This window comes from Symphodus melops (genome assembly GCF_947650265.1).
Source record: "Symphodus melops genome assembly, chromosome: 21".
NCBI classification, from domain to species: domain Eukaryota; kingdom Metazoa; phylum Chordata; class Actinopteri; order Labriformes; family Labridae; genus Symphodus; species Symphodus melops.
The window spans coordinates 9,544,250-9,832,607 of NC_136711.1; the positions used below are offsets into that span (position 1 = coordinate 9,544,250).

At 41.1% G+C, this 288,358-nt stretch overlaps 16 protein-coding genes and 1 long non-coding RNA gene across 32 annotated transcripts in view; 8 read left to right on the forward strand and 9 right to left on the reverse strand.

Annotated features, from left to right (window-relative positions):
• The first annotated feature begins 16,741 nt into the window (after positions 1–16,741).
• Positions 16,742–22,564, forward strand: stub1 (STIP1 homology and U-Box containing protein 1). Its single transcript, XM_079372707.1, has 8 exons — positions 16,742–16,891; positions 17,577–17,792; positions 17,905–18,103; positions 18,501–18,666; positions 18,800–18,875; positions 18,995–19,051; positions 19,803–19,919; positions 20,780–22,564. Exons 2-8 carry the CDS (start codon positions 17,679–17,681, stop codon positions 20,903–20,905), a joined length of 855 nt encoding a protein of 284 aa, XP_079228833.1. The 5' UTR covers positions 16,742–16,891; positions 17,577–17,678; the 3' UTR covers positions 20,906–22,564.
• Positions 22,565–23,772: 1,208 nt separating this feature from the next.
• LOC306842482 (C-reactive protein-like) lies at positions 23,773–25,025 on the forward strand. Its single transcript, XM_079372774.1, has 3 exons — positions 23,773–23,903; positions 24,039–24,117; positions 24,221–25,025. Exons 1-3 carry the CDS (start codon positions 23,901–23,903, stop codon positions 24,829–24,831), a joined length of 693 nt encoding a protein of 230 aa, XP_079228900.1. The 5' UTR covers positions 23,773–23,900; the 3' UTR covers positions 24,832–25,025.
• A 19,994-nt stretch (positions 25,026–45,019) lies between these two features.
• Positions 45,020–50,839, forward strand: prr35 (proline rich 35). Its single transcript, XM_079372252.1, has 4 exons — positions 45,020–45,071; positions 45,699–45,730; positions 47,667–49,224; positions 49,641–50,839. The coding sequence occupies exons 3-4, from the start codon at positions 47,822–47,824 to the stop codon at positions 50,458–50,460; spliced, it is 2,223 nt and encodes a 740-aa protein (XP_079228378.1). The 5' UTR covers positions 45,020–45,071; positions 45,699–45,730; positions 47,667–47,821; the 3' UTR covers positions 50,461–50,839.
• Positions 50,840–53,064: 2,225 nt separating this feature from the next.
• On the forward strand, positions 53,065–57,425 carry LOC306842234 (uncharacterized protein; the record flags this gene model as incomplete). The annotated part of the gene is made up of 6 exons (XM_079372360.1): positions 53,065–53,883; positions 53,962–54,524; positions 54,604–54,751; positions 54,844–55,214; positions 56,505–56,598; positions 56,679–57,425. The coding sequence occupies 6 exons, from the start codon at positions 53,065–53,067 to the stop codon at positions 57,417–57,419; spliced, it is 2,736 nt and encodes a 911-aa protein (XP_079228486.1). The 3' UTR covers positions 57,420–57,425.
• Positions 57,426–58,060: 635 nt separating this feature from the next.
• On the reverse strand, positions 58,061–105,721 carry LOC306817040 (myosin phosphatase Rho interacting protein). 8 transcript variants are annotated; one of them, XR_013777970.1, is made up of 26 exons: positions 104,814–105,721; positions 102,283–102,360; positions 100,013–100,078; positions 82,803–82,954; positions 81,729–81,813; positions 76,842–77,073; positions 76,141–76,693; positions 74,773–74,914; positions 74,559–74,675; positions 72,891–72,947; positions 72,698–72,766; positions 72,508–72,597; positions 70,552–70,661; positions 70,356–70,394; positions 68,637–69,405; positions 68,423–68,539; positions 63,771–67,505; positions 62,498–62,645; positions 62,308–62,413; positions 61,911–62,070; positions 61,719–61,823; positions 61,545–61,631; positions 61,263–61,425; positions 60,700–60,785; positions 60,443–60,527; positions 58,061–59,471 (listed from the first exon to the last, which is right to left on the reverse strand). XR_013777970.1 is itself a non-coding variant. In XM_079333593.1 (26 exons), the coding sequence occupies exons 2-26, from the start codon at positions 104,931–104,933 to the stop codon at positions 59,400–59,402; spliced, it is 7,458 nt and encodes a 2,485-aa protein (XP_079189719.1). In that variant the 5' UTR covers positions 104,934–105,032; positions 105,140–105,721; the 3' UTR covers positions 58,061–59,399. The 8 variants fall into 8 exon arrangements, 7 of the variants coding, with proteins under 7 accessions (XP_079189719.1, XP_079189718.1, XP_079189717.1 ...); XM_079333593.1 differs by lacking the exon at positions 60,443–60,527 and having other exon boundaries at positions 104,814–105,032; positions 105,140–105,721; XM_079333592.1 differs by lacking the exon at positions 60,443–60,527 and having other exon boundaries at positions 104,814–105,035; positions 105,140–105,721.
• A 3,184-nt stretch (positions 105,722–108,905) lies between these two features.
• LOC306842283 (actin-binding LIM protein 1-like) lies at positions 108,906–125,839 on the reverse strand. Of its 2 annotated transcripts, none has more exons than XM_079372442.1 (18): positions 125,490–125,839; positions 120,978–121,118; positions 119,016–119,199; positions 118,803–118,912; positions 117,943–118,069; positions 117,749–117,842; positions 117,205–117,292; positions 117,015–117,076; positions 116,831–116,887; positions 115,158–115,232; positions 114,194–114,364; positions 113,017–113,046; positions 112,744–112,870; positions 112,512–112,601; positions 111,207–111,254; positions 110,206–110,270; positions 109,915–109,960; positions 108,906–109,801 (listed from the first exon to the last, which is right to left on the reverse strand). In XM_079372442.1, exons 1-18 carry the CDS (start codon positions 125,800–125,802, stop codon positions 109,785–109,787), a joined length of 1,845 nt encoding a protein of 614 aa, XP_079228568.1. In that variant the 5' UTR covers positions 125,803–125,839; the 3' UTR covers positions 108,906–109,784. The 2 variants fall into 2 exon arrangements, with proteins under 2 accessions (XP_079228568.1, XP_079228569.1); XM_079372443.1 differs by lacking the exon at positions 125,490–125,839 and adding an exon at positions 124,376–124,476.
• A 1,453-nt stretch (positions 125,840–127,292) lies between these two features.
• On the reverse strand, positions 127,293–133,461 carry mfsd1l (major facilitator superfamily domain containing 1-like). Of its 2 annotated transcripts, none has more exons than XM_079372449.1 (14): positions 133,370–133,461; positions 132,375–132,417; positions 131,356–131,456; positions 131,117–131,226; positions 130,973–131,028; positions 130,723–130,866; positions 130,428–130,586; positions 129,837–129,952; positions 129,633–129,733; positions 128,973–129,084; positions 128,608–128,745; positions 128,378–128,517; positions 128,153–128,264; positions 127,293–127,829 (listed from the first exon to the last, which is right to left on the reverse strand). In XM_079372449.1, the coding sequence occupies exons 2-14, from the start codon at positions 132,394–132,396 to the stop codon at positions 127,686–127,688; spliced, it is 1,455 nt and encodes a 484-aa protein (XP_079228575.1). In that variant the 5' UTR covers positions 132,397–132,417; positions 133,370–133,461; the 3' UTR covers positions 127,293–127,685. The 2 variants fall into 2 exon arrangements, with proteins under 2 accessions (XP_079228575.1, XP_079228574.1); XM_079372448.1 differs by lacking the exon at positions 133,370–133,461 and adding an exon at positions 132,561–132,602.
• Positions 133,094–137,625, forward strand: eme2 (essential meiotic structure-specific endonuclease subunit 2). The gene is made up of 8 exons (XM_079372450.1): positions 133,094–133,663; positions 134,070–134,191; positions 134,762–134,857; positions 134,954–135,066; positions 135,167–135,245; positions 136,161–136,276; positions 136,419–136,608; positions 136,883–137,625. The coding sequence occupies exons 1-8, from the start codon at positions 133,198–133,200 to the stop codon at positions 137,036–137,038; spliced, it is 1,338 nt and encodes a 445-aa protein (XP_079228576.1). The 5' UTR covers positions 133,094–133,197; the 3' UTR covers positions 137,039–137,625.
• On the reverse strand, positions 137,312–143,431 carry spsb3b (splA/ryanodine receptor domain and SOCS box containing 3b; the record flags this gene model as incomplete). Of its 2 annotated transcripts, none has more annotated exons than XM_079372446.1 (8): positions 137,312–138,403; positions 138,498–138,623; positions 139,090–139,192; positions 139,326–139,513; positions 139,688–139,871; positions 140,888–141,023; positions 142,779–142,956; positions 143,323–143,431. In XM_079372446.1, 8 exons carry the CDS (start codon positions 143,429–143,431, stop codon positions 137,874–137,876), a joined length of 1,554 nt encoding a protein of 517 aa, XP_079228572.1. In that variant the 3' UTR covers positions 137,312–137,873. The 2 variants fall into 2 exon arrangements, with proteins under 2 accessions (XP_079228572.1, XP_079228573.1); XM_079372447.1 differs by having other exon boundaries at positions 142,779–143,051; positions 143,323–143,410.
• Positions 143,432–143,493: 62 nt separating this feature from the next.
• Positions 143,494–147,176, forward strand: nubp2 (nucleotide binding protein 2 (MinD homolog, E. coli)). Its single transcript, XM_079372453.1, has 7 exons — positions 143,494–143,594; positions 144,069–144,184; positions 144,336–144,534; positions 144,699–144,853; positions 145,945–146,055; positions 146,170–146,239; positions 146,725–147,176. The coding sequence occupies exons 1-7, from the start codon at positions 143,579–143,581 to the stop codon at positions 146,862–146,864; spliced, it is 807 nt and encodes a 268-aa protein (XP_079228579.1). The 5' UTR covers positions 143,494–143,578; the 3' UTR covers positions 146,865–147,176.
• A 469-nt stretch (positions 147,177–147,645) lies between these two features.
• Positions 147,646–154,988, reverse strand: atp6v0cb (ATPase H+ transporting V0 subunit cb). Its single transcript, XM_079372457.1, has 3 exons — positions 154,773–154,988; positions 149,569–149,752; positions 147,646–148,714 (listed from the first exon to the last, which is right to left on the reverse strand). The coding sequence occupies exons 1-3, from the start codon at positions 154,843–154,845 to the stop codon at positions 148,510–148,512; spliced, it is 462 nt and encodes a 153-aa protein (XP_079228583.1). The 5' UTR covers positions 154,846–154,988; the 3' UTR covers positions 147,646–148,509.
• Positions 154,989–157,803: 2,815 nt separating this feature from the next.
• On the reverse strand, positions 157,804–168,137 carry tbc1d24 (TBC1 domain family, member 24). 2 transcript variants are annotated; one of them, XM_079372444.1, is made up of 7 exons: positions 168,035–168,137; positions 164,445–165,548; positions 163,084–163,242; positions 162,429–162,492; positions 161,549–161,644; positions 159,184–159,430; positions 157,804–159,043 (listed from the first exon to the last, which is right to left on the reverse strand). In XM_079372444.1, exons 2-7 carry the CDS (start codon positions 165,428–165,430, stop codon positions 158,889–158,891), a joined length of 1,707 nt encoding a protein of 568 aa, XP_079228570.1. In that variant the 5' UTR covers positions 165,431–165,548; positions 168,035–168,137; the 3' UTR covers positions 157,804–158,888. The 2 variants fall into 2 exon arrangements, with proteins under 2 accessions (XP_079228570.1, XP_079228571.1); XM_079372445.1 differs by having other exon boundaries at positions 168,005–168,037.
• LOC306842281 (alpha-1,6-mannosylglycoprotein 6-beta-N-acetylglucosaminyltransferase B-like) lies at positions 168,112–185,555 on the forward strand. Of its 2 annotated transcripts, XM_079372437.1 has the most exons (21): positions 168,112–168,165; positions 168,889–169,003; positions 169,989–170,061; positions 171,420–171,480; positions 171,939–171,994; positions 173,924–174,039; positions 176,880–177,009; positions 177,107–177,258; positions 179,392–179,456; positions 179,944–180,117; positions 180,237–180,404; positions 180,805–180,974; positions 181,098–181,229; positions 181,650–181,783; positions 183,372–183,514; positions 183,670–183,825; positions 183,936–184,082; positions 184,179–184,295; positions 184,383–184,457; positions 184,713–184,873; positions 185,009–185,555. In XM_079372437.1, exons 5-21 carry the CDS (start codon positions 171,969–171,971, stop codon positions 185,205–185,207), a joined length of 2,265 nt encoding a protein of 754 aa, XP_079228563.1. In that variant the 5' UTR covers positions 168,112–168,165; positions 168,889–169,003; positions 169,989–170,061; positions 171,420–171,480; positions 171,939–171,968; the 3' UTR covers positions 185,208–185,555. The 2 variants fall into 2 exon arrangements, with proteins under 2 accessions (XP_079228563.1, XP_079228564.1); XM_079372438.1 differs by lacking the exon at positions 169,989–170,061.
• Positions 185,556–189,632: 4,077 nt separating this feature from the next.
• The window catches only part of LOC306842296, a 103,267-nt gene continuing 4,541 nt past the window's right edge, over positions 189,633–288,358 (forward strand). The window contains exons 1-3 of one of the 2 annotated variants that reach the window (XR_013781685.1): positions 189,633–190,079; positions 256,821–256,992; positions 262,305–262,906. This is a non-coding gene — a long non-coding RNA (uncharacterized lncRNA). Of the gene's footprint in view, positions 190,080–256,820; positions 256,993–262,304; positions 262,907–288,358 lie in introns of those variants that run through there. The other variant, XR_013781684.1, reaches the window with a different exon arrangement.
• Positions 222,119–264,553, reverse strand: ntn2 (netrin 2). Of its 3 annotated transcripts, none has more exons than XM_079372440.1 (7): positions 264,364–264,553; positions 250,667–251,934; positions 238,537–238,725; positions 232,517–232,666; positions 230,024–230,077; positions 226,188–226,262; positions 222,119–226,094 (listed from the first exon to the last, which is right to left on the reverse strand). In XM_079372440.1, the coding sequence occupies exons 2-7, from the start codon at positions 251,715–251,717 to the stop codon at positions 225,709–225,711; spliced, it is 1,905 nt and encodes a 634-aa protein (XP_079228566.1). In that variant the 5' UTR covers positions 251,718–251,934; positions 264,364–264,553; the 3' UTR covers positions 222,119–225,708. The 3 variants fall into 3 exon arrangements, with proteins under 3 accessions (XP_079228566.1, XP_079228567.1, XP_079228565.1); XM_079372441.1 differs by lacking the exon at positions 264,364–264,553 and adding an exon at positions 262,913–263,379; XM_079372439.1 differs by lacking the exon at positions 264,364–264,553 and adding an exon at positions 261,658–262,008.
• On the reverse strand, positions 278,163–280,660 carry nog2 (noggin 2). Its single transcript, XM_079333714.1, has one exon. It carries the CDS (start codon positions 279,451–279,453, stop codon positions 278,818–278,820), a length of 636 nt encoding a protein of 211 aa, XP_079189840.1. The 5' UTR covers positions 279,454–280,660; the 3' UTR covers positions 278,163–278,817.
• Positions 281,373–288,358, reverse strand: part of LOC306842289 (heparan sulfate glucosamine 3-O-sulfotransferase 2-like) — a 264,943-nt gene continuing 257,957 nt past the window's right edge. The window contains exon 3 of the mRNA XM_079372452.1: positions 281,373–281,383. The gene's annotated coding sequence lies outside the window, so the exon portion shown is untranslated. The remainder of the gene's footprint in view (positions 281,384–288,358) is intronic.

A 288,358-nucleotide genomic window follows, 5' to 3' on the forward strand; every position in this document is an offset into this window, starting at 1 on the left:
ACTAATAGTTTATGCATGACTGGTGCTGCAAACAAAAAGGTATATAGCTGTTTTTTTTAAAAAAGGCTTAAAAAAGAAGCTCTCAAATAAAAAAATACCCCAAAAATCGTCCTTTTTTTCATCGGAGTGCATGCTCCAAGATCTTTAACCCTCCTCACTTAATTGATATAAATTGCATCCTGCGTCAGGATTGGCTTGTTATGATGTCACAAAGTCAGATACTCATGCAAACACATATATGCTTACTTACATATTATCTAAAAGGATACAGCAAATGGAAACTTTCTCTCATCTGCAGTGAAATAAAACATCATTTATGTGAAGGTGAAACATCCAAGTGACACAATGAGCAGAAGTGTCTTTCAGTTTGCTTATAAATGCTTAGTGATGTTGGGTTTAACGTATAGAACATCTTTTTTTTTTAACTTTCCTTTTCTGTTAAGTCACTGTTGATAGGTTACACAGAGACATTTTTTGAAATGCTCTTATTTTCTAAATAGATTGTATCAGTGGCCTCTTTCACATGCTCTATTATGCGATCATTATAACAATAGCTGCTTTTTCATAGGCTTAAAAGGTGGAATATATTCATAGACCATCGTTACAGACTAAATCAATTAAACCGTCAGAAGAACGTACACACAGCCCTGGTCATAGCTGAATAATGATAACCTGATTCTCCGAAAAACATCATATACGATGATGATGACGGAGAGGATGATGAAGATTTGCCTCCTCGTGCCCTTTGAACTTTACCACCCTGGGTTTCTCTTTCATGTTGTGGTATTTATAACCAAATCAAATATTCTTTTGTGCGCACACTGCCATCCATCCCCCCGAGCCACTGACTTTCTGTGTACGTGTGTGTGTGTTGAAAGTCTAGGCCTCTCTCATGGAGTTATGACAAGACCTCGGACCAACACAAAGGCACATGTGCAGAAATCCAGCTGCTTTATTGTCTGCAGCGGGAGGGAGCTTTGTTTTCTGCAGTGCGCTTCAAAGCAGCAGAGTTTAAAGAGACGAGTGACAAGGGGAGACCTCGTCAAGAAAAATGAATATATTAATGCCTGAAGTTAGTTATGGACTTCACTAAAATGTCACAGCAGCCATGTGTGCAAAGTGATTTTAGACAGGGACTCTCAGATTTACTACTGAGTGCATGTATTCATACACGTGTCCATGAAAACGCTTTATGACCCTATAGTGACCTGAACTGTAGTCTTACCCTGCCTGTATTATATTCATGCTTTCATGTGGCTGTACAATGCACTGCTCAACACAACAGGATCTTGAAGTTCAAACATCCAAGATGAAACTTATTCCATGTGGTGATCAACACACTACAACATAAAAAAATATGGGGAATGGGATGGATAAACAAACTAATAGTATGTGGAAAAAACACTGAATTTAAACACGTAAAAAAGAAGCCCATATCCTTTCTTGTGGGGAGTTAGATGAGAAGATTGATACCTCTTTAATGTTGTTAAGCTCTTGTGAGGAACATCAAGTCTGTGTCGATTCCTGAGGCCCCATGTGGACAAAGATGTTCCTTTTATATCATTGCTGATTTTGTCCTGAACATATGTAAGTAGTGTTTTTATGTGAGCAACACTTCTCGTCCTGCCTTCTTTTAGGCTGATTCTGCAGAGTTCTGTTAACCACTTGGTATGACGCTTCCCTGCAGCAACAGTTTACGCCTTAAACTTTAAGGCATTAAAGTAACTTCATAGAAGCACTGAAATGTGTTGCAAATGGTCACGTTTGCTTTTGTTTTCTCATATAGTGTAGTGTGCTCATGTATTTGAAACTGTGTTTCATTTACAGCTAAGAAAACATCTCAACAGCTTCAGGGAACAAGAAGCCACAGTCAGTTAGCTTAGCACAAAGGCTGGAATCAGAGAGAGTCTGGTTAGTTTGGTCGTCTTCGAAAGTCAAAAACACAGCTTACTAATAAACAGAAGTTAAAGTACAAGGTGTTTTTGATTTAGGGGTGCTACGGAAAATACTATTTTTTTGATCTGGCCTCGTTGCAAGACATGGCAGTGGACTCAAAGGCAGTGGAAGGAACAAAGTTTCACAGCATGCTTGATAGCTTAGCGGTTATGTCGTGCAGCCCATTTACAGAGGTTATCAGTCCTGATCAGCAGCTGTGGGCTGGACTCCCACCTTGGCCTTTTACTGCATGTTAACCCGCACTATCATCACAAAATGTCCTGTCTCTCTTCAGCTCTCCTTTCAAACAAAGGCAACAAGGCCCAAAAAACAACTTCAGTTATGTAGTCTCATCTCTATCAAATCTTTCCTTTAAACCAAAGCTATTTAATGTAATGTATCTAATAAGACATACTGAACCACATGTAGAGAGGCATAGGACATACAACCACAATCTCAACATGAACTCTAAAAAGAAAGCAAGTTATTCATTTTCGATATGTATATGTATGTATATCAATTCCACTGAAAACTCACATTTATCAAACATACAATGAATAATTTTGTGGCATTATGAGAATTCCACTTGTAGCAGCATGTTGCTGTCATGCAGGAGGAGAAGCTGCATCAAACTGGATCTCCGTTAAAGGTCCCTGTGAGTGTGTGAACCATGAGACCTGCTTGTTTCCGCTCTGCATCAAGAACAATACCATCTTTGACTGCAATGAAACTCAGTCTGCTTGTCCTCAAACTTAAACCACTGAAGCAGATTCCCGTAGAGTTCTACATCTTGATTTTCTTCCCAATGTCCCGCCAATGAGAACGTCTTCAAACAGAGCTGCTGTACGCATACGAGACTTTGCACTCATGTGTTAGTGCTGAGTGTATTGACTTGGTATACTGTAGTCTTTTTTCTGTGCGTGTCTGCAAACATGGGGAGGATGTAACGGCAGTGTGGTGTTACTGGTATTTATGGGACCTTGACATTATTTGTTGACTTACTCTTACTTTTTGTTCCCGCGAATCAGACATGACGAGAGTGACACACACTGTTCCTACTATACTTCAATGTTCTGTAATGCCTATTTATTTGCATCATAGTAATTTCAGAAATTCCATATGCAATTTTTCCTGCCTATTCAGGGCTTAAACCACAAATGAGCATTTGTTTTGTGTTATAAAACCTGCTTTAGATGCTTAACCAGTAAAAGCTTTACTTATATCAGTTATGAGAAGTTATTTAGAATTTCCAGTTTAGAAAAATCAGCTTGGAAAGGCCTCTCTGAAGGTTACAAGAAGAGTCAAAGATAACCAACATCTACAGAATGAATCCCCCAGCCAGACCCTCTCAAAGAAAAGTGCTCTTTCTTATTAGAAATGATCATGTCAGCAGTATGTTATCTATAATGTCATCACTAAAACAACCTGATCTGTGATGAGAGGTCAAGACGTCCCTGTTCCCAGACTTCTCAGCAGCTTCCCATGGCACCTCAGTGTTAATCCATTTGATCTGATATCGCTGCTGTTTGTTTTCCTGCACAGAGTCGTCTATCTGCTGGTAATGAGATCTAAGACCTTGCAAGGATGCTCTGACAGTCGGCCTGCTTCAGGGTGGCACCATACAGCCTTTGCTCTGCAGGAATGTGCTGTGTCATATGTTCGTTTGTTAGTTGGAGGTTAGTCATGGTAACTGCTTTCAATCAATCAATTGCCTTATTCAAATGTGCTCAAACAGAGAAGTATAAGTATAAGTCCATACTCCCTGGTTCCATGGTCAGCAGGGTATCTGAATCAAACGCATACTCCATTGTAGTTCCGTGTTGTGCTGATTCAGTGAGAGCAGTGAAGCTGGCATTTTCCCACCTCTCCATGCAGGTGATGAGCCTACTGCATGGAGACGTCGGAGTCGAATGGCGGCCAGAGGCTGTGTGAGAAGAACCAATGCTAAGAGGCCGCTTAGAAAAAATTTGGCTGCTGATATCTACCCTCGGAGCCCCCATGAGAGCCGCATGTGAAAACTGACACCTGCTCTCTTATTGCGCTTTCTCAGGATCCTGATTGTGTATGTGTTTGTTTGTATGACAGTAAATTTCTCTTTGGGTGTGTGTGTGTGTGTGCCCAGAGGAAAGTGAATACAAAAGCAGATAAACAGAGTCAGGGAGGGTTGATAGCAAACGCAGCTGGAATCGTGCAGAGACACCCTGAGAATGTTCTCTAATGCTTTTCTAATAATGTAATAGATCACTTATAGCTTCACTGTCACAAGAGCCCCAGTGTGCTTTAAAGAAATCCACGAGGATCTCATCAAATGTTTGCATTGAGATATGTTATCTCTTATGATAAAGCCACAAATCACAAGAGATTTTTTGGCAGCTGGATAAAGTCTTAGTTTACACATTTTCTCTCTCCCCTCTCTCTTGACACTCACTATTTTTATGACTCATTCTTTGGTTTTAGATTCAATTGAGCTTTTTAAAATTTCATTGATCAGCATCATGTGTGTCTTTGCAACAAATCCTTGTTTAAAAGATGTGTCTTTGAATCTTCTGGCTTGCTCTACATATTCAGCAGGCCACTCTATTCCATTCAGCACTTCTAAATATAACCTAATTATAAGGCCTGGGGTCAGAGGTCACAGCTGGGTGCCCTGGGGACTTCTCATTTGCAAAATGGAGGGAAGAAGGTGCAGGTGTCTTCAATGAACTTCTCTATCTTTTGTGACCAAATTCAGGAAGTTCTCCATCACTGTTTAATTTTCTGTTTTACTCTTGCACTTCTATTTTTTTTTTAAAACTTGAATCTTTGTCCTTTCTCCATTTCGCATTAACTTAAATCAGTAAAGTAAAGAAAAGAAATTCAGCAATTACCTGTAGCAATTTCATTTCGGGATGTCTGTTTAAGCATGACTTAAAGGTAGTCACAGCTGTGCTAATATTTAATACAACAGAACAACGTGAATGTTTGATAGTACCTTTATACAGTTACAACAAGCACCCTAAATAAGTCGAATAAGTTGAAACTAACTCTTACATAGTTAAGGTTATTATAATCATAATCATCACCTAAAACAGCTGGATTAAAAAATATAGATACATAGTGATGCATGAGGACTAATAGGATTTATTAATCATACATTCCTGCATAAAGAAATACTAAACATTATTTAGGGAAATATTGCTTTTTAATGCTGCTGCACTTTCAGTCAAGTAAGATTTTCTATGCAGGACTTTTACTTGTATAATACCTCTAAGTTTTTTATAATACCTGCTCTGATTCATCTCTGAGGTTGTTAAGCAGTTCAGCTCAAAGTGATGATTTAAGACAGCATGACCTCGGCCAGCTCACTACACATTCATTTGCTGAAAATCAATTTGCTCTGAGGCTCTTATTTATTGATTTATTTATGTCAACCTTCCTGCATATCAGTTTTTTTCCAACAAGATTAAAAGTTTAAAAAAATGAATCATTAGCTTCAATGAATTAATAATAAATGAATTTCCACTTATTAACCTCCTAGTTCTTCTTAATGGTTTCTGTTGTTGTAAATAAAAGACTTATGATCTTTAAAGCCTGATAATGGTTGTATACTTATCTTGATGAAGAGTTTAGATGCAGTCTCTTATCTCAGTGTAAGCAGATAATCAAAGTGTCATTGAACTGAGGCTGACTTTAAACAGGGACAGTGTCAATACTGCAGCCAGCCTTCATGTCCTCTGCGTTGATTCTCACATTCCTGTCTGTTCAAAAGCACACAAGGGAATAGTTTGGCTGCAGGGTAAACAGGCCAGACTCTTTCTTTAGTGGTTCTTCACACAATGTTTCAAATGCAAAACCCCAAAAGGTCTTTGCTGACAGACATTTTGGTCTCTGCAGAATGCACAGGAAGTCTCCTGCGGTACGTGAGGTTTCAGGATAAATTTAGACAACAAAGCGTCCACGCTCAGCATTGCAGTCTTTGATTGCAGCCACATTGGGGCAAACATGTGTCATGCATTCCCTCATTAGGGTTTGGGTGCATGTGGGTGATCTTGTCATGATTGCCTGACGTTTATTTGCAAAATCATGTCTTTGAATGGTTTGTTTTGTCTTGTTTTTTGGAGGGAAACTCCACTTCAGTCGTTGTCTTTTTGAAGACTCCATCCCCAGCCCCTTTTACTTCACATTTATGACTCTCATTAGCTGAAAGTAACCGATCCCACTATTAGAAATCCAGATGAGGGCATTGTTATCAGCAGCCTGGTGGGGTTGATAGGCTGTGTTGTTGCAGCCCAGTTGGGGGTCAGACAGAAGTTACCCCCTATCTGTCTTATTTGCGGTGTCCCCTCCCCCCCCCCACTACTTCTAATTGGCCGGATCAATTTGGAGGGAAACTTAACAAGAAGCAGGATCCCTCCAAAACTTGACAATAGGTATAGTGTTTTACATATGTCCACAGGAAAGACAGATGTTGTGGCTCTTGACCACTCCACATTTGAATACCCTTATCTGGATACAATGGGGGAGTAGACAAAGGGCCGATGTTTTGGCGGTCAAGTAGATGTATAATTTTGGCGGCCAAGACGTTGGTGAACCTTTAAAACTTTTTCTGCTGTGGAGGGAATGATTAGCTATTATTCGTATAGCTGTTCAACTTGAAAACAATTTAAGCCATTGATTCCTGAAACATCCACATCTGTGCCAGCTGTCAACATCAGGTACACATGAAACAGAACAGTTTCATGTCAAAAATGGTTGCCAAAAATCATTCTGATCCTAAAAAAAGGTCAAATGTCAACATCAGCATGTAACTTAGGAGTAAAACATGTAAATTCAACCTCCTCTTTGGTCTGACTGAACTTAGTTGTGTTTGAATATTTCAAGGATTAGTTTAACAGCGTCTTTTAAGCTATCACTGCGTCAGTGTCTGACAGGGGCAATATACAACATGCTGCCAACAACTGTCTTTTTATGGCATTTCCAGGGCAACAGAGAGAGCTGTTTGAAAATGAAAAGAAAACTGGACTTTTATTTTGTTGCAGAATACAACATGTACAGCATCTCATCAGCAACGATGTAAAACACACCACTTTGTAAACGGAGGATGGGAAAATCCACACAGAATGAAAGTTCCTCTCAGTCAATCTATATTTAAGATGACAACCATACAAGGTGGTCTTTCATTTTCTTTAGCTACTGAATAGACAAGTTACTGACTGGGACTATAAAGCTTCCTTCCTTCTACAAGATACACTCTCAAATTAGACCTGACCGTCTCAGTACTGGCAACAAATGAAACCTTGTTTATAGACCGTTAGATAGATGTCACTCCTGGATCAAAATCAGAAGAATATCTCTGCTAAATCGGCACTTAATGACTAAAACCATAACATGAAATATAAAAATACACATTTGCACTCACATAGCATTTTAGAAGACTGCAAAAATCTCAAAAAGCATAAAGCATCTCATACCAGCTTTATAAAAGATGTGATTTCAAACGAATCCCTGATCAACTTTTTTATAGCTTGAGGAACCATTTTAGCTTTTTTTTATTCTCCCATTTAGAAAATATATCACAACACTGACATCGCAACATTTGAAAGAACACGTGAATTCGACACTCAGTAGAGAAAAAAAAAAAGCTACAAACTATAACGGATGTTTGGTTATCAGGTTGTTTTTTTTCTTCTTTTTTTTCATTTTGCTGCCTGACTGATTCAATCTCCTCCTCCTCTTCCTCCTTGGTCGCTCTTGCTCTGTCAATTGAGTTTGGCTGGGTTAGGTCATTCTTGGCCGTGCAGAATATAATTAGCCTGCCTACACACACACACACATACACACAGACTTTAAACTTTAAACCCCCTCTTATACAATAGCCGGCTCAGACAATAGACACATGCCATTACTTTGACCCCCTCGGCTATCTCCTCATGCACAGAAAAACTCCCTGTTCATCCTCAGACCCTCCATCCTCCTGCACACTGAGCACAATAATGACACTGACACAATTTCATCTTTACTTCTCACATTTCACGTCGTATCAGTGAAGTAATTATGAGCTTAACAGGTGTTGAATCTCAGCTTTGCCTGTGGAGATTTGAAATGAGGCGGGTCATCAGAAGTAAGCTCAACGTCGCCTCTGAGTATAACATTTCCTGTGATCAAGTTGATGAGGTTGTAAAGTTTCTAAGATAGTTAAGATTGTAAACAAAGATGAGCTTCACAACTTCACAAAATAGGGGAAAATGATCTGAGAACAATGTTTTTAGACTGGACAAGATACAAAATGCTAGCATGATTATAAACTTTGTCTTTACGTTTCAAGTTCTGCTGGTGATGGGATTTTTTTTTTGAATATTTTTACCTATTTGTTTCATTTAATCCTTTCTCAGTTCCTCATGTACATGTTTGACCAGAAACTTATTAGAACAAAATGTAAATCTGGGAGCATACATCACAATAATTCTCAAAATAACAATTCTTATCAAATAAAAAGTTAAAGTGAGATATTCTCTGGGTAGAAATAACATGATTAAATGATTGTAAATGTACATTAATAATACTCTTCTCTCCTCAGTAGTATCACAAGGACCCTCACATTTTCAACATCAGGATGACACTTCAAATCTCTGAATAGGGCCCATGATTGCCCTCTTAATCTCCCTGCAGAGCTCCTTTTATTTCCTACCATTTTTTACCAACCTTCATTGACACTCCATGACTGACCTGCGGTTCATCCCCTTACCTTTTTTCTTTTTAATTTCTAAAAAATGCTATCGCCCGCAAATTTCCCTCCTCCTTTTTTGCAAAGGAGCAGGAGCACCTGCACTCCAGTGTCCTCCAGCTCATCCATGGAACCTGCACTTTAAAAACGTATGCATCTGTTTCAAATGAGGTGCCCATTGTTTGGGAAACCCTTGAGGGGACCGCCAAAATTGGATGTCTCCCCGGCTCCATCACTGTGAGGAGACCCCAACCCCCCAACTTCCCGTACACATACACACCTCTTACTTCAGGGGTATCATATCACCTGTCCCTCGGGGTTAGCAAGGCTCATGGTAACAGGTGGATTTGAATGTATACAACAGGTGGGGGAGTTTTTTTGTGGTTTTCTTGACTTTACCAGTAAATTAAGAGCCCTGTTTAAATGTATTTTATCTCTCTTGGACATGATTAAAAAACAGAGCCACGTTCCTATTTTAATCATTGAAGTTTCAAACAAGACTTTGAGTGGGGTTGAAATGGACCTTATTTCCTGTTTTTGCTTTTTTGAGGATATTAATACTTGTGCACAGCATACTGAAGGCAATAAATATTTATCCTGCTGCATCATGTTGTTATTTGGCTTCATTCTCGCTATATCTGACCCGCGGCTGATGCACAGAGGACGCTGATAATGGAGGGAAACAAGGACGAGAGACAAAACAGAGTCTGTGCTTTGACTGAGTGACTCTACAATAGATGTGGTTTCTTTCTGCGGTGAACTGTGTCGTACTGCAGAGCGGGGAGAAGGAGCCAAAAAGGACCTTCTGAATAACTAGAGCATGGAGAATAGTCCTGACACATTCATGCATGCATACAAATGCATCCACTCGTTTTTACTCTCTATTCTTGTACGTATAGGCAATATAAAAACAGACTTCATACATACGTGGTCCTATCTGCACATGTATGCAGGCTAATCAGGGCCTCTCCACAGACAGAAAGCACAGGGTCACTCAGGGTGAGATGTTTGTGATGGAAATTTGGACGGCAGGCGTAGGAAAACAAAGCCGGAGACAGGACGCCCCAGAGTCGACATACTTTACACATGAGATAACACATACTGAAGAGTTACAAAAAAATCCTCAAAATAGGATCTCAAAGCGTTCTTATTTCTATCACTGATAAAGCGCTTCATGCAGGAACTTTCATGAAGTAATCAGAGAAACGATCATCTCCTTAAAGATATTGTTTATAGATTTCATTCAGAGAGGTCGTACCAAAGGAAATGTGTCAAATTGTACAAGTCTGATAGCTTGGGAAGGCTGTAGAGATTATTACATTTCAGTACTAAACTCATTTTCAATAAAGCCGTGTTTCTTCTCCCTCCATGTCGCCTCAAACAACCAATGTTCATTTATTAGGAGCTATTTTCTGCACTCCATCAACAAAAAACAAGCTAACTGTTTCACTGTTGCTCATGATTGTTCCTGGCTCCACTATTGAAAGTGACGTCATCCCAGTCATTCCTCCACCAAGACCTCTATCTTTACTAGTATACAGAGCATAGATCGAGGGTATCCAATGGAACCTCCGCGCCTCACTGAGATATCACACAAAGATGGGATTTAATGGTCCTTCGATTGAGCGCTTCTGAAAAGCCGACCTCTGCCCCCCAGCCTTCACCTCTGCTAACCCCTCCCATCCTCCAGGGTCCAGTGCCAGTCATTCGCCATTAGTCAAACCCCTCGCACTGATCTGATTACTGACCAATTTAGGTTCTGCCGACTACACACTTCTCGGATCAAGACAAGCTTCTTTCAGCAACTTTACATGACAACAAATAGTCTGATTGTTGTGGGAAGAGTAAAAGGGATGAGGATTTGATCTTTTCAGCCGAGAGAGACAGACAAAATTTAAAATAGAAGCCAACCCGACAGCCTTTCAATGGCTAAATAGTCTGAATTTAATGAGGAAGAGATAAAATTCTATTCTGAATCATAGTTCAATGCAACAAAGGAGTAAATGTTACATTTTTAAGAAGAGCAGAATACCCAGATGAGTCATCCACTTTAAAAACGTTTCTCAGATGTGATCCAAACTTTATCAGTAACAGCAAATATGCCAGTGTTCATGAAACCAGCACAGTTGCTATTTTTTAAAACACAGCCACAATGGAATAGTGAATATTCTCAAAGTACGATCTTCACAACAAGTTTTTCTTTTGAAACCCTGACTTTCCATAGCTAAATAAGGTGGACTGTGCAATTTTGATCCAATACCCTTTTCATTGCGTCTTCAATAAGACACTGTTGCATCACTGTTACGCCTTGCCTTAAATGTCCCAGAGGTACAATGGTTAGGCGAAGTCTTTCTGCTGCTGAGATTGCGTTGAAGGTAAAATGAAGAATTAATCAGAATTAAGGTGTAAACTAAAGCTAACAAGAATATTTGTGTGGACAGATGATGAGGTGGAGTTGTTACTTCAAGTGACCCTAAACTACAAAGAGAGTCAATTTAAAAAAAATACTGTATTTCAACTGGGAGCGAGCAGCACAAACAGAACTTTGCAGTCAGCCATTGTTGTAGTTGTCTATAGCTATTGACAGGAAGCATATGTGCGATAAGATAGAATCAAGTGGGCAACTTCCAGTGTTGAAAAATGAAGTAGATGCAAAAAAAATCTGCTAACTGCAGAAATGATCATGTTTACAGCCTGGTGCAAAAAAGAAATTGATTAGTTTATGACTCAGCTGGTACACATTGTTAGGGAGATGCACGTTTTTATAACTCATTTTTATGAAGGATAAATCACAAAAAGCGGCAGGCTGACTTGATTGACAAGTGCGGTTGTAATGGTTTTTCAAGAGTCTTAAAACTGCCCTCAGCTCCAGCTCTAAGCCTGTAATTAGTTTGACTGAAAGTTAGGTTGAGACAACATTTCCAGCATGGCGACTGCCTTTGATGGGACTCTAAAACTTCCTGCAGTAACAGATGGGAGACGTCACTTCGGCTTTGTCCATTAATATCTGAAGTCCATGACCAGCACATGGCTCATGTGTGGAACGGTTATGCACATGGGTGTAAGGCTGCTGTTTCAAGAAAGGGTGTAAAAGGAAATAACATATACAGTGCTTTAACAGTCTTAGCACTTAGATGTGTAAGCCACACAACATGATTTTAGCCAGTCAGGTAGTATTGGTCCACATTTGTCTCTGCCTGTCTCCTTTTTTTTGCATCCTACTCTTTTACATTTAAAGTGTCCATGAGTTCCTTACTATTATGGCTGTGTTTCTTTTTTTCCATGGTGGCGTACAAACATATGTATCATGATTTCAATAACATCTTGAGTACTTATTGTACTGGTATGTTTCACTGCGTTTTGTGTCTACTCTAAAAGATCCTAAAAACCCAAAGCTATAACACACATCTTCTCCTGGTCCGCCCTGAGGGACTGCTGTGCACGATTACACACACACACACACACACACACACACACACACACACACACACACACACACACACACAGCCTAAACAAACTGCTGTCTGGCTAACGTTCACACACACAATTAGCCCTCTTCTCATTATGTCTGCTTTAGCTCTATAAGACTGCATTGGATTTTGGGTGTGGGGGCTGGGGATGGGTGGGGCTGCTGACCCTGTAGAGGATGACCTTAGGGGACACAATAATGCAAGGAGTAAGCAGGGGGATCAGGGGGAAGGGGGCATGGACATTCAGGAAAGAAAAGTAACTTCTTAGTGTCCCTGCTGGTTGTGTCCTGTGAAGACCCTTATTGATTTTCTATGTGAAAAACACACTGATTAGTCATCTCCAGTTAATTTCATGAGCTCCATCAGAACTCATGCTTTTGACTTGATAATGTGATGAGATTCGACTAAAACAACGCTCATTATAATATGAAAAAATCTCCCTCTTCTCTTTTGCAGCCTGCAATTAATTACAATCACAAAACATATTGTTTCCATCAGAGTGTAGTTTTTTGCAAATGAATGCTTAACTCTATTTTTTTTATTTAAATGCATCGGCGATTGATTCGTGGATGGATTTCCCTCCGCATCCCTAAATTACTCTGACACAAGAGTTTTGATTTCCCTCCAAAAACTCTTTTGTAAAACATCTCCCCCACCACTCACACACAGCAGCCTCCTCTACCCCCAGCCATCACACATCAATCCTCAGTGGGTGTGCGTGGGTGTGTGGGTTTAGGGAAGTGGGGGTGTCTCAAGCGTGATGTTAACCCCCCAGGATGTAAAGGATTTTTGGACTAACACTGCAAGTTTTAAAAAAAAAAAACTTTTGGATCACAGTACTTTAGCTTTCTAAATAACAATCAGTTAGACGTAATCAATCTGTCTTTAACTGTAACAGAAACAGAAAAAAACTCTTCTTCCCCTCCTGTGTGTAAAATCTGTGTGCAGTGACCAAATAAATAGGATGGAGCTATGCTTCAGGATCATTAACCCCCCCCCCCACCTTCCTGTTGTCAGGAAGCTTAATCAGGGCTGCAGAGGTGTGTGGATGATCTATGACCTGAGGGTGTCTCTGGCTTTTCTTTTCCTTGCCTTTATTTTAGCATCAGCACATCCCCCATTAAACTCTTAACCTAGAGAGTCGACTTTTGCAACCAGGCACATTAACACAATTGGTTGTTCACAATAAATGATTACCAAACACTTCTAACCAACAGACTGGAGGGAAATATAGGCAGAAAAATCTGGTGTAAAATGAGCCTGCATCACTTACACTATTATAATAAGATAACCTAATGATTTCTTTATGTTTAGTAATACCGACAACCAGAGTACTTCACTTAAACTAAAATAAGTTCAAGTGTGGCGTTGAAATCATGCTTTTGTCAATGACAATTGATAAATGTTTCCGCATCTTAATGTCAAACAGATAAGAGAAATAGAAAGAAACCCTTCAAACATCCATTTCATACGACAAGTTGGAGAGCAATGTGTCCATTAAAAACTGAAGGAAAGCGTTTGCCTGATAAAGGTATCGTACCAAAACATTGCCAATAAAGGTTGATTTGTTAGTCAGATAGGAGTATCAGAGCATTCATTTGAGATTGATTTCACTTAGACAGCACACGTTATTCTTATTCTGAAGAAAAGGATCACATTTTAAGTTTAATTTGTAACTGCTGTGTTAACTGAAGTAATAATAATAAAATACTGATAAAACAAGTGTAACTTACTTTACTGTGAATTGGATGTTACTAGACCTTGCCCCCACTTTTTCAGAATAGAGTTGAATGTCTTTTGTACAGAAAGCCTAAGACATCCAGGACTCGGAGAGGAGAGTGCTGCTGTTCCTATTTGTCAAAATGTGGCCAACATGCAAGAAAAAAATGTTTATATTACCGACTTTAACATTTTGTGCAACTATTTTAGCTAATTGGAGTGAAGATCATGGTGGATATCTGCATGTTGCATCTTTGGGTCCAATCATTCAAACATGTTAAAAGTGCTTTTATTCTCCAGAAAGCAGTGAAAGTAGAGACAGCACATTAACTGTGTACGGTTAATGTGTGATGATGCATCAGGGTCTATCTTTTGTGAGAGCAGCTTTCATTAATTATTGGACACAACTGCAGTCAGTGCTTGTTTAATGGTTCAACAAGTACACGGAAAGCAAGAAAATGACGCTTGTTGGCTAACATTGTGTGCACGTGTGTCTGAAGAAGTGGTTTTCTTTGTTCTAGCAGTGTAATAGTCGACAGCAGTGTTTGCAGAGCCAAGAAAGAGCTGGTTAAAGCAACTAAATATACAAACATTTTCCAAGACCCTGTTACATGAGGGACCTTCACTGACATTGAGACAATATAGTCAAACGTCTGACATTAAAAGATGTTTAATGGTTTATAACTGAAATTCAAATAATAATTTCCAACATTTACATCTTCTTTCAGTTAACACAGAGGAACTATTCTTTCACTTGTTTTGTCCTGTTGCATTCAGATCCACTTGAACAAACTGCAATAAGTCTATGAGCCTGTCCCCTTCTCAAAATGAGCAAACCCCCCTAAACAAAGAAGCACCATTGTAGATAAATACGGCTTTTGTTTTACCCATTTGAACCTGAGGTTTCCCTTAACGCTGAGGAGAGTGTGTTCACTCTTTTTCTCTTTTCAGTCGCTTTGGCGCTGAATTGTGGACAACACTGCCAAATTGGAAAACGACGACACAGGCAAAGAGAAAGAGCACAATCAATCAGGAAGTGGCAGCTTTTTCAGATGTGCCAAAGGAGCAGGGCAACTTCCTGGTGTGGTTGCCAAGGTGACAAGAAGCTCGGCCAACCGGTGCAGTAGGCAGCAGTTGGGGTTTAAAGGGGGGTAGAGGAGGATGACAGTTGGGATATTGGACAAGAGGAGCGAGCATGGGGCAGTTTAAATGTAAGCACTGAATGCTTCAAACAGCATTCTTGTTGACACTCACTATGCAGGCTTTCTATTCTGTTAACAATCCTACGCAAACAGTCACTAATCCCTCCAATTAATCCCAATTATGCCTATGTGACGCTGGATTGTTCTCACAAAAAACCTTGCTGTACAACTTTGAATGAAAATGACCTTTTATTTGTAACACTGCCATTACTGTACATATGGACCACACTTTTATGTCTTTTGGGAAAAAAAGAGTAAAAAAAGAGATTTTTATAGTATAAAGAAGATTCTGGCAAGTGAATTGGGCTCCAAAAAACGGTAAAAATATAATGAGAAAAAAAGCATTAATTAATGGGATGAAATCGTCAATTTTGGATTTGTATCATTCCATCAATAAACTGTCTCCCTGCATGCATATCTTTTTATCTTCTACAAAGTACTATGAAATTATTATTAATTCCCAAATTAGATGCCTTTTGGGGAATTTTAAACACTAACCATACTTTTTGTTCGTGATGCCTGTAAATACAGGCCTGTGAAATTGTTATACACAGGGGACTTTTTCAGTCTGTGCTGGTTGGAAACTTCAGTTTCATATCTGTAAATTTGAACTTGCAGCATGAGTGCGTTTAGCTTCATTAGTCTGTGTGTGTGGTACTGAACCCCTAAGAGTTGTGACTGGGGTTCTTAAATTGGGTAGGTGGGTGTTCTGGGGGGATCAGAGCACCAGAGTGGCTGAGATGGGTAAACACAGCTGGGGACACACATCGTTGGTGGGTCTGCGGCTCAACGGCCCCCTTCACACATTTATCAGTGTGTTTGCTCAGGGGATGTGTCCTAATCTTTACACACTGATCTCTGTGCGAAGTCTCCATAGAGGCCCGACAGGCTGGGATGAAAGTGACCCTGGCCACAGTCACAGGCGCGTTAAGTCCTGGATGGCTAAACTTGCATGTTCTTCTCTTTATCAAGGCTAATAAAGGTTATCTGCGGATCTCTCTGTGTGTGGCTGAAGCTCTCTGTGTGTGGGATGTCCCTGATCATATAAACTATAATCTCACCTCTCTCTTTGAATATGCCTCCTGCATAATAAACAGATCATTGTGAAGAAGTGTAAAGAGCTTAATGGTCCCTGAAACAAATGTGCTAAAGTGTTGAACCTACACTTCTTTCATTTAACTTATTTATGAGGAGCCACAATTGTATTAAATCACTTGTAACTTCATAACATTTAAGCTGGCCTAAGGCTTTGTTAATCGAATATGAAACCCTTTTCTAAAAATATGCAAAAAAAAGTGCTCTGAGTTTTGGAAAAGTGTGAAGACTTATTTTTGCCTCTCTTTTCCCTAAAGGTTTACTTCAATTCTATGATTATAGAGCGCCATCTGCTGGTCATCATGCTGTATTGTAGTGCTCACTCCTATTAAATACGCGTTGGAATCAAAGGTTGGATGGAGTTAATAAATGCAGTAGGCCAACACGGACTGTAATGTAATCTATTGAAATACTTGAAATACAATACACTTCACTACCGAATTGTAGTGAAGTGTTCATTGTGCTCAAATGGGGGATAATTAAAAACGCAGTTTTTATTCTCTCTAAATATGTATTTCTTATGAGTTAATTATTATTCTAGCTTAAACGTATTTGTTTCCTTAATTGTGACTGATTTTTTTATTTTATGTTTTTTCAGACGAGCAATAAAAACAATTCCCTCTCGGCTTCCGTCGCCGCCGCGTAAGCGTATGACGTCAGCATAACAACAACCTGTCATGACAGCTAGGGAAAAAAATATCGACTAAAATTTGATATATAAATCATACAAAACTGTAAAAACCTGGATGCAAGCTTCCTTTTATACGGTAAGGTTTAGATATTACACATCCCAGAATCAATCTTAACTTTCGAGGAATTTGACAAAAAATAAAAATGGAACAAGCTGTGTAGCAAACATGCTAACCTAGCGTTAGCTCATTTTCTGTTTTACCCGGAGTTGAAGTAAGGCTGAAGGAGGCTGAGGAGACATTTCCAATCAATCGAAGCAACCATGAAGCAACCTAAAATTGTCCAATTCTAGTGCTGATAAAGTGGCATGTTTTGTGTTAGTGGTTAAAAAACTGAGCTTTCCCAGCTAGCTTAGCTCGCTAACAGGCTAACATTTCAGCACCGATCTCTTGTTTCTCTCTCAAAAAAAATTAAAGACAGTTTCCACTTCAGCTGCTGCAACAGATGTGTATTAAATGTTACCAAGACGTCTCTCGGTAGCTGTTTGTTTACGTCGATAAACATCTGTCGTACTGAAGGGATGAAACGTTTCAGTTTTTACGACAGTGTTAAATGTTTTCTGACTGCTGAGCAGCTCATCTGGGTACCACTGATGTCCGTCACATGAATAGTTAATTCTCTGGCAGACCCCGCTGTGTTTGTGCACACTCAGCACATTAAACCGAGGCTTTTTGGGGTGTATGCAGTCAGCTCGAGCTGTCAATGGTGACCTGACTTTACACACACACCGTCTCTCTGGTCTCTCTTGTTCGTGAGATCCAGGAGGGACAGGGCATTCTTGAACCTGTCAGTTAGCCAGCCGAAGAGACGGGGAACAGGATAGGGAAGCAGGGCGAGGCGGGCCCCGCGGAGCCGGCGGAGAAGATGGCCGGCAGCCCGGAGAAGAGTTCAACCGCGCAGGAGCTGAAGGAGCAGGGGAACCGACTTTTCCTGTGCCGCAAGTACCAAGAGGCTGCTACCTGCTATAGCAAAGCTATTGTGAGTAACTGTCGCTGTGAAAGAGAGAAATACCTGTCGTGGAATTACTACTGAAGGTAGAGTTTTCATTGCAGAGATCATTGCACATTGTCTGGTATTTTCTGTCTTTCAGAACCGTAACCCGTCTGTGGCAGTGTACTACACAAACAGGGCTCTCTGCCATGTGAAGCTGCAGCAGCATGACAAGGCTCTGGCAGATTGTAAGCATGCACTGGAGCTGGACAGCCAGTCAGTAAAGGCCCACTTCTTCTTGGGCCAGTGTCACTTGGAGCTGGAGAACTACGATGAGGCCATTGGCAACCTGCAGAAAGGTCAGAAGAAACTAATGACAGATGGTGAATCTTATGCAACGCTGTGTGGTAGTGTAAGCATCTTGCATTATGTTGCACAGTGTTACTCGTCTATTTCCTCATTTCTGTTTATTTCTCAACTCTGTCATTCTCTCTGCTGTCTGTGATGAAATGCTGCGCCCAGAATCCTTGATTCAAAATCTTTATTTTGTCGTCCTTATGTTATTTCTTGGGCACTGTGGGAGTACTGCATATATATGCTGAGATGGGAATTTAAGCACTAGACTGGATGATTGTGGAAAGTTGTACATGTCAAAATTGTTGCGTTTCTCTTAAAAGAGTTACCATAAGCAAATCAAACCCTGGAAGACAGCTGAATGTGAACAGGTGTTGCTGTTGTGATGCTTTTCTTCTGCAGCTTATAATCTGGCAAAGGAACAGAGGCTGAACTTCGGAGACGACATCCCCAGCGCCCTGCGCATTGCTAAGAAAAAACGTTGGAATAGTATCGAGGAGAAGCGCATCAACCAGGAGAACGAGCTGCACGCCTATCTAACCAAACTGATCCTGGCTGAGAAGGAACGGTGAGGCTGCTCATTTTGTGTAGTAATGTCCTGATGAAGGTTATGGGTCACTGTAATGAGTCGTGTCATGTGGGCGTCATTATTATTTTGTCAGAGAGAAGTCATAATTTATCTCAACTTTGTATTGATGCAGAGAACAAGAGGAATACAAAGAGAAACAGGACGACAATCAGAATGGAGGAGATGTGGCTAAAATAGCTTCTAAACATGTACGTTACATTACATTAACTGGTTTGCACTTACTGCTTTTAATAAACACATTTATTGACTATATACCCAAAATGAATATTGATGAACACATGCTGACGTGCTAATGTTTCCCTCCCAGGACAAGTATCTAGTGGACATGGACGAGCTCTTCTCTCAAGTGGATGAGAAAAGAAAAGTGAGTATAAACAATGTGCTTATTACTGATCTTTGAGCATGTTCTGGTGTGAAATGTGTTTTCATCCATGCAGTCGTATCCTATCCCAACCAGGAGTTTATCCCAGCATGCAAAGGGCAAAATGTAGAGACGCATCCTGCGTAGGTTCTCGCTATCATCCATCACAGAGCTAACAAGGAGACACTGATCACATTCACCCACACAAGCCCATCTTCTCTAACAGTGCGCACACCTACTTCACACCATCTTCTTTGATCGTTGACATGGCAACAAGGAAAAAGACAGAAGTGCATATTCTGATTAGTGTGCAGTTCTGATTACTTATTTATTTCTCATGATTTGAGGCTGATGATTTTTTTTTTAATGCACTTCATCCCTGCGGTGTCTTTATCTGCTTTCTTCGATAGTTTTTTTTTTTATCTGTGAGAAGGCACTTTTACCAAAAGCTAGACAGACCGTTGTGTGCTATTACCAGCCCAAGCTGTTTCTATGGTAACCGCCGGTATGGGTTTGCATGGGGGTGTAGAGATTCATTGTCCGTCTGTCCTTAGTTGTTGTCTGAGCTGACACCTCACAGACCGTATTCTGAACCTGACAGAATTCAATCCTCACATGTAAACAATGATTCGGTTTTTGTGTTTGATTGCCAAGAAAATGTGTCATTAAACTTTGAGGAAGCCTGTAAGATAGACGTGTATTTCCTAGCTTTTTAATAATTGGACTCTTTTTGAATCAACATTGATCCTTTCAGAAGCGAGAGATCCCAGACTACCTGTGTGGGAAGATCAGTTTTGAGCTGATGAGGGAGCCCTGCATCACACCGAGTGGAATCACTTACGATCGCAAGGACATTGAAGAGCACCTACAGGTAGAAGCAGCAGCTGCTCTATGTGTCTGTTCAGAGGTTAGATGTTGAGCTCGTGACCTCCGGGATGATAATTTAAAGTTCTCACTCTCAGAAAAGTATGACCTCAAAACAAGCAAAGGATGAGGAAACGGAGACGTGTGAAAGTCTGTGCAGAAACTCAGTCAAAGCCACAGTGTGAACAGGAAATACAGTTTTTTCCATCCGTCACTTTGCTGCGCTTAATCTTCTTTTCATTCCTCTTGATTATCTTGCACAAGATACAAACAATAATGTGCCACGAACCTGTTCTGCCATTTTCACAAAATACTTTGTTTGTAAAGCATTAAAGCTGAAGATTACATTCATCCATTGGACCAACTCTGAGCACAGAAACAAATAACGACCACAAAGATTTGAGTCTTACAAACAGATGAATAGCAATTTAAAAAACAAGATTAGATAAATACTTCACCAATGAGAGTGCTTTTTATTCCTCTTTATGAAATCTTTCAACTGACACACAGTATTATGAGAGTATTATGCTGTGTATCTTTATCGGTCTCACTATACCATCCCTTTACAATGATGCTGTCCTCGATTCAATGTCACGATGTGTCTTGATTAGTTTCATCCTCAACCAGTTCTTCATCAATGAAGACGAGCAGTCTGATGAATAGAAACTGCCTTTGTCATTATAGAGAAAATGTTTTCGAAATCAACGTCAGCATAAATGTCTTTAAACGTTTCACCAGAATAAAAAAAGGGACGGGGAAATGTAGAAGCTACGTCAGTATGCATTGATGTCTAAAGGTTCAGGATGCACAGGATGTAGATGACTTTCAACACATTCTAACAGTAGCTTGTCACCGGCTTCTCTACAGCGAGTGGGTCACTTTGACCCGGTCACCAGGAGTCCTCTGACCCAGGACCAGCTGATCCCAAACCTGGCCATGAAGGAAGTAATCGATGCCTTTATCCAAGAGAACGGCTGGGTGGAGGACTACTAAAGGGACCCCCCCCCCTCCTCCCACCACCCTCCAGATATCAGATCATCCTCTTGCCTGGATACGAACTTTACACAGCAGTCAAAGCCACATTAAAGACTACCAGAGGAGAGCCATGTTTCTCAGTCCGCCTCCTTCTCCCCACAGTTTATCTTTGCTGTAAAACGCCCTGCTCCAATCTTCTGAGGCTCGATGTTTCAGGCTTGCTTTTCCCTTTAAAGCCCTCCTTTCATTCTGCTCCTTCTCTCTGCGATCACTTCCTGTCATCACATTTCTAGTCTTCTAAGCTTGACTCCTTTCTTTAGTCACAATAAGGGGCCATGCTCTCAGGTCTCACTCCCTCCCTCCTCTGTCCCTCTCTCTCTCTCTCTTTCTCTGAGTGCCACAGTCCTTTTACAGCATCAGCATTGCACTCCAGTCTTTCACAGCAACCGCCGATATTTAAAAAATGACACGTGGTGGTTTGACTTATTAAGATATTGGCCTTTTATTTGGCATTTATAACAGTGTTTATTGGTCTTTGTTTTCATTCATCCTCCACTTCTTGGTGTATATTTGCTGAAGTGGAATCTGAAATGCCAAAAACCTGTTTTCTCATGAGGTTGACCAGTTTGTATGCAAGTTTTACTTCACGATACATGAGGAATAGTTCTAGAGAATTAGGTCCCGTCTCCCCACCTGACACCATGCTGTAAGATTTTTAGTACATCTTTAGGGTTTTCTTCTTCTTTGCATATCAATCCCAACCCATTACAGACAATTGAAATGAGTTGAATGTATGAATATTGTACTCTTTAGGTTTGACTTGCAGTAATTCAATATGTTTTATATTATCAGGACAATGAACAAAGGTTTTCATGAAAAGCGGCCTTGAACTCTTTACAACAACAAAAAAAAAGAATGGAAACAGCTGCATACAAATATAACATAAATATAAACAGAAGTAGGACTGCTCACTAACAGTTTTCACATTGCTGGATATTAATGGATAGTGTTGAAATGTTTGACTTTTGGTGGATGACATCAATCACTCTGGTTGATGTGTAAATGGTCTGTGCTGTCTGTGTCGGTCATAAAAAAGTGTTTTTGGGCGTCGTGTTTGGCTCGTGCTGTTTGCCTGGAATGACATCAGATCATCAAGCATGAAGTACAGTGTATTTTCCTTTTTAGAGGCAAGAACATGTCTTTTTCTTCTTGATGCCTTTTTTGCTGTTTCTCTGACACACTTTCTCCCCCACGTGGAACAGAATACGGCTCGAGCGGCGTACAAAAATCAATCCTCCTGTTTCAAATGCTGGAAGAGTTACGACCATCGGATCTCATTCATACCTCAATCCAAGCTCCTTTTCAGTTCAGCACTATCAGTTTACCTGTTTTCTAGCTGAATGTGTGTCTGTGGTCATTGAGGCCTGTGAGTGTCGCGTGCAGGCTGTGTAAATACGTTGCTTGTGTATCTCAGATTTTATTTCTTGACAACATAGGTTTCTTGTTTTCTGGAGAAATCCTAGAGCTTGACAAACTGTATTAAATGTAGATATGTTGATAACATGAATGCCTGGTTCTGTTTTCAGTTGTCCCATTAAACCATGACCTTTGATTTTTGTTTGTTGTTGTGTTTTTGACACAAGAGGTTATCATTAAAGAGATACCAAGTATGATGAACTCTGAACTCCTGCTCATTTTTTACAGCTTCTCAGCATTAGTGTTATAGGTCAACGTTTACTCTTCTCTTTGAATCTGAAAATATTGAAGAATTTTTATGGCTTTCAATTCAGAGATTAAGTCACTTTTCTTATGAGACTGCTTTTTTGGAGTGCATGAAGTTTTACCCCTCGCAGGTTTTCATACATCAGTGCATTCTACTTCTGCTTTTCTGTTGAATTTAAATCCAAAAAGTTTTTACATTCATTGCCCTACAATGGTGAAAACAAACACATTCAAACAAAAATCAAATATGGCAGGAGCAGAGTCCAGCAAAAAAACGTCTCCAAAACAAAGTTGAAGAAGGAAGGTGTTTTGAAGTCAGATGAATGACGCTGTACCCTGTCTGTTCGCTAACTGGAGTGGATCTAACTCATATTTTTCAAAGCATATCATGGCCACAGGTCTGTAGTCGTTATATTCAGTCGGACAAGACTTTTTTGGAATAGGAAAGATGGTGTTTTTTTTCCAGGGGGCAGGGACTTTCTTCTGATAAGTAACACAACACAGTGGTCTGACCACTACATTGACATATTTAAGTTTTTACTGTCCTACTCTGTTGTAATTATCCAAAAGTCATTTTGAATTAAAAATGAAAGACTCTTAAAGAAAACGATTCAGTGCAGTGTGCCCAGTCAGTCAATTATAAGGGTCACAAAAAGAGTCAATAAGAAGAGATATTACTTTATTGTTCCCCAAGGGGAAAATCAGGCATTGCAGCAGCAGCAGCAATACAGAAATCAAAAATGAGAAAAGAATACAATAGCTCCATAAAAACAAATCAGAAAAATAATAGTAGATATATACAGAAGAATATAGATTAACAGAAACTGTTTGAGATCAGACATGATGCAATTGAGTTTTTTGAAGGGTCATTTATCAAAGATGTCTCACATGAAAACTACATTGTGTTTGGGACGAATGTCAAACTCTCACACATGCTGTCTGCTATGATTTAGGTGAACTGATCCTTTAGGATGAGGTTACAAACACCCACAATCTGTCGTAAAGAGATTTGTCACTGCAAAAAAACCCCTGCAGAGATGTATGACATCTGCTGACGAAAGACTATTCAAACTCTCTGGGTTTATCATGTGATTGAGACACATACGTTTTTGCATCAGTCACACAATAAAGGCAGCGTCACTCAGACCCTCGCACACCAGGCCTTTTGTCAGAGCGTCCTCCTGAGAAGAGCTGACATCACGGCCTGTGCTAGGAGGGAAGAGGACCGAGGCACGGGGTGTAAGCACGCGAGACCGAGTTAGCAACACAGAGGAAGACTGACAACATCAAAATGGTAAGGACTCCCAATGTTGTTGTTTTTTTTTTTTTACATAATTTGTTCTCTTATGTGACTATTGTGTTCAGAGATCTTAATATCTGCTGTAACATTGTCTTCAGTTGATAACGGATGTTTTGTGTGTATTTGTAGAGAGTCAACACTGTGAAGCTCGCTGTGGTTGTGCTTGGTGTTTTTGGATGGTCAATGACACTTTCTTCTGCCACCCAAGGTATTATTACAAAAGTAAATTTCAAAAGGTTTTACTTATGCTCATATTTCTCCTTGATTTTTGAATTCTCATTAACTGTACAATCCCTGGTGCGTTCCTCTAGTGGGTCTGGGTGACAAAGTCCTGGTCTTCCCTTATGAGACTGACTTCAGCTTCGTGGCTTTGATCCCTCAGAAGGAGATGGGACTGAAGGCCTTCACTCTTTGCATGCGTGTGGCCACTGAGCTCCCGGAAGAACGACAGATCATCCTGTTTGCCTACCGGACGGCCGACTATGATGAGCTCAATGTGTGGCGTGAGAAGGACGGTCGAGTGTCCTTCTACATGAGCGGAGACGGGTCCTTCTTCCACCTGCCGCCTCTCACCACCTTCCGCACCAGCCTCTGCCTCACATGGGAGTCCCGTACTGGCCTCACTGCATTTTGGGTCGAAGGTAAACGCAGTACCTACCAGGTGTACAAACCAGGGCACACCATCCGTCCAAAGGGCACCGTCCTCCTGGGGCAGGACCCAGACAAACACCTGGGGGGTTTGGAGGCCGTGCAGAGTTTCGTTGGAGAGGTGACAGATCTGAACATGTGGGACTTTGTGCTCTCTAGGAGCATGATCCAGGCCTGGCACTACGGCCACAAGGTCCCCAAGGGCAACATCTTCGACTGGGCCACCATGGAGTACGAGCTGAGTGGGAACGTGATGGTGGTGGATGATGACTGACTGGAGGTGGAGTCTAATGGAAAGAGGGACGAGGCCTTAGAGATTTGTGGTGGACTGATACTCATTTGTGTCATTGTCCTGCTTAGATTTGGTGTTGTGCTATGTTAAAGTCCACAGATCTCTGGTTTCATGTTACATGAAGAGCCTCTTGGAAAAAAAGTAAAAAAGTAAAAAAAAAAAAAAATGTTTTTTTTTTGGGGGGGTTCATTATCGTTGTTCAGTATTTAATGTAATCCAGCATCACAATGCACTACCAAAACTTAAATCAGTTGTTCATTTTAACTTACTGATAAATACATACTATTTGCCAGATGTATCCACTGGATGTCACTCTAGTTCACTCTAGACATTTGTGTCAAATGAAGCAGTAAGCTCTGCACCATTTAAATTTGGCAATGCTTTGTAAAAACATGTAATGCACAAAGTCATCAATTTTTCATCAAAATTGTTCCAAAAAAAAAAAGAAAATGTGTTGTGTCAACATCAACATGTTTAAATGTGATATGATCAATTTTTGGTATGGAGATCAAGCAAATATAAAAACTAATAATGACTGACTAAATAAGTAAGACGTGAGCTGACAGTAATATGATGCTGTTATGTGATTAAGAGCACATCTTGATAAGCTTTTTAGAAGCATTTTTGTAATAGAAGAAGAAGAAAAAAAAGGTCATCATAATGTGATGGTTTCCAATTAAATGTTAAAATACAAAATATTGTTCAGTATTTAAGTAACAGTTTGAATTCATTAAGTATGTTTGTTTGTCCAATGATAGTGAGGATCAAAAAGGGAAGGAGGTATTAACACAGTCGAGTCTATTATTCCTCCTGTAGACTTCCTGATTTACCAACACTGACACAATTATCATGTTTAATATCCGTGGCTGTAATGTTGCCTTTGGTAACAATACTCACTCATGAATTTTCCATGTTTGGACTGATGTAAAAACGCTTTTGGGTCTGAAATAAAATCACACCATGATGTGCATCACTAACAATGTTTCTAATTAAAGAGAATATTTCTCCTTTGAACTCTCCCACATTCTTTTTTTAAAATCTACTCCTGAGACATTTTAAAGGACTACCTGTAATTTCTTCTTCACATTATTTAAACTTCAGAATGATCCTATTGAATTTATGTAATCCTTTATTTGAAATGTAAAGAATTGCACAGAGGAGGAGGTACATCAAATGCACATTATTTCACACCAATCAGGGATTTTATTTTTGAATTATTTTTATTTTTAGTAATAAAGCAAACATTTATTGTGATCGGACATCAGAATCAGATGGAGGATTTTTGCCTAATAGGTGAAACATGCTAGGATTGTTCTTCTGCATAAGAGCAAATATATAAAAAAGCAAAAAAAAAAAAAAAACAACAACAACAAGTTAACAGAATGAATTCTACTTGGAAGAAACTGAGACTTTTCTTTGTCCCTTTTTGACTCACACTGACACCTTCAATTATTTTTAAGACTGCTTTGATAAAATGTCTTTTCAATTAAGATTATTATTAATTATTATTATTATAGACTGGGAAGCTTTCCCTTCTTTGAGGGTTTTCTTACATTTTATTTTCCCATGAAGACTTAAAATTTCCTTTATGTTTTATTCCCTTTCTGATTTTCTTTTTCTCCCTCTGTGATATTTTTTTTCCTTTCTTTTACTTTGTATTTCTAGGTCTTCAAGAGAAGAGCATCTGCACGTATTATTGTATTTTTAGATTGATTCATCTATAGATTGTTTTATTAGGGTTTATCATGGATCATCAAAAAAATAATCTCTGGACTGAAAGAAAGTGAAGTTTACTTTCCTTGTCTGATGAGCAACTAAAGTATTTTTCTGTCTCTGTTTTTTTTCTTCTTTAAATTAGATACCAGAGTGAAACACTTACTTTAATGTGCTTCACATTGTGCATGCTTGACAACATTTATAGGAGGATCTAAATTTTGAATATAGATTTCAGGTGCTGTTATTATGCACAATGCCTTCTTGGTTTTTCTTCTGACCATTTCTTTCATTTTTCAATTTTTTCCAAGAGGGACATTTTGCTTGTTAAAATCAAGGGTCTTCAAGGGTCCTTAACTGATCAGATCACAAGAGGCCTTAAGAGAAATGTATTGTTTGTATTTTTGAGGTATAGAAATAATGTATAAATTGTGATGTTGTACAAGAATTTGCAACATTTTCTCTTTTTACTGTCTAAAGTTCTGCATCCTATCCTATGGTGTGCGAACTTCTCCTTTAAACCAGATTTGACTTGGAGGATGACACATTTCTTGCAGCTCAAACTCAGATGTTCTCCATCAGACTGAGCACAGAAACACCAAGTTCCTCTTTGCTCTGCTCCTCTCTGCCCTCCTCATGCCTTGCACCATCATCGTGACCTCCATGCAGAGACGAGGAGGGAGAAGTTTCCAGCGCACAGCCTGTATAGGCTTCCTTCAGGGTGGGAAAGTGCTGCATTTGTGTGTGTTTATTCCAACCAAATCAGCCGTCGGCTCTCTTAAGCAGCTAAATAAGGAGAAGGCAGGGACGACGAGTTCTGACTGCGGGTCAGCAGCCAAATGTTCCACCTTCTTGGATGTTGCAATGAATCAATCGCAGTGCCCACTCACTGTGAGGTAACACCTTTGTGGACCATCTGCCCAGGCCTGGCTTCTCTAAGCCCTCTGGTACACACACACACACACACACACACACACACACACACACACACACACACACACACACACACACACACACACACACACACACACACACACACACACACACACACACACACACACACACACACTGTTATTTCCTTCTTTTTGCATCTCTGCCTAAGAGGGGAACTAATTCTTCATGCATGCAAAAACCTCCCACTTATAAACCTTTGATTGGGTGCATTTAAGTTTTCCTGTATTTTTTTATGTAAACATCTAAGGGTTATGCTAAGAAAAATTATAACAGAACTATTAAAAGTTTTTTTCCCTTATTTTTTCTTATTTCAATGTAGATGAAAATATCGATATCAAAAATAATTTCATATCCTGGAAAAATGTTCTCCCTTCTTTGCAGATGTGCTTTTGTTCAGGAGGCACACTCGCTCCTGTTTGTGCACCACAAAAAGCTCTGTATGTAACAGAAGGACAAAATAAGTGTCCAGGCCTCGCCACAGATTGGATAATTATTCCCTCTGTCTTTCTCTATCGCATGTTTTATCCAGCCGAGCAAACCGTTGCAGGGCTCCTTGTCCCGCTTGCGGACAGGGGCCCCCGTCAGTGTGGGCCTGTGAGATCTGCATATTGGCCTGTGGTGGTTTGAAGCAGTCTGATGCTCGGCGGTCCCACTGTGTGTACTGACTGTGTGTCCGTGCGTGTGGAGCTGGTGAGTGTGTTTTCCACGCGAGAGGAGATAGACGGCGTGAGGGAGGCCCCGTGTAAGCCAGGGCGAGGGGGAGACAGAAGGAGGGCCGTTCTGGATTCCTTCGAGCAACTCCAAATAGATTTCCAGGCAAAACATATTTGCATACGCTAAGACAGTGCTACAAGCTATCTGAGTGAGCTGTGGCATGTGTGCATTGAACAGATGGATAATTTTTTTAAGAGCTTTCTTGCAGAAATTTCATCCCATTAAATCGAGATATTGGACATTATTCAAACAGCTTTTTTTGTTCATGAAGCGTAAAAGAATAATCAGGATCAAATTGTTCTCATATAGCCACACGGTACATCACAGGTTAATCTAATAATGAAAGGAAACATGTATGTTATTACCAAATCTATGATTCACAGCAATTACAGAAAAAGATCCACTTACAGAGTTAACAAAAAAAACAGTTTGTGAAGTTGTGATTTCATGACACTCACTGGTTTGCTTTAAGCAGCAACATCTTAAGGATATGTCCTAAGCTGAATATTTGTGCTATAATTTTCTGGGGCAAAAAATGCAGATGATGTGGTAATAAAAATCTTGTCATTTCTGTAAAAGTGAAGCTTATTCCTTCATCAGCAAAAATTAAATCACTCAATTTGTTTTTTGTAGCTCCATGCACAAGTCTTCCATCAAGACTCTTAACAAATAGAGCAGGTCTACACCGTATTGTTATATTAACTGATGACAAATTATAGCTACAACCAGCATGCCACTTTACTCCTTCACTTTACTGCCCTCTCTCTCTCTCTCTCTCACACACACACACACACACACACACACACTCACTCTCTCTTAGAGCTTGTAATGTGCCAGTATGCTCGCTCGTCCTCCCCCTCTGGGCTGTATGAAAAATTCACCAGGCCGTCCCATTAGAGTCAGTCTGAATCAGGGCGCAGGCGTTATAATGGCCACACACACCACATTTTCTATCAATCCACACTTAGCAACGCAAATGTTGTGTTTACCAAACAAAAAAAAAATCACAGCAGTTGCCATTTTCTTTTTTTGCTTCAGGTCAGGTCAAGTACACACTGCACGTACAGATACATGTTCAGAAGCAGCAGCAGTCCGGTGGTGTTCAAAACAGATGGACTTTACCCTTTTCAGTGCTGCTTTTCACACTGATGGTGCGAGACCTGACCTTTACTGTGTATGAGGGTGAGGGCTGTTGGCTTGTACAGTGCTACAACACCTGCAGGCAGAAGGGCCGACACTGTACTGTCTACCTTTAAGCAACCTGCCCTTTTTGTAACAGGAAGACCGTTCCATAAAAAACACTGAGGGCAAACAGGACCGAAGGAAAACATCAAAAGACAAAAATTGAGCAATTATGAGTTACCTTGATGTGGGAAAAAAGTTTGGTGTTTATTGTAAAAGGTGAAAATTCAACAAAAAATTAAGGTGGCACTAAACAAATACGTATAGAAAGTCAGTTTTTTTATACTCATTTGCAGTCTGTAAGCGAAGTTACATTATATATGGATCTGGAGGAGTTTTTAAAGTGTAAAGTCATACCCAGACTGTTGTTCAGATGTGCAATATTTATGCTTCTGTGACATTTTCCCTTCTATACAGTATGAATGTTGCGATGGCACACTGGGGGAACATAGCGACGCCCCCTCTGTGCCGCCTTTGTGGTAATAGAGGCGTAACAAGGACAAGAGCGAGGAGCCAGCAGGGTGAACACCACTGTGTGTATGTGCACGATGATGTGTGTGCTCCCACAGTCACAGACTGAGACACTCATATTGCGCCATTGCGGAGAGAAGAAGAGAATGTGGCGGGGCCCAGAAAGTGGCGATACAACTAGACTAGAAATTAATAATTATCAAATGGCATTTGGAGAATTATACGGTATTGCAGAATAGCACAATGAAATACGGATTAAGAGAGAAAAAAAGGTGGAAGTGTCTTCGTTTTGACTGAGCAACATTAGATATTTACAAAAAAAGTTAATGAATACACATACACTTTTCTTTGTGTACTAATGAGGACCCATTTGGGGGGAATTAGGCACTAAATACTCAGTTAGGTGGCCTTACTTGGAATGCAATAAATGCAAAAACCCTACAAGGTAGACTGTTACGTTATGTCATTTAAAATAATATAATCCATGCTGAAATTTGAAGCATTTTATTTTTTAAAGTGGCACAGTCCACATTACGTTACATGGCAGTAACACAGTGAGACGTGGCTCAGCAGTGCATCATAAGAGTTAGAGGGATAATTGTCTGACTAAGCAGGGAGCCAATCTGAAGAGAAGAGATGTTGTCCTGACAGTAATGTATAGGTAAGAATTTTTTTTTGACTGAAACAAAACAAAACTAAAGTAATCTCGAAGTCTTCACATTATTCCAGTTCTTCTCCATCTTGGGGCCTGCATGTCTGTTCTAAGCTCGAGAAACATGGAGAGTAAAAGAGAAAGGGGCTCTGTGGTTGAGTGCGTTGTGGCTTTTAGCAGTGAATTCCCCTCCGTCGCCTCTGGGCTGGCCTCTCCTGTGAACATATGAACCGTGCCACAGCGTGTGGTGCTGCGAGACGCTCCATGGCCTCCTGATTAAATATTACAGGCCTCTAAATGGATGGAGATTAGCCTCTGTGGGAATGTTAGGGCTTAATTTACCCTCCGGCCACGTGTGTGTGCGTGTGTGTGTATGTGTGTGTGTGCTGATATGAAAGTGAGGGAGAGGTTGTTGTACATGTGCCTCAGTGTAAATGGACGCATGTTTCAGCAGTAGGTCAGTAGAGGATGTTCTGTGGTTTCATGGAGTAAAAGTTACAGCACGGGATGTTTTGTTGAGCCCTTCAAACACTGTCAAGATTTATAAAATTTCACATTTTAAAATTTCAGCATTTTAAATTTGAAAAAAAAAAAAAGATCATTTTTTGATATAGTAATCTGCATCAATACTCTGGTTCACCTCTCCTGAGCTGCCAGATTCTTTTCGCCTACACTGTGGTAGATCGTCTGGCTTTTCAGATTCAGAAAAACTTTTGTCCTTTGGAGTTTTTACCTGTGACTAATTACCCTTATCTTCTTTTTTTTTTTTTTTTTACCAGCGCATCACCACCCAGCCTCTCACTCAAGCCTCGCCAGCCTTACTACGATAAATACCGCTCTCACCCACCAGCCTTGCTTTTGGGTCCATTTAAAAACCTTTAAAGACTATAACAGAATGTGTATGGGTCGTAGGAAATAAATTCTTAGATTTAGTCAAATAACAAATAACTGGTCCTCAAACATAAAAAAGAATGATAAATCAAATACTTTGCTTGAAAAAGGAAAGAAAAAATTAAATCAAATTGTTAAGCTTTTTGGATTGAAAGGTAAATATGTTCCGTTTCCAACATTTTTCAACAAATTTTTCCTTTGCAGTTCAGGCCTCCAGCCACCACATTCAGTGAAAATATTTCCATCCACTTAGTCCATAACTGTTCATCGATGCAAAAAAATTAGAAATAAAATCACACGAGAGGATTGAATGTCTGTCATTTAAATAGCAGGCTGTTTTCTGTGTTCTGTTATGCCATCTCGACATCCGTTCTGAATTATTGATTGGTTGGTTTTGTAGTTCATCTCGTTGAAAATGCTTTTAAGGACGTGAGTGCGTGTTTTGAGGTCTTTGCATGAAAACCTGGAACTTTATTATTTATAAACACATATAACCTTTATGGAACAAGGGATTTTTTTTAATCATCTGCTCTACACTTTCACCTTTACTGAGAATGGTTGTAGTCTGATAAACATGTGTCTTCTTCTGCAGAAATGTGCATCAGATGTATCACTGCAAGGCCTTAATTCTGTTCATTTCCCTCTCTTACCGGACAAACACATCCATCAAACACACGCCGCATATGTGTACAGCATCCTTAGACAATGACAAGTGTACCCACACACAAGAACACACCCTCTCACACATGCACAAACACACACACACACACACACAACCACTCAGTGCCACTGGGCGAGGACTAGCCTGAAAGATTGAAAGCAATTAAAACTATCATCTGCAGTGGCTCTGGGCAGGCCTGTGGCTGCGAGGGGGGAGCTGCCACTGTGCATCAGCCTCTCAGTCTCAGCAACGCGCAGCGACATGAGAGGGAGAGTCGCAGCCCGTACTTAAACACACACACACACACACACACATATATATACACACACACACACATACAGACACACACACACACACACACACACACACACACACACACACACACACACACACACACACACACACACACACACACACACACACACACACACAGGCGATGACACACAGGGCTTTGTCATACAACTGCCACAACACTAAACCACAATGCAGATCTTTCACCTGCTTCAGTGTTTCTTCTTCTAAAGCTGAGCACATGAAAAAGCTCAAATATCTGAAGCTCAATATCGCTGTGCAGTGCAGGATTAAAGGCTGTTGTTGTATAATATTGACATAATCTTGAATTTCTCTCAGGATCAATAAAGTATCTATCTATCTATCTATCTATCTATCTATCTATCTATCTATCTATCTATCTATCTATCTATCTATCTATCTATCTATCTACCTATCTACTGTATCTATGAATAATCATTTCAACATAAGATATCACTTTATTGATCATTTATTGAATCTAAGTGATGATCTCACATCCACTAAATAACTAACTAAATGACACATTATTGTGTGTTCGAGAAAATGTTTTTGTAGATTTGTGGAACAAGGACATGGTGTCGTTGGTAAATATGTTTGTCTTATTGACTCTGAAGCTTCTATTAGCTTGCATACCGTTAACTTTCGAAATCATAGCTGAGTCTGTTTCTTGTTGCTAAGATATGCACTGAAGTAATGAACACTGTTTCTGTTGCATTAAAGCCTAATGAGAGGTTTATCTCGTTCCTGAAAAAAAAAAGAAAGAAAAAAAAAATCAGGTACTCAGAGCCTCAGGTGTCACAAGGAAAAAACAAGATCTTATTTAGCTTAATTTTAAATGTAAAATGATAGAAACAAACATTATGGGTTTTGTTTTTTTTTAAATTTGTGACAAGAGTATTAGAAGCAATCCCCCTCCAAGGTGGTCATTATCAGTAATTTGTTGATACAATGTTGTCCATTTATTCCCGATAATGCACTCCTCACTGGGCATTATCCATAACTTGAAGTAGGAACATTGTATGGATTCATACTGTAATGTGCCTGCCTGGAGCACATGTGACCAAAGTGTCTCCAGAGGTAAAGTCACATGAAACAACATGGATGGAAACATTTGGACAAGACACCTTCAGTGCCCCAATGAATATTTGTATCTTCTACGTTCATGTCTTACATAGAATATCTGGAGAACCTCGGATACATTCCAGAGCAGAGCAGGAAATATTTTTCCAGAAAATGCTTTGTGGTTTCGATGCTTCATTGGAGCGTATACACACACCTGCACACACACATCCCCTCAGTATGATCTCATTAAACGTAAAGTGCTGTTACTCCAAGCTGTTTGGGACAAACTTGGAGCAGTTTACCTGTGTTCAGATCCCTGGGAATGGTAGCTGTCTGTTTCTGTCTTCACCGGCCCTTAACAAGTCTCCTCAGGACAACCACGCGACCATTATCAACTACTGTTACTTCCCCCCTCTCTCTCTCTCTCTCTGTCCTCTCAATCCGATCAGCTCTCCACCTGTCACTCTCACTTAGTGTCGAAATTAGCACCGGTGTTTTCCTCATCCTGGTTCTCTTCACCCCCCCCCCCCCCAACCATCTCCCCTTGGTGCGTTTGAATACATATCTCCGATATTCAGCCCCTACTTAATTTGACAGGCCCCTGTTTTGTCAGTCTGACAGGCCCATAGCGAGACACTAATAGGCCACAGAGACCACCAGCAAAGGCACCAGCCAGGGAGGCCCCTGCGGTGCCAGTCCCCATCACACTCCACGTCTCTCGAGGCGATACAGGCTAGAGAGAGGGGGTCAGGGGTGGCCGTGCTGTCACACCAAGGCCACGGCAGACTGGACTAGGCCTCAGTGCTGACACCCGTCACTGCTCCACTAGCACAATCACACACACACACACACACACACACACACACACACACAAAAGAGGGCGAAAAGAGCAGCCAGTGGGGGTATCGAGGGATCTAATGACTGCGCCTGCCACTCACAGCCATGACTGCAGTCGTCACAGAGATGGAATTAACTCCACGCTGTTTGTTTGATGATGCACCCGTTGTGGAGCAGCTGGGATGGACAAAGCTGATCTGTGTTTGTGTGTTTCCCTTTAGGCTGCCTCTCTGACTGTAGGAGACCTGCTAAACTCTGACCATAGTTAACTGGAGGTGGAAGGTGGAACAATTTGAGAGGGTAGTGTGTGTTCTTCTTTTGTTTGCTATAGAAAGCAGGTGAAGGTTAGGGTCTTTGGGCTCTGACACACCAAGGAGGACATCGCCCTAGTTTTTGCAATGTGTCCAGTTCTGCCGCTACCCAATGGCCCCCCTCTGCCTTTTTTCAGCCAATTCGACATCAGAGCGGTTGGTAAGAGGAATCAGTCCAGAGGTTTTATTTAAGTACAGCTCTCGACACAGGTTCGGGAAAGCTCCATGAGCCTGTCACTGTTTCCTCCTTATTTCATTATCATTACATTCATTATTTGTGCTTTGTGACAATGCCAGTGCCATTTTTGACTTTTTATCAGACATTATTCTCGACTAGGTGTGAAAATCTTCTTCTTGTATCATAACAACAGACTACCGCTGCCTGCTGGCAGGTAGAGATATTTCCTCTTACGCATCCGTAGAACTTCCTAGTGGTTGGCCATCGGCTGTGCTCTTTCTGGTGTATTGCAAGTGTAACTTTTAGGCGTCATGAGGTGAGGCGAGACAATCTCACCGTGGGCCTTCCTCACCACTCGTTCTTTGCTGTCTTCTTGGTGTCTCAGAGTCTTTAAACAAGAGGCTCGAGGATGGAAAGCACTCAATCAACTTGTCATGGCAATCCACAATTGCTTCTGATGATGCTCACATTATGAGTCAAACATTTCTGCCATTATTGTCATTTGGACATTTATATATCAACAAAGGCATTAGTGTGGCTGGTAAACCCTTCATTCTTGTTTAATCAAATGTAAATATATAAATGAAGAAGCGTTTCAGGACTCATATCAAAGCCTCTTTTAGAGATGCTTTGACTTTTATCATCATTGTGCTGATGTGACATAATGCTGTCCGACAGGGAGACAGTTTTCTGAACATACTTCAATAATTGTAATTGAAAAATTTAATCAAACAAAAACTCAAAATGATCACTTAGACATCCATATATCTGAAACATGTCCATCTGTTTGAATCACTAAAGGCACTTGGTCAGGAATTGATTTCTAAACTACTGTCAGAACTCATTCAGTTCACATTCATACTTAATTCAGTACACACCCTATTAGACTTACTTATTCAGATTTTAGACTTTCTGTCGACTGACTTTTTATAACACAGTGTAAACAGAAAAGTAAAACTGCCAGTTTTTGCAGTCCTGTCTTTGATTTTGTCTTTTAACAGGCACTGTGACAGTGAGGCAGAGAGAGATCCAGGGGACGTAAGGGTGAGGGTGAGGATGAGAACCAGAGACAGGGGGGACTCCGGGGGTCTTTCGTTTAGTGAATTATTAAGGTTTACTAATACTTCATAAATCTCCTCTTTGTCCTGTCCATTACCAGCCTGTCACATCCTCTCGCCGCTCCTCCACTGACTCGCTGGCTTCATCTTAATGACAGAAGTTAAACTGTGTTGTAGAGGAGATGGAGGATGAGGAGGGGAGGGTGTGTGTGTGAGTGGAGCAGTACAGGAGGGGAGGGGGCAACAGCACTCTGCAAGTAGGCCCCAGGGCTGGAAGGCTTGGTGAGGGTGTGCGTCAGTTTAGATTTTGTGTGTTGCTAACCCTGCTTGTGTTCGTGCGTTCTCTCCAGTCAAAAATTAAGTAAATATGTGAATTTGAAGATGATGAGTGAGTGAGTGAGTTACTGGTTCGAAAACAGGAAATCAATGTGTATCAGTTCGTTCTTTCTCATCAACTCCCCACGTATCTACACCACCAGCTCACCCCCCCCTCCTCCCCTTCCATCTCTCCTTCTACCAAAACAGCAAACCTTGCCTCAGTGCGTGCCTGGCGGACTCTCTCCGCGGTCTCGACAGCCGAGCTGGTCGTTGCCCCAAGCGCTGAGGAGCTGTCGCCTCTCGTTAGTGTCGCTGCGGCGACCCGGAATCCTGCCTGCCTGCTCCTTGATTAGAGAGTGAGGTGGATAGTGTGAGTGAGTGAGTGTGAGTGTGTGTGTGTGTGTGTGTGTGTGTGTGTGTGTGTGTGTGTGTTTAGTCAAGTTGGAGAGGGAGGGGGTCATAGTCGACTTCCCTCCTGCCCGCAGAGCTGCTTTTAAAGATCAGTGATTTGGTCAATTGGCCTGGCAACTCCAATCTCATGGAAGGTCATTGATGACTCAATGGACCAGTCAGCGAGACAGGCTGTCATGTCACTGTGTGTGTGTCCGTGTTTGTGTGTGTATGGCAGCTACCAAGCCCCTCACAAAATCAATGAGGGCAAAATCTATAAAAAAAAATATGATCAGGATGTCATAAATTCCACAAGATGATCCAGGATTGTTCAGAGTTGAATCTAATTTCAATTACTGCAACATTGGATAAGGTTAATGTCATGGATTGTGTAAGATTTTACAAAGACATATGTTTACATAACAAAGGTTATTTATAGGTGGCTAACAATAAAGTATATTCTATGCGTTATTAAGAATGTCTCTTTGCTGTTTATAGTTTATATACTTCCCCTTTCTTTCTGTTGCTATCCTCGGATAATTCTGGCTCTGTGTTTTATTATCCTGTAAAGCATTATCAGCTGCATTTGAATCAATGGTGCACTCTAATAAATATAAATCAAGTAAGAGGAATGCCTCTGGTTCGATTCCTATTGCAAACCTTGTTTACTGTCTGTATCTGTCCTGTTGCCGTGTCCATAAGAGAAAAGGTTCTATACAATTAAAGTTGAATTCAGATTATACTGTATGTGGCTCAGTGGTAGAGTCGACCCCCAGCTGCTGCAACAAAATGTCTGATGTGACCTTTGTCAAGACACTTCACCCCAAATTGCTCCCGTTTCTTTACTGACGGCATATTATTGCGTATGGGATTACTTTAGTGGGTCTCCCTACATAGCAACTACTGGGCAGGTGTGACATGCACTTTGAGTAATCAGATATCTAGAAAAACGTTATATAAGTTCGAGTCCATTTTACCATTTAATCACAGTCAGAGTTGTGGTGGATAAACTGAAATATGGTGAATAAAAGAAAGGTCACCAAACCTTCATATAGTCAAATAATTTTAGTGGAAAATATAAGAAAATAGTCACTCAGATCTGTCCAAACAGTTCTTGTACTTCTATCATATTCTGCTACCTCAAACTCTGATGAATGTTGGATGTTGTCTGACCTTGTGAAAAACTTTGGACTGTCTGTCTGTGTGCTGCTGTATGGCCAGGTCACTGAGTCGCTACACCCTAAGGGAGCCATAAATACTGTGTGTGATTTCACTTCCTGGATGCCCTGCCCTGGGCACAGCTGTCCATCTCTGGGAAATTTCTCTGCCCAAAGGGAGGACTGACTGGCTCCATGGACCTTGTACACAAGCTGCCCATCTGTTTGTGACCGTCTTTCATTCACCCCCTGGAAAACTCAAGCAGACAACTTGTTTCACATTTCATCAAAATGTTTTTATTTTACGAATAACCACCAGAAAGAGCAACTTTGTTCTTATGTTGGTTTGATTTGTCTACCAAAAGTGTTTGATTTTAGAGCATGGAGCTGAGTTCAGCAATTGTAGGCATGTTAGCAGTAGGATGACAATAATGTATGGACAGTTTGTCTTAGTCTTTGCTTAAGATAAAATAGCGTGTGTTAACTACTTAATCCCTTTAGGTGCACCATGGATAAGCCTCTGCTGTGACACTGCTGCATCTTTGAAATTGGAAGATCCCCTAAACAGCAAAGTTGACCTTATGACATAAAACCTTTAACTTTTGTACCACTCTTGTACAACACTTTTTGCTTTTTTCATTAAGTTTTTGATTGGCAATAAGTTCCTTTTTAAGATGTCGAGTTAATGTCTTAATCTTACCCCTAACAATTTTCAGACATTTCTTTTTAAAAATTCATATTTAGCAATTAATCGTGGTACAACAATGACAGACCATTTACAAAAGAGCAGGTAAAAACCTTACTCTTCGTTAAATTGGAAGAACCAACCAGCATGTTTATTTTTTACTTATTTAGAAGTCTTATATAGTCTATACTCTTTCAATATAGATCATCCAATATTTTGGTTTATAATCAGACTCCTGCACCACAAACATTTTGCACCAGGCTGAAATTGTAAATTGCTTGTTAGCAAATGTAAGTGTGCCGAAACAGAAGTTGTGAGAAACTGGATGTATGTGTGATACTGTTAGCATGGTGGTGTGTTAACATTAGCATTTAGCTGAAAGCATTACTGTACACCATCCCAGATCTGCATCCGTGGCCGCAGGCTCCACATTGTGACTTTTCCTTGTATTCAATGCAATATGGTTTGGTTATGGCCAGAAAAAAAATCAGTGGTTATGTCAATTAAACTTTTATTAATGAATGGTCAAAGTAAGGTAATTAATATAGAGTTGACTATTGTACATAACATATTTGAATTAAGAGTGATTCAAAGGGAAACATTTAATGCAGTTTTAAGACAGAGCATGAAAACGGGTCTACTGATGGAACTTTTGACCTGCTCCAGGGCCGTTCAGACTTTACCCTTGGATTTGCATTTCTCTTTTCTGTGTTTAAAAATCAGCATACTTGTGAAGTAATGGTCTTTGATAACCCATTCTCCATCACCCATCCACTCTGTGTCTTAGCTCCAAATTGTTGGATGTGAGAAGACGGAATCTGCAAGCAGCAGTGATGATACACGAGGACGACAGCCAGTGAGAGGGAAACAAGACTTCCCTCTAGCTATGGCTTCCTGACTTGTTTATTTGCTAACTGGGTGGAGGGGAGGGGGGTTGGGTTGGGAGAGGGTGAACATATGGTTTGCTAAAACATGGACTTGTAGTTGGGAGGCCGAGGCACCCTAAGGGATGGAGCTGACGGGCTTTGGTCCCTGTCTCCCTCAATTCCTCCCGCTTGGACAGCCAGAGCAGAACAGCCGTCCTCCCGGAGTTCGCAGCACAGAGCAGCATCTCTCGCTCTCTCTCTATCTCTCTCCCTCTGCTGCTTCCCACACCCCCACACCCATCCTTGGTCAAATCTAGAGATGGTGAAGAATGGGGGAGGTGTGGCTCAGGGGAGATTCTGGGGGGCTGGCTGCAGCTGGGAAACTGACTGACACCATCCTCTTGTCCTTGGTCCCCAGAGTGTGTTGAGTCCTGTTGCTGAGGGAATAAAAGCTCCCATCCCTGCAAGATGAAGTGCTGGTACTACAGTCCCAACACATGTGTACATGTGCACCATTCAGATTGTGAGCATGTTTGTAAAGATACCCTCTTCTCTGGGAATTTATTAGAATGCCGAAGACCTCATTGGTTTAGTCAGACATCTTTAATAATCAGAACTAAAAAAGACGATATAAGGCCTGCACATAAAGGGGACAATTCTTGGTTGGGTCATGGTCTTAAAAGACAGAACTGGGTAAAGACGCACCCTGAAAAGATAAAGTAAAAAAAAAAAAAAAAAGTTTAAAGAGACAGGTCGGGTACGAAGTTAAAGGTACTGGGTTCCAGTTAAAGCTTATAGTTACAGCACTGGGTTGCACCAGCTGAAATAATTTCAGTGTAGACATAAGCTATAACGTATTGACTCTTACACCTTGCTCATAGTAGGTGTAGAGTCCTGTAAAGCTTGTTTTCAGAGGTGGGATGACTTTGAATATGAGGAGGAGCTGCGTGTTAAACAATGAGCTGTTTGGTGTGTTCTGTGTATTAAATTACATCCTATAGACATGATTTATACTCAAACTTTTTTTTCCAATTACTTAAAATAATTCCTGTTGCCGAATTATAGAGTAGATTACCATGTAAATTACCTTGTAGCTGTTAGTCTGTTCTTTTTTAAGGCTCCAGATGCAGCACTGTAACACACTGTGCACTAGTTAAGATGAACTTCCCCATGGTACAACCAAGCAATGAAAGCATAAGTTAGAACTCAACTAGTTTCAACATTGGATTTAGTTCAGCTTTGACATCATAATTTAAGACCGATCTTACAGCTGGTGCAACAGACCACATATAAGTTCAGTACTTTAAGAGAGAGCACTCGGTAAGGCCTAAAACAGACAGCACAGGTTAAGGTCATGACCTAAAGTACAGGGTAAGGTCATGACCTAAAGTACAGGGTAAGGTCATGACCTAAAGTACAGGGTAAGGTCATGACCTAAAGTACTGAATTTAAGTCCTGGCTTAAATACATCGTATTAGCTAAGGTCAGAACTTGAACAGTAATACTTGTAAAGGAGTTCTTGAGTTGAGGGTTGTCAATGACCCACCAGCTACTGCAGCTATCTGATACAGATCACTGCGCTTAGATAGACTGTGTCTCCCACAAACACACACACACACAAATACACACACACCCTCAAGGTCTATGCGTTTACAGACACACTCACTCACTGGGATCAAGGCGCTAATGCACACACATGGTCTCACACACCCTGGATTGATGAACAAACATATGCACACAGTCCCTGTGGGTCAGTGACTTAATATGCACATACTTACACACACACAAACACACACTGGTTCAGTTGTTGATAGACTTACACATGCACACGCCCTGTACACACCCTGAAGGTCAGCGCTGTGATGGACAGCGGTCCTGATGCACTCTGACAGACTCGGCTGCTTCCTTTCATTTCCACTTGCTTTTCCCCCATCAGGTGACACCCACAGGTGCCCTGGCAAAGAGAGCCCACCTCCTGCGGGTGTGTTTGGGGGCAGCTGGTAGAAATGGGCGAAGACTGAAACGATTATTGGAAACGCGGGCATCCGAGGCACCAGCTGGTTTCTATCATTGACCCGCAGCAGAGTCACGGGTGTGAACTCCACCTCTCCTCACACTCGGTATGAATGATGAACAGTGAATCTGAGGTATCAGCTGCATCCCTTTCCAAATGAATGCTTCTGACAGGCTTATTGTAACCCCTCTAAACTACTGATCTGCCTCAAAGTCTGATCCCTACTCTGTGTTAAGAGTCAGAGAAGGGCATAGATATCTGCAGAGAAAAATCCGACGAGCCATTGCTTCAGTCATGACTGACTGTTCACATCTGCCCTTTTCAGATATCATCCCAGCTCACATTGAAGGCTGTATTTTCACTTTGGAAAACAGCCAGTATATATCTAGCCCTCTTCTGTATAATTGTGTATGCTCATTTAAGTATGAAGCTGAAAATGTCTCATAGTGCGCCCCCAGCACTGATCACTGACATACTGTGGGGGCAATTCACCTCTGAAAAGGACATGTGTCTGTTGTCAGAACGTAGAAAGTGGGTCTGACTGCTTAAAAGATCAGAACTACCTTCGAAAGAAATGGCTTTTGCTAAGTTGTTAGATGCCGTTTTAATGGCTGCTCATTGAAAGTGAAAGTAAGGTTAACGACTTGTTAACAATTACTGCAGAACACACAATTAACACGTTCATCTTCAGCATTAAATGTGAATGGTGTACACCTTTTTATTTATCCCGCGGAAATAAATCAAAAGCAATATGATGTTGAGCTGTTACATTTTTCGTTTGTGCTCCAAAGCTGTGAACATTTTCAATTATACATGGAGCAGCCTAAGTGTGTACTGACTGTATTACTGCAACAATGATGTAATATAGTTATTAGCATGATACAGAATATTTTTTTAATGTTAATGTGAAAATTAGAAGTTTTTATACACACTTCAAGTAAAGCATGTTAGTAAAGCTGGAAATAGTTGTTGGAGTTTTTCTCCTTTGAAAATGGGAGAAAGAAGGAAAGAGAGGAAGCATGTTGTGAATAATTAATAGTGGCTGAGAGCGATATGAGTTTAGTTAATGTGCCCAGCAGCGCAGACTAAGAGAGGAGCAGTTAGCTATTCCACCTCTGGCCTAAAACTCAGGCAGTGGAAAGAAGACTCAACCTGGGTGAGTGGTCCGTATTTTAGTCACCCATCTTCCTTCCATTTGAATACATTTCTATCAAACTGCAAAGTTCATCCTGTTGGATTTTGTTTGAGCATGTGTGAAGATGTTTTCTTAATCTGCATGGCTTTTGATTTGTGTGTCGATGTGTGTGTTTGTGTTTGGAGGCATCTGCACAGCTGGATCTCCCTGGTAGCGGTGTTGTTGCAGCCCTCGGGTTCCTTTCTCTGAGTGGTAATAGAGTGCTCCTGTCAGCCGCCCCAGATGCTACTCCATAAGGACCCTTAACTCTCAAAACTCGCCAGGAGAGTTCTGCGCTCACACTGCAAGTCTCCGTTTCCTCACGTTCCTACTTTTCCATACTGAAAGTAAACACTGAGGTTTATACCTGTAGTTTACATCACTTTCATATATTTAGCACACACACTTCAGGCAGTACTTGTGTTCTTCCTTTAAAAAAACAAAAAACAAAAAAAAGAGACAGAATAAAAATCAATCACAGACTGAGGCCAATCAATGCCTTGTGTAATATCCCCCTGCATACAATACTGCCAACATCAATGCCTTTTCACAAAATCTTGACTCAATTAAATGAGGTATGCCGTCAGTCAGTGAGGTGTAACTAGTTGCGTCAATGAAAATCGAATGGCCTCATCGGAGCACTTTTTTTTATAGACTGGCTCTAAAACATTTTTGAACATTATAATTGTTCAATGATCAGTGTTATTTGGTTTTGTCATCATAACAGGGTGGAAAAACTGTCAAAGGATTGGCCCAACATTTCTTTGGCAGAATTAAGTATTTTGATGCAGGAAAGAACTTTTTTTTGGGTCCAATCAAGAAGACTTATCCAAATGCAGGTTAAAAAAAATGGATATCTTGCAGTCCATCCTAATCCACGACAGATGTGTGAATCAGAAAAAAGAGACTAAAGAAATTAGACTCACTTCATAAACTTAAAACTGACACAGTGTCTGCAGTTGGAGAGAAACAGTCTTTTACTCCCTTAGAAAAAAATAATAACTTACGTCTCCCTTGAGCCCACACTTTAAGAAGAGCAGGATCTTTCTCCTGCTTCTCCGCTTCTTCCTCCTCATTGTCACAGTGTGCTCCTGTCGTTCTTCCTGATTTACCAGACATCCTCTTTCCCCTGCTGTCACATTTGGTACAGATGGTTAGGCTCGTTGGAGCGGCCTGTCAGTCTCCATTTGGCCGCCTCGACGTGACAGCAGCTCTGATGGCTCGTGAAGGGCCCCCGACTTTCCCAGCACACGGACACTGACATTTCTCAAAGGGGCTTGCATGCATGCTTCCCACCCTGCCAGAGGAGGGAAACGAAGAACCTGGAGATGACCCTGAGCTCGCTACAGGCGAAGAGAGTCAGGGATGGAGGGAGCGAAAAGGGGGAAAGAAAGAAGAGGAGAAACTGAACATTGAGAAGTTAGGGTAGAATTAAGACAAAGATAATGGAAGTGGGAGTCATTTAAGCATAAGTGGGAACATAAGTTGAAGAAAAAGGGGGTAGATAATGGAAGGTCAAGTGCATCAGAAGAAAAAGTAAATAACTCTCAGGAAACATATGTCAGTCATTGCCCGTGGATGTGAGATGACAGCTCATGCAGTAATCAATCAAATGTCCTACTACTACGATACTGCTATCACCAGCCCACTCTCCATCCCTTCAAAAAATGATAAACTTCATATGATGAAGTTTAAGTAGAGAGAGACCATACCGCAACATCAATCATCAAGCATCCAGGTGCAAACACAAATTCATGGAGCTGATTGTGATTAATGCACAGGGCTCCTTTACTTTGAGTAGGAACATTATTTCCAGTGTGCAGTTATTAAAATAATCACAACCTTCAAGAGCAAGTTTCTTTTTTCTTTATTAGGATATGAAAGGAAAAAGTTATTTTAAAGTAGTTTGTTATTAACAGAACAACAGAGAGTATAACTTAGAATTAAATAAGTATACACTGACATCTTAACAGTCACATTTAATTATTTCTATTTCCAATATAAAAAACAGTCAAACATTTGACGTTTTTCTCATTTTCATAAAGTTTTCATCATGACTCCATTTTTTCCCTTTTCAATTTTCCCATGACAAATAAAAATGACTGAAAATCTAAAAAATTTGACATTTGACAGTTTTTGAAAAAGAGCTTTGAAATTCTGTCATTTATAGCTGAGCCTTTTTTTAAATAAAGCTTTCAGCAACAGATACAAGAATAAAATGCATATGAAAACATTGAATGAAAGTGAAATAGATCACCTCTAATTCTCACATGAGGCTGCAGATAAACAGAGAATTAAGCACTTGACCTCACAGCAGAGTGAATAACTTGAATAAATGTCCCTGTTGCCCTCCGTAGCCCTCATCATATACCTCTGCCTTTATTGTAGTGTAAATTATTATTCTGCATCTTGGCTCCAAGGTGGAGACCCCGTTTGACAATCCAGAGAGGGAGAGAGGGAGGAGGGGGGGGGGGGGGGCTGTATTGTAACGCCTCCGGGCAATGCTCCCAGTCAATATATATGTGCACAGTCGCTGCTGTGCTTCTGTTTGAGCGGGACGCACTGATCCTCAGAGCCGCTGCAGAGAGAGACAGACACACACACACACCGGGACGCTCAGAGGTAAAGTGAATATATTTTATCTCTACTTTTCCTTGAATGTGGCATTGCATGCAGGGAGGTTAGTTTTGTCTCAATTAGGGGATTATTTAAAAAGTACATTTAAAAAAAGGCCTGCTGTGCATGATGTATTTGGAAGCAAATAAAAAAGGCTTTTATTTTCAAAATGCACGTCTTTTATTTTGAAGTTTTTGTAACATTTTACTTTCAATTTGTTTAGTTTTATTTGTGAGGCTAAATATTGTCCCAAAATCTTAGAAATGTTGTTTGTTTGTTTTCCATGACAGCAGTTTTTGAGTTACTTTTTATTGCCATTTCTTCTACACATGCCTTATAAAATTATTTCTGAAGCATTGTCTGTGACCAAGTTTGGAAAACTCTTGAATTCATTTATCAGCATATCTGCATTTAAAACGCTTTTCTCCCTGTTTATTCATACAATTCAACTAATTTAAAATGTTGTTTGTAGAGAGCTTGTTTTTTTTATAGGTTTTTTATTGTTTGAAATATAAATAGAGATTGAAGAATATGTGCAAATGTCTTACAATTTGTTTGATTATAATTCTTTATAAAAACAAATTATAAACAAGACAATGACATTGAATGTCTACTCTACTTCCTCTTTTTCAGATAACCACTCGTCATCTTGACAACAATCCAAGGTACAGTCTCTAAATCAAATATGTTGAAATAACATAAAAGCTACAGAACATTTTTCCACAGTGTATATTACTGTACTACCAGGCGGTCCCATAGAGCTGTCAACGGTGCGGCTGCTGTTGCCTGTAACTTGTCAAAGCTTTTAGTGTGGTGAACCTACTTAATTGCAACAATAGACGTTCAAGCGTTTTGGCTTGTTTGATCAGCAGTCCTAAAAGCTTAAAACAAGACCGCAGGGTTTGGATATGGGGCAACAGGGGGGTGTAAGTGCAAAGTCAGTGGAGAGCAGAGCAGATAGCAGTGGCCAGGAGAGGAAAAAAAACTACTGTAAAAATGATTTTTATTGATTGGATCGTAGCAGCAGCTGTTAGGCTCCATTATAAGCTCAAAACCGAGGTCAGAGCCCCGAGGCGGACAAGTGAACCAATCAAATGGACGGCCACTAAGCGAGCCAATTCTGAGGGTCCAATTGGGAGGGCAGTTTGCAACAGCCTGCCAGTCTGTGTTAGACTCACCATGTCTTTCATCTTCACTTTTCATGCTGGCTTTTATAGATGAGGTTGTCTGTTGTTTCGCAGTATAACCGGCCATCCATCACCTGTGTTTTCGTTCCCTGGCCTTTATCTCAAAACTATCATGAACAGACTTTGGATGAGTGTAGTTTTTTTCCTTCAGCATAGACCCCAAACATCCCACAGACTTTCATCTGTGAATAACCTGGGGTAAAGAAAGACAAAATAAAAGCCCTCAAAGCAGAGTGTTTCAAATTGAGGAGCGCACTTCATCTCACATCTTCTTTCACTGCAGGGTTCACCCGACGGCCTGGCTTTAAGTCTTAGAAGATCACAAAGTTTCTGTAATTGAACAGCTGAAAAAAACACATAAGTGTCTGTTGCTTAAATTTACTTTAGGGGACTAGAAAAGAAAGCTCATTAATTAAACCTATGCCCTTACTTGAATGTAAAATTTAGGATGAAAAAAAACAGAAAGATAAAAAAATGTTCAGACAGTGAGCAATTGATAATAGAAATAGATAAATAAATCAAACAGGAAAGAATTACTTGAACTCTGTACAGAAACTGTACAAGAAAAAATAATAAATGTTGGACAACTACAATAGTGTTAGACATAATACATTAAAAAGAAGGTAATTCTAATCATGAACTATAATATAACCAAACTCTTAATGCAGAAGTACAAAGACGAGACAGAGTTCAGGATAGCAGTTGAACTTCTGCACCATGTCCTGACCCAGATCCCAGTCCAGGCACTAATGACGCCCTTTAGGCATGACGCCAGGCTCTCATTAGGAACCAGGCCTCAAACCCCAGACTCCTCTATGCAACCCACAGCCTGGCCTCCGTTGTGCCTGTAGTCGGCCTCCGAGGGTCCAGCCGCAAACCCAAGCAGGCCTGTAAGTGTTTTGAAGGCCCCCTGCACAGGTGCAGTCCCCTGAGACGGCCTTGTTTGCCCCCCAGCCCTGGACCCTGCTAGCGCCTGGTGCTACACTGGAACTAATTAGTAGTGGCAGGTACAGCGAGAAAGGAGTAGCTTGGGCCTCCCTGCAGTTAGGTTAGTGGCAACAAGCAGCTTAGGCAGACAACGAATGTGCTCATATGATACACATACTGTATGTGCATGATGATGATATAGAGCAACCTAAAGTGCACACACACGTATATCTCAGAAATGTAAGCATTTCTTTTGTACAAGATGTGCTTTTGTATTCCTAACAAATATAAATGTTAATCTTTTTTTTTTAACATTTTCTCTATGAATTTGTTAACGATTTTTTTCCTCATTTTCAAAAACAGCTTTACCTTTTTCCAATCTTAATATGGAACTATCTTGTCTAAAGCACTGTGGTCCACCTTGGTTATTTAAAATATGCTATATACATACAGTAAAGTTGACCTGACTTAACTTCTGTGTTCACAGCTTCAAGAGATGCCCTCTTTCATCTACATACCAAACCAAGGAAAACTCTGCATCCGATGAAATGAACCCTGGCAAAAAAAGGGATAAACTAAGAATCCTTCTTCAACTGATATCATTATAACAATATCACACATCTTAAAAACCAAGAAGTAATCATGTCCAAGGACGAAGCTTGTAAAGTGACGTCCGCCAGCAAACACAAGGAGCGGAAGCCTAAAAAGCCTCACTATATTCCCCGGCCATGGGGCAAACCCTACAACTACAAATGTTTTCAGTGCCCCTTCACCTGCATGGAGAAGTCTCATCTGTACAACCATATGAAATACAGCCTGTGCAAGAATTCCCTTTCTTTGCTCATAGAGTCAGACTGGCCATACAAAAAGGGCAACATCCTGCACCCAGAGCAGCTACGGCCCTTTCAGCAAGCACACAGCATTCACACTAATGGGAAAGAGGGTTTAGAGCAGGTAATAGGGAGTGAGGAGAGACAAAGGCCGAGCAGGATGGAAGATGAGGGAGAGGACAGGGAAAGCCAGGGACCAGAAGATGAAGAGGAGAAAGAACAAAGAGGGGGAGTAGAGGTTGCAAGGTTGACTAAAGAAAACTCTGGTGAAAACCACAGAGAAGATGCAACAGAATGTGTGACGAAGAAAACCAAACAACCAGAGCCAGAGTTTTTGATGGCTGACATGCTATCCCTGGAGAATCAGCTGTTACGAGCGCGCTCGGTAGAAGTAGAAGCTCAGCTGAAACAGTATAAGCTGTCCAAGACGTGTTTAACAGCTCCTGGCTTGTTGTCAGAGCAATGGCGGATGTTAGCGTCCAGCCACACTAAGGCTAAAGCTGAAGGTGCTCAGTCCCGAGTGAATACCTCAATACCCTGTTATCCTCCTCCGCAAAACTTGGTGGATTACCAGGATCCCACTGGACTCAACCTGTCAATGCTTGGAGTGGGCTACCCCATCAGTCCCAGCCTGTTCTCCTACATGAACTCAGCTATTCCCGCAGCAGCAACGAGTGTAGCCGCCCAGACCCATGCACAGCTTGCTCAGCTTCCCTTCCTCGCATCGGCCGCCCAGCTGATGCACCCAACCTCCGGCACCCATGCTGAGAGAACTCTTATTTCCCCTCGCCTCTACTACCCTTTCCTTTGTGAGCACACATTCGGGGCAGGCGCCAGTCAGGGTGATTCCAGCAAAGTCCTCAAAACATCCACAAACAGTCTAGAAATTAACCCTCTGTCAAGCTTCCAGCCGAAAGTAAATCTATGGAAAGTGCCTGCCTTGCGGCCAGGGACCACTGCAGTCAGCCAGGCAGGCTGGGTTTCACCTCAACAAGAGGCTGCAGACCATGGCTACAGGGCAGGGGACAAATCGCAGGCTACAGCCAAAGAAGGTAAAGCAAGCTCGGGTGTAAAGAGGACAGGGGTCCCACTGGGAACCCACGAGGCACCTGTGGAGAAGAAGCCGGCCATGGGTTTCTCTTTGGACCTTTTGAAGAATATTCAGACTGCATCGACTCTTAATCTGGCAGCAGACAAACTTCTTTTCCCTGGAAGGTAAATATTTCTATTTTGACTCGGTGGTATTGTAATGAGAGGGGAAAAAAAGCAGCATGTGGCGTACATTTTGTCTCTTTAACTGTCATGAGATAATCTGTAATTATATGGAACTTTAAGGACATTAAAGTTTGTTTCGCTTTATTCACCTTTTCAGTTGTTTAAAAGGATGTCGACCAATGAATCTGCTACTGTTTATTTTGTTCTGTTATATTGAAGTTTAAACTTGAAACTGTTGGCAAGTGTTTATACATGTGTGGATTTAATGTTGAATCTCTGTAAATAATATCACAAATATCTGCTCTTTATGTTTTGAGTCATAAAATATTTTTTTTGTGCTTTATGAAGAAGAACTTAAAGTCTCTAAATGTATTATTTTTAAATAAGGACTTGCCCTAACATTTTCCCACCCTTAGTTTACAGGATGCTCAGCTCCAGACTCCACCCTCTGAACTTTGGTACAATGATGCTCCAACCAGTCCCAACAGTGAAACATCCTCTCTGTCCACCAGCAGGGGACCAAACAGCAAGGACTCAACTGCTACCCGGACAATGGGGGAGGGTGCTTCACAGTCAGTGGCTACTCTCCTTGGTGATCTTTCCAAGGCATTGCAGGAGTACCAGGAGGCTGAACGCAAAATCTCCCATCTAGAGAGAGAGGACCTCCCTGCCCAACGCCACCTCTGGGAACATTTGAGCAAAATTCGCAGTGAGCTCTCCCACATCCACCAGGCACTGGAGCGGACTGCTCGTCAGAGCGACGGGCCTCTTGACCTGTCGGTGAAGAAGAGCTCAACTGATTCTGTTGCTGACCGTAGTATCAGAGAGGACATTAGCCTTAAAGACAACATAACAGAGACAGAGGATGAGGATGAGGAGCTGGAAGAGAAAAAGGAAGAAGAGGAGAATGAGAGCGAGAGGAAGGCAATGAAGGCTTCGCTGGAGAGTCGTAAGCAGTCGTTAGACATGCTGATCAAAATGAGTCAGGCATCTCTGGTGAACACAGAGGTGCTTTCTCCAGTCGGTCTTGGCATGAGGCCTAATTCTGCTGAGGCCTTGTGGCCAAGCAGAACGACAAAGTGTGAGGCAGACTCCAGCGTCCTGCTCTGCCCTGACGGTCGCTCAGTAGTGTTCACCGATATACCTTCCTCAGCCAAAACCCCCAAAAGACCCCCATCCATACAGCGATTAGAGGCCCAGTGTCCCCCAAGCCCTCTGACAGCGACAGACAATTAAACACAACACCTGAACTGTAAAATGATTTATTTAAATGCAGTAGTTTTTAATTGTACTGGCATGCCTTTGATTTTCACTGGCTTGAGGAAAACTGTAACTCTTATTGACAGATAATGTGAAAAACCTCAAAAATGTTGCACCTTAAAGGACAAAACAGAGTATAAAAGACATCTGAAAGAAAAGTCCTACAAATGCACTATGGACCTTGATTGTTATATGTGACTATCTACATAAATGCATCAGCATTTATAAGTCCATCAGGACCATTAGGACAATCAATTCTTTTCCAACAATGTTGATCCACAACACTTTGAATGGATTGTAAATAATGTAATTACAATATATGTAAGTAAAATCTCTTAAATGGTAAATGCCTTTAATGGACGATGTCATGTTGGTTTGCATTGCACTTAATGAAAAAAATGTATTATAAAACACTGTATTTCTTTGAATAAACAGAGTCAAAAACAGGTTCTTTCAATGTTTCCAAGGAAGAGGAAAAAAAACTGTAACAACGATGAACAAAAGACCTTCCAAAAAAGACAATTTTTTATAGTTTGTGATCAAATCATACAACAAAATGCTATCACCATCACTAAGGGTCTACATAATGGGTAAAAATATTGATAGTGGCAGCTTTACCTGAATCTTCTTGATCTGTCCTGACATGGTCAGTTGGCAATGCTAAAGGTGAAGTGGCTCCTTAAGGTAAATGGCCAACAGTGAGGTCATTCCCGCCTCTGTTTGGGAATCCAGGAGCTCTCCTGCAAAGGTCAGGGCCTTAAGGGTGGAGCTAAACAAAGAGGAAACCTAGGTCTACCTGTCCCCCCTAGGATGGGCACTTAGTACTGGGCTGTCCTTTGTACCTTGGCCCTTTCACCAACCTCACACATAACACAAAAAGGCAAAGGTCATCTGTCATTCCCAGGCAGTACAGAGTGGGATTTCAGTCTTCAAAATTAATACACAATATATATACATTTTGAGAATACTCTGAGAATGTAGTTGTTATTCAAGCCAACATTTGGAAACTAGTTTTACTTCATTATTACTCCATCCATCTGTATTTCCTCAGCAAGTTGACCCAGATATCCCTCTACCCAGCAACGATTGTAAGCTTCTCGTTCTGTTTCATATCTTCCAAAATCCAACTGGTTTTAAAACTACATATTTTGGACACAATCCATCAAAAATGTTTACTCATTTAAATTTTGAAGGCAACAACACAACAGTTCATTTTCAGTTTGAAGGAAGGAAAAATATCACTATGGATATCACCAAATATCTGGTGCTCGGTGTATAAATGCGGATTTCAATGTTTTAGACAAAAATGATGCAGCATCTTTTCTTTCACGTCACTAAAAGCAAGATTCAAGTAAATAGCTCCCTCACGTGGGCAAAGGGTTTAGAGGCAGATGAATAGCCGCTGTCAGCACTTACACATGGGGTAAAAAAGAAAAAAGAAGGAAAAAGAGAATCAGACAAGAAATAAAAAATAATGCTGCTGATTATGATGTATTTTCTATACATCGTAGGTCTCTAAAATCGAACTTTTTTTGAAAATCATTACTGCAGACGACACGTCAGTTGAAAAACAATGAGTTAGAGAAGAGCGATCTATCACATCCTTCCTCAAATTGACGTATGTGACAAGAATGCAGAATTGGAGAACTGATTATCGTTATCACAGAAAGTTCAGCTGCACAGATTAAAGAACAGAAAAAGAAGAAAGAAGGAGTAAGTTCAAATATTTTATAACTTTTTGGTTTAGAATATGCTGAGCAATGCTGTACACAGGCTAAAATTGCCATATATCCAACATTAACAATCAATATTATTTAAGATTCTGAATGAAGAAGTAATACAGTTCTGCAAGTAAATGAGTAGGAAGAAGAAGAGAACACAGCATAGTGTGTACTATAATACATTGATATGTTAGTGACCAAACAGCAGCACATGTCCTTCTGTTGTCTGACATGGACCCTTATTTGAACCTTTGGCTCTTCATATGGCTAATTTATGATTAACGCAAATCAACTATTGTTTAAAATTGGACGAAAAAAAAGGCCTCAAAACTAATTACACATTCATGTGAGTCATGAAAAATTAATAGTTGATTGTTTCCTCCTATGATCATATCTTTTTTATCAAATAAAGTGAAACATGGTAAAAAGCCAAACATTAAAGCAAAAATCCACATTTTCTTAATACCTTATCAATGATGCCGGTAAATAGGTACAAGATGATCATAGTTTTGCATTTTGCAGAAATTAGCATCAGCCATTAGCAGATGAAGCAGAGGAGAATTTAGATAGAAAAACAGAGCTGGTGGATCTGTGACAAGGCAATGGTTTCAGTTACCTTTTCAAAGATGCCATATCAGTGTTGTATTCACAAGTTCATTGTTTCAAAGAAGCTTAAATCAGCAACTGCAGGTTTAAAACTGTAGTTTCTCTGCAGAAAATATTAGTGCTGCTACCTTTTGATGTGTATTTAATTCTAACTTCCTCATGATGTATTGGTTTTTCTTTCTTAATTTAGTTTTAGGTTTCTGTGGTAGAGCCTCTTTGCCGTCTGCAAAAGGAACTGTCAAGAAAAGAAAAGATGCAGACTGTCCTGTTCCTTCTTCTGCTCTATGCCTCGGCCTGCTGTGGTTTTGGCTTCAAAGGATGTACTCAGAACTTCCCCCTGACAGACATCATGTGGTGCTTTAACAGGAACATTGCTAATCTCTCTGATGTTGTTAGCATAATGCCAGCTAACATAACAACGATCAACCTGTCTAAGAACAAAATCAGAGTCATCCCACCTGGATCGTTCCATAAGGTGCTAGGGCTCAAAAACCTTGACCTGAGCCAGAACCAGCTGAGCTTTCTAAAAGGAAGAGAATTCAGTGGATTGGACGCACTGGTTTTCCTCAACCTCACCTGCAATAACATCTCACACATCCACTCCAATGCCTTTGATGGACTCTGCAGTCTCAAAACGTTGCTTATGATCCACAACTTTCTATCAACCATCTCCCTAGATATCTTTAGTTCCCTTCCAGCTATTCAAGAAGTTGATCTTTCTTTGAACATGCTCAAGGTTTTCAACTGTGGAAAGTCAGGTGGATCCTCCAGTCTTAGGAAGCTTGATCTTTTCGCAAACAACATCCAGAGGCTGAATGTGAGCTGTTTCCCTGCCCTTGAGTATATCCGGCTGTCGAACAACTCAAAGCTAGAACTGCAAGCAGATGTTTTTTCCTCAAACCAAAGGCTTAAAACTCTTATTTGTCAGAGTCTCAATGCAGAAATGCTACGGAGACTCCCTGAGGATACAAAGAGAAATCTCACTTGGGTGGCATTTTCTCTGTTTGTGGAGAAATCTCCATTAACAATATGCCAGCTTATAAAAGGAATGAAGCAACTTCAAAAAGTAGAGGTACTGTATGTGCACTTGTTCAGAAACAGAAAATTCTGTCTTCTATGTTTAACGCAATATGTGTTTAATTTGATACAGGTGGACTTGAAAGGATCCAGGTTACCTCACACTAACTCCAGCCTGTTGGACTGCCCCAGTCCACCTATGTTTATTATGATGGATGCAAAATTTGGAAATGTGGACCAGCTGTCACTGGGTACAGGAAATACCAGCAAACTTTATCTCATCAACTTAGGGTTGAAGAAGATATCTCGTACTACATTTGATGGTTACAAAGAATTGAAAACTTTGCAAGTGAACCAAAATAAGGTCATAATAATGCCAGATACGTTTAATAACCTAACCCACCTCACATTCCTAAGCTTTGACAAGAGCAGACTTCGTGACATTGACCCTAACTGGTTTGTCCCTCTAAAAAATCTTGCACGCCTTTCTCTCCTAAAAAATGAAATCACTGAGCTGCCACCAAAGGGATTCAGTGCCCTTATTAATCTTGAGGAGCTTTATCTGCAGTTCAACCTGCTGAAATACATCACCAAGAAGCCCTTCAGTAAGTTGAGGAGGCTAAAAAAGCTCAACCTTAGTTTGAACATCATTGATTTCATAGAGGAAGGCACCTTTCAAGACCTGATATGCTTAAGGTATGTATTTTCTGCTTCTAAAATCATACTTCCACTTTCATCACTGTCCATTTATTTAACACATATATCCGTCCCCTAGCTACCTGGATCTAAGTGGGAACCGCATCAAGAGACTGACACCACCTATCCTGTTTGGTCTGACTAATTTAAGGCAAATTGTTCTGTACAACAACCGCCTCCATTTCAGATCCTATGAATCTCCTTTCATCTACCTTACTTCTCTGGAGGTATGTTTTAGTCTGTAATTAAGGGTGATGCATAATGTGAATGATTATTTCATTGTATCTGTTTATTTCTCCATCTTTTATCCAATGTGAAGAATTTGGAGATGAACTACCAGGGGCCTGGTGGTCAAGGCATTGGAAACATCGGACCACATTTCTTCCAGAATGCGCATCAACTTACTGCAGTAAGAATTGGGCACAGCATCAAGCTGGACTTTCATCCTGATGCCTTCGTTCCTTTAGTCAAGTTAAAAATCCTCGACATAGCAGGAGTTATCATGAAAACCACCAACCTGAGTGCAGTGTTGTCCCCTCTGAAAACATTAAAGAAGCTGAGTCTTTACAGGACAGACCTTGATACTTTGCCTTCAAACCTGCTGCCTCCAGATAACACACTGGAAATTCTCAAGGTCCAGTCAAACCACCTTCACACTGTGGACAAAACCATGCTGAATGCATTGCCAAGGTAAAGGAGCAATATGAATGCCTTTCAAACAGCTCTTGAAATAATTCATATTACAGAATCTTAAATGTGAAGTCATATCTAATAATAGATAGTACATTTAAATGCAGATATAGATTCTAAATGTATTAGCTGTCCATTGGTATTTTAGCAAGGTTGGGTTGCTAAATTACAAAGGGGCAGCACCAAATCTGCTGTGATGGCATCCTGGATTCCACTGGCTTACATTTGACAACAATTTAGCATTAATCAATTACTAGAAACAGATCTGTATGGAAGTGCAGCTAACACCCTTCTTGTATATGTCCACTTTCAAATCAGACTCCATCCTCATTTTGCTAACTGAATTGTAACCAATGATAACACACAGGAAAGAAAGATATGGCTATGTATAGAAGCCACAAAAAGTTGTAACACCAATGTTTTCTTGTTTAATGGATTCTGAAATTGGATGGGAAGATAAGCTTATTTTAAATAAAACAACCAGGAAATAGACTGGTTTAACTTGTTATCTGCCTGAAAAGTAACGTTTCTGGTCTCCGGTGGCATTCCTGTTTGCTAGCGCAGATAATATCTGACATACGATCCCCAGTAAAGACAACTTTTTACACTTTGGCCTAAGAAAAGATAACGCTGAGTAGATGTTAATTGTTGATTTGATCATTAGTAAAGACCGTCAGATTTTGTTACCATTCAGCATAGCCAGTGTGGCTGTTTGCCGTTTGGGGCCAGCTTAATTTTCTGCTAGCTAGTGTAACAGACTGATGTGTGTTATTAATGGTACTGTATATCTATTCGCTTTTAGAGTGAGGTGTTCCCAGTAAAGCGGTGGGGGTTGTAAGCCAGTTGGCTGTACTCGTGGTGGGAAAAATAAAGTGGAAGTAGAGACTGAAGAAACTCCCTGTCTATGTGCCGTTTGTTTTTCGGATTTAATGTATTAGGTGTGATGAATCTGGAAAGCTTGGTTACACTAGTAGCTTCATATATACCATACTCAAAGTGGTATTGATCTTTCTATAGCCTCACCAGTATAGTTCTATTAATGTTTACGATCACTTATTTTTTTATGATCAACTGCTTTAACCACTGTTGAAGATGTTCCTGTTTTTAGGAAGGAAAAGTAAATAATTCTGTGGATTGGTTTTTGGTATACATACTTGACAAAAACAGGATATCTATCATGAATTCTATCGAGTCTTATTTATGTTTTAAAATTGCCATTGCCGAATGCCTTAATGTCATTTATGTGAAATAATATTTCATACATTATTAACTCTAGTGTATGTTTTCCAGACTGCGTTTTTTGGATATTACAGAAAACCCACTGAGCTGTACCTGTGAAAATGCCTGGTTCAAGACTTGGGCTATTCACAACAATTATACACAGGTAAGGTAATAGAAGCTACAATGTAACAAAGATGTGAAATAAAGACATTAGTCTTGATTTTCCATTGATTATCTCTCCAGGTATCCAACTTGTACAACCTGAGGTGTGACAACAGGGGATCTCCCTACCTATGGCAGTTTGATGATAAGGCTTGCTCTTTCGATCAGGTGTCCTTTACTCTTTGCATCACTTTGTCTATGTTGGATATTTTCTTTGTGGTTGTGTGTCTTGCCTGGCAGACACAAGGATCTGCTCTGCGCTACCTGTTACTCATTTTTAGGGCAAAACTACGTAGACGTAAGGGTGCAGCAGGGGCAAAATTCCAGTATGATGCCTTTGTCTCCTATAGCTCCAAAGATGAGGCCTGGGTGATGGGACAACTGGTTCCCCATCTAGAGAGACCAGCTGTGGGGGCAAAGGGGCTTCGACTGTGCCTTCACCACAGAAATTTTCGCCCTGGTGCAGCTGTGCTCGAGAACATCGAGGCAGCAATTTATAGTTCTCGTCACACTATCTGTGTGGTGACACGACACTTCCTGCAGAGTGAGTGGTGCTCTGTGGAGTTTCAGCTGGCCAGTCTGAGGCTTTTGATTGATGGCAGTGATGTCCTGTTTCTGGTGTTCTTGGAGGAGATACCTGAGCACCGTCTGTCTCCCTACATACGCATACGCAAAGTCGTGCGTAAAAAGACTTACCTGCTGTGGCCTGAGGAACCAAAAGATCGGAATGCTTTCTGGGCCAGGCTTAGAGATGCTTTAAAGGAAAACGAGGAAGAGGAAGGAAGAGGAGAAGAGGAGGAGTTGGCAAGGCTAATTGGCTAGACACAATGCAAACTACTTCCACATACTCTCATCACATTCCTTTGACATGTAGTAAAAAGCATTTAGGAGACTTTGATTAAATTAAAACATTATCTGCTAAGCTACTTGAGAATATTAAATAACTAGGTTACTTTAAACGTCAAAAAATCATTGTATGACAATGTCAAATTGTTAATTTTTATTACGATTTTTTCTATATTCAGTTGTAATCTATCATTAGATTAGCCATATAGTCCTAGTCTGTTTTTCTTTTTGAATTTAACGGTTAACATGACTGATTGTGCTTTAAAGTTTGCTATTTTAATGTGGGTCTTTGTAAGAATTGACTGTTTAAAGTCTAAGCTGGTACAAAAGAAAACATTTTTTGTAGGCTACCTTACATTGTTTCCATCTTCAGACCTGGATGTTCAAACTTGATTTTGTTTTTCAGTTAGGGTGTCTGTGTGCTTTACTCTTTTGTTCCGTTTAATGATATTGTTGGATTTCTGGAAAAGAAAAGAAAAAAGTATGTATATAGGTTATGATGCTTTGTAATAAAAACTTACCTGAAAGTGCAAGGCTTCAGCAAATTTTTGTAAAGAAGAAAAACTGACCCAAAGTAACCATAAAAACAAAAAGACATTTCAGTCCAGAACACCAAATCAAGCCAATACACGGATGTTAATATAACTCAAAGATTTCCAAACACTTCATTTATTTGACGATATACATTAAAATTAAAATAAAAAATATTCATATATATTTCATATAGAGCTAGTGAGCAAGATACAAGTTTAAAATAAAACACAGAAGTCCTCCGTGTGGCTTATATATACAAGGTGTGGTTTGAATACTATACAGTGTGTATCCATAGCTGCACAGGTTTCATGGATGTTTATAATCTTCTCTTAGTTGAGGCACGACGAGTGAAAGGACAGGGATCGGGCCAAGTGCTTCAAGACTGCTGCTTACAGTAAAACATTTCAATCTCAACTTAACAGTAGGACTTGCAAAGCAAAGCTTATTAGTGTTAAGAGTTTCACACTGAAGCGTTAGGAAAAAGAGGCATCATGATCGTTCAGCAATTCAAAATGACATTGTACAGTCATGCAAAGTCCTAAATAGTTTTAAGTATCTTGAGCTGATTTTCTCACAACAAAGCCAAAACTAAGCAAAACACAAATTTTAGATTTTAAGAAACTTTTAAAAATAATACTAATCCAGTTTTACAAACAAGTCACGGTTCACTAAATTTGACAAAAGTCAGGATTGTTTGGTTGCACTGTGAGAATTGACTTGAAGTCACTATACCGATTTGAGACAGATAAAAAAATGAAATCCTCAAGTAGTCAAGTGATAAGTGCAATCCCAGCCCTCTTCCCCCTTCACACACAGACACTCCTTTTTTTTTTATAAAACTCTCATACACAAGCAAGATAAGCATCACATTGATTTCCACTATCATCAAACCATAGTTATAGTACAGCAGATGCCCCAACACTCAATAGCAAACCATACAGAAATCCAGTAGTTATGTACAACAGAACTGGTGCAACATAAACATTAAAAATGAGAGAAAGAAACTAACAATAAAATACAGCAGATACTTAATTTGTATTGGGAAATATATATTATTTATACTGTGTATTGCTGTCAGGTTTTGGCATTCAGGAGGATCAATGCTGGCATGTATCCCTCTAACAGCATTTCAACACATCTCCAACTTGGACAGATTAAACATTAAAGCAATCCTTAAAGAAACCTTCCAAGGATTACATTATTACAACCTTTTTCCATTAACTAAAAGAAAAAAAAAAATCAAACAAAAAGACAACCACTTATCAAGCAGCAGGTCCGAGTTTAGAATTGACCATCAGAGTGTTTTTTTTTTTTTTTTACATTTCCTCTAACAGTCCCCAGCTGATGCTGGCACAGCTGTAGCAAATGTGACCAAAAGAAACGAGGCGAGGAGAGAGACAAAGAACTGCAGGTTGATAATGTTTAAATCTTTTTGGAATCTTTTGCTTCAAAAAGCTTCATACGCTCCTGCACAGTTAGTCCCTCTTTCAGGCTCTGTCAAAGACAAGAAAAAGAAAGTCATTTGTGATTCACTGATGAGGGTGTATCTGTTATTTTTTTCTAATTAATATACCAGAGAGCAAAAACAAACACACACAGAAGAACAGTTACGCGTGTATGACATAGCTGTCTAATCTCAAGCAAAGTGGAAAAGTGGTTATGTGTCATGCCACACAAAAATACAAACAGCTTAAAAGTTAAACACACAAAAGACAACAGCTATAAGAGGACTTTTAGATTAACATAGAAAAACAATGTTAAACAAATGGGATATATGAAATAAGATAAATAGTGCTTTCAGTTCTCCTTACAGTGATCACAAATGGTTCACTTGTTCACAGATTAGCAACACTCGAGAGTATATTGAAAAACTTGATGTGCAGAGAACAACTTATGTTCTGCACAGTTAAGCTCCGTTAGAAATCAAATCTGCCGTCCTTCTTCCTCTACTCCCCTTATGTGACGGCTGCACATCTGTAAATGTATGGATGGATAGAAACCTGATAGAAACAACCTGCAGCTGTGGGTGGAGGGTAATATTGTTGGTTGTTTTTGGCTATCTTGTAGTTGGGCTCATGTGATTGGAGAATATCAAACTGATAGTGAAGATGACTGTTTATCGAATCAAACTGATAAACTGTTTCCAATCTTTATGCTAAGCTAACCTATTTGGCACAGTACAGGCACAGGAGTGGTACAAATGGATGCATTTACCAAAAAAGCAGACTACTTTATTAAGTGTACAGTATGTATGGGGAAATAAATCAGCAGAAGTTTTTAAATGACCAGTTTATAACTAGTTTTTAGACACTGTGTCCAACAGCTAATTGTCATCAACTTCATGTTTAATTTTGGGCTCTTCAGTTATTTGCAGTGCAGGGAGGGGCACAAAAAGAAGTCGGTGGGGGTAAAAATCATGCAATAGTAGTAAGGGCATGCTTTGCTCTACGTCATGCTATACCTACAGAGCACATGTTTGGGCGGGGGCTGAGGGGGAATCACCCCACAATGGGAGCGTCAGCTCTCCCATGAGACCTGTTCAGTGACAGACTGATGGACAAAACACACACATGACTGACAGGTAAAAATGTTGGGACTGACCAACTGTGGAACACATCTCTACAGTAGGTGGTGGTTTTAACATCTAACAGAGATACAGTCTGTCTGATTGTTACGTCTTAAAAGCTGAAATCAGTAAAGTACAAACACATTTGACTCTCACCTTTGATCGTACACCTCTTGATTGCCTGGAGGTCGATGATTGTTCTTTTTTCAGGAAATCAGGGTTACTCTTAGATTTCATGATATCTAAAACAAAAGGAAGGCATGTCATTGCTCCCATTGATATGAATTTGGTACTCTAGGATCACAAGTGTCAAAGTGAATCCTTTAATGGTTTATGCCCAAACTAACAGCCACACTGGAGGACTTGTACATATACAGTATATATATTGTTTTACAAACCTGTGGACCTCAGTTCTCTCCCCTCTAAGTTCATTTATTACATGAAACACTCAAATAACTTCATTTATCAAGGTTTACAGGTCGTAAAATTTACTGTTTGATCTTGAAATTAATATACTTGATGTGCACGATAATGTATCATTTAATCTTTCATGAAAGAGTTTAACTCTTGACTGACTTCACTTCTTACAAAACATTAGACAAAAATTTAACATTTTAATTTTAAAGTGGCTTTAAATTGAATGAATATAGATATCAATGTAACAATATAATATGAGAAAATTATAGAGAAAAATTATAATATCAATATTTTGAATTTACCATATCCAGATGTGACCGTGCCATCCACAGTCTTCTCTCCCAAAGCTTCTGTGGCAATGAGCAGCTTCTCCTTCAGTTTGCTGATGTCACAATCAGCCTTTGCTTTCACAATGCTGAGCTCCGTGTAGATGTTCTTATATTTGTCGGTGGCGTATTTCTTGTCCTGTTGAAATCAAATAAATGATACTGCCCTCCTTTTTTTCCCCGATTTTTGTTTTAATACATGAAGACATGCTGTGCAGTTAGAAACCTTCCACGTTCTGACAGTTTGAGACTGCTTACCCTTAAAGCAGACTGCAGTTCGTCTTTTAAAGAGTGGATTTCTTGTTTCAGATACTGGATCTCCGACTCCTTAATCCGTAGCAACACCTACAAAATAAAGAGACACAAACATTAGATTAAGAGAGCACATAAGTTGTGTATTTGGGCTTGTGTGTGTTTGTGTTTTCTACACACCTCAAGTTCATACACATCTTTGCCCTGGCTAAGTGTTGGCGCCGTTTCACCGCTGAAACAAGAGCGCATCCGAGTGATCTCTACAGACAGCCGGTTATTCAATTCCTGTTGAACGGAACAGAGTTATCTTTTTGTCTGCAGAAAGCATTGTTTACACATGTACTGAACGGCAGCACGTATAGGAATTCAGACCTGGTTGTGAGCGTTCAGCTCTTGGTTCTCTCTTTGACACTGCCTGAGCGCCTGCCTCTCAGCCTCCAGGGCCTGGGCCAGGTGAGCATTCTCCAGGCATTTCTGAGAGTATTGCTCCGACAGCACCTCCAGTTCCCTCTGGATGGACTGCAGCTCCTCTCTACACAGTCACATAATCACAACATCAACTAGAATTCTTCTCTCATGTTGAACAGTGGTCGTCAAACTAAGCCCTGGTTTGAATTGACAAACTTCTTCTTAAAAGGGGGTCTAAAATTCTGCAAACTTTTCAAGGATTTTTATATTGATGAACTCAAATGAATATATTAGCAGGAAACATGGTGTGTCCTTTTGGGAAAAAGTACACGTCGTAATGTTCCTGTAGGTATAAACTTACTCATATTGTAAACGAAGTTCATCAATGTCAGAGTTCAGTCCACTGACTTGTGAGCGCTGGGTCTTCTCTAGCTCCTCCTTGTGGGCGTTCTTCATAGCTTCAATAGCTTCATAAAAGACAGAACACCTAACGTTTAATTTCTTGTTTTCAGTGTAAGAAAAACTGGTTGAATTATGGTGAAATTCTGTACCAGCAATTGTAGCAGCGGTCTCCTCAGCCAGAAGTCTCTCCCTCTCTTCCATCAGTTTGGAAATCTCCCTCTGATGCTGCCTCTGAATGTCTTGGATTACCTTGTGGTGAGTTTCTTCCATTGCTGCAAAGCCACGTTCACAAGTGGCCTACGGGAAATAAAACATCATCACAAAACGCATATTTCACCTTCCACCTACATTTTAATAAGTGACTTTTAATCCAGTGGAATATCTACAAGGCTACAAAGTGCCATGCAAAATCAGTGATAAATAGCCATGCAAGCATTTTAATGATTTCAAGCCGGGCTATGCTAATTAGAGAGTGAGTAGAGCTAAACTAATCCAGCTAATTCTTTTTGTTATTAACAGAACAGTTTCCTTTGATTATTGAATGTGGGAAATGGTATGTTGGACATGTGCATTTTTAAAAGTAAAGACTGTCGTCTTGACACAAGTTGTTTTTCTGTATTATGTAGAACTGTTAGGGATGTCTCCGCCTGAGCCAGAAGATCTGTCTATTTGGGGGTACTTTTTAATTGAACTCATTTTTCCATCTCATGTCTGCTACAGAGATTTAACCAAACGAGCGCAGTTCCAAGTACTTTTGTGTAAATGTTAGGTGCCAAATTTTAAAAAAGCAAGTCAGCATTATTGTAGCTATAATTCTCTGTTGGGTGTTGAAGTGCCCACAGTGAGTTGAAAACTGAACACAAACTCGGGTTATTAACTTACTGGCTAAAAAAGCCTTAGAGGACAGCCAGAGGGGAACCCCAGAATCCTAACTTGATTCTAATTGCATAAGTCCATGAATGGATGTTGGTGCCATCATAAGGATGGGGAAATGTTTCTTGTTATAAAACTTGTACATGGAAAATCTGGATCATCAAATGTAATCCGTCCAGTAGGTGTTGTGGTACTTGGTTATTACCAAAGTGGTAGACTGACCTGCAACCATTACAGCATGACCAAAAAGACATTTTGTAGTTTACAGTAGCAGGTAATATAGTATTCAGATGTGCAGAAGAAAGATTGGGACACTGCTCAAAGCTGCAATTAAAGACAACTACAATTTGCATGGAAGCAGATGCCTGTTGCAAGATTAATATGTGGAAAAAAATCAAAACACACCATTTCCCAACTTAAAACTCTTTGTGCATATTAGTTGAATGATGAACAAAATTAGCAGGCAGCTCAGCTATTTCACTACTAATAATCTACTCTTGGTTCTAATTTTAAAAAAATGTCACTAAAGTAAAATGAAAGAGCAAAAACCTTAAGACTTTCAAAGTCTCTCTGGTATTTCTCTCTCAGGCTGGCCACATCTCCTTCTAGGTGCTTGTTCTCTAGTTCGTCCCTCATGGTGTTCATCTGGGTCTCCAGCTCTTGGATACGATCCTTCAGAACCACCATGGAGTCCACCTCTGACATGTTTTCCCCCTTCCCCTGTTCTTCCTCTTCCATTGGTGTAGCAGCCTCATCACAAGGAGGCCAATGGGAATCCACCAGACCACCTTTTTTGTCCTGTTGGTGCATTTGGACACGATGAATGTTTTCCATATACTGGGAATGTAACTTTTCAACCTCCTCTTTGTGGATATGCTGGAGCTCACATATCCTTTGCTCAAATTGCTCCTCCAGTTTCCTCACGTGATTATCGTGTCGTTCCTCCATTGTGTTCATATCCACCAGCAGAACCTCAAGCTTTCGTTGACTGTCAGCAGTCGTCTCCATGAGGGCCATTTCTGTTGAGACACGACCTTTCTCGGCTTGGCTAAGTTCTTGCATGTGCCTCTGTTTTAGCTTTTCAGTGTCCTTCTGGAAATTCTCCTCCAGTAGACCCAGTTGCTTCTGCTGCTGGCAGAGCTGGTTTATACGTTTGCTGACGTCATCCCTCAGAGTTTGGTTCTCTTTCTGGAGAGCGGCTATTGTTTGTTGGAAGTTCTTGCGCTCATCTTCTAGTGATGCTTCATATTTTCGCTTGATTGTGCTGACGTTGTGTGCATGCTGCTGAACAAGAGCATCCATGTTCTGGCCTGTCTGTTTACACCAACCCAAGTCTTGTTCATGCATTGCCCGTAACCTGCACGCCACATAAGCCACTTGAGCTTGGATGAGGGCTTCGCGCATACAAAGAGACATACTAGTGATGCTGCGTGAAGATTGGTGGCCAAGAAGAGCATGGACCATTTGGGCCAGTCCAGGGTGGTTTCCACCACTTTCTATCTCCTGAGAATACTTATGGAGGATTGCTGCTTGTCTTTGAAGCTCATTAGCAAGGCTATCATGTGCATTTTGAAATGATTCAATGGTATCGACACCACAAGAGGGCATTTCAGAAGCCAACTGTCTATCTACAATTTCCTCAGCCAAGTCTCTCGCCTCTTGCATTTCAATCTGCTCCATATAGGGAGCAAGTTCAGGGGGGTGAATGTCTGCCAACTTGTGTTTCTTAAACCCAAAATTATTTTTTACTTCTTTTATTACGTTTTTCAAATCAGGTGATTTGGAAGCCTCAATTATTGTTTTCAATGCCGTTTCCCTTTGATGTAGGTCATGATGTGCTTCTGTCAACTCCCTTTTCAATAGTTTAAATTTCTCTTCATAACATTGTTTAAGATGTTGAATAGAGTATGCTAGCTCTGCTTTAATGAAGGTGTGGAAGATTGTGTTGGTGTCTATATCTACATCAGCTGAAACACTGTCCTTTTTGGATTTGGCAACATCTAGCTCAGCTTTCTCTAAATCTTTCCAGAATGCCCCTTCTAGCATCAACTTCCTGGTTAAAACATCAGCATAAATTATAGCCAAGCAATCTTTGTCACTCCTTTTAATGCTCTCTATGTCCTCCCATATCTCAGCAAGACCTTGCAGGACATCTGACTTTGAAGTCTGTATCAATAAAGCCATCTTGTTTAAAACAACGGCCTCAAAAGACAAAGTTTTGGCAAAGAGATGCAAAGCTTCTTTATCTACAGTCTCTGGAATTTGTTGGACAACTGATGACTGCTCTTCCGAGGTCTTTTGTCCTTGCCGGATGTACAGTGACGCATTGAACAAATCGTTCTCTATCTCTGACAAAGAGTGCAGCTGTGAATCAGTTGTGTCGTGAGAGCCACTGAGAATATCCCGGACTTTCTCACGACTGTTTTCGACACATGCCAGGGCTTTAGCATAATGCTTATTAGCTGCTATACTCTGTACCCCGCTTTCACAACTGAACTCTTTATCAAACTTGGTTTCTGTCATTTTTTGATCAGTCTCTTTGCTCACGTCTTCTGCTTGGGTGGATTGTTGCTCCTCCATATTCTGTGTGAGGTTTCTTAATGTATCCTCAGTGGCTAGCAGTTTGGTCTCTAGGGCATGTATGATGGCGATAAACTTCTCTGGGTCACTACTGTGAGGGCATGTTGCATCAGAGGAGAGGATTCCTTCACTCAGCTGCATGTCTTCATTTTCACTCTGACTCATTTGTTTTCTTGTGTCTGAACAGTTGCTCACCTGGCTACTATCCAGGCCCTCTAGATTCATGTACTTTTGGCACTGAATAGTGGAAAAACGTATCCTTGGTCTCTTGGCTTGAGACTCTTTATCATCAGGGAAGTTCGCTGACTTGGATTTACTGTCAACCAAAAGTTGGGGCACTGTGTTTGCCGATAGGGAGACAGATGTTTTTAGTCTAGCTTTCTTGCCATGTTCTGGTTTTTGCTGTCTTTCCATGCGTAGGTCAGCGTAGTCCAGCTGCAGGGCATTAAGATGCTGCTCTAGCTCTGCTATGCGGTCCTCTGCAACCACAAGCTTGGCTTGTAGATCCTTTTCAGCACTACAGGGCTCAACCCTATCCAAGAGACTTTGACTCATTTGACAAAGAAGCTCCTCTTTAGCTTGTAACTTCTGTTCCGTTTCCTCTAAGCTGTTTCCGAGTGCAGCCATTTTGACAAAGACCTCCTTTAAGTCTTCTTCCTTGCGTTCCATTAGCCTCTCATACATCTCCTTAGTCTGCCGGATCTCTTCCTCTTTTTCTCGAAGGAACTGGCTTATTTTCTGAAACTCTTGTGTAGCCCTTTCATATGAGCTCTCCAGAGTGTAGTAATCTGCCTCCTCCGACTGCAGGCGATTGCGGAGCTTATTCACCTCCCGGTCTGCTTCAGCAATCTGGTTAAGAAGCTCCTGACAGCGGCAAGTGAGTTGCCCTCTCTCTTCTTCGAGCCTACGCACACTCTGCCTCAGTGACTCCACCATGTCAGTCTTCTGAGCAAGTTCCTCCTGTAACTTCAGAATTTCCTCCCTGCTTTCTTTTCCTACAGAGGCCTGTTTCCCTCTTAACAGGGCCTCTACCTGCTGCTCAGCCTCCAGCAGCCTCTTCTCCATCTCTTTCTGTGCAGTTTCAGCCTCAGCTAATCTTCTGCACAGATTCTGTCTCTCCCTCTCATGACTCTCTTGCATGGTGTGCTGCTCCTTCCGTAGGCGCTCCTCCTTCAGTGCCTGACCCTCTTCAGTAGCACCGAGCCGAGCAGTCACCTCTTGAAGTCTCTCCTGCAGCCTCTGAATCTCTCTCATGTGGTCTCGCTGCAGAGCCTGCTGTCGCTCCAGGTGTCGGAGGGCCTGGTTTCTTTCGAGGAGACTGGCCTCTACCTCACGAAGTCTATCTTCACTGTCCTTTAGTTGGGTTCGTAACATTCTCTCGCCACGGCTGTATTCCTCCTCGTGTTCCTTTGAGCGCTCCTGCTCGAGCTTGAGCTCATTGCGCATTCTGGCCACAGCCTGTTCACTAGCCAATATTTCAGCCATTGCAGATGCTAATTTAGCCTGCAGAGCTTGAATATCAACCTCATGGCGGTCTACGGCGTCCTGAGCTTCTGTGTAGCTTCTCTTAAGTGTCCGGATTTGCTGGTGTGCGAGGTCCTGCTTGCGCTTCTGGGCCTCCAACTCCCCTTGCAGATCTTGGTTAAGGCTATGCAAGCGTTGCCATGGCACTCTGTGCGGTGAAGAGGAAGGGGGTGTTGCACTCTTGAAAAAGATTGTTGACACAACTTGTTAATTATATCACCTTACCTTCCATACCATATACGGAGAACCACATCTCGTGGGTTACCAGGGAAATAAGTTTTCTCCTTTTATGTGATCAGTCTCTCTTTAGGGAAGTTTGTTCCCCCCCAAGCTTCCACTGTGCTTTTTCAGAGATGACTTGGAAATTGAAAAATGTAAATGACCCCTCCCCCCCTCAAACAAACATGAAGAAAATGTTTGTGACTGTTGAAATGATGGTAAAATGAATTAAAAATAAATACTTTATAAACTAAATAGAATGCAAATCAACAGAATTACATTCTGGCTTTGTATTCCTTTCTTCTTATAGCTTCAAACTGCAACTTGTAGATACACAATTAGTATATGCAATTCTGAAACACCAACAAAACATGCAGAAATCCAAGCTTGGAATGGACACACAGACAATGAACAAATAAAAAAAGAGAGAAAAAGCACAGTGCAAGGCCTCTTGATCGAGACTCTTACCTTTAGTACATCAGATCAAATTAATTAGTTTCCCAGGAGATGTGAAACTCCGTAAAAACAGTTAGTGAAAATTCATGCTGAGAACACCCCAACCATGCACATCAGAGAATAAGCACCCACACCAGTTAGTAAAATATTAAACAGGTTACCACAGAAATACATACACGTTGTCATGCACTTGTAAACTGTACAAGAAACATCAAGTTTGCAAAGTACTGTGTGACAAAAGTATACTCTACCATTTTTGACTAGAACAAATATATCTATATATATATATGTCTTGTAGCCTTAATGCCATTCCAATAAATTTAACCCACGAGTTTGTCTGAATTTATGGTGAAACGCCATTTGTATACAATTTACATTTAAAATGCATACTCATTCTGTATAATCAATGGTGAGTGTAGTACCTGCAGTACATAGCCCTCTCTGGCACTTTGCTCTCTCCCGAGTGCATCTTCTAACTGCTCTTTTAAAGCGTTGTTTTGCTTCTGCAGACAGTCTAGCTCCTTCTGCTTCTGTCCCAACTAAACAAAGAAGAAAAAAAAGAGAGGAAATACTGAATAAATGGTACATGAAGGGAATCCACAAATGTGTTAATGACCCTCTGAGAGGAAAACGTACCTCTTTGTCTAGCAGTGCAGCAAGCTCCTGTGCAGGTAATCTGTCAGAGTTTCCTACAGACGAGTTGATTGGCACTTGTTTCTCCTCTCTGAGCGGTGTGGTCTCCACCTGATGCCATCGCTGCTCAATCTCTCCTTGGACATCTGAGGTTCTGTTGTCCTTTTTAGCATCACCTACAGGGTGCATGGCTGCAGGGTGGTCTACTTCCATCCCCCCTTGCTCTTGGCATTCATGCACCGATGACGCTGGTGGTGCAGTGTTAATCGTGGACATCATGGTGACAGTAACAGTATTTGGCATGTGAGTTGCACTGGTTGTGCAAAGTGGAGGGACACCCTTCCTTACATTCTCTTTTTGTGCTTCTTCTGGCATAGACTGTGTGTGGGAGCCTGACACAGAAGAGGTTTGGAGCGAGGAGGTAGAGACAGGAGAGGACGCTAAGGAGGACGCAGAGGAGGAGGGAGAGCAGTATGAGGAAGCTGCGGAGAAAGACGAGCTGAGGTCCACTGTGTCTGCTCGTTCTTTTACAGGTTTTGCCGCCTGTTCCATTTTGAATTCGGACCAGTCATAGGTCTTGGAGCGACCCTCTCGTCTGCGCTCACGGACTCTGCTTTTCCGTGGCTCAGAGGAAGGCGTGGAGGCGTGCATGATCGCCTGCTTTCTGTTGACATCAGACCTGGGGGCCTCCGGACTGGGGCTTGGCTCAGGGGTGGCTTGTGGACATGGCTCCAACATCACTTGGGCTTGTATCTGCTCGTCATGGAGGGATCTGAATGCAAAAAAAAAAATACAATACAGAAAAGACAAAATAAAAGGGACATTAAATGGCTTCAACAGAAGGTGAAAAATGAAATTTCTACATCTACATCTGCAAGACATAGAGCTGGACAAAACAACACAAACATTTCTTGCATAGCAGAATCACCTAGTTGACTTTGAAACACTTAAATATATGTATCATGCTGTCAATGCATAGAGCACATCAAAATGCTTTAAAGGCACACTAAATTAGACTGAAAGCAGCTTTAGCGTTCACAGTTATAATCTGACCTAAGCCTGATGGCAGATGCCAGCCCTTAGCTGCCATGTGAATGCAATTTATTTTTTACAGCAGCTTAGTGTAAAGAATGTGTTTCCAGTAAACTGCAAACTGGTTGACATTTGAAGTTTTATAAATCTATTTTCACTTCCTTGTGTGGAGGGATAAGTGAGTAAGGGGAGAAAATGAGAAGGGACAGCAGTCAAGCACGAGAAAGAGGTGTCTGAGGCGTCTGTGCAGAAATACCAAAAGTATCACACACGCTTTAGTAAAAGACACACTGGTACAGAGTGACTCAGAAAATGCTGGTCAGAGAATGTATTTAGTATCACATGTGATGAGCCATGTGAAAGGCAACACTTGGGTTTTAAAATAATCATTAAGTAAACAGATTTTTTTTCAGTGAAGGATTTTTTTTGTGCTTTAGTTTTGCCGTACAAAAAAAATGATCATTGAATTGTTGCTCGACGTCATGTTGGATTAGTCATTGTTGTTTGTTGATGTGATCGCAGTGTGTGTGTCTCAGCCCAACCTGACAGACAGGGACACGTTACTCAACAATCACATGACACGGGGACGACAAACACGCTGGGCCTGACATTGCTGAGCAATAACATCACTGTTGGAGGTTTGTTTTTGGGGTGGGGTGAGGAGGGGGTGTCACACACAAGCACTCCAACCTGGGCTTCAGAACGGATAGTTTCAGAGAGATGTTTTTCCTGGAAGCAGGTTGAAAATACCGTTTTGATGGAGGAAGAGAGAGAAGGGAAGATAAAGTGAGGAGGAGAGAGGGATTAAGAAAAAAAAAAAAGATATGTAGAAAAACAGTGGTTTTATCTGCCGGTGTTGAAAGTGTTAATCCTCTTCGGGTATTACCGGGTGACATCAGGCGCGATGGTGGGTCGCACATTCTTCATGATCGCCTGAATCCAGTTGCGGCGGATTCCAGAGGTCATGGCTGACAGGGTGCACGCTCCATCTTTACACTGGGAGCAGGAAGGCATTTCATTACAATGAGTGACAGGAATGAGACAACACGTCGATTTAAATAACTTCCACACTTTAAGATATGTAACCACTTGTTTGTCACAAGGACGAGCCTTAAATAAAATGACGATATGCAGCACTTCGGTTCAACTGACTGTTTAATTTCTTTTGGCTCAAAATGGACCTCAGGTAGACAAACCAACGCCGTTATATCGACTTTGGAATAATAATTCAACAGTGAAATAAAAGGGAATGTTTTGTTTCCTAACTATTATTCGTAGTACCACACTGGACTGAGACTTTGTAAATTGGAGGTTTTTTTAAGTGTGCTTTAAGCAGAAGTCTAAAGCGTCGCACTGACAAAGAGCCCAGCAGAAGGAGTTTTAATTCTGTCACTACAACCGCAATCTTAACACCATGTAGATAAACCAAACACAAAAGTAACACAGGATGCTTCTGTTGGATGTGCAGTACATTTCATTTTACAGGGTAGAATCTCGATAATGCTTTGCCATCTGTCGCTTGCAAAGTTTTGAATTATTTTGGAAGATTATCTAAGACAAATGCGTATTTCTAAAGCGGCAGGATGTCCTGAAGTCAGCTGAGTGTAACAACGCTGAGAGCTAGAGCTGCTCCTTTGTCATAGTAAACTCGATCATAGTAGACTTTAAATCTGGAGTAATCAGTGGCACACACACACACACACAAACACACACTAACAAACACAACAGCTGCCGTAATCTGAACTGAATAAATCAAGTTGCCCAAAATGCTTGTTTTCACTTTCCTACCACTTTATGGAGAATGTAAATAAGATTTAAGATATTTGTAATGGACATTGTTAGCAGTAGTCGAAATCTCCCTTTAAATATAGGTACCCTTTACCCAAAGCCTTAACCTCTGCTTATTTTGTGTGCTGTTAAATATACTACAGCCTTGCACAGAGACATGTGGTGGAATAAGTGATTTCTTAAAGGCCGCAGTGATTCTTTAAAGCATCTGAAGACACAGAATGCCAGGTACTGTACACACATCACAACTCGTGTTCAGCTCAAATAAGCTTTAAACGCCCATGAGAGAACAAGAGCTCAGAGAGCAGACATTGATACTGGAGCGAATCATCGGTCAACACCAAACGTATGGTGATCTCAGGCAAAAAGACGACCATCCCTTCGCATGTGCCATTTCAAATTTCCTCCAGAAAATCTGAGGGGGGGGGGGGGGGGGGGGGTCTATAGTCTATATGTCTATATGTAGCATGGACAAAACCTTCCACTGACACCAAATGGATAACCAATGCATTGCAACTATATGTGTCCAGGAAGTGTTTTGCCAGCAGCAAGTGCTAAAAATGTTTAATGGACAAGGATTATATGACAAAAGTGTTCCGTCACAGGTTCCCAAGCAGGATCGGAAGAAATTGCACACACATTATGCAATTATGGTCTCAAATACATTTGAAACCTGAGTGTTAGCCAAGGGCAGGTTTTTTTTTTTTTTTTTTTAATGACGGAGGTTAGGTAAACATATTGCGCAGGATGAGGGCCTCATGGGTTCAGAGAGAGGAGCGGGGCAGACAACGGCTGCAGCAGATTTAGACCACCATGATGTCACCCTCTCGTGGAGAGATGACAAGTGGAGTGACATCCGTCATGACGGACAAACAATCGTTTCAGACCGAGAAAAATGGCAAAACCCGATACCTAAAGTTGCGCCCACATGGTGTCTAAGGCTGTTTATAGACCAGCAGGAGACAGCAGGGCTCAAGTGCGTAGACAAAGAGTTCCATCTTTGCTGCTGATTTACGACGCGGGACACTTGATGACATGAAGAATAAACACTCACCACGATTTGGAAGCCGTAATTCCTCTGGACTGGGAACTCTTTGACATCGTAACATGTCGTAAGGTCAATTTCACCATCCAGTTCTGAAGCCTGAGGGAAAAAAAAAAGGTTCAAGAAAAATTAACAAACGACAACAAAAACCAACCATGTATTCATATTCATCGTCAAAAATCACACTTAACACTTTTACCTCCTCAGCTATGGAGTCCTTGTAGTACCTCAGACTCTGATCTGTCAGGACAAACCAGTGTTTCTTCCACTGAAGGAGTCAAAGAAAGCATTCATTTGATTACACCAGTCCTCTGAGCACAATATGATGTTATTCAGGAAGGGAAATAAAACAGACGCTAATTCAATCCCACCAATGAAAAAAATATAATTACCATTCCGTCATCGTAGAGCTTCGTCATCCATCCTTTTTTAAAGTTCAGCAAATCTGGCTACAAATCGGACAGATCACAGAGATGATGTGTTGTAATTTGCACTAAAAAATAATCAATGAAAGTTTGTGCAGCTACCAATGACAAATTATAATAAATCAATCACATCAATGCACGACAAACGACAAATATTTTACTTAAGAAGCTTTCCTTAAGTACGTTTTTAACTGGTTTGAAATTTACTTGAAATCCCCTCCAACACTGAGCATTTAGGATCATTTCTTTACATTTAGGTCACTACCTGAGGTAAATCTGCCGATACGTGGCTCCAGCTACAGAGACCGACTGGCGGGAGCTGGACTTTCCGAGTGAAACACAAACTGCTGCACATTGAAACCAAGCTCAGGTCTGTTTATAGACCTTAAAGTAAATCACTCGTCTTAAACCTGCTGCTGCGGCTCTCTAAACAGTACCTTTCTTTTGTTGAGCTTCATCAGGTGTGGTGTCACCGTCTGGCACAGAGTCATTCTGATGGCTAATTGCGTTCACTTCATATGTTGACAAACTGTTTCTGTCTGTCCGTCCCGGGGACAAACTGCTTCTAAACGGGCTATTTATAATCAGCAGGAGCGCTGGTGGCAGTGGTGTGTACATGAATGTGTGTGTAAGTGGGCGGGTGGGGGCTCTGGCAGCTGCAGTGAGACCAACAACACGCTGGCTGGATCGCCCTAACAGCGCTCAGTGAACTGACCTCGGATCAGTGAGGTAGTCTGTCAGACTAGTGGGAGTCACCAGACCTCAGGAGGATGTCACTGGAGGACTGCTTTAATCTGGCTCATGAAGACCGGAGAAAACAAGTGCTGATGTAATCGTGTATATGCAGATGCAGCTGGAGTTTTGGTGCGTGCAAAATTGAAGTAAATAAATGGCCAATATCACGGTTTCCCAGGGCTCACTCTCCTGAGCTCTCTAAACGACTTCAAGGCCTGGAGTACATCACTTTCTAAAACTATTCTTCCATACTAACCATTATGATTTAATCACTGACAATAATTACATTAATTAGTGTACTGAATGAACCTTTTTTTTTTTAAATACACCTAAAAGATTTTATTTATTGATGATTTATTTTTGTGTTTTGGTGAAAAAGAAAATTGTTAAGATGAAGCTAATGTAATTTAAATTACTAGAAGACATACCTATCCTTTCACATACACTGCCATAAAATAGTTGGCAGGTTGTTAACATGTTTCTTATAGACCCTGCTCCTCTACTTAACCAACTCAACTAAATTTAATCAGCCTTTTGAATTTCCTTTGAAACTATGAAAAACTAACTTTCATTCTCTTTTAAACTGAAGCCACCAAGTGTGTCTAAGTTTGTAGTTTAACCCTCCTCATGTCAAAAACATATCATCTTCATGATCCGGAGGGCAAAGATGAGGCCTCGACTGCAGAATGATGGATTCAGTCCCTGCTGCTTTCTAGACATCTGACACTCTATTAAACACCTTTGGCAGCTTTTGATGCTGAGGAAGCGGTGAAGGCTCAAATCCAACTTTTTTTTGCTCATTTCAATCCGGAGTTTGAGACCTGGGAATAATCTAGATTCGAGCTGTTGATCTGTTATGACAACATACGGTATACGTTCTTCTATACTCCCTTCACTCACCGTCATGGAGGACTCGGTGACTCTGCGATCCAATGATTTTGCTCTTCTTAAATTGGCAAAGGTGGAGCTGGACACATCAGGGACAGACCGGTCCTTGCCTGCATCCAGTGACATATCCTACAAATGTCACATTATTGGATATTAAGGACTGGGTTTAACACAAGCAACACTTTCAAGATACAGTCCTTCAGGAAGAACATGGAGAATAGCATACATGTTTGTTAGCCAGGTAGCGTCTCTCGCTGCGGCCTTGTCTCTGGATTTGGACGGTGTTAACGGAGGGCTCATTGGTGCTGCTCGTGTCCATCTGCTCCAAATTCTTGCCTTCCTCATATCGGCCAATGATTTGAGTACGCCTGTGGGACACAAACAGACCATTCCTTAATGCCTTATCCCTGAAATAACAGGCTAAAACCGACACTTTTGATTGGAGTATAGCATCTACAACTGTTCAAAAAGTCATTTTGCAGCATATGTCAAACAAACCATTTTCTTCAAAAACAATGGTGCAGCATATCATCTTTAAATGGAGGCAGATTGGCATTAAAACAAAACTAAAGCATGATATAAAAGTCAATTTGAGTCTTTTTCCATGATGAATACAAGCTGTTTTAGTGCAGAATGCTGCTGTAACTGCCCAATGTTCACAGTCATTATAAGAAAGTCTGGTTTCATTCTAGACTCAAATTACCTTTCATGATCAAACATGTGCAACATGACGGAGAAATAATATCCCTGAAGAGAACAATCCAGAGATACACCAGCAAATAAAAGTCATGTTACATGACGAGAGAATAAACTTCAGAGGAAAAGTAAAAAGGACTAGAATGGTGGATTAAGTGTTTGTAGAAAGAGATGCAATGGAAACACATTCAGGATTACCTGAAGGCTCTTTGCTTATAAAAGGTTTATGTATGCGGTTAAGAGTCAGACACAGTATGTAAACCCACCACCAGTAACAACCACCAGAATGTTTGAATATTGCACAGTTTACACAGGGGAAACCACGTGTTTATGAATCAGTGTATGAGAGCGCTCCCAGGCAGTGGAGAGATGAAATGATAGAAAGCAGGAATCAGCGGTGACCAGCGGGGAACAGCATTGGGACGGGGGCGGAAGGGTTGGTTGAGCATTAGGTCTGAGAAGCTCTGTTCAGAAGCCCCCTGGAAAAAAGATCAAAACAACAGACTAGCAAGGTGGCAAGAGCAGAGAGTAGAGATCACAGATTAGAAAGTAACACATGCATTGAAAGCCTCAAAATCATTACTTACAAACCACTGGTTAAAGCCAAGAAAAGACACATTTAGCATAAATGCTTCAGAGACCAAAGAGCAGCCACAGGGTGGTGCTAAAAAACTAAAATGAGGACGCTTTAAACAAAGCATAGGCTCTATATAATGGATCGCTGCATTTTAAGGGCTAAACACCAGTGGCTCAATAATGATTAGAAGTCTTGTTTGGCTGCAGTTTAAGGAATATATATGTATGTTTTGGTAAAGTGATTTATGTGCATGTATAATCAGGAAGCATGTGAAAACTTAAATGACTGGGGTTTCTTTCCAACTCATCCACAGCCTCTCACCTGCGCTCCTCCCCAAACAGCCGAGCCACCTCTTCTCTGCCAGGACTGCGAGTCCGCGCCCTCAGCTCTTGCCGCTTTTTCTCGGAGCGGAAGGCTTCGCGGTAACTCAGTCTGCGAGCACGTGGCACATCCGACAGCGCCGTGTATTCCCTTCCGGGCCGGCCCACTCTGCCAACTCCACCACTGACAACGCCAGTGCTTCCTCCACCACCACCACCGTGTCCCTCCCAGGTGGGCGTGGTCACGCTCGGATCAGAGTCCAGCGAGCTCTGGGAGGAGCTGATGGTGGAGTAGCTGGGGGAGGCCAACGCACCTGGAGAAGGGAAAGGATCTTGGGAGGGTTGATAAGGGGAGGTTTGGGGGTCTGACTCAGACTTGTACCTGGGACTGGTCGCTCCTAAAGAGGAGGAGGATGCTGAGGAGGACAGGGGCAGATGCTGGGGTGGCTGAAAATGCGGTGCAGACTGTGGAGAAGGCTCTGACTTGGTCTTCTCCAGGGAAAAGTAACCACTCTCCACTCGTACCTTACGACCGGTGCTCACTGTGGCAGCATCTGAGACAAGGACACAAATAAAAACATACAAGAAAAATCAGAAAAGAAGGATTTTGTAGCAAGTAGTATTTGAATATGAAGTAAAAAAAAAAGATTGTTTTTTCTTTAAGCCTTTCACAAATCTTTTGCAGTTACATCCAGGCCTCACCATCTTGAGTAGAGTTGCTGGACTCTGGCTGGCTCTGGTTCAGCTGGCTGATGCAGGAGGCACTGCGGCTGCAGGGGATGGTGGCCCTGCTCCAGCGGCTCTCCTCTTGCCACAGAGTGGCGCGGCTCATCGGGACACGCTCGGCGCTGGCGATGCTGCTGGGCAGGCAGGGGATGCTTCCCCCGCCGCTGCTGCTGCTGCTGGTCACCGTCACCTTGGCCGGGCCGGGCTCCTGGGCGGAGGTTTGGGATGGAAGGAGAGGGAGGGAAGAGGAGAGGACATGATGGTAGGTAAGGTCACAGAGAGACTACGACGAGGATTACGAGGAGGAAAGAGATTAAAGAGCAATTAAAATACTGACGAGCAAGCTCAACAACATAGAGGCGTCTGGTGTTTTTTTTTTGGTGAGGTTCGGAGAAAACAATCAGTCTTTGTGATCAGTTGTGATCGGTTTATTGGGAAGGAGACAGAGAGCAGCAGCTTGTCACAGATCAGTTCATTCACAGCGAACACATCCGTATCAGTGAAGGATTGAGAGACCTAAGAGTTGTGCAGAGGTGGAATCATTGAACTAGAATTATCTACAGAAAGAAAGACTAAACTACAAATCTCTTCACCAGATAAAACACAGCTGTGGTTTTTGGATTCAGACTCCCAGGATCATTTAAGTTAAGGAGAGAAAGCAAGATTTCCAAAGCAAAGCGCATCAACTGTCCAGGCAGCGTACTTGAAACCCCACAAACATGCTGCTGAGAATCACGCTTGAGAATCAGAGAGAAATAAAAAAAAAGAAAATCCTTTAAGTCCCCTTTCACCTGGATTCACTTTGATTATAAACAAATGTGGTTCATAAGGGTTGGGAATCTGAAAACCACAACTCACTGGGTGTCCATTCATGTCTTCAGATGAAAAACTCTGGCTTGTTGTAACTCCAGCCTGCCAATCACAGAAAGCTTTGGATGTTAATGTTCGTGTTCCAGCTGTAACCATTCAAATCAGCTATATACCAAAGTCTCTCTCATATATATATATATATATATATATATATATATATATATATATATATATATATATATATATATATATATATATATATATATATATATATATATATATATATATATATATATATATATAAGTGGCTTTGAAATGTTAACCATGAATGAATACCTTCCCTCAGTTACTCTATCAGATACAAATGATCCCAGGTATTAAGTCCACCAAGCACCTGAACAGTTACTGTATGTCGGTTTAGAAGAAGCACATGTCAAAATATCTACGTTATGTCTCCAAAGAAACAACTCTTTTGTGCGTCATATCTGATTAGGTGGCGACTGTACATCGCTTTGCTTCGACATAGAAAGCTCAAGTGACGCTGCATCTCTGAAGTTGGTTTGTACTGATGTAATTACAGTTCATGCAACATTAAATCACGGCATGCTGTCAGATCATTCGAAGGCAGGTCTCAAGCCGCCTGTCTTTACTCCATGACGTGAAAATCCTAAATTTCTTCTTCCTGGAATAATAGTAACTATTCTGGGATAAATAAGAGATTAGCTGAGGGATCCACCTTGATGTATTTTAGACAAACAACTGGAAAATACAGTATTCAAAAGCAGGACTTGTTCCTTTATTTACAGGTAAGGGACGCCATAATCCTTCAAAGTCAAAGTATTTGAAGCTCTAAGACGCAGCTTTTTACAACAACTGTGCCGCTCTATTAGCTCCTTCTATCATGTGCTTAAAGGGCACGAGGCTACAAACACCTCAAACCTGGCAAACAGAACTCGTGGAATGACTCCTAGCCCATTCAACTCACCGTACTACAGACGCCATACATTTAACTCGAGCTTATCTCCGCTGTGTTCCAAATGTAAACTGGAAACGGGTGGTCTCACCCACGGCCTGTGGCCTTGTAGGAAAGTATGGCAGTTCTGGCAGATGATAGAGGAAATTAGGAAGATGATGAATGGTGACACTTTATGTGGGCTACTTGGTATTTCTCCGACAGTCATCTTGGACAAATGTGAAAGGAAACTCCAACCTTCTGTGCGAGACAATGGAACTTTGTCTGTGCTCCAGTTCAAAGAACACATCTGAGTCACGTCGGCAGAGGGTCACACTTCAACACGTCTCATTGCATGATTATCTTCTTATGTGAATGCCGCACCTCTCTTGTATTAGAATGTGTACGTTAGCCTAAATGTTCAGTTCACATGCTCTGTGATGTTATTTTAATTTAGTTTGAAAAAATAAAATAAAAATGGAGTTGAGCTTAACTGCTTATCCATAAGAAGAAAAGGAGAATGATAATCTGAAGGCAAAACACCTTTAAATCTTCCAATATGAGACCAAAGAATGTTGCCTTCACACCATTGTTTTGAACTCCAGGTCTGATGCGTCAGCGCAGAGGAACTACCCAGAAGGCAAACATGTCACCGTGCTCAAGTATTCACAATAGTCAGGCACAAGAAAGTCGAGGAAAGGCGGAAGGCGAGTTTGCAGTTGGAAAAGTGAGATTTCAATGATATTAACCTGAACATACTTGTTGATACTTGTCAGTGTAGGAAATATCACGTTTCCATCCCAGAGCAAACTGAACAGCTCATTAGACAATTATAGATAAGTACATTGGCAAGCAACGGCCCAGTCACATTACCGCCTGTGATTAAACGGTTTTGTCCCTGAACTCTTGACTGTTATTTCATGCCTGTTTCACACACATGCAAGACAAAAAAAAAAAAAAGAAAAAAAAAAGAAGACATTCTTGTAGCATTGCATCAAACACTTTTTGTACACGATATGGGAAAAATATGCAACATGTGTAAACATGCATCTTTTCTTTCTATGTGCTGTTCTCCCATGTTCTACACACAATATACACATGTTCATGACCAAAGAAATGCAGACACACACATCAACAAAAGGAAAGTCTTCTGAGAGCCAGAGATACGGACATCAGATGGGACACAGTCACGGTCATGGCTGTGCCTCTGCCAATGAGCCCGTTAACGTGAAGCCAGCAGGGTCACAGTCTGATTCAGGGCAGCGTCATTAGAGGAACCGCACAATGAACTGCACAGACTATTGTGCGGACACTAAACACAAATTTGGCCTTACAACAAAAAAAGGAGTAAACTGTTTTTCACAGTGGGTGGTCTGAACAATACTGTCTTGTCATTGGATCTATTTTTATAGTAATACAGCCTGATCGGGTCCTGGTGTTTTGTTTCTATCTAACAAGCAGGACCTTGACTGCGCCAACGTGAAAGGAGCATTTTTGTGATTGTCTTTAAATTATTTACGGATGACACAAGAGTGCTGATCACTTTTCTCTTAGATTATTTAACGCAACTTTGTCTTGGTTTCTGCTAATCTTTGTAAAGGTGACACTTCATATGATGTCATTTCCTGTGCAATAATTAATGTGCCAACTTCCTTCTCAACATTTTGCCTACCAAACGTCTCTATAAATAAACTGTACTCACTCACTCACTTGATTTGGCCTCCTTTAAATGGCCAATCTTGAAAATCAGCTTGCAGACAGAACTTCATGGGGGGGTTGCATGTCTAATTTTGCAGACTTAGGTATGCATCTATAATAATTCTGCAGGGGCTCAGGGCTGGTACACTATGAAATCCAATGGACATTAAAAAGCTTTAAACAGACTGTCTGATTTTCAGTTTAAATAAAAAAAAAGGGTCATATAAGGAAAACAAGTTTATGAGTCTATGACTACTGCCTATTTGTTTTCACCAAATAACAACAGAGATCCTGCTTTAGGTAATAATATCACGAAGTACCCAAACGTTCCTGAACTAGAATTTGAAGCTGTTGCCACATTATCACAGCCATACACCATACGTGTTGATTTTTCAGAAAAAGACTAATGTGTTTCGAGCGGGCACACAAGGCTACAGGAAAGAGGCAGGGCAAAAAGTCAGGCAGATGAGACAGCAGCTGCTGGACGTGACAATGAAACAGAGTGCATGAGCAAATTCAGAGGCGAGAGGATCATGGTCACATTGCTGAACGTTAAAGCTGAATGTTATTTTAGCTGGCAGCTGGAATTGCTACCCTTAACTGTTTGCACAGAAATGTTTTGATAAGTCACTGAAATTGCCTGCCTGCTCATCAGGTGATACTGTATTAAAACCAGAAGCTGGAAGCCGAACAAAGTGACTTCTTCTGGAAAAGAAGCAGCCAATTGTACTTTATTACATCCAATGATACCACCCAGTTAAATGTTGACACTGTAACTCTTCAGCTCATGTCAGGAGAGTATGCGGCATGCAGCCTGTGTGTGTGTGTGTGTTCAGAACACCTCGTGTGAGTCAAGAATGCAAATATGGACCGCTGTTGATCATGCTGCTGGCAGAAAAACGATACATCTCACTCGGTCTGAGGGGAAAACAGCTGGTGCCGTTTGACTGGAATGAAAAGCCTCCATGCTGCATACTTACACAGCACATGTCCCTCAGAATATGGGTTATTTTCTTTTTTTCGGTTGTAGTGATGGAACACATGCGGATCACTTGTTTACTACAGTATGGATGTGAAAGTCATGTACACGTTCAAAAACACAGCTCACTATCTGTTGATTGGAAATACCCTTCTTTTTTTTTTTTTTGGGATTTTACCTTTACAACAGACATGGGCAGGTTTGCATCAGAATGGTTGCTGCACGTGTTTCTAATCTAACCAATCTGATTACTTGAACTATATGATCTTGCGCTTCTTTTCACCCTAACGCACGAAGCAACAGATGACATCTCTGTTGTTTCCTGCTTCACTGGAATAACCTTTCTTTAAGTTAACAAGAACATGCACCATCCATACGATAGGGAAAGAAAAGTCCTGACGGAGTGGGAGGAGAGAGTCATTACCTGGTGAGTGGGAGGATCGACCTTGCGTTTCTTCTTCTGGTTCTGCTTATTGGTCCGGGGATAAACAGTCAGAGCCTCCTGCCACCTACACACAGTCAGACAGTCAACGTGTTGTTCTCGCACCCGTGCTGGATCAATATATGATAGAGGCCGAGTCCTATACAGTAAGACATAAAGCACTGTGCCTGCCGGAGAACTCTTCATTCATTTCAGATTGAAGTGTAAAGGAAGCCCCGTCACCGTGGTACAGAACAGACCAATGTTCCTCTGCACCACCCACTAAGTAAAGAGTCACAGTATATCCTGTCTTACTGTAGGCACACATGTGACACAGGTATTAATGAATTAGTGGTCACAAAAGAGGAACATACACATAAAATATATGTATTCAAGTAATCCAGGGTTTTTCATGCTCCTGTCAGTCAATGATGAGCTCGCGGGGGCTGATGTGACTGAGAGACGGCAAAGAAACGATATATGTGTGCCGGGTGATGCAGGTGGGTGCAGGGATCGAGCAGGTAGTATAATGGAGAGTGGGTGTTGTGAGTCACAGGACCCTAAGAATAGCCTTAATGTGTGTGCGAGAGCAAAAGGAGTGAGAGAGTGTGGTGCAGAAACACACTTTGATTTGCAGCAGTAGAGGAAGGCGACAGTAAAACAAAATCATGAGGCTTAGAGAGAGAGAGTGTGTGTGTGTCTAAGGCATACAGGGGTTTGTTAAGCAGGGGGGGGGGGGGGGGGGGGGGCAGGAGAGGAAACAGTTCAAGAATGTGCACTGTCACTGCAGTGTGGATTTCAAGTCTCTGAAGAGCAGAGCCCAGAGGAGACAGCAGGGGGCAGAGCAGATTTGGCAGCAGAGGCAGCCAGACATAAGAAGTCTTAAGCCTCCGACATCCACATCCACTCCAACCAAGAGAGAGAGAGAGAGAGAGCCCAACACAAACCATAATACCCACTTGAATCAGCATGTTGCCCATCTAAGACATGAAGGTTGATTGTATATAAAAAATTCCTACATTTAGAAATCAACTTCCTGGTTTATTTTTTATTTTTATTTATTTTTTCAAGCCTTACCCGTTGATAATTTCTTTGCACTCCGCCCGTATAAAGTGCTCTTTCTCAGGGGTCAGGATGCACAGCGAGTTCTTCTGCCCCGTCCTGGACTCTCCGTCGATGACGTCTGAGCACTGGTTCATGTTGATTGTACCCTGGGGGAGAGTGCTGGGCTGGAGGGTGCAAAAAATAAATAAATAAATAAATAAATTTAAAAAAAATAAGAGAGAAGTGTTAAGTGAGGAAATGAGCCGACGTGCCCACGTATCCCTCCACATGGCTTCGTCTTTTCACACAATCCATCCAGCATAATTTTTCCTGGCGAGTTCGTCATGCCAAGCACTGATGTAACAGTCTGTATGTGCAGGCCTGTGTTCCCGTTAGATCTCGCCCTGATATTTCAAAGTGGTGTGACACACGCTCGAGAAAACACAAGACGCTAATTATCGAAGTGTGCAGCTTTAACTTTCACATAGACCATTCAGAAAACAAGCGCCAAAGTAGTAATACGGAGGATGATTAGTAATTTTTGGTAAAAATTACATTCAGTTAATATAAGCAGTCCAGGCTAAAGTTAATAAACAACACGGGGATAAGGATGCATCAGGCATACATTACACGTGTTTACTGCACGTATCTGCATATAGCTTCTGACGGAAAGGCAGACAAATTCACGATGCAATACGTTATCATCACAACACAGCGATTCGGAGATAACCGAATAAACTTCTGTCTCTTTAACCGTGACCCTCCGTTTGTCATTTCTCAGTGAGGAGTCATGATGTAGTGATGCGATGGGTCAAATTACCATGAAACGAGTTCAAAGTTGTGTATTAAAATATCAACATTTGGCAGCAGTGCTTCAGTAACTGCATCACAGGAGTCTGTAGCCTCTGAGTGTTTACAAGTTCAGCCCCTCTCTTGTTGTGCATTGTATTGTTAGAAAGAGGACTAAAGAGCGGTGAAATTAATGTCTGTTCTATTTTTAAGCCGCGAGAGTTCAGGGGTTCACTGAGCTGTTTTCGGTTTCATCTGATGTCTGGCTGTGAGGTGGAGCTGAGCACAGTGACATGGAAGCCATCTGTCAACCATAAATAACATGACCGCACGACCGCCACAATAACACTAGCCTTTGTACAATGCCTTCAGGTTTGCAGTGCAGGTTTATGTAAGCACACACTGGCTTTGTGCAAAGGCACGGCCCATTTACAATGAATGGAGGCATGTTGGTTCAGCTTGGAGCAGATAAGATTATCTATTCACAGAATACCGCATGGACATAAGTGAACCTGCTGTGCTGGAGAGATTCTTGTAAAAAAATAAATAATAATAATAAGGCTTTTACTTTGGTAAAAAACAAACAAACACTGAGGTAATGAATGTATGTACACATTTACGCACGTTACTATTAAATTCCTTATTCAGAAAACTGACTGTTAGCTCAGTGTGACCTCTAAATGACTCTGTGCCTGAGCCTGTGTTATTTTATGTTGACTAAGGGAATTTTATTTGTTCGATGAAATAAACCAGGACTGTATAGCAGAGCACAGTGGGCGTACAGTAGGTGGCTGTTGGAGCAGCTTTTGGGCGCTACTTTCACACAGAAGCAGAATTAGAGACACCAAAAACACCAGAGCTAGTTCCGAAGTATAAGTGCCAGGTACACGCAGATGATAAATTACAGGCGTGTGTGAATCAGAATGTATTGATTGATTAAGAGATGGAGCCGGAAAGAAAATTTAAAAAAAAGGTATCACGTTCATGCTAGCAAGTGACCAAATCAGTCCAAGTTGGGGACAAAATTAATGCTGACTAATAACAGGCTGTCAAGATGAGAGCAGTGGAGCCTCGTGCATGTGGACAGAGGAGTCAATAGTTTACAGTTCGTGGTAATTCCACCCTGAGGGTAAATGAGAGGCCGTGTTTACTTTGACACTGTTAAATGTCACTTTCACACTCGGCTCTTTTGTTGTTGTCTTCAATATAAAAGACAGCAGAGCCAAAAACCGGCACGGACAGCTTGAACCAGAAGGACTGTATGTTGTGGCAACTCGGCCAGAACTAAGCAGCATGGCAAAATTAAACAAGCAGGCCGATATTTGCACATCATGTTTCGGGGTTAATATTTTCTGGTCCGTCAACGAAGGGCTCTTGACACCAAGGTGAGAGGCCGGGGCGACAGCCGGGCCTGACAGACAGACGGACAAATAGACCTTTAGGACAGCTGGGCGAGAGTCTGGGCCTGTTTCAGACTGGACAGAGAGACTGGCGTCAGCTTGACCTGAGAGCCCTGTCACTGTCAGACATGGCTTTGGGGACGGAGAGTGGGGAAAACGTCGAGGCTGAGAAAAGGGGGATTAAGTCTCAAGTCGGTGGGCAAGGAGAGCAGCAGTGATGTAGTGGGGGGTGGGAGAAAGGGGGTTTGTGGACTACGACTTTGGACTGCTGGGGCCATCTGTTTGAGTAAACAAATCTGGAGTGCAGCAAACATGCTGGTTCGTCCTTGAGCCCGAGTCAAAGGAGGATAAACGGGAAAATATTTCAAATTCTGCGAGCAGTTGTACAAGCAGCTTAAGCCCCCCGTTTTATAATCACAACATCGGATTCTCTAGGACGCAGAAAATAAATCAGAGACTGACTACAGCTCTGATTAAAAAGCTCTTTTCATAAAGCTGCTCACCTCTGAGAGAGATTTGATGATGTGTGTGCAGACGGGGCTTGTTGAGTGAGAACACCGTCCATGTTTTGCACCGGAGCTGGGTGGTAAGCAGCATGGGACTTCTCTCACACGTGTGCACCCTCCCTCCGTCAGCACCCTATCAGCTGCGCACAAATACACGCCCCTGCTTTGGGTCCAGCCGTCGCCGTTCTAGCCCCCGATCCGAGGCCCCCTGAACCCAAACCTTGCTGTCACCTAGGCTAGACCCGGTCCCCTCTCCCTGGGCCACTGCTCTCCACAATGAGCCCTTTGTGGAGCAGCAACAGTTCACACAATGTGGGATTGTCAGCCACCACAGTCCACAGAGCCACTCCTCCCATTAACCCTCGACGAGGAAATGACTGAGAGACAAGAGGCCAAAACAAGTGTCCTTTTGTCATCCCAGCATGGAAATTATGAAGCCAGCATAAACTTATTCTTGTTTCTGGAGATGTGCAGACAAGAGTATGAATGCTGTCTCAATAGAGTTTCAAGGGGAGAGTCTCTGGATCGGACTGTGATGACGAGAGATGCAGGCGGACACAAGCCAGGTGTTCATATTGTGTCTAATGTGCAAACAACAACAACATCAACAACAACAAGAGATTATCAATCGTTACATCGGGTACAACTATTCACTCTGAAATGTCACTATTCATTTATTGACAATTGAAAAATTTGTATTTCCAATATATAGGACTAGAACCATAAACATGATGATCCAAATCACCAGCTAGCCATCTGTCATTCTGTTTAAAGTTAGCCAAAAGGGGCAGATGGCTAGCTTAGCTTGATCTGACTGCATGAAAATACAGTAAAAGCCTTATACACAGGCTTCAATCTAATCTAATAATCTAAGCATTACTCGTACTTTAAAGTAGTGTGTTTGTGATAAATTCATATTTTTGAGACGTCTTAATTAATATCTCAGTAAGGATGAAATGTTTTGGGGTTGGTTTTTTTTGGTGCAGGCTTTTAGCTGCTCAATTTTTAGCTGCTCAACTTTCAAGATAACAAGGCCGGAGCAAGATCATGAAATGCTTCAAACTTCACAAATCCAAACGCAGATCCTCCTCTCCAATGAATAGAACACTTTCCTTGTCACGCAGTGTTTTTCAATGCTTTTTATTCGTCTTGGGAGGATTCAGAACAAGCTATTGCTAACTGTAGCTCATCAGCTAGCTTCAACCCCTCATCAGGAGTGATGTCACTCGACAGACTACAACATAATGCTAATGAAGATTCACATCTGAATAAACGGATACAATTCTGATACAGGTGTATCATTAAAATGCTGACGTTTCTATGGCAACGGCTACAACATGTAGTGAGTACAAAGAAGAAGCGGTCCTCAAACTGGTCGACTAACTAATGTTATTGACAGTGTTGCCTACAAAGAGGAGGTGGCTCATGTTGTCTCTAACTCCATTATTGAACGATAAAACTCCTAAACTGACAAGTTAGTCTCTGGTGTGTGCAGACTGAACTTCGCAGGGGAATGTTATGACGGCTTATTCAGGACTCGCCTGCATGTGTAGATGAAATCATGCTTCCGTGTGTGCACGTTCGCAGGCAGCAGGGACGTCGAGGATTAGACAGTGACGTCACCATCATTCAGAAGTAGATCGTCTCTGTATCAGCTGCCATCTTTTATACATCCTGAAAAGTTTGATTTCGTGACAGAGAGCCTCGCTGCGCTTCAGATTTGATGTGGTGAATTGTTTGTTTTCGACACTACTGCACGACTTGATCAATAAAACCGATAAGCTACTGAAAAGCCATTTGATTCAGAAACCAGCGACACTTCCACTAAGCTACTGGAAAATGTAGTTTTAACGACTGACTCTACCATTTGTGGTGACGTTACTGCCCAACACTGCCAGCATGTAATATTCAGATAAATACAATTAGGAAACCAGAAACCACAATCAATTTAATGATGCCTTTAAATCAAGTGTATTGAAATATAGGTCCTCTGTGGAGCGAGGCCCACATCTTTTTTTCCTTTGAAAATTCATCACGTCTTTGTGATCTCTGTCCAGATGTTATGTAGTGATAATTAGGAACCAACTCTATGTTTGGAAAATGATAATTAATAGGTTCAGAGCACGAATGCAGGCACGTCTCTGCATCCTTGGCTCTCCTCACTCTTGGCCATTGTGCAGCAAAGCAAAACATCCCCTTCTCTTTCATGACACAGCCAGAGGAAGGTTTGCTTCTTTTGGCAGCTGGCGGAGAGTCTAACTTTCATTTTTGGTTGTGGAGCAAATTCTCCCCCTGCCGTCACTTTTTTTTTTGGGGGGGGTTTGACAGAGTCATTACTGGCCCTGAAAAGCAAGAGTGCATTTGAAAGTGACTCACTTTAGATTGGTATGAGGGAATGATGAAATTGCATTAAACTACACAAGTGAGTCACTTATTGCAACATCATGATGCAGTCATGTAATCCCTCAGTCCTAGTCGATCAGTTTGGGTTCATTCTGGTATTACTCAAAGATAAAGTCTGTTTGGAACACCTGCTCGCTAATCTTTAACATCTGGTATTTGTTTTAGGGTGCCAGTTTGTCTGCCAACTTTCCTGGTGACACATTTAAAAGCTTCAATCTCCCTCGTAAAGTTATGTTTCTCTACTTAGGACATGCAATGGCAGGATCTTCTCGTACTGTTTCCATCGTCCTCCAGAGCTATTTCACTTTGATCACAAAGTGGAGAACTGATGAACTGGCACTGCCTCATCCTGACTCATGGACATGGCCAGGAATCAGGTCTCTTCAGGGTCCAACATCCCCTGCTCATTACCGATAACAGCAATTATGCAATAAATCTTTTCCTTAGCAACTTAAGACAACAGAAGGTAAACACACATCTTTGATACCGGCGTGCATGCCAACAATCAGCCGTGGGGAAATATCCTCAGGTGCCAGACGGATGCAGTCACCTCACGCGCAGCGAAAGAGGAACATCAACTGTGTATCTTTCTTTTTTCTTCCTAAGTCCAAGATAATGATACAAACAGAGATATGTAGAAATCTGGCCAGGAACTAGATGACAGATTGAGACAGTGATGATTGTAATCTCGTTAATGACCGGGGTCTTCAGAGTCCTGTAATTTAACCCACGACATTAAGCCGTACAATCACACCTGATATTTACTTCTGGCTCAGCTGTGATCCAAACTCTGAGCTCTGCCTTTACTGTAGACAAACATATAGCTCTATAAAAAAAACCATATGGTGGATATCTGACATCTCTGTTGCAGGGCCAAGTAGTCCTCCAGGCGTTCTAGGATACACCTCACCCCACTGGAATGTGCTCAGGACATTAAAAAATGAAAATTGTATAGGCATCTGCTTTAAGCCTGGGTACACAGGAACGTCCTTACAAGGAAGGCTAAGCCCGGGAACATTATATCAACACAATATTCAGAGAAAGAAAATGAGCATAAGAACACTGAAAGCTGCATTTTTCACACATTTCTGAGCCTGGCATTTCAGAGCGTTCTGTGGGCGGGAGCTGTACTGCTCCTCTATTGGAGAAAGGTGAGAGGATGTGGGTGGTTGAGAGCTGTGTTAGGAGGCCAGCAGCTGACGAACGCAGAGGAGAGAGGGAAGACGAAAGCTATTTTCTCTGCGAGAACAGCAGGTTCTTTCGAACACAAACGCGAGGATTGTGCAGACCGTCAATCAGACGAGCAGCTACGAGAACACGACGCGTTTCTCTTCTGTGTGTGGGGAAGAAATGATCCGAAAATCTTTAGGTTACAATGTGTAAAATATACAGAACTGTGTAATCTATACAACAAATGAATAATGGTAGAACAGACTGAGTGTGAGTATTCAGTCAGTCTCCGTCTGGCTGCTGACGGAGTGGTTGTGCTGCCTGGAGAAACAGGTGCTACAATCGAGTTCTGTCTTGTTGCGTGCGTGCGTGCGTGTGTGCATGCATGCGTGTGCGTGTTTAGTTTTCAAGACTGGGAACCTTTCTCTACTTAATTGTACTTAGTTTTTGTCTTTATATCAGAGCTGCATTTTAACAGTATCAAGAGAAGAACAGAGACGGTGGGTTTTTATCCCACTGCTGCTCTTTAAATCCGTAAAAGACAAATAGAGCAACAAGGAAATTCAGTCAATCCTGAAGTAAGTACTAATTCATAAACAGACTTTGAATTCACGGACCAATTAAAATCGCTTTCAATTAAAAATGGATTCTGAATCGAATCGTGACCCAAAGAATCAAAATGGAAGCGTGACACACTCAAAGATTCTCAGCCCTGCTTGATCACCTGCACAGCGATCTCACCCGACTCACTATACAACGTGCGCTCCCACGATGGTCATAGGATATAAACGTCATCAACCTGAAGATTTCCCTGCTGTGCTCTCACATAGACTCATCCCGACTTCGAGCAGAACGTTTACCAGGGCGCTGGCAGGATGTAGTCAGGGAGCCAAATGTGGCTAAAACGTTCAGGAGGTTCTCAGGAGTTTTGTGCACATGTTAATGAACAAGGTCGAAAACAACATATGATGTTAATGGTATTTGATTCTCCTTTTCATGTTAGCAAGGTGCAAAACGTCACTATAAATTTGACTATGTTAAAGTCTGGCACAACATGTGTGGCTATCATATGGACTGGTGAAAAGGCAAAAAAACAATGAGCTTAAGATAGATAGAGGTAGGTACTTTATTAATCCCGATGGAAATTCAAGTAAGAAGCCTTTAGACCCTTGAAAAGAAGTAAAATCGCTAAAATATCTTTGGTGGAAATGTGTCTTTAATGAACTGGTCAGTTAAGTACCGCTCAATGATACCAAGAGGTCATTCCAAATTTGCAGCTTGAAGAAAAGCTTTTCTCTCACTAAAAGGTGAAAGGTGAAAAGGCATCCACTACAAGCTGTAGCTCGGGTCAAAAGGAAAAGGTTCCCTATCAAAATAAAAGAGTCACATAAATATGACTGGCTTTTTCTTACGCCATTAACAAGACGTCGTTTTCTGCAGCTCTGTCAACGCACGGCTGTTAGGCCTCAACTACCCCTGTGATGATGACTGAAAATCTGCCAAAGCCTTTCTCAGTCAACACAAATTAGCCCATCAGGCAGAAGAGAAAGGAAAATGGGGGAGGAAAAGGAAAATGTTCCTTTGGGAATTTAGCCGATACCTCCGTTTCAAGAAGGGGCTTCTTTTTTTTTTTTTTTTCCACTGGGCTGAAGATCGACTTCCTGCAGATCCAGGCCGTTTGTAAACCTGCCCACAGTTGTTCTGACAGAGGATGACTTTTGGGATTCTACGAGATATAAAATAGACACATTTGGGGGAACACAAGATTCCTTTCAGTCTTCTATGATTGGTCTGATCTATCGATTTTTTTTTTTTTTAAATTCTACACTTTCCTTAGTATCTCATTTTATTCAGGTATACCAATAATCATCAACTCAGCTAATCGTGTGCATCGCTAGTTGATACATGGGAAAAAAAATATGAGACAGCTAGCCCACTTCATCGTGTTTGTGAGGTTTTAAATATTAATGTCATGGCAGGGCTCTTTTATATTTATTACACTTCAAATCTTTTTCCCTTTTTCCCCCCAATAGTCAGTGATTATAATTCAGAGCACTGCATTTTGGGAGCTTTCTCTTTGAAACAACAGAGAGCAATAAGCTGATTAGGCGCTGAAGCTGGAGTTTGGCCGGACCATTGCTCCTTGAGATGGGAATTTTTGGGCCAGAACTTAAGGAAGCTGGAGTGGGTTAATAAAGAGCATATGCTCACCCGACAACGGTTTAAAAAAAAGCCTAGAACAACAAGCCTAATAATGGCCTTCAGTTGCAGGATGTGTGGATTTAACAAGCGAGTTCCACAGACGAAATGAGGCCCAGAAATGAAGCAGAGGAAATCGAAATCGAAAACATCAAAACTAAACATGTGCCGTCTTTTAATACATCTATCGATCGACTCTTGCTTTTGTGTTCTGTGAATCATCAGATCCAATTCCAAGGCTGCACTTTCTTCCCTTACTAAAAATATCTGCTCTGCAAAGCCTAGAACCTTAACAGGTGGTCCGACTGGCAGCTCTCTAAGCTGAGGTCAAAGTTTAAAGTTCATCCATTACACCTGCACCTGTCGCAGCTCTGAAAGACCTTCATCTGCAGCTGTGGCTACTGATAGCCATCACAAGGTAGCAGCTGTTTAGACTAATGCACAGAGACGTCTTACAGCGGTGACATATCCAACAGTCCACTCTGCCATCCACCCACAAACTGCTGAGTTTAGGCTGAAAAGCAGGAAATCTTAGCTTGAATGGCAAATCCCACGTCGGCACCCTGCTGCTGTAAACATATGGGTCCTATTTTAATCGTCGATGTTGAAAATGCCTCTCAGTGTCCCAACACACATGCAGACAACTTCCCACCTCTCCCACTGTTTTATTAGTGGCTGTCTCAGAGCTGGCCCCCTCACCCTGATGCTTTAAATGAAACCTTTTGTCAGTGTCCTGCTCTAGTGTTTAGAACAAACTGAGCGAGCAGCCTGTCAGGCCGTGTTTGGCTTTATAGACGAAGGAGAGAGAAGTTACACAATACTGCATTGCTCTCTCTCTCTCTCTCTCTCTCCGACACAAATGATTTATTGGCCAGTGAGAAACTGGAGTGAAAGAAGGAGATAGGAGAGAGTGGCAGAATAAGAGAAAAGCGAGGAGCTTAAAAGGAAAAGGAAAGTGAATCGGAGTAAGTAATGAGAAAGTAAAAAGTGAGGGCCGTGCGAGTGAGAGTGGACGCTGGTTTAGCCAAAGCCTCCTGGAGCCGGCCTTTCTCTGGATGATGAATAGCTGGAAATCATTAAAAAGAACAAGAAAATGAAGGAGGGTGCAAAAAAAAAAAAAGAAAAAGAGAAATCCAGGAAAAGAAGACCCTTTTCTCACTATTTGCTTCAACCTAACATGTCAATCATTTTCACCAAAGAATTATAGAAAAAAAAAAGAAAAAAGTCCAAGTTACCATCAAAAGGTTTACCTCACGAGCAGACGAACAGATATCTTCTGAGAAACCATTTGCAATAAGCATTAAAGTAGTATTTTAGCCGAGGTGGTGATAGGCCTAGTGCCCTGTGTTAAAAGATCCTGTCCACAGGCTCACGCTACACTGAACACTAATATAATAACAGAGCAGAGGGCGGAAGAGACCGTCTCTCTTTGCTTTCACTTTACATTAGCTGAAGCTAAAAGACAAAGCAAAACCCTTCAGTTTATGGTTCGGATGGAAAAAGATGCAGAGACATATGAAGAGGGGACAAACCGCCTCTTAATGAGATGAAACCTTGGATTTCTGTTCTGCTCCAATGTGTCTGTGCACTTCCAGGTCAACTGCACTTTCTCCTGCGACAATGAAGAGAACCAAAATAGTCCCCTCCTTTGTGTGTTACGAGTGTGCACGCTGGAGGACAATGCAGTTTTATTGACTGTAATTTGAATTTAATACGTGTAATTTGACAGCAATTATTTCTAGACTCATTAAGCCTTTTAGCATTGGAATACACACACTCGATCACAATAAATGGGGAGAGGGAGAGGGAGAGGGAGAGGGAGAGGGAGAGGGAGAGAGTGAGGGTGAGGGTGGGAGGTCCCTGTTGTTGCATTTGATCGCTGAGAGTTTAGAACACAAACAAAAACCGCAATTAAGTTTAGTTTCAAATCAGCTGGGAGCATGTTTCCAGTCACTTCTCCATGTGTGTCTGAACACTAATGGAAGTAACCACTTTGAATTATGCCTTTAAAGATAAAGACTGTAAAAGTGACCACAGTGCTGCCAAGTAGAAATAGTAGCTGTGACTCAAACGGGGTCATGTTTAGAGAGCAGACTCGGCCCTGAGCCAGACGGGTCTTCTGACTAAAGATATTGGAGAATTCAAACAGTGGACAAGTGGACGAGATAAGATTTTATCTTAAGTCACATCCGGGACGATGGGGTGACTAAAGCCAATGGAAAAACTAAAGAGCAGGAAAGACACTGGAAATTCAGACTAGAAGGTGAACAGAGAGCCAGATGTGTCAAAAAATACACAATTTTTTTAAATTCAGCTTTACCACAATCTCCTTGTTATGGCAAAGTCATGTCTCATTAGAGAGAAGGGCAATCTGTTGGACATACTGGATCACTTGCGGGACAGCAGGGCTCTTGATTAGCAATTAAATTGTGGAACTTCTGCCTAAGTGGAGACGTACCATTACTACAGACAACCAAATCACTTCTGGTCTGATTTGTCGAGAAGCTACAGTAGATACTTCTTCCCCCGCTGTGTCAGGTCAATCATCTCTGCTGGGATCAAACTAAAAGTAAAGCAGACTCATTGGCTTAGATCTGGCAGGGAGACTGATTCTTAAAGTACTTTGTGCTTGGTTGGGGTAGACGATATCAGGCTAAGCTGTCTTGACACAAAGAAACAACAAAAAAAAACTGATTCTAGTCTAGTTGAAAGTAGCACGGCTACAAAAGAGAAATCAATTTAATCTAAACGTTTTGATCAAACGGCGACAAACCAAAACACCAATCTATATAGACCAAGTCTATTATTTAAAAAGACCAAACATTACTCCACCATGAGCATTTACTTGGCTAGGAGAAACTTCCTAAACATGCATAAACCTCCAGTAAGACCAGACTCTTTGTTGGACAGCCACAGGAAAAGTAGGTTGGAGACAGAAGAAGCGAAAGACTGATGAACACTTGCGATGACACAACAGTGCCTGTCATCCAGATAACGCTTCACCAACAACACTTACGTAAAAAGGAAAGCAGCAGGTGTGGCACCTTATTTTTAAACTTGTACTGTCATGAAATCACATGAGTGCTCATACAGTGGCCTCAGTCATCGTGCCGAGGATCATCCCACAAATATCTAAAAAAGCTTCAACAAGGGGAATTTTGGTCATTATTTGCTGCCCTGCTCCCTTTGCACTGGAGGGTGTTAACTCACACCCTTGTAAGCAATGGTATAGCACAGGGCTAACACCCTGCACTCACTCAACGTGCCAAGGCAAACAGCACTCATGGTACGGTGACAAGGTCAGCATTGCACAAGGAATTGGGAATTTTGAGGATTTTTGTACTCAGTTTTGTATTCCCATTTTTTTTTTTAATAAGAACAAAATCTAAGGAATGGTTTTCATCACTATACTGGGTGCCAGATTTGGGGGTGTGTGGTTCCCACTAAGTTGAGTGGCAGTTACAGTGTTGTACACCCTGATGATTACAAGTTTGTATGAATGGCTGTTCCCATGGTTTTGTGGCTTTATGAAATGGGAACAGTGACCCGACTGTAATCCATGGCTGTTTACATTCCAGTAGATCAGTTCCTACTGGAACCATGGGGAAGGAAGGGCAGGGGTTAAAGAAGACTCTCACGCACCGTATCGCTAAAACACCAGCACGAGCTTCGGCCAGGACCCACGCACTTAGTAAACAACCTGCAATGACCCAATATGGAAGGCGTGCAAAGTATTATCAACACAGACAACATCTCATTTATCTTGAACCTTTTTTTCACAAAAGCAACGGCGAGGTCCCCTAATCCTAAACCTTTGCATCATGTACTTCAACTCAAACTTGTGTACACTCTTTCCAATCCGTTTCCCATGGCTTACTGTGTGTGGATGACTGAAGCGCCCCCCATAAGTATCCCTAATTTAAAGGGGTGGGGATCCCACTTGTTCCTTGCATAGAGTGCCTGCAGGCAACAGCACCGCTCGGAGGCCCTGCCCACTAATCCATCTTCTCAAAGCTCTCCTCATTCTCTTACAAAAATAAGAGACACGTTTGTCAAAATGGTTTAAAAAAAATGGCCATCAAATCTACATTACAACAGGGCTAGAAAAGGTAGCATTTATGCATGTTTTAGCATGTTAGAAGGTTTTTACGTGACTGAGGGCAAACATTGGCTGAAGGGTGTTTAGCTCATGTCTGGCAGAGAAGCAGCAGAACAGTGTGCATCAAGTTAAAAGAATGCACAAAAGTGTGGGAAATGGAGGGAATGTTGTCTTAACTCTCAGTTCTTGGACAGTGCTACGGGGCAAGAGTTCTTCTAGTCTGATTCCAGTAAACAAAGCGGATCAATTGATGTGACATTAAACGAGAACGACTTCAACAACTGAAACATCATGAGAACATTCTGCTCAGAAAAGAATGGATACAGACAGGCAGCTTGAATAGATGCAGTCTTAAGGCAGATGCAATTCATGCGTCTTTGAATGGGCCTTTTGTGAGGTGCAACTCAATAGGGAGCCTCATTTTATTAGCAGGTATGCCTGGCTTGTTCTATAGGTACTGAAAACCATGAACTAAAAAGACCGAGAACACAAAGTGCACTATTTCTAAGCAGCTCCAAAAAGCCTCCAACAAAGCCGGGAAACATTGTAAGCAATCCATTTGCAACAGTAATTAAAGAGCTGCATCATGTAAGGATGTGAAAACACTGAGGCTGTGATTCAGTGTGAGCTCAGAGACCACAACAGAGACCGAGATATCTAAAGAAAGAAAAAAAAAAAAAAAAAAAAAAAAAATCAGCCGAGATCATATGATCAGGAGTGTGTGTGGGTGAGTAACAGTCAGGTCAAAACAAGGTCAATGGGAGCTAGGTGTTGTGTGGTATTTGGGACTGCGTAGCGAAGCAGTTATTATAGTGTGGGTGTTCATCATTTTAAACCACACTGATGTCATCAAAGTGGCTTTTCTGTGCTCGGGAGCTCTTCACACCTACACGCCTGCCCACCCCATGAGCTGATAATGGATTTTTAGGTTTCGTGTTTCTCATGTCCCCTTTGCCAACTTGAAAAAGCTTTATCACACTTTATGTGCATTAAAAACACTCGTCTCATCTTCAGGTCATGTTCTAGTCAGTCCTCTTTCTCTGATGTCATCGGGGCAGCGTTGTGATTTATCTACCTGTAAATCCTTTTCTAATTCATTCATATCCTCTGCCCTCAGATTATTAAATGCTCTACATGTTTTACATTTCTCAGACTTTTTATCCTTCTTTCATGAATCACCCTCTCGCGCTACCTTTAGAGCAAGACTCATCCTTTCATTCTCAGGAGGTTTATTTCTACCCGTCTTCTTGATTAGCAGTAATGTTGGATTCTATTCCATATTTTTTGCGCTTCAATATAATTATTTGTAGTCTGTATGTCACTGTTTTTTTTTTATGTACATACTTCTATAAACCAACTTCTCCCAGGGGGATGAATAAACAGGTTGGCATTGAATTGAACCGAGTGCTAAAGCTTAAGTAAGTTTAAATCTGGAGGTTTCTTTCTCGATTCTTGTAACACCTGTTCCTGACACGGCGTTTGCAGTCAAGCACCCTCTGTCCCAGGTGCACGCACGCACACGCACGCTGAACCTGAGGGGCACAAATGTGCAATCTCAGCACAAACTCACTCTACAACATCCAGCCTTGCACATTTGTTTCCGATGCTGTGTCTGAGGATTTTTTTCTTCCAGTTATCGTAGAGAGGCTTTGCTCGCCGTCTGACTGAGCCGAGCGACCGCTTCAGCCCACACACTGTTTCCATGCAGAGCATTCTGTCCTCTTCTCCTTCAGAGACAGCCAGAAAACAGAGAATAACTGTCCCATGCTACACATGACAACATTAAACTGTTGCTGGACAAAGGGACAAAACATGTTACCATGGCAACCTGTTTCTGGAATAACTGCGTTGGGTAGCTCGGGGAAAATCTAGCTTGTGCTTGGAGCAAACACGCGACTGAATTAAGATAAAACACTTTTGACACAACACTTTTCAAGTCCCTTCAGTGCTAACGAAGGATCCTAGCATGGCAGCACGCGCTCTTTGCAGCTAGCTTGTCATGCTCTCCAACCTTCCGATCAGAGCACATTTCCTCCTCCTCTCGTGCTGCCCCGTCTTCGTCCCACCACTTGTCTCTTCAAAGCCACAGCTGCTCTTTTGGCACAAAATGATGGCAGTGGGGTGTAAGCGCTGGGTGTTCACTGTAGGTGGGCAACCCCTAATCGGTGGCCCTGTCGAAGCCAGGCCCTTTGCGAACCCATTCCTTTTCCCCTCAAGAGCGGTGCCACATCCTGACGGTTTGGACCGCAGCCCATCTGGGTTTGGTTAGAGCCAAGACATAAGAGCCATAAAACTAGGCCGAGAGGAAAAACAGAGGGGCACCCTCTCATCTGCATCCCCAACCAGGGCTCTCTGATCAGGGGCTCTGATGTGGTCCCGAGCTATGTAACAAAGGCCGCAGAGCTGGCAGCCTTCACATTTGACCTGCAGTCATTCTCAATAAAAACTGATGTGGCCCTTTTGTTTCACCTCGATTGAACATATAAATACAAATAAAGTTACCTTCAGCAGCTTTTTGCAACACGTGACAGGTCCTACGAATAAAAACACCGTAGAGGAAGTCAAAACAAACCCAGCTGTTAAACCAACCACTTAGCTTCAATCATTGGTTTGAAGAAGAGACCGGCGCAGTGTCTTTTATGGCTTCACACTATTATGACACTAAATGTAAATCAATCAAACGTAGAGGGGCTAATGAATCAAACCTCACTGGCCATAGAACTCCACTGTGCTGGCTACATATGAAGATTAGCCAGCTGTTTATTTAATTTAAAAAAAATAACTGTTCTTAATTCATTCTGATTTGTTCGGTGTGACAAGTGAGCTTCTATATTTAGTGTCACCTGATATTTTCAGCTCGAGACCCTTTCTCCTCTCCTTTTGATCAAGCATTCAGAAAGGACATGAAAAGATGAAGAGTGACATCCACGGAGGCGGCTGAATGGGAAGGAGGACGTCCGCCTCTTTCCTTTGTTTCCTCCAGTAAACACATCATCCATCTCTCTTCTCCCTGAGTGCCTCCTCACTCATATCTTTAATTTGAAGAACAAAACGAAGAAGACCAATGTAGCGTGTTTTCCCCATTTTCAGTATGATGACATTTAAAAACAGTTAAAAACAAAATCCTGATTTAATGTGTAAATAAAAAAGCCTTCACATCGACATGCGGCAAATATCTAAAAGCACAGCCATGAAAAATTATCTACACAGCATCCAGGCTCTTGTGGCCTCTATTACATAAACCCTCTCAGCTCTGCCAGAGAATGCCACATACAGTATGAAAGGGTCAAAAGCAACAAAGCATGTGCTGTTTCAACTACTTCTGCTTTCAGCATTCTTTTTTTTTCAAAGCACATCCCACGTTTAGAAAAAAAGGCCGTCGAGCGACGACGCTTTGGGTCAATCGATATTCAGCCAGCCCACACGCTGCAATATAAAGCAGCAGCAACAAAAGCAAAAGAGAGAAAAAAAAAAAAAACTATTCAGCATTGAAACAAGTGACCTACATAACCATGAAGTCTAAAATAGAGACAGCCTGACTACATCACCACTTTATGATGACTGTATAGATATGAGAGTATTGTCACCGATAAATTCACTGGAGCTGTGACTTGAGTTTTGCCCATGTTCAGTTGTTTTTTATGTTTTTAGCCTTTCCAGAAGAGGAAGTCATCACGGGGCTCTTGCACAATAAGAGTGTAAGGCCCTTGAACAAACACACACCGCGCGGCACATGACTTTCAGCATCAACACCATGTGGTGTCACTTGATTCCTACCGACACCATTGTGCTAGTTAGGCCAGTGTTTAAATACTTGTGAGACAGAGAGCTCTGGTGGTAACTGTGAGGTAAACCGAACCCTGACCTCTAACCCGAACCCTGACCTCTAACCCGAACCCTGACCTCTAACCCGAACCCTGACCTCATGGTTAAGCTGGAAGTGACTGTAACTGAAATTGTTTACATCTTGGAACATTTTTATATTAAGATGTTCCTATTGTAGATACGTCAATACAGAGTTTTAAAACAATACATAATTTTTTTATCATCGTTTGTATCAAAAAGTATTCAGTGGATTTGATCTGCGTTTATTTTTTAAACCCAAACCTCAGCACACAGAGGAGGATGAGACAGAGTCAATGGATCTGTGCACTTCAGACCGTCTGAAATATCTGGCGCCGAGGACTTCTGTTGCCATGGTACCCAAACAGGTAGTGATATTTGATTTGAAGTCTTAACACTCAGATATTACGACAAACGTATTGTATAACATGTCGTGCTTTGATTGTAAATCCTGAAAGAAAATCAAGGCGTGATATTTTACATTTACGACTTATTTTAGGTCAGATTTATTTGTCAGCTGATTTTTATTTCATCATATTTCAGTCATAAGCTAATCTTTCAGGTCATCGGTTCCTATCCGTTTGTTTTTACTGTGTGCGGGTAATGCCAGCTTTCTTCACCAGTTTCCCTTTTAATACTTCCAAACTGAAAAGGGAGAATCAGTACTTCCCTTCCACTGACATGTATTCTGCTCAGTTTCATGAACACAGATGAACAAAGAGGAAGGGTAGTTTGTAAATGTAACAGATTGCAGCTGCCAATACGCCGAACAAGACCCTGAAAAATGGACAGAACTTTCATCACGTGGGCTATGAAGGAGGGAGGAGCGCCTACCATTTCGTCCAGGGCGTAGCGGAGCAAGCCGTGCTCGTACAGGATGAAGAACCTCCTTTGCCATTTCTGCATGAAAAGGAGAACCAGAATATTCTTGATTAGACACGATGGTCATGTGTTAAATATTAGGATCAATCCCAGCAGTAAACAAAACCAGCCTTTAACGGAGGATGAAGCAGCATGAGAAGGAGTCGTGCGTGTGTGTTTGACAGCTGTTTATTTATTATGAATTGGCCAATTTAATCATGACAGTGAAATAACAGACACAAGTATAGGCAGATATTTCATTATTAAAGCCACAGATTCAATGTCGGGCCTGTATTAACACATTCATATATTTAACAATTAAAACCCTGAATGTCATATTCCTGTGCAGGACACTGCCAGGTCTAAACAAGCGTGCACAAACAAACTCACACACACACACACACACACACACACACACACACACACACACGAGTATGCGAGCCTTGATGAAAGTGTTGCAGCCCCAGAATTTCAACATTGACCACATCACAAGTTTTAAAGCTGGCTGGAAATTTTTTCATCATGCATGAGTTCAAAAAGTCCATCACCCAGTTTATAGTTTGCTTTTAATGAATCGATGGAGGGTTTCTAGATTAAAGGGTAAACGAAGAACAAAATCTATTTGGAGTAAGACCTCATATTGAAATCGCTCAATCTCTCAGTAAAATTGATACTAATGTGCCGATGAGATGCATCCATCGATCTCTTTCCTCTTGACCCCCCCCTGTTATCTTAATGCACCGTTTTGTCTCAGTATTAAATAACCAGCTCTCCTATTCCAACCGAGGAACACTCATTAATTATTGAGAGGAGCTCGTAACCTAAAAAGGCCTCGCTGAGAAGCTTCACAGGTCGGGTTAGCAGGAGTTATCTATTAAAGATATCCACTATAAAGTCACTCTGAAGGACAAATTAGAGCCTCCGAGCCACAAGCAGCGAGATGTGAGTGACTCATCCATCCTGTCAGCTCCTGTTCTCTGTTATTTACTTGTTGGTTATTTTACACCAAACCAGCCAGCTCACCTCAGCACTGCGTCCGGGCCAACAATTATTCCCCCGCAGTAAAAAGCTGATTGGAAGAATAGGCAGAACACACCAGCGATTACGTCAAAGCGACAGCAGCGAGCTGTTGACAGCAGCTGAACTGAAGGATCTGGAGGTGCTTTTCACCAAAGCCCATATGGAAGCCATCAGCGTGGCTGTGAGAACTGGGACTTTTCCCTTCTCCTCCCCCACACACACACACACACACACACTCTCCCAAAACTCCTCTTTGGGATGCACCACCGCAGAGTAATCTTGGGAGAGCTGATAAAGGAAGCAGAGCAACAGAAAAAGGGCTTCTCATTACATGCTGCTAGGGGAGTAGGATTGATAAAAAAAATAAAAGTCTATAAAAGACTCATAATTGTGTGAGGATGAGGAGTTTTGTGATAAAGGCTCAAGTCTCCCAAAGGAAGCTGCTGAATCCCTGACACAGCGACAGAAGCAGCAAAAACAACCGACCTGCTGTTTGTCAAATGTCAAAAGGAGAGCCAGAATGTTGAGCAGAATTAAAAGAAGAGCTACTGGAAGCGTCTTTTTTTTTTTTCTTCTTCTTTTGGAGCTGCTGTGATAAAGCAGAATCAAAGCGAGCTCTTGAAAAAAAAAACGTGATGCTTGAATGCTGATGGACACTTTTTTTTTTTACCCGCTAAGAAAGTAGGTTAAACAAATAAGAAAAGCCAAACAAAGGCTGACAAGTAAAACTACACTACAACATCGGCTGCCATATTTGACACCAAACAAACTGTACATCATCACAAAAGAAGGGTACAGCTTACACATATTTACTCTGCTTTTCAAATATTATTACACAAATATCACATGTCAACAGTAGAGGCCCAGTGACTTTATAAATGTGACATTTCATCTTCTCTTATGCCCATGACTAATGCAGGTTTTGTACAATTGGTCCCACAGAATGAATTCAAACTGTTCCAAGACGTTTTCATGTTAAATAATGAACCCCCCTGTCTTTAGAGAAACAGTACGCCCGAGCAGAAGCTGCAGACTATGAGTCAAATAAACATGTTTCCTTTGAAGAATAGCCCATTGTGTTTTCACCGTGCAGGGACAACATTTCCCTTCATAAAGAGGGAATCAAAAAAAAAAAAAAAAAAAAAAAAAGAGAGGTGCAGAGACACAACTGGGCCCCATGTTGTGAACATAATCCACTCAAGCCTAGCAGAGGAACCACTTACCCGAGATCTGTGTAAGGGATTGTCAAAATTTGTTCCCTCTGGTGCCAGCAACAGCCACCCTCCATAGACAGGTTTGGCCTGGTGAAAGAAAAAAACACAAATGCAGTGTTGAAGGCAAACAGTAAAGCGGGAACACTCACATATTGACTGGCCGTTCAATAAAGCACATTCTGATCCGATGCAGGCGAAGCTGGAGGCCTGTACATGCTTCACGCTTTCAATTGTGACCTGATACTAGACAGGATTTTGCTGACCAACACACATTTTAGCCTAATTGCAGAAAGGTGTGTATTAGTCACAACGAGCTGCGCCTGAGGCTACATTCTCCAGCTGGCTCGATCCCAGAGTAGCATGCTGCCCTGAAAGAAAAAAAAAAAGAAAGGCTAACACACATGATTTTCCCTCTGATCCTCTAAGTGGGTGGAAGGGGGCAGCTAAAGGCAGAAGTTAGCAAAACAGTGGATCAGAAACAGGAGAGAGAAACAGCACTGGGTATGAGCGCGTATGTGGCTACAGATTTGCAATTCAAACTCAAAATAAGACGTTGCGAGTCGGGCCTGGCCAGTCTGACTCGAGTATTTCTGGGTACAATCTCGAACTGCAGCCACACTCGTAGTCAGTGTTTGCTTGACGGGTCGAAAAAGAAAAAAGAAAAAAAAACCCACAGAACCTCTGCAGGGTTGTGTAAACAGGAGCACAAACTATACTTAACATGTTTTTACCAGCAGATCTTCACCTAAAGACCTTAACAAATAAAGACGCTTACATAATTCAACTGAAAGTCTCTGGAGCATAAGCCTGCAAATCAAGTTGGAAAAGCATTTGCGCCGGCCTTGCACCTCCATGTCCCACTATCAGCCGTTTTGATTACAGCCATAACTTCATCTAGCATCGAAATTCTCCCTTCACTTCAGGAGGAATGGCACTTTTGTCGGCTGAGTGTGACTCTGCACACAAAGGGGATGGAACAGGAATGTTCTATCATACGTCCCTCCTGACCCACATAGTCAAGACGAGAGTTCCTGCAAAAGGAACAGCATCCGACTTTGTCAGAGACAACCTGAGAGGTGAAGGCGCACAGGAATAGCACCTTGCAGAGGTTATTTGATAATGGGTCTGCAGGAAAAGGGTAGTTCCCCACCAGTGTTGAGAGAATCACACTTCTACGAGGACACTAGCTTCCCTCTGTCTGTTAGAAACAGTCTAAAGATCACACACACTTAAAACAAGTGTCCCGATTCTCCTTACATGACCTGACAGCAGCTTGATAACAAGTCCTCCTGAGAGAGAGGAATAGACTGGATGAATCTAGGTCATTTCATACCCTTCAATGGTTCAGTGTTTAGATCGAGTCTTTTAAGAGTGGTCGTGTGTGTTCAGTTTTGCAATGTCCCCCTTATTCATGATGACCCCCCCCCCCCCACCCACCACCACCACCACCACCATCACCACCATAAATGACTGTGTAATACTGCACCAAGGGACAGCGAGGGTCTATGATCTTCCTTCATGGGCCGGTCGATGAAGCGACAAAGAATAAGACTCGCAGTCCATCAGTATCGACTTGATTTAGGACTCACACAATGTCCTGCGTCGTCAGCCCTTTTACATCAAATGTAACCTCGGCACGATGAGGTTGACAATCAGTGGGTGAGAAGTTCAGCTCAGAAGGTCAAATAACCTCAAGACCATCTCCAATCCGACAACTAGGAATATGATTTTATAGATGTGAAAAGATGTATGCTGTGTTGTGATTTCAGTTGTGTTGTGTCCTTTAATAAAAATGACATCAAAGTGGCAATCTATCTATGTATCTCCAATGACAACCGTTGGTCATGATGGAGGAAATTTAAGCTCAGTGGTTAAGTTCTTATCATGACAAGCTGCAGACAGTATCAACAGAAGAAGCGTTTCTGCCAGGAGAGTAATTCATCCAAACTTTCTCCCTGGATAAAGGTAACTCTTAGCCTATCCCAATCAGCTTAGCAGGAGGAATGATCACATACAGGGCCAACAGAGTCCAGTGTGACCTGATGCCACCATTCATGGACTGCCAAGACCAACAACACAGTTCAGCAGGCAGTGACAGGGAGGCAAATACAACTGTGATATTTGAAGTAAACGTAAAAAAATAATTAGATCTCGGGTACTGAGGGGCTTTTAGGTGGGATCTTGATGGCTGAAATTGTGCAGGAAGCATTAGGGCAAAAGGATGGGACAATGTAGTAAGAGTAAGGAGCATTAACAAAGACCTTCACCTAAATGATGCAACAGAAAATATATAGGTTACAATGTTGGGTGGAGGCCTGTATCTATATAAATTAAGGTCAATATGTGCCCCTTGGCTGAAGACTAATTATGTCCAATTAACATAACCTTTGCACTTCATGGTACATTACTGACACATGACAAACAGAGCAGTGCACATCCAACAGGATCATAAAAAACAGGCTTCAGTACAGTCATGCAGGTCAGCTCACGAACACAACGTCAAAAGTATGAAAGGAAAGTGGTGTAATGGATTCGTTTACCTGATTCAGATCTTCATCATTCAGCAAATGTGACTCTCTGGGCTTGAAGCAGTTCTGGCATTTACTTTTGTTGAAAATGTTGGCTTGAAATTTCCGACATGGGTTGTCTTTGAGTGACATGGTTGATGGAAAAGACGATGCAAGGTAATAGGCTACAAAGATCCAAGAACTCCTTGTTTTTACGCACAACACTGTCAGGTCGAAAATGCTGGAGTCAACCTGCTGATGGTTGAAATATAATGAGACAACTTTCTAGAACATTGCCTTTAGATTCAAAGTCTGTTAACAGGTAAACAGTGCGTTGTTCACCTGTCCTGGTAGGTTACCTGAGGCGGTGAATAACCTCTCGTTATGTGTTATCAATAATAGTCATGTTGCACCGAGGGGTCGCATCGCGCAGCTAACGGTGACCTGCTAACTTTTTATGTCTGGTTTACACAGAAGTTGACCAAAAAAAAGTCGTCAGCTCGCGGACAGGTGTGCGCGAGCTTTTTTTAATTACGTCCCGCAACGACGTATCGACGTTTCACAGGTGACATTCCTGGCCTCGAGCTCGCTGCAAACGTCCCGTAAGCCTCCATCGGGCGGAACGAGCTCTACGGAGGGAGGGAGTTTGGCCCCTCTCTCTCTCCGTCTCTCTATCAAACAAGTGATATCGGATTCATTGCCGTAAAAAAAAAACTCTTGCGCGTTTCTAACGTCTCTGTTTAAGGCCAAAAAACATAAAGCAAGTTTAAAAACGCCATCTACTCGGCTGTCACTTCGTTGTGTCCATAGCTTCGGGTCCCGTTCCCCTTCTCGTTGGCACTAATACGCAGTTTGCTGCTGGATGTTTTCGTGAAAATACTCGCTTGGGCCGCATATGCAGTTGGTGGGGAGATGAGGAGGGGCTCAGGAGGGACGGAGGTGATAAGTGACAGTGAGCTTGACCAATCACGTTAATTTAAACGCCCACAGTCGTGCCAGCGTCCAATAGGAAGCGTCATAAAATCTCTAATACTTTCACTCATGCTTGGTGGGCTTTAAAGAGCCCCATGACTGAGAAAGTGCATTATTTTCAACATTAACCTGATATAGAATGTTTCATTTGGTCAAACAAAATAAACAGAGCATAAGCTTCAAGTTAGACATGCTATTAGGTTATTGAAAAGCATAACAAAGTCTATTACTTTTGGCAACAAGCAATTCACAAATCAAGTTAAATTCACGATTAATAACGATGTTGAAATATAGGATTTTCTAATAAAGACCCAAATGCTTGTGCATAGATTTAACTATGCTATGTAGGCATAGGCAAATTAATTGATAATTGTCTTAGTTGGAAGCCAGCTTATAGACACTGTTAAAAGTGTAATGTCTAAATCCATAGGCTCTCATGTCAATATCCTACAACTCATTACACACGCTTACTGTAGGCCTGTAGAAGTGTATGACCTACTGTGTGAAAGTATACATGCAAGTACACACGCCTACAAAGCAAACACATATGCTAATTGTATGTGAATGAAGAAGTCTATAAGAATTATGTATCTATGTGATGATAAGAAACTAACCAACTCACTTTTTATCAATTAATGTGCTCAAAAATATCATGATTTAATTTAAATTAAAACAGCACGGATCATTAACAAAGCAGGGAAAAACTTACAACCAACGTGTATTCAGAGGTTTTTCATTGTTCAACGGAGCTGGTATTTACTTTGGGGAACAGAAAGGCGTATTTAGAAATAAAAAGAAATGATTCATGGATTGTATGCAAAAGTCCAATGCCATAAAATGTACAACACAAGTTCCCTCATGATCTACTTATCTGGTGAAACAAAAACACACGAAATATTAAAAAATAAAACCACTACAGAAATGTATATTGATTACATTTTTGTCGCTATAGTTTATTCTGTGAACCATTTGCATGGCTTAACAACAGATAAATAAAAGAACAACATGAATACTGTACATTTTATTTTTATTTTAATGAGTATTTTATTTGCTGAAATGATATTATCTGCCTTGTGATTGGCTAATATGGAAAGATTCAAATGAAGGTTTAGTGGTGTAGGCCATTGTCACACTACTACACTAGTTTTATTCTCTTGCAAATGCAGAACAGAGTACAAGAAACATTTCCCTTCTGGGATAATAAAGTAGATCTTGAGCTTGACTACTGTATGTTATTGTGATAGGCACAAATAGAGAAAATATACTTCACAAAGATGCATAAAACTACTTTTTTTAATGAAGCTTTTAAACATGGAAACCAATTCTGAGTTCATGTTTTGATTCCAGGCTCCAGAGCACCATCTGTTGGTCTCAGACTATCAGTGGCCTGGGCTAAGCTGCTTGCACAATGATTCGGAAGCCTAATCAAATGGGTTTTTAAGATTTATGGACAGTTGGAGTTAAGAAATGGCTTTGCATTACTTTCCCCGTGCAGCTGGTTTCATGAGTCAACATATCAGAATCAGTTATATTGGCCAGACATGCTGCTGAACCATACAAAGACTCTGCTCTCTACATGTCAATATGAATTGCTGCTGGATGTTGTGGTGTCATGAAAATGTTGTCATGCATTGCAGCATACTGGTATGGCACATGTTGTCTATTAAAAAACATGTAGAAAATCCAATCACTGCATTCACTTCATAGCAAGAAATAAATGTCAAGGATATGTTTTTAAACTGCTTGGCTGATAATAATTGAAACACTGCAGTACTTTGGTTATAGCTTCATTTTCTCCGTAACGTTTATCTTCTACACTGCTTTTAGTCAATTGGTCTTAAATGAGAGAATGAAAAGTAACTCAAGGCTCAGCTAATAATACCTCAAAAGGAATTCTTTACTGTAGTTATTGTTGATTATGACGCTTTAAAAAATGTATGCTATATGGAGAGAGCAGTGTTCATAAATGTGACTATCAGGACATTCTCCAGGAACTGCTCCATACATACAAGAACACAAACTCTTTGAAGAAATACCTCTTTGCACAATCACAACATTATCATACAAAGGCATTCTGTACTCAAAGTGTGAGATTTTATTAAGGGCGCTTGAGTTGTTGTGATGGGAGAACGGCATCCACATAACATATACTGTGATGACAAATGAAGCAAAGTCAAAGCGATCTATAAAACAAAAACAGTGTATTTTTAAAAGTCCAAAAGAAAAGAACATTGCAGTGATCATTCAGTTTTTCTGTGTGGATGCTTCCCTATATTGTGTATAAAAGGTGTCACAAAAAAGGAATAGAATAACACAGTGTCATGACAAAAAGTAATATGCATCCAGTTCTTTGCACTAACATTGCACCATAAATATCAGGTATGGGTGGTATTTGTAAAAGGCTTTAAGTAGGACAAATTAACTATGCTTTCAGCAGGCTGTAAAAGTGCCATGCAGTCTGCTGCTTTTTTGGATTTAGAGACAGCAAGGTAAATGCAATATCTGGGGGATACTTATTACTGAAGTTACAAATATAGCTAGATTGAGTTCTCATGTTCATATCTGCCTTGAGGCATACAAATGATAACATTATTAATAAAGTATAGCCCACAAAAGTAGCCCCAGAACAGACTTGACTCAGTTCTTGGCATACATTTGTTTTTGTTTGTTGTGTTTCTTTTGACAAATGCAAAATGTCACATAAGCTGCATATTCACAAGTTCAAACTTTCTTTGAGGCAGCATTTAGAAGAGATTTGCAGTCTTCTTCATGTCATTACGTTTCCAAAGTGGAAGTTTGTCAAATTCTTGAATGTCCATGCCAAAGATCTCCAAGAAGGAATCCCGGGATAGGTGGCGCTGCAAATGAAAACAGAAAGGATCAATGAAGATTACTTGAAAGGTGCGTTTTTGATTAAGAGTTTGACCAAGACATCAGATGCTCTGATCTCATTTCTTAAGAAAGACATTAAGCAGCTACACATTTTTACATACTTTACTTTCTGCATTTAAGACACAGTCCAGCATTTATTTAAAAACAAAATAAAAAAACGTTTTTGGACTAGGATCACGTGGCAAGCTTCTTCGAGCGACGATTTGATTTTATTCCACACTTTATTTTTCTTTGCCTTCTTACATGTTACAGTACCTCGAGTCGTGTTCTGTCCACATCCCTGGGAAGCTTCACTCCTCTGCTTGCTATTTTGAGTATTTCATAGGGATAGACCTTGACATAACAAAGACAGTTCTCTATTAGTTCATTGGCAAACAACTGAACCTAATATATAAGAGCTCTGAGATAAAGAGAGAAGATGGAACATATTGCACTGTAGCATGCCTCTTGTGTAATCTTATCTCGGATGCTTATAATCTGTAGAATCAGCCGTAAGGGTCAAGAATTCAGCTAGGAGTATGTTCTTAGTAGAAATAGTCATGACTTTCATAATGCTTTCAAACATTGTGTGTGATAAAGAAGTGTCCTTGAAACTTCAGAATAAAGCACCATGGAACAAGAAGTTCTCTCCTTTACTGGATCATGCTAAAGCATAACTTCATCTGTGCTTCCATTGTATATCAAACAAATATTAGTAGTTTAGGTTTTGTTTTGAGCACACAAAAAAAACCTCTGAATTTATCAGTGGCAAAATCAACAACCATAAAAATAATAATAATACTTGCTTTTGGTTCCAACAAATTAGGCATAGACACCCCTCTGTCCATATACGTTAATGGATATGGACCGCCATGGGTGAGCTACAGTATGAAGCAAACACATGCACCGGGGAAAAATGTCATGACAGGATTAGTCACTGAGAGCTCCAAACTTACTGGTCGAATAATGAAAATGAAAGTCAAAGAGTCCCGTGCAAAGTGCAATAAAGGAGGTTTCACTAAAGAAACCTATTAGTGCACTTTGCACCGAAACTGAGTGGAATAAACACTTCATAAAAAACGTGCTCATGCAGACAGCGAAGAGGAAGCAGTAAACAGGAGAGGGACGGATGAAGATTGAGATCCCTCCACTCAGGTTCTTCTAACATACCTTAAAGTCTGAAGAGAAAGGAAAAGAAAAAAAAAGGATTAAAATCTAATTGATTCACCCGCTGATTGATAACAACATTGATGGACATGGTAACTACATACACAACGACCTTCACAACTACCTTTGAATCTGTCACTGTTGTAGTTGGAGAAATCAGCCGACCTTGGCTGCATGAAAAGAAAACACATTCAAACCTCTATTTTGTCCACAGTTTACAAGAATAAAGACTGACACAACAACTCAAATGTGTGTCTTAGTCGAGCAGAAAACATCAGTTCTGTGTACAACTACAGCTCATCTTTTTTGCAGTGTGTACAGATACGTCGAAGTATAAATCATGGAAGTTGCCTTGACTTCAAAAAAATTGCAGTTTCATCGTTTTAAAGTCAGGTATCAGCTGTGTTGTGCTTACCGGATTGAGACCGTTGCGACCGTATCCGGGCAGGGAGAATGTTTGGGATGTGGGGTAATTAGGCTCTACGTTAAAGTGAAACAGCAGACAGATTAGCACATGGAGTCAGACTCAGGTCTCTGCTTAAATTAGATCAGACTCACTGCGAAAAATAGACATCACAAAGTTCTTTAATTAGCTTTCCCTATTTCTTCTTTGAGAGGGGATTCTTAACACTTCTCCATCTTGAGGTTCTCCATAACCCTATTTGACTCTTTGAGATCAAACTTGTATACTTTAACGGGTTACCTGCAGCTTATAGTAAATAGCTTGTATCCCGGCTTATATTGTACTGTGACCTTACATCACCTAGTTTGAACTCTGGAGGGGTCAAACAGCCAATAGGTGCCCTGATGCACGGTCTAAAGCATCTCGCAAAACAAATACAAGGATGTAACATGTTGACCCGTCTAATGTGCAACTGCTAAAACTCAAGAAAGAAATTAATGTAAATTGTTGTCTATAGTTGTGACTTCAATTTAAACAGAATGCATTTTAAACCCTTAAACACCCTATAAGTAGTTTTAGCTCACTAACTTTTATTGAAAGTGTAATATAAGCCGATTCAAGTTTATTAGGTACTTAGCCATTTAAAAAAAAAAAAAAAATTGTGAACATTGCTTCATACATTAAATACAAAGCATATGCCATGCATAAAGATTTCTAGCCGTGGTTAGTTTTCACATCCTTTCTCTGGCTCAGCTTTTAGGATTAAAACAGAAGCATTCAACTTAAAGAAGTACAGAAATAGTGATGCTATAAAGATATAGACATTATGAAATCAATGTAAATTAGAGACTCATATGAGGACACATTAAGATATTTGGTTATGATATTTAGCAATAAAATTGTATAAGAGAGGATAGTTCAGACAATGATAGGCAGCTATCAGAACAGTGACACTGTTTTAAGCAGCTTATGTCTTTAAAGATGACTTGAAAGACGACAGACTCATATTTTACCTTTCTGTTTATAAATCGGAGGCCTCCTGTACATGTTGAAGCCTTCATCTGCCAATAGAGAGGAGTTGAGCATCAGCAGAATATGTAAATAATAATATTACTATTACGCAGTAGAACTTGTGCATTTAGTCAGGATTTATACTCTGGGGGTTCAAATGCATGGAGTTGTCCACTCAGCACTTTTCTTTCTTTCGATATTAGTTATTGTTATTGTCAAATAACATACAGAAACTGAGACAAAATACAACAAAAGTAGAATTTTGTTTTGATATAAAAAGAGAAATAATGGTACTGATTGGGACTGAAATGCTACAGTAGTATGACTAGTGTTTCAATATCAAATAACATATGCAGTAATATAAGAACCTGATTTTGCTCATCCTGTCAAATATTATTGGAAAAAAAAGGAATACATAATAGTTAGGGGGATATAAGGCACGAAATAATATAAAACAATTTTAGTCTAATTAAAAGAACAGAATTGTACCAGAATCAATTCGGAGTAGCATTTGAACATGTCATTTTCTGAAATGATTATCATCATGAAGAATCTAATGCTTCAAATCAGTTCAGGTGACTCTGGTTAAATGCAGTAACACACTGCTTGCCATTTTAAACAAAAATCAAGGCAGGCAGTCACACACTCAGACACACAAACACACACACAAACACACACACACACTCACACACACACACACACAGGCTTTAAAATATGCACAGCGCTGCTATAAATAGGAACAGCTGCAGTGGAATGTTGACTAAAGTAGGAAACACGAATTTCAAAAATATTCTATCAAACCAAACAGGCTATATATAGCCACGACTTTGATGTCAATTTCAACACGTTTATTTTTAGATGTACTCAAGGTGAATATGGGTCGAAAAATAAAGGAGAAAGTGAGAGTGAGGTAGCAGCTTGCTTGTGTGTGTGTGTGTGTGTGTGTGTGTGTGTGTGTGTTGAGCTGTCTCATACAATAAACTCTCATAAAGTGAACTCAGTTGTGTGGGCAGGTGATAGTTTCTTTGAACTTTGACCACTAGATGGCTCAGTGTTTCTAAAAACAAAGTTGTTCACAGACATGACTAGACTTCAAATCCCATCTTTAAATTTCTTTGTTTTTACTACTTAGTTAATTTTAACTTCTTAGAGTTAATTTTACCATCGCACTCACCATTTTCCCTTGCATTATAGGGCATAGATTGCGGATTTTCTCTCAAGTGTTTAATAGGAAAAGTAGAACAAAACACTTATCAAAGCAAGAGGAATTAGAAAAGAGGAATTGCAAAGCAGATGGGGGATCTTACCTTTGGAGTGAGGGAGTGTGGGGTGAAATAAAGGGGAGGTGGGGTTGCTGATTTTGTTGTCAGAGACTAAAGAGGGAGAGGGCTTCAACCCTGCTTGTTATACAGGGGGAAAAAAGTGGAAAGAAAGTGGAGGAGAGTTTGAGGTTGCTGAAGAAAAAGTGAGAAGAGAAGGATTTCGGAAATCTTTTTAAAGATGGTGAAGGAAATGAGACACTTGAATCTCATCTCTCACCTGGCCTGTGGAAGTGTTGTGGGGATCTGGACAGTGCTGGGGTGTAGCTGTGACGAGTGTGCACCCCACATCCAAAAGATCCGTGGCTTGCAGATTGTGGTATGTACTTCCTAATTTCTAAACTGTCCTTTAAATTATAAAGGAAAAACAGAGTTAAAATCACAAAAACCAAAGCTCTTCAAGTGATTTCATTTAATTTTACAGGGGCCAGGGTACATTCTCATATCTCTTAAATATGTTTATGCAAGGACTTAAATAAAACAGTTTCTTTACCTCAGTCGTTCCAGATACATTTCCTGGTGACTAAATACATTGAAAAAACATTAGAAAAGAAAACAAATGTTCAGTAGTTATCTTTAAAACAACCATTATGCAGAAACATGTGGTGAAAACACAGTAACTCCAAGTCTCATATCATGAAAACAACCTTGAGTTTCAGAATTTAAAATGTTTTCTTTGAGGGTATACTTTTATGTAATTTTAAATGAAATAGTTTAGCTACATGTGAAAATAAGTAACTAAATTTGGAGTTACGAGGTTTTCACATAAAGACATAAAAGGGGGAGGGGGTAGGGGTCAAAGGAGGCTAGTTTCAAGAAGCCATTAAATACTTAAGATTTTTGTTTATGAGTTGTCTCCACATTTAGCGAGCAAACATTCTCTGATAGTAAGGTTAGTAATGTAAATCAGTGTAATACAGCCCTAAATGTTGTGCTTGAGACATCTAATTCAGTGATAGATCATGAAGAAGCCCTGTTAATGGATTTTTTATTTAATTTGATTGGTCACTGAAAGTAAAAGTAGTTAGCTAATGTTAGCTAATATATGTTCACAAATGTATGCTAGCTAAGTGTGGCGAAAGCTTTAACTTTATTAATACAATGCTAACTCCCTCAAGTTGCCGAAAATAAAATCCCTATACACCCTTCAATGAAGTCCTGAAACCAAAAACTGACACTCAATCAACGTTCAAATGGTCAATAACCTTTAAAACTGTCAGGAATCACTGATTGGTGATGCTAGCATTTAAGAGTTTTTAGCTGCCCAAGAGACTATCATTGTTTGTTTTGTGGTGTCATTTCTATCATTAATAACCAAACTTTACTAATACCAGAGTAAGGAAAGAACCTTACAGACACGTCAAATTCAGATTCACTTCATACTAATACACTTCCGAAGAGGACTGTTACAGATCCTGCCTGCCTTATCTTGATAAAACATTCAGGTCTTTGTTGGTGCAGAAACACTCAGATGGAAAACATGCTGAGAAAAATGTACCTCATTTTAAATCTAAGTCCTTTGCATAATGGGCCAAACACAGTCACATATCAAAAGGACAAGACAAAACCTCACTTGGTTTGACTAGTGCATCAAACCAAGAAAAAAAGACACCAAACTATGACACGCAACTTGTCAGTGGATCAAAGTTTGGAGCATAAGATGGAGTTACCTCTGCAGGGCTCTGCCTGTCCTGTCTTTGGCTCTTGTTGTCCAAAGTAGAGGGGGTGTCGTTCACACTCTTATAAGATATCATATCAGGATGCTCTATATCATATATAGCCTTGACTCTGGGAATCGCCGCTAAGGCTCGGTAATCAATGATCTCATTATCTACTTTTGCCTGGGACCAGGAGAGGGGAGGAAAGGAGTGAGGAAAGGAGTAAGGAGAAGGACACAGAGAGGGAAGATAAAGGGAGCATACAGTAAAGGGTCAAGGTCACTCATTACATCACATCATGGAGGAATGAAACTTGAATCCAACAACACCATTTTTCATTTCTCATGTCTCACATTGGCACAAGATGTGAACAGATAAACATTATCTGTATCCTGTTTCTGTTTCAAAGTGTTTTTCACACTCTCAGTATTCAAAAAGTAATTATTTGTTGTCTCATATTTTACAGGTGTTTTAATGGATGTGAAGTTTATTCCACACAGTAAATCACCAGGGTTTGGATCATGACAAGCTAAGTGGAGGAATCAAAAGGACACTGAAAGCACTGGATTATTATTCTTATTTATTTTATTTTTTTAAATTAAATACAATCTGAATTGCCAGCAAATTCAAATTGATTGAGCAAATTTATCTAAACTCTCATTCAATATGTGGTTGATCTTTTGCTGTGATTTTATTATTACATTGAGGAATTATTTATGCATCATTCAACCACAATTGAAACCCCATTTTTGTCTCATGGGCAAGATGAAACTAGTTCCGACCAGTCAAGGTAAAGCTGAAAACCTTCGTTATAAAAAAACGTCTTTTAATTCTACATTTACTGTCAAAAAGCAACATCTTGCATGAGAGACCCTTTGTCCATGCGATTCCGCTGTTTGAATAAAGGATAAATTATAAATCAACCAGCGGTGGATTGTGCACCACAGAAGAAGCAAAATTGACATTGTTAACTTACGCAGATAGTTCGACCAGGACTCCCTGGGGTGCACGAGCCAGGTCTCGAAGACGAGCTTTCAGATGAGGATGTCGGCTGAAGAAAAATAAATAAATACAGAGGTCAGTTTTGACAACTCACAACTTGTGTCTTCTCATTTGTGTAAAAGCACCTTTTAGGATTTTTATGAAGCAGTGTACTGTCCTGTCCTGGTGTCATGAACAATCATGTGTAGAATAAAATGAAAGGAACAGTTTTCTATGTATTAATACTTGTAGAAATAAGTCTTAAAACAAAAAAAACCCTCAAATCATTAAAAAATGTTTTAGTCCCAAAAAGCCTTCACAAATATAAATTGAACTAAATATCCACAACTGTCAGAAACTCCTTTGCTGTTTAGACCATTCTTGGAGACTGTGTTGGTGTGAAGGCTCCTCTTTTGATTGACATCCCCCCCCCGGCTCGTGCACAACAAAAGTCAATGTGAGAATAAGCGTAAGGCAGACCGTAACAGTATGTATGAGCTGTTCAAGGTAGAATCTGAGGAGGAAGGAAGAACTCTGCAAACTGTAAGTTACAAAATGCTTTGCTATCCATAGCATACAGTAGATAGCAGCTGTGCAGTGTTAGCTGAGGTTAATTTATTTCCCAAAGTTCTAATGCAAAGCCAAATAACGGCCCAGTGTTACTAAGAGCGTCACTACTCAACTTTTAGTTCCTTTAAACTAGCCATGAGGCAGGTAATCTATTTATTACCTATTAAAGCAACCAGACTATCAACTAGAAAATTATTTGACTGAAATGTCAGTCAGTAGTAGATGTCAAATAAATTGATTGATAGCACTCTGCAGAAACAGCTTTTTTTGTTCATTTTTCAGTGCAAGATGCTCGATGAGCAACATGTTGTTTCTGTTAAAAGACAGCATCATGAAAAAAAAAAAAAGTTTTTAAAAAACCCCAGACTTTTACAAGAACAGGACAAAATCAGCAAAGAGATAAAAGAGTACCCCCACAGTACAAAGTGTATCATCAAGAGCCCACATTAAACACCCACAGCTAAAAATAAATAAATAACCTATTTTGGCCGACACTCATTATTTGCATCAATGAAAATGTGACTTTACCGAGTTGTATTATGATGAGCTAGCTGATGTTTATTTTGTGATTTTGTAATTATCTTAAAAACTTTAGCAAACCAAATTCAGACCCAATGTGCTTAACTCCCAAAAGTATAAAGTTACATTTGATTGGGGTTTCCATTGTCTTCAACACAAGGTGTATACTTCAGTGTGCAGTAGACGACAGTAAAGAACACAAACAAGAATGTAGCAACATTCATATTCCACACAGCCAGCTCCTAATGAAAGGTATGCATTCAAGTTGCACTATTTTTGCATAACCTTTACAAGCACTCTACATATTAAACCTCCACTTCACCATTTTTCAAAGGAAAAATGTAACTCATTTAAAGCAATCTTGTTCAAATTATTCAAAGGTGGTTGTTTTTTTTGTTTTTTTTAATAATCAAACAAGAGATCTAACTGGCTGGCCCAGTGAGCAACATGTTCACATCACATGTGAAACAAACAAGTGCTGTTAATCTCAAGAGGCAAGATTAAGCCCATGTAAGCCCACTCACTATAGGAAAACTACAATCAGTGCAAACGACTGACAGGCTCTTTCACAATATTAACCTTGAGTTCACGTGAGGGGTAATAGAAATCAAGACAAGGTGTTTTTTGTCTGCTGACCTGGGGAGGAAGAGAATGACAAATAAAAATGGCAGCGTTCATGTCATCATAAGAACTTACACTAATATCCCACTTACATGCTCTCTGCAGTAACACATGTAAAACATATGTTTCACTGAGATCTTACCCTGTAGTTATCCTCCGTTCTGCTGCTGATGTCTCTGCAATTAGGGTGCCAAATAGTTTTTCCTGTCAAGGCAGGGACAGTAATTTAGAGACAGCATCTGAGTAATAATTATAAAATAGATTACAGCGTGCCAAAGAAATGCCTGTGTGTGAATACATGTATATCTGCATGGATGCTTTCTCAAACTGACCTTGCAGAAACATTTCTTCCCCTTCTTTAAAGGTTTTGTCACAGCGGCTGCATCTGGCACAGCTGGGGTGATAATGTTTGTGCCCTGCCTGGACGATCGAGGTCAGAAGCAAAAGAATTAGAATTTATTGCCAAATGTGAACAAGTACATGTTACTCTCCTCACTGCAAAGAGTTTAAAGTCATTACAGGTGGTTTTTATGAAACACATTTCCACTTCAGCTGAAATTTGTCAAAATAAACTCTGAACATGCTTCACTCTGCATAATGCCACCTAAATGTCCAGGTACTTATTTTTTGTTTTCAGATCATTTGTAGAAATTGGGGAAAGAATATATAAAGAGCTTTACGATTAAGCATAGTTTTGTTAGTTACATTCTGCATCATAAGTGGTTCTTATAACCTAAATAAACAACCAGTAAATAAAGAATTAAATCATTTACATGTTGTTTTGGTCAAATCATGTCCATTACACTTTTGAGAAATCATCACAAGAGGCAATCACAGAGTAAATCAAGGCCTTCAATGACAGTTGATATTTCTCACCTCTAAGACTTTTCCAGTTATAAACTTCTGGCATTCATGACATTGTACCCCAAACTGATACTGGTAATCCCTCTCACAGTATGGAACACCATCTCTGAAAGACAAAACATATATGTGTTAAAGCGGCTAAAGAACACTTAAAGATAAAAGAGAGAAGGTAGATAGAAGAATTGTGAATGAGACAAGTCATTTACTTGCTGATGTATTCTCCACTCAGCACTTTGTTGCAGATTTTACACTTGAAGCAGCCGAGGTGCCAGTGACCAGCCATGGCTAACAGAGCCTGTCCGTTCTTTATGTCTCTGCCGCAGCCAGAGCAATCTGAAAACACACACATTTAAGGCAAGATTAAACACTGGACATACTTCCAGCTTCTATCTGGGAGCACCTGCCTGGTTTATTATTGAATTGTATAAACCAACCAATAAAAGTCCATTTGTCAATACAGAACTCAACTTTCTGTTAAGTCCCATAGGGGGATCCTGGTAATCCAAAGGCTCTGCGAGTCTGGATCCTCTAGTGATCCCTCTTCTATTTATAGTCTAAGTGGAGGGCAGCCTTCTATTCTTTCTCTTATTAGAACAGACTTGACCTGGACAGATCCAAGAGGTTGACTGATTTTTCTAAGGTAATGTAAACTCAGTGTTGTGAAAAAGATTTATTCAGTGCGCCAGGAGGGATTAAGACTAGACTTAGAGAAAGTGCTTCACCGCTATTCCTGGGACTGACCGAGGACAGAAAGGCCTTTCAAGAAATTACGAGTGATCTCCTGGATGGATGCTGACCATGTGTTAGCCTTAATCGAAATAGTACATCCAAACAATCACATGACAGGACTTACACACTTGTTTTCATCTCCACAGGCTCATGAATCACTTAGAAGAAAGTAAACAAAGATGCCAAACTGGACAACTGTCAATGATTGGTCTGCTTTTAAATGACATCTGCAGAGGATCAAGTCTTTGCATCTATTTGTAAAATGCATCAATCCATATTTTTAAACTGACTAAAATGTCCTTTGTTTGGAGCATTCATTCAATAAGAATGAACTTACTGCTGGGATAGCTGACTTTGTTGGGAGTGGGTGACACGGGTCGAATACATCGCTGACAGAGGCAGTCTTTTCCACTGAAGGTGACACAATCCCCCGCAGGAAAGCGCTGTCTGAAAAACAAATATAGGCACGAAGGTAGGACTCACAGTTGTTGTTTTTTGAAAAAGAAGTTGTTTCTCGAATTAGAATTTAATAACTGAAAGTGTGAATTACTTGCAAAGAGTGCACACAAAGCATGATGGGTGGTACGTCTTGCCCAGGACTGTGACCACCTCTCCCTCCACAAACTCCCCACAGCTGCTGCAGAGCGTGCCATGGAGCCTCTGGAAGTCCAGCGGGCAAAGGTAGTCACCATTCTTTGTGAAGAAACCACTCTGAGCCAGGTCACAGCCACATACTGCGCACACACACACACACACACACACACACACACACACACACACACACACACACACACACACACACACACACACACACACACACACACACACACACACACACACACACACACACACACACACACACACACACACACACAGAAGAATAGATGCATCAAGATTTGTTTTTGACAGAAATCACTGACAAAGAAATGTAATATTTCAAAAAAAAATCTTTAAACTATGTGTCACAGAGAGTGTTGCTGATTCTGTCCCCACAATAAATTAGCACCCAAATCAGCAAGACTAGGCTTTAAGTTTAATGGTGAGTAACCATTTACCAAAATAAAGTGTCACATTTTCTTTGTTCCTGTTCTCATAGGTAGACATCAACAAGTTATTTAAGGGGATGACATACATGTTATCCGAGCAGGGTCAATGTTTGTGTGTGATTGTGTGTTTGGTTCTGTGTGCCTGTGTTAGTGTGTGAGTATATTTAAAGATCAGCCCAGTGACAAGTTACTGACAGGTGGGCGAGGTTACGTCTCAGTTTGTTCTGAGTCATTTGATATCAGCCCACCCATTTCAGAACAACAAAGAGCACTGAGATGCCAAGGGCAGATTATTGTTGCTCCTTTTCTATCTGAATGTGGCTGTGCATGGATTTATTTATTTTTTTAAATCTGAATAAAAGACATGAATCTTCATTTTCATCATTTGTTATGAAGTAATGACAGACAAATGAATTCACTTACTGTTTGATGCATGGCTAAAGGTAATAGTGAAAATTACGTTTTGTTTCAAAATAAGGATACTGATAGACAAAATCAATAAGTTATTGTCACAACTCTTCTTTGAGCTCCACAAAGTTACATTTACCTCAATATAATGTGTGTGCATTAAAAAAAAAAAGGACAACATTTCTCTCGCTCTTCCCAAACAGCTGATTTAAATTTAAATTAATCCCATTCAAAGTGAAACACTTTTAAAGCAATGTCTGATTCAGTGACGGCCAAATACCCCTTCAGTTCCTATAGGTCTCCTCACTGTTAAAGTTCTGCAAAAGTACTGAGAGTCTCTTTGTTTCCTCTCCGCCGTAATCACCATCACAATGCAATGAAAGGGGGAACAACATGAGAAGCTTGTCTGATTCAATTAGTGCAGACAAAAGCATGCTGAGGAAATATGTTTGCTACGAAACAGAGTAATCCCTGAGAATGACTGTGTGACAACCCGGGAGGCTTTCAAAACAACCGCATAGAAATGTATTAATGTATGCGCGCTGACTAATGAATGAGAAGAACCCTCTGCTTAATAAAAAACACTTACTGCTACCCAAAATTTTAAATGTTACGAGACACCTATTTATGATCATCACATCATAAGGCCTCTAATGACTTTCATCCTACAGACCACCCTTGATAAAAAAAAAAAAAGAAAAGTTGGGGGTTGGATTTCTCAGCTGAAGAGAGACAGCAAATGTTTGGAGGAGAATCAATATTCAGCAAAGGGACCTATGGATACTGCTAAGAAGACTGTAGACTCTGTACACAGTATGTCAAGCCAATAAGCGACATAACCACAGGGATTATCCTGCACCTCTGTCCCCTGGAGTCTTCATTTCTGTAATAACATGTTAACAAGGCATGACACAAATTCATCTCCACTGCTCATTAGTATTTCTTTTAAATTACCGGTACTTGCTGTCAAGTTGGACCAAATAACCAATTTTGCTATACAACACCTTCAGAGAGCCCAGCACTGGTCTAAACACAGGCCAACTGAAGATGGTACTCACCCTTGCATGAGAAACACTTTATGTGGAAGTAGCTGTTCTGGACACGCAGTACCTCTCCCTTGCATGGATCCCCACATCTGAAGCACTGGATGCCACGTTTCCCATCCGGAGGACACGCATGGCTGTCGAGATTGTGAAGGACTAAGGGGAGAAAGAGCAAGCTAAATTTATTATCATTGTCTGCTAGCTATTGTGAAATGCCTGCAAAAGAGCAATTGGTTGAATTCTTCATGTATCTCCTGTAGGGAAGGCCCCCTTTTTTTTTTTAACTCTAATGTTTCATTCAGACATTGTGAAGCTACACAATAGCCATTAAACTTTGATAAAATAGCTATTAGCCTACTGCTTCTTAGAGGCGTATTTTTACATGCCATGGTTGGCTGTATTGTCCATCAGCATTTAATCAAAGGCCCTAAATAATGCCTTAAAAGTTGCCCCCACTGGCAAAATATCATAAAAAAAATACTGGCTGTCTGTATTGAAAGTTAATCTAGTACCAATGATATTGGGTTACATAACATTCTAACATGCTGGCACTAAAGGAAACCTAATGGAAATGCCAAATTCATCCCATTACCTGGAAAATACTGATGTTTTTACAACATGCTCGGCCAATCCTTGAAGTTGATGTTGAGACAAATATCAGATGTGTGTAAAACCACATTTTCAATGTTTTGGTGTGATTGGAAAAAGCAAATCAGAAGCATAATCCTGTCATTGTGTCATTCAGACAGCAGGTTTATCCTTTTCTATCTGGTCATTACAATACAACAGTCCCTTACAAAATGTCCTGTAAGTGATTATATAACTGAATGTGATGTACAAAATAACCTTGTTTTGGCACAGAAAAGCACGCTCATGAAACTCAGACATACACACAGTCATATTACTCTGAGGAGTACCAAAATAAAATAAGAGTTTCCAAAAAGTCAAAATGTGTCTGTCAAGATATATATAAAACAACTCTTCTGGTTATTCTACATTAGCGTTTACACTTGTCTGTCAAACCTTGATTTTGCTGTAGTTATTAAATTGTGACCTTCTTCCTTCTCTCTCTTTCATGTTTGTATGGCAGCAGCAGCGGTGGATGCCTGTACAATCTAATCACTGCCCACTTGAGAGGTCTTGAATGTGATTAGCAGAGGAGAGAGAGGAAAGAATGTGGCACGTCCAGAGCGCTCTGTCTCCCAGTGTTTCGACACACAGCTCAAAAAATAGATAACGAGACACATGAGGTAAGTCTTTCTTTTTTCTTTGAAACACGGTAGGTCCAAGACAAATTTCAACAAATCTAAAGAAAATAACATCGACACTGTAAATACACTTCAGTTAATCCCAGCGGCAATAGCATGGATGACTACATTTATTTGACTGAAACAGAAATATGTCCACACACCCAAAGCTGGAATTGAAAATGTTATTTGAACTATTTCTACTCCCTGCGAGTTCCTCAAAAATTGAGTCAGACACCGTCGGTATGCAGCCCCAAGTCAGACCCACCACAGGAGAGATTTGTTGCTATGGTTACAAGTATGCAGTAACAAACTGGATTAAGAGACCAAGCTTTCACAAAGGTCAACATGAAGTTCACCGTAACTGATTGTACAGATTCAGTGTGTACATTATGTGATGTGAAAATACTGACTACAGAACAGCTGCTCTAACTCAGTCTGCATTATTGAGTCTAGTTTGTGAAAAGACACTTAAAGTAATGAAGTGATAAAGACAGAGAAGTAAAAGGGCGAATAAAAGGATAAAAACTGAAAAACAGAACTACACTGTGGTAAAAAAAAAAAACAACTGATACACTCATATTGAAAAGGTAAATGATATTTCTGCCAACAGAAACACATAGTGATTCGAGTAAAACATTGATTCATGCCTTCAAATCTTATGAAAATTAACTGTTACTCCTGCCATACCTAACAAAGTCCTAATGTATTTTGGTAAACAATAATGAATAATGATTGAAACCCAGCAGTTTCACTGCCCTTTGTCCTCGAATACCTCAGATATTTATGTCTGACGTTAACGACAGCGCTGTGATCCCAACACGGATGAATTAATGACAAGACTTAGAGAAAACGACTGTAACAATTTAGCTTGTGTGTTTATATCAGATGAGATCTCGCTGATGGAGGAGGAGAGGAAATGAATCAATTATGTACAAATAAAAGAAGACAGTACAGGATGTGTGTGTCTGGACTCCTCTGGATATAAAACAGGATTCTAAAATGTCCTCCACTCTGTCTTGATCTCTCCCACAATGCGAAGCTGATCTGGTGTCAAGTCTTAGCAAACGGTGGATTTAGACGGACAGCAAATGGAGAGAAACTTGAGATCAACAGTTAATCACACTACCATCTCCAGCTATGAAAACCTGCATCGGTGTTTGTGAGTGTATTTGTGGAAGAAGCTCGGGTGAGTGGAGGGAATGAAAGGCTCTATTTTGAGTTTCCAGAAGTTTCAGTGTAAAAGTACAACTGAGTCTATTTATGTGTGAGCATAAAGACAGGAAATGTTAGGTATGCTCTAAATTTGACCACCCGGGGTTGAACAAAAAGGTCACATGATCATATGCTGGCGGCAGCCTGGATTCTCTTACACTGTTAATAATAACTATGTTATTATTATATAGACTACTGTATGTGGACAAAGCAATGATTTATACATGTTTTGATTCAGGATCACTATCACAAGTTACAGCAAAGGTTCTGAAATATTCAATGAAGTTTAAAGTTTTCCATTCAACTTCTTCTGTAAAGTAAATATGCAGCCATTTTAGTTAATAAGTTTTTCTTTTGGACAACATGACGTCACTTATTACTGCTGCACAAGTGACTGAATAACTTCAGTCTGACAAAGTGAACACAAACAGATGTGTGTCTTGTTATCCCTGTTGCTACCTCACAGTATAATCAAGGTAAAGCACTGTTGACTTTCTCGAGTATTGTTGAGATCACATGTCGTTCTTATCCAACCATGATGATGTACGATTAGCTGTGACAGCTGTGCTCACACTTTTACCCATTTGGCAGCCAAAGTTTTTAACTCTTTTTTCAGTGTCTAGTTTAAGAAACATTTCAAGTCTGAACAGTTTAAAAATAAGACATTAATAGAACTGAAGATGTAATAATCTCACCAGAGATATCAGACAGAGAAGTTTCAAGTCTTCCCCTTAAATGCTCATCTGTGTAGCTTCTTAGGTTAAAAAGTTAGAAGGTTAACATGTTTAAAAGGATGAAGTTGTTAACAAGTTTCGGATTAATCATAAATACAGTATGAAAGGACAAACAGAAAACAAACAGACACACTTTCTTTTTCAGCCTCAACAAAACAAACATACACACTCGTGTCGAACAGTCATTTAAAAAAAAAAAAAAAAAAAAAAAGTCTACCTTTCTCTTTCATGACAGCTGCTTTGTGCTCGTCTGTCGGCGCTCTCTGCAGCACGTCAGAGTGAGGAGAGCAACTAACTGGACTGCTGGTCCAAGAGAAAAGAGGGCTGGCCAAAACACAGCGAGAGGGCCAGAGCGTGTGTGTGTGTGTGTGTGTGTGTGTGTGCGTGCGTGTGTGTTCTCAAAGAGGACAGTGGGTGTGACATTGTGTTTCTGAACCATGCCCTCAATCATGCTGAACAAGAGAATATTTCAATTTGGCTGCAATCCCTTCACAAACTGCTGACGGTTATTGCTTCAAAACAAAAAATAAAAAATTTGAATTGGGGCCTGGGGATGGGGGGGGGTTAATGGTCACGTTTATCTTTAGATAACAACTTGAATTTCCCTCGGGATCAATAAAGTATCTATCTCTATTTATCTATCTATCAACCATATTGATAATGCATTTAATACTATCAGATACACATTCATTTTGTGCATCTATGGTTTCACTGCTGTTCAGCACACGTGACTCAGTACTTATATTAGCAGTTGATGATATTTCGTGTTAAAACATTCACTCTCTAGCATGAAATGACTCATCCATCTATATAGAAGTGACCTATTTTTTTGTGTGACTTATGTTGCTTAATCAGAAGGCTAAATAACATGCCTTGTTGCCCTTTGACCTTTGAATGCAGCACAATATTTACCAAAAAGTTGGACTTATTTCCTGCTAAATGTGAACTGAATTATGTTTTGGATGGCAGTTTAAATGCCTAAAGAGTAAAACATTTTTATAAAGGTAGCACAGCCAGATGAACTGATGCTCAAGGGCTCAGTCAAGTCTGGATGTGTAAGCTTTTTTTTTTACAAAGTTGTATTTCTTACATGATGTGTCACATGTCTTGTTTTATTGTCTGATGGACCAACAATCTTCAGTAATGACTAGAAATAATTGATGTGTTGATGAATTTGCAGAAAATGTTCAATCTCATCGCTATTCCACATTTACTCCATTAAAGATCCACTCTTTTACTTATGTCCACAATAGATGGAGCACTGTGAAAAGTTACTAACACTACAACCAATGATCCACGGAGGGATAAGGTAAGGGTCAGTAAATACTCACTGTCTAACATGTCTGAAGTGGAGGAAGCCAGCTTCTCACACACGATGTAGTCGTTGGGGTTGAGGAAAGGCAGCTGCTCCATCATGGACTGTTTGGGAATCAGATATAGGACCTCGGCTATTTCCCCATCTTCGATGATCGACATCCGCCTCACAGAGTTCTTCCTCTTGACTCGGTCCAGCACCACCATGTCGTTGCTGGAGCCGCAGATCCGGCCCAGGCCGCTGAGGTTGAGGAGGCCAGACATGCTCATGCTGTCCAGGCTGTCAGCCAAACAGTTGAGGCTGCAGATGGACTCCAAGTGAGAAACCATAAAGCAAATGTCAAGAAAACAAAAGCCGCTTGCTTAGTGTCAGGTATTAAGTTGTCCTCTAAGACTCTGAGACTGACTCAGCGTGGGTTTGTGTGTGCGTTTGTTTGCATGTGTGCGCGCGTGTGTGTCCATCGGGCAGTCAAAGACTAACTCCTACCACACACACCTTAAGAAGATTAAGAAAGGTATATTCTTAGGTTTTATCTGCATGGTAAACAGAGGATGAGAGACTCTTAATCAGGTGACTTTCTTCCCTTCATTCCTCTGACCTTGACCTTTGCACCGCAGAAGAAGAATACATCCTTCTAATCCAGATTATAAAGTGGAGCCGGGTATGGTATCGTAAAATCATACTAACATAATCTTCAGTAAATTACCACCATGTTTGTAAAAGATGTGCATTTTCTGTATAATCTCAGTATGGATTATGGTTTGAATACAAAGAACAGCTGAACACACAATTATTCATTTTCATAAGCATACAACGACCAATGGATTTGTTTTAATCTGCTGTATTATTCAGCCTGATCCAAAGCCTTTTCATTCTTGTCTTTAGAGCAGTCTTCACTTTTAACCTGGCACAGAGTCAGGCACCCTGTCTGAGTCTTTAATCGTATTTAAGGACTGAGGTTTATTCAAGGACAGACGATCCACCTAGATCACTTTACAAACTCTCTGGTTTGTGTGGGTTTTTGTTTTTTTTTTCTTTCTGGGATATCAACGCTGAAAACTGATTTGGTTGGGTAAAAAAGTTTATCAACCACGTAACCAATGTTGCTGCCATTTCTGTCTGCAGCTCTTTAAATGTAGTCTACATTCTTCCAGTCGTTGACAGCATGACGGATGTGATAAGTGCCGTTGTCATGACTACCTCCCATTAAAATACCCTTCTATGACTGAGACAAAGGTTTCTTGGATGAAAACAATCTTGTTACAGGGATTCCAAGTAAATCCAATATAAATGTGCATTCATTAAAAATACCTGAAGACCTTGGGCGAAGCTAGAGTAAAGCAGGGAGAAAAACAAACAATTGAGAATTCACATTGACAAGCTAAGTTCATTAAAAGTGTTGAAAGAGCTCCACCTAGGGGCTGCAATGTGGTAAAAATGCAGGGCTGAGTATTCAGTTGAAAATGATACTGGTTCTTTGGATTTTTTTACGTTGTTATTTTTTAACCATAGTTGCATTAACATTGTCCCTTTTTGTTTGCTATCTCTATTAATAAGTTATTTTTCGGTCCTTTATTAGATAGGATATCAAAAGAGAGCACAGGGGATGACATTCAGCAAAAGGCCAAGGTTGGATTCAAACCCAGAACCGCTGGGTTCAAATCGCCATGTGTGGTCTCTAATGTTTGGGAAATCAGCCGACAGTTTTAAAATCCTGCCGTGTGAACCACGCTTTAGAGAATACAAAGAGATGGACTATGGCTAACTTGTTGGTATAAAACATTGTTGAGCACATACATGTAACGCAAAGTCGCCTGTAGAAACAGGAAATAAGCATTTTATTTTCTGCATGTTCTGTAAAATTGATCCAAATCCCTTTTGTTCAGGACACAAACAGGTGTCCAACAATGAACACAAAGAACCATTAAAGACAATTATATTCACACAGACCTGACAGACTTGTGACATGCTCTCTTTACAGGATGTGCTTACTATTTTCTAATGTCATGTTTCTGTCACGACTGTCTGTCCCGTTTAAAAAACGTTTTTGTTGAATTTCATTTAAAAGAAATGTCTGAGCTGTACTGCTAAAAAAAACTCTGCAAAAACTTATAAGGTGAGGTATTTCATCAAGTCCGTGAATAAAAACACTTGTACATAAACATATGATGGAAGAAGGGAGATGGAAGTGTTAAAACGCAGGGGAAAAAGCTCAGGAGTTGATAGAGTGAGATCTGACCGCCTCCTCTTCCTCCCCCTCTTCCTCCTGCTCCTCCTCTCCCTGGTTGAGCGGCTCTCTGTCTGAGTCTGTCTCTGCCGCCTCTGACCTCTTAGTCGTCTTGTTCAGGGTCCCGCCCTGGAGAGGAAAATCACAAATTGACTCAACACTGCTAAACTGCTAGCCCATTCCGTTCGTGTTGTTTTTAGTCTTCTGTAAGGTCACCTTTAATGTCATGAATGGCGCCCATAAATAAAATGTATTATTAATATTACATTCAGCTTACAAAAAGAGTTCTTGTTCAAACTTCACATGCATGTTTTACATTTGTATTGTTTTTACTGACAGTAGCAGTTCACACGTTTTCTACTTTCACGTTCACCGTTTTGCATCAAAACTCTCGCGCAAAAATCCTGATTATTGTTGTAGTAAATAAACAAGTAGTGTTTCAGATTTCTGACCTGTCTGTGGTCGACAACATTAAGCAGCACTGAGACGACGATGCAGCTGATCGTGTTGGCTAACATAAAGATCATCATCCTCTGCCAACGCCACAATGGAATCTTAGTTTCACTGGACAGGTAAAAACAAAAAACAAAAACAGAGAGGGAGAGTTAAATTGAATGTACACGTGATATATTCCGTCTGTGCACTGCAACAACATTCTAATCTGAAGAAGTTCCTACCTGGATTTAGTGCCCAAAATCTGCCCGACTACCAGATTTGACACCCCGATCCCTATCATCTGTATGGAAGTGGCCAAACCCATGGCGGTCCCCAGAGTCGCCTGAGGAACCACGAGGGGGATGGACGGCCACATGCTCGCCTAGGAGACAACACAGGGAGATGAAATAAAAGGAACATGATGACAAACATTTTTTTTTTTTTTTTTTGGGGGGGGGTAAAGTAAACATACTGCAGCGAAGGAGTAGGTGATTCCGAGCCATATGGTGCAGACGAGAGGCGGTACAAATGTGAAGGCGAGCAGTCCGAACACGGGCAGCGTGAGGATGGCACAGGCCACTGCAAAAATGCCCCTCAGACCCACATAGTCCTGAAAAGAACAAGAGAATTATCAGTGGTGTATATGCATTGAAATACTGGGCAAACAAGTTGAGCGAGAAAACTGCAATTAAAATAGAGCAGTGGTGTGGAAAGCATCATAATCATCAAAGTAGACAGGAGGTAGCAACAAAACCCAACATGGCTACTTTTTGAAGAACACTGCAGAATAGACGACAGATTTTGGAAGCGGTTAATCAACAGGTTACTGATACTCACTATGAGAATGCCCACGCTGGCTGAGAGGATCAGGGAGCTGTCGTAAACCGCCCCGGCAATGTACGCCGCCTCCTTCTGACTGTAGCCAGTGTACTTGTCCTGAATGAACTTACTGGACAGGGAAAATACAACAGACAAAATGACTCTTGTTAATGTTTTGGGTCCTAACATACACAACAAAATAGGCTTGGAGAGAGGGGGGGGGGGGGGGAGTTAAGCAAACACATTTTATCTCCCACTTGTTGAATCCATCCTCACTCTCTTTGTACTCTTTGTAATCATTTGAAAAGATTCTTATTGTGTTCCTTGTTCCTAGGTTGAACCAAATAGAGGTTTATTCCTTTGACTCCTGCTCCAGCGGCCTACGTGTACATTCCTTGAACACAGTCCTCAATGTGACAGCAGTCCATCCCATAGTCTCTTAGTAATGTATTTATTGACTAATTGATCGGTTACTGTTGTCATTAAACTGTTGGTGTAATTGCCCAAAGAGACCACATGAGGGTGCCAGCGCTCATCTTTGACAAGTCCTGACTTGTTTGTTGTCTCTGACATACTCTGCCTGTTGTCTGTTTGTAAATATATGCATGGTCTGGGTGGACGGTGGAACCAAGCTGCACTCTGGGATAAATAAAGTGTTGTCAGATTAAATGGCTCTACCTGGCGTCTGCGATGAATGGGAAGATGCCATTGTAGAAGAACATGATCGTGAGAACCAGCAGCCAGTATCTCAGCGAGAGGAGTTTCACATCCTGAATTCTCTAAATATACACAGAGAAAATATTAATAATAATTAAGTTCAAACAATTGACAAAAAAAAGTTCATTCAAATCTTTAAAAAATGAGGTCAAATCGTGTTCATACCACTTTGCGGGACTCCTCTTGAATGGCTCCTTCAAGGCCGAGCTGCTCCATTCCGACCCTGTCCAGTGTGCTGACGAGAATGGCGGATGTGAAGCCAAGCACGCACAATATAGCCCCTAGAAAACAAAGCATCAAGTGGCATTAAGCAAGAGGAAAAATAATGTTACTTAAACTTTTATTTTCATACATAGTTCTGAAGTCATGTTCACGGGCTGGATAAAGAGATGGATGTAGCCACCCTGAAGTCACACATTAACATAAGTCTGCAGCTTTAGACCATCGACATCTTCGTTTTTTGGAAGCAGAAATGACCATGTTTCAACAACAGGGTGGATACGCACCCTGTAGACAAAGCATGGAAGTTATATTTTTTTAAGTACCCCCCCCCCTTTGATTTATCTTTAAATTTAATTAACGAAAGAAAAATGAAGCATGAAGAAGACTGGGTATGTCTGAGGTAATAAATCAGCTGAGAAGTAGAGTTTCAAGGCACCTCCACATTGTCTTCACTTTGAAACCAAGAGGCAACGTCCACTTCTTGTATGCATTCTATGCTTTACAGTTTGAAATGTCCCTCCCCTCCTTACGTACCACCCCAGAGGGTCCACTGCATGCCATATTTTTCCTCAAACTTCTGGGTAAAGAAGAAGTTCAGGACCGACCCCAGACGAGAGAATGCCAGGGTCACACCGAAAGCCAAGGCCAGCTCCTTCCCTTTGAACCAGAAGGCTGTGATGCGGTTCTGAACAACTGATAGAAAAAAAAGAAGAAGATAAGAGAGCGGTTTAGGAGGCTTTCTTTGACTTAGACTGAACTTTACTGATCCCTTTGGGATGAAATTTAGCTGACACTGCAAAGAATGGGACTTTCTGCAAAGATGTCTTACTGGTCAAAGATCCATTGCCTGATCCAAACAGTAATCGGCCTGTAAGCATGAGTGGCAGCAGGTAGGGAGTTCCTTTAAAGTGAGAACCCAGTGCAAACAGAGAGGAGCCCAGAACGCACAGGAAGGAGAAGAGAAACACTCCGACTGCAGAGAGGACGAGAATCAATTTTCAAAGAGCTACTTTACATAAGGCAATCACTATGTTGTTGTTGGTTTGAAAGATTTGCAGATAAACTTTATTTAAACTTACAGCGATTTCCCAATTTGTCAATCAGGAAACCAGCAAGGACAACCACCACTGCATTCCTACAGATAAGACAGTAAAAGACAAGGTCAAGCTTTTCTACTTTAGAGCAGAACCCATGTGTGTGTCACTGTGTGTTTGTTGACTTACGTCCAAGCATATATTGCATAAAGCAGATTATACTGCTGAGGACTCATCCCCAGTCCCTCCACACAGTCCACTGTTCCATTGATCACTGTTGAATTGGAACATGTCAGGTTCTGTCAGATGAGAGGAAGCCAGTGATTAAAGTCGTTAATTAAGCAGTCACAAAGGGGGACTTTGGAATTCTGACTGTGTGGAGAAATCCTCTTAAAGCGGCTCTGTCCTGCGACCTCGTATTTTCTTACCCCTTGGAACTGATCCTGCAAAACACTGGGGATGTCAAAGCAGAAGTAGGAGCCGAATGTCAGCAGACAGTTGAAGAACAGCACCACAAAGCGATAATACGCTGTAGAACGACAATAAGAATGAAGAATGAGTCTCTCCTGGCAATGTCTGATCCAATGGTCAAGCATCACTATCATTTACAGTCTTAAACACAGAAAAGTAGAAAAACCAACATCTGGGTTTTTTAACACTTAAAAAAGTTTATATTTAAGTTTATAAAGTTTATATTTTATTGTTGCATTTAACAACATGCATTAAACCTATGGTTACAATGCTCAATCTAAACAGTAAAAAAGTATTCGTTCACATAAAAACCCTGGTTTCTACAATAATCTCCCTTTAAAACGTACATCATTGAAAGAAGTATCACCTAGAGAGCATTCAAACTTCACAAGTACTCAAAATAAAGGAAATTAACATGTTAATCATTCCCCTCCCTGACTGTAAGTCATTTATTTCATAGTGATCTGAATTCCCTGTTTACCTTTTACCTCGTGGTGCCAAGTAAATATGAAGGAAAACAAATCATGTTTTAAATACCAAACAAGAATAAGGTTGTACTGAGTGTAAAGACTACATTTAAGAGCAGTACAAATGAAGCCTACTTAATAAATAATCTCTCTGCAAACGTGATTTTAAATAGGAGGAAAATTATGGTGGAACGTGAAAAACCCCACAAAAATAAGTTTTAAAATATCTCTGCTTTAACCCGGTAAATTGAGAACCTTCATGTTGACAATCTGCTGAGTTAGCTTCGTATATGAAACAGCGAAGAAGAAGCCATTCATGAAATAGCAAACGATTGGGACATTTCCGAGTTAGTCACATGAACTTTCTTCAAGTGACTTGAAGTTTAAAATGCTGAGTGGGTCATTCTGTGGCCCAGTTTTTTTAGGGAAGTATCCGTAGCTTTGCGAGATTTAGGTCTGGATGTGCACAAAACAACTTCGGAACAATAAATGTTGAAGACGTAGGTTACCTTTCTCTGCCGGCTGCGTCATTGTGAGAAGAAAGCACAGCGACTAAAAAACACAAAAAGGTTCAAATCACGTCATTTCAGAGTTGTTTACATGGAAATCTTTTGCAGCAGGTTAGCAGTCCTCTGCTACGCTCCTCCTGCTGCTGCGGTCCACAAACCACAGCTTTAAAAACCACATGGAAGGACCTGCAGCTCTGCACGGACGAAGCACATCGTTTGTAAATCTGCGCAAACAGCAACAATTGTAGACAACGGGATTTAATGTTGTTTTTTTGTAATCCAAAATGTTTATTTAGCAGTTTCATTTTTACATTTAAATTATTAAATTTCTTATTATATATAATAACAAAAAAAGTAGAAGCCGAAGTAATAATAATGTAGAAATATTTTAAAACCAAAATCAATTTTAGTATAAATATTTAATTATGCTGCAAGTGAATGATTTCAATGTGAGAGTCAATAGGTAATTTCATATTAGCCTATATTATTTAATATTGGATATTGTATTACAGATTTTGGTTCGATATAAAACACGTATTCCCTCACACTGTAGCTGTAAAGCCGTTTGTTTCTTTTCTTGTGGTTTTTAATGTCTTTCCTCGGTATTTAGTAATGTTTTGTTTTCACTTTGTCTCAATAAAAATAAACATAAACAATGTAAGATCTTCCTTTGCTTTATAAAGTGTGATTGTCCGACGGGAAAACAGGGATATATAAAGCGCGTTTGAGTGTTTTGTCCCTCAGCGGACACTGTCGAGCAATTCGAATTGTGGAGTACGTAAAGGTGTTTGGGAAGCTTTTGAACATGTCTTAAACATATGACATGTCTGTTCTGCGGAGAGCTAAAACATGGGAAATCTCTGAATCTGAGGAAAGCGACACTGAAACGAAACCAGAGTTAAACCAGGATCAAATCAGTCAGGATGCAACAGTCAGCAGCAAAGTGTCCATCGAGGATTTGAGTTCAGAAAACTCCTGCGAAATCAACCAACTACCTGCAGCCAGCACAAGTGAGTCAGTTAAAAGCTCTTCGCTGTCTCCACCGCGACACGATGGACCGGGAGGCAAACCGAGTCCTGCAAAAAAACGCCGCACCAAGGAGGAGGTAGAGGCGGACAGAGAGAGAGCCAGGGAGCGGAGGGAGGAGAGGGAGAGGCAGAGAACAGCCAGAGCCCAGGAGAAGGAGGAGAAGAGATGGGAGCAACAGAGGAGGCGAGAGGCGGCAGACAAACTGAAAAGTCTGCGGCCGGAGAACTGCCTGAAGGCTTTGACTGTCTGCATAGATCCAGGTACACAAAGGCTGACCGGGCTGCCTTCACGTGCTGTCGGAAAATGTAACACCAGGAGGACAAACTTTACCAAAGTCAGGAATTGATTAGGTTAAAAAAAAACACTTATAGTGTAGTACTTAGTATACTCACTTTTATTCAAATAAATCATTTTTAGGATGAGGACTTCTTGTTTTCCCTAAACATAGCAACACATAATTTAACAAACACGCATCAAGAGGTTGTAACATATCTGTTGAGATGTTTAATGCTACGGAATGATAAATCAATGAAAAAGTCAGTTACAATTTAAAAAAAAAATTTTTCACACGATGCCTTACGTCCATCAACCTAGTAACTTCATTTTTATATATTTTATTTATTATTTCTAAATTAAAAAAAAACATTTGGGGCTTTTCTTCTCCAGTTCTTCTGCAGCAGGAGGGCTCAGAAATCTTGCTCGACACCCTGGTTACATTTGAATGGAGGTTTAACATTGAGAGCAAACAGCTTCCACACAGCATCACATGGACTAGGGACTTACCCCAGGTAGGAACTCCTGTTGTAACATAAACACTGTGCATTTCAAAAGCAGGGTTGGTAATTTTTGAAAACAAGCATGATTTTTAAAGTAGCATCCCCTCAGTGCTCCATCTGCACCCGGCCCCTCCCCTCTGTGCTCCCTCAAAAGCCACGCCCCTCACTTACATGCACAAGTGCCATTGGTCAAGAGGAGAACCTCTGCTCATGCTTTGAGTGTGGTCTTGTGCGTGCATTGGGTAGAGAATGAGCAGGGAGACAAGAAGGTGTGTGATTGGTTCATCAAATTGGTACCTCGTGGTAGACATTGGTCAACGTTTTTACAGGATTACAGCTGCTACAGATGACAGATTTTCTTTGTTCCTTTTTCAGAGCACATGAATTATTTGTGTGTGAGGACCTAAAGACAATTTCAACCAAAATCTGAAAAAATGGATCTTAAGAAAATTACCAACCCTTCCTTTTAATGTTTCTTTTTTCCTGTGTCACAATGCTTTTGCGTTATTGTGTGAAGCTCTTTGAATTGCCTTATTGTTGAAATGTGCTATGTCAATAAACTTGCCTTGTCTATGTCTGTAGCAAGGAGATGGCAAAGAAGGCCTTTTAGAGGAGGAGCAGGTAACTCTGGTGCTGAATATGACTGAATTTATGGACATGGTGATCTCCTTGAAGAAAGTAAGCAACCTCTGAAGTTTTAATAATTGCACTTGTAGCACACTAACACTGATAGCTGAATTCTATGCCCTCCATATCCCTTTGTTCCCACTTCAGATGCTAGACAGTAAAGAGGAGGAGACGGGGACAGGGTCCATCCTCAGTCTTGTTTTGGAGTGTCTCAACCGTGATGCTAAAAAGGTGGTCACTCTCTTAGTGACAGACTACAGGTCACTCTATTATTCATGCATAACATAATGATTCAGTTACTTTCTGATGTTTCATTTACCTTTGGTGCAAAGTTAACACATGTAATCTTATTGCCAACAGGAGAAATGATTTTGGTGTGCATTTCTTAGACAAGACCCTCCAATCCAAATTTGGGATGGAGAATGTGGACATGGAGGAGGTCAGTTAACTCTGCAGAGTTTTACTATCCAACAATTATTATGGCGGTTGAAAGTTCAAGAAAATGTAGTGGGTTGTGTTGGCTTTCCTCCCTATTTATGTAGAAGTGAAATCAAAGTTGTCAGATATTTTTTCATGTTGTTGGTTTGTGGTTGCCAAATGATTGTTATTCGACAGATTTGCAGGTAAAATACTTTTTTTTTTTTCTTCTTCTTCCTGCTTTCCAAACATGGATTGGGATAAAAAAAAAAAGTGAATCCTTTTCTGTAAATGTTGTGTATTTTGACATGTGCGCAAACAATATAAAAATGACATTAAATGTATATACACATGGACAACAAGTTTCCACCCACTCCTGTTGTGCAAACGTGAAGCCAAATACCCCTGCGACAGGCACTGACGTGTCACTGGCGATGTCATTTGAGGCTTGAGTTGCGCAGCAGAGATCCGCTAATGTATGGACATCCTGCACCTTCTGCTCATCAAAGTACACATTTAACTAAAACATAAATTGCCTCAGATTGTCACACTCAACAACCTAACTGATTCTGGTGCTGATTTTCAGTTGAGTTTGTTAAGTTTCCTGTGACCGTCCTCCTTTACTCTGCTAATCCAGTAAAGGACACTGCAGGAGCAGCATTGACAACAGAGTTTCAATCATGAATCACCACCTGTTTAAAAGTAAAGTTCTATGAAAAATGAGAAACACTTGGTCATAAATCAGCTTTATAATAACTAACTAAATGACGGAAACCATTTTTGAGAAATATTTTAACTTACTTAAATTTACTTACCAGTCAGCACCGGGAGCAACAAATGTAGTGTCGTCCATCTCCCCCCCCCCACCCCCTTCATGGCTTTCATTCGGATCTAGAAGATGAGGGGTTTCACATGTTATTTTTCCATTCCACTCCAGGTTCTTGTTTACCTACAACTCTACAAAAATATCTCAGTGGTGTTCCTGGACGGTTGGCAGGAGGTTACTGACCATGTATGTGCTGTCACCAAGGCCTTATCTAAACGCCCTTTCAAGTACGCTGCTATCAAAGTCATTGTCACATTAAAGACCTACAACTTTCTATCAGGCATTTAACATCCACTTTCCTTACTGTTCATTGATTATAAGTAGACTTATCTTCATTCACTCATAAGTTTTCCTTTGATGTTTTGTCAGACTGCTGACTGAGCGAGCAGAGCTCCCCTTCTGTGTGGACGGTTCTTGGGCCAGCGGGGTCCGGGTCGAGAGAGACGGCTCGGGGCTGATGCAAGTCTGGTGCAAACAGGTCCAACAGCTTAACAGAGTTAGTCCTGCTGTGGCTTCAGCCGTGACAGGAGCATATCCGTCACCGCAGCTGCTTCTGCAGGTACGCATGAGGACAGGCAGGAGGAGTGGCCTTAATTACTAATAAACCATACACTTTCAAAGCAAGACACATTAACATAATATACTTAAAACTTATCCAAAACCTCAGTTTGATTCTATGAAAATTAGAACTTGTTTAAAGTAAGATTGTTTAAAGTAATTAAGCCTGAAGCTTTAGAGATGAATTCTATTATAAGGGAATTCATAAAATCAGAAAAAAACCATACATACAGTAAAAACTTTTTTTATTTTTTTAAATATCTCATTATTTTTAGGCATACCAGAGCTTGGACTCGGAGGAGGACAGAAAAGGACTGCTGGCTGGTCTGTTAGTGAAAAGTGGAGGTAAAGAGAGGCGTGTAGGACCGGACATTTCTGCTAGAGTTTACCGCTGCTTCACAGCCTACAACCCCCAGCTGGTCCTGGACTAACGTGTCAGTGTGAAAACCAGAAGGATGAATGCATGTCACTACATGGCTGCTAATATGTTTGTGCTAATAATGAACCTAAGATATCATGTTTACCAAACGCACTATTTTACACACATGTTCAACTGACTCATGGAGTAAAATCTAATCATAAAATAGGGATGTGCATTATATGATGTGATCTTGGTTTATGTATCAGTGTGAGATTGTTAGATATCCCTATTAATAACTTTTGTTTATTTGAAATGTCTTGAAAAAAATAAGCTGCAACAACAATTCCCATTTTAGTTTTATTTTATAGAATTTCCTGAGTAAGAAAGTTGATTACAAACTGCATATAGAAAAACAAATCATCTTGTCGGCAAGGATACCAACAACTTTTGGTATTTGAGCCAGACGCTGATTAGACATGTTAACTGTACAAAAAGTCATTTCTTCAGTATCAAAAAAGCAGAAGTCCAGCAGTCCTGTCTGGACTTTATCCTTCTGAACAGTCGGCCAGTTTTACCTGAAACCCCTTTTAGGCTTTTCCATTGTCTGGATTGGCATAAATAAAAATGAAAAGGAGCAGTATAAATGCTTCACATTAACCCGTTTATATATGTTGGATAGAACCCTGGTATCCCAATTCCCTTGAATGTCTCACTGCCTTTGTTTTTATTCCCCCAAACCATGGTTTGAATGCCATGAACTTAATAACTAAAAGGAAGAGCGACAATCTGTTCACAATGTCGATTGAGCAGTATTGGCTTTTCGCTGAGCTTGACAGGAGAGATCAATGGCCAGAGCAGAGTACCTGTACACCAAACACTTAGAGAAATAAGTTTTTAAAGCTGAGTCATGTCCAGCGGCATCTTTTGCACTGGTAGTCCTCTGGCTCAGAGCAGCAGCTGTCGTAGTCGCTGCTGGGTGGAGTCGGAGGGCAGTGGCATGTGCAGGGTAGAGTCTGCAGTGACATCTGGCATGGGCACGGGTAAGGGACAGAGTCTGGAAATGGACTGTTGCAGGGACTTGGGGAGGCGCAGGCACTCAGGGGGGAAACTTGACTCGGGATGGGGCTGGAAGGCATCTCCTCTGTGAAGTCCTCATTCAAGTCCACGTGTTCTGGTAAGTCAGGCTCCGGGTTGCTGCTGAGGGTGAAGACCCAGCCGAGCTGTGTGTGGAGGAGTGTCCTCAAGCCGGGGGGCAGATCCACGGCATTTAGTACGTCTGGGCAGGAGGGCAACATTTGGCGGAGTCGTGTGCAGCAGAGGTACTGCAGGGAGGTGGGTGTGTAGCAGGCACGGATCACCTTCATACTGCTCTTGGCTGCTGTGGAGCAAACCATGGGAAAGAACTTCTTGTTCTGCAGACGCATAGCAGCAACACCTGTTGGAACAGAGAGGGGGTACAATGAGATCTCCTAAAGTGAGCCAAAAGGCTGCTTATTAGTAAGATCTGTAAGTATTACAAAGAAACACACCTATGCAGTATCGGTTCTTGTAAAAAGTCAGGGTGCCGTGCCAGGTGTCAAGATGGACTCCGATGATGGAGCCCTGACCAAATCGAGTGGAGAACTTCACTTTGTCCCCTTTGTGCTGGAAGTGACCTTTAAACACAAAGAGGTGCAAAATATAATTGGTCCTTTCACTTAAGGTAAAAAAAAAAAAAGTGCGTAGATGTAGCAACACTACAATATACATTTCTCCAGGTTGTGCCAACAAAAATCTCACAAAGTGAAAGTAAAAGCTATGCCCCCCCCTTAAGGATCACAAAGTGAATTTAAGGGGTCATAACAGTTTGAGGGCAAATGGGGTAAAACAATGAAAATGTTAAATAATTGCATGTACTTGAGAATTGTACAAAAGAAGAAAAGGAACAAATGTGTGTAGCAGAAGATGTCACCTGTTAAAAAATGCACCAGTAAAATTAGAAGCAGTAGGAGTATGTAGTTAACTACAATGAAATAATCAAGTGGAGACAAGGGCCTCAACTTTTCTCAACATACTTCAAACAGGAGATAACGGACCATTTATGGTATGTCCATCACTTATGGTATGTTCTGTTTTACTGACCTGTGTATGAGAGCCCCCAGCTGTCCTCATCGTGGCCCAGCAGGCTGCCAAAGCTGTACTTGAACTTCTCCAAGTTCACCTCCGAGGTACCAATTCCCACCATCTGCACAATTAGACATCAAACAAAGAGGATCAAACCAGGTGAATCCACAGCAGTAACTGATCATCTTCAAAATACATAAAACCAAATTGAGGTTTCCAAAGGTATCTAAAGAATTAAAGCTTCTGCTACCTACCATGTCAGTTCCGTACACGGGAGATGTCATCTTGACTTCCCAGAAGTGTTGGCCGTCTGCGAGCTCCTTGGTGCCACGGATGGCCGCTGTGCCACAGCTGTAGTCGGAGTGAAAGGTCACCTTCCTGCTGTCACAGCTGAGGAAGGCTCCAGAAGACTTAAAGTGCTCATCCCACACCCAATCAAAACCTGAGGGAGCGGACACACACGTTATTGGTAATATACCAATATATAAAAGTTAATTAAAAGTGTGATTTATTGACTTTTATAAAACAAATAAAGCCTGATAGTGTTCCATCAGTCTGCCCAGCTTGACTGATTCATTCCTGCTGTGTTCATGTGCTGTATCTGTATTCTGCTCACCCTGATCCTCCTCCCCACAGAGGCAGTCACTGGTGACACCAAAGCCCGGGCTGAACTCTTCCTGTCGCTCACACTGGCAGAAGGACTCCCCTATCACTGGCTCCGTGCTGGGCAAGGCCACCGCCTCAGATTCCATCTGAGAACTGGACAGATAATCCACCTCAGACTCCTGCGGGTCGCTGATCTGGTTGAAACAAACATTGCAAACAGCATCTGGTAAGTCCATAGATGTGGCCATGGTCCAGGCAGGGATGTTGGCTCGGCAGGAGGGAAAAGGAATTAGATCACAGTACAGGAGAGGAGCGTGAGGATTTTAGGGAAGCTGTGATGCCTTTTTGTAAAGAAGAGTCCGCAGGGAGAGAAACTGAAGGAGTGAGAGGTTGTCCTGTTTCGCATTTCACTGAGAGCAAAGTGAGAGCCTACTGACTTGTGTGCCATGTTTCAAAGGCTCAACAAGACAGCCTTTTCCCTAAAACCTGCTTGCTATTGGTGAGCAATGACACGTGTGCCCTTAAGTAAAATTAGACCCCTTCCAAATATAACGAGCCCCCCTTTCCCTGCCTTTGGTGACCTAACCCGGTCAACCTGACAGCCTTTCAGACAGGAGGCAGTCCCAGTGGAAAACTACTGGTACTCAGAACAAATCCTACTCGTTCTTTTACCTGTTCTTTATATCAAACACTTCTTATAGCAAGTACAAAACAAAAGATGCTGAAGTGTCTCTCAATTCATGTGGGGGTTATTTTGTCCCACCTTTTTTTAATTCTGACCTCAACATTTCTTTATTTACAGGGTTTGTCTTTAAACATTATTTTGTAAGTATCATGTTTTTATTTACTTAAACTGACATGACTCTACACAACACGTCTCTTTCATTAGTGATAAAAAAATCAGACTTTTTTTTTTTTTACAATTTTACTCATGAATTGAAGATGGATAATGTGTATGTTTTTTTATGAAGCACACTTGCAGTCTCTATTTTCTGTCTACAAAACGTGTATTTGCCTTGTTTTCAAATGTTATAAATGCATACTTAGATATACTTTATTGTCCCCATGTGAAATTTAGACTTTAACAATTTAAATTACAACCTTAAATTGAGCAACTTACCATTAAAAACACATTTTAATTCTAAATTTCTCTATGACGTTCCAGACTCTTTCCTCTCTCAGATTTTACTGCCACCACATAATATCTCACCTGTGTCGTTGTCCGACCCTCCCACTCCTCCCTGTCCGATGTCTGGATCACTGCCATGGCATCTGTCTCGTGCCGTGTTTCAGTCAAGGCCACATGTCGAGCTCGACCGTTCCTGCCTCTCCTTAGCATGGCAGCTCTGTGAACAGCAAACCTGACACCTTACCACCAGCTGGCATGGGCAACATAGATCACATACCTTTGTATGTAGGTCAAGTAAGGTCAGCGTTGAACTACATTTCCTAGTTTATATATTCTCTCACAACAATGCATATCAGATGACACATTTTCCAAGAAATTCAGGATGGAATAAATCATGAAATGCTGTTTCATATTAAAGAGAATATTATAGAAATCATGCTGACTAAGTTTTGACAACGATAAGGGACTGACTCCTCTTTTGAAAATGTTTATGCATGTGTCTATGTTCTCATATTTCTCACACACGTGTAGAGCTGCTGAAAGTAGGTCAGTTAACAGTGACCTGGAATCATTTTTCACTACCTTAGCCTTCTACACCGGCTCTCATATAGTTTGTGAAGTTGCAAACAATCCTTGTGAGGAAACTACGCACATAAAGACTGATCCCTGTGTACAATCCTGCCTTTTTTCCATCAAGCCCATATGTCACAGTTGGCAGCAGGAAGTGTTTCCATGCACTTGTTTAACCTTTAAACCCAGCATGTCTGTCAGCGAGCTGCATCAGCCCATACACAGGTAAGGTCACCTGGCTTGTTGGCTGCATTGTGTACAAAGATCATAAATTAAACATGCTTTGTGTGATAACAGCTGCTTATATTGAATGTAACACTTAAACACAAGAGGATCTGCTAATTTCATTGACATTAGATGTGTTTCTGGAGAAGCAGAAGTGATATGGTATATACTATAAATTTGTATTTTTTTTTTTACTCTTTCCATTTATGACCTACTTAATAATCATTTTAAAGGAAAACCTGGGTCAGATGTTTCACCATTATTACGATGGGAGACATTTTAATGTGACAAATGAACGCCGAACAAATGTGTTTCTCCTAAAGACAAAACAACAATCAGTGAAGTTGAAGCAATACAATTAATTAAAAAGAACATTTGAACATGTTGTACTCCACATTTGTTGTTGAACTGTGTTTTACAGAATACAACCAAACAAGCTTTCTTACTAGTGAACTGTATAGTTGAGAGAAAAAAAAAAACACGTCTACTTTGTCTTACATTACAAACAATCATTATGAATGTACTCTTTAATAACCCATTAATGACTCCAACAAGTCTTTACTTCCTCAACACTGTCACCATGATAGCAGGTCTCTTGTTAATGCCTCCTCTGAATACAGCAGCTGGTGAGTACTTTGCAAGCAGGTGCAGGAGATAACTGCCATTAATTTAGATTAGCTAGTCTGGAGCTAGTCTCAATTTAATTGGTCTTTACCCTACATACTGTCAATGCATCATCTGGACAACCCAGTGAAGACGCACTACAGTACCTTTGCCAACCAAAGTTTTGGCTGATGTGATATATGGATGAAGTCATATTTGAACAAAGACAGTGTTTGTTCCTTAGATATCAGCTAATTAAAGAAAGTCCTATTTGTTCTATTTATTCAAACACAACAGTAGGCTACTTACTTTTCTTAGTGATCCACACAAGTTAAAGAACATAGACTGTATTCAATCATCTCTGCCTCACCCACCAAGGAGAAGAGTATTATTTCTTTAAAACTCAGCATATACTTTACTTACATTGAGTTCATAAAACACTAGTTTTTTTTTTTTTGGGGGGGGGGGGGGGGGGTTTGGCATTACCTTTATCTCAATCATGAAAGTCATTCAACCACAGTGCAGTTCAAATACCTACATTTGAAAAACTAGGTAGGCTACGTTATGTCCTTACCTTACTGTAGTCTTTCTATACACAGTCTTGCAGTGGCTCATTGAACTCTTCTGTGCCTCTATATCCGCCCACAGTATGACAGCTGCAGTTTGCACTCTGTCCCACTTCTTCTGACCAGGCGAGACGTAAACATTACAGCTCCACGCCCCTGTCTCCTTCTCATTGGATAAGAGCTCAACTGGGGGAGTTGTTAATGTCATTCATTCAGTCAACTTTAGATAATATGGGTAACTTTTTCTCGCACGAATTATAATGTGACTAAATATGTACCTCCTGTAAATGAAGAGCGAAGCAATTAAAATAAAACAAACAAAAAGAAAAAGAAAAGCGCTGTGCAAGATTAAATAATAAAATTCATCAATAGAAATATTATACTATGTAGATATTTTCAGGCAGTCTTTATGACTAAACTAGTGGCTACTGAAGTCTAAAATGATTATATAAAGATTCTTTAAGGTGAACTATTGAACATTTACTTTATCTGACAATTGGAAAAAATAGGATGATCAAAAAAAATCCTGAGTTGTCTGGATAAAATGCTTACCTTTGACAAGGACACTTTCTTCTGACTTTAGAATAAATTTAACCTCAAGTATTGCAAACAGAATCATGTTTCTTTTTTCTAGCATATCTGATACAGTTGAATGCACCATGGTTTGCACCGACAGGCTATTGGTGGCATTGGATTAAAGGCGGGCCCAAACTATAAAATTCGCCCAGTGATTGGTCAGATGGGATGTGACGATATAAGGAAGTACTGAGCTGCGCAGCGTGCATGACTGAAATCTCATATCTAAAGTATGGAACCAAGTAATGGTAGGACAAGTAACCTTTCCAGAAGTTTTACCCCTAATTTACCCTTCTTCTTGTTGCTTGATAATCCGAAAAATGAAATTAGCAGCTGTAAGAAAAGTCTGCGTGTTTTGTAATTTGTTAACTCATAGCTTAGCTAACTGGCTTTCTCGAGAACGCGGATAAAACAGCAGCTTAAGTTTAAAATGCAGCTGTGTTATGTCAGCTGCAGAGTTTCTTTTATTCGTGTATTATTTACAGAGATCGAGTTAATTAGGACCTTACGTGAAGCATGCTTACCTGTTTATAATGAACTTATGAACTCAGGTGATGAAACATGACGTCACTGCCACATTTCTCCCTGACCTTTCACTCGTCACATCTGTCACCAGTCACGTGAAAGGCTTGTCATTATTTAATGACTGTTAACTTTTAAACGCTTGTGTGTCTCTGCTGTCGTCGCGTTTCACTAAACAAATGTTTTACTGTAAACATCAGAAGGGAGCTTGGAGCACGTCCGGCATGTTGTTCTGGTCCTGTCCGGGAAAGGAGGCGTGGGGAAGAGCACCATCACCACAGAGTTAGCTCTGGCTCTCAGGCATGCTGGTAAGAAGGTGAGTTTAAAGATCAGACCAGAATACAGGGTTTAACCATAATCCATTTTCCTTTCCTCCTTATCAAAACAGAGAGGAGAAACTAAAGGTGGCTATGATCAAGAAATGAGCAGCATCGATAATTTTATATTTAACTTTCTGTGTCCATCAGGTTGGCATCCTGGATGTTGACTTGTGTGGGCCCAGTATCCCCCGCATGCTGAATATTGGCAGGCCTGATGTGCACCAGTGTGACTCGGGGTGGGTGCCCGTCTACACAGACGCAGAGAAGAGCCTCGCCCTCATGTCCATCGGCTTCCTGCTGGAGGACCCCGATGAGGCAGTGGTGTGGAGGGGACCCAAGAAGACGGGTGCGTATGCCACTTGTTTTGGCTCTCAACATTAATAATATAAACAGACCTAATGTGTGGACATTGTTACTTTAACATAAATATATTTTACTGTATTAATTACCACCTCCATTTTCCTCCATTTTCGAATTCCTTTCTCCATCTCTGAATGTTCTCTCCGACAGCTCTGATTGGCCAGTTTGTGTCAGATGTAGCGTGGGGGGAGCTGGATGTGTTGCTGGTGGACACACCACCGGGGACGTCTGATGAGCATATATCAGTACTGGAAAACCTCAAAAAACACAGAGTGGATGGAGCCATTTTGGTCACTACGCCTCAGGTACCCATGAGTCTGTGAAACCCTCCACATATAGTGTAAGGAACACGCAGTAAGGGAAGGTTCACACTGGTTTAAAGAAGACTCAGATTTGGCTGTCTCACAATAAGTAGTCTGAGATAAGATTTTAAAAAAAGAGTTTTAAACAAAAAAAGAAATGACAGAACAGAAAGTTAACATATATTATGTTGTCATAGTTAAAAGCTTATTCCGATCCCTGCGCCTCAAAACTAGATTAAAACCAAAGTTTAAAAAAAATCTTCCAACATCTGCTTACATATTATAACTCACAAAAACAGTCAGGAGTCTTATCTACTGTGGAAAGCTGTTAGTTTGCTGTAAACACAAAGCTCATTCATTCCAGCTGCTGTCTCTGAATCCAAAATCATTCCAATCAGCAGAAGTTCTGCTTTGATCACACACGTGGTCCTCATCAACGATTACATTTACCTTAAGCTTCACTCCTTACTCGGTTATCCTGCTAGCCAGAGGTGCTGCTTTTCAACAGGTAAGGCAGGCAACAGCTTAGGGCCCCAGGCCAGTAGAGGGCCCCTCTAAGGCTGACGAACTTTAAACTACAGCATTGCCTCAAAATGTGCACTTTTTGCCATGACAGTAGGAAACCTGCCTAATAGGGCCCCATCTGACAGCACTTTCTATCAATGCCCTGCTAATTGTCACGTGTATTATTGCTGTAAAAATGGAAACTGGTTGGAGGGGCCTCCAATGAATGTTTGCCTAGGGCCCCAACAGACCCTAGAAGCGCCCATGATGCTAGCTTGTCTCACAGTGCAATTAAGTTGACCCCAATTAATTAACTTTGGTCATTAGTAGCCAGATGGCGCTCTATTTTATTGGTTTGTGACTGCATGCCCCATGTATCAAGGGCTCCATCTGAAAATATAAGGCTCTTCTTCTTTTCATTTTAATGTAATCTTTAGAGATTTGCTTATTGAGCATTTTCACATCACAATAATGATGAAAGTATGACATTATGCAGACCTACTCCTGAGATTGTTCTGTGCATATTTAGAACATGTTTTGTAAGAGACGTGACATTGGAGGAAAATGTTTTTGTCTCGTGTTGTCTCCAGGCAGTGTCAACCGGAGACGTGAGGAGAGAGATCACTTTTTGTAAGAAGACTGGCGTTCGGATCCTGGGCATCATCGAGAACATGAGCGGCTTTGTTTGTCCACATTGTTCAGTAAATACCTTTTTTATACCATCAAATGTGTACTATTCAGAAGTAAAATATCAAAAAGGCTTCATGAAATGTGATGTGTCATGTAATGAAACAATAACAAATGTTTTTTTGCAGGAATGCAGCAACATTTTCTCAAAGGGTGGCGGAGAAGAGTTAGCCAAGCTGACTGGATCAGTGTTCCTCGGTGAGCTCTCGTTAGGATTCATTAACATGTAACGTTCGCTTCAAGCCACAAGGTGGCGCAGCACACTCTGACGACACATCACTCCTCCCATCCATTCATGATTTAGGAGGCATTTTACATCACTGGCTTGATGTTAAAATGGTCGATGTAGACTTCAGAGCAGAGGTTTAAAAAAACGCTCTGTAAAAGCACGATGCATACTTCTCAATAATCCTCAGTCATATGAATGAATCTACTCCGTTTGTCTCAGTGCTTTATGCGGATCAATCCTGTGAGTAATGATGCAGCTAATTCAGTCTCGCCTGTGGCTGAGAGAAAAGCCAATGCTCTGAAACAGCCTCTTGATTCTTTCTATTGATTATCAGATGATTCAGTTGTGCGTTAGTTGAGTGCATTGAAGCATTAAGGTGGTGATCATTGTTATATCAGGTGTTAAATACATAATCTTGGGTGGTCGATATTTATTAACCTTTCCCCTCTTTCAGGCTCTGTGCCCTTGGATCCTCTGCTCAGCTCCAGCATAGAGGAGGGCAAAGACTTCCAGCAGTCGTTTCCCGACAGCGCCACCTTCAGTGCTATCAGCAGTATTTCACAGATTCTTCTCAACAGCCTCCAAACTGCTTAAATCTACCAGTTTCTTCCTGGATTGTTGTAAAAAGGACTGATTGACAGATGTAATGATTTCTGTTCCGTCATCTTGTACAGTTGATCATATAAAGACTTTTACTCATCTTGTTACACCTGATTGTGTTAATGTGTATGTGCTACCAGTACAGTATGTGCTTTGTTAGCAGTTCTGTCTCAGGGTGTGAACCACAGTGTGAAGATCATATCTCACTGGACAGGAGAAACTGCAACTTTGCTACTCTGTTTAGAGACATGTGATACTATTGTAACTCATTCTGACTTCATAAAACTTGTCATACAATTCTTAAAACCCCTTGTGTGTGGAATCAGTCAACTCTAAGTTGGAATCTTCTTTAATTCGATTGTGACAAACGTCGACACATCAGGATTAACTTCAACACCAGTGGTAATACAGGATTGTAGATGGCGCTTCAGTAAATGCTTCAGCAGCAGGTCCATTTTCAGAAAACAAACCCCAGATCAAAATGTACCGGTGTTTGCATGAAAGTAGCTCAAACCTGAGCATTAACCTCACTGCACGTCTGTTCACCGCTACAAGGGAAAACATCAAGCCTTTTCTTTTGGGAAGAGCTGTACAACATTAAACACACATTTGGATTTGGTTTACTCTTCTGAAAGTAGCCTGCTCTTCAGCCTTACAACCAACAGCAACAACACACTGAAACCCATGCAGGATTTTAATGGCTGGAATGTGGATGAGATGAAGTACAGCCACGGAGGAGAGGGGAGGAGAAGTGGGTGAAAAAGATGGAGATGACTTTTTGGAAATTACACTTGTGAGACCCAACACGGGGCGCACACACCTTTAATGCAAACAGCAGTACTACAGGAAAAAACACTGAAGTTTGAGGATGTTTGCGTAATGATTAGAATACAGCTACACACAAAAACTCCCATTTCACCAGCAACATACTAAAGGCAATCTTACTTATTAAACCAAGAATTACATCCAGAGGAATTCCAACCACTTATCACAATTACCCCACAGTGCATTAAATCTATCTATATAGATATTTATATGTCTGTATATAATATGTATAATATACCCTGGGGATTTAAAGACTTTTGCTGCAATAAACAGTTCAATGAACAATTTCTTATAAATAAAATCAGTGGAAAAAAATCGTAAGTCCATATACATTTCTCTTTACAAATAGATCCTCGAGATTAATGCAGAAATTGTGTCGACTCCCAGGTTGATACGGGAGGAGAAAAAGCTGTGCGGCCCTTTGGTCAGCTCTCTACGACCAGAGGCCGGACTTCCTCAGCCGGCCCGAAGGCCTGAAATAAGTGGAGGGAAAAAAGGAATCTTCATCATACAACTGTTTTGAAACACACACACACACACAAACACACAAGACAGACAAATCACTACATTGCGCATTTACAAGTTGACTATCAAATCGGGACGACTGTACACATTGTTGAGATAAGACCATATTTATGGAGCCATTTAATTCATTTTTTCTCCGCCTTCACTTCTTTCATCTTGTGTGGCTGAATTATTCTTTTTTTTTTTTTTTTTTACAATTTTTTCCCATTTAAAACTTTTTTTTCTCCAGCAGCAACATAAAGGACAGATCTTGTAGTGGAGATGTTTGTATGGTGGGTTGTTTTTTTTTTTATTTCGTGGAGAGGATGAGGGCGACAATGAGCCCGTAAAGACCCAGGACCTCAGCAAAAATCAAAATCAGGATCATGCCCACAAAAAGCCTCGGCTGCTGAGCCGTGCCCCTCACGCCCGCGTCTCCCACGATGCCGATCGCGAAGCCTGCCGCCAGTCCGCTGAGGCCCACGCTCAGTCCGGCGCCCAGATGGAGGAAACTCCTGAGCTCAAAGAGAGAAACGTTTGTCAGCGGGAGGAATGTTCAAAATGACAATTCAGTGGTAAAGAAATTGTCAACTAAAAAAAATGCAAATGTCAAGTTCTTCTGTCGACTGTTGGATAAGAGACAGTGTGTTGATCAGGTGTTTAGTTTGTCCAAACTGGGATGACTCTGCTACCTGCAACTTCTGATCCAACAAGTTAGGGCCCGACCAAACCCTCAAATGCACTTTTTAAACAATTAAACTAAATGTATTTAATGAAGACAAGAAGGTCTATCAACTGGAGAGTAACTGCACATGTCCGTGCGTCACCGCTCCACACTGAAGAGTGATAATGTTTGTAGTCATCCAAAAAGCCCACGCTGCTAGTCTAACACCATGCTACTCTAATGATACCTTATTTGACTGGTGAAGATATATAAGCTAGCAGTCAGCGAATACCTGAAATTAAAATCGCTGACTCTGATAGTCACTTGATGGCTGGCTGATGAATCGGTCGGGCTATAAACCAAATCCCTGTGATTTCTGCTAGTTTCACATTTTCCAAGATTTATAATTCCTGCTTATCCTTCTCTTTAAAGAACAGTGACCTGTTTTCACATTTGTAGATGTTTTTGAATGATATACAAAAGGCATAGATGTTTTTTGATTGGGTATGGTTGTCATTATTGTACAGTATCTAAATTTAAACATCTGCTGTTCCCCTGCTTGTTTTCTATCTTGCCGACAGCAAGCCTCAACAGATTGAAGGGCCAAACCATGACAGTATTGAGTGGACCCCCGTGAAATGTTCATGAGCTGTGGGTGTCTGATAAAAAAAAAAAAAAAACATACACAAGGTCAAACAAACTCACTTGTAGAGGGTGACTTTTTCTGAGATGTTGTTTGCAATCAGCACTGCTACTACCAGGCCGTAGATGGCTATAATACCCGCCATGACTACAGGGATGATTGACTTCATGATGAGCTCCGGCCTCATCACGGACATGGCGGCGATCCCTGTACCGCTCTTAGCCGTGCCATAGGCTGCTCCCAAGGCTGGTAGGGCGGAGAGAGAATAACTTCAGATAAATAAACAGCAAAACAATAGAGTGCAATGCAATCCAATGAAAGGTGTAATAAGCTAGCAGGCTGACTAGAATAAGTAGAAGGCACAGCTGAATAATGAAGCAGAAGTGAAATATGAGATGGAGCAAAAACACGACTGATTCAGTTTCTCTTCCCCTAAAAAATCCAACGTGACCCAACCGGGGGAATTTTGCTGATATCAAAGGGGAAATAACAGATTTTATTCTTGATGCAGACTTGGGACCAAAAAACACCTTTAATCACACTTTCCTATCTCCACAAATCGTCTTCAATCCTCATCTTTTTATTGATGTCTCTGGCAGACAGCTGCAGAGTTGTAAATCAACATCTGAATGAAAAAGCCTCATCAGGCTTAAGCACACGCGCACTGCTGATATCTTAAAAGAGCAGCATCATCGGAGGACTGGCAATACACACAGCTTGCGCGCACCTTCGCGTGCACGCAACTCTCTCGCCAGCATCAGTGAAACGTGTCGGGGAGGGAAGGGAGGAAAGAGCTACATCAGCATGTTAGCTTCGAAAGCAGAGTGAACCTACGTCACAAGAGTTGGACTGCAGGAGCAGAGAAAGAGAGAGAGTCAATGATCACTACGCTCTAAAATTAGAACACACGTGTATCCAGATAGACCGCAGCAAGAGGACATAAGGAACTCGTTTCTATTGTGTACGTTGACAAAAAATTGACAAACAGAAGGAGCAACAGAGGATCCCTTTTTCCAGGAACAATACACATGTAACAGTCCACATGAGACGTGTGGACATAAGTGACTGTCGTCTGTCAGAGGCTCACAGGTCTCAGGTGTGTGTCATGAACCAGAGAGCTGGTTTGACAAGATCTCCCTGATGTCACACTCCTGCTGATATAAACCTGTTTATTTCCTCCGCCGAGGCAAAACTAGTGAGAGAAGGAAAAAAAAAAAGGATTTGGAGAACCCGAGTGCAGCAGCGGTGCGTTCACTATCATAACATGTAATTTATCATGAAAGAGGAAGACCTTGTCAACTTCTGCACATTCTACGATGCTGTTTAAATATGTTTGCCCTCTCTCGCTTTTTACACGACAAGTTTGTCACTCGTCTGCAATTTGTAAACAGAGTTGAATTACCCCGTCAGTACAACTTACAAAAGGAGTATGCTTGTACATCCTTGGATTTTTGTGCACATCTTGACATGTTATCGGTGTATTAAACAAGGACCTGGCAGTGGAAGATTTCTTGCATCACAGCCAACATACTGATGATGATTCTAACGGAAATGCCTCCTGAGCTATCGTCTTTGTGCACACAGCCTGAGGTTTCCTGCCCTCTCATCTCTGCACAATGTGTAGCACAAGCCTGGAGGTAGTTCTGGTTCACTCAGAGACGAGCTGGGAGGCATTCTGGTTTAAAAAAAAAAAAAAAAAAAAAAAAAGACCTGGGAGGCAGACACAAGGATGACGAGGGCCAATCTTCAAAATGTGCTCGTGGCAGCGGGCCACGTCCCCTGCATTGATCCTGTCGTCAGACTTTAGCCGCCAACACAAGGTTAAATCACTCCTGTTCATTTGTGGAGATGCGTCTGAGTGAAACCTGGCACAGTCTTCACAACACAAGAAACGATCTCGGATTCGTTTTTCTACTGACTTTGTGGAAATGTCAGACTGCTCACAGAATAAATTGTGCGAAGCCAGCACAAACTATTCAGAGTGCATCACATGAAGAAAGGCCATAAAACCTTTTTCAGAAGTTCAAAATAAAACCTGACAAATATAGAAATCATAAAGATATTTTTCACATCAAATTTAGCAGCTTTAAGAGAATATACTGGAAACATCCAAGTCTTTATCTTAACAGCTTTTACAACCAGCGCTATCTGTTGCCGTCGGTAACGTTATCCCCCCTTCTAGCCGGGCCTCAATGAGGTGTGACAGGTGAGGCTCCATGGAGAAGCCTTTAAGTCCTCAGCCATCATACTGTCCTGACGATTAAACATTTGATGGATGGAAGGTCGGCATCTGCGTTTGTGTGGAAGCACAACGTCTGGGTTTATAATCCTAATCCCCTCAGTTTAGGTGAACAGCTTTTTTTTCCTTCTCCTTTTTCTTTTTTTTTTGCCCCTCCCTGCAGAATATTTCATGTATGGGATGCCCTTGTGACGTCTTGTGATGTCACAGCGGGGAGGGGCCTACAGCCAGGGATGAGCTTGCATGCAATAAGCCCACGCAGGACACGGCACACGGGCCTGTTCTGAAGAGTGGGGGAATGGGGAAGCTCACTGCTTTCAAAGAATAAAAAAAAGGAAGAAAGTCATGCTGCAGTTGTGAAAAAAATTTTTTTTTTAAATTCCCAGCTGCAGCAGCATCACTTCAGCTGCCTATGAAGGTTCATGTAGAAATCATGACACTGGCTAGAAAGTGAAATATGCTGCCATCAACAACTATACCTAACCACTGTAGACTGTGTGCCAGAACAACCAGACATTTTGTTGTAGGAGGGATTTAGGAAGGCAGATGCTGATGACAAAGATGCTGTTCTAATCTTGGTAGCAGATATCTACAATTGTTGTCAGCAAGACTAAAAGTACATAATCACTCACTTCAAGCCAGGCTCAACTTGTTTTACTTTAAAAGAGATAATAATAAAAACACTAAATGAAACTAATACAATTAATGAAACATAGAAACGGCTTCAGCGGAGCCTGGATGGGTGTGGCTGTTCTCGTCAAAGAGGTTAGGGCCCCTTCTGAGTGTCACCTGTTCACAGTCAGGCGTCACTAAAGAGGGAAGTCCTCTCAGATCACCATCAGCAGGCTACTCAAAGAGTGCAACATCATCTGACACCTGAACACGACGGATCATGGATCATTACTGCAAATGCCAGTCCTCAGTGATGATTTAAAAATAGAAAATGATATAATATAATATTAATAATATATATAATACAATATTCACACTATTTGAGAATTGTTTGAGTGTGACATTGATGTTTTAAAGAATTAAATATGGACCAATGGCTAAAATATAACCAAGTACATAGGAAGTGAATATTGGAAATAGTCCTTTAGCTACATTTAAATTGCTTTAATCTAAAAACACACAAGACAAAATGTCTTTTTTACTGACACCAAGCAGTTCAAGACCCTCAAAGCTAAAGTCTGAATCATCAAGTCTCCCCGTCTGTCCCGCCACTACCACGTCCCTGCTTTGTGCCAGCGTGATCCCCTCCCTACCAGCTAATTCCCCAGCTGTCACTCCTTCACTACCACAGACCAGTAGTGCTGCTCGCCTTCAGGGCCGTCACCACCACGCTGCCCTTCCCCATCACTACACATTAAACCTGAGCTATGACAAGACCAGCGTTGGCGTTGGCTCTGGACATTGTCCAATGTAAAACCAAATATAGAAGCTGCATGGGCCATTAGGTTGTTTTTACGTCATGAATTGTGATGCCTTGTAGTTAAACAGGTAACATGCAAGATAAATCCCAGAATTTATTCTGAAATTATTTAAACTTCAATCTGAAAAAAAAAAAAAAATTAAACCAGATTTATGTTCAGTTTAATAATTTGCTGAAAGACGATTACAAATACACAAATTCCTTTCACGATTTGACTGAAAAATAGGCACGTTGGAAAGATTAAAAAATGTTCAAGTCAGTACAAACTCCCGGACAGAGACGTATGTTTGCACCATGTATCACCACAAACGGCTCAGGTTGGAGCTGCAGCAGGACATGCCCTCTGCGACATGCTCAATTAGCACTCCTAATTTATGGATTTCATATTGGAGCTGCATCAATCCCACCAACCACCTTAAGTCACATGCAGGCCTTAGCTCTGATAATAAATCACTCCCTTAGCATCTGATGACGCTCCTATCTTTATTTTCGGAAATAAAAGCAATAAACAAGGCTCAATAAAAACAGATATGACCAACAATAGATAAAGTTACAACGTTCTGTGCAACTTCCCATTTCCTATCCAATAACACTAACATGTGGTCAGACAATCTATCATGAATTCAAATGAATACCGTTTTCTGCACACATTGATTTCTAACTTTGTAACAATACTCTCGTTTTTGAAAAGATCAGGAGACAGACGGCATTTCCGAGTCAGAAGTCTCATCATGTGATCATCATGTGACCTTATGTCATTCCTCTCAGCAATAAGGAAGTTAACCAGCTGATCCTGGTTTCCAGTTTTCGCTGAAGTTGTGAGAACATCGGGTTTTCAGATAATATATAAATGCAAATAAATGTGATTGTGCGTGCAGAGATTTGACAGATGAAACGTAACACGACGTCAATACAACGACTGTGCGTCACTGGGTGCTGATACATACTTTAAAGCTTCAACTAATCGTTTAATCGATTTTAAATCTCATACATTTTCTTGGTTTCTACATCTCAATATCTTAATGTGAAACCTAAAGCTGGAAATAAAAAATAAACACCTGAAGTAAAGTTCAACGAGAAAAGGCTGCAAGTTGTTAGATAATAAATTTAAACTGTTTTACACCATTAAATATCTTTCCACTAACAGGCACAGTTTCTATAAAACATTTTCTGAATACAGAGCATTTTATCTTATCATTTATAAAAACATGTAGAGAAAGCGTAACGTTACAGCAAACCTAGCTAGGCTAACACCAAAGCTAACATATAGTCTCTACTGCTATTATCTATCTATCGCTAAAATAATAGTGCTCATTTACAACAACTAGTCAAACATTTCAATGCATAAACTTAACCTAACTCAAAGATTATTCTAACTGACTGTTCAGTCTGAATATATGACATCTCAAGATTAGCATTGCGCGCTAACGTTAGCCAGGCTAATGCTAGCCGATGGCTTTTACTAGTAAGCGTCACAATCGTTGACAATTTAAAAGCACCCTATTGGGTATATTTAAATGCATATTATTGTCAATATTACACATTGGCATTTATTTTAAAGTTACCAGATATAATACAAAAGGTGTAATAATTACCGCTGAAGACCATGGCCGCAGAGGCTCCCATCACTGCGAAGAACGGAGAGTATTCGGGGCTTTCGGCCGACATTCTTACTCACACAGTACAAAAATACAACTAAATATACAAAATTTATTAGAAGTATGGACGCAAAAAAATCGCACTTGGCGAACCCTATGAAAGGCCACAGGCTTGAAGTGTAAAACCCGAGTACAGCAGGAACCGTCTGAGCAGCTAAACTATCAGTGTAAACGGGACAGTCACGACTCTTCAGATAAATAGCCGGCGCAGCAGCAGCACAAAATGGCGAAGCGGAAAATGTATCACCTGACTTGCCGTGTGGGTAAAACCTCATCTGCTGGGTGTGTAGAGGGGGGGGCCTACCGTAACCGAGTGTGTAAATCATATACAGGGTTTCAGGAGGAAACGTGTGACATTAGGGGCGATGGTTAAAGCAAATTAAGAACTACAACGAATAAAGTATTTAAATGTTTTGTTATTTATTTATTTTTGAAGGTCACCCCTATTGGGCATCATGTTGGTGTGCTCCGCTGCAGGCTCCCCCATTGATATTATCCAGCATTCACCCTTCAGAGGCTCAATCATCAAATTCAAGAATAAGCAAGAGGGTGTGGAGACATTGCTTTTATTTTGATTTGAGGTTTTAACCAGGAAATAAAAGAAAACAAAGGACATGTACACATTATTCATATTTGAGTATGCCAATATGTTGTTAATAAATACACCAAATGTTCTGCTTCAAGAAAACCCAGCTACTGATTGAAGGGATCTCTCTAAATGCTGAAAATGTCAAGGTTGCATGCACGCATATCTGCATTTAGCACCAGGACACTACCATGCAGGATATAGGGTGGTTTCACAGTCTGCTGTGATATGCAGCTACGTGGAGCGTGAGAGTGAGAGAATGTGAGGTTGACTGTGTATGTGTTGGTGGGGGAGGGAACCGAGAATCCCCATTTCACTGTATAGCTCCCAGCAAGTGTACGCTCAGAGATTCAGAAAGAGGAGGGGTCGGGAGAGCTAGGACACCATAGGAAGTGTGTGTGTGTGTGTGTGTGTGTGTGTGTGTGTGTGATTGTGTGTGAGTCAGACAGAGCTTGCAGTCCCCAAGCCTCCTCCTCCACCTCCTGTGCACTTCCTCCATCCATCCCTCCATCCTGCTCCCTCTCTGCATTGCCTGGTCTAGTCAGCACCAGAGATGGACCCCACCCCCTCATATCACTAAAAAGCCCCTCGACTCGTGATGCAATTTCTACAGCAGCATCAGAGTCTTCCTTTCAAATGCTTTACACAGCAAACATCATACTATTGCTGCCAAATTATGCAAAAGAATAGATTTTGGAGGCATGAATGATTATGATGGATTATGATGTTTGTATTCTGCAGACATTTGCAAACAACCAGCTCATTTAACAACATACAACAGTATCATGTGTCAAATCATTATGTTGTGTTTGTTTCGGCTTCATGGATTGAGGGTTAGATTGATGCCCTCGTCCTTGAGTGGCATTGATCAATAGGACAGGATAAGACCAGGCTTTATTATAAGGCTGGGCCTTCATTTTCAGATCTTTACAAGAAAGGTGTTCAGTGAATATTCTTCCCACAACATGACTGAATCAAGATATTAATCAAGATGCACCATGATGCCTTTACCACTTCCTGTTTGAACATTGTTTTATGTACAACAGCAATGCATCTGATCATCCTAAATGAACCTTAATCCTTCGGACTCTGTTCTGTACTTTTCACATTTGATTGGTTTCTACAGAAAGTATTTTGTGTCCAAAAAGTACAACACACATCATGAATAATTATTTTGAAGGACAGATGTACAGTCCACAAGGCAGTGATCAGTTACTATGTGTTATAAATGTAAAACTGGACTTCTTTTCTGTTCATAAATCAAATAACTATTTTCAAACTGTGCACAAAAACATTACTTGTTAGGACGTCCTTAGTCTGCCTCTTAATCCCCCGTGTCCACTGCCCTTTATCTAAGGGGCAGGGGGCTGTCCGAGCAGAGACCCACCTCTGTGTAGAGTTAAACACTTAAGCATCTTACTCCTCGAGCCTGGGAAGCGTGGTTTTCAGGAGATGCGCCAGACCAACACCCAAAGGAGAGGCTAAATATAGAAGTGCATGTGCGATTAGCAGAGTGTGAATCCAGAATGAATAGCACCGTGTCGATGCTTCTTACTGTAAAGGAGGAATTACTCAAACACTTTGCGTTCTTAGATACAACACGGATGCTTTAGGATGTGCCACGCACACTAAAAATGAACGCTATATTAATGGAGCTGAGATGCATCGATTAACAAGGAATGGTTTTAAACTGTTATATCTCATTTTTAAAAAATGTGGGAAGAAGACATCGTGCTGTGAGGTGGCTCCTTTTTCCCTATGAGATGTCACAGAAATCTGCAATACGGCTGATTGTAAAAAAAAAAGAAGAAAAAAAAAAAAGAAGTGGAAGTCTTTTGTAAATGTATTTGTAGTATAACTGACTCATCCCTGCCAAATAGTTTCCAGTCATGCAGTTTGTTGTCAGCATCCACAAAGTAGACACATCCACACAACGTTCAAACAATAAATAGACAAAGTGCATCAAGAAGTGTGCATGAGTAGTTGAGTAGTCACAGTACTTTAGACCCAGCCTCAAAAGGGAAGATCAAGTCTACTGTTGTTGAATGCATCCGCTCAAACTTCAGTTGCTTCATCTAATTCATTTGAAACGCGTTTAGATTCTTCATTTTCACACAAACAAGGTTTAACATAACATAAAAGACAATCTTAAGATGTAAAGAAAACACTTTCTGGGACAAGCAAGCTAGCTGTAACTACTATGAGTGAAGACTTAACCACAACAAGGAGACCAGGATTAGGGGGTCACATGACTGTAAAAAGGCATCTGGCACATTTCTGTGACAGTCTGAAGAAATGTCCTTATCTTGCTGCAGGACAGAGATAGAACCAATTTTAAAGAAGAAAAAACAAAGAATAAGAAAACAATGAAACACACACAGCTGCTGAAAGTAGATTTGTGTATTTTCTCACGTAGAATACATTTGTAGTTTCTTAACTGATATTTCACCAGAGCACTTTTGAACATACAATAACAACCAGGAGGTGAGACTCCAACAACACTTTGCAGTCAGGGCATAATCTTGGACTTTTTGTTGCTATCTTCACACTGCAAAGGACGGAAAATGTTAAGAAGAGGAGAAGGACCTTACTGCATTTATATCTATCATTTGTAGTTTTCTTTTTCTTGAAAAAGTTTGTCCCGTTATTCACATAAATCCATACACCATACACAGGAGAGACACTGGGTCAAATAGAAAGCTTCCATATAAAGTGCTAGAATTGCAACACTCAACTTCACCACTGATATTCACAAATATTTACCATGATTAAATCAGGAGAGATCAAGTCAGGGGAAAAAAAAAAAGAATCAATCATAGCCAGAACAACTTCACCACTTCTTCCTCTTTTCTTACATTTAAAAGCAAATCTCACCAAAATAATCAATGTTGACTTCAGGTTTTTTAACCTTTAACCCCACTTAGTCAACATGGTTAGCTTAGCGACATGTTTCAACAGACTGCAGAGCTACAGCTCATTTGGCAGATAAAGGTTAAACACAGAACACGACTGCACTTACATTCAGACATTTAAACCTGGTTTGTTTTTCAGTCCAGCATGAACATGGAGACATCACAGCTGACTTACAAACTAGTTAAACTGACTTTTTCTTTAGTCCTGAACATATCTTTCATATTACCAGACACTTTCACATAATTAGTACACCATAATAACAAATCTGAAAATACAAAAATAAACAGGAGAAAAAAAAAAAAAAAGAGAGAAAAAAAAAATCACATTTTTATTCACATGTTGAAATTCAATGTTTTAATAAATAAAAGAAAAATATACTTATTTTATTTGTCATTAAGGACGGATGTAGTTTTGTTTGCATATCTCTGCTGGACATTTTATATGATGATCTCTTTTTTTTTCTAATGTACAAGTGTGAACTGTATGCACACACTTTTTCTGCATGGATTTACATGTAAGCAGTGCATATGTTGCGTGTGTTCATGATGACAGCATTATTTGGACATGGTATCCTCAAAGCCCCACGTTTCCAGCAGGGAAACCTGGAAGCTCTCAGCGCACAGTGGCGGGTTGTCGAAGGTGGTGCATCGGCCGGTGCGCCCGTGGTTGAGCTCAGAGTCAATGTAGAGAGCGTTGCCTTCACCACCGCCTGATCACACACAAAAACACACTATTCAAACAGCTCTCTTATCTATTTACTTCTTTTAGACATTCAATACGATCAAAGGTTAATAATCCAACCTTCTAGGCTAAAGTTCAGACCAAACACAACATTAAGAAGCCACTCACCCACTATGATGGAGTCAAAGTTTCCAGCCATGAACATCGATGTATTCTTAGAGTTGAGGTTGAAGTGGCGGGCGGAGAGGAAAGGTGACAGCTCCCCAACAGGTTTCTCTGGCTGCGCTAAGCCGTTGTTGTCTGCGTTTGGGACTTCGGGGCCGGCTCCATCTTCCTGTTCCTGAGTTTTGATGGAGGACGCCAACTCAGGGTGGCGGATCACCACCCACTCGTAGCGCTCCATCTCGGGCTTCAGCTAGAGAGGGGAGCAGGAGGTTACACAGCTGAGTGGCGGAGCACATGAAGTCCCACCCCAGTGTAAGTGACGATAAAAAGTTTTTTTTTTATTTTTTTTTTTTTAGGCCCTACCACAAAATGACTTCTTCTCTGTCATTTAAATTCAAGGTGATAAAAAGTAGAAATATATTTTAACTTTAGCTGTAACATATATAACTTACCTGGGAATGACTTGTTCTGTACTTCATGGGCTCGTTAAAAAAAAGAACTCTCAACATGCTTTACTTTATGAGTCCGACTCTTGGACACTGGACTACTTCATTTAACACTGTGCAGTCTGCCTATAAACCGGTCACACACCTTTTGTTCATAATCAACCCTATAAATTCAATGTGCAATATCCACATTGATAACCATTGTATATAGTAGTAACTGTAAACATTCCATCTTTGAGTCATGTGCGCTTGTATATAACTTATTATTCCAGTCTTACCTGGTATTTTTTTTTTTAATTCAGAATCTGTATTCTATTTTTTTTTTTACAGTCTAAATTATTTCTATACTGCTGAAATGTGTTTTAGAGTAACCATAACTACCGAATTTCCCCATGGGATGAAGAAAGTGTATCTGATTCTGATACTGAGTACAGAGGACCGTCCCAAACTAAAGTTCATCAATCATTACAACATCTGCGGTCCCATGTTAACCTGCCTAAAGCCTTCAATTCACAGGGACATCACTGCACAGGGTACGACTACGTTCATGTCATAATTTTGAGGTCCGCATTGCAAAAATGTCTAAAATTGTCTAAAAAACTTTCTTCATGTGATGCAAAAAGCGTCATATTGCATCCCGTGAAGAAAACTTCAAGGCAAAGAAAAACACATTTTTCTCGTCTCAGGGCAAAATGAGGGCTGGACTCACGACCATTCAACACCACTACCATGTTTCTAATGATACAAAGCTTCATGTAAATGGGTGAAGTATCCCTTTAACTCTGCACACATGTCCCACCCTCTGATGATAAAGCCTCTTGAAATGATCATCTGACAAAGTTAACTATTTGATTGGTTTCAAATGATTCAATACCTTCAGTTATTCTGTTCAACTGTTAAGCTGAAACCGTCATTAATGGTGAAGTGAGACAAGGTCAACAGGACGGCATGAATCACCACTGATCTGACTGAAGTATTTAGCGCTGTACCTATTAAACAGTTGATATTTTACTGTCATTTCCCAGAGAGTCTTGAGACACTGAAAGCCTAACAGCTCTGCGTCTATTCATCTCCCCTCGGTTTTTTCCCTCTTTTCTACTGTTATTTTTTTGTTAAAGTGTTCAGGGGCTCATTGACATTTTTCAAGGACGCATTGACCTGATTTGCGATCAGGTTTAATAGAGTATTAAACAAAGCCTTGTAACAAATTCTGAATGAACATTCTGTGAGTCTGTATACAAAATGTTTTTCACCTGAAAAAGGGACAATGATCGATATCAGAGCCAGGTTGACATGAAGGGTTAAATAAGATAAATCATACAACTTTAAAACCATCAGCTCGACATCATCCTTGTTGACTGTCTCAGTTTCCTGCTGGTGTCAGGTGAGGGCTGGGTCAGATACTACTGGATCGGGTTACAGGAGTTTCCGATCTGTGTGTGTTTAAGTATTAAGTGTGTGAGATGACGCTGTTTTGTGGTTTGCTGGCTCAGACAGCCTGCAGCTGTGCATCAACGCAGGAGCCAGGTGAATAATTCATACACCAGGCAGCTCTGCTATTTCTAGCCCAGGTGTTGTTATGACTTGATGCAGCACTATCGCAAGCGGAGAAGATGGGGGGGGTTTTTGGATTGTTTTAGTTTCGTGCTGAAGAGGACGGGACAGTGTCATATTATGAACTCTGAACTACAAAGCCAGCGTTTCAAACGAGGACCTGACCTGCTGATTCTGACGAGCAGAACCGTGTCAAACAAAAAGCAAATATCAACCTCTGGTGGCAAACGTGTGGTACTGCAACTGTGATATTCACATTTCACTAAACATGAGTCCTGCTTTAAAAACCCCATAGACACACAAAAAGAGGGAATAATGATTGAGGTAAGAACTAAGCGAGCAGGTCAGACGATGGAAGTTAACTTTACCCTGAAGACAAAGCACTCCCCAGTCCCAAAGAAGCTCAATTTGTTGCCTCCTCTCTTTCGCTCCTCCCAGTCTGTGGACAGGAAGGCTCCGCACACCTGAAGCAAGAAGAGACAAAGAATTTCTGCACCAGCTTCGTTCTCTGCAACACAACTACAGTCACACTTAAGGACAATTACGATGTGGAAGATGACTGTCTGTAGCCGGTCAGTGTTTGTGATGCGATCCTTTTATAGCATCATAATCCAAGTGTGTGAATTCATGACCTCTGAGACTAACGTTCAGTCCTGGAGGACAAGAATACGAGTGCGGAGGTCTGATGATCAGACTGAATGACGACGTTCAAACGCTCATGTAGCGAAACATTAAAAAGGAGATGTAACATTAGTTGAAGTTATCAGGTCTGAGCCCGTGTGTACAGTTAACTTTGAAAACAACGGGCTGCTGTAAGAACACGCCGGCTCGGTCATCTCTATATACTCATTTACAGAACTACTCAGGGAATCATTCCCAACCACGTTTCCTCTCTTTTCATTCTGAAGGACGGATCCATAACCTTCGTTGGTTGGACTTTGTGTAATGTGACGTTCTCAAAGTTAGAAGAGACTTTGAGAAGAAGGTGTCTAGTGTTTTCACCGCTTTCCTAAGTGAAGAGTCTTGAGCCTTCTGTTAGCAACTGTTTGAACTGATTCTTATCATGAAATGTAAACTGTTGAGCGTTTATGTTGCTGCTATTATTGGCCAAATCTCCTTCTAAAAAACATCCGTCTCAAGTGGACTGAACTTTTTTATTGTAGATCCCTGACATTAGAAATGACTCATACATGAAATAAGCTTGTAAGTGTGTGTGTGTGTGTGTGTGTGAGTGTGTGTGTTGCTTACATCTCCGTCTGTGGTCCGGATGAGGAGCAGCGTGGGCTCGTAGCCTTCACAGTGCGAGTAGAATCTGGAGGAAAACGTGAACGTTTAATTCTTTACAATCTACTTTTGTACAGTTAAGTTAATAAAAGGACTGAAGACCTTTTACTTCTGCTTCACATGAGAGCTAGAACCAACCCAGAGGAGGGTGAGAGATGTGTTTTATATCATTCATAACAATAAAGGCAGGTCTGATGGTTTGTGCAGACTGAATTTGGACAAATGTTGAGAAAAAGTCAGAACATGTACAGAAATAAAGACATAAAAGAAGGAAATTAAATTCTTTAATCTTGAGTATGACAATGCACAGGTCAAAAATAAACAGCCAAGGCAAAATGTAAGCTTGCTTTCCAATATGCTAAATTACTTTCTTCCTGTTTAAAAAAAAAAAACAAAGACAGAAGGACAACTGACTTACAAACATTTTTTTTTTTATTACAAATTAAAAATGTGTGCATTTCTTAAAATAAACTTATTTTTTGAATTACATCTGTATTTCTATTTCAGCCTTTTAGCCATAAATCTAATTCAAATTCTAGAAGTTAAACAGGTGCTACCTGTCGATCGTTAGCAGCCTGACGCTGGATTAGAGCATTAAGGGCCGTGTTGGATGGTGTACCTGTTCAAGCTGCAGCCATGAGTGGACGTCGTGAAGAGAAGTTGTGGTTGGCACAGGGCGAAGCGCTCAGGGATCCACGACCAGATGTCTCGCATCTCTTTGGCACTGACGATCTCCGAGGAGAAGGTGTCGGGGTTTAGTGCCAGCTGGACGTTCCTCCTGGAGAGGGCCGAGAGGGGTTGGACATTTGTATACACGAGTATTGCACTATTCTATGATAATGTACTTTTTAAAAAGAATTCAAAATGGATCTGAAGAGCAGCAAAGAAGGAGAAAGAACCCACCTAGAGCTGAGAAATAACCAATGAGGTGAAGAGGAGTGGAGTGCAGACAAGACAGAAGATGGTGGGTGGAATAAAAAACGTGGCACAAACCAAACGAGAAGGACACAAACATGAGATGCAAGAGCAACTTAAAGCATTTCCCAAAACATGCCAGCGTATATAGCTGTAAAAAGAAGAAGACAATGAAGCCAGTGCCTCTTTTAGCGTCAACATTCGGTGGCCTTTGTGTGAAATGAAAGTCTGCATCGACTTTCGTGTAACTACAGCTCGACCAACGCAACGTTTTTGGGCCTATACTATTATCCATATTCGGGAGGAGAAAAACATCAGCTCAAGATATATCAGCTGAAATCGTTCTTAAATCTCTGTTCAGTCTGTCGAGATAGATACAGATAAAGACGTGTATCCATTGATCACTCATATGCAGATGTACTGAAGACAATACATGCGTGTACATGTACGTACATCACCACTTGACACTTCGGAGAGTGATGTTTGCTGTAATCCACATAGCACACTCTGCTGATAAGACTACTGATAGTGTAATGCAGTGATACGCGATGAAATGCTTTTCGACGGGTGAAGGAATCTAGTAGCATGGGCACGTACCTGCGATAAAATGAGCAGATATCCATCGTCACTGGATTAGCTAATATCGGACGATTAATCTGTCGGGCTCTAATTTTAACGCTACATTTCTCCTTTTCAGTGCATTCCACTACATTTTAAGAGATTTTTTTCCCCATTGGTTAATTTACCAAAACAAAGTAATTTCTTAAACTCGTCTGCCTCACAATGTGGAGGCTGAGAGATGATGTGATTGGCCTTTTTTTATTTTACAGATCAAAAGAAAGGATTTAGATAATGTGATTATAATATTATATAATAATATGAGCAAAATGTCCGTGTGATATATTCTGACGTGATGTTTTTATTAACATCTTTCATGTTTTTAGAGACACTTTTGCTCCATTAATGGAAAAAAAAACAACACCCAAACCCATGTGGTTTCTAAAGCAAAGGCAAGAAAAAAAATGCTCATAATTCAACACAAACAAATCCTATTATAGATCATACCGCTTCTGTTTGACTGTGATTCCTTTCTGCTGCAGGGACTTTTCATTTGTGAGCTGCAGCAGCGTGATCTCCTTACGACTGAACAGGCGGATGGAGAAGGCTTTCTCCAGCAGCTTTTCAGGAGTGACGGTGGAGCCGATGCCCTTGATGAAAGCCTGAATATCCGCCCTCACTTTGCCTGAATCCTGCTGCTGGTTGCCCTGACCCCCCTGTGCTCCTGCTTTATGCTTGCGGTAGTATTTAAGCAGGGCAATTGCCACGCGGAAGAGAATCTTGTAGCCCTCCACGAGGTAGACATCAAGGATCCGGACCATGTGGCTGAAGGGCAGGTCGCCGAGCACCCAGCGCTGCCAGTCTGAGTAGACCTCCAGCACATCCTGGGCGGTTGCAATGATGAGTTTGTGTGCGGGTGCGCAGTACTTGTTCGCAAGATCCCCAAAAGTCATGCAGCTCGACTCATACGCCAGGAAAGTCTGGTCCAGTAGGCGTTTGCCCGGCTCGTTGCAAGCCAGCATGCGGCTGACGTGCTCGAAACACTGCGCCTCGTCGACGCTGAAGTGCAGGAGTAACGATGTAACAGCAGGCAGTGCTGGACAGTGGGAGATATCTGGAAACTGTCCAGCCACGCAGTTTATGATCTGATGCGCTGAGGCTACCGCCTCGGCCTTCAGACAGTACCGCGGCACCTGATTATCGTCCACGAAATCTGGAAGCGGGATGTGGGAGGAGGGCTTCTTAGTGGCTGCATTTCCCATAATGTCACGGTACACTTCCGCATCTGGAGTGACTGTACGGCAGGGAATGGCTTTGATCAGCTGCTGGTAGACCTGTGCCCTCAGTTTGTGGTTTTTGGCCCAGTAACCCTGCCGAGCCATCTGTTTGAACTCTTTCAGGTCTTTACAGTCGACTTTGGTGGGCCCGCTGCTCTTGGCCAGATCCCCCATCTGGTTCCAGTCCACAAAGCTGCCATAGTCTTCCTCAGCCATGATGCTGGAAACTTACTGAACCTGAGCGGGAAGAGAGGCGGGTCTCTCGGCAGGGTATTACTAACCTTTTGTCCTACACGGTAACTAGCCTATCTTTATTAGCTGCCCATGGTCGTCACTGGAAGACACAAAAACAAAAACGATTATGATGAGAGATAAATAAAGAACTGAGTTACAGCACAATCACAACTCAAAACCTCCTGAAGCTAAATACTACTCCTTATGAATAGTTTGGTTATCCTCAGGCTGTGGTGTCAAACAGTTGTGGATTAACTTCAGATAGTTACACAAGTTTATTGTTAGTTTCACTAAGAGAGTCAATAAGTTAAAAGACAACAGGAAATCTGTACAGTAGCCATAATAAAGCAGTGTTCTGTGATTTTGAGAGGTATTTTCTGCTAAACATTATCAGATGATTTAAAGGCACTTATTGCTCTGTGAGAAAAAAAAAGTCTAGTGAACTCAAAGTCTGAATGGAATGCAGCTCAAAGCTTTCTTAGTGATGCATAAACCAGCTCATAAACAGCTTCGAATGACATGTGATGCACAGTTATACATATAAGATTTCATTGGTATAGGCACAGTTAGATTATAAAGCAATGAAACAGGGACCTCCAGTGCTGAGGGGAAGTAGTGATGTGCAACTGAAACACTTCCTGGCAATGCAACTCTGCAGAAACACAACCAAGGATCTGTTGCAATATGCTGAAAACGGTGTTCAAGCTGTTTTTTTTTTTTTTTTAACAAGTCACATGGATCTGCACGTCCAAAGATCACTTGCAATGAATTTAAAATGACTGTCACAAAATCATCAGAGCGTGTCACACTGCCTCTAAAGAAGTCACATGGGGTCGCATACCGACACATTACTGTATGTAAACTGGAAGCATTTAGAGGTTAGAGCGATTTGGCGTCTGAGATGGCGGTCAATATGTTTAAAACTGCTACAGATTGTTGTTGGGTTTTTTTGTTCAAACGTTTAATCTCGTCTTATCTAGTCCAATCCAAAGAAATGGAATTGAACCAAAGGCTTCGCTGATATCTTATAGTTAATTAAATAAGTTCTTAAATTCACGCAAATGAAGCTGTCTGCACATCATTGAATCAGAGAACACGGAGCTGGATAAACAGATCTACAAACAAGATTGACTCAAACAAGGTTACACAAGTTGCTGTCGATGGTTCTGGTTATTGAACTGGAGAAACTTTACATATAACTTACATTATGTCAAATCAAGTTCAAACTGGACATGAAGGCTTGTTAGGGCGTTAGAGGGCTGCAGAGTCCAGTCGAGTCCTGTTTAAAACATTTCATGTTTTAAAAACCCTTACAGTCAATACATTTCCTGGTTTATATCTTTATATGTAAAAAAACAAACACACTTCAGCCTACTGAACTTATGTTTGTGACATGTTATCTATCCATCTGTATACTACTTTCCACTGTCAGTTGATTTAAAGCCAAAAAGTCGTGCATGTTATGTCAGAGTCAGATCGCACATCAAGTTTGATAACAACATCATGTGTTAGACGTTACTGGTAATTAGACTTGATAATATTCCCAGTTCAAAATGATGATCCAATTCTTTTGACTGTTGACTTTAAGGGTCAGTTTCCAGGCTAAAGATTAAGCTCCATCCCAGAATAAGAGGTTTCAATGGATGGATTTACTGAAGCCACCTTAGCCTTAAAGGTTTAGTGGGTTTTCAAATGAAAATGACATTATAACATTTAGCCAGAAAATGTCAACGACTTACAGTTATGTACTGAATTGAAAGCTAACATCCTCTGTGTTCTTACTGCATTTTGTTGAGTTCACTTGGCTTTCAGCAAGATCAGAAACGACATTCAGCTCTTTCAGAGGTTGCAGACTATCTGACAGTTTCACTGAAGCTCCTTTTAATTCTACCTCTGCAAAACTGTAGGATAAAGCAGGCTACGTATTTGTTTCCATTTAGCACAATAGATACAAAAGCACAAGCATTTTATCGGACCGAAACTGCCCTGATGTCTCCCACTGTGTGCTGTATACAGGACTGCAGGTACACTAGTGTGTAAATACAAACTGGACTGACAGCTGCACAAAAACAGGCAAAGCTGCAGAAATATTTGTCCAGTCAAATAACCCATCGATGTAAGATAACCGGCTCAGGACGATTTTTATTTCACATGTCTGTTGAAGCAGGTGAAAACGGGCACCAGGTATTTAACATAAATCTGATTCACCCTTTTTCCATTTACACTTGCCAAGTTAGCATTGCTAGCTAGCCGCAAGCAGTGTCTGACAACAATGAACGAAAAAGCAATTGGACCTACAAAACTGCCAAAAAAGACATAATGTGCAAGACAGATACTTAGCAGTGAACACGTTTACAGACGACACAGTATTCACATGTTTGCTAACGTTGCTGCCCCCGCTAGCATGAATGATTTGATTTGGTGCCTCACAGAGAGTTGATTTTAGCTTCAGTTTGTGGAAAAAGCAAGCATTTGAATGTGATACCAGACGAACATGGGTTACAGTCATCTGTTTTTTTACATATACCGAAGACTGGTAAGCAAATATTGACTTACTAAAAGCAAGAAAAAGGAGGTTATCCTTACCTGGGTGGGAGATGTCTTGAGACGTGAAGCAGCGTTCATATTAAGTTGCCTCGAGCATGCGCAGTAGCTACAACCCGGTCACTGTCCGCGTGCGAGTGAGCTGCTGCTGCAGGAGCTGCAGAGGGGCTCAGGTGGGTATAAAACCAATTATCTCATTAATGCACACGATTGTTAAGATTTATACCCTGTGTAGGAACAAAACCAAACATGTTATTGGCTTTAACGCCTCCTGCTATGTGTGCCGCTTATATCATGTGAAAATAGGCCTATTTACACAAGTGTAATATACAGACATAAAGGGGTATCATAGATGCACCAAATGATAGGCTATTCCTTACTCTAACATCCCAACAAATGTATTAGGTTGTTCATGTAATCGCTTAGCTAGTTCTTGAAGACATCTTTATACTGCTGTGAGCATGCAGAGGTTGCATGACAGATCTTGAGACAGGACAGGAAGTACCCTGGCAAAGCCAACAAGCCATGTCTTTGTCCTGCACCCAAAGCAACCGGCCAACACATGACAGTTATTACTGATAATTCAATTATGGAGCCATCTCTGCCTTACAGGACGACTCCATCTAAAATGTTGTTCAGCTTGTTCTATCCAATTCAAACACAGCTGATGTTTTTCATGTCCTCATTTTTGAATGACCTTTTGTACTTAAGCAACCAGTAAGCTTAAAAGAAGGGTTGGTTATGTCGATGTGTAATACAGGGAGTATTCTAGATCATCTTTCTAATAGCATTTGTTTTCCACCAAAACGATCCACATCAGCACACACTGCATTGATCATAATAGGTGTTTTTCATTATATTGACAGTGTTTTTGGTTTCTCTTTTAAATCCAAAAGCATATGCTACTTCATGACTAGAGCTGCATCCATATCCTCTGACGTGTACACACACTTGTTGATCTTTTTGGTTTTGAGCTGCCTGGAAGAAAGAACCGCAGCCATGTCACATGAGGTAAGACGAGCATGTCATGATAATGATTTCATGTTTAATTTGCACGCACAGGATCAAAGTGAGACTAGTTCTTCCCAGACTGTGTGTGCGTGTTAGCTGTTTTTCCGGATGTGTGTATGCAAGTGTGGTACAACTTAAACTGATTAAAAACTGATTAAAACAAAAAATTGAAAATATTTCAAAGGACTGTCAGGGTTTGTGTATGTGTGAGAGAGAGAGAGGGAGAGGGAGAGAGAGAGAGAGACAGATGGGTGTAAAGCCAGTAATCCTTTAGGTCCAAGCTTATGGAGGTTTATGCTCATCAGATCCTTCCGCTCCGACACGCTGCGTGACATCACTCCATGAACCAGTCCCACCTATCCTCCTATCACACATTCATACAAACATACATGTACACACAGATAATTAATAAATACATGTACTGTATATTACATAGAACTGCAGAGCCGGAGCTGAAACACTTTCAAATCAAACGTTGTGACCAATACATTCTGTTTGATTTTTAAATTCACTTTGGGCAAATCCGTTACACCTGCGGCCTTCTGTAGAAATGTTGAAGAACAGAGTTTGACTTTAATTAACACAGTTTGATAGATTCAAGATTTGCACTTGATTATGGGTATAGGAGAATGAATGTGCAGCTGTGTTATCAATCAGCAATTGTCCTTCAACCAGGAATTAGATCACAAACTGTTCCAGATGTATACGTTGCTGCAAAAAATTGGTTAAATGTTTAAACACAAAAACTCAGTGGAGGCAGCTAAATTTGTTAACCTGTAAGTCATTAAGGGTCATCAAAGGATTTGAGTCCTGTTCTTTTTTTAATTTATTTTTTATTCTGTCCAATAAATGAGAACAACATTACACGTAAACACATTTGGATGATGCCTGTTTGATCAATTTGGAAGTTTCAGAAAAAAATAAAAAATTCTACTCATGTTTGCTTGTCGCTCTCTCGTCATATGTCCCTCTCCATAAACCACAGATAACCTGGAGTCAGACAGTGACTGACTTTTTGAAGCATTTAAATGAGGTTTGGAAACAACTGCCTCTCACAGGTATAGTGATTGTAGTAAATAACATTTTGGATGCATATATGCTTCTGGTTTTCATAGTTGACAGCTGGTCTTCATGACTTTGACAAAAAAAAGAAAATCCAATCCTTTATTTTGTCAGTGCCCCTGTATTTCAGCTGCTTTATTTGCCATGAACATGGGCTCCATCTTTTTTAATATCTAATTGATAATTGGTGTGTTAAACTTTTTTTTTGTGGTGTGTCATTACTGCTGTTTATTCTCATGATCTGATCATTCAGATACACAACCGTAATCATATCTTTTTCTTTCAAGATGTTTTAGTTTGCAAATTTCACCTGCATCTGCAGAAATTGCAAAAAGCATCTATCTCTCAAAGGCAGTCTGGACGGGTATTAATTCCTGTGGCTTTTCCTCTTGATGCTATTCCTTTATTTGAGTGAAGTTTTCTAATAGTTTATGATTAATGGTGTATAGTTCCTAAAGTAATGGTTACATTCTTACACACATGTTTTTATGTGGCCTGTCCAGCAGAGTATAATAGGCCTCTGTTATTAACAGTGATATGCAAGACTCTCGCATATTTAGTAGAATAGGGAGTGTCATCCCTTCACCGCTCAAGGAAAAAAAACTGCATCATGCTACGGAATATTGTCCATCAATCAATGTTGTGAATCAGAGAATTATATATATATATATATATATATATAATATATAGGGCATGTATATATACACTGCACTGTTCATGATATAATCAAGTATTTTGACTACAAATAAATTGTTTTAGCACAACAACATACCCTTAGTTTGATAAGAAACCCATGCATTTGCATTCTAGCTCTAACCACAAGAAAAGCCCAAGTAAATATACAACTTAATTCTTAGACTTTTATTTAACAATGAGACAGAATTACAGCTAACTGAATAACTTTTAATTGTATTATTTAAGTTTCTACTGGGTATTTTATGGGGTCTTTTATAAAGCCCACTGTTGCTACTGGCATTAAGTTAGTACTGTCTTTTGTGTGTATTGAGCCATTCTGTGCCGACGGTTTGAACCATTTAAGTTTTTTAAATGAGCTCTCTGCTTGAGTATCACTTCACATCTATGGCTTAAGTCTAGCCAGTGAGGCTGAAAGAAACTGTGTCACCCAATAGCGTGGGCTCCATTGTATGTGTGAAAGGCCTAAGTAGCACTCTGGGTATTGTTTTCTTTAAAGGGAGTCAGGTTACCTTGGCAACGGCAGGATGCCTACCCATAGGCCTTTAGACAGAGAAAAGACCCGGCCAGAGAGGGAGGGAAAGAAAGCGTAAGAGACAAAAAAAAGAGGCAAGATTCATTCCAAACCAACTTTATTCCTTTTTTTCCTTTTTTTTCCAAGTTTGTGTATTTTGGAAACAGGCCTGATGGTTACCAGTGAACTGAAACAGAGACCCGCAGAGGTGAGGATGTGTGTCTGTGTGAAGTTGTGTGCAAGTGTGTGTGGTTGTGCATTAGTTACCTCATTTATAACCACACACTGCTGACATCTCTGTATGTGTCCTACACTGACACCCGCAACACAAGCACAGTTTGGCTGCAGCAGCTTTGTTTGATTAGTTCAAGTTTTGTTTTATCTTTAATGAATGTGTTAACCATGCTAGCTAGAGACCCTTCATGGCCATACAGGCTGCCAATAACATTACTTTAAAATCTATTCTGGCCTTCTTACTGAACCGCAGCAGTGGAAGTATGACCTTAGTTGCATCAAAAGGGTTCAAACCTAAAGAAGGGAGTGTCAAATGTAAATATATACAAAATACTGCAAATACATTTTTCCCCATCCAAGTTTATTATTATAACTATTTATTTATATGTTTGAATTATTCACTTGTGTCTAAAATGTCTTTGTTTTCAACAGTGATATCCGACATCCTTTAACCAGAAGGCCATGCATGTTGTACTGAGGCCACGCAGGTACAGTAAAGTGATGCACCTCATCCATGTCCATGCTACATCATGGTTCTAATTTGGCTGAATTAAAGCAGATAAGTTTCCTTGGTCTGTCTTTTTGTGACAGCAGATTGGTTTGAGTGGCATCTCTAAATGACTGTTAGGCTTGTAGACGTGGAGCTGGACCTCCCCGATGTAACGTCAACCTAAGCTTATATTATGCCAACTATAAGAGAGCACTGTTTTTCTTATGCATCTTTAAAGCTGTGCTACCTCAGCCTGAGGATTGTAATGTTTTGATGAGTGCTCTGACAACTTTGATGAAACACAGATTGATAGACTGACGTTGAAATTTGCCTGAATCAGATGTTTTAGCTTTATGGGAACGAAGAGACTACAAACTATTGGTGCATGTACTTGAGGTTAACCGTCACACTATGCTTCTTTGGATAAGGGATTGGTGGGTTTATTGGACTGAGAGTGAAGAGATGGCTCTCTACCCCAGTTGAACTGAGACTTTGAGTTCATGTGAGCAGTAAGCAGACACATGATTTAATTGTACAACACTTTGTTTTCGCCCACCAAAGTCCTAACTTGAAGTCATGGAACAAATTATCTTTCCACATTTTTAGTGTGCTTGATGAAAGGCGAAGTCAGGATGTCCAGCTCTTTTGGCATCAAATCTGCTTTTAGAATTAATGCTAAAAGAGTTCAAAGGAAACGTAACTCTTTTATTGTGACATAAATAATCAACATAAAAGTGACCTTTTATATTATGTCCCACATAAAACCAATCAAAATACTATTAGAAATAAAAAAGTATAACATTTACCATTTTCAGAATAAGTTGCTTCGGTGTATAAAGTCTATAGATTTCAACATACAGTGCACAGCTTAATTTCAAACTGTATATGTTTAAAATATTCCCACATACTGAGTCACCATCAATTCCTGAAAATTAGATTGTTTTAGTCATACAAACAAGCAATTTGGAAGAAAACGACAGATAAATTCAAGGTAATTATTTCATACAATGTGTACAACTCTGCTATAAGGGAAAAGTAAACGGTTGAATTAATGTTAAAATATGATGTCATGCATTAGGGGTTGAGAAAGAAATCTGAGAAAAGCTAGCGAGGAAAACATAGCTCATTGTAAATTCTTTGCTAAAATCATGAGTAGGCATTAATGCTAAAAAGTACATGCCAACAGAATTGGAAATGAACAAAAAGAATGCTTAAAATAATAAGCTAAAGTCAATAGACTATTAGGTATCTAACAAAAAGTAATTGTTTAATGCAAGGAAAGGGCTTGTTTGAATGGTCAACCATTGCTTAAGTTAATTATAGTCTAAGATATTTGCTTAAAGATAAATGCTTAGATTGTGTGTGTGTGTGTGTGTGTGTGTGTGTGTGTGTGTGTGTGTGTGTGTGTGGGGTGGTGTTTGCTAAAAGTATGTTCAAATGCTAAAAATGGTACGCTAAAATGGATGAATAAATGATTTAACTTTTAAGCTAAAAGTAATAATCTTAAATTCTTTCCGCAAAATATTCAGTGTAGAAACACTGGAACGGTAAGCATAAAGTATTAAATAAGACTCACAAATTGTCATCTGAGTAATGGTTACTATTTTACACATTAAGGAGGCTATTGTACAAATGCTTGATAACTGATAGCTAAAAGATGGCTTAAATGATGACTAATTTAGCTGAAGGAAATGCATACAATATTTTTTCAATATTTTCTTATCAAATGACCAACTGAATATGAACCCTGATGGTTTAATCTGACAAAATGAAATTATAAATGGAATTAAAAACACTTTGTCATCATGTGTCACAGTCGTGTCATTGGGGACTCAAATTTTTCTGATAAAATGGGTGGAGAACCACTGATGTGCTGTATATTATGTTGTAGTCTTAAAGAGGTTTCTCTGTGAATTGTGCCCTCTAGTGGTTGCCTGGTGCTCTGTCTGTGCCTGTCTGTGTTGACTCTGCTGCTGCAGAGCCTCTGGGTGCCAACTGAGATGACGAGTTATGAACCTGCTGGGAGGTCACCTGAGGAACAAGGTAACTTATACACACATGGTTGAGTTAAGATATTTGAAAGAAACAGTTCCCTTAAGAATGTAAACACCTTTCATAATGTGACATTTGAGCACCACTAACTATGACTAAAATAAATAAAATATATTCAAAACAAATACAGTTTAGGGCCACATGAACCTTAGTTAAATGTGATTTCCTAACTCTAGGAATTCATTTGGGACATGCAGCAGAAGGGTTGTGTATTTCTCAGAAATGTCCCGTCTTCTAGTGTTAGGTGAAGCTTTGTACACAGTGCGCGGTGGGTCTGACAGTTGCGGTTTGAGGCCAAGGTACCTTGTCCAATTCAATTGTCTGGCTAAACTGTTTCTCTAAAGGAGGGTTTTAAAGAAGGAAGTAGACAAGGTTGTTTGGGCAAATGCTTTTCTCTGGTTTACATAGAAAGAAACAAATGTTGTCAACAGTCTCCTCCGGAGAGTATGTTTTTCCTTTCAAATCATGCAGCAGATGACTACATTAACATATTTTGGCACCACATGTCTCCTTCTTCTTGACCTTTGAGTCACTCTTTCACATCTCACTCAGTCAGCTTTACTTTATGCTTTATGAAGCTGGGTTAGGATATCTGTAATTAATGTTCAGTGGCCGTTAAAAGAAATCCACATTTTGTCTTAAATGTTATTTAACAGCTTAATTTATTGGCATCATTTGGATACCTTTTACTACCCTGGATTTAAAAATGATTATCTGACATAGATGATGATTCAAACCAACATGTAAAACCTTAATATCCTCAGCCATTTAAACTAGCCATCTTGTGAGGGTGAATAATCAAACAGAACTAACTTTTCATGTGAGACTCGGAAAACATGGCTACTGATGAATCGGTTTTCAAACATAATCACAGACATTTACTTTTTATCCAAACATCCCAAACCATTTTTGCCTCAGATTGTTGGAAAATTGTTTTAGCCAGACAATGAAACCCACGGGTGCATCTCAGCCACAGAGCCACAATTGCTGTGTACTCAGATGGACCAACCACGGGCTGTGTACAGAGAGAAGTGGTTGTGTTGGAAAATATGCCACATGGGGGAAGCGGTTGGTCAGCAGTTAATCCAGTTCCAATTTATCAACAAATAATCTGTTTTCAACCAGTCTCTGTAAAAATCCACTGTAGAGTCTACTTTGTCGTTTCTTTTGTGAAAAATCTAATTGCACCTTGGTTTTGTTTTAAAAGGATATATAAAGATATTAAAAGATGAAATTAAATTGTGTCCTTTATTGGCAGAAATATTTTCCCTCTGATACTCAGGAAATGGATATCAGTAGACTGTTATTATTTCATTTAACACATAATTTGATTATAGAAACACATGATAAGAAACTTTGTACAGCATATTTTCTGTCGCCCTGTTGTCTGACAGTGTGCACCAACAATTCATCATATATTTCTACTGTGTGATATGCAGCTATACATACGTATCCACAAAAGCATGCATGTAGTTATCGTACACAGCTTTCTGTATCGCCACCCCTTCTCTCCCGTTCATCTCTCATTACATCTATGCCCAAAAGGCCCCAGTGAATGTAAGTAGTGATACGCTGACAGTCAGCTGTACAAACAGAGATGAAGTGACATCATCCGTCGGTGAGATTTTACTGTGTAACACAGTTTATAGCTTCATCCCAAAGGAGATCCTTGCTCTGACTTGAAATCAACCCGAACTCCAACAGCATACCTGAACTTCACAAAATAAAAGAGTAAATAGTCTTTCCCAACGACTGTGTCCATCACCCCTGAACTCAGCAATACAGTAACCCCTAATACTGCACGGCTTATTCAAGGACAATACTTGAAATGTTGCAATGAAGTCATCTTTGATCTGTTGTCTAAAACCCTCAAACATCAACACACACTGGTTTTTTTTGGGTTTTTTTCAATTCTGCTTGACCACTACTGGAGAATGTGTGGTCACTTGGAAGGTGGCTAACAGAATCGTTCCAATCTAAAACTTTAAAATGATTAACAGCGAATATATAAGGGCCCTGAAGTGAAATGGGCTTTCTGAAGTGAGTCTTGTGAATGTCCAGCGGCTCCTCTCTTCAGAAATCTTATGGTTAGGAAAAACTGCTGTTTGGCTGAGCTGTAGTGCTAAATAACAACATGTTGAGGTCGTGCATTAAGATTAGTCCTTGTGATACTGGTTTGCAAGTTGACATGGAAACGTCTGATGAGCCAACGATTGGATCAGTTGGCTAAATGAATGAACGACTCAAACTGACTACACTTAAGTTAAATGTGCTGTTGTTGTTGTTGTTGTTGTTGTTGTTGTTGTTGTTTTAAAGCTTCACTCATAATATTTGAGTTGTGATAATATTTTAACTTATTTGACAGCTTAAGCATTTTAAGCTGATATCCAACCATGGAGTTAGCTGTTCAAACACATACTCATGTACCGTATATTAACATGCATACAGTACTTGTGAGTGGCTGCTCTTCTTCTGGATCCACAAACTAATGTTTGATGACCATTATTACGACTCATTTACATCCCCATCTGTCATAAATGGAGTTTTAGAAAAACAATCTGCTCTGTATATGATAGGATTACAAGCTATTACTCCCTACAAAGACATCTAAAAGTACATAGAGCTAAAACTGTTGCTACATGTACATCAGATCATGGTTAAAAAAACACACACAACTGTAACTACTGTTTCATGGGAGACAGAGCATGTCTTCTTATTTTAGGATTTGCCCTGACAAATACAAAGTACAACTAGGTAAACATTCTGATAAGGGTCAGCACATGATACTGCACATTCATGACTCATTATGGTGTTTAATTCTAATGTGACAGGTCAGCGTGGCCTCGGCTTTCGCAGGCTGGCTCTTCGTTTGGAGGCTTTGAGTACTCAGGTTCAGAGGCTGAGCAAGGAGAGAGACGTCTCCCAGCTGACCAGAGACGATCTCAGTCTGTTACTACATAGGTAGTGTAAGAACACCATCAACATTTCTGTGTAACCAGCGTCATTGTTGCCTTTGCTCTTATAGTGGTAACCTGTAGGTTTCTGTTTGTTTTTCCAGTTTCAGACAGGACCAGCAGGGAGTAGTCCGCCTGGTAGAGAGGGAGCTGAAGAGAGTGTCGCAGAGGCTCGACCACCTCAGTCCTCACCATTATCACCCTCAGACCAACACACCAACACCACATGAAGGGCTCAGACCACACACAGCTAAAGGCAAGATTTGTTCTTTTTTTTAACTTCTTTTCATTCTGCACACTTTGTGCAAAGAAAACACAAATATAGTTTTTTAATCCTTTTTGGGGGGTTTTGATTGATTTGACCTCTTTATTGTAATTGTAATAAAGAGGTTGTTTTTAACACACTCGTGATTACCAGACTTGATGGTCTATGAAACAAAAGAAACTGAAGAGTAACACAAAAGAGATGGACGTTTTAGGAGACAGTTTTGTGTGTTGCATCCTGTGTTTGGAACTTGTGTCCAATGAGTGGGCAAGATCTGACCCAGAAGATATGAGTAATGTACATGATTTAAATGAACCCTTTCTCTATGTACATATTCTGCATTAATAAAGCAGAAGCTGGAAGTACAAGAAGATATAGGAAGTGTTCTGGTTTTCGTTTTGTAGTACGAGTGGTTCATGGGAAATTGGCGGTGTGCAGGAAGACGTTTTGTGGTGAGCAGAAAAATGGGCGAAACCGACACACTTGAAATGCAATCCTGGAACTCACTGGCAGTCATCAAACGCCAAATTTAGCTGTAGTTGATGTCTTTAAACAGACAACAGCACGCAAGAGTTGCCAACAATTCTCTGTTAGACATCATCATTGGTAAGTCTTCATGCTTACTCCTACAATGACATTACGCAGATAAAAAGACTTGACTGAAAGTCCTTTATCACAAACAGCTGGCTTCTTCGGATGCCCTAAAAAGTTTACCATTGTTTCCAGAAGCATACGTCGTCATCAGAAGATAGTAGATGGGTTCTGAGATTGAAAGTTTGACAGGGGGAGAGATTTAACCAGAAGTGATGAGTATTATCAGGCTCTTATACACAGATCTAATGCAGCTCAGCAGTCATTTTTCTTCTCTAAAACAGTTTATTATACAAGCCTAAGGAGTCATTTTAGGGTTTGTTCCAGTTATAATATACTTTAATGTTCTTGCTACACAGTATAAATACACTCTCCCATTCCTCCCTGTTTCCAGCTACAAGGATCGGCCAATAATTGCGAAGCTGTTTCTGTGGTTTACTGCTGCTGTGCAGTGACAGTCGGAGCCGAATGCACGGTTCAGAGCCTCAAAAGAGGTTAACCACACAGTGAAATTAACAAGCTGTGATAATGGAGGGTGTGAATGGAAGGTTAAAGGGCAGTGTGTGCAGGTGGTTATGGGGGATGGAGTCCTTGAATAGAAGTTTTACAAGTACTTCAGAGCCAGAGCTGATCATGTGGAAGGAAAAAAAAAAAAATCGACGCTACGACCCTCCTGAGAGGTGTCAGGTGAGAGTCGGGTTATGCACCCTAGTTGGCACGTGTATGTGCATTAGTGTTTGTGTGTGTATGTGTGTTGGGGGGTGGGGGGGTTTCTACCTAAAAAAGCCAGGGCCACACAGACGCCATAACATTCATATGTGGACATGCACACACTGATATGTACACACATGCCACACGCATACACACAAACACACTTCCCCGTCAGCAGCCTGTTCAGCCCTTACTCTTGTCCTCTCACATTACCTCACACCTATAAAATACGGCCAAATTACCCACGAGTCCTTTCACCAACTTGTCTGCTCATACTCTTGTTTTTGCAAAGGGAGCACTTTTTTTCCTTCTCTCCTCCTATAGATTACTGCTTATAAGCGTTCACACCTCAGCTATGCTTTCAGGTTTTTCTTATCTTTTTTTCCCCCCCTGTTTTAATAGGTTGTTTTACAAAGTTATGGACTGTGTGTTTTGGCAAAGCCTCACATTGTAAAAATGGTATGTTTGGTAGGAGGCAGGTGGGTCAGGTGTGTGTGAGCGAGCGTGTGTTCATTCCAGTTGATTGACATTGGCTGGAGATGGTGGGGGGGCTTTCGGGAAGGGGGCCTCCTGAGAACACACTACCTCTACTCTCCTGCCTTCTTACACGCACAGCAGCACTATACACAGTGCTGAAGGCTGCTGTTCATTTCAGTCCGAAGGTTGTATATCAAAGTTATTATTATCTTCTGTTCTTCATTACCTGCAGTGAATTCACTCTACAATGTACTTCTGTTCCCATAGGTAGAAGTTGTGGAATAATTATGTGGTTAAAATGGGCAAATAAGAAAAAGTACATGATGGTAAATGTTTGCCCCATAGGGCCGAGTGAGAAATGTGAGGTGCCGGTGGATCCTGCGTATCCGCTGTGTGCAGAGAAAGTGGAGGTAAGAAAGTGTGAATATGGGTGTATTGCTGTGCTGAAGTGCTTTTGTTTAGTTGAAGTTTGTTAGCAGGTTTTAGTTGCATATAAAACTAACATTATCAAAAGATGGGAATTACAGCACAAAGCTGAGCTTTTATTTAACTATTAGTTACTCTTCATCACCAAAAGTATGTTTATTTTTTATCTTAATACATCATTATTCTTTTTGTTATTTATTTTATTTTACAAAAAAAGGCTCCTTTAAATAAAATGCAATATTATTATTATTATTATTAGAAAACCAAAAAAAGCACAGATTTAATCAAAGTAGCATCATCTCTGCAGTTTTATATCATCACAAGTCTAATGTTCAATTAAAAAGTCATCAATCGACCTGTCTAGTAAAAACATGTAAACGTAGAATGAGGGAAGATAATAAGTCAACTCCCCTTTATCAAGAAAAAAAAAAAAATGTAGCATTTGATCTAACCTGTATATCTTCCCTGCAGTTTCTGCGAGCCCGTTGGCAGGCAGATCCCTGTTATGCTTTTTATGGGGTGGATGGTACCATCTGCTCCATATTAGCTTACCTCAGCCAAATAGAAGACTTTTGTCCTCCACGTCATGGAAGAAACAACCCTGCAGTGCCATGGCATCCGAAAAATCCCTCCTACACAGAGAGGGTAAAGCCGCACGTAGCTCGTCTAGAATCACTGCATTTAGAGGCAGAATGATAAAGCTGGTGACGCACTTGACTATCACCCTCTAACCAACATCACTCTTTGCATTATCTCGTGCACAGGCTGAGATACGTACAACTCTGGCTCCTCTGTATGCGGTCCTCAGAAACAGCACTGGTCCTGCCATGAACTTCATCCGGTCCAGAGTGGAGAGGATGTCAGATCGGTGGATAAAGGCCGGTCTGTGGATGAGGCAGGGCCGGAACAAGACAGTCACAAGCCAAATGAGGGTAAACCAAGTGTAATGATGTGTCAGGCTGATCTGATACACATATTTGTGTCGAGAGTACAAATACGGATTTTAAATCCTGTGGGGAAAAAATGTCTTCTGTGTGATTGTGATTTATTTATGTTTTCCCAACTAAATACAATAAAGTTAAATGAAAAAATTGACCAAATTAGAATAGATGTTGAATGTTTAAATGAAAATACACTTATGTATAACCAATGGCAATAAAACTGAAAAGACTTAACTAAGTATTTCATTAAAGGGCTTCCATACTTTTTAGAATCAGGACCCGTTTAGACTAATTAGACCCATCAATAATAAATCTCAGCTTCTCGTAAGTAAAAAACTTTAGATCAATTATGAAATCAAGATGGAATTTGAAACTCTGTAACATCCTCTAGGTGCTGCTGTATCCCGGTGCACTGGCTGGGAGTGTTGGTCAGCATTTTGAAGCCCTGGTGAAAAGAGGGGGTCCTCTCGGAGAGCTGGTCCAGTGGGCCGATCTCAGTGCCTGTCTGACAATCTTAGGACACAACCTCACCTTCAGCACCTCACAGCAACAACTCCACAGGTACATTTTAACAAAGTATTCATTGGTGTCTGGTCTTTGAAATGATGAGGGGAGCAAAATATCTGTCCTGAAGGTTTCCTGAATATGCATTCTGTCATGTATGTATTCTTGGGGTTGGTCCAGTCTGATTGGTGCAGCTCCAGGCCGAGGCGGCTGTCCAATCCAGAGGCCCCTCACCTTTGACCTTATCTACACCGACTACCATGGCCTCTCTCACCTGCAGGGTGCCATGGGGCTGGCTTTCCTGCATTACAAGTATGACCGCCATTATTTATTTTTTTTAAATTCATGATTATATGTCTACCTCATTCTCTAAAAGTATAGTAGTTCTTAACATTTGTACTCCATTTTGAAGACCCTTAATGTTTTGATAAAATGCCATCGTAAAAGCTGATGTCTGCCTGCCTATTCCAGGAGCTTTATTAAAAAGGATTAGAGTATATAGTTACATCATGTTTTTGATTTGCTCATTTAAATATATTATTTAAATGTGTCATACTTTGCAACTTCAACGTACCAAATCAACTTGAAAAGCAATAACTGAAAAGGGTATTTGGCTTTCAAAGGCCTCTTAATTCATCAAATAAAAAATGTCAATCATAAAGTCACATAGGATGCTTCACAATCTGTACATGTGTTGTGTTCATATAACAATAGTTATGTTGTACGCTGCAGATGTCGCTTCAGGATCCTGGACTCTTTTGGCACTGAACCGGCCTTTAACTTGGGGAGCTATGCACGGAACAGAGGATATCAAACAGTGTGGGGCAGCTGGGGTCTGCAGCCTCTGCAGTACATGACCATGTTCCGTGAGTTGTTCCATGTTTGTTTTATTTCATCTCCGTGTCCTCGTATGTAACTGTGCGTTTCAGTTTGTGCGCAAGGCCACGTCTGTGACATTAACTGATACGTACACACATTTTCACCCAGCTATATCTCAATGCTGCAACAGTGATCCTACACACACACACACACACACACACACACACACACACACACACACACACTCAAGCTCGAGTTATATGAAATGGGTGCCCAGACAGAACTTTCATTGCAACACCTCTTCCTGTCATCCTCCCCACCTCGTCGGGGGATAGAGACAAGCTGGACACACTGGGCCCATTGCCACCCTTCATGCCTCGGCCTGGATCGCTGTTTATTTGTCCTGTTGTGCAGCGAGAGAGTGATGGCTGTTAGCTAATGGAGGAGAAAGGGCAGAAAGAAGCTTGAGAAAAGAGAGGGCGGTTTGTTTATGCTTCTGTTTTGAAATGGAGGAGAAGGAGATAGTCGATTAAAGGATAAGCTGCTGGAGCAGAACTGTAAACAAGCAGCAAGAACACTGAAATAACAGAAACTCTATTCCCTAAGTCGTTCCAATCACATCGCCACATGTTGCAAGATCTTGATTATATCAGTTTGACTTTGCTTATCTATGATTCTCACAGATGTTCAGCAGTAAACCAAGACAGGTGGAAGAGACAAGTGATGACAAAATGAGGCTGAAGAGGAGGAGTGAGGAAGAACGTCTTTGCTGCTTTAAGGGGTTACTGAAGTCAGATCTCAGAAACATGGAGACACACACAAATGTTACAGAGAGTCAATTTGCAACACTTGTCCATGCACACACACTTTTGCTGGCACATTCTTTGTAAAGTAAATACTCATCTTTCACACCTACTTTAGTATGTCAGACAGCAGCGGGGTAGCAGCCGTCTATCCAAACAGCCAGACCTTAACCTCTCATATAAAAAGATTTCTCATTTCCTTTTTCTGTTGATTCATACTGCACAGCGTGTTCTTCCTTGCTTCATTTTAAGCTTGCCTTTTTTCGTCACCTGAAAAATGTTTAGCCCTGAAAGTTATCCCCATGCCAAAGTAGTGTTTTTCCACACACCGTGTTTCTCTTTTGAGTCGATTCTGTGAAAAGTGTTCACACGCCAACGTTATTCTGGGAATAACAAATACATTTACGAAATCGACGTTTAGAGTTTAATACTATTCAAGATTCCAAGATTCAAGTCTTCATTGTCATTGTGTACAACAAGAAAACAGCAAAACGAGAAACAGAATAAATTAGACAAAAAACAGAGATAATAATGATGTAGTTATGACAAGGTATGGCAATAGTAAATATTCATCATCTAAACATTTAAGGATGGTGTTTGAAAGATAGGAGAAAAGGCCTGTAAATAAGTGGACCTAGCACACATCCTTGTGGAGCACTGGAGCACAGAGGCTGATATGTGCTTGTCATACTTAACCCTGAATAAAGTTCAAGGCCTAAATTTCACCTATGAGTGTCGGTGTGTGATTAGCCCTGTGTGAAGGCTCAGTAAAAAAAATTAAAAAAAATCAACTTCTTGCAATTTCAACTCCTCTATCTTCTGTCATCTCCAGCTCACACTCCTGACAACTCCTTCCTCGGCTTTGTGAGCGAGGAGCTGGCAAGGGAGGGAGCGAGAGAGGAAGAGCTGGAGCCAGAGAGCTACAGGAAAGATCGAATAGCAGTAGTTTATGGCAAACAGGACTACATGTGGCAGGTATGATGACAAAAAAAATAACTGTATACAAGTTAAAAGTATTTAAGTGAGCTAGACAGCTATCAGGAAGCCAGCCATTGTATGATTTTATGATGACAAGTTTTTATTCCGTAAGCTTAAATGCCCTTTGTCAGGTATGTGAATCTGTATTTTAGGGTAAATCTGAATATGTGGGACTGATCAACGAAAAGCTTGAGACCCATGCCACAGTCTACCAGCCAGCAGGACACACCTCTAATCTGCCCAGCTTCATCAGAAACCATGGCCTGTTGACTCAGGAAGACTTTTTACATCTTCTCCGCAGAGCCAAGGTCAGATAGGATTCTTTTGCATGCATCAGCTCAATCTGTATGCTCTTCTTTGTTCAAGCTTGAAACTGGATCCTTAGTGAGATGCTAAATAAAAAATGTCTTCCTCTCAGGTGTTTGTAGGTCTTGGATTCCCCTATGAGGGTCCAGCTCCCATCGAGGCAATAGCTCTGGGCTGTGTGTTCCTTCAGCCACGGTTTGACCCGCCGCACTCTTCCGACAACAACGACTTCTACAAAGGGAAGCCCACGACAAGACAGGTAAATCACACCTCAGACTGGAGCGAAATAAAGTTTGAATATAAAGAACAACGGAAAACATAAAAACCTAAAGCAGTGAAAACCTTTGCATCACAGATCTCCTCTCAGCACCCGTATGCCGAAAACTTCATTGGCAAACCCCACGTGTGGACTGTAGACATGACCAACAAAACAAATGTACAGGAGGCAGTCGGAGCCATTCTACGCACAGAGGTGGCGCCTACAAAAAAGAGAACTGCTGTCTTTAAATATACTGTATATAAATCTATATAGTATTTAAATATGTGTATGTTCCTGCAGGTGAAGCCCTTCACTCACCAGGAGTTCAAGTGTGCAGGAATGCTGGAGAGGGTTCATAGTTACATTAAACACCAGGTAAGGAGTTGTTGCCATGTTAGGATATTGCAGAATTTTTGTAGTATTTTGTCGAGCTTCCCTACTTAATAAGACCCCTGATGTGTTCTGATTATTTATAGAGTTTTTGTGACATGTGACAAAAGAAACCCTTTCTTTCTTTCTTTCTTTCTTTCTTTCTTTCTTTCTTTCTTTCTTTCTTTCTTTCTTTCTTTCTTTCTTTCTTTCTTTCTTTCTTTCTTTCTTCAAACCTCATTCACTGTCAACTTTCTCCAGAATTTTTGCACCGAGTCTATGCCTACTTGGCCACCAGAAAGTGCTCTCAGGATTCACCTGGGTCCCCTGGGTCAGTCATGTGCAAGTGTGTGCCGGCAGTCCTCCCATGTGTGTGAGCCGGCTTTGTTTCACCACCTGAACACACCTGCAGCATTCACCAGGTGAGAAGTCGGCAGGCACCAAATCGACTGTAGTATCCCTTCAGTTTTTAAACCACAAGAAAAGACCTACAAGAACAATACTCTTAGTTGAGCATTCCACGATTACTATGTGACAGACTTTTCCCTCTTTTTCAGACTTGGAATAAGCTGTGCCAGCACAGGGCAGGAAGCAAACCACCTTTTTCCTTCCTACAACCCTTGGGGGCGACACTGTGGCCTCCAGCAGGAGCCTCTGCTGTTCAGTTGTGCTGGTTCAGACTCCTCTCTTCGCAGATTGTGTCCCTGCAGAGCTCACTTACCTGGACAGGTGGCTCTTTGCCCCGACTGCCTCTAAACAACACTCTGAAAGAAGTCAAGGAATTTATGGATGAGAAAAAGAAAAGGTATTAAGAAGAAGAAAGCACCAAAGAGCCATCTACAATGAACCCTGTATGGGTAAAGCTTTTATAAACAATGGACCAAAAAGAGACAGTTGTTCTACCAATGTTCTTGAAAACCTTTTAATTTAGTTTGGGAACCTTGCACAAATGATTTCTGACAGAGTTAGCAATTCCAAATCCATCGTTTTTGTTTTTTAGTGTGTCATAGTTCTTACACATGGAGGGCACTTATGAGTCAAAATGTGCCAATAGTTCAAGTTGACCTTTATGAAAAGTTGATTATGACAGGATGTGTCCACTTGCTGTATGGACAAGACTTTTTACTTCTTTTTTTACGACAGCCATTACTCAGGAGATACAACTTTGTGAATGTAGTTTCAAAAGTACTTAAACTGTTGAAAGATGAAGAATTCAAGGCCTGGTGTCTTGTTTTTGTAGCTTTTCCTTTTATCCCTTCAGCAAATAGTCTTCAAATGACCACGCACTTCAGGGAAATGGGTTTATTTAAATAAGTGAAAGTGGCACTTATGCCTCTAAAGCCATTTAATCCTCAGTGTTTTACTTTTCTTCTCATGTTCCAGATCATGCACAGAGAGGTCTTCAATATTTTGCTTAATAAGTATCCCATCATTCATGCCCTTACAGTTATAGATCATCCTGGTCAGCGTTGCATGGGATTACAGCTCATGTAACTCCTCATTGCATTGCTGGCTGCAAATATTAGCCAGGGCCTCAGAGGAGAGCGTGTGACAGCCTAAGTGATGAGGCTCATTATCTGAGTGAATCATGGATAACCTCTGCATGCCTTTGGGAGGTCACAGCCTTATGACCATGGTTACACTGTCATATAAACCATTGGTTCCCAACCATCTTTGACTTAGGAAACTCCCTGAGCTTGATTTTATTCCATGCCCAGTAAAGACAGAACCTCACTGTTTATCTTTCAAACACATATTTTGCATCAGTAAGAGCAAGAAAAAGTCACTGAGTGTTGGATTAATTATGTTTTCTTGTGTTATTGTACAAAAAAAAAATACACCTAAAATGTTTTTGATCATAAAGATGACTCACTTCATCCAGAGTTCTTGTGTTATTCCTTGACTGCCTCGTGAACTCCAGAGACTTGGAGTCCCCCCAGGGTTATTTTACACCCTGGGTTGATATGAACATGGAACATACCATATATTCAGTGATTTGGCACACGCACAGCACAGAGGATTTACGCTTTTACACTTCCATTTCTAAAATCTTAAATGGTCACACAGATTTATTCAATCATCCCTGCCTGAAGAAAGAAAGAAATGATAACAACTAAAGGCCAAACTGCAACCCATAAACGCTGTGGGAAGTGATAGGGCGCCGCACTTACATGACACAGCTGTTAGCAAAGATGGCTCCAATACTGGCAACACGCTGCTTTTTAAAACTGGATCGATTTGAGGTTTTTCTTCGAAACAACACCAATATGAATGTTAATTGGCAGAACAAGAGACTTTTTCTTCGCGCGGATACACTCAGTGTTACCAGAAAGGGATCAGACTGCAAAAACAGGATTGACAGATAAATGCTTGAGAAACAGTATACAAAAACAACATTTGTAATGACTTGGTGGATTCCAGTTTATTAATTTGGCCCTGTCACATGTGTCATTTGCTTTAGTTGATTCTGGATCCAAAGATGATGGAAATCAACTTTTGTTCACGTCAAAAAACTGTTTGGATAACAGGAAAATAAAAGTTGCTTAAGACGCAAAGGGACTTCCCTGAAACAATTTTTGGAAAGTGATGTGCCATTTCTGGATGAGTCATGTTCATTCATATCAGTTACATGTGTTATGGCATATAAACGCTGTCACACACCTCCCGGGGGGCTGATAGCAAAGGGTTCAAACTAAGGGCTTAAAAAACGGCACAGAGTACATATAGAGAAAATGCATTAATTTGGTCAGACAAAGGTTTTAGTGTTCCAAATGACCGCCTTCGCTCATGAGATCTCTGGTTAGCTTTTTAAAGAAGTATGAAAACAGTAAAGTTCTATTGAACATAAAGGTAACTAATTTAGTATTTTATGAAGCAGTGAAAGTGATGCATAATTCTCATTTGAGCTATGCTTGCGGCTGCAGTTTACCAAATAAACTGTTGTCTATAGATTTTTTAGGTTTTCATCTCAGTTGAAGTGGTTTTCATTTTTTAACCATTTAAATTATAAATTATGTCAACCAGACACGCAATGAGCATTATTTGGACTTGGTCATTTACTTGGTCGTTGTGTTAAACAGAAATGTTCACGTCAGTGTCATCAGCATAAAATGGCAATTGACATGGTGATACGAACAATATTTTTCATGGGGTAACTTATAAGTAAAAAGTAAACAAAAGTGGTCAGCAGACGTTTCCTTAAGGAACTATTTATTCAATATACCTTTGTGGTAGCTGCCTTTAACATATGAAAAAGCTTACCATTTTAAAGATCTGTCCCTACTCTTGAATGTTTTAAAATCCTTTTTGAAGAACCATGTCTTCCCCGTGGCATTCCTTTTAATATGAGATTGTTTCATCTCAATATATTTTACTATTATCTTCATGTTTTTGTAAGTTAAACGGTTTTACTTTTTAAATTACATTGGTTAAATTTTGTAGTTTTTCAGTGTGCTATATAAAGTATAAAATTGACTTGCTGGCAGAGTCAGACAGACAGACAGACAGACAGACAGACAGACAGACAGACAGACAGACATAGATGGATAGAAAGTCCCCACAAGCCAAAACGTGTCTGTCTAATTTGTTAATAAAGTTGATCTTCATACTGTAAGTGTTGCTGCAGCTTTTTGACCTTGACCAGAACAAAGTGGTCAACCAACTTGCAGGCTGACCTCCAAATGGTGACTATTCTGAACTCTGTACTTGCATATGCCTGCTATAAGCCACGCCACCTCTACATTAGAATAACGATGGACAGTTTGAAAATAAGGGTTGATTGATGGAGAAGAAAAAAGGGAACATTTGAAAAACCAAGAGAGGAAATATAAACCTGTGTCAGGGTCAGCAAGACATCGTGGAATGTTCATGTCCCAGTATAGGTTCAATAACGTTTGTCTGAGTGTGCTTTAATTTTACATGGGAGGCAGGAACATTTCTAACCACATGGGGACTCTTTCTCTTATACCTCAACTGTGGAATGTGTTGGCAAATCAAACTTCACTGCCAAGAAAAATCAGAGATCATATTGAAGAAAGCAATACATGAGAGTTTCACTTATATTCAAACTTTGAACCTGTGTCATTTCTATTCAGATGACAGACAAAGATTTATTCTGAACAAAACTCGTGTTATAGAGAGGTCAGTTTTCTCATATCCATTTGTAAGCTTGATTATAACTTTGCAATGTGGAGATACAGTTTGCATTCAGTTTAAAATGATTGCACTTATGAACTCAAAGTTACATAATCAGAGAGATTTTAGACATAACCCACCCATGTTCTTTTCCCTGAGAGTTACTGGAAAATGTTTTAAACCCCCCCAAAATTGTAGCGGAATTATACTTCCATGATTGTTTACTATCAATCACAACGTTTACACTGGTCCTTCAAGTGTTTCTCAACTGCTTTCTTGTATCCAGTCAAACTGAATGAATACCTCCTTATTTCATTCGGCCACATGCCAAATTTATGAAAGGTTTGTCCTTTAATATTTACAGTCTATGGTCTGCCCATGCTATAGTCTAATTCATAGTTATAGATCCACGTCGTCATGATTACCATTTGTTTTAAGTTCATCGTAAAATTATGTATTTTAATTGGGAAACAGGGCATGTAAAAACATGAAATAAATATATTGAGAGGGACACCAAACAGGCTATTTTAAATAAATATTAAAATCATATCATGTTAAAAATGTTAATGTTCTGGAAAAGTACTGTATATGAACATTTACCTTAACTGCTCTATGTGTGATTATTGTTGGATGGTAAATGGGATTGGCTTGAGTCATGTTCAAGGGTTGATATAATTGGGAGCATCTGCGAAATAACTTCAAAACACTGAGTTAAACAGAGTTGTACTCCCCAATCTGAGAACCCATCAGCTATCATCAGAGGATGATGTGCCTGTGAGAGAGATGGCAATCTTTTCATGGATTCTGATTTGGCCATCAGTTTAATTAAAGGACCACTGGCCAAAACTGCCTTTTCTGTGTTGTCTTTGTTAAGAATTGCATAGACCTCACAGGACAATGCAAAATATGGAAACGATTTCTATACTACCATATTTTGCATTCACTCTAAAAGTTTTTCCATAGACACTTTACAATAACATTTTTTGCAGCTGATATTTAAACAGGCACACAGGCTGTCGGGTTAATCCATTTCTGGCCAGGCATGATTTCTAACACCTGTGATGTGCCAAGCAGGTAACGTTCCGCTCTCTGTGCGGTCAGAGTGCTTTTCCAAGACTGCTTTAACACTAGTGGGCAATACTATAAGGACTACAAACAAACACAAGAACACTACAGTGTAATAATACGATTCCACACCGCATACAAAATGGGCTACAGATTCTGTAATGGCATATTGTTCACAATCTGTAAAAGTCAGGAGGCTACTCAAGCAGGAAACACAACTGTGCATTTGTGAAATACAACAACTGTGTGTCTTTATGCGAGTTAAAGCTGATAAACCCGCCATGTATGGCATAATGAAATCGAGAAGATAAAGCCTTTGTTGTGTCAACATTCAAGGACTATCCGATAATGAGGATTACAATTGCAAAAGCGGGACAGGATTTCATAATTCGACAGGACTTTACAAGGAGCTGCATTAATTTACTGCAGGTAAGCAATGAATTCTCAGTTTAAAGTGAACTTTTGTTTTGTTTTGCTTCTGTTATTCTGCCGCATCCTGTGTGCGAAAACGCTCACTACAAGCGAAGGAGCAGCCAACGAGCAGGAGTTGAGTGCGTCTTTTTTCATGTTTACGCCTCTTTACATTATCCAACTCAAAACATTACAAGAAACGTTTTCCTCACAATTGCAGCAGGCCTACCATGAAAATCCCAGTTATGGCCCATGGTTAACATTATTGTTCATTTTTTGTTGTTGTGGTCCTAAATGTTTGCATTTGATTTCTTCCTTTTAAATGTAGAGATTCTGCCATGTTCGATTAATCACCTAGGAAAGTGCATTTTCATTCGCTATTAAGATTTTTCTAAATGTACATTTGTCCTCTTTGTTTGTTTTGTAAATAGTCATTAGCAATTGCTGTACTCTGGACCTCCATAGCGCCCATCATTACATTAAATCAAACTTACTGAAAATGCGTACAATTGGGAACATACACAGTTGGCTGCATGATATTGGATAATTTAGAGCTTGTACCATAAGATTTGTTAGATTTGCCTCATATTTGTTGACTTGCAACTGCATGTTGTTCCCAAAAGGGGGCAGTGTGGTCAAATCAACCAGGTAGCACAGCAGTAAACCAGTTAAAAGCTCAGAAGCCTGGAGTCAGAGGGATGAAAACAAAGAAAGATAAAACATGAATGAGTAATGGGATCTGTCTGTAATTTGGGCAAAAAAAAAAGATAGAGCACAAGTGAAGTATTTGGATAGGTCAGGCCAAATGGAGACACTTCCAGTCTTTCCTTCAAGGAGGAGCGCTGCATTTATTCCACCAAACACACTTGTAAAAGGAAGGAGGGTGGAGAGAGGCTTAACTACCATAAGAAAGCAGCTGCTTTTATTGAAACCTGTTATTGGCGTGCCAAGATTACACTGAACAACAACAACCTCTTCCCTGCAAGCCAATAAAATGTCAACAACAAACACTTGGCTTGCCTACAGCGCTGTTAGAAGCCACAGAGGTTGGCCTTAATGATACTCGGTAACTATTACACACTATTAAACTCAATGAATAAAAGAGGAAGCCAATGAGAGTGAGAAAACGAAAAAGGGGAAAGGAGCGAACGTATTTTCATTAAGAAGTTGTTTCCAGACATAAAAAAGGTAGCTGACTCATTGTTGGCCTGCCTTTCATTGATGAACAGGACATAAGTTTCACTGTTGACTAAAACATTATTGTTTATATCTGTCCAGAGAAATAATGTTAATAATAATAGTAATAATAAAAAAACATCAGTCTGATGTGCTCTTACAGCCATCAGCAATACACACTACAAGCTAGAGAGTTGTTGTATATGCTTGAGTGGTCGGGGCACTGCAAAGGCCTTTCTGTGGTTTTCCCCAAACGTCTCGTGTCAGTATTTCAGCAATCTTAACACACTTCAGTAACTCCAAGGCAGACGTGATTTTGTGTCTTATGTGCCTGGATATGCGTCTGTCTGGAAAGCTGTTAATTCCATTGTCTTTATGTATATATTCATCTGATCACATTGGCAGACTTCTTGAGAGGTCATTTGGGTATAGCTTGATATGTGAGGAAAATCCTATAGCTGTACATGCTGACATAGGCCTGCTAAAGAAAACGTGTATAAAATTGAAGCTTCCATGTGTGCCTTTGCATCTGACATTGTTTTTGTTTTGTCTTTCTATTTTGCGAGGGACACTTAGTAGAGAAATCTTTTTTCTGTGTGCAACTGGCCCAGCCCTCATATTTAGCACAAAGGCTAGGAGAAAGTTGTGAAGAAACACAGAGCTACCAGCTAGCCCCCAGAAAGCCCTTGTCATCTTTCATCCCACACCTTTGAATTGCCTTCATTTTCTAGGGGCCCATAAATTGGCTCTTATTGTCCCATAAATGGCTCCTTTTGGGGTGGGATTTATTGTTAGGGGTGGAAAAGGGCTATGTGTGAGTGTGCGTGTGAAAGCACACCTTTTGATGTCCCCCCCCTGCTTAACAGGCAGTGCAGACGCGCCTGTCCATATGCTGCATGGTACCTTTGCCACACACTGCTTGTGTGCGGCTCTCACACACAGGCACATTAAAAGGTATTAAAGAGCTTTTCTGCTTTCATTCAGAGTCATGGGATGTAACAGCCGAGCAGGGTGGTTTGCGTTAAGCTTTGCCACTTCCTCTGCCGTAATTAAAGACGCCCATGCAGGGGGTCTCTAAAAGTCTTGTTTTGCTACACCCCTGGTGTTGACCTTTTAAATGTAGGGGGTGCATGAAGTTACATTACTGTAGGCAGGAGTTTTTTCTTGGGGTGGTATACATTTTGTGTTGTTACTTTCCAACAAATGTTCACCAACGTTTGACAAACAGTTGGAATCCATCAACTAAACAAACTCTTAAAACTGTTCACAAGGAAAACATGTTTAAAGGGGTCCAAAATCAATATCTGGAAGACATTTCTAGTCTAATGACACAACAGTGACCTATCTTTGCCACTGCAGTGAACACTGGATCCCAAATTTGGTTGCTTATAGCAGACACAGGTAGTCCATGTGTCTGAAAACGCTTTCCAATTTTCAATGAAACTAGTGATGTTCAACGCAGTGGATTTCAAAGCTGGTTAAACACAGATTTGAAAATAGTTGCACAAAATTCTCAGACAATTGAGCAACATTTATTTAACACCACTGGTCGAGGATCACAGTATTTGAGGGTAAATAATGTGATATTGGTTTTCTGAGTGGGACATTAGCAGTGTTAGTACATCCAGCCTTTGGTGCTTTTTGGAGGTCATCGTCCGCATGTAACATTCACGTCGTAGAGCACTATAGTTTAACACACCAGTACCTCTGGGGCCGACTATAGCAAGGGTGATAACTTTGATCGTTTAGTCCGCTAATTGTGCACATTATCCCTTGATGAAACCACAAAAGCGTCTGGTTTAGTTTGGTGTCTTTCACATAATGCCTAAAAGACTCTTTGATCAAATATTGGTATTTCAATTCAATCCTAAAATCAATTTCTTGGTAGGGCTGGGAAATTAATAGAAACTGACATTCAGAGCTTCTCACCAAGGTAATCTTGCCCATGTTGATTATTTTGATTATTTTCAGGACAGAGTCACCTGATGGCATGTCCAATCCGTGACATAGAAGCAATGCATGTCGTTTGCTCTAAAAGTTGAGCATATTTACAGTAGAGACCGTGTCAGGGAGCTATGAGGGCAAACATTTAGAAAATCAATCATAAATGGTAAAATGTTCATAAATTGCGATATTGGTTTGAGACCATATCGCCCTGCCCTATTTATTGGTATTTCCAACAGTCGAAAGCTCCAAGGTAAAGATTTGAAAGATATCATGACATTACTTGTGTCAGTGTTTTTGTTATTTTTTATAATAGGTTGCAGTGAAATGATCCCAACAGCCTTGTTTTTTTAACCAAACAAAACTTAGAAGTTGTAACCTTGGACACATCTCAATGCCAATTTAACATTAATTTGAATGTTCATATTGCTGTTTCCTGGCAGCTGTGTTTAGAGCTGCAGCTATCGAATATTTTAGTAATCGAGTATTCTATCGAATATCCCGTCGATTAATCGAGTAATCGAATAAATCATATTTTTGCTTAATTAAGGTTTAACTCGTCTTGGGTCGTCCCTACAAACCTGCTTCTTTGCAGTTACCATGGAAACGCCTGCTTGTTACAGCCAACCACCTCTGCTCTACAGCTGCTGACACTCACCATATTACTGACAGGGTCCCAAATTCACTTTTTGATTCACTGGTCAAGGCGGCAGGTAGATGAAAAATACAGGCCAAACACGTTTTAATGGCTGAAATAGCAAATACTGTTTTGTGTAGCCTACACATCTGTTACAGTACATTTAATTGAGAAAGCATTATGTTCTGTTGAATCAATCACAGAATCAATCATTATGTCAGATAAGGAAATTGAGAAACTTTAAATATATACACTCAACAAAAATATAAACGCAACACTTTTGTTTTTGCTCCCATTTGTCATGAGATGGACTCAAAGATCTAAAATTCATTCCAGATACACAATATTACCATTTCTCTCAAACATTGTTCATAAATCTGTCTAAATGTGTGATAGTGAGCACTTTTGCTTTGCTGAGACAATCCATCCCACCTCACAGGTGTGCCACATCAAGATGCTCATCAGACACCATGATTAGTGCATAGGTGTACCTTAGACTGTCCACAATAAAAGGCCACCCTGAAATGTGCAGTTTTTGCTTTATTGAGGGTCTGGGGACTCAGAACCAGTCAGTATCTGGTGTGACCACCATTTGCCTCATGCAGTGCAACACATCTTCTTCGCATAGAGTTTATCAGATTGTCAATTGTGGCCTGTGGAATGTTGGTCCACTCCTCTTCAATGGCTGTGCGAAGTTGCTGGATATTAGTGGGAACTGGTACGCGCTGTCGTATACGCCGGTCAAGCACATCCCAAACATGCTCAATGGGTGACATGTCCGGTGAGTATGCTGGCCATGCAAGAACTGGGACATTTTCAGCTTCCAAGAATTGTGTACAGATCCTTGCAACATGGGGCCGTGCATTATCTTGCTGAAACATGAGGTGATGTTCATGGATGTATGGCACAACAATGGGCCTCAGGATCTCATCACGGTATCTCTGTGCATTCAAAATGCCATCAATAAAATGCACCTGTGTTCTTCGTCCATAACAGATGCCTGCCCATACCATAACCCCACCACCACCATGGGCCACTCGATCCACAACATTGACATCAGCAAAGCGCTCACCCACACGACGCCACACACGCTGTCTGCCATCTGCCCTGAACAATGTAAACCGAGATTCATCCGTGAAGAGAACACCTCTCCAACGTGCCAGACGCCATCGAATGTGAGCATTTGCCCACTCAAGTCTGTTACGGCGACGATCTGGAGTCAGGTTAAGACCCCGATGAGGACGACGAGCATGCAGTTGAGCTTCCCTGAGACGGTTTCTGACAGTTTGTGCAGAAATTCTTTGGTTATGCAAACCAATTGTTTCAGCAGCTGTCTGAGTAGCTGGTCTCAGACGATCTTGGAGGTGAACCTGCTGGATGTGGAGGTCCTGGGCTGGTGTGGTTACACGTGGTCTGCGGTTGTGAGGCCGGTTGGATGTACTGCCATATTCTCTGAAACGCCTTTGGAGACGGCTTATGGTGGAGAAATGAACATTCAATGCCCGAGCAACAGATCTGGTTGACATTCCTGCTGTCAGCATGCCAATTGCACGCTCCCTCAATGCTTGCGCCATCTGTGGCATTTTGCTGTGAGACAAAACTGCACATTTCAGAGTGGCCTTTTATTGTGGACAGTCTAAGGTACACCTATGCACTAATCATGGTGTCTGATGAGCATCTTGATGTGGCACACCTGTGAGGTGGGATGGATTGTCTCAGCAAAGCAAAAGTGCTCACTATCACACATTTAGACAGATTTATGAACAATGTTTGAGAGAAATGGTAATATTGTGTATCTGGAATGAATTTTAGATCTTTGAGTCCATCTCATGACAAATGGGAGCAAAAACAAAAGTGTTGCGTTTATATTTTTGTTGAGTATATTTGCTAAATTATTATTCCACAAACAAGTTCTGTCTTGATTTAGCTTTGAAGACATTAGACATTTTATATAATCAGCCTGTTTATTATTATAAGTGTATCTCTGTCTGCTCCTGCAGCGTGTGCATTCAGCACGCTCACAGACTACAGAGACCATAGACGTGTCTATGACAGAGACTGTGAGAGGACGCTGCTATCGTTATGTTAGCTGCAAACACGGAGAGAGTGAACGGAGAAAAGCCGACCGTTTGACCGGATCACGTGTTCCCGACTGGGTCGTATGGATCACGGATCAACTGTGTGCTGACTAAAAGTTAAAAGGGGCACGCCGCGCTCGCGTGTGCGTGTTGAAGTGTCTGTGTGTAAGAGAGAGGAGCAGGTAGCTGCAGCTACATTAAACGTGTTTTATACTCGAAGCCTCGAGGCAGCGAAAATTCCTCGATGAATTTTTGTAATCGAATTATTCGAGTTATTCGAGGAATCGTTTCAGCCCTAGCTGTGTTCTGACAATACAACCCCTTTTTCATGACTCCAAATACTTAACCACAGCTAAGAGCTAATGCGCTCTGTTTGAAGGCAGAATATCGCGCACTGTCTGTTATCTGTCTAAGCTACGACACCATGAATGTTGATTGCCAGTTGAGCACTATAAAAAGCTGTATTGTGCCTCTGCATAGATTTATGATTGCAGCGCAACTGTCTCCCACAGTGGTCCAAAATCAATCAATTGACATGTGGTGACTGAGCGGGCCAAAACATATGTTACTCATTATCTCGAAAACAACCATTAAGAGCCGCTAAAGGGAAGCATCTGCATTTCTTGAAATGTTATTTCACTCATTAATTTAGATTTTTCCATTCAATAGTTACCTTTTAGTCAGCCAGAAAGCATTTTAAGACTCAGGAGTAAGAGGACAGTAGACGAACATTGCTGAAAGGGATTGTTAGCTATCCATATAAAGTATACTTGAGAATATGGCAGACTAGGAGCTGTTGGGTAAGCAGTTGACTGGGTCAAGCTTACGGGGGCAGCTCAATATTGACCACTAGTGGGCAGGTGGAGAATAACAACTTGAGCTAGAAGAGAGAAGTAAAACAGTAATAATGTTTTAGAAATCACATCTGTTTAGTGACAAAATAATGACTTTTTTCCCCTCATTTTCCCTTTTCTCTCTCCAGTAAGAATCCATTTGTCTTTCATCTTTTCTGTCACTCAAAAACGCCCTCAACTTCTTTTTACTCTGCCTCTTCAATCCTTGTCTTCCTTCTCTGCCCACTTCACTCTCTTTCAGAGGCAGATGAGCCAGGTGATAGTGACACAGCCAGCTGTATGCCAGTTACCACGGCGATGACAGCTGCCAGCCCAGGTGCACAGGCAGCTGGGAAGGCAAGGAATGCGCGTGTGTGTGTGCGTGTGTGTGTGTGTGTGTGTGTGTAAACGTGAAGGAAAAGAGAGAGGGAGACGTCCGAGACACTGGTATCTGTGTGTGTGAGAGCCTTTCTCTGTGTGTGAACGATAGGGGGGGGAAAAGGACCTGGGTGCTGGTGAGGACACAGGTGTGTTGGTGAAAGCGTGGGAGAAGGCCAGGAAAGGAAAGAGGAGAGAGAAACAGTGGAGGGGGGATTAACTGACTTTTGACCCTTTTGGTCATCTGGGCAGTTCCCAAGATCCATCTGTAGAGACTCAGATGTTTCTCAACATGCGTCCATCACTCACTTCTACCAATCATGTCTCAGTGAGTGTAATTGAGTCGAGACATGAAATCATAGTAGGAAACACGCAGCGAGCGTAGTTACTGCTCGAATGACATCAGCCTGTTAAATTGGGGGCTGTCAAATAAAACAAGGTTATGCGATGAACTAGAAAGATAATGAGTGAAATCATGGACATTCCCACACATTTGGGACTTTTTTCTCTGTTATTTCATTGATATTTCAAGCGCTATTGAGTCATCACAGTGAAGCACAAACGAGCAAGGATGTCCCTTCAAACAGCATCTTTCTGTTTCTGTCTTTCTTTTTCTTTCCTTTTTAAGCGCTCTCTGTCTCTTCTGGGAACATTCCAATCTACTCCTCTTGTGCCCCTTCTCCTCTTCACCTCCTCCCCTACCTAACCCTGTTCTCTCTCCTGAGAGCGGGAGGCCGCAGCGCCGTCACTCACCACCTGGTGATAACTGGCACAAAGGGGGCCTTGCTGGCCCTGGCTGCGGCCGCTCAAGATGCACCGTCACTGGGGAGAGAGTCGAGGGAATTCCCCCACCTCTCCTGAGTCCCTCAAGTTCTTCATCGTCCCCACCTCCTGATGATGAAAACCCTGTCAGTGCAGATTAGGAAGGAGCGGTGTGCGCCGGCAGAGGGAATAACAATGATAAAAGCTGTGCCGCCTCACCTCTGCATGTCCATCCCTCTGTCAACTTACTCACTGTTTGTCACTTTAGACCAATTTTGGGATTTAAAACCTTTTCATGTTGCTTCCACGTTGCCAAGTGTGGTTATGCTTTTTTTATGTGGAGTTTTAATGGATTCCCATTTGGCCTTGCAAGTGAATATTGCTGATCAAAGCTAGCTTTTTTATATATATATCTGTATGTACAGCTATTCCACAGTGAATCACACTTTGATACTCAGAAGATTATATCAATAAGATGTTACCAATATTTAGGATATATGGCACCGAATAGAGTTGGAAGGAACGGTGACAACGGCAGGTACCCATTTCCACTGGCCCATCCTCTTCCTCGTCTGTGGAAGGGGCACTTCCTTGGGGAGGATGGGCGTACTTTTTTTCCCAGCTGGCACAGGAACGGTCTTGCTTCGTGGTGAGGGAAAATGGGTGCTGAAGAAGGGTGTTGGGAGGGTGCAGCATCCGCAATTGATTTCATGCCAGAGTCAGACATAGCCCCAGGGAAGGGATATTGTGTGTGTGTGGAAAGAAGATTGGGGGGGGGGGGGGGGGGGGGGGGATCGAGTCCAGTGTGAATTCTGAGGGGCACACAATGCCACAAGTGAGAGAGGGCTGTCCTGCATCAAAGAGGCTGGCTCTGCATAAGAAAAAGCATGCCGCTGTTTTGATGTTGACATTGCTTGCCGGCAGTGGCACAAAAAGTGAGCGCTTGTTGTTAACTGATCATTACAGTGAATTGAAACATTTCTAAAATGAGATTACAACACTCGTAGGGTCAGTCAGCTACAAACTATCTATGATTTAATATTTTACAAAAACAAGACATGTCGTACGAAAAAAATAAGACAAAAGCCAATCAAAGATAGATCAGAAACAAGTTATAAATTCAAATCTTGAATCCTTTAATTGAGATTTAATTTAATCACTTATTGATCATTGTACCATAGAAAATGATTATTATAGTCTCTGTACCCCGAACCTGATTAAACTAGACATGCAGGGACTGGAAAGGCAGCGCCAGTGTTGCATAAAAAAATCTCATCAGTGCACATTGCCATTTATGTAAAACACATGCAGCGGGCTAGCAGTGATTTCCAAAAAAAAAAAAATTGAGACCCTAAGGAATGGAATTGAGGTTACGAGCCATTTAAGAATCATTTAATATTCTGGCTGTTTCCTCCTTCTAATGTCCCTCCCACACACTCGCTTTCCTTCGCACAGCGGCATACTCTTGATCAGTGAGTATTTTCACACACATATGCATGCACACAATCACACAATCCTGCACTGATGCCTCTACTTATACTTGTCACACATATCATGAACTTTCTTCCCTTAACTTCCTTGTTGGACTTTTGTCCCGTGTTGCGTGCCCTCACTTCCCATCGCCCTCATACTTTCAGTCAATCTCTCCCTTGATCTCTCCCTCTGTCCCTCCCTCGGTCTCTCTCCCTTTTCTGTCCCTTTCCCCCCTTTCTTGGCATCGGCGGCAGCATCTCTTTTAAGGCACATGTCAGGGGAACTGTCTGCCGCTTTCAAAGGCTTTTGTGCCCGGCCTTTCTTCCCCTTAATTTGGTTTCCCCAAAACACTTTCCCATAGCATGGCCGTCTCGCCCCTTTTCTCCCCACCCAGCTACCCCTCACCTCTCCCTCCCTCTCAACGGTCCGAAATACGTTTTTACTGAAGAGTGTACATTCTGAAGTTCTGATAATGAATGTGGATTCATGGGAAGCAAGGCATAAATTGGCAAAATGTATTGTATGTAATGACAAATCTTAACTTCTTGATTTGAATATTAAGTTTGAATGTTGAGTTGCAACAGATGTGCTGAAGAAGGAGATGAAGAATATAGCATTTAAAAAAAAATCTGTGAAATAAAAAATCGAGCGCGTTACATTTAAGGAACAGGCCCTCCTTTGCGTCTTGACAACCCATCTCCTCTTTGCCCTCTTCTCCCTGACTTCTACTACGTAGGTTTCTTAAGGGGACCTTCTTGTCATGGCAACGCTCAACCAAAGTATTCTTTTCCAATCCAGGAAAAGTAAGATTGTTTTGCAGGAGGTAAGAGATGAAGGACGCAGAGGAGATGACACGTTAAAAAGGTTTGCAGGCAGCAGAGAGTTGGCAGGAGAAATGCATTCTGGAAAACGAGCGTGCAGTGCCCCTGGTGAGTGCAAGTGACGCCATTCTTCTTCACATGTGTGCAGCGTTGCGGTGTCCTCACCTCAGGCAGACACATGTGGTTTCAATCCACTGTATACGGACAGACTCCTCAACTGTATCGGCATCTCTTTCTCCCCTGAAAACCTCTCTTGTGTCTCTTCATCTATCCCATCAGCTTCCATTCTCGGTTCTCTGACAGCCAATTTCCTTTCTTTCACAAAATATTTATTTCCTTTTCATATTTCTCATATCCCTTGCCAACATCTTTTCTACATTGTCTTACCTTTTTGACGAAGTCCTTTATTCCTCTTTTCCCCTCTCTGTGTCTCCTGAACACATCAACTAACTCTGTACCTGTCATCTATTCGACACCAGAACCTTTGAAGTATGTTCCTACAGGAGTATCACAACTATGTCACCACAGGATGCACCTCTCAAAACAGACCGCTTTGAGAGAGTCATGCCAAAACCATCTCCTCTCCAGAGATGTGATTGTGTTTTTTTTTGATGGTATGTTTGTATCCTAAACCACAAGAGGTCAGAGAAACTAGTTGTATGTTTTCCTAACCGTCCAGGGACTTCAAAAACTCAAAATCTGGAGTGTGTGTGTGTGTGTGTGTGTGTGTGTGTGTGTGTGTGTGTGTGTGTGTGTGTGTGTGTGTGTGTGTGTGTGTGTGTGTGTGTGTGTGTGTGTGTGTGTGTGTGTGTGTGTGTGTGTGTGTGTGTGTGTGTGTGTGTGTGTGTGTGTGTGTGTGTGTGTGTGTGTGTGTGTGTGTGGATAAGCCACTGACTTTCCAAGCAACAGTTTTAAAAGCATTATTCTATCCAAGTGTGAAGCAGACAAGTACTGAGGGTGCTGAGAGCTTTAGCATGATAAAAGGAGATGTCTTTATTGACCTGTCCACCTCACAGAACGGATATCATTCCCTGGTGGAGCCTTCAACTGCTGTATGCAGACTTGCTGGATGTTTCCACATCTTGCAAAGGAAACATTGTCCATTTTTGAAAGGTGTTTTTAACTTTGACTGCCAGAAAAAGGTCAACGCAAACCATCCTCATACTCCTTTTTGAGCTAAGGCACCCTGTCATTGGTTGATTTAAACTCGCAGAATCAACAATGATATTCCATTACGGTTACTCTAGTGATACTCTGAAAGCAATGAGACATCACATGCTTTGCCCAATTTTATGGCCCTTTTTAGAGGGATGATGGTTATTGAGAGTGATATGGAGTGAGAGTGATACAGCCAGGGTCAGATTGAGTCCTCCTGCTCATAACAAAACATGAGAGTCATACTACAATGGGCCGATCATGATGGAGGACATTTGCTTCTAATTGACCTCCACCCTCTTGACTTGGGCCCCCCAGTCAGGCGTGGCCCATTGCCCTGAGTAACCTCTCGCAGCATCATCACATCCCACATTGCCGAATGAGAGCACTCTCCCTTTCGTTCCTTCCATTGACTCATACAGCCTTGTACCTTTGGCCTGAGCAGCAGTGGAGAGGTTTTCTTTGCTGTCTGAACTCAACCGACTGTCAAACTGCTCCCAGCTGGGACCCAGCACCATAAACTAAGGTCTGAGGAAACTTATTACCTGAAGCCCTGTTTCCCTACAGCGGTCCGGTATGGATCAGTACAGTTTGGTTCGGTAAAGCCTGATCCCATTTACGTCTCCACAGCCAACCTTGCCCTATGTGCTAGGTGGCGTATAATCCGGATGCCGATAGTCGCGTCAGCTACGTAATAGTGCAACAATGATAGCAGCTAATTGCTAACAGCTAACCCGCTAATAAATTCAACAAAGGGGAAAAATGCGACACAGTAAACAAAACCAATGATGGAAGACATTCAGCAATTCATCTACTTTTTACTTTTTTCATCTACTACTGTGTGCCGCGAGGAGAAGTTCAAACGAATAAACAATCAATTGTGTTTTTTCAACACGGCTGGGTTGTGTTTGCTGTTGTCACACGGGAAGGGATGATTCTTTCGATCAAACAATGAACTGCATCGTTAAGCTCCACCTTTTAGGGTTAGATCGATAATCTTGTCACTCCAACAGAAGGGTACCAAAAAGTAGGAAGATTAGGAAACATTCCCGGCTTTAGTCTATGGAAATGCCACAAAATGCGTTCCGTACCAAGATGAACAGAACTGAACCGCAAGGTGGAAACGGGCTTTAGATATACTTCTTGTGAATTGACATCAGATATGTTAAGCGTTGTGACGAAAAACATGGTGATTAGGCGTTAGACAAAACATCGATTCAGCAATAGCTAGTCTTCAGAATCATAATCAGCTGTATTGGACAAGGTTCAAGGTTCAAGGTTCTTTATTTGTCAAATATGCTCCATGTTAAACATACAGCACAGATGAAATTGCAATCCCCCCAACCCGCAGTGCAAACCTGCAGTGCATAAAAAGAGCACTAAAAAATAACAATGAACATGACAAATTTAAATAAAAAATAGCAATAAAAAAAGTAGCAATAAAAAAGCAATACTATAAAACAAATAACTTAACTAAAGACATTTGGGACAACAAATAACGAACGACAGACAATCGACAGACAAGGGCAAGTATGTTTAACTTTACCCTCCTATAAGCATTTTATTTTCTTTACTTTATTAATGGATTTATATAAAACTGTCATGCGATATCTACATGATTGCAGTATCACTTTATAGTAATATCAGTATAATTGGGTAAGACACAACCCTGAATTGCTCCTGCCGCTTTGTCAGTGGCGTATGAATGGGATGAGTTACTTCTGATGGTCTTCTGACACTTCTGATGTCAGAAGACTAGAAAAGCCTGATGTCAGTTCAAGCCCATTTACTATTTACAACTTGTCATGTATGACATTGTATTACGTATCATATTGGGAGTTAAATTGGGATTCCCACCCCTATTGATGATAGTGTGATAAACAAAAAAGTTCTGTTCTCGGGTACCTAAACTATTTTAGCCTTTTTCAGCTGAGGGTGTGGTTTACCAGTTTTTATCAGCATAGGTCAAGGCTGATGAAAACGACTAAAACGTGCCTTTAAGTCTTCCTTCTCCAAAAGTACACAAGTCTCTTAAGCTTTTGTTGGAGTTAAACCGTAAAAGGCATATAAGTTAACTACCCAGAATACAAATGGAGGTACTTGATATGGCATCAGAACTTCTATTTTCCACAATCAGTTAAGCTGATGTCAAACAACTCAGTGAAATTGGCCCTTTATTTGGTTTCCAAATGAGACAGGCAACCACTTCAAAGAGATTGATTACTGCTGCCAAGCATGCATGAAATCATGAGACATATTTTCGGTTGCACCTAAATTATTCCAAGCACTGCACTTTAGAGGTAAGACCTTTACTGATGGCTCTAGACTAGAGCAAGGCTGCACACACATAGACAATAATAAAGGCACACACATCCTTAGACAGCCAGACTGGCCCTACAACCCCCCCCCCCCCCCCCTTTCCTCCTCTGACTGTTTGTGTAAGGGAAGATTCAAAGTGGAAAGGGAACGAAGGGGTGTGTGTGCGTGCGCTAGGAGGTTGGTTGGGGGAATAAAAGGAAGAGAAGACGCAGCTCAAAGAAGAGAGAGAGAGTTGGTGATCTGACAGCGTTTTGATGGCCGCAGGCTGGAAACAATTTGTGGAAGGTGGGGGTTGAATTTAATACAAATTCCTCTTAGTGCAGCCATGTGTCCCGGTCGACCTCAGCTGCCCCAGCACACCTCCTTGGAAACTCACACCCTCTGACCGTCTCCCTACTCACCCACCTTTCAAGCTTTCCAGCATGCGTAGCTGTCACTCATGGCCTCCTGTCACATTCTCCTCACGCTTGATGTGTCCGTGTTTGTGTGCATAAGAAATGCAATGTTTGAAGAGAGAGGTATTCTGAGAGTCAATCATCTCACAGCTCAGAGTGACAGTCGATGGCCCCGTTGGAGGAATTGAGTTTCACAGTACCTAAAACTGTTATGTCTCAGCAGACCTCACCACCATGCAAGTTTAAGAACATAATACTGTGGCGGCTCTGCTCCTGTCATGAGGTGCTGTTACTGATCAAATGATATATTGACTTTAAACTAAACTCAGGAGTACCTGTGATTTGGAGGAAAATAGGACATTGTTTAAAGGGAATTACGTAAGTTGCAGTTGACATTCAGACGCTGTCTTACTGTTTCAACCTGTTTGCCATTTCTGCATCGTTTGTTTTCCGTTTGATCAAATTGGTAATTTGTGGTAAGGATTAAGCTAAGGTTATACTTAGCAATCATTGTTCCAAAGCAGAGCGGCCAGCTCCATCTTCATCATCCACTCTTCTCGTAAAGGAATACCCTACATTTTTCTGCACCATTGGAAAGCATGATTGACCACAATTAGGCCAATTAGAGCCAATTTTAATGACTGGGACAAATTGATGACAGGGTTTATGGAAGCAGCTGTCCTCATTTTCACCGTTTTTACTCTCATAAGCCTGGACATCAGCTTATGAGTGCAAGCCAGAAAGGTGGGGGACGTTGAGTGGAATCAACCATACATATGTGGAAGCATATACAAAGGCTGGAGTACCGTGTGTGTGTGTGTGTGTGTGTGTGTGTGTGTGTGTGTGTGTGTGTGTGTGTGTGTGTGTGTGTGTGTGTGTGTGTGTGTGTGTGTGTGTGTGTGTGTGTGTGTGTGTGTGTGTGTGTGTGTGTGTGTGTGTGTGTGTGTGTGTGTGTGTGTGTGTGTGTGTGTGTGTGTGTGTGTGTGTGTGTGTGTGTGTGTGTGTGTGTGTGTGTGTGTGTGTGTGTGTGTGTGTGTGTGTGTGTGTGTGTGTGTGTGTGTGTGTGTGTGTGTGTGTGTGTGTGTGTGTGTGTGTGTGTCCACTGCTGATCTGTAGTTACTGCGAGGCGAAGGCTGCAGGTGTCCCTGTGCCCTGTCGATTGTGAGCTGCCTCTTTTTCCCAGGAAAATGCTTTCAACTGGAGTTGGGTTACGGCAAAGGAGCGCAGACATCTGAGAGACGCAAGGAATGTCCCTCTCCATCAAAGGACAGCTTTTGGAAATTTTTATATCTGCAATTAAAAATGGAACAACAAGAGAGAAGAAGAGGGGCGAGTGCAAAGATAGTCTGAGGAGAGAGGAAAGAATGAAGGGAAGAAGTGGAGAGAATGTCAGCACCTGCTATGGCTGCATGTGCCGCTGAAGAAAAAGTCCCCAAAAAAATGTTGAGGAAGAATTCTACCACTCAAATTTGAATTGGAATGAACCTATTCATAAAAGGGAATTACCTCTCTTGACCCCAACTTTGCATGTGGTTGTAACTGTTCTGGGAAGAATTTACTCCAGGACGCAGTAGATATTTTGTTGTTCCTGTGGGATAAAACAAAATCAACACATTGCTATAATCATCTACTTTGTTTGATCTTTGCAGGATTCATTCTACAGCACTTACAGACAACAAAAGCAAGAGTTTGACATTCAGATAATGGAAAGGTCTCTCTGAACTTGAGATAGTTTGCTCGGTCAAATATCACTCCATCCGGAGTGGTCAAACTCGATGACTTCTCCATTTAATCAGCCTCTTGGTTCAGTTCATCCTCGTCGAGATAGTTATAAAAATTCAATATTTATATATCCATCTCAACAATCATGCTCCATTATTGAGCTTGTTATCAGACATCAACGTCTAAACAAGTCAATCACACGTCTGTGAAATCAAACTGTCCAATTAGGAAGCAACACTGATTGACAATCAATTTGACATGCTGTTGTGCAAATGGAATAGACAACAGGTGGAAATTATAGGCAATTAGCAAGACACCCCCAATAAAGGAGTGGTTATCCCAGACCACTTCTCAGTTCCGATACTTTCTGGCTGATGATTTGGTCACTTTTGAATGCTAGCGGTGCTTTCACTCTCGTGGTAGCATGAGATGGAGTCTACAACTGACATAAGTGGCTCAGGTAGTGCAGCTCATCCAGGTTGGCCCTGGGTTCCTCCTAATGCAAGACAATGCTAGACCCCATGTGGCTGGAGTTTGTCAGCAGTTCGTGCATGATGAAGGCATTGATGCTATGGAACGGCCCGCCCGTTCCCCAGACCTGAATCCCGTTCCTTAATCATGTCTTGCTCCATCCACCAACGCCACGATGCACCACAGACTGTCCAGGAGTTGGCAGATGCTTTAGTTCAGGTCAGGGAGGAGATCCCTCAGGAGACCATCCGCCACCTCATCAGGAGCATGCCCAGGTGTTGTAGGGAGGTCATACATGCACGTGGAGGCCACACACTACTGAGCCTCATTTTGACTTGTTTTAAGGACATTACACTAAAGTTGGATCTGCCTGTAGTGTTTTTCTACTTTAATTTTGAGTGTTACTCCAAAATCTAGACCTCCATTGGTGAATACTTTAGAATACTTAACTCGTTCAGATCTAGGATGTGTTATTTTAGTGTTCCCTTTATTTTTTGGAGCAATGTAGTTAGTTCTTCAAGTTGAGTCAAAAATAGAAATTTTGCAAAGCACTGTTTTGCCTTTAAGGGTGGCAGACAGGTCACGCTCAGTATTATTAGTATAGTATTATGATGACATTCATCACTTCCCATTGTCATGGAAAAGGCATTCCAAAGCTTAATTGGGAAAAATGTACAGGACCACAGCCATTCCTTTAATCTCCTCCTTCAGCTTCTGCCCTTACGACAAAGACACATTTATAAGGCATCGCTTGTCCTCGTTGAAAATAAATATCCTAATCACAGATTTAGGTGAAATTTGCTCTGCCAACATCAATTTCCTTTTTGAAGTCCTCGTGAAAATTTAGGGATGGGTATTGTCATTTTCAGCACTACAAAGCACATAGCCACTGAGTAAAGGCCTCCGCAAAACAGGAGTCCATTGTTTGGGGCGAAAATGGGAGTACTGTGTCTCAGGATCTATACCACCTACAGAGCAGTTCATTTCAGCCAAGTATCAACTTGTATACCGATTTGATCAAAATCTGAGATGGTGAGGTTGAGCAGATTTTGAACATTGGACCACTTGACATGGAATGACCCCATAGCACTTTATATTATTATGAAATGTTTGTTTTAAAGATGTTTTTGGTGGCCGCTATTGTAGAGCTAGGACAGAGAGAGTGAGAGTGAGAGTGAAGCTATAGATCGGATTCGAACCTCGGCCGTCCGTTTGGGGAACTGTTGCCTCTTTACATGAGTCATGTGGACTCACCACCACGCTACTAACACTTTATTGTTATTATATTATTAGTATGTTATTTATTTAAAACCTCTTCAGTATTTACTTACTTTGGAACCTGGTGCCCAGCTTATAGCGTGTGTGTGTGTGTGTTTCTTATACATTTGTTGCTTTTTTTGTGTTTGAATTTATAACCCTGTGCTTTAAGTGGTACTGTATATATTTGCACACAAGTTAAAGAAACATTTCGGTTCAGTATTTTCTGTTCTGTTCTTCTTCTCTATAGACACTCAACCATGAAAAACAATCTGTTCCATCTTTGTCACACATTAGTGCACCATAGAGCAGAGAATCTTTTGAGACATCCTCCAGGTGTACAGAATTTGGTGCCACATGTGAAATGATCAATAGGTAGTGAAATGACAATATTTTTTTGATAGTCATAAGAGGATACACACTACACTCTTTGCCATCACTGCCACACTTTGGTTTGCTTTGTTTGAGCGCAGCACATACAGTAGTGCTTTTTCACAACTCTGCCGGGGCTCGTCAAAACACACGGCGCTGTGTTTCTCCAAATTCACCGCATGACAAGCTGTCAGCTTCACCGGCGGAGATTCAGCCAGGAACTGCATACACAAGCAAGAAGGAGAAGAGAGAGAGATGGAGACTGATGAGGAAACAAATCCGATCAATAGATAAGGTTCATTTGAGAGTATAGATAAACAGGCAGCCAACGCTTAGCTAACTAATCAAAAAAGGGGATGCAGTGAGTCTGTTCGCATTTGTCTTGAAGCACAAGCTCTTAAATCCTTACATCACAGTCACGTCAAACCCCATGTAAAAGACGAATCATAGAAAAAGCATAAGGCACGTTAACAATTACAGAAATCAATTGATCATTCAACTGTGAAATCACTGAAACCGGTTATTAGCAGAAGAGACCAGGTAAAAGAAAAAGGAATTTGGAATCGAGTAAAGATATTGCACCCTGTGCATCTGTAGTTTTTACAATTTAGAGGCCCATTCCGCTCTACGGTGACCAAATAATATTTAACAAAAAATCAAGGAGTATGTGTGCAACTTAACATAAGGACAAGAGTCCACAACCTATTGATCGACCATAAGCACTCAATCAGACCAGTCTCTCTACTTCACATTTTGAGAATGAGGCATAGAAGACACTGTATACCTTTTCTGAGGCTTTTCAGCGTTTTTATTGCATTTTCTCTCTTAGCCACCTGTGCACATTTGCTTGTTATAACTACTTCAGTTTCTGAAATACAAGCTGCGATTCTTTTCTGATCAAAACAGAACATACTTTTAACAAAATGTTCACTTGCATTCTCCCCATTCACTCACTTCAAATGAGGGTTTCAATTTTGATCCAAGGAATTCATTTTTTTGAAGTTGGCAATGGAGAAGTGGTAAAACTTGGTCGATCCTGTGAGTTGGGTGTGACTATATGTTTGGCAAAGCTAGACGAGTCTCTTAATGGACTTTTTACATGCCATGTCTAAATCCTTTGCATGCTCCCTCTGTAGCTCTCTCCTTCTTTGGCCTTCCCCCTCTCTCTGTGACTTTGGGAGCCTTCAGTCGGCACATTGCGTGCGACAGTGGTGCTACAGACTTTAAAAGCACAGTCCAGGAGCAATAACATGGTTGGTACAACGTGTGCGTGTGTGTGCGTGTGCGTGTGCGTACGTGTACTTGACTGTAATACCAAGAAGGTTGCTGCACCTGTATTAAACTGGACTGTTTTTTTAATATCAGTTGGTTTACATACATGCAATATGCTCTTAAGAGACCAAACACCCGGCAATCGCTACTTTAGGTTCAGCAAATCTCTGCTTCACCTGTGACACTGACTTCCCTCGCCAGCTAACACAGGCAGCTGTGTTCCGGTGCCCTATAAACAAAATTCCTGCCTGATTTTACAATTCTTTCCTTTTCCTTGTTCCAGTCAACAAATTGTGGATTAGGAGGGGTGCTGGAGTTTTTATGGTATGATCCCTGAGGCATCCAGAGATTTGATCGCTGCCACTTTGCAAATACAAGCTATAGCTACTGTGCCAAACCAGGTAACACTTGAGCTAGTTAATCTAAAAGATACAAGAGGCACACTATTTGTGACTGCGTTCATATTGTCAAAGGAGCTGGTTTAATAACGCGAACGCCTAGTTATATTGGCCACCAGCTTTTCATACTTATGCATGACAGGGGCTACAGGTATATGACCCTCTTTTGCAGTATTCTGTGTATTAGAGCATACATTTATGTTTATCTATTTAAATGTTTTGCACTGTGTGATTTTCTTCTGCTATCCTGCTTCGCTGCTGTAACACTGTAAATTGCTCCCCTTGCGAGATAAAGGATTATCTTAATTTATCTTGATTAGTATCAACTGAAAGGCCATTGAACATGATTTTGATGAACATTCAAGGGAAGAATATTGATTGTCTAGAGACCCGCTGTGATGCTACAGTGGTGCCTTTTTATTACACATTTTTTGTGGGGGGAAGCAGGAAGTCCCTTTGGACGCTATAAAGCTTGCTCATATAAAGGGGTAATCCCCAGATAATTACAGGTGGGCTGCTCTATATACAGACTAAGCCTAAAGGGGAGGCACCACCACCCCAGGTCAACCCCCCCCCCCCAAACCAAACTTCCCTTACCCAAAGCATGGATGATAAAACACTAATAGGGTGAGGCCAGCACACCATTGCCAGCAGTTTGATTCCCGACTGTGTTGGTTTAGAAACTGAGCCTTAACAGGTGGATTTTTAAGAGTTCCAACAAACTGTTTTCAATTTAAGAACTTTTTTACAGTGCAAACGTAAATCAACAGCATTATGAAGAATGACGTAGACACTGAAGTCATTCCATTTATTTATTTATTTATTTTGCAGATTAGGGGTTAGGAAAAGAATGTGATGCTTGTGGTTTGACCCAGAAGCTGCAGACACAGATTCCACAGTCAGTGGTTTAACCTCTTCTACTAATAGTGTTTCTTCTCCACTTTCTCATTCCAGACTTCCTCAAATGGTCACCAGTAGAATTACGACCCAACCAGTATAGAGCAAACACTGTCACCTGAAACATTTGGAGCCAATGTTACTTTGAGATACAATTTAATGTGTGGTTTATTTTGCAAATTTGAGACAAAAGACTGTTTTATTACTGACTTATATGTCTCGGGCAGATCACAACATGAAATAAATGACAGAGAAAAAGAAAATAAAGCAAGAGACCCTTGCATGAATATTGACCATTGACTGTATAAAAAGATGGACGACACAACGGCTCAATGAAAGTGAAGACAACATATTTGGGGCTCCCCCAACTGACTGGCTGTGGTAAAGGGCTTAATCTCCCTTGTCTTTGTTGACATATGTGACATGAGGCAGACTTTAAATCAAAATGTATGTCCATTTCCTCTTACAACTGATGTCTGTTGTGTGCCTCATTTTTTTTGTGAAGTTTAAAAACTGTAAGGCACATAAGTGCCCACCTTTCCTAGTGTTTGGGTATTGTAATTACAAGTTTAAATCGATCGAATTTGTATTAAAACATTAGTTGCATTTACATTGAGAGAAATTATATAGCAATGTTTATCGTTAATGTTTTATCTCCATAGTTCAATATGTTTTGAATAGCGGGAGGGACAGGATGCAGGTACAGCTGAGTGTTACTCCTACTATACTTAATATAAACTTAATTGTGATTACTCACTTACAGTGTATATTTATACAAATGGTGCTGTTTAAGGCTATAAAAATGCAACCTATTTAACATAATGCTTTACATCAGGGTTACTGTATATACCTGTCCAGTGCATTAACAATACAGTACAGTGAGAGGAGAGAGAGGGAGAGAACAGGAGGTAATGACTGCCAGTTTGGTTTGTGGCTGGTAGAAAAGTCACTTACAGTAGAGACCACTTCATTTTTCTCTTGCTGGTCGACACCTGATACTTTTTGCATTAACCGGCCTGTCCACATCAGGAATTAGTTTGTGAGCAGATGCATTTTTATGTCATTTAGATTTGTTTGAGATTTTTTGTGTGCCAGCTGGCTGCGCAGTTTAAACTTGTTTTACATAGAAGGCCTGCTCACTTAAATATTCAAATATGCAGATTGCCCTTAATGCAAACACTGTTATCTTCTGCTCATTCAATGTCAGGCATTATAAAATGATTCCAAACAAACAGACTAACCACAAAACTGTGTGTCAATTTGTGTTGTTTGATGCAGGTTTGGGAGACCTTGTTGCAATACAAGAGATAACTTTTGTCAAACAACATGGGCACTACTGTGCTGTTGTTGTCTTGAAATTTCTGTTGAGGAACTATACTATATTTCTGTTGAGGTTCTACAATTCACAGATGCTTAAGCGACGTACATCAGAGAAGTACAACCAAAGCAAGGCTCGAGAGAACTCTGCACATATGTGGCATATTCAGAACTTGTACACATGTTGACAACGTGATAAATAATGCAAACAGGTATCGCTGCAAATTGATTTACAGAAACAGCGGTGTGGTTAACTGCAACCATTAGTCAAAGTACCACTGCACTAGTGTACACTTATACAGAATAATAGACCAATATGTGACTTTAATGCTTCATTAAGCATGCAAACCAATCATTGTCTCTTGACAGGAAGGTCGAGGGTTCGATCCCCAGCTGAGCATTATGTCTGATGTGTCCTTGGGCAAGACACTTGACCCTGAATGGCTCCCACTGCTTCGGTGTCGGTCTATGACTTACTTCTGATGGATGATACTACATAGCAACCCATGGCATCAGTGTGTTAAAGGGTATGAATGGGTAGGTGTGACCTGCAGTGTAAAAGCACTTTGAGTAGTCAGAAGACTAGACTAGCGTTATTTAAGCTCATGTCCATTTACCATATAGTTTGCTGTTCCCCGCTAGCATTTGGGAGTCCTTACTGTGTTAACAGACAGTACCTGATTTATATTTCCAAGCAGGTTTTGCTTATTGTCTGATTAAAGCATCATGTGATATGAACTTTTTGGCAAGTGCAGATGAAACCAAAATAATGAGTGTGACTGAAGTGTTTACCAAAATAAAAACTGCTTCAGTAAAACTTGTTAAAAAGGTCAAAACATGAAATTAGTTCATTAACTTATGGAACCATATTCCAATATCATTTCAGATAACATTTCAGCAGTGTATTACTCGTACAAAAACATTGAGGATTCAGAGGGCAGTTGTGGGAGCATGGTATTCCCTAAAAACACTGGAGGCCAAGTGAAATTGAGCCTAATTCCCTGGAATGCCGCTTCCGTCTGGACATGTCGATAAAAATACAGCTTATTGTGATAGTGGGGTTCAACCCCCTGGTAGAGTAATGAAAAGAAAACTGGCAGAGCTCCCAATGGGAAAAGCTCACCTTCCACCCTGCTGGCCATTTGCAACATAACTGTAAGAAGCCATACCTGTGGGGTTGGGGGTTGGGGTTAGAAGTATGTGTTTCTTTGTGCTTGTTGTGTCTGTTTGCAAGGTTTTGTGAACTCGTGCATTCTGTCAGAATGTTAAGCTGCATACAAACATGTACTTATCCAGTGTCAAGTGGAAGGAAAGCTATGAGGGAAAGTGAATGAAGGGTTTGGAACCACAACAGGTATTTAAATTAAATACAGTAACTATGCAGCTGTGTGTTGGCGGTAAGAGTTGGCAGAGCTAAGTCACTTACTGAATTAATCATCAGATTATCAGAATCCGACTCATCAAATTTCACCTTTAACAGCACACAAAGACTGAATAAATGGTGATTAAGAGAAGTTAAGTTTCTATGAGCTCGATATAACAGAGATGAATGTGAGCCATCTAACAATCAAAAATTCAAAAAGTAAGACAGGCCACTGCACAGGTTACTAGGCCTAAAAGCTTTACGAGCCAGGTCAGGTGTGCCTCTGTGAAGGCTCTTTACAAGACATTTAATGAGACTGTCTGGGACTGACGAATGGCAAATGCATACTTGCACATGCGGATCAACCAAAATCATAGTTTCGACCTGGAACTCTAACCACTGGCTGTATAACGACAAATCTTTTCAGTTTACTTAAGGAAACTGCTTGTACAAAGATAGGCCTAGTCTTCTACATTGTCTTTTTGGATGTTTTTTTTTTTTTGAAGGTCACAAGACTTCAGCTTTCTCAACCATTGGTGTACTACTGAGCTCTAAGGCCTACATTGGCATGGAACATTATCTTCTAACATAAGTGATTCTGTTGTCTGTCTGGGGCAATAAGGGGTCAAGACACACTCTTTAAAGCAACCAAGCTTGGAAATAATGCATTGACATAACCTCATCTGGACACTTTCAGATGAGCCAATCAGAATGAGTCTGTGATCTAATCAAGAGCCAGATAAGACTGAGCCAATCAGGTGCCAGAACACAGGTTTTGTGCCTTCGCTTTCAACTTCATTAAACATTATGCTAACGTTGCCACAACACTCGAGCAGCAATTGAAGAGTCAGTAGTTCATACTAAGCAGACTAAGCAGCAGGAGCCACAGGGTGTATTGGAATGCAGGCTTTCTGTATGTTTGGACTGCTGCAGCTGGGCTCAGCCACAGGTATGTACGAGGCTGTGAGTTGGAATACTCCTAACGGGTGGAGGTCTATGCCATCTGCAGCCAGGCTGTGCTCTCTACCGTGGGAGAAAAGCTGAGGGATAGACACAGCAGCTAGCACAGTGGTAGAGGATGTCAGGATAAATAGACAGCAAGAGCAAGAGAGGGGATTCCTTTGGCTGGATCGAGGCTGAAGGATTGACAGTTGGGAGGGAGTTGTTTTGGGATGAAAGTTAGCTTTTGGGCTTGACACTCAGTAGAATTTTAAATATATTAAGACTGACTCCTGACTGTACAATAGAAAAATTATCAAATGCACAATAATTGCACTGCTGATCTGGACTTCCAATTTACGCTGATGAATAATGTTACCTATAATACCCCATTTTCTCCACCTCCCAGGTATAACAGTGAGACCTGCACGCATGTGTTACTTTTAATCTTTTTGGGGGGTGGGGGGCATGCTGTGGGGGTTTCCAGGTGGTCCCTTAATGAAATCCAGATGGTTGCAGTTATAAAAAAAGAAAAGAAAATCACAGATATTATAGTCACCTGGATAATGGAATGGGGTTATACAGTGAATCTTTTATTTTGAGGGGGAATCCTAAGTGTACTAGGATAAGACAGGACTCTTAATAAATGTCAACAATTTTTTAATGGTATATTCTGTTGGAATTATTAAAGCAAATATTGGGTCATAACAAAATAAGTATTTAAAAGGCAATTTATGATTACTTTTAACTACTTTCAATCTTGGCTCTGAAAATGATGCAACACTCCTAAATAGTAATAAGAGATGCACACATTCTAAAACACTTATATTACCTTCACTTCATAACTCGAATTACTAGGTCAGCATCAGTACCCTCCAAAGTGCTTGAGTCGATTAAACTCCACAGTAGGGCATGCTTACCACCGCTGAAAAGTCATAACCACAGTAGTTATTCTAGGGTCGGTGTTAGCAATATTGTAGCTCAACACCTTCTAATTACTGTCAGCCTATTGCGGCTCACTAAGGCTGTGTAACCTGATACCTCAATTCACACCACAATCCTACGGGTCTTAAGGGACTTTTCAAAAGGTGTCCTGTAATTGATTCCCACTGACTGTCAGCCTAAGCGTAGTTGTAAGATGTGTCGTAAAATAAACAAAGAATGAAGAGCAGGTCTCATTGAAGTGTAGGACAGGCCAGAGACTAATGGAGTTTCTGGCATTTATTGATATTGTAATTATGAAAGTAAGAGTGGCTTGTTTCATTTCAAGCTTGCCAATTTCTGAAGGTAAAGTATGTATAAACTTTTTTAGGAAAGAAGAACTTAAAAACAAAATTGTTCTTTCTATCTTTAATGCTTTTTCCAGTTCTATGTTCTCAAACAAATTAATCCACATTTGTCTGTTTTTATTTACACAGAGCTTCAGGAATCTCTTACAGTCCAGTGAACCTATGAAGACCTCTCACTTGTTTGTTATTAAATCTGCTTTTTGTGTGGTACGACAGCCTCCCTCCCTTTTCCCAATAACCCTCTCCTCACCTCAGCCTTGAAATAATAATCATAACTTTGTCATAGCACCCTGGCACCGTAGCCCCCTGAACAAGAGGCCCAGGAGCTTGGGTCCCAGGGATAACTGTCATTTGTAGGTTTCTAGCGCTTCAGCACAGGGGATATAGTTGGATTCAGGAGTTAAGTGCTTCTTCATGATGCTATGCTCGGGTGTGCTGTGTTTTTGATTATGCCAAAAGCTGCTTCATCTCTTGTTGAAATGACCTTCTTGTGTCAGTGGGCTATGTAAACACCGAGCCTTCACATATGAACATCAGTATTGACGTTCCACAGCAAAGGCATTAGGGAAAAGTAAATATAAAGCCTAAAGGTCACGTAAAAGAGCACACTGGTTCGATTAAAGTGGAGTATTATTGTTGCAAATAAGGACTTTTTAAGTATACAAAAGCGATAAAAAGAGTATTTTGTAATTCTTAAAAAAAAAAAGAAATGACAGAGAAGCCCATCTTAGAGTTAAAATTGCTTCCATGGGGTTTTTCCCAGTCTCAATTCCCTATCTTGGGTTTCTGGGACGGCAAAGGCAGGTGCAGACTCAGGTGGAGCAATACTGAAAGAGTCTCTCTTTTGCTTCTTACTGGCAGTATCAGAATATTATTGCACACGTTTTTTGTAGCAATGTTTGTACACCTGCATTCTGTTGTTTTCTTTAAGTGTACGTCTTGCTGTTCATTAAGTTATTTAAAAGCAAACATCTTTATCTCCTCTTCATATCACATACAAATTGGGACTTTAGATAGCACAAATATTGCAGATGTCAGAAGTGACGCTCGAGGCAAACCTCAACTATGACAGTCGAAACCACAAGGAAAACATGTTTTTAATCATACTCAGTGTAAAATTCAAGTAATTTTTTTTCAGCTCCACTGAACAATATAATGGAAATAATTATATTTCCATTATATTGGAGTCATTTTGGAGTAAAGCTTCCCGGACACAAGGGTGAGGTCTCCTATATTTGAAAGAGGAAAGATTTGCGTCGTTATGCAGCCAGTGGTTATGAGTTTCTGGTCTATGGCACTGCTGTGGATCATTTCCAGTTACTCGTGTTTGCCCAATGAGGTACTTTTTCTTCCTCTTTAATGAATGAATGTTTTACCAACACGCCACACTACTCCAAAGCCCGTCAATGTTTTTTAAGCATAACCAATTCATTACCTTCACTAAGAAGTAAAGAGAAGAAGCCCTATATAATGCCAGGATGGCTCTATAGTGTGTTACTGAACACTCATCTTCCATGTTGTGTGCTTTTGAACAACAGGTCTCAGATGGCGTTGGTAATACCACCCTGAGGTTACAGTGCCAAAATAAAACATAACGGCTTTCTTGTTTGTGGCGTTGTTCTACCACATGCAGCCACTGCTTGTGTTGCAGTGGCCAACATTTGGCTTCAGCCTTTACAGCTCAAGAAACAGGAGTAGAGGACAGGAAATGTGGTTTCCTCTGGTTTTACAGCACCATGGCAGGTCTTGGGTCCTGTACAGCCTTGCCAGCCACTGAACTGTGACACACAATCATAGGAATTTGTTGTTTAAAACATGACTTGTTGAAGCCTCAATTACTTAAATGTTGGTGTACTGGAGTGTTTTGCAACTGCAGGGATTTTTTTATTTCTGTGCATGAATGCTTTTTGAACGTTTTTTATTTTAAGCCAACAACCCTTCAGTTCACTAGTCAAGTCTTTTTGGCCTCTATTTTTGCTTTACTATGACTAAAATCCACACAGCATGGCATCGTTATTCTATTGCACCCTCTCTGCCATGAAAACCAGTCCTCAGCCTTACCACTAGCCAGCAAGGTGTTTTATTGGCCCGCGGGTGCTGCTGCCGAGTGGCATCTGTCATCAGAACATGCCTGTGCGCTACGCCAAGGTGAGTTTATTTGGTTTGATACGTGGTGCACTGCCCGTATTTTCACAGGTGCCTGTACTGTTGAACCAAGAGCCTGATTCCTGCTTTCCCTGGCAGACACAAGGACTCGGTTGTCCAGAACTTCCTTAGAGGGACAGTTGGAGAAACAGTGCCCCTGCATAGAAAAGGTACCCCATAAAAATTTCTTCTCTGAAAATCTCATCTGTAATTTGGGGTCTGAGTAATTGTATTCCCAAATGAACATGGTACACATATTAATGAGAGGCTTTACTTTGAATGTATTAAACTGCTTAGGTTGCTTGTGGGCCACAGTGCATTCATTTTGTCAGATACTGCAGCACAGTGTGACATCAGTTTAAATTGTAACCAAAACTGTGTAGACTAGAATTTATTGAGGCAGTGAAGGATTTAGCATCAAGACTGTCAAAAACTTGTAGGTAAACCGACATGGATCCAGTCCTTGGATCCCTGGCCCGCTGACTTTTTTTTAACTTTACATAAACATATTAAAGTGCAAATATCCGTGGCCGATTTTAACACAGTGGTGGAATAACAGTCCACGAGTCATCATTGGCTCTCTGGGTAAAGTGTCCTCATAGCAGAACAACATCCTGGTGAGCAGCTGCAGTCAAGTCATGCAGGGCACAAATCTGCAACTGGGCTAAGCTTTCCTAGATTGGCAGAGAACAGCCTTCTTTCTGTTTTCCATGTAACAAAAGGGTGCTGTCTGGATGCGGCTTCATTTATCTCTGTTAAGAATGAAAGTACCTTCATGCTTCAAATAACTGCTTTTCAATCTCGAACACCAGCTCAAACCTCCTTCCATAGACCCTCCGTATATTGTGTGACGGCCCCTTCTTATTGGTCACTCCTAAGTGAATGGCAGAACAGAAGCCAGAACACATTAACCTAAGGAACCAGTGTCCCTCAAAATCTTACCTGGTACGTTTACGTTTACTCTACCATTGACAGGAAAAGTTCCTTGTCTTCACAAAACCTTCAAACCACCTTAGGTTTGCTGCCCCTTCCTCCCCTCTTGTACTCATCCATTCTTCATGTCACTCTATAATCACTTTCCTTCCCCCTCCTCAACCTTTTCTCTTTAACCCTGTTTGCCCTTTCTTGTTTTAAACCCTCCGCATTCTTTCATTGTCCATCGGTCTTCACAGATAAGTAGGCATCCCTCACCTTTCACATAACATCACATGGTAGCAATCAGAGTGGGCTTTGGCAGACAAATTAGGGCAGTTAATGTAGACCGGAGATCAGTGCAGAGGCGGAGAAGCTGGTGCTAAATGCCAACAGATGGGGCCTGAAGTGGATCGGCCAAGCCTATTGCAGTACGGTACAGTATAGCCTTGGGTGAAGACGTGACAGAAGGCTTCATCCTTCAGAAAACAAGAGCATTCTTACTAGGTCTAGTTTTTTTTGGCAACAATTGAATACTTCAGAGCATGAAAAATTGTGGAAAGGGAATATGAACACTCTGACAATGGGTTTTCATGGAAAGCTATTGAATCAGGATACTATCAAAAATCAAACTCTGTCCAGATCAAGATATTCTTTTGAAAATGCTCTCAGACTTATTGTCAATACTATCACTCCCTGGCTCTTACAACACAACATGTTCTTCTCTGCTCATTTATTGAAGAAACTACATGTATGTATTCCAAAAAAGAGTCTGATTTGTTTGAAACAAAGCTTGCCTGTTAGTTCACTGCTGAAATATGCATATTTAATCAAATGTTTGGCAGAGACAACCTGTGCAGCAGAAAGCCAACTTAGCATAGATTCTCCTGAAATGGCACAACTTCAACAATCATCTGTCATCACTTGTAAAATATAAATTAATAATGTTTTCTAACTGTAAGTGCATTTGACATGTTAAGTGAAGGACTCTTTGTACATCGTTCAGTGAGTATTTCCTTTGATTATAAATTCAATTAATCGTTGTTGATAATGTATTTGCCTTATGAAAATGATTAATAGACTTTGATGCAAGTTGGACTGGATCTGGTGTACAAAGTGTTATTTAAAGACTGTGATCTGAAAGATCGTTTTGACATTTTTCGACCCTTACTGTAAGTCTCAGCAAAATCCAACTTTCTCTTTTTGTTGGGGATAGGGTTAAGTTTGGGTTTCAGTACTTATGGTTGGAAGCCTGCCCCACTGGCTTTATTCCGAATTAGCCTGTCACAATCCAGTAGAGCATTCTCAACCAATGACTATGCCGCAAAATCTTGAAGTTGCATAATTACACTGCCTTAAGGCAAGGGTTATAATTTCTAAGACAAAACCATAGCAATGTGACCTAATGAGTGAGTCAACTCACAAAGCGCTCATGCTAAATTTGTCAGTGTAATTTCTTCTGTTACAATACACCTTAAGTGATTATGTTAATATATAAGCAAAACACATGTATACACACACACAAACACACACGCACACACGCACACACACACACACACACACACACACACACACACACACACACACACACACACACAATCACACACATTCCTCTTATGTTACAAGCTTTGAAGAGGCAGACTCATCCCCATTTTCAACAGTACCCAATCAAACACAAAGCTGAGGGGCGGATTAGGAGCAGTCTTGTGCTGCACAATGCTCCTATCAGGGACCACACTAGTTTTAAATTACCCCCTATCCCTTGCTCATTTTCAATCACTCACTGGCCCAATAAAGTTTGTTTCACCAATAAAAAAGACCAACAAAGGAACACTGAATCCCAGTTTTGTGCAACAGAGGTCCCTTACAATCCTTAACACTGTGTGTTTCTGTCTGGAAAATTGTCTGCAAGTATCATTGATGGGTTTGTCTCTCAAGAGTGGAAAAAGAAGACAATTCTATTTTGGGAAATGGTCCTTTTTAGAATGATGAAAAAATGGATAGATGGAGATATTGAAGGATGACAGATGTGCATACAGAGGTGTGGTCATTGTCATGCATGTTGTCAGTTCTAGAGGGAGGGGTGTCTCTTCGGACGGCAGCTGGTTTCACTCAAAGAAAAGACATGCAGCAGAGAGAGAAAGATCAGACCCTCACCTCTGAATATTTATGATCCTGGTCCACACAGATTTCTCGCCACATTTTTTGTGGTTTCCAAAAGGGGGGGTTGCAGTACTGGGTGACCCACACACACACACTCAGTGACTCATAAGAATGTTCACAGACACATTCAGATATTCACACGTGCATCCACTGTTGCTGAGGGGGAACTAGATTGTGAATAAAAAGGTGAATAACTAGAATCATCATTAGACTGGAAAGTTGTGAATGTGGCAAGAAATAGAAAAAGTACATTTGGAAAAAGAAGGGATCTAGAAGACAGACCCCCCCACACACACACACACACATGCACACACTAAGAACCCATGCTGGAAAACTCCGTTGTTGAGCTTTGAAGCAAAGTGGTAATGAGGCTCCATTTAAAGCCAATGAAGCCGCTTTGGCAGCTTATGAAAGCACAATTGGTAAGCCCCCCTCGTCTACCGCTGGGTGGTGCGTGTTTGTGTGGATGTGTGTGTGAATGTCAGAAGGATAGGGAGGGGGAAGAATTGACAGTATTTGGCTGGATCTGCGTTGCTCTTTTTCAACACTTTAGCAGCAGATCTCTCTCAGACGAGTCACTCTCCAGAGCTTTTCTTTGCAAACTTTGAAGTGGTTTTCAAAACACACCTAAAGAGTTATCATTGTACACAGGGCATTATCTATCCGGGCCATTATTGGCAAGGACCTTGCGATACATTGTGTATCATGATGAGTGGGTCACAATATGATACGTTTTACGATGCATTATAAAACATGGGTCATGGTAGGATACATATCAAGAGAGATGGGTCACGATATGAATGAGTCATGATACATGATCATACTACTAGGTTTCTAATGATACAAAGCTTTATGCAAATAGATGAAGTTTCCCTTTAAGTATTGCCTGCATGTGAGATCAACTGTAAAAATAGGAAAACAATTCAGTCTTTTAAAAATATTTTTAAGGTTTTTCGCAGATTTGTGTGTGTGTGTGTGTGTGTGTGTGTGTGTGTGTGTGTGTGTGTGTGGCTAGCTAGCTAGCTAGCCTCTCAAAGGCTTGATGGCCATGCCTGGGGAGATTAATGATAAATGGTCGCTTTCCTGTAATTTAGCTTTAGGAGGATGGATGGAGCTGGCTGTTTAGTTAGCGGGTGGGGAGATGAGGAGAGGAGACTGTAGGTGAGAGAGGAGTGGGGGGTGGGGGCACTGGGGTGGGGGGAGGGTATCAAGGGGGAGAAGGAAGAAGAGAAAAAGAATAGTGAGTTTCCTGCTTTGGACCGGACTCTAGAGTTGGGTTTCCTCAGAGGTGAGGTACACAGTCAAGTGTGTGTGTGCCTGTGCCTCAAGGTTTATTTACAGAGCTTTAGCTCTTGCTCTGTTCGTAGTGGAGGGGAGCTGCTTTACTCGGTCTGCTTCCCCTGCAAACCTCGGTCCAGCCCCTGTGAGTGGAAACACTAGTGCACTGCCCACAATGTATATGAGCATACTTTCCAGTAGAGATCACACACACATCAGTTCGATATTATTTCTGCTGATCAGACTCTTGAGCCAATTAAGACAGATGACCAACACAAAACACAGCTCATTAACTAATAATTTATTTTTTTGTCATTTCGATTAAAAAGTCAGTGGTTCATTGCCTCAGAGAAAAATGTACAAGGAAAACATTGATATAACAGTAATGAAGGGCTGGGCTGAAACGAGGGAAGAATCGCTTTGTTCCAAAAGAAAGGACTATTTTTGTGTGAGTGAAAGATCATTCTCAGGACATTCAAACAAAAATTGGTGGGTGGGAATTTTCCTTCTGTTGGAAAGGGTCCTTTAGCCCCTGTCACATTTTTCACTTGATTCTCAGTCATTTGTAATTGGGCGGTATTTCTGGAAACAACATAAATCCTTAAAAGGACTACATTCTGTGTAATATTTGAACCACATCTTCTTGTGGTGATCACAAAAGCATATGTTTCTGGTTTCTACATCCATATAACATCATCTGGTTTGTACATCCATACACGTGAGTCAGCCACAGCCAATCATGATTGGCAGAGGCAGTTCAGTACATATTTACAATAATAAAAAATGGGTCAAGACTTAATGAACAGGATGCAAATATGGCATGATGAAAGTGAAACAAACAAAAAATAAACAGGCTAGGATGATGCGAATGGCAGTTCTTTATCTTTCTTAATACAAACCGTAAAGAGTATCAAGACAAAAAGGCTGCTATTTCACCTCTCTGCATTTTGACTTCATGTGCAATCACTTGTTTACTTGGGTAGGGTTAATTAGACTCACAAACACACACACACACACACACACACACACACACACACACACACCTGTGAATGCTATAAATGCTACAAAAGGGAGTGGCTGGGCGAAGCAGTTAGGGCCTCAGTTCCACTGCCAAGCTGCTCGGCTTGTTAATGTAAAACAACGGGACGACTCTCCCTATGAGGCTCACTAAATAGCTTTTGCAAGACTACACCTCCACCCCCAAAACAACATCTGGCTCACTTCTTATCTTAGTCAAACATTCAGGGTGGGCACCAAAGGAAAACCAAGCCAAGAAAAGAGAAAGTTTGTGCGTTCCATGAAAGTCCAAATTAAAGGACACTGCAGTTACCCCATAAGAGTGTTGAATCCCTTATAGAGTTGAGCACCGAGGAGACCGCAGGCTCACGTAATTTGATCATCAATCATAATGTGGCACACTATACTTGCATACCACAAGGAGGACACTGGTGCTACTGTCACACCACCTGTCTGAAAGGCCAGATCATACTGTACAGCCAACGCACAAACGATTGACTATTTGGTTCTGCATTTTTGTGATATTCCAACCGTGGGAATTTTGACGTATCAAAAAAACGTTCTGTTCATACCAGAAATCACAGTGGGTGATAACTCGTTTTGGTTACGTGGTTGTTTTTGGATTCGATTTATAAAAGTGTCAATATTAGACAAAAAAGCATGAATATCAACAAGTCTTTCATCAACATCTAAACCTGTTTATAGTTTATAACATCAGCAAATGTTATGGCGTCCACATTCTTAAGCTTGGTGACAGTATTTCACAAAAACATTCAGACCATACACCTGCATGAGTGTGTTCTTCACAGTTTGACATACATTCTCGGAAGATGTGAAAACAAGAAGTACAGTGCAGTACAGTACACCACTGAATAGTTCTGGCAGCCTCGTTCTGAGCTGCCACTTATCTAAAACACTGAATACACAACATGCAAAACGGCTTAAAGAGAACGTTTGGGGAGGGTGGTGGTTGACAGAGAAGAGAGCAGAAGAGAGACATTTTTGGATGGATGACAAACCAAACATACCACCGCAGCCAGAGGAGCATAACCACAAACTAGCATGACATGCCTGCCGGCACACTCACTTCTATGCTGATACGCCCCTCAAAACTCTGTGTTTATCTTGTACTCTATTTAAATAAATTGTAATGTGCTTTACAAAATGAAATAACAGCAACAGGCAGATAAAAAGCTTGAGAGCAACCAGACGGGTCTCTCTGTGGTTTCAGTTGGTCTTAACTTCCATAGTGTCTTAATTGAATTTCAAAACTGACTATGCTTATTTGGCAAAGGATGACAAGGATTGTGTTAGTGTAGGCAAGTGGGGGGAAGATGATTTGGGAGGTTTTCCTTTGGATCTTGATGCTCATATTGGTTTTAAGGTCTTAGTCTGCTCACTGTAAGGTTTTGATGGACCAGCAAAAAACCACAAACATGCAAACATAACAAAGCACATGAGGAATGTTATATGATCCTCTCATGTCAGAATACAATCAGTGAGCACTAAAAACTTTCCAGCCTCATTCATTTTGTCAAAATATGCGAGAGAAAAACATAGCTATGTTGTTTATCCGCCTCGGTTTTCTTTTTACTGCATGAAAAGGAACTCTTGTTTCAATCTCTTATTTTGGCAAACAAAAGTCTGCCAGTCAATGGACACATCAGGAAAATGTTCAGACATTTAAATACAACGACACGACATTGGCCACACAGCAACATCTAGAGGGCCACTACCCAACCGAAGACATTATCCATAAAGCGAAACGTCTCCTTGGAAATATTGGTATTGTTCTGAAGTTCCAGCCATTTGTCCACAACGCTTAATCTGTCTTCCATAAAATATGACAAGCAATGAGTCATTATGGTGATGCATGACTTTACAAACCACTGGTGAGAGGGACTGGTGGTGAAGAGGCACAACCCTGGAGGGCTGGAATGTGACTCATGATGCTAACAGGGTTTGTCCTGCTTAAGATGAAACAAGATATATCTCAAATAAGGATATGGATGGATGTGATAAAACATAGCCACTTGACAAATACAAACTGTAATATGAGCTGTGGCATCAAAACATTGCAGATATAACGGCCTACATGAGCAGTTTATTCTGTGAGGGATGTTTGGTGGCAGCAGCAGTGGTGGTGAGACTGAGGTTTGCTGTGGAAAATGTCCCTGCAAAGGGAGCCCTTGGTTCCACACGGGACAAGAGTTTTAAAGTAACAGTCTGTAGAAGTTACTGCAGAGACCTGGAACAAGAAGGCCCATTTTTTTTTAACAGCAAAGAACAATTTAACAGCAAAAGTTGAAAGCTTGTCAGGTGATTCTGATCCAAGCTGTGCTTGTTTCGAGAGTGAAACGTGATGAGGCCAAGCCGAGGAGATGCAGCTTGTCTTTTGTTGAAACCAGCCAGTCTTGAAGTTGTGAACACTGTCGAATAAAATCCTCGGAGATGCATGTGAAGTGTGAGCGCTTATATTATGTGTCAAACAAAGTGGCAGGAGACAGTCAGTATGACAGGAGGAAGCAGAGGGTCAGGGGATTGTAGATGGTGGACGAGTGGACATTTCCGCTGTCGTCGCAGAGGGAATGGCGTTTGCTTTTACACTTCATACCCTTTTTAATGGTCCCTTTTTAAGGCAAACCAATTGGACAAAAAAGACAGAGTCAATACTTGAAAAATAAGAAGGAAAATAATTATACAATATACACAAAACGTGGTCCTTAAATCAGGTAGGGTACATGCAGTCTTTCTAATGTGCAGAGTTCCCATGATGGTGGAAACAGAGGATTCAAATGGGTAAAGATGGGGTTGGGGGTAAAGGTTCATGATGTAGGGAGAGGTAGGGATTAACTGCTTTCCCATCACGCTTTGCTGCACTTTCCCTTCTTCTCTTTGCGCTGGAACTTCCTCAAGCGTCTCGTCCAAACGTCCCTCCACTGGATCACCAGGCTGTTCTTATCAGCCACAAGGCCCACGCGCTCTGCCCCTGGACTGGTTGCACCAGCGCCAGGTCCAACACCTGGACCCGTTCCTGGGCCTGTTCCACTATCACTGCCGCCCATCACCAAGAAGCGTTTGCTCATCTGGATTTTGGGACATTTGCAGGCGAGGTCTTTCATGTGCACCCACAGGATGTTGTCTCCTCGCTTTAAGGGTTCTCCACGGCTCTTGTACACCGACACCACATTCACTGAGAATTTGGCCCAGTCCCCCACAGTCTCCATGTCAAGCACGTTCACTTGGACAGCTGAGGAAACAGTCATAAAACTACACTTAGTTCAATATTCCCAACACATTGTGTATATTTAAAAATCATGCTTGTTAATTTTTATACGTTTACCATAATCCTTCTTGCAATATTTCTTCATGTTGATCTTCAGATTGCCCTTCACTGGTTTACAATAGGTCTCACAGTCTGTAAAATAATAGGAAAAAACAAAGAGAAAACATGAACTCATCTATTGCAGGCTACGATGATCTTGACAACCCTCCAATTACACACATAATGGGACACTTACACACTTGAAATCAGAATAGTTGCCTTTTGAGGCTCATTTTACATTATGCGGCGCTCTATTAAGATATAGTTAGCAACCAGTAAAGACTGTGTGACGGAGCAATGGAAATTGTCAGATTCTTTGAAACCACCACAATAAACACTCAACAACAGCATCAAAAATAAAAGACATTGTTCTTAATTTTGTTACTCGCAATTTGTCTTTGGCATGTGTGTTGAATATGTCTGTTTTAGATTGTGTGTGTACTTTTTCGGTAACTTTGGAGCACTTGTTCTCATATCTAATCCACAAATAAAAACCAAAGACAAGGCTATGAGGAAACTGGAACAGATTGTGAAGTGCTCTAAGCTTGTTCGGTGTGCTAAAATATAACTTCTGACAAATAGTACAACAAACCAGTGCAACAGCCGGTTCTGGGAGGCAAGTGAAACATACCAGAGTAGTAAAAGTGTTCAGTTTGACATGTTTTCTGGGATTTTGAAGAAAGACAGAGCATGCTGGGAGCAGGTCATGGTTGGATGTATGTGAATAGACCTTGGCTGCCAGCGTGAAGACTGGGACCACACATTGGATAGATGACCTCTATTGACCACTCATAGGTGGAGCCACCACTGATGAGGTGTTAGAAGTCAGATTGTGACAGTTAAAATTGACTCCTTGGCTGAGTGACCCATCTGAGAGTTCCTCTTGACTGACTTGGGTTGGCGAAGATGTCAATTATCTACGAGTTTTCAAAGACAGACCTTTTTAAGTAACATACAAACTACGCTGGGAACCTAGCTTGAATTTCTCAGTTTGGTTCTTGGACTTTAAACATTCATCTCTCCAGCTAACTCAGAGTTCTTTAATCTACATAAAAATAATTCAACTATTTGGGAAATTGATTCTCAAAGGACTAAGAAAGTCTAATATTTATTAACAGAGAAGCACAAGCATGTGATCATTCCCTGTGATTTGTTGCTTGTGATACTGGAATATTATTTTTCTCACTTCTACTTCAAGAGCTTTGCTTTTGTAATCATGAAAGATGTTTTTATGAGTTTAGAGCAGAATAAAGTGGAAACAAAGAAAACTTTAAAAAAATAAAGCAATTTCCTCACATTGGGCGTCATTAAGGTTTAAACCTAAAATCAGTGCTGTTACACATTATTTTTCATATCTACTGCTACTGGAGCTGTGTCAAAAAAGAAAAACTTTGTTGATCATTAGCAAGGCTCTACTGTACTTGACGCCACTAGATTTTATGATGCGTGGAATTTTGGATATACTTATTTCAATTACGAAACTAATAGAAGGACACAAGGTCGATGAAAAAGAAAAGAAAAATTATAGACTGAAATGTAAAGATGCCAAGAAGGACATTTATTGAACATGTTTCTCGTTGGTTTTAGTGAGGGGGCATGAAAAGCTGACCATGTTTGGAATGTCAGGGCATGAAACTGAAAAACCACATGCTGCTCACTCGACTGGTATCTGTGGGTAAGACCTCTCATTGCCTTCAAAAGGAAAATGGTTCAGTTGTGTTGCTTCCTTTAGAAAAACCGAATAAATATGCTGGATATGAAACGCCCCAATTAGAAGAAAAAAAAATAATGTGAGAGAGAAATTTTGCTTTTGGGTTGCATGAGAGTGGGAGTGTTGTATCATTCATTTTTGGGGGGAAGGAAATGGAAGGAGGGCAAGAGGAGAAAGAAACAGGGGACCAAGAAGCCCATAAAAATGTCCAGGAGGCTTGGCTGTATATCAGAGCGCGAGAGATTTTATTAGCCTGAGAGTGGAGGGAAGAGGAACGAAAGGGAGAGCAGATGGCAGTTTCCAATAACCTGGGTGACTTTAAAAGGAAAACTCTGAGCGGAGGTGTAGATGTTGACAGATGTTGAGGTGAATGTGTGGATGGATTTGTGCGTATGTGTGTATTGCCCATTACTGAAAACTATCAGAAAAGATGCTAGATCTCATACTTGCTTCAAGTCTTTAAGATTATAAGCATGTGGTTTCATGTGCTGATTATTATCATGGAAGTGTGCAAGCCACTGTGACAGGCATGCATTTGTTTGAGATGTGCATGGATTTCATTACACAGTGTGCTTGTGTGTGGTATACAGTGGCTGGCCTGAAGGTATCTCTGCGGAACTCCTGGTGAGGACACTGTGTGTGTGTTTCCCATGAAAAGTCACTTACTGCTGGCTGTTCACCTGGAAAAGCTCTCGGTCAATTGCCCACTGACCCAGAAGAGCAGCCCAATGAAAACATTCACAATTGGCTTTGGGGACTCTCGATGCCCTCGTTTTCTTGAGCCTCCCTCACTATACTACGACAAGGACAAATTGCATCCACCACCCCTTTCACAAAACAAGTTGGGGATTTGGGTTGCTAATGGCATTGCCCATTCTATGGTAGTTTAGGAAGAAGAAAGATGGGGGAAATGCTCTTAAGTCTGAGATGAATTGGCGATCAACAACTCTTGTTTTCTAGGACTCTGTAACATTTTCCCATGGAGGTAGGGAAGAAGAAAAGACTAACATGTGTTTTGTTTTTAAATGGAGAAAAAAACATGTGTGTGTTTTAAAGCCTGAGTGCCCGAAGTAATCAAAAGAAATGCAAAAAGAAATTACAACTGAAAAAAGGATCACCACAATTTTAAATGTGTTCGAACATTACTGTTCAAAGTAGATTGTTTTAAAAATCGACTGCACTACTTTGTCTGTGTGGGAAATAAAAAGTAACAGCCATCAACCGGCTAACTTTGCCAGGTAAAAAAAAGATATATTGTGAATTAACTTTTAACTATTCTTTAGCAATTAATTTATACAATACAGTAATATTTACTTTCTTTTAATTAATTCTTTTTGCTGCTCCATATATGGAGTTATTGACGTTAGACCTTCAGCGTCACCATTACTCTGTGAAGTGAGTCTGGTGAGTTAACATTCTTAAAGCAATACCTCCTAGCCTTAAACTCTATTGAACCTTTGAAATGTAAGAAAGTCTATAAGTCAAAGGTGTGATTTACTTCCTGCTGTCTGAAAAATGCGCCATTTGTGGAAGAGAAAATTTATAAAAACAGAAAAACTATATCTTTTGCAAAGTGCAGTAAAGTTTCATTGGCAAATTGGGGAGTTGCAGCATTTAGAGTTATGTTATACACTAAATAATGAATCCACATTTCCAAATACTCACCAGTTTTTAAATCAAAAAGCCGCAAAATGAAAAATAAGGATAGGTTAATTGACCGGAGCCTAAATTGGAAAGTAAGAGGGGGAGAAATTTCCCCCCTGTCAATTGCCAGCAACTCTTTTTTCACCTCAAAACTCTCCTTTCCACTCTATCTCCCAGCTGAACTTTAACTCATCACCTCTGCTGTGTATCTGCTGGCCTTGTCTTTAAGCAGCAGCTTTACTTTGAGCAGTGAGCCTACACTAACTTGAGGTCTGCAGACGGGGAAACTGCGCCAAGGACACAAGTTTTTTAGACAATGGAAAATTCGGCTGGCCCCAATGCACCCGTTCTCCTTGCAGAACTTCAAAAGGAAGGAACCACCCTTCATTAATATGTATTCCACACCTCAAACTCCAGTCCAAAATATGAAAAAATGTGTTTTTGTTCCTCTCATAAAGCAGTGTTGCTAATGGGCGAGGTGCATAAAGAATTTACTAACCTGCTGGTTCCTCTGTGCTGCTCACCACAGCTGTAGGGTTGACCACAGGGATTTCTGAAATAAAAACCAGAAGAAATGCAAAGTTATTTCTTTGGTCGAATGTGAATCCATGCCTTTCAGTGTGATGTAACTAATTGACCATATTCCTGCCAAAAATGCATGTGTACAGAGGCAATCAAACACCCGGTAATAGCTGAAAGGACATGAAGAAAAATGCATATAAACATATTCAGAAACTTGCCCCAAAATGTTGGCTTTGTTTGCACGTGTCGTCAAGAATGGCAGTTTGTCCAAAGCCATTGAGAGACTGGGTATGTGATTGTTTCATGAATACATTAATACAGCCACAAAAGAGGCGGAAGCTAAGTGTTGAGAAATGTTTCTTTGCTCACCAAGGCCAGTAAGAGGGAATGCCAGGCTTGTCATGCAGTGGGCCTGGACTGTCAATGTGCATGTTAAACACATGGTACAAGACAGACAGATATACTGGATAAACAGTGACAGACTGACAGTGAAGCTTATTGGTGGTTAGAGGGAAGACAGGCTCATATAAACCATGCATTCCTGAGACTAATTTGGTGGTTTCACCGTCATTTCTAAGAAACACATTGAGAGATCATACATTGAAGACCGGCCCCCAAAGATCAGAGGGCCATGTTTAAGTTTTTAGTCAAACTCAGTAAATATATCACAAATTCATCACACAATTTGGTAAGGTCAACTGATTCAAAGTGGGCACATCTGAGACAGAAAAATACTCTTCGAGGCACACAGATTCAAATGAAAAAAGAGGCTGCACTAGATTAGTCTTGTCCTCCCCAAACAGATGCTGGGTTAACACTGCTGTGTAATCTCCATACAGGGATGCATAGACAGATGGACAGATGGCAAAAGGGTAATTTTGGTTGGATCATCTTGAGACAGATGCAGCCCTCCCTCGCGGTGCCCGCTGGCGACTCTAAAAAGTGCCTCATGGAATTCCTCCAGGACATCTCTTCTAATCATATGCAACAATACAAATGCTAATGCAAACAACGGGTCCTCTTGCTTTACCGTAAAGAGACTTACTGGAACTCCGGCTTAGCATCCACCCAGAGGATCTACTTTTGATTGGATTTGGAGGTTAAAGGTTTGAAATAAGTGAGTGGGTGTGTGTTGGCGGGAGGTAGAGGGGGTTGTTGGAAAACTGTTTTTAGGCACAAGCAGCAGTTGTCTCTCTGAAATTATGGACACCCCGCCAACGAAAACAAATAAGGGCTTGGAGCTTTCTGGAGGCAGGCACAGCTGCGAGAAGCCACTTTGAGTCGGTGTGTCGTCATGGCCACATCTTGTGGAGATAAACAGATGATGAAAGACTCACTCAGATGAGGGTCGCTGACGTGACACTAATTGGCTGCTTAATGGGCTTGTCTTCTGTTAAGGGGTCCAGGAGACCCAACAGGAGATGGGAAGCCCATTATGATACCATATTGACACACACACACACAGTTTATATTAGTGCAATGTGCAATTGATACAAATTTGCACATGTATTTGAATGGATATTCACAACCCGTCTTGTTCTCACCGGATGCTTCAGTGGCACTCAAACGAGTCGGGTTTGCCATCCATGATCACAGATGATTTCTCCTTCTCGCCCATCCACCATCTGGTCCAGGAGCCGCATGTGTGTGAAACAACATGGCAGCATGTGGCACAGTAAGGCACAGCTCAGTATGGCACTGGGCCACACGGTTTGCTTTGGTGGAGGTTGACCTGTGAGTTTGTGCTACGTGTGCCCGCATTTTTGCCTGGCACACAGTGTAGTGGAAAGTAACCCTCATTTACACATGCCTGCATGTACTCGGGCCACTGGGAAGTTTCATAATCAACAGACACACACATCTAGGTCACAGAAAATTAAAATCCTGATGTAGAAGATATGCTATATCAACAACTAAAGAACACTGACAATTAACACCATTGATAGGTTGAAGAACAATAAGCAAGTTCATTCATCATAATGACTTGCAGTTTCAATCAATCAGTAAATCAATTTCTACTTTGACAGTGCCAATTTGTCCAAAAGGTTATCTCAAGGCACTACAAACAGAGCAGGTCTAGACAGTACTCTTTGTTATATTAACAAAGATCACTTCAGACCTTACGTACCCATATGATTTCCCTCTGAAATTATCACTTCATTTTCAATGACGATTCAAACAGGAGACAGGTGTGACAGGTGTGAAAGGGGAAGAGGTCGGGTTGTGAACATGTGTACACATGCAGAGCAGGCAATGAAATGGTCAAATCTGTCAAAATCCCCAAATGACTTTAGGCTACTCCGTCGATTCTTTGGTTCTAGTATAGATCGAAACTTGTACACATATATAAGGCCTTTTGTTCAGTTCCGTAATCCGTAAAGTATGTGGTTCGAGGCAGTGTTAGGCAACAGTTGCATATCAAATGACAAATGCATATCAAAATGTTTGCATGTCTTTGGAAGTCACTCACTTATGCAGGGGGCCACAGGTGAGCGGCTCTGCTGGTAGCCTTTCGCACAGCGGTTGCAGGTGATGCCGGTGACACCGTCCTTACAGGGGCACTGGCCTGTGGTCTGGTTGCACGTCTTGCCAGCGGCACCCACTGGGTGGCAGTCACAAGCTGGAGTGGAGGTGGGAGACAGGTGTGAAAGGGGAAGAGGTCAGGTTGTGATGCAAGGAAGAGGAGGAAGAAATTGTTAGATATGATTATCTCATCATTTCCTTTTCCAAAACTGCACTCAAAACACTGACTTATTCTTTTGATGTTTGTTTCTGTAGACTAATGGGTTAAATGTTGTAATCTTCTGTTTTATGATGATAAACAGACACAAATTATGTCTGAGCCTTTGTTTTCCTGCCTGCTGCTTCGCCTAGAAGAAGAAAATCTGTATTTAATTATCTGTGTGTGGGAAAAACAAAAAGACTGATTTAGTGGATGAGAGACAAATAATGTTGGAAAAATACATCACCGTTAGTGAAAGGCAGAATGACATCAACAAAAAGGGGACAAAGTTCGGCATCTTGTATCCTCTCCATGTATTCCCTAATATCTTTACTACTGTGTGCAGGCCCTGGGGACACATGCTCTGCTGTTTTGTATGCACTGAAAGTTCGGTCCAAATACCACCATCAACAAGATGACACTTTGCCCTGGAAACATTTTTGACTTTTTTTCTTTTTAAATGCAATTTATTTTAGCAACATGAGGATTTCTCCGGTTTTAAGAGCTCTAAAGTACACAAGCTGGCTTGTTGGTGCAAAGCCTTCTAAGAGTTTTACAAGATGTTCAAGAGGATGACAGGGAGAGGGTGAAGCAACATATCTGAGAGTGAGAAAAGGGAAAGAGAGCGAGAGACAGTGCGTTGGTATAGACCAAACAGAGCCTCCACTGTTTTCACCAGAATAAATAACAATAAATCAAACCAAACTGCGGTTTCTCTGACTCCACTATTTAAACAGACATTTGCACTTTTAAGTAATAAACACATACTTAACATTTTAAAGCAATCTAGCTAAACAATCACATAAGTGACATGTGAAAACAAATCCAAGACTTTTGTATTGTCTTGTGCAGTGTTATTGATTGGTTCCATTTCACTTCCCACATTTTCTGTCCAGACTAAATGAAGTTACAGTACAGAAAGGATCCTTTCAGCTTGCATGCCACCAAAATAATGAATTGCAGGGTGATAATCCTACCTTTTAATAGGGAGAACAGGCAAAGACGCTCTAACCCTAACCCTACACTACTGCCAAAAGCAAACTTAAAGTGACTTGACTGTTACATGATAGCTGTAACTGTCCAAGATTATCAAGAAAAGACAAGAACGCCCAAAATTACACTTTTGGGAAAAACCCTGTAACCCAACAGTTTGTTCTTTGGCTTGCCAGAGAAAGGCAGCTGCTAACATGTCATGGTTCCTTCCAGCCACTTGACGGAACTGTGAATGTGTTTATTTGCACCAGGCATTTTTTAGCTCTTACAACAGAGGGGAGCCTGAGGACCCTGCCACCTGTTGACGGGGCAAAGGGAGGCTTTAAACGGCTGAAACTGACCCAAGAGTGATCGTGTGTCTGGCGGCAGGGTGGGAAGGGGATTAACTGCAGCTCAGATCTTCTGAAATAGGTTTGCCTTTTCCGGCAAGGCCAACCAGTCCACAGGTGTCAAAGTGGCTGCACTCTGTTTGAAGCTGAGATGTAAATCTGATGCGTCAGCGTCCGTGCAAAATCCCCACCATTTGAGTCACGCAAGCCCAACCGGGAAACATTAGCTTTGAGGGCACTTTTTAAGAGTCTCTGACTAACCTAAATCAAAAACACATCTGCATATGACAGGGTAAGAAGCAGGACTGAGCTCTATATCCTACCTTTCATATGGTCAGAGTCAGGTCTCCTGCCACAGTGACCAGAACTACAGTTCTAATGGATCAAGGGTGTCTTGAGTTCCTGGAGTTTGTTTCTTTAAAACAACTGAGCATGAACACACTTGTATTAAGACCTTTAACATTTATATTAATTTTCAACTTAAAGATTATGAAATATACAAGCTTATTATCAAAATAAAATTAATAGCTGATGTGAGGTTTATTTCTGTCTCTTGAAGGATGGTTCCCAAGCACACAAGGAGTAAACCCCCTATTACCTGATCTGCCTAATACAAGTCTCGAGTTGGGCTGTCATGCCTGCAGAGACATGTGGCCACTGTTTCCAGGCTGATCATTGAGTTGCACAAGTTGTCAACTCAACCATTCAATAAGAACAAGATGGAATTCCCTTCTTAACCATCACAGGCTGTTAAGACATCAGAGTTCACTGCCAGTGTTCACGTTGTTCAGTAAACAACCAGCAACTGCCAGATCTGAAAGGCCTGTAGGCTGTGTGATGGGGAGACGGGGGTGGTGGTGTCAATCTCCACCCCTAGCCTTCCACCTAGAACTGCTTTTCTGAAGTTTTATGTGCCGGGGCTCTGGCCGGTTAAGAAGTTGTAAAAACGTCCTCAGAGGTTGATGACTTTTCAAGCCTTTACGCCTGTAGACTTGACAGGCAGTGTGTTGGGATTTGTAGTTCTTAGACAGGCGTTTATTCACTTAAAACTGATTTGTGTTGTTCTTTGCATGTGAGTGTGAAGTGGTCTAAAGTACTTAAGAGGACTGCTCTTTGTCTGCACTCATTTGTTATTTGGCACATTTGGAGAGGTTAGTGTACTTTGTCCCTCTTGTTGGAGAAAGATTTTTAACATCTATTTCAATCCTGCACTTTAACCCTAAAGGAATCAACTAGCATTAACATTTGCAATCTCTTGTATCTAATACAATTTTATTCTATGCTTTATTTGGGATATGTTACTATACTTTAGGTTCAACTTTTAAACAACACTGTGAGAAACAGACATGGTAAGTAGGGGTACTCCTCAAATCATATAGTCAGTTAAAACCATCAACTTATAAGAACATTTAAACTCTTTTTTACCCCTTTTTATGGGACATTTTAAAGAAGTACATTAGCCATTTTCAGACTGCTTTGTGCTGTAACTCAGCCATCATCATGTCTTTGTGCATTCGTATTAATTCCACGATGGCGTAATATTGGTGTCCCAGTCTGTGAATTCACACGGCAGAAGGGAAGCACGGCACAGTGAGAGCTCCACATAGACACACAGTCAAGACATGAACACATACACAGCTCTGCATTCCCCAGCTAGCTCAGCTGAAACTGTCTACTGATGACGTCTCTGCAACATTCAGGTTGAAGGGGAAACGGAAATGGAGCATAAATATCGTGGCTTGAAACGGCAGTGCAAATATGGCTATTAATATAGATTGCCTTTCTGCGGAGTGATTAAAATCACAGCGGATTATGCACACCTTGACGTTTTTAACACCATCAAAGAAATGTAATCAACCTGTCAGACAAAGCCGCATGTGCTTTTCTTTACAATTTGGAGTTTGAGTAAAGTTTTGGCCTGATCCCAAGCTGGTCCTCATAAGCATGCACTCTCCAATACACACATTAACACAAGCACCAACATGCTCGAAACGTTGCACACAAGTAGAAGCTCGATTGTTTATGATCGTCAAACATAACTAAGTACCGCCAACGGTCCATCAAGCCCACTAATACAGACTGTCCAGTGTCCATTACACACACGTTCCAAAACTCTAGAATATAAAAGTATAAAAAAAAATATTTAAAGCCTTCCTGATCTAAATCTGATTTTAAGCACATGGAGCATTACTTCACATATGATCCTGTCTGGTGAAAGTTATTTATGCTGCTATGTAGACAAAATATTACTGATTGAAATCACTCCGTTGATAAGATTGCGTCACACTTTTTCTGCCGGGAGTGATCTCTGTCACAAATATTCTCATGCCATGTTTCAGGAGGATATTTGTAACATATAGCCAGTATGGTGTGCCTTTGCCAGCTGTACTTCGCATGGACCATGGCCTCATTCGTCTCGTCTTTTATCAATGTTCCTTGTGGTCAACAGATGCCAGCTGTGCAATATAAAACAAACTTTAATTTTAAAAACCTCATATTCTGCAGTCAGGCCATGTGATGAAGGCCGTGTTTCTTCAATTCCGCTGCCATTTTTAAAGTTTGGCCTTCTGTAGAGGTTGGACCTTCTGAACCAGAGAAGTGGAGATTCGTACTGCACGCGTTTCTTTATAAGTGGGCGGTAAGTGGAGGAGGTGATGGAGGTAGGAAAAGGTTGTTATACCTCCTTCATCTACTCCTTAGATTAAGTATAGACACCTATTGTAGAGGCAGGACTTATTAGAAACAGACATGGCCTATTCATCCACTCAGACCCCCCCCCCCCCTTGTTCCTGTCTTTAGAAAACACCTGTATTTTATTGTTGTAACCTTATTTCAGGCCTGACACTCAACCACCCTCTACAGCTCATACCACACCTGTGACCTCCATCTTGACCCTGACACATGGAGATAAAACAGTGAGCAGATCAAAACTCAAGAAGAAGACAAGAGGTTTAGAGGCTCAAAGTCAGCCATGGAGAGAAAAGCCAGACATTGAGGAGGAAGAGGAGATGGTGGTTATAAACAATCATGGGAGATGGAGACGTAAGAGAAGAAAAACAGTGAGCTGAGGCAAAGGGGAATGACGGCTCCTGGGCGGCTGTGGAATTGCTCTGATCAATCACAGAGCCAGCAGCTCAGCAGAGGCTTTTTGGATGTTAACTTTCATTTCCGTCACATATGGGGCCTTTTGTGAAGGAGGGAGATAAACTGTTTACCACCTGATCTACAGGCTTTGATAAGGACAAATTGCAGTGTCAGAGCCATGTGTTTGTGTGAGAACATCGCACATGCAGATATTGCAGGAAATGGGAGATGAGGGAACAAATTTGCACTTGAGAACACACAGATCTCCAGTCAGGATCGAGGCAGCTATCTTTATTTTAGTGTTCTGCAGTAACAGGTCAAATGACTCAACTTTTAAAGCATGTGACCAAGTCACTTCTGTGTGTGTGCCGTTACATGATGAATTGATTTTTCTCTGTGCAACTAATATCGTGCTTTTTCTAACCTCCTGGTGTTCTGTTACAACTTGGGTCGGCTGCAGAAGGAAAGCTGAGCGGAAGCCAGTGGGAGATTCTCGCCATGAAATCTCAACCAAAAGATCTTCACGGCTGTCAGACCTGGCAGCTCTCAGCCATGCCCTTTTTTCATGTTCTGGATGTAATTCTTTACCTTCATCAGGAGCAACAGAAGAAAGGAAAACTAGCCCCATTGCTGTTGATTTGAATACAGGATACTTGTATTGTTTTTGCAGCGAGTCCAGCAAGAGAAGAGAAATGCTGTCAGCGTATCAGGCTGAAAAATATTCACCGCAAATGTAAAAAGCTAAGGGACTTGACATATATTTTTCCACGAGGAATGCCTTGGACAAGTAATATCATGTGGTGTGTGGTACGGGGAAACTTGTGATGGGATGGCCAGAAAAGCTTTGGGCATATAGTCAGTTCATTTCTCTAAGCTATGGTAGGGCATGTGCGTTATTGGAAGTAACCATGACCATGCATGTTTCCAATCATAACTCATCACTTTTAAAAGACTCTTGGAAATAACATGGTTGCACAAGAATTAGCAGAGTTAAAATATCTCACCCCAGTTTTGTTTGAAAATAGTCTAAACATTTAGGGGAAACGAAACGTCAACTGAGCGTAGAGTCAAAATCCATTCACAGTCAAAAGACATTTTCATACAAACAAACGTTAATATTTCTAATCTATTACTGATTGATATAAAACAAAAGTGTCATTTTAAACAGAGTGGTCAGTTAATTCCCGGAAAAATATTTTCAGTTGGGCAGCATAATGAAAAGAAATAAAAAAGACCTAATCACCCGAGAAGTTTACTTACAGGAAATGCAAGAAAACATAGATCATAGTTGCTGAAAACAACGTTTACATAAAGTTTTATGAATAGTGCACTCTCTAGTATCATTTCATTTTGGATACTTACCCTTGCAGGCTCGTCTGTGAGTGATGGGTCTGGCCATGTCTCTGTAAAAGCCCTCCTTGCAGTAGTGGCAGTGGCGGCCTGCGGTGTTGTGGCGGCAGTTCATGCAGACCCCTCCACTCTTCCTCCCTGACAGCTTATACAACTCCATGTTGAATCGACAGCGGCGGGCGTGGAGGTTACAGTTGCACGCTGCAGAGGGAAGTTGAAAGTTTACTATGTCAATTGTGCGATTGCGTAAGTAATGTGAAAGTTTACAATATTGTTGCAGTATTTATCCTTTTAGAGGTGAAATATAAGTTAGTGTGCATTGCAGTAAAACATATGCTGACTTCCATGTAAAGCACTGGGAGCTGGGGGAGATTTTTTTTCCAGTAAGGCAGTAGTGAATGGTTTATAATCTACACTGCGGCTCTGTGCTTGGCTGCAATTCCAGTACTCATCAATCAAAAGTGATATTTGCAGGGCTCATTTTCTCCATTTCATAATTAATGAATTTGGCTTCTCTCGGCCCCATTAGTTATTAATCATTGGAAAAAGGAACATTAATTTCATGAATCACTGATGAGTAAAGCTCCCTAAGATCTATTAAAAGCAAGAGCGATTCATATCAAGGAATGGGCTCGAGCTAGCTGTCTTCTAAATGAGGCGAGCCGCGATATATATGGGACATGTGAAGTGAGGTTATATCTCCTCACAGACTCTCAGTTCCACTTCAAATCCAGCTGATTCCTTAATGTCTCCTCCTCTCACTAGTCTTTCCATTGATTCCTCCATATTAGACCACATCCACATGCTACAACATTTTTCATAAACTCTGTCCACGTTCGACATGTGAGGTTTGCATTTGAGAAGCCTAATAACAAACCTGCCCTTCATGTTTGTGTAAGACTGAGTTTGATCCAGATCCTCTGCTGCTTAAATCAGAGTCAGACACCAGACCTGAAGACTTGGCCCTGGCTTCAAAGACAACTTCTGCAAGGCTTAGTTCCATGTCAAAGTTATCCAAGGATAAATTAGAAAATGATAAACAACAGCAGGGTTGTTTGACCAAAAACATCAGCAGTTATGGCAAAGTGGGATTATTAAGGGATCACAATAGAAGGTGATAATAATTAAGTTTAACTCTGTGGGAGTGAGTTTGAAAAATACACTAACAATGGATGTTTACCAGAGAATAGGATACAACAATGAAGAAATATGAAAAGACAGATTGACTGAGCGACTGCATGCCTATGTGTCACTTTGCATGCGATACAGTGACTGATGAATAGGGAGCTGACGTTGATTAAAACATTTATTTTCTAGCTCCATTTTCTGTCTTTTCTTTCTTAGTCATGTGTTCAGTGTGTGTGAGAGCATGTGTAACAGTTTAAGTAGCCTGTATACTGCGTAGGATTTGCTTGTCAGAAGGTCTAATAGTTTTGGCAGCGCTCAAGATATTTCCGATGTCAGATTTTATTTCTCCTTTTTCAATCTTGACCATTTTATCTGTTTGATTTGTAACAATTCAATGCCTGTATTTTCTGTTTGCATTTTTTAGCATGAAAAAATTCTTGAAACAAGTTTGTTATTAGTCCTCATAGTGAAATTGAAACTTCGAAACCTCTCTAAAGCTGGTTTTACAGATAAATAAATCCAAAGCTGATCTGCCTGGCTCAATAACTAGCTATGCTTTTTCCCAAGGTGATTTAAATATCCAACATCAAGCACCTCTAAAGCTCTTTAATAAACACAACACATTTTGTTGTGTCTGAAATCCATAGAAATGCAAAAGTGTAAAACAAACAAGCTGTGCAACTCTGTAGATTATGTGTGGGACTTCTGCAGCTGAGGCGCTGCTTGTCAACAGGAAAGGCAGGCAATTGCTTGGGGTCCCAGCATTTTGCAAATAAACGTCACATGCATTATTGCTGTGCAAACCAACATTTGTCAATGAAGGTTAAATGAAGAGGAAATATCCTGTGATTGGGAAAAAAAAAAAAAAAAAAGGAAAATAATAATGAATGCTGATTGAAGGGGCCCCCACTTCATTATTGCCGAGGGCCATATCAGACCTTAGAATTGCCAATGCCCTTCAATTAGTTTATCTTACAGGTTGCTATGTAACTTGCACTCTAGGAATTTATTAAGTAGTGTAGTTCATGAAACACAAACACAGCTCAGCTATTCTTCCTCGGGTCAACATTAAAACCATTACAGTGTCAAACTTCAGCTTTTAATTCAGACTCTGTCTAAGAATTCATGTTTTGGGATGATGGCTGATTTGTTTTAGTTAAGATGGAGCCAGGTTAGTTGTTTACCCTTTTTATTTATCCTAGGCTAAGCTAACGGACACCTGACTGTGTCCATACAAAAACCAACATATCATTTCGGCGGTGATGACCATTCCACCATTTTTTCCTGGAGAAAGGGAATAAGCTTGTTGCTTTTGTTTTCGAGAAGACGTCCATGTATCTTTAGTTAGGTAACAATGGCGTTCTTTCTAATACTGCCAATTAATTTATAACAAAAAAGGGATCTTTCTTTTTCTATAATCACTAGCTGACTTGTGCATTTCTGCTGCAACCAAGGTCGGTTCAGCAGTTCCATTGAGCTCAATGATCGGCACAATGTTAGATGAGCTCCTGGCAGATTATCATAAATGATTCTTAATGACACTGGAGGAGAATCACTTGAATACAAATGTGAAGTAATGAGTGTGAGCAGTGAACAATATGTGCGTCTCCATCCATCTACTGAAAAGGAAGCCTGGCACCAGGTTGGGAAAGAGGCCCAGTTTTCCCTGGTTTCAGACCCTGGAAAAAAGGGGGAGCACATTCCCAGACTGTTTCCCAATTCCATCTGGTTATTATGCGGCCTGATTTGTTTGGAATTCTTTAGTTAATGAAATGCTGTTTTATATATGAATTCATATTGAGGCAGCATGTTTTAGCCGTGCTCTTATTAGCAAGTTAGCTGAAGATGGGGTTTGAACATGCCTGAAGAGAGGTGCAGGCAGTGTGGAGATGGCATGGCAAAGCTGGAGAAAGCTTGCAAAGTGAGCTAGTTCAAGACTCTTTATCGTAAGTGATTTTAAATGGAAACAAATGCTCACACTTGTAAAACATTGTCAATTGGTTCCTTGTATCTTTGCATGCGTTTATGTTTTTTGTATACCCTATGTGTGTGCATGTGAAAAACTGAACAGCCTGTCGAACTTCTTCTAAAGGGCAAAGTGACAGAGAACACACCAGCTCTGGTGAGAGGCTGGGGCTGCTGGGGAGGGGGAGAACGAGGTGGGAGTCTGTGATTATGATCAAGCGTCTCAAACACACACACAGCTGTGAGCACTTGTGTCCATTAACACCTTGTAGCAGGACATGAAAGCGATGGATCACATTTTCTCCTTTGCTGAAGTACCAATCGGCCCTCTTATGGCATCTTCTCCGTTTACAGCTGTGCAATAAGATCAGCCGACAAAGTCTGAAGTCAGAGAGGATATGTTCAAGTGTGGAGAATGTAAGGAAAGCTCCACATTTTTAACCTTTTTAAATTATTTACCATGTGTAGCACTGCTTCCTAGAAATGGCTTAAATTACAGCCAGATTTTTATGACACAAAGAAAATTAGCAAGTTTCTGACTTGCAGAAAAGAAATCCAAAATGAACATAAATAAGTAGGTGTTTTTATTTGAAGCCATTTGTGTTTTCTACGGTTTACATGCTGTGTGCAGTTAACTTCAACTCTGAGCTGCAGCTGCCCAAGGATCCTGGAATGTTTATGGGTTTGTTTTGAAGTGCTTGCACACACACACTTACAAACCTGCAACCCCTCCACCACCACAGCAGCCCCCCGTCCCCTTCCCCAAATTAAGCTCAGTGGGGATAACTGAACACTGTTGAAGGCCATTTCTTAATTCATTAACACATCAAAAGCCTTACTGCTGCTCTGCAAAAACACCCACTAATTCTTATCTGTTGGAGGGGAAAAATTGAGTTCTGCGTGTGGTGGAAAGTCAGGAAAGGAGCAGTGATCCTCAAGTGAACGCGGCTCCTTTATGGGTCAGTGTCCAGTTCAAGGATGAGTAAATCTGGTTCCTGGTGTTGTCGTGGAAATCTAACAACAAACAAAGGCTAAAGGCTTGGCAAATGTAGAGACGAAATTGAATGAAGGGATGACGGGTAGAGGAGCAAGATACCACTTGGAAAATGTGACAAAAGAGACAAGTTTGCCATGAATACAGCTAAATGCCTATATTGCTGAAATAACTGCTTAAGTTAATGTGAAGTAACCTCCTTTTTTAAATATCTTAGAGTTTTATATACTCAGCTTTTACCTCTCCAAGCACAGCAAAATCTACATGTATTTTAGGTAAGTTAGACTGACAGGAGACCACATTCATTTACTACAGCTTTCATAACAGGTGCATCAACAACTAAATGTGCTCTGAACAAGTTCACACACTGGCCTGTCAAGTGTGCAATGACAAATTGGCCAAGACTGCGCTCAACAAATAAAATACAAGTGTGTTTGTGGAGTGCACCTCCTCCTCTCTGTTCTCCACCATATGTCAGGGATAAATCTAACCTAATTTTTCCTTCAGCTTGACCAAAGCCAAGCCGGTAAGCACAGCCAATTGATTTTGGATGCCTGTGCAAAACCCAAGTCCCATGGCTAAAATTGGTCCTCGAAATTTGGAGTGCTCTTCCACCACCACCTCTTCCTTCTTAGCCCAGGTTGGCCAAAGCTTGTGGACCCCCCCCCCTCACACACACACACACACACACACACACACACACACACACTCCCAACCACCATCCCCAGGGTACCTTACCCACTTGCCCAAGCAGGCTCTGTATGGGCTCCTGCCATCATGTGTGTGTGTGTGTGTCTCTTATGAGTGTGTGCAGGCCAAATGTGTCTGTGCTGTGTCTGTATGTTTGGGCTGAGTTTCGCCTGGCTGCTCCAGCCACCTGCTCAGGGCACCAGGGGTAACACCCGGTTAATTAGCTCCTCATTAGAGCCAAAGCTGTGCATACAGTGTGGAGACACAAAATTGTATTCACCGCTATTAACCAGAGCTTTAAGAGGAGGTATACACAACAAAGCTACTTATGCTCTACTTGCTCTTAGCCTATCTTCCAGATATATCTTTCACTTTTAGCTGTGACACCACTTCTCAGCCCTCCCTTTCCCTTACTTAAATGGTTTCTGCGGTTAGCCTCACGTCGTGGGCGTCTTGGGAGCCCTTTTGAACTAAGAGTCCCCTTAATTCCTCTCCCAGCCCTCCCCACAGCCCCCTCTTGTTCTCTTTTACTCTCTCCTCTTACTTTCATGAGAAACCATCTTAAATATTCTCACTGCTTTCCATCTCCCCTGTTTTCTGCTTGTTTCCTCTCCCAACCCTTGAATCCTCTCCTCCATCTCCCCCTTTCTCGCTGGATGGCATCAGGCAGGGAAAGATTTTAACGAGATTAGGCTGGCAGTTTGCCAGGTTGGGGGGCCTGGTGTCAGTAGAGAGTTGAGTCCTTAGATCTGCTCCTTCTCTCTGGTCCACTTCACGTCCCCACATCTAAACATTGTTATCTCTGTCCAGCCATTGCCTTCACTCTCTGTCTATCTCGATCGCCCTTTTTTCGACAGTCTACATCCTGCAGTCCTGATCTCAAGGGCAGAAGTAGACGACTGTTGTGCAATCAAATCATCATGGCGAGTCAGTTAAAATTGAGGCAAAAATAAATTTACTTTGCCATACAGTAGGTTTGGGTATATACAACTATATCCTGTGTAGGTTTAGATATAGAAAGTGAAGCCAATTTATAACTGTGGCAAGAGGTGACAGTAGAAAAATCTAATCCTTTAATTACCAAGCCTTGTAAGTGAATGCTAAGAAAGCAACATTTCTGGGTTGATGATGGAAGATCCAGTACTAAGCAGTGAAACCAGGGATCCAATGTTAAGGTAAGGAAGAAAATAGTTGAGTAAGAAAATGTAGATGTCTCAAAATCTGTCATGACATCCATCGCAACCATTTGTTCCATCTTTTTGTTGTGGCCTTGTCTTGTTTTATCACTCTTGCTGATGTCTAACAGTAGTCCATCATAGCTTAAATTTGGACATTTGAAAGTATTGTTTTACTGTCAACAGTACTGCCATTATGGGCTGACAACATGTTTGCTTTACAAGTTAAATTGTTCTCATGTGTTTAACCTCATAAAAAGCTACACCAAGACAACTTAAGAGCAGTTTTCTTTAACCTTTGGATTGAAAAGCAGAACTGCTCCCAGCCGTGCTAGCCCATATGGATCTGATACTCCAGCAAAACATTTGTTTACTTAAGTCACACCAGACCTTTCTGTTCATATATAATGACAGACAACATCCATTTCATATGCATGTATGAATGCAAAAACAAATACTTACTTACTTCAACAGGATTTAAAACATATAGTCGTAGCAGTTAGACAGCCTATGACAGCCAAAACCCCAGCTAAAGGGAGCAATGCCATTGTCATGCACTCATAAAAAAAAAGATATGTATTTCCTCTTGAACGCCTCTGAGTATCACTGTCACCAGCAACACCGCCTTGCAGCCAAAACCCACATTTTTTTCAAGCAAAAGAGGCCAGCAACAGCACACAAAAAAACCGTTAGCAAAACACTGCAGATTCATCGAGAGAAGTAAAAGAGCTGATTTGAGCAGAAAGAAAAATATTTAAATAAAATAAAAGAACAAATCGCAGACAGGACAACATCCAGGTAGAGAGCTAAATCTCTGACAAGAGTCAGTTACACAAGGGAAGAGAGGAAGAGCGCGCTGGCGGCGATGGGCACCTCGGGAGGTAATTGCTACCATCTGTGGGGGAGAGTCGATGTGGGCCGTGGAGAGCAGGGTGGGCACACTGTAGCTCAACCAGTTTGTTTTGGCACAAGGATGAAACGCTCATTGGACTACTAGATTACATGTAGCTCTAGCACATGTACAAGTACACACACACACACACACACACACACACACACACACACACACACACACACACACACACACACACACAGCCAAAGGCAAAGAAAAGCATTTCCTAAGGATCTAGCATTTTTACCCAGCTGACATTAACTCTGTTACTTGACACTTTGCTGTCTAACATTTGTTTTACCATGTTCCCTTCTTGCCAGGAGCCTTTATGGGTGGCTCTGTGAAATGAGAAAAGCATCAATCCTTTGTGGGTTGGCCCTGGCTCAAAGTTGCAATCCTGACAGAAGGAATAAAGGCAAAGGGTGAATTATGGCACAATCCAATTGTAAGAAGACTAAATCCTGTTGTCTAAGTGAGATAAAGGAAGTTCCTTTAATACTAGGCACTTAAAAAACTCGTACAACAAACCAAAACAAAACTCTAACACCTTATGTTTGTTGGCCTCGTAGCTCCTGCTTCTCACGCTAATCTCCTTAAAGGCAACGTTTCATAGAGTTGTTGATTTTAGAACAACATTCCTCACTTGTGTAATTATTGGAAAACACAGAAGGTTTACTTTTTTCAAAATCTTTTTTTTTTTTTTTTGCTCAGCAGCCCCCCTTAACATGAACAAACATCTCCTGCACATTTGTGTGTCGCTGTGTGAGTAATTGAAGTGTTGGTTCCCCATTAGCCTCCAGCAGCAGAGGTGGAAGGAGTGGGAGGGTCTTTAAGTCAATTAGCGTAAGTAGAAACATGGCACATACATGCAGTTACAGCAGCTCTGTTTTTTTTCATCTGCACTACTCTATATGTGGCATCTCGCTGAGCTTCATATTATGTTGCCCTCTAGGGACGGACAGCAACATTTCAGCTGACCAGAAGACTAAACTTCTGTTTAATTTGTATATTTGTTACAGTAGCTGTTTGGTACATTACGGTAGTACCAAACAGCAAACAACATTGTTTTGCAAGAACAAAACACCCAAAACACATGTGCCATATTTTCAACTGTGGTGTGAAATCTTTTGTCAATCACCAGGCCTTAAACTGCGTTTTCTGATCTAGATCTGAAACATGGGCCTGACCTCTACTTGCCCTTGCAAGGAGATGTGGATGGGGTGGGGGGAGCTGGTGTGAAAGGATGGAGGCCTATTTTGAAATTCTAATTAGAAAAAAACACAACCATCTGCCACTTGTTGGAAAGAAAAATGATTAAAGACAGAAGGAGATATAAAAAGACCTTGTGTTCCTGGCTGGCCCCCTCCTTTAGACTTTACTTATTCACACACAGACACATTCAACTCATCTAGATAATGTTGCTATTCCCCATTTGTCAAAGACCCCTTAATTTTTAGCCAATGATTTGCCCTAAATACAAGCAAAGAGCACCCAAAATAACCACAAACCCCAGCACATTTTTTTTTAATTAGATTATGACAAGGACACATATGTGCGACTTTCCTTGGGTGCTGACACTGCCTTATGAACAATGAGAGTATAAAAAGAACATTGTTTCATTTATTTAATTGAAAAGGAAACTCCTTCTTATGTAAAAAGATTAACACCATACCTCTCATTAGCCACTGGATTTAATATGTCAAAATGTACCATTATAAATATTCAACACCACACCCAAATTCTACAGCAGAAAAGGAAAACCCAAATCTTCCAACCACAGTTCATTGGTATTTCTGGCAAATCAGTTAAATTGGCTAACGGCCTTCAAGTGACCTCTGTATTTAATGCAATGAATGCATACCACTGTGCTTGGCAAACTCGGGGAACAGACCTGGCTTGGCTGATCCATTAGGGATGGATGGTGTCTAGCCCTGGGCTTGGAGCCTCCCAGAGCAGTTCTCTGGACTTCCTGCAGGCTCCTTCCAAATGAGGGGCTGGAGACTCAAACAGCTTGGTGACACAACCAAACAAGGCCAAGATGGCTGCAGACCAGAGTGCTCAAATACTACCATAAATTATCATCTACTTAGAATTTCACATTGTAGTTGATTCTACAAGAAGCCTTTTCATCTTATAAAGTGACTTTGGCAGACACGATTATGGCATGAAATACTGCCTCACATTTTTAAGTGAGAATGAAGTATATACATTGCTGCATGGACCATGCCCGCAGAAAGGCCAATACTCCATCACAACCAGTAACTAAATACTTTTTATCCATCTGTTTCCTCGTTCTGTCCTGTGGCTTAAACTCTAGGCAGATAAATCACAGCTTTTTCCATCATGTCTCTCTCAATACAAACAGACACACTCCTTTACTAGGCTGCCCTCTCTGACTACCAGATCACAGATTTGTAAACCGATGTCTTGAGGCAGAATTCATGTAGAGGGAGGAGGCAGATGGAAGTAGTAGGTCAATGCTATGTTCGGAGACAGTTGATGAGCTTGCCAAGAGAGCAGAGAGTAATCTTGGTGCCATGCATGGCAAACATTTAGAAAAGACAAGCGATAAAAATCAAGCCAGCATTTTAAAGACCAAATACTTTAAAACATCTTTAAATGTGGCTTTGATCTGATAAAAAATGCATGTATGTAAAAATTCCTATACTTGGTCTTGAAATTAATTTATAACTTTCATATTAAATATCCAAGCAAAACCCCCAATTCAAACAAAACATCAGAAAGGCTTTTAGAAGTTTTGAACCTAATATTTCAAAATTAGGATTAAAACTAATTTTAATACTTTATTTACTATTACATTTACTATTATGCTCTTAAGACTTGAGTGTATTCATTTGGTGAGAGAGGTTTCGAGGGGCTTTGACCCAAGGCTGCTCGAAGTGCAAGCAAATCTCACAAAATCTTTAAAATCATCCCAACAATAATCTTACATGGTGAAATCTTCCATGGACATTATTTGTCAAGGACTGACTGGCTCAGATGCTGAGTGTGAAATTGCTATTGATTTGGCTCTACATCTGCCCACGCAGAATTCCTCATTACCCACAAGCCATCTCCCTGTCAACTTAACCTTGTCACCACCTCACAAAGGATCATGACCTCAGCCCAGCCCCTCAGACCCTACATCCAACCCAAACACCCAGAGGGCCTCATGAAGGCTCTGGTGACACCTAAGGGACTCCTTGGCTACAGCTTGTCACTCTTGCACACATTCCTAGTCTAAATACTAACTACTCTCTATGACAGCGGCATGCCTTAGGGCTTGCAATGCAAGCCCCCCATTTTTGCACTGTGTCAGAAAGAAAAGCAAATCAACAAGGGGTGGAAGCATTTTAACAATGGGCTTAAATACACACCGGAGATGATTTTAAAGACTCACTTGTTGCTTTGAGAAAATTCTGGAACAAATTCTACTGGAATATGCTCTAAGCAAGACTTTTGGAACAAGAAATTGGAGACATCTGGGACTGACATTTGGCATGTCCGGATGTGTGATCAGGTATTGCGTGCAATTTGCAATAGGCTTTGACTGCTGTGTATCAACACTAGGATTAGGTCATCAGAGTTGGCCAGTGTAGCAGGGCTGTTTAGTCCAGGAATCGTGGATAGAAGTGACATATCAGTCCCACTGAGAAGAGGTCTACGGGAAGCGGGTGTAACATTAAGGAAACGGCAACGGGACATTTGAAAGAGAGTTTGTGTTACAGTATGATTGTAAACACACTGAGGGATTAACAGGATATTGTTTTAGAAAGGGGCTAGGTGCATAGTGTGTGCGTGTATGACTTGAGTAACTGAAGGTGTCAAGGACAGATGAGAAGCCAAAGTAAGGTAGTGTTAGCTTGGCAGGTATAGGAGTACAGGGAAATGCCTTGATTTGTTTGCCAGGCTAATGCTAAAATGGCCAAACTCCTCTGGCTCCGTCATTTTCTGTCTCCTTTAAACAGATCTGGCACTGTTCTATACTCAATATGAACTCAATTATAGCCTGTTAGAAAAATATACAATGATCTTTTTGTATGTTTTGCTCCTGTTTTTTTTCCCTGTGTAATGTTGTTTCATCAAAAAGGTTAAAATGGGGACAATGGTTTCTAATATAGGATTATTTTCATACTCAAACATGTTTTTATGACAAGCAAAATGACTTGAATGAAGTACCACCATGTCTATTTATACTAATAAAAATTTCTGTCAAAATTACGACCAATATACACATAGTAGAGAAAAATGTTCTGCCAAAAACCCATGGCTAACATGGCATGTGTTGAAAACCTTTGTAATATACAGCAATGGAATTGCTAAATGTGCTGAATATCACATCAAAACCCCAGCTATCCTATAAAAGCCTAATCCAATAAAAAGGTAATCCATTTATATCAACATACACTGCTACAGAAATTGCTTTAATTTTCTCTGGCAAACTTTCAGAGCATGTCTGGATGACTTTCACAGAGTGTGTCCTGAGGTGAAGGCAAACACTGCCAAATAACATTCTTGGATGACTTAGCAGTAGCACTGTGCCAAATGACTCGAGTTGTTGTCATCCAGTGTTTAGACTTGCTTGTGAGAAGAGCATTTTCATAAACGAGTCCAGAAAACATGATTTTATGGAAAGAAGTAAATAAAAAGAGCTGAGGAGAATGCAAGGAAAAGAATGTGCTTGGGTTTTTAGAGACACTGCCAATGTTGCGGGCTAAATCACTATGTGCTACCAGAACTCCTCACCTGTATAAACACACCATTCCGGTGAGTTTTGGCTACATTGTTAATTACCCCAGTGACAGTCAATCGCAGGTCAACATGGTTAAATATCTCCTTTTCTACCTCCCCCTCCATTTCCCAGTGTGTGTATATATTTTAAATTTGTTGGCCTGCATTTGAATTGCTGTCTTCATATCCTGGAAAAGGGTGGTGAAAAGGTCATGATTCTGTCCAAGAAAGAAATAAACAACCAGCTTTTTCAAAGACTTCTGAGTTCTCACACTCCAATAGAGTTAGAAATGTCATGTTTGTATCAGATGGCAATCTTAAACGTGTAATATGGTTTTGTCCTTTCAAACAATTCCCTCATTATGAAATCTAAGATGTACTGAGGAGATTTTTTTTTTGGAGGGGGGGAACATACCTCTCTTAGTTAAAGGAACTGGTGGAACTGAGAAGTTTAACAAACTGAGGATAAGAGTAATAAAATCTATTGTCCTAAAAAAAATGTTATTTTATCAGCAAGTGTGAAATGTTCAATGCACATAATAAAAGACAGATATGAGGAAAACTTACGTAGACACTCATTGGCCTCGCGGGCGTTGGCCCTCTGCCATGGTCGGTCGTAGTGGAAGGGCTTACAGCGGTCACATTCAGGTCCCTCTGTGTTGTGCTTGCAATCACACACCAGTTTGCCTTCTTTATCTTTCACACAGCGTGAGCCATGTCCATTGCATTTACACCTCCCGCCCACCTGGAAGTCTCCCACTGCATAGAAATAAGTTGGCAAAGTTGATGTCACTGCTGTTGGATCATCATCCCTCCCTCCGCTGTTGCTTCCAGCCCCCAGTGCCAGCTCCCGGGGCAACTGGGGCCGGCTGAAGACCACACGGATATCTGTGACAGTCACCCAGTCCTGAAGAACTGGGCTGTTGTCAAAGTCCTTGCCAGAGGGTCGTCCATCAAGAGTACTGAAGGCAATGAGTCCTCCAGAAAGTGGGTAGAGGTCAGTGTGGCCATCTGTGCATAGAGCCTCCTGCTCATTTTGCTTGGTAATGGTTGCTTTGTTGGGCTTATTGTACATGCGCCTGCATTGTGAGGAGTAGAACTGGTAGGGCATCCAGGTCTTGCCATAGTCCATGCTCTTGTAAATGGCCAATGACTCAGGTCTTGGTGAACAGAACTGTAGACTGACATAGGTGATCTCAAACTTTTTGCCAAGTGAAAGTGTCAGAGTCACATTGTATGGCGAGGTGTTCAGATTCTCAGACTGCCAACAAGTAAGGTTGTGGGCTGAGTTGAGGTCAGTGAGGTAGGAAGCAGGATGGGCACGACGTGGGTCAGCTGCATCACAGATTTGGCAAGTGCGTACAGATGGTCTATCATCGCCCCGCTCCACCACACTACAGGAGCGGGATGGTGGTCGGCCGCAGACGCTTGACACCATGACTTCCTTGCCGAAGGCCGCATTTATAAACTCAGGAATACAGCGGCGGGCTGCACCTGTGTCATCATAGCAAGGGTCTGGAGGGGTTTGCTGTCCTGCGAAGGGATTGATGGCACTGTGGGTCGAGGCTGAGCATGCCAGAAGGCACAGGCTCACCAGGCACCTCCAGGGTTCCCTCATCCTGCTCAGAGGGCCTGCGTGTGAATGTGTGTTCTTGTTTATTCACAGATGACTGTGTGTGTACCCAAAAGTTTTTGGGTGAAATGTGAATGTGGTTTTGCAGATTTATCTGTTTGTGTTTTGATAATCCCCTATGTGTGTACAGAATAGTTGAGTTTTGGGTCAATGGAGGGAGAATGTCTGAGCTCAATGACCCCTCACTTCAGACTGGCCCTTCCTGTAAGAGAGAGAACAAATAAGCCAATGTCATAAATATGTTTTTTTAACCATAAAAGGACATAAATATCCTAAAATTTTATTTTACCATTTAAAATATGTTTGTGTCTCTTCCAAAACTAAAATATGTCAGCATTTGTCATTTGTTGAGCTGTAAAAGCGTGAGTTAATGTTTTCATTGACTAAAACCCTGTCAAAGAATAAAACAGTAAGACGGGGGGCCCCAAGTAAAAAAAGATGTGACCATTTAAAGAGAGACATTAGTAGCTCTGAGTGACTGCTTCCTGAATTTCAATGCTGGCTTCCCATTCACCACTTCCATTCAGGTCAAAACTGGCCAAGCCTCCTGGTCATGCTCGAGGAGCATGGCAGAAGTTACCCTATAATCCCTGGTGATGCTGCAGACCAGTGGACCGCGTGTGACCCTGGTCAAACCACTGCTTCAAGAGTGTGTCCTGCAAAAAAGGAAATTATCTTGTATACAGGGACACGGCTCTGCATTTGAGATCATACTGATTTCTGTGGGAATTCAACAGGAAATCAACCGTTGCGACACTATTGTTACACATTGCTGACTCAAGAGAAAGCAGCCTTGTGTCCATTCATTGATCCAGAAAATTCCTCAAAAGTGATAGCTTTTTAGAATTATACTTTGTATGAGAAGAACTAAGGGAATAAGACTCCTTTCAATGCTCTTTTAATCTCTTTTTCAAGATAGGTACCTGGATGACATCATACAAATGGTAACAGTGAGACAAGGGGCCACTTGGTCCTCGGGAGAGAAAGATTGAGGGACACATGGAGAAACCTTTAGAAAAAGAAAACTATAGAGAAAGAGGTATGCTCGAGGCTTTTCTTGCTAATCCCCTTTTTACTTCACTGGGTGTCAAATCTTAAGAGCCCTATTCTAAGACAGCTGATGGGTTGAGAAGGCACCCCAACCCTCTTTTGGAGGCATTTATTAAATTACCATGAATCACACCCACCCTCCCCACCCCCCATCTCCCTTATACTCCAGAATCCCTCTTCATCTTGGTAGAACAAAAGGGTGCCTCTGTATCCACTTCAGTCAAGCTGGAAAGGCAGACACGGATTTAAAGGGAGTCGGAAAAACAAGACGTTGGTTCTTTTTTATGTGAGAGGTGCAAATCTAGCACCCCCAAGTAAAGAGACCAGTGGCCTGGTAAATGGACCACTCGTGGTTGTTCAAGTGCTTAAAGCCATTTGGCCTCTCCTTAAGTAAGGATTGTGTACTAAAGGAAAATAGGTTGAGGAAATTACACAGAGCATGAGCCAGTGGAGAAAAATGGCCGATGTGGAAGTACAACTGCATCTTATGTCAATCTGATGAATGATAAATAAACTACAACAAATTTAGCTTTTCTTCATTTACAACAACACTTGAAATATGGAGCCTGAAGACACCACCTTAAAAATGTGAAGACTTTATTAAATACAAATTCAATTTCCAACATAAAATGGATTGGATGGAACAGGTTGGCTCATAAATGACTGGAGTAAGGGTGGACCTTGCCAGGACAGATATGAACATTCATCAGTGGCATGTGTCTGAGGACGATGAGGTTAAAGTGTGCACACAGACAGGAGTTCATCAGCCAAGGCACTCCATCAAAAGGCTGGCCATGGTAAAACTGGCAGGCCCAACAACCACTGGGGAGGGCATGGACAGGCGACTGATAGAATTAGCAACTCATTAGCACCCAGGATAAGCTTCCATCAGCAGCATGTTTAACCGAGAAAAAAGACAGCAGGGAGGCTTTGAGAGAAAAGACATGGTAAGGAAGAAGGGCTGGAAATTGAAAGGTGAGGGAACAAGAAAAAAAAGATGGAAAGAGGGATTACTGTGACTTGATTGGCATGCTCTGTTGAGGGACTGAAAGCAAGTTAGAAAAGTTATACAAATGAAAACCAAGCTGAAAAGATGTGACAGCCTGTAGAGAATAGAAATGAGGAAGAACAGGCTCAGGAAAAGTTGATTTACAGTAGGTAAGAAGGGGAAAAGGGACATGTGAGGGGGAGAGAAGCAGAGAGGGGCTCGACAGTGATAAAGCAGAAATGACTTGAGGGAGAACGAGTGAGGACAGATATGAATGGAACCAGTGGGAGAGAGTGGGGAAGTGACAAAGATGGAAAGAGGGAGTGGAAGGAAGGACATTATAAATGAGAGGGATAGAGGGAGAAGCAGAGGGGAGACAGATTAAGGTGGAGGACTGCATTGGTCTGTGTCTGGACTTTGGATGACTAAATATGGTGCAGTCCGTGTCCTGCCGAGCCTGCTGGGAGATTTTTCCAGGGTCTGGTGCTGTCAGGCGAGTCTGTCAGATGAGCTTGTAGGTTAAACAGAGAGGGAACAGTGACAAGACTATTTAATTCTACTCTGTGTGCCCCTTGAAACTGATGCTAGCCTTGGAGAAACTGCGAACAACTCTATGAAAAAGCCCTGAAAAGTGAGGATCTGGCAAATAGCTGGTCTTTATTAAATACCTGTGACTTATTCCTTATTACTATAAAAACTGCAAAATGTGAGCCAAGTCCACATAATCCTTTTGGATCAGTAAGCATTGCCAGAATGTCAGTGTTATGATGTCGCTGGCTGACCTTTAAAAGTTTAAGCAAGAAAATCATCTGCCTTCAGCACTGACACCATACTTAACAAGCCACAAGTTGTCCTTGGTGGAGGAAGACATTGTCTTTCATTAAATGTGGTAGCAACAGCTGCAGGCCCATGTCTGAGTCTCGTGGGAAGAAGACAATGAACGCTGTGAACGTATTTCTACTCTCTGAAGTTTCATATAAAGCAGACAGATAGAGTTCTGTATTACAAACTACTTGGTACTTGCTGCACTATTATATTTTCACAGAGTGCAGACCCAAAGTTGAACCTGACCCCAAGAACACAAACCTACCACCATCTGGTGTAGACAAACGGCTCCTTTGGCAGCAAAGCCATTTCCAAGTGAATTGCTGCTTGGAGTGCAGTGACAAACACAAACTGCATAGCCAATTCATCACGGCAGCATTCTTACTTGGATTAATGGCAAGGAAAATGTATGTGTGCTGTCGTGCATCCCTGGTGGACTTGCAACTGCAGTGTTAAATAATTTATCCATTAGTGTTATGGGCACAGTATGAAAAAATATGAGGCTTTTAGAGTGGAAGCACCCTGCATAAAAAGTTGGGATTACTCGGGCCATTTGGCTATTGGAAAGGATTCAATGAATTTAATCAAATGCTGACAGTCCCATTAGAGTAGGTGGATGATTGAGGTGAAGAGAAGGGGAAATTAAATAAAAAAAGAAAGGTAAGAAACAGAAGGAAAGACAAAAACAGGTTGAAAGAGAAGGAGACAGAAATAGGAAGACAACAGGGTGGTCTTGGTTTCAGCAACGTTTTTTCAGCTTCTCCCTGTCACCGGGAGATCATCCCATGTTGAGTTGTCTCTCTTTCAAGCGTGGGCGCCTCTGTCAGAGTTCACAGATTAGGAAAACAGAAGTTGCTGAGAGGCTTTATTTGGTTTTGGTGCAGAGGAGGGCGCTGTGGGAGGTGAAGCTAGTAGAGGGACAGCTGAGCCACTTTGTGGGAGCCTTTCACGCTGCTCGAGAGAGTTGGCGCTGTGGCCCCTCTAAGATTGGGAGTGAATGGAGGTCTACTGGGTTACTGCTCTGGGATAACAGCAAGCTGAGGCCCAAACTGGTGTCCTGCTGTCCCTGCAGCCTGCTGTACAGTAATCCCTGGTGGGGTTATTAGTGGCAGCCCAGAACCGTAGAGGACTTTTTAATTGGCTAACAACAGGGCCACCTCCAGTCTCATTATCATTATGGAGAGATGAATTATGTGAATATAAAAGAACAGCATGAGCAGCAACAAAGTCGAAAAATCCTCCTGCACACAGATCACAGAGTTTTAGGTTTGTTTTCATATCCTGTTTTTTTTTTTAAATAATTATTCAATAGTCTGTTTTTCCTCTTTTCTCAGAGATGCCAATAAGTGGAGCCCAATGTGTGACAACTTCATATGATTTCTTTTGTGGTCCCAGCTGTCCACAACATAATTATACAGATTATTTTATGTCATTAACAGCAATATATATTTAAAAAATCCCATAAATGAGAAGGTAAAATTAATAGATTTGACATTTTTGTGAAATACACATTTTTAAAATTGAAAACAAATCAGTTTTTGTAAAAACTGAATTTCATTTGACTGATTTAATTGATTATGTAATTGCCTCTTGAGAATTAATGATCTTACAATCGTTATCAAAATTATTTGATAGGTAAACAAACTTGTCCAGATAAATCAACATGACTGACAGGCCTCGGGTAACAGGGGTCACATTGGTGGCCTGAATACTACTTGACGATAGCTGTCTCCACATCGGTGGTGACGATCCTGCTGTTTATGCAAGCGTGCATGTGTGGGTGTGTGTTTGTGTGTGGATGGTGGGTGAGGGGGTGTAGGCTACTCTTGAGTTTCTGGCTGGCATTCATTAGGGATTGAGAAGGAGGGGAGGGGGAGCAGGGAGAGCCGAGGGGGGGGGGGGGGGGGGTGTCAACTCTCACAGCTGAGAGCGTCATTAGCAAGGGGGTTAACTGACAAATTTTTAAAGCTTGCTTATGTCTGCTCAGAGGTGTCAGGTGTGTCCAAATGGTTTTATCTATAAAGTTTCCATGATTTAAAATAAAAAAAATCAAAGTACGACAAAACTGTACACATTTACCCGTGTATAAATACAAGAACAAACTACTGCATCTGAACTAGTCACTGGGTAACTAATGTTAGAATCTGCGAGCAAAGAGGCTCAAAAGTGTGTCATATAACATATTTGTGTATTAATCTCTACCTCTCCATCTTTGCATCTGGCAGAAAGAGACACTGCAGGGAGAAAGACAGAACGCCCAGTGGAGGAATGCAGCAGCTTCTGTTGCCCAGCCCACACGGCTGGCCCTGAGTCCGACAGCGGTTCTTTGAATCAACAGAACCTGATCCAGAACCGACCAGGAGGAGAGAAGACAGACAGCGCGAGGTGGAATATGAGGTCAGGCCGGTTCTCACAGATTCACAGGCAGGAAGTTGTGCTAAGCTATTCTCACTCCATGTTCATGCACTTGTAGACAAAAGCAAGAGAGAAATGCTGATAGGACGAATTGTGGGGTATTTTTCTGTTAATGAAGTCTTCTGTGAGGTCAGTGTTTGGTGAGAAAATGGAAGGCGTAGGGAGGGAAAAGGACATGAGCAAGCAAAACGTTTAGGGCAAAAGTGACTCACTAGACTTGGGGTTAAACAGGGTTAATCTGCGAGGGGACAGAGACTCAAAAATAAAGATTTAAAGAATATGGCATTTCTCATTTTCACAAGGACACGTTGAAGCTAAAATGCAAAAAGTTTAAGTTTAGAGGTGAGATTTCTTTTAAGATTTGTAAAACAGCAATCGATTAATAATAATTCTGTAAGAAATAAACTAGAAAACAAGGATCAGCCAAGAATATTTTCTATTTTAATCTCATTGAAGGATTAAGGGACTTTTTTGGGGTGTCACTGAAAATAACAAGAAGCAGCTACTAAAGGGCTCCTTAAAGCTCAGTCCCCTAGTTATTCACAAATGAGCTGTAGAAGGACAAAGGATAAAGTCGTGCTCTGTCTGGGATTTTTTACTGACATAGAGATGGAGTTAAAAGGGAAGGGATTAAAGTTCAAAAATGTATAGCTTCCTATGTCAAACTGTGAAGTGCTTTCAAATACAAGAATTATTCCCCTCCATGGGCTGTCAAGATGAGCCTGAGAAAAAGGGAAGACACCCACAGCCCTGGGATGGGTGAGTGTATTCCCTCTCAAAGTCTGTCACTGGATGATAGCCATGCAGCAGCGTTAGAGAGAAGATAAAGACATGCAAAAAAAAGGATGAGGTTAAAGTTGCCAAAGTGGACTGCTGAGTATGTGTGGGTGGACTGAAGGCTTCTTGATTGAACATTTCCCATGGACTCGAGTGTAACCCTGATCACAGCCTAGCAGCTGTGTGGTTGGTGGACAGCAGTGGTCAGGGAGAGGCAGGTGAGGTGTTCCTGGATTTGAGAGGAAGTAGCTTGTTTGGAGGGATGGAAGGATTTAAGGAGAGGTGAGGTGAGTAGTCTTCAAAACCCTTTGAAGGCTGGCTGCGGTAGGCAGAGTTGTGGTTTTCCCCCCCAAAAAAAGCCCTCCTAACAGGAAAACAGTCACTTTTTTCCATTGCACAAGAGCAACCTCTACCCCACAGCCGAAAGCTACGACCCACTTTGAACTCATAGGGTAAAACCACAAATCATTTTATTAGGTGCTCTGAATACTCGCAGGGTTTTGTACACTATACTTAAAACACACAAATTGTTGATGGACAAACGTAAGCTCTTTGGAAGAGGAACAGTTTAGTCACACATGAATGTGTAGGATGCCAAAGCTTTTGAGTCATCAGACAACTCTCGTATCTCCCTATCTCTTATCAATTCTGCCTCCACAATAATGTGTGCCTAAAGATCAACAATCTCAGAGTTAAACAGAGAAGAAACCTTAAAGCCTATCTTTGTCCTAAATGTTGTTCAAACAACTTCAAAAAAGTCCAAGTTAAGGACTAATTAGAGTTGGATCCATGGTACATCTGTCAATCACTAACCATATGGCCCTCTACCATCTTAACTTATTGACTGAAAGACCCATTCTTGACCATCTTCCATCTTTATTGTGTTCATACATCACATTTCATCCCAACCGGAACAAGGTGAAGTGTATCCTACTCAATGCATATACAATCCCTGCACAAAAACGAGCTGTGCTGCTACAGAGTTACTCACAATAGACCTGTTTAACATTGTGAAAGCCTAAAACCATAAGGTTGGACAGTCATTTAACGGATTTCAATGACAGCTATTACAAGGAGTAGAGAGCAGCAGCAGAGCAATCATCAGATCTTCTCTCAGGGTGAAGCATTCAATCTCCTTTCTTAACCATCTTCACGGCTAGATTGTCTGTTTGTGGTCTTTTAGAGAGTCAGTTAGCAAAGTTTACACTCTTCTGCACGGCTCTGTGGTCTCAATGATGCAAAATACGTTCAAACAACCCTGAAGGTCCCAGTGGATTTTCTTCATCAAATTGTTTTGATTTATTTCGATTGTTTCATATTAAAATGTGAAAATGTAGCTAGAATTTTAAAAAAAGGACAAGTGAAAGCTAAAGTATCTCAACATAACCCATCGTGACCTTTTGATGTTGCATTCAAAAATTCTCAGTTAGGTTAAGAGAAAAATCATGATTTTGATTGAAATAAGTACTTTGTTGAACTGTAGGAAAAAAAACGTTGTGATTTGGCGCCAAATAAATACTTTGCCAAGGTTTAGGTAACTTTGTGGACTCTGACACATTTATAGTTCTGACATATTGAAATGACTGACAGCTGCAGCAGAATTTTTAATGATTATATTACTTTCCCCTTTTTGCTCAAATGATCTTTAACCTTCAACAGAACTGAATGAGCGTGCATCCCATTCACTGTCTGTTATCTCTGTATTAATAACTGATCACAGAGTCATAGGAAATTGATGATTTTGGTCACAAAAATAAACCTGCCATGTCTAAGAACTTGGAGTTCATCAATATGTTGGATTTCTCCTTTTGTTTTGAAGAAGTATATGCATAGTGATAGGTATTCATTTGGCATGGACACATAGGCGGACCTCACACACACACATCCCTCTGCATCTGGAGGAAATGTGTGGCTGACACATGCGAGCCTGGCAGGGTGCAGGGAGTGGCAGGATGAAGCATGTGTGTCTTTGCCCCTGGATGAGCTTCCCACAGTGAGAGACATCTTGGGTGTCATGCTGATGAATGACAGGTATTTTAACAGGAAAGGTAAGCATACAAACAGCCTATTTGTCACTGAAAAAGAAAACACACGGCCGCTTAAGTGAGTGACAGCACTTTGGCTTCACTCTTTGCCCTGAAGTGGAGAGTAAATTTCATCTTCTGGTGTGTGCATACATATACATATATATATATATAGACTGATTTTAAAACCCCCACAAAGGATTTTTTTTTATTATTATTGTTTACATTCATCAACCGTTCATAAAATAGGGCGTTATTTTTGGTCGGAAATTAGTTGCAAAAGCCCAATGTTGCAGCTATGACAAACATTTGTAATGTGAAAGAAAAGTCAGTTCTCTGACTACAGGGTTGAGTGAAGCTATTTTTTTTTTAAATCTAATTAACGTCATTGTTTCTAAATAACAAAAGATTGACCCAAAGAGGGAATGGATGGTTACACCCATTAAAAACAGAAAACTTTAGTTATTCAGATGGACAAAGCCAGGAGATCTGAGGAATGCTGTGTTTAATGCAGAAGAAGAACATTCTTCAACAGCTTTCTCCATCTCAATCCTTTCTGCTTTTCACTTGGATTTATAAGGACCACATACAAGTGAACACACACTCCAGAGAGTGACTAAAATCTGCACTATGTTGCTTTGGATTAGCTTCCACATCATGTGCCTTCAGCCCCTGGCTGTACCTCCCTCACTCTGTTATTGATGGAAGCGGGGTGTGATGCAATTAAATAATGGTGATTAATTTGCAAAAACAGGGAAACTGTGGCCACGCTCCAGATGAACAGCACCACACTTCAGCAGGCTCATTTAATTCAAACATGTCTTCAGTTCACTCTCCTTAGATTATCTCTGACCTCAGTGAACGGAGAGGATCCAGAGGCCTTCTTCATGGACCGTTTCCAATCATTGGCGGTGAGAGTGAGAAGTAGGTCAAGTGGCTGACACTGTTTCAGGGTGCAATAGGGGCATACTTCAAATCTATTGAAGCAGTTAAGATAAGCAACCTGTATGCGACTCTTTCATTTCTAGGCTTGTTGCTGCTTGTGAGCAGGGAGAGGATGAGCTGAAAGAGGGAGGAGCTCGCCTTATTGTTGAGAGAGTCTATTGTTTCCTGTCACACCTTAGTTACGATGAGCTACAGTGTCAAATTAAGCGGACCACTTTCTCTATAAAACGCACAGACGTAACTTGGAGAGGACTGACAGTGTTCTGTTTATTTCTGTTAGAACAGGAATTTCTCTATATAATCCATAAACATCAAACTTCAGGGATGAAAATTGTTATTGTTTTACACTCGTATTTTTCAGTGCGCACGTGGTGGCAGTACACAGAAAAAGGAATATATATATATTTATATATATATATATATATATAAGTGTCAAACGCACTGGGAGACTTGGCGAGTTCAGTGCCGAGGAAGACGGGAACCGAGAAGAGCGCTGCTTGCTTTGGCATCCGCGCTTGGCTCTGGCTCCTCGTCGCGTTTAAAAGCTCACTGGCTTCATAGCTCACCTCTTGTACCCTATATTAAATCCTCAGTGTGTGTTTTTCTTTCTTTTTCCAGGGACCCACGGGCCAGTTGTAAACCGAGGAGGGTGACACCTGCCTGTGGCGTCCGCCTCCCTGATCCCCCTGACATCGCGACCCAAACACCTACTCAGTGTCGCGCGACCACAGCCTATAATAAAGTAATGACAGTAATTTTCTTCATTTAAAACAAATGGCAGGTAATGAACGCCCCCTATCAGAGCGAGCAATCTGAGTCACTCGCTTGGTGCGTAAATCCACACAACAAAACATTGAATAAAAACTCAACGGCCACAGTGGTCCACAAGTTTTGAACTTACCCTGTGTTAAATCGCGATTGTTGCGTCTCCAAATCTACAAGGACGACTCTTGACATCCACACAAATCAGGTTTTAGATTCTCTTCAGTCAGAAATTGTCCCTTAAAAACGCAGAAAAGTGTTTCGTGATTCACGTTCGCCTCGTTGAGATGCTTAAGGTAATGAAAATGCTTTAAGACAAAAGTGAGGAAACACCAAGAGGAGATGGACTCCTGCACCCATCCGCGCCCGTAGCTCAAACCAACTGAAAATCGTCCAGTACATCCAAAGGTTGTAAAGCGTGCCCCGGGTAGGCTACTCCCCATTAAAATCAAACCCAGATTTTCCCAACCGTAAATGCGCGAGAGAGAAATAGAGACAGAACTAGAGCGAGAGGGAGGGAGAGAAAGAGTCTACCCAAAAGCCCACTGTGCCATTTGTCAATTCGAGCTCATATTTTAATGTTATTTGATGATGCGCAAAGTGAAGTTGCTTAGCCAAAAGCGCAAACGAAAATAAACACTTGCGCAAACTACCACTTGGTTCAAGGTATTTCCCCTCAAACAACACAACTGGTTTCACTTTTACAACAAATACCTCCGCCGCTTTACGGACTGTTTCTCACTGTGCTGCCTGCTCTAAATGCCCCATGGCTCGCTGTGTTCACAGGCAGCCATATGGAGGTCGTAATGAGAACACAACGTTGAACCTGTTGGAACAGAGAAGAGCTGGCGGGGCTCTGGGGCCCGCAGAAACAAGAGGCAGATGCTGAATGTTATAACTTATTAATCCTCATAATAGTCCGGCACATGTTGGATTTATTAGCGTGTGTGCCTGTGTCAAGGCTGCAGAAATAATGGACTTAGATGGTTTCAAGAATATGCAATGATAAAACTAATGTCACTTTATAAATCATAGTTATGATTCAGTGTTTTGCATTCTGTCCGTGTTTGTGGGTGTGAGGATGAAGAGGATCGTCTTGTCACAGAAAACGTGGTCCTGCGCCCCCTGCCACCACACACACACTTATAAACTACATTAATATGGTTTTATATCCGTCTTAAGTGCGTAAGCTAAATGTTGTGTCTTAGTTAATGTTTGTATTTGTGTATGGATGTCGGGGGAACGTGTGCGTAAAAGCGCACTGGAGAGGTCAGTGCTTTCGGTGCCACCGAGAATTTTGAATTAACAACGGATTTATATAAATAACTTTATTAGCACTATTTATATTGTCATTCATCAACACAATGTAGTTTGAAAAATAACAAGTGATTTACCTTTATTGAGGCTTTAATTGATCGATCCCATCTAAGCCCCAGAAGTAAAGGCTCATAGAAAAACTCATGTTCTATAATGTTAAACAAGACCAGCAGAATCGCGAGCACGGTCCAAATCTGCTTTACAATATCCGTTCATTTATAGGTGCCCGCCCGCGTGCAGCTTCGTGTTATTGCAGGTGCAGCCTAACTACCAGTCCGCTGGCTCATAATTCGAGCATCACGGCCGATCAAATCCCAAGCACCTCCCGGCTCCGCTGTAAGCTGATCAACATTCCTCCTGTATTTACTGTACCATCCGCTGGGGTGAACAGCCCGGCCCAGCCCGACTCGGCTCGGCCCGGCCCGGCCCGGGATCGAGCTGCGCTTTGGTCCTTTTATTCCAGTAATCAAACAAAGAAGTTTAAATCGTGTTCAAACCCGTGGATAATTTTTAAATAATTAGCTTTAACCTCAATCCTGCGCGTGTTTGATGCCGATATGAGAGCACACCTGCAGCCACCCCTAATTAACGATGTCAGCGGAGCACTGGGGCAGAAAGAATGAATACGATAGTGGCAATTAATTGGTTTTGACACCAGAGGGAAATGTGGTGCCAGCTTCATCAAAAATGGGCTAAATTCATTAAATAAATCAATTAAATTCAACTAGAGCCTGGATAAATTACGAGTTATTGTTCAGTGTATAGAGAATTAAAGCGATGTCTTTGCAGGAACACTGACACATTTTCTCCTCAAATACTTTTATGACTTTAATATCTATCTGCAATTAGCCTGTTTTTATTGTCGTTACTTTTTCCCCCTCTGTCCTCTTCTCCAATTACTTGTATTTGTCTGCCAGACTGTGGGTCGTGGTAATCTCTCTCTTCTGTGTTAAAGCTTTTCTCAGGTGAATCAGACCCTAAAATAACTGTAACTCTAAAATAATTGTTGTTGTAATTTCTCAGTGTTTTCCTGTAGTTTCATTTTATTCTGAACTATAAATAAATAAACTAGAAATCTCTCTGGAAATGACTCTTTAGACATTTATAATTAACGTTATTGTGTTCTCCATTAAAATGCTGGCGTTGATACAGAGACGTTTGAGAAAGAAGGCCAGTAGAAGAACTAAAAATAACAGCAGCAGTTGTTTGATTCAACAAATATTTTCTTGAATGCACAGAAGAGTCTTACGTTCAGTATGCCTAACACGACAGGAAACTTACTTATTGTTCAGTCAGCGATGCGTTTATTATAGACATACTGTAGTGAATCGTTTTAACACAGAGACAATATCGTCCATGTTCACGCACTTGGACACAGAGGGGCCAATATTGGCGCATTTGTGTGAAGTAAAGGAGCCCCTCCAGCCAGCCACTGATCTACGTCTATTATCTCTACAATTACAACTGGGAGGACTGCGTTAAAGACAAGATGAAAGAAAGCAGCACAAACAACAGGCAATACACTCACTTGCTGTCAGATGGGATTCAGGCGGGGAGCTCTCCTCGGTCCTTTAGAGTTGTTGTACTTGGATAAGTCTGCTGATTTTGTCTGCTAAACAAGCCTCTGTGGTCCCTGTTGAAAGCCCGGGGCTCCCGGCGCTGGATTCCCTGCGGCGGACACCCTGCAGAAAATGTCAGACTACGGCTTTTTTCCTCGCTTCATTTTTGGCACTCCTGCTGGTGTGCGCCCCTTCAATTGAGCGCATTGAGGGATGCTCACCTTTTCTGGTGGGAACCCCCCCACCTGGTTTTCAATGGAGAAATGGCGCCCTCTTGTGTCTGAGTACTTGTATACCCTGAATTTCGCCACAAATAGAGAATACTTTTTCATCGGCTTTTTTGTCCTCATAACATTAGAGGTACTAATACTACATTCATATATTAGTACTTGTAGTGTCAGAAGCGCACAGGGTTCATTTATTACTAATCAATGACCCTCTGTTCCATGTATAGGTCTGTGAGAGCTCTGAGAGTCAGTATGCTGGAAAGTGAAGCACTGACGTCATTAATGCAGTCAGTTACTGTACACCTCTGTCCGATAAATTAACGATTAAGTCTTTGCATAAAATGGCTTTCATCATGTAATCTTAAAGATTGAATTTAAGATATACCAACAACTTTCTGAAACAAAATGCATTTTAGTACCAAGGCCTCTGAGTAAATACAATAGTTATATTGTACGCTGTACAAAAACTGACAGAGACCTACACTGTAGACTTTTTTTTTCAATGTCGTTGCTTAAGTCAACTTCAGTATCTGCTTGTTTCTTCATTGTGCAAGCTTTCATATGATTGAATATTGAAATCAGGTTTTAATTTTTAAATTGTACTATCACCTTGAGAAAATCCTCAAGTTTGATTAATCCTTCAATAAATGCTTCCCCTTTTTTATCAAGGTATGTCCTCACACTATGAGTTTGTACTGACCAGACTTACAAACATTTCTTTCGTGTCTAACCACTACAGTATGTGACCACATACAGCTTGTGTTACAAAGCATTGTCCATTTAGAGAGGACCAAACAACTTAACCCATGCCTGAAAATGATTTATATTCTTATTTAGAGGAAATCAACAATCTTGCAGAGAGGAGGAAGTAAGTGTTTTCCTGATCTTAACTTTGCCTTTATCAACCTTTTCTTACTGTATGAATTGTTTGATTGTAACTGAGTGCTCTAAAAGTGCTACATAAATGTATTTTTACTTACTTCCAGAGTGGAGCACAGAGAGTAAGTGACTGCTGGGAGGTGAGGGGGATTCGATCCCTGGCTCCTGCAACCACATGTTCGATGTGTACTTGGCAACACACTCCCGCTCATTTGTCGGCAGAGTGTGAATGTTACTGTAAATGGTATTAGTTACCTCTGATGGACACTTTACATAGCGGCCTCTGCCATCAGTGTGTAAATGGATCGGTGTGACCTGTGGTGTGTAGGTGAGTGGTGAGTAGTCAGAAGACTAGAGAAGCACTACAAGCTGAAGTCCTTTGACCATTTACTGCTCCATATCTCCAAACTTCTAGAAATGGTAGCAGAAACACAGATCCTGTCTTTCATGGCAGAGCAGTTTTAGTTTCCGGGAATATAGAAACACCAAGAACATTTTAATGCCATATTCGAAAGCTCTGAAACAGCTGAGAAGTAACCTTTGCTAAACCTTCAGATAACAGAGCAGCAGCTACTTTCCGACCCTATCCACTATCCTTCTCTGTAATAAAGGCTGTAAAACGCCCCAAAATAAAAAAACATGATACGTGGGAGTGGATGCAATAGCACATCCCAGGTATCTTAGAGTTATTCCAGAGGGAATAGTCCAAGTAATTAGATAGATAGAAATAGAAAATATAACCAAAAAAGTTACAATCCATATAAATAGGCTTCCTCTCAAAGTATCCCTTGGATAAGGTGAAACTAAATTACCACTGCTGCAGCTGATAAAAAAACTATATTATAGGGAAGAACAAAGAAAATCACTAGCGCCCAGACAAAAAGGCCATCAGGCCATGGAAATAAAGTTTGCTTATGCAGAATCACTCACTTCTAAAAGACACACTCACTATCTCTGAAGGTGAGACAATGAGTTAACACACAGTGTTGCAACTCAAGGGAATATGTAAGTTTAACACAGCTGGTCCAAATCAGGGCCAATCAGTCACACACACCTGACACTGCACAGAGAGATGATAACCTCCCTATGCTCCGCGAGAGACCAGCGTGATCTCCCTCACAGAAAGTGCTACATTGAAATGTAAGGCTACCAGCAGCCTCCAAAACATCCCAAAGGTCTTAGATTTTTTTACACAAGTCCTGCCTCTGACAAGGCAAATAGCCAATCATTGTTAAGGATTTTGGAACGGCTACCATCAGATGTTTCCCCCTCTAATTGGGCAAACAGAGAACTAACAATGTTGTCACCAGATTTTGTCTATGTAATATCTCCGCAAATGCTATTTTATTAGCCATGAAAAATTCAACTTGTTTTGCAAGGACTTGCTTCCTCTTCACTGCTCCAGTCTGTGCAGTACCTCACATGGCATGCTGTTTCCACTATTAATTGTGCTACCACAGGCAAGTACATTTATGTATTAGTGAAGAAGAACTGTCTGTAGAGTTGGCTTCGATTTTAGGGGGTTTAAGGAGTCTTTCCATGTCGGTCTGCTGTTAGTTACTTGACCGTTTGAATGTAGTGAAAATAATTTGATATTTGTGGATACACTATTTCTGGTATTGGCATCAGTGTCTGGAATGAAAAAAAACATTATTTATGATAGCACTGTAAAATAAGCTACTAATTCAGTACTGAGTAACAGGCTAACTTCATTCCCTATGAAGTAATCATTATCTACTCTATAGAACATGACGAGTAGTTACTCACTACCTACCCATAAACCAATGGTTAACTAGTAGTTAGTTCCTCATTTGTTTCTCAGTAACTATGTTTGTGAACCTTATTGAAAAAGTGTTACCGAAACATCTCTGGCTAACTCATCAATATTGCCTTCATTTATTTTATGTTTAAAGTATTGGATCAGACTGTACATGTTCATGTTATATTGCTTTAAGGCCTTATTGGCTACTTTGATCACTAATATCATAATCCAACAAATAAGTCAAGATCACACTACTGTTTCCATCCCTCCCTTACACATATACCAGACGTTTCTCTTGCTTGTTTACCTTTACCTTGATGCTGATGCCTTTCAGATGAGCACTGGGCCAGGGGCACAGTTGAACCCAACCGACTGATAATTAGTTAGCTGTAGGCGACAACTCCATAGAGGATGGATGTCTGATTGTAGCAGTGTGCTTAGGTGGAAGGCAATAGCAACGTTTTGGGGAAAAGAAGGTCAAAGCGCAGAGGGCACTTCAAACGACATTGAGGTCTTGTGTAAAAATAAACAGCTTGAGCCCCTCTTAGCACAGCCGCCTGTTAAAAACGATGGCCTCTTGGGGAACCCCGCCTGTTTACTTTCCCTCTGCCGACTCATCTTGAGCGAGGATGGTATGCTGGCGTTATTGTATACATCCTCTCACACACTCACTCGCTCAGGCCTCAGCTGCCACTGCACTTCAAAGACTCTGCGCTGGAGTGGAAACGGAGGAGATATTAATGGATTTAATGCCGGCATGTCCTTTTCGCAATGCATGTGTGTGTGTCCAGTGCTTGGAGTGTGGGCTATCCAACATGTCAACATTAGGGAAAGAGAGCTATCAATAGCCCTTCTGCTAGTATTATTATCCCATCCATCATTTTGACATTACACCACTGAAGGTGGTCTCTCTCTGGCTCACACTGTCTGATGACTCAACCACAGCAAGTTTCAAATGAGGATACCTTGAGGCTACAGTGAAGAATCTGAAGTAACCAAATCTACAATCCTGAAAACTCAGAGGATGTAGACTGCTCAATGCGTGGGATTATTTTTAGGTTGCATTTGACAGCAGGGACCATCCAGGATGATGCTGGGAAATTGGCTTTCCCGCTTTTTGTGCACTGCAAGTTTGATTAACCCATGCAGGAAAGAGAGATTGCTTGGAAGCATATGTGTGTTTTTTAACATACATACATGCATGTCTCTGCCGGGGGGGGGGGGGGGGGGGGGGGTGTTCAGGTACCTCTCTGGTGGTATTTAGACCCTTCATTTGTGTGGAATCCAGCATCATTATCCCAAAGTGTTGCCAGCTGGAAGCGCTTGGGAGTTCCCATTTGAACTCTTTGTGTGTTCTGAAGATGTAGAAAGAGCAAGGGAGCCGAAGCGCTCTAATGAAAGCTCACATTCTGGTTCTCATTCCGCCTTGATATTCATGAGCGGCGGTATCTGGCACTGTCTTGTCGATTAGCTAATAAATTCTACGGCCAAAACAATGCCACCCAAGGTTACAGAGCTGCTCTATGATCAGATTTAATCCAGTGAGCTGGAAGTGGATGATGGCGGGGGTTCAGTTCAAGCACGCTGATAGTAAATAATAGCTAAATAAATCTGCTTTCAATTAGAAGAAAACTCAAAATGTTTCAGTGTTTCCCCCTGCCTGAATTCATCAGCATCAAAAATGATAATCTTTTCCAGTTTTGATTGGTGGGTGATCATTCAGTTAATTCAATTGTGACAATTCAGAAGACTGAACATATCAAAGTAACTGAGATTCCTCAAGGATGATAGTTTATCTTTTCTCCTGTGTTCAAACAATTAATCCAAAGACCACCAGAACAATATTCCTCTTTTTTTTGTTTTGTTATTGATCATAATTTTTATCCACAATGCTTGAAAAGCACTCTGTTGGCCAATTACTTCACTTCCTTGGTCCAGACACAATACATCAACACAATGAATGATACAGAGTGGATAAACAGGAATGACTTTTGTGATGGCCTGATTTTTGCTGTTGTTGTTATTTCTCTTCCAGTAAGTCTTTCTTTCCCTGAGATATATTTGAAGTACTACTGGGTGGATTATTTTACAATTTGATACAGAAATCAGACTTTGGTAATCCCCTTGCTTTTCTCCCTCTTTTTCACATGAAGTTGCCATTAATAGTTTCACTTGAAAGGCCAGAGTCATATCCCCAGAAGAAGTAGAAGTGAAACTACTTACTTGAGCTCTTTATCCCATATTACTTTTGTCAATACTTGGAAAAACGTACAGCCAAACATACAAGGAATTTGCAAAAACAAATGGAGGAAAGACTAGCCTAAACTGTTGAAAATGTTAGCATACTAACATGCTAAATTAATCCGGTGACATATTGCACGCTACTTAAAAGCAGCATGTCTGCATTGTCATTGTTGACATTGTATTTTAAATCACTGGTGTAACCATGTACAACCTAACACAGCTGCTAGCACTGCTGCAAACTCATGCTTGTGTTGAAGAAGAACCTGTCTGTCATCATTTTATTGGCTATAGAGGATTATTCTAATTTGCATGAACATTACAGTGCAGTTGTCTAGTCCATTAAAGCTGAATGGAAAACTAGGCAGAGCAGGATGCATTTATTAGAATTTGGAAATGAGTACGATAACTATGAATGAATCAAACAACTTGTCATTCCTCGCAGACTCATTATTTGGAAGCAAACAAATGATTAAAATAATCCTGAAAAAATCTACTTTTTATGCAATGTCCGTTATCCAAAGACAGTGTTGTTTTACGGCTTTATAGGTTACCCACATTTACTTTAGAGATAGTCCTGTCATTTTACCACTAGGTGGCAGTGTTGGTTCAGTTTCAAATATTACTCCACCTGTTGCAGCGTTTGATTAACACTTCAAAGTGTATAAGATTATTGACTAGAGTCATCCAAAATATGAAGTGTGTCAAGTATAACACCAGACTATGGAGACATAATGGCAGACTGATCCGTTGAATATCAAGGATTTCCATAATGATTATCGGCGTCTGTCATCAACGTGGCGCCCAACAGGTTAAAACCTAGACTCACTTGTTTCTTTGGTTTGACCAGGAAGAATCTAATTTTCATTTAAATACTTATTTGTGCTAAGATGCATAATAAAATAATGTTACTCTATAAGAGCTATGTCCTAAACAGATTCCTAAGTGAGTTTTTATATGCAGCTTTAACAGGTTTATTGATATTTTCTAAATCAATACTCTTAAATATAGTCTTTTCTTCATGTGCTGTCATTGTTTTCTGTAGGGTTTAAGGCTCAAGTATCTATGGAGTAGAAGTACTCTTTGTCAGACAGAGTGGTCAGTCTTTTTCGTTCACAAAAGGGTTATTACCTTCAATATTGTTTGGATAAGCTTTAAGACGGCTCAGGGTGGTTCAGTAATTACAATGCAACTCTAAACCAGACCTTCTTTTACTTAAAGGATGTTTCTTCTCACCCCTTGTGCAATATTAAATAGGCATAATGGACAGTATGACTCAAACTTAACTGTTATCTCTCTCTCTGCTAACTCCAGTGCATGTTAACAATTTTCAAAATTTCAAATCTATTTATTGGATTAAAGCAGTGTCACCCATGTCTTACACAGTTTTGGGTAACACTATGGGAAATTCACTTGACAATTACCTAGCAAATGACTAGAGTACTACATTGTCTTGTTCATTATGGTCTCTTTCAGCGAAACACGAACCCATCCTAAATCAGACTAAATGCCCTCTGATTCAACAAGTTCACAGTAGTGTTCCCATGGGGTCAACCCATGTGCAATATGAGCTGAAAAAGCATCCCATTTTGCTCTCCCTTTACATGCAGATCCTATTGACAAGTGCATGTAGAGAGACATGCAATAACACACACACTCACACAGAAACCTGCCCCCTCTATAGTCGTATATGTCCATTCCCTAATTGGCGGTTCTTCTTTCAAAGGACTGATTATGTGTGTATGTGTTTAGAGGCGTCCTCTCTGTGCAAGGCGTCTCGATTCAGTCCATCTCCATCGCCAGAGGGGACAAAAGAGGCACCCGTTCCTCCTCTCAGGGCGAGGGGCCGTTGACACCAATAAATCCCCACCACACACACACACCCCCTGTCCACTTCCTCCCCGGTGTGTTGGGGTTATGTCAGGAATGTCCTGGGTCCTATTGTCCCCCGGTGCTCTGTTTTTGGTAACCCATCACCAAGCATTCTCTGCTACTCACAGAGCTTCCTCCCTCCCCCTTACACACACACGTCCACACACCCCCTGGGCTGTGTGTCCCCTGGTCTCTCACTCTGAATAGGCCACCTCGTCTGAATACGACAGACAGGCAGGCGTCAGGACATCAGGTTCAGCCGCTTGAGTCGTGCACGGAGGTCTGGTGGGGAAAATATAGCCAGTTATTTTCACCTGTTTGGCTCTTTGTCTTATGGAAGAAAGAATATGCGACAAAGGCTCAAGTATTTATAACTCCAAACTCCCTATGTCCTTTCACTGATATCGAATATACTGCCCTCTTCCCCTTTTTTATACTGATCAATATTAAAGTAAATACTTATTTGATACCTTTACACTTCATCATTTATGCAGCATGCATTTTGTACTTTTTTTTTGACACTTTTTGTTGTATTTGGCTTGTCCTTTGTATTTATGTTAGTAAATTACTACATGTCCCACAATGCCTTTTGATGGAAGATAGAAGAGCTGAGCATTCTTCATTTAGCTTTTGTGCGATGTGTGTAGAAAAAGAGAAGTTGTTTCAAGTGCAAGTTGACAACAAAACATATTTGTCATTGAAGTATAACAGCAATAATATACTTACGCTTCATTTACATTGGGATACGGTTTATTGACACCACTGAGTGTTTTACATAAACATGAAAACACACATCGACCGAAATTCATGCACATGCACAAACAAGATATGCATTAATGCATTTGAAGATCTGTTTCATCTAACGACTGTGCCTTCTCATATCATGAAAAAGTTGGTGAGCAAAAAGGGCTCTGATCCTTTTCTGAGATGTCACTAAGGCTGCAACATCTCATCCTACTCCTCTCTCTCTCTCTCTCTCTCTCTCACACACTCTCACACACACACACACACACACACACACAAACTCGCTCATACATTCTGTTTGTGTACACACATTCACAAATCTCTTCGGTTGCCACATGTCACGCATAACCATTCAAGACATCATGTGTCCATTCATTGCCAGCTCTTTCATTCAAACTCAACCAGCACACACACACACACACACACACACACACACTCTCCTCTCGTCCTATTTTGGCTTCATCTGATCCTTTCACTCTGATCACTGTAGAGGTAACATCACATGCTGATGTTGTTGTCACCTGGTTGTGTTAGAGCTTGCACTAATGCCAAACCCCAAATACCAGAGGTTTGATTTGTTGTTTGGTGGGTGCGATGTGTGTTTTCTGCGTGTGTGTGTGTGTGTGTGTGTGTGTGTGTGAGTGAGTGAGAAGGAGTAGGTTGGTTGTACACATGTTACGAAGTGAGGCGCCATTGCGGCCTAAAAAACTATTAAGCTCAGTAAATACACACTGTGGCGAAAGTAAACATTCTCAGCATGCCATCTCGGCGCACAGAGGGGTACTGGGAGACAGCCGCCGGACAGACTACGAGGGGGAGGTTTGTGTATGTGACTCCGTGTGTGTACTGCAGCAATCACTGAGCCGAGAGGACATAGATATAGAAAATACATTTTAATTTTTGGGAGAAATCAAGTATATGTTTATTATCATGATAAAGAAGTGAAGTAAACATCACACAGGAAGTTTACCTGTGTGTGTGTCATTACAGCAACTAAGAGGCAATAATGCAGTGTGTAGTGTTTGTGTGTGCTGCTGATGAGTGCTGTTCACTTGAATGTCTATCCTGAGGCTATCTGTTTGTGTCTGTGTGTTTGTTAAAGAGGTAGATGGTTTGTGTTTGTGGTTTGCCCTTTTTGTGCTTACGCTGCAAAAGGTGTCGGTCCAAACAGTCCTGATTTTGTGTCCAGTTTGACAGACAAGCCACATTTCTGATTTTAGTTTGATGAGGTAGCGATGGTAAAGTCAGTAGTGGTTCGGCCTATATATATTTGTGTCCATACATTTTTAGCCCCACTGCATAACGCTTTCACAATCCTAAGTCTGTGACACTGTCATACTGAACACGGTTCACAAACTCGAACACACACATCCTGATTGCTGAGCATAAAAAACATGATAAAGTAAAATTATCCTGGTACTTAAGGGAATACAAACAAAACAGCAGCCACTGATGCAAAGGGGCTTTTTTCTTTTTTTTATTTGAGACCCATGCTGCCAGTGGGGGAAAGCACATGTAACCATGGAAACAGAGCTCAGAATATGCACTATTCCCAACCCTGCAAGCGCCACACCACCCACAGCTCTATTTTTAGGCCTTACTTCGGGCTTACAATATCTGTTACATCTAACAAGAGTTAAACTGAGTAATCAGCAAGCATGACTACAGAAATGTGACTCTGACACGATGTGTCTGATTAAAAGGGTAGCAGCATAAGAATACAGACCAAAAACTGGATCCTGCTGCACTCTTTAGATTGATTTGTGTTTAACAGAAAAAATGAGACTCAAATGTTAAAATAAAAAAAGACATTTTAACTGAGTTTTGCTTAATTAAATGCTCGCATAATAAAAATACTAAGTGTATAAAAACAAATTAGCAGTAAGTTGTGATATCACTATTCAGTGTGTTCTGCTGACCCCTGCACCTCTTTCACGACACTGACGTTTTTGCCAATCTCTGCATTTTTTTTCGATCTCTATTTTGTCTATGTGTCAACATACATGCATCACTCTATTCACATCTTTCATATACAAAATATTGATCTCCTTCGGTCTGCAATGTTGTGTAAATGTACAAAACATGTCATGAACAATCAGAGACTGTTTCCCAAAGAGTGTTTGTGTGATAGTTGGCGCCCTGTCTCCAAATAATGGCTTTATAACAACAGCAGAAGAACCATGTAAATCTTCTAAATGATGTGTAGTTTATTATGTGTGCAGTTGTACAGCATTAAAAATGGGGACATGCAGAGCAAAACTAGTTTCTTTTATTGTTTTGTCAGTTTTACACACTTTCACATTTCCTTTAGCAGATTTACACAACAACAAACAATTCCAAGTATTGCAATTTTTTCAAGACGCTGCTGCAAAATGGAGCTATAATGACCACAATAGTCAAAGGAAGAGCCAGTAAAATCCAGGGGGGAATGAAGATTTGTAACATGTATTAAGTATAAGCGCATCAGAGCCACGCAAGATATGATCACAGTTTTCTCTTTTGTAGCAAATTACAGTTGCGGGCCATATTTAACCACATAAAAAACAACGCCTAAAACAAACCACCAATAAGTGTAGAGCATGCAAGATTGAAGAAATACAGCCATGTGATGGATGAGGGAACTTGTGCCTTTTGTGGCATTGCATGCATCTGCATTACTGGTCTGCTTAATTGTCATAAGTGCTGCTTGTTGGCGATGGCTGGAGTTGATTTATAATCACCTGTCATCTGACTACAGTCACCTGTTGTTTGTTGGTAAAGATGGCCGCCGTGTTGATGTAATGGCATGCTATGAATTCTGGGCTTGCCGTTGCTGACTCCAGGTCAGGATTGTGAGCTCTTGCTGTGATGGATGGCTGACATCGGGATGGGCTGGAAGTTTTTAAGAGGAACACGTGAAATCCTAGAGGAAGATGCCTTAAGCGCACGCATGAATTCAAAGACATGCATGTTAGGCTCAACGTCTGTGAGAAAGTTAACCAATCAGAAAGTTGTGGTAAAAAAGTGACCTACAGTAGGCTATCATCTGAAGACCACCAGGAAGATTGAAAGGGATCTGTGAAAACACAACGATGTTCAATAGACACATCTACAGCTTCTCACATGCACACTCACCTCCAGACACCATTGGGTTGAGGTTGGTGGTCTGACGGAATGCTGGGTATCATCTGCGGTGACTCCATTTGTGTTAGGGTGTCTGTGTGTGTGCTTGTGTGCGTGCTTGTGTGTGTGTGAGTGTGTGTGCATCCTCCCTCCCCTCAGTGCTCCATCTAATACCCTGTCATCATCAATAACCTCAGCACTGCTGACTCACTGGCTTTTACAACCACGAGGTTTGGGCCTTACTTACAGCCACAGACCCTTGTCTCCGTCTCTGTCTGTGTGTCAGCTTGCTGCACACAAACGCACACAGAGACGCATGTGTGCACATTTTCCTGATCTGCATACACACTTATTCTCTGCTGTAGTTGTGCAGGTATGGATTAGTGTTTCCCATGTTTAACACGCTGATCATTCCCAATTGCACCCACAATCCATCATAATAATTCACTCTCATCACCAGATGGACCCTCATCAGCTTTACCACAAAAACTTACCAGCCCTCCTCCTAAATTCCTCCCCATCATCCCCGTCCTAATTGTCTCCAGGCCCTTTTTTTTTTACTCTTTTTACAGGCAACATATAAATGTGTGCTTTATGGCATATTTGAATACACATGATAAAAGAAAAAGTGAATAATGTCAGGGTCTTTGTGTGTTGGAGGAGACTGTGTGAGAGTATCAGAGTCCTACAGGCTAAAGGCCATTATGTCTTGAATTCTTGAAATTTATACAAACAGTATATCAACGCAGGCGCTGCTTTGATGTGTAAACAATTCACATGTGGCACTCGGATGGTGTTTAGGGGAAGAGATTTTCTCCCTTTCTTCAGGAAAACGTGTCAATTGAAAATCTGTCCGTTGCAATAAGGACTGTGAAAAAGTGAATTATATGCTTCAGTTTGGTGATATGTTTCAATTGCTTTTATAAAGTGAGTTATATGAGTGAGGACAAGTCCGCCTCATTTGAGGATTTGCAGATTTGGAAGAAAAATGACTGCATGTTCTAATTTAACCTCCAGCCTTATTAGTTGCTTCTCTTTTTAACTCTATATTTGATGGTTTCTATTTGTAGGATGGAGTTAATTTAGTGGATGCACAGTGTATTTGAAGCTGCAGGGGCTGGATTTTTTGGCTAAACCCTGTGCTGTACAGTTACACAGTAAAGTTCTGTGTTTATGAATAATGATCTCAAATGTAGTGTTTGGAAAAGTCCTGATCAAAACACTGGAATATTCAGTCCGAAGATAATAAGATTGATAAAGTAATACTGCATAAACAAGGTAGATCTGTTATTTCTCTGTTTCATCGTTTTCAAGAAGACCCCCTATTATTCCCTTAAGGACCACCTGTAGGTCCAAGGACTCACTTTAAGAACCCCTGATCTGAATGGCTGGCAGGGTCTGTTTCTAAAAGGTGCGCACCTAACTGGCTGAAGCTAGGGCGGCGTATTGCCTTTCACACGCTTCTAAAATACTCTCCGGGCAGAGCCTGAAAGGGTTACTGTTTCCCAAAGTGCCTCATTCTGCGCAGTCGAGAGGGGGCGGCTGAGTGGCGCCGTCGAGTCAGAGACGCAGTTTCTAAAAACCCCGAGACATCATCAAGAAAGAAGCTGACAGTAAGGAAAGCAGCCCCCCTCCTCCTCCTAGTCCTCCTCCTCCTGCTTCGCTGGCAGGCTGCCGTTCTTCTCTGCTTACCAAATCCCCTCAGTGGTTCTGTCACAATAACCGGGCGGCAAGTGTCAAATCCAACTCTGCCCGCAGAAACACAAATCACTGTAACGCACACAAGATGCGCTCAGTGGAAATACTACACAAGCTGCTTTCAGACATTCAGTCATAGCTCTGTTCAAGTCGTTGATTGTGTTTAAAGAATAATATAAACACTATAAAACTCCTCCTTACAGAAAATGACGCTTTGATTTCATAGGACTTAATTTCCCTGCGCCTTTAATTGGCCATATCTCTTTAACGCGCAGACAGCAGCTCTCCAATTAATAGTCTGCTAACGTGAAAAACAGTTGACCATTGTTTTATGGGCTTTGTGTTTTTTCTCCCTCTCGCTCGCTCTCCTTCTCTCTCTTCAGGGCGGTCAGACTTGAATAGGCGCCGGTCTGCTCCAGTCCACCTCTATACAAATACCTCAGTGGAACTTGTGTGGAGCTTCCAGAGTAAAAAGGACAGACCCCAGACGCCCCTGGCTCGCGCGTAAACGCTCCCCATTTCATCATGTGACACTGTTTGAATCATATTTTACGCATTATGTTAACAACTCGGAGCCTCTGAGACGAGGCTGTGCGGAGACATGGCAGATGGATGTGCGTGCGTCCCCCCCCCCCCCCCCCCCATATCTCTCTCTCTCTCTCTCTCTCTCTCTCTCTCTCTCCCTTTCCCTCTCCCTCTCTCAGACAAATGAATACAAGTTCTGTGGAGGCGCTTAAGGTATGTGTTGCGCATTACACAGCATAGCAAATCAGCCCTTTCTCAAATCGCTGTGACGGCGTGGACCTTCGGACAGTCCACATATAATCACTGAAGCTTGGACTCACCTAGTTTGTTGCTGCACTCCACTCAAGAACCCAGTTTAGTACACTAACACATATCTGTCCTTCTGAAATAAAAAATAAAATAAAATTGTAGCTCAATTTTACGCTTTTTTAATTCAAGAAAATGTTTTTTAAGGGAAAAAAAGTGTATCTTCATATAGAGATAATCCAAATCAAACTCCTTTTGCCAACAAGAAAACATATTATAAGCCATCAGCAGACTTTCTCTTGCCAGGATATTTGTGTAGACTAAATGAGAAAATCATTGTCAGATGAAATTGTTGTGTACACGCCCCCCGGATATAGACACATTTGTTGTAAGCAACATGGTTTGACACTAAAACACGTTGAAAACAGTCTTTATTGCTAAAATGTGTAAACATAACATGTACACTGATATGTTTTACTTTTTTATTTATTTTATTGAATTTTTTTTCAGTTTTTAGAAATATTCAAGTAGACATCTCCCATATTTTTTTCTGGTATACTCTGCTATTCTCTTTCTTTATGCTCTATACTCACAATCGTTAAAATAATAAATAAAACGTACAGATTTGTTTATTTCTACAATACTATGTATTCCAAAAAAGCTGAGTTCACGCCTTTATATATATTTTTAACCTCAACTTTTTTTTTTTTTTACAATTTAATTATTATTGATATTAATATTATACAAAAACTCTAGGCAGCATTGCAGTGAAATAACAGTCAGCATCAATGTTCAGTTGAAAAAAAAGTTCACCTCTTGGAGAAGTGTAGCATATGCATTCCATCTTCAATGTCTCATAAAAATATCAAAAAAGCTCTTCCTTCTGAAGTGCTCGTGTTCCCCAAAAAACACGTTTCAGGGTTGAGAATAAAATATGGTCCTGGTTCAATTAGAAAAAATAGCTGCATTTTCTTAAATATGTACAATGTTGGTATTTCACTTAAAATGCTATATAAAAAAATAGATTTGCTATGGTGCCCACCTCTGTAGAGAGTTAACAGTGCAATAGAAACCGTATTTCCAGTCCACTCCCCCCGCGACGACCACCACTCATTCCTTAGAGAAAATCAGCACGAGCACTTGCACTCTGAGATGATTGGGTATTGCACCTGTATCCACGTACAGTATTTCTGTTTTAGAAACCCTTGACAATACCACCGCAGGAAAATCTTGTTGATTGACTTGACGGGTTTGCAAGACATCCCCTCGGGGAAGGAGCACGAGCGCTCAGAGAAACAGTTCCCCTCCTTGATGTATCGTGGCCAGAACCTCACACCCAAATCCTTCCAGGTGTACATCACAGGGCAGTGCGTGTAGGTCCACAGCCACTGCAGAAATTTCCTGCGGGCCTTCTTACCCACTTTGACCCGCTTCCCATAGGGGGTCTCAGTCAGGTCCAACTTTTTAATCTCGTTGGGCATGGGCCCTTGCAGCTTCACCTGGCTGTCTGCTGTGGAGAGGTTCACCAGCATAGGCGAGCTGATGGACATGAAGTTTGGGTCAAAGTTGCTGCCAAGTTTTCTCCTCAGAGTCCTCTCGGTCAAGTCCTGCTCACGGGGGTCGTACTCCGGATCGGGGTCCTCCTTGAGGTCGGGCACAGGGAGGTGATCACTGGGCGATGGACGGAGCCGAAGGTAATGCTGGGAAACTCCAAGGTGGACGCATAGCAGCAGGTAGAAGAGAAGCGTTTGTGAGAAGCCCATTATTCCTCCTGTTTTACGCACGAGCTCTTCTCGCGTAAATTAAATAAGGTTATTTTTCCGGTTTCTGTTTTCTCTGCAATCACTTGCCCGGGGCTTCATAAATAGTAGAAGTTCAGTCACCAGCAGGGCAATACTTTTAATAGATCGCGCCGGGTTTGAATGACATTAGGCGCACTGCTTTGCTTTTTAGGGCTCCTTCAACTTTCCAACCCTGCAGCGCGGAGCAGAGCCTCTGCTTTGCAAAAAGTGTGTAGTCTAAACACACACAAAAACACCAAACAAAATGGGGAAAAGTCTATTCACGCTCTCTCTGGCCTCACCCCGCTCCCTTGGATTCACTTTGGGTTTCTTTCGGTTGTCATGGTTACTCCGGGGACTCGAAGCCACGACGAACTGTCTACACTGGATGACAGCGGCCGATGCGAGAGCTGCATGGAATGAAGTGTTTTCTAAAGAGACAGAATAGATCCGGAGCGTCCACACATAGAAAGAAGGGCGCACAAAAGAGCACTTTACTAAGTTTGAAATGTCACGCGCCCGGCAATGAGGGCTGCCTTGGCCAATGTTATTTTTACGCACGGATTTTATAAACGTGGCTTCACCTAACGTCGCCTGACGTTCTCAGGTTTGACAAGGTCCCAGAAGTGCACAATCCATTAACTGAGAAATAGTCTTTGCAGCCAGTCTCGTGTGGTATTACAGCCGTCGATTTGTGCAACTCTCTGAAAAAGTCCAAAAACTTCGAGAAAATGCGCCGTAGTGGGATGCAATCTCAATTTATGAAATAGCAGCCATTTATCTTTTCCAGGGGATGTTCCAAATCGCACAGCAGTTCTTTACAAAAAGTATCTGGCTGTAATATTCCCACAAAACCTTTGGCTGTACATGAAGTAAAAACAACGCTGGAAAAAAGCGCGCAGTGTCAGTGCATATCAAATGCAAACTGCAGAAAGTCAGTTAACGCTGTTGGTTCAGAGTTCCTTCCACTTTAACATTTCAGAATCCTGTCAGAAAAGCTCTGAATCCCTCTGTTGCTGCATAACGAGACTGTCCAAAACGTGGAGCCTTTTTGCTCGGCCGATGCAGGCGGTCAATTCCTGAGGGAGCGTCTCTCCTCCTTTGATACAGAAGCTTCTACTGAGTCGCTCCTACTTCAGGAGTCTGAGAGACTTGGCGCTGGAGCGTTTCTTTGCTTAGGCACACTGTGTGTGAGTGTGTCTGTAGCGAGTGCTGCTCAGTCCCAAGTTAAATATCCCCCTCCGACGGTACAAAGTGTCAGAGGGGCCTGCCCACCCCGGCCACTTTCACTATGATTGACAGCCCCCCCTCCGCGCCACCCCCTCCCCGCACAACGTGGAAAATATCAGCCTCAATCACACAGATCAACTGGGTCCTAAAGCACCAGTTTTATTCCGTATTTTAGTCAAGTATTCCACCACACAAACAAAGCTGTGAATAATTCTGAATCTCTGACACAGTTTAGATATTACAGGAACTATTTTCTCCTTCGCTTTTCATCAGCAGAGTGTCTGTGATGCCCTAATAGCTTCAATACGCTGTCAATACCCAGCTCAAGCCTTTAAGAGTTTCCTCGGTTTGAACTTTCCCATGAAATTGATGGGAAACGTTTAGTAGCTTGTCCACGGAAAAGGGGCATCACATTCCACCTTTGTTCGTCAGAATTTGGGTCTACACAGCAATTGGTCCGTTGAACTTTGGGGTCACAAAATAGGCGCGTAATTAAGGGCTATAAATGGCTGGGTAACTAAGCGCTACCTTTCCCATGCTAAGCAGTCATTAAGGCCAAGCTAGACTTTTTTTTCTTTGAACAATGTTGGTCCTCCTTAAATGCCACTTAAAATGATTTGGAAAAGTTCCTTTTAATACCTGTCAAGTTAATCTTTTGGGGACATTTTCTGTAGCAATAAAACTCAATTAAGTAATATGTTTATAATTACAAGAAGATGCATTTTAAGGAAATGTAACAATAGGAGTATTAACTACCAATTTGAACAAACAAAAATAATAAAGAAAAGCTTACATTGACATTTTTCAAATTCAACTTCATTTCGCTCATTGTTTTATTAAAAGCAGTCATACAGTGTTTTCAGACTTCATAGAGTTCACAGCTGGGATCAAACTGTCCTTTAAACAGTTTGATCTCAACTGTGTTTTAAAGTGTTTACAGTTTGGACAGGCTGACCAGCCCTGGTTAGGCATTTGTTCTTGTCATTGTGCTCGTCCTTTGTAGTGGTCACTAGAGGGCGTTGATCCAGCATGGTGTGGACCTGCAGCCAGGGGCTCCCCAGACTCTCTCCCTCACTGTTTGACTGCTCATGCTTGAGTGCATGGGGAAGGAATGTTAGTTCATAGTAATGGTCCAGCTCAAGTGAAATTGCTCACGAGCTTCGTGATCAAAGATGTAAAAAACAATTCTGGAGCCAATAAGCCAAAAAGGAAGTAATTAACCTGAAATATGAGTAAGATAAAGAAACATTCTCCCTTTTTGAAGTATAGAATAACTTTGACCACAAGTGCTCTTATTTTACTCCGTCAACCATTCTTAAAGGCTTTAACAGCATTAAACTAGTAGCCAGCTCTTTTTTTCATCCAATGACTAAATTCCACATGAAGAGTCGATGCAGACACAAAGTCATAATCTGGTTAATGATTAGGGTGCCAGTGTAGACGGAGCTCAGTGGGCAGCGGGGACAGTAAGGCTGAGCTGGCTACTGTAGAACTAGCCCTTCTTTTGTCTTCCTCTGTAGGTCTTAGGGGTGGTGGACTGGGAGAGAAAACCTCATGCAGAGAAAGACCCTTCCCTTCCTCCAAGTCTTAGTGTCAAGCACTAATACTGTCGAGGAACCCAGCAATGAGTCCACCCCCATCCCCTGGCTAATTACTGGAGATAAAGACAAGAAGAGGAGAGAGAGGAGGGGACTGCTGAGCACAGTGGGGAGGGGTGGTGGTGTTGATAAGGATGATGGTGGTTTTAACAAACAGAAGAGGATGGAGTGGGGTAGTGGTGGTGGTGCCGGATAGCAGTTTACTGTGGAATGGCTAATTAAATAATGCCATAAAAGGAACCCAGCTCGCTTTAACGAAGCCCGTCAACCTCTGACGAGTTGGGCTGAGGTGGGGGAGGGGGTGGGAGACACTCCATGGAGGAGAAAAGTGGGGTTGGTGCTGAAAATTGGGCTTGTATAACAAGAGGACATAGCTCTTTGGTTTTGCAGTGATTGTTCACGCTCCCTTAGGTCTCAATAGGGCGCACGGTGAGGGTGTGTTGGGGGACAGCCCTTAGGCACAGATAGGACCCCCTTCTCCTCTTGTGTTGTGAATGCTATACACACATGCACACTAACACATACACAAACACACACACACACCCACGGCTCCATACAAAGGCCTCTACCCAAGGTCCAGGCAGGAGCTTATCCAGTGCAGGGGCACAGCAAGGGGCAGTCCTGGCCAGACTGGCTGACTGTGCCCACTGGGGACTGGTAGAATGGCACAGGGGGGTGGATGGAGACGGACAGCTTGGGGGGGTAGTAAACAGGAGAGTCAGAGACCAAGGCAAAAAAAGCATTACTAAGCAGAACAAAACGAACATTGTTTTTGTATTTCACATCTTCTTATGAATTACATGAGCTAATTTCTGAAGATAAGGAAAGGAAAGTGAAGGACTTTGGCAAGTTTCTGTGGCCATTTCGAAATAGTCCTGAGTGGTAGAGATAGTGTAACTTGGAAATCCCATGCCCCCCCTCCATTTATATGAACAGATATGCCTGGAGCATGTCTCCTAATTAGTTTTGTGTTGTGGCGTCTCCAGCAGAACACTCTCTGTTGGAGCTTTGGCTGTCTGACAGAACCAACCAGCACCCTCAGATTCTGTGGACTGTCAAAACTGTAAAAATCCTTCAGCAAAAGCTGAGATTGGAACCATAGCCTGTTTGTTTCTCTTTTAAAGTATGTCATGATATCCTGCTTTAATATGTTTTGCTGATTGTACACCCCATGCAGCATGATTTCAAAATAAAAAGGATTACAATGCAAATGAATAGTTGTCCACCACTGCCTGTCAATATTGCATTCTCTCTATTCCCTGCTGCCCTCGCCATCTTCCCCAGTTTTACTCCCCTCTTCTCTCTCCTCCATATTCCACTCTGTCTCCAAGCCTTAACCCAAAGCAGATGGCTTGGGAAGCATGTCAAAAATCTGTCTCCCGTTAACGCTACTTTTGAAGCCCCTTCTACATTTTTTTCTCTCCCTTAAAATTCATCATAAAGTTATTTTTGCAAATACCCAGTAAACAGCTTCAAAGTGATATTTCCCCCTTTCCTCGGATGACAGGAGAAGAAAAGATTATAGCTTTAAGTGTATAACATGTACCAAACTGATGTGCAATCTGAAGTTAATCTGGGTACGGCCCTGTGTCCTTTGTGTCTACTATGGAATTCCAGTCATGATGGAGAAAATGCTGCTTGATGCTTGATCAAAAGCTGTGATTTAATGATGATCATATCTTAAACAGCTTGGTGGCTTTGTGATGTGATGAAGTGGCCTGCTTTGAACTCAGTGGTTGGTAAACTCGAGCAAAGCCAGAAAAACGTCACTGTAAAACACATTCACTCATAAATGTTTTGCTTTAGATTTTGTTTCTGTTCACCCACCCTTCACTGTGGCTGTACTGACGGAAAAGCCCTCCTTCTGGACTTCGAGGAATATATTTTTTTCTACTACAACTTTATACTTACTTTGGTATTGAAAACAAATGCTACAGGTGATTATAACGCTGCACTCAATAAGTTTACGGCTGAGATCAAAGATTGCATAGACACTGATGAAAGTCAAAAGGAGAAGTTCAAACACTATCAAGGATACATGATTTTATGTAATCATATAAACAGACTCCCTGGTTCAACTAACTATTGATCTCCCCAACCCCAGCCATAATGCCCCCCCCCACCCCCCCTGGCAATGCAAACCTATAGTGAATCCTTCGACATAGATTTAACACTGAAATATAATTCAGGCTTGACCCTTATCCTGCCACACTAACTTTGGAGGATGTCATCCTTATCTTTGCGATGAGCACTTGTATTAGCAAAGTTGTTATCATTCATGTAAACAATTGTTTTGTTTCCAGCCTACAATCTTTCACTTGGTGTTTATGTTCATGTGGACTTAATTTAACGGGGTCGTTTTTTTCCAAATCTTATCACTACAGTGATGGCCAAAAAAAGCAGTGCTAAAGTAAATAGTAACAGGAGCATACGAAAAAGGTGTACACTTTCTAATGCTCAGTAGCTGAGCAACTTTCTGTGCTTAGTTAATATAATACACTAGTATTGTTTACTCTTAGGGAAATGTTAGTAGTATTCAAACTAATTCAGTCATACACCAAAATCTTGGGGGGTTGAAGTGTTTACTGATCTAAAGGGTACGCCAAAGATATTACTGTTCATTATCCAGGAATTATGAATTTTGTGCAAATGTATCTGCTTGGTGTTGGCATATTTCCCAAAACTTTGATCTACCTCCAGCCCTGAAATGACTTCAGGGCTGGAGTCAGTAATCGTTTTCTTTGGGCCATAAAAGCCTTTATAAAGTTTCATGGCAATCCAGTAGCAGTTTTAAAGTTGAACCTAAGTGGTGCGCTGATCAATTGGCCAACATTACCATACTCCATGCTGCCAGCTCTGTAAAAGGACAAGCTGTAATAAATCATTATCTTGTGAATATTATGAGGTTAAAGTAACAGTAATATTGAAACAATATTCTTAAGTATAATATACCCCATGTATGTGTATAAGTCAGTGTTTTGATTTGGTTGGCTGTCTCCGAGGTGGGGACTGTAAGTTTCGGTAAGGCATTTCCCCTTTTTCTTCATGAATCACTTCTTTTCTTCAGTAACGATGCCCAGCAACTTTTAATTGGGGAGGTTCGTGTGACCTCACAGCATTCCAAGCTGATTACCCTCATTCACATCTTTTAAAGTAAAAAAAAAAAAAAAGGATCTAAACAGCTTGGACCATCCTGTGCTCCTCAACTTTTCTTCTCCTTTGGTCTCATTTGTTGCAAACCATTTTGGAAGTGCAAGCGAGTGTGCCATTCTTACTCTATGCTCTGCATCTCCTCCTCTTCCCTCCCGCCCTCCTTTGCTCCCCCTGAGCAGGAGGGGAGTGATGAGGATGGAATTAAATTGATCACCGCTTCCGGAAAACAACAGGAAAAAATAGTGCATTCCCAACGCCAGGAGGGCGTTCCTCCTGGTCTTCCCTATGGCAGGATGACATCATTGGCCCGCTGCCCAATTCCCACCATTCACAATAGGGTCACTGTTGCCTTCTCCATGGTGGCATAACAGCCAAGAAAAAAAAGAAAGACAGAGAGAGAGATAGGGGGAATGAAAAAGGATGCCAGCAGTGTTGAGACCTAAAGGGCTTTACACAAACGTCTTCAGACACCCACGCTGACCAGTTGTCCACATTCCATTTAACACTGGGCCTGGTTAAAGAAGTTTGAATGAATGATTCAGCAGATACATGAGAGTTTAGATTGTGGAACATAAATAGTATCAGTGTTTATTTGGAAAGTAAAGAGATGTGTTTTCATAACGTTCAACCCTCCAAGATTCTGTCATTTTAAACTTGCTGCTATCACTTTCAATCCACATGTTTTTTTTGTGAAATAACTTGCTGCACACTAAGTTTTCACAAGATGACAAATGGAAAAGTAACACACTCGGAAATAAAGAGTTCAGGCAAAGCATCATTTCAATTGAATAGATTACTTTAACTTCAGAATACATCTAAATGTTGGTGCAGTTGTGTCAATACAGTGTCTTGACTATTTGTTGTATCAGTAACTAAAGAGTTTTTTTTCTGTACAACATGACCACATGTCTTACAGAAGCTTCATCCAACTTAGGTAAACCCTGACCACAAATACTGGCAACTCGGTCATTCTCCCAACCACTAAGCCATTGTGTTGCCACAGGCCATCTTGTCGGAATGAAACGGTTTGCCCACAGCCACTGACCACAACAGATGTTCTCTCGCCTGACACTCTCCTCAGCATGTGTGTTCTGTTGAGTCTAGAGCCAAGATACTTTCATTGACTAGCACTGCGTAACAAAAGGAAAGGCAGGGAAATTCTACGATGCCTTCTTCATCAGCCTGTGACAGGATTCACATCGAAGGTAGTCCTGTTTAAACCTGGCGGCCAGTAAAACCACATTAACAACTCCTATGTCTTGTATGGAATGCAGTCAAATATCAGCACAAGTTGCACAGACATGATGGACCGCATCAGTGTCGCGACCTGAACAAGAACCATCGCCCCTAACCCCAATCAAGCATGTCGACAAACGGGCAGTGCAGGCCCCTGCTGCCCTTTGGCCCTCTGGTATGTTTGTGGAACACGCAGGAGGGTAAGAAGGTGACAGCCTGCCGGGATGCCAGGATGGCTGGGAAGGCTTTGGGAAATGTCTCGCCGCTGTGTGACCGTGCACTGCCGCCCAGGGGGTGCCTGCCTGCTTGGGAACCGGATGGAAAGAAACGGGGGTTTGACAACAGGCTAAGTGTGCGCTCAGAGAGATAGTTTGTCTAAAGGATGTACCAGATGTTGACTCACACTGTTTTGCTAATCGTGAGCCACAAGCCCCTGGAGCCATGAGTAAACAGGAGCGTCTGCCTTTCCCTGTCACCGCAGAGGAATGGACTAGACTGGAGAGGGTTTACAATAAGGGAAAGAAAAAAGTGGCAAAGTTATGATGAATTCAAGTGATGTAAAGGAATAGCAGAACTGACTTTATGCCTCAATTAAGGTTTAAGGTGGGTTTTTGTAAAACTTGGAACTCGGAAAGAAGGAAACATCCATTCCCACTCACTTCTCGTGGTTCAACCAATCAAATCCCAGGCGAACAGTTCCCAACGTTAAATGGAAGCACTCAACCATTGGCACATATAGCTAGGAAGAAGGACGCAGGAAACAGATAGCACTCTCCATACGCAGTGCAGCAGACAGAGGCTGTTAAATGCATTTACACTCCAATAACTTTCACAAGTCAGAGGGCCCAAAGGGAGAGGGAGGGAGGTAGAGAGAGACCCAGACCGCCTCGCCAAGTAGATCAACAAGGAGCTATTGATTCCAGAGATCTGGGCTGGTGTCAGTCTGAGACCCAGACATATTCACAATTGTGGTTTGTGCCTATAACCATGTTGACCTTATTTAACCTTGGATTTGTGCAGCTCAGACTTCAAGTGTGCATTCACAACGAAAATTGGGAACTCCATGTTTGTCTGAGAGCACACTGAAAGTAACAATTAAGATATACTAAATGGTTTCTTGGGGAATAGTGTTTTTGTTTTTAAGTAAGCGAAATGACTGCTACACTTAATGCTACAGTTTATAATTATGGGAGAGAAAATTGTTTGCCTCAAATTTTATTTTCAGCTTGCCAAGACTCCTGTATACAAAGCCCTGTGTACAAGTCAGGTATCAAAGAACCTGACGAGCCTGCACAGAGCCATTGCTTCAACACCAACTGTGAGTCAGTCAGTTTATCATTCAAGATATGCCCGACCTCACCAATGCTCTTGCAGCTAAATCAGCCCACTACCCATGGAGTTTTCTTTTAAAAGATCCCAAGCTTCACAATTTTGATTGAAGTGCCAATACAGGAATTACTGCTTTCAATATCGTAAAGTATGACCTAATATCACCCCCAAATCTTAAACGTTATCATAATCATCATCAGGAGGGTTTCAACTTTAATCCAACATTTAGTTTTGGATTCACCGGGGACTAAAACCCAACTATAACCACTTTATTATTATTATTATTATTATTATTATTATTATTATTATTATTATTATTTGTATTTACTCCAAACCTCCGC

Coding starts and splice junctions, on each gene's coding strand:
- stub1 (XM_079372707.1), top strand. CDS start 17,679: ATGGCCGGCAGCCCGGAGAAGAGTTCAACCGCGCAGGAGCTGAAGGAG. Junction 18,667..18,799: donor ATCCTGGCTGAGAAGGAACG/GTGAGGCTGCTC, acceptor GTATTGATGCAG/AGAACAAGAGGAATACAAAG. Junction 19,052..19,802: donor AAGTGGATGAGAAAAGAAAA/GTGAGTATAAAC, acceptor TGATCCTTTCAG/AAGCGAGAGATCCCAGACTA.
- LOC306842482 (XM_079372774.1), top strand. Junction 24,118..24,220: donor ACTTTCTTCTGCCACCCAAG/GTATTATTACAA, acceptor GCGTTCCTCTAG/TGGGTCTGGGTGACAAAGTC.
- prr35 (XM_079372252.1), top strand. CDS start 47,822: ATGTCCAAGGACGAAGCTTGTAAAGTGACGTCCGCCAGCAAACACAAG. Junction 49,225..49,640: donor AAACTTCTTTTCCCTGGAAG/GTAAATATTTCT, acceptor TCCCACCCTTAG/TTTACAGGATGCTCAGCTCC.
- LOC306817040 (XM_079333593.1), bottom strand. CDS start 104,933: ATGTCACTCAAAGACAACCCATGTCGGAAATTTCAAGCCAACATTTTC. Junction 76,694..76,841: donor CAGCAACTCTACTCAAGATG/GTGAGGCCTGGA, acceptor TCCTTGTCTCAG/ATGCTGCCACAGTGAGCACC. Junction 70,662..72,507: donor ATTACGGCTTCCAAATCGTG/GTGAGTGTTTAT, acceptor TCCTGCTCCCAG/TGTAAAGATGGAGCGTGCAC.
- LOC306842283 (XM_079372442.1), bottom strand. CDS start 125,802: ATGGTTTCTCACTTGGAGTCCATCTGCAGCCTCAACTGTTTGGCTGAC. Junction 121,119..125,489: donor CACTTCAGACATGTTAGACA/GTGAGTATTTAC, acceptor TTCTCCCCTTAG/TCCTTCACAATCTCGACAGC. Junction 114,365..115,157: donor GTCCTGGTCGAACTATCTGC/GTAAGTTAACAA, acceptor TCCTGGTCCCAG/GCAAAAGTAGATAATGAGAT.
- mfsd1l (XM_079372448.1), bottom strand. CDS start 132,587: ATGTGCTTCGTCCGTGCAGAGCTGCAG. Junction 130,587..130,722: donor AGGCAATGGATCTTTGACCA/GTAAGACATCTT, acceptor TTTTTCTATCAG/TTGTTCAGAACCGCATCACA. Junction 129,085..129,632: donor CCATTCATCGCAGACGCCAG/GTAGAGCCATTT, acceptor TTCCCTGTCCAG/TAAGTTCATTCAGGACAAGT.
- eme2 (XM_079372450.1), top strand. CDS start 133,198: ATGTCTGTTCTGCGGAGAGCTAAAACATGGGAAATCTCTGAATCTGAG. Junction 134,858..134,953: donor TGGTGATCTCCTTGAAGAAA/GTAAGCAACCTC, acceptor TTCCCACTTCAG/ATGCTAGACAGTAAAGAGGA. Junction 136,277..136,418: donor TTATCTAAACGCCCTTTCAA/GTACGCTGCTAT, acceptor ATGTTTTGTCAG/ACTGCTGACTGAGCGAGCAG.
- nubp2 (XM_079372453.1), top strand. Junction 144,535..144,698: donor GAGGGGACCCAAGAAGACGG/GTGCGTATGCCA, acceptor TCTCTCCGACAG/CTCTGATTGGCCAGTTTGTG. Junction 146,240..146,724: donor GACTGGATCAGTGTTCCTCG/GTGAGCTCTCGT, acceptor CCCCTCTTTCAG/GCTCTGTGCCCTTGGATCCT.
- atp6v0cb (XM_079372457.1), bottom strand. CDS start 154,845: ATGTCGGCCGAAAGCCCCGAATACTCTCCGTTCTTCGCAGTGATGGGA. Junction 149,753..154,772: donor TGCGGCCATGGTCTTCAGCG/GTAATTATTACA, acceptor CCGCCCTACCAG/CCTTGGGAGCAGCCTATGGC. Junction 148,715..149,568: donor GAAAAAGTCACCCTCTACAA/GTGAGTTTGTTT, acceptor CTTTGAGCTCAG/GAGTTTCCTCCATCTGGGCG.
- tbc1d24 (XM_079372444.1), bottom strand. CDS start 165,430: ATGGCTGAGGAAGACTATGGCAGCTTTGTGGACTGGAACCAGATGGGG. Junction 162,493..163,083: donor CATGGCTGCAGCTTGAACAG/GTACACCATCCA, acceptor GTTTTCCTCCAG/ATTCTACTCGCACTGTGAAG. Junction 159,431..161,548: donor GGGAGTGCTTTGTCTTCAGG/GTAAAGTTAACT, acceptor TCCCCTCTCTAG/CTGAAGCCCGAGATGGAGCG.
- LOC306842281 (XM_079372437.1), top strand. CDS start 171,969: ATGCATGTTGTACTGAGGCCACGCAG. Junction 183,515..183,669: donor AACAGGACTACATGTGGCAG/GTATGATGACAA, acceptor TCTGTATTTTAG/GGTAAATCTGAATATGTGGG. Junction 184,874..185,008: donor ACACCTGCAGCATTCACCAG/GTGAGAAGTCGG, acceptor CCTCTTTTTCAG/ACTTGGAATAAGCTGTGCCA.
- ntn2 (XM_079372440.1), bottom strand. CDS start 251,717: ATGAGGGAACCCTGGAGGTGCCTGGTGAGCCTGTGCCTTCTGGCATGC. Junction 238,726..250,666: donor CGAGGCCAATGAGTGTCTAC/GTAAGTTTTCCT, acceptor TTCCCTCTGCAG/CGTGCAACTGTAACCTCCAC. Junction 232,667..238,536: donor TCACAGACGAGCCTGCAAGG/GTAAGTATCCAA, acceptor CCTCCACTCCAG/CTTGTGACTGCCACCCAGTG.
- nog2 (XM_079333714.1), bottom strand. CDS start 279,453: ATGGGCTTCTCACAAACGCTTCTCTTCTACCTGCTGCTATGCGTCCAC.